The sequence below is a fragment of the Hypanus sabinus genome, chromosome 14 (assembly GCF_030144855.1).
Source record: "Hypanus sabinus isolate sHypSab1 chromosome 14, sHypSab1.hap1, whole genome shotgun sequence".
Lineage (NCBI taxonomy): Eukaryota > Metazoa > Chordata > Chondrichthyes > Myliobatiformes > Dasyatidae > Hypanus > Hypanus sabinus.
In genome coordinates, this window is record NC_082719.1 from 43,619,820 (window position 1) to 43,841,988 (window position 222,169).

The following is a 222,169-nucleotide window of genomic DNA, read 5'->3' on the forward strand; positions in this document are numbered from 1 at the left end:
CAAATTTGACTGTTTTCCTGGTTAATGAGAACCACAATTCCAATTACTCAAAAACCTGTCCATTTTTTAAAAATTGATTTAGATCAGGAGCAAATTGATGATAAAAGTTCAAATTACTAATGAGAAATGACCCAGACAGCAGCTGTATGGCAGAAATCACCATCAAAGACCATACAGTCAGGATGAAGTATACTAAACCTATTCGTAAGTAACACTGAGCAAAAGATAAATATATTTAAGAGTGCAGCATTAAATCAGGCGGGTGTAGGAGGCTGCTTTGTCGGTCAAGAGGTAAGAGAGCAACAACCCAGTCTGGCAACTTGATTTTTGGGGATTCAGCCAACCTGATCACTGATGGTTGTACCAGCAAGCTGTTGTAGATTATGGACATTGGAAGTGCTGAAACATGATTATTTTGTGTTGAGAACATTCTGCAACTTTTAAACTTCGATAAAAAATTAAGGTTTCTGGTTAACCAGCTGAGTGAAGGTGGTAAACGGTGATTGGGAGGAAGTTTTCTTTCCGGTGTCTGGCTGAAGTCACGAGGCTTCATTGGGGTTTGGAGCTAACACTTAGGATCCCAAAGACCACTTCCTTCCACCAGTGCCATTCCTGGTGGGTCCACCCTGCCAGTTGAACCTGATGCACAATGGAATTGTGATAGAGAAGCACGGTGTGTTGCCTGTAAGATATGTGCCTGAATACTCCATGCTTTTAGACATACGTACACCATACAACATTCTGGTAGTTTGTAGTCATCACTACTAGTCACCACTTTTTTAAAGAACAAAAGCTCCGGTTTACTAACTGAACTTAAATTCCATACCTGCCATGATGAAATTTGAACTCAAGCCTCAGAAGAGTTGGTCCAGTTTTCTGGACATTCATTGCACGTCAACCATTCAGGAGTAGCCAGACATGCTCACTCCTGTTTTCATGTTCCTATTACTTCTGAAGGACTCTTGATAATTGAGAATTAAAAAGGCACTAAGTAAATACTCATGATGTTTATACTCCACTTAGAACTGATAAATAATGAAAAACACCAAAATCATTCCTTCCTTTAGTCAACCTGTTTGATTAATCCTAATGCACATTTAAGTTAAACCACACTGAATTCTTTTAGATTCCATTTGGCATGAGAATATACATTTACAATGCTGAACATCTTAGAAATGTTTCCCATATCTGGGAACTACTGTGTTAGCATATCATTTGCTAAAATTGAACAAGTTGTTCTTACCCTGATAAACAAAATAACATATTTGCAGCAAATCACTTGGTTTTATTATGGTGTAAACTTGGTAAGTGTTGCAGCCAATGGCTTAGACAAACTTTAGCTGAAAAATGAGAATAGAGAGCAAAGTGAAGCTCTGGAAGCAACCCAACAGAAGTCAGCCTATAAAGAACAGCCCCTCATCTACCCCAGGGAAGGTTTCACTGCGAATGTAATGGTCTTTCTGCAGAAGCAGTGTTTGCGTTACGGTAAGAGATAATGGGTGATTTGGAATGTGGGCCATCCAATGAGGGGAGTGTGTTTTTGTGCTGTGTGCCTGACACTAAAGTAATCTGGGTCTGGTGTTCGGCGGATGATGGAGAGAGAAGATGCCAGAAAGGAGTGGACTTGGAGTGGGGCCGGGAGTTGACAAAGCCTGGGGAAATCGATGGAGGACCCGTGAGCTCCAACTTGTGCACATTGGACTGTTTCATTAAAATAGGCCCTTTTCTTTTTGTTTTACTTTACTAACCCCTTAGTCAAATTGAGAACTATAAAGCTAAATCGTTTAATTGCATTTGGTGTACTGTCTTTTATTTCATGGTACTGATTTGTAACGGGAACAAATCACGCAGCATCCACACAAACAGGAGGTTTTGCACCTCCAATTTCACACGTTTGGCGAGCCAGAGATTGTCTTCCCTAGACTCACGCAGCCAACAGAACCTGAGGGTGGCACAAGTCAGGCAGGGGTTATTAGTCAGCAGATTGACTAGTCACATAACCTCCCCTTCAAGTCGATGGGCAGTCACTGGTGGGAAGACCATTGCTGCTTGCCCTCTGAACTCACTGGGGAACCTGTACAGTTGGTAAGTGCCTTATTGTCATCCCCATTTGCCTCTGCCTTTGTGCAATCATCCTTCTTGTCATTACTCCTTCTGGTAAGATGGCGACACAATCGATCAAAGTGTCTTCAACGGGGTCAACCTAAAGTGTTAGTGTCCTTTTAAAAAAATTTTATGATCGTAAGACCCTGCTGGAGTTGCAAAAGTACTGCAGGCCTACCAGATCAGTGAGTTGCTCATTGGCAGTGAAGCTGAAGGAGCTGTACTTGACGCTGATTATGCTGCCGCCTACTTCAGAGAGGTATCGTGGGAGATGGTGTGCAGTCTGACTGTGAGTGATTGCAAGATCACAAGGACATTGTTGATGTGGAATACTGCCAGTCTGATTCACTGGTTTATTAGTGGATGGGGGAAAGCTGCATGGCCTCTGTCATAGCAAAGACTAGACCTCAAGCCACGGTGTTGCCTGTTTACAGCCACCCAGGGGAAAGGCGTCAGAGCTGGTGAGCTCCACCAAAGGAGGTGTCCAAGCTGGAGTCGGAATGTCCCCTCAGAAGAAGACAAGCCACATTGTATTTAATTGCAGGACTGTGCAACATTTATGTGTGTTTAAAGAGCAAACACGAGGAAATCTGCAGATGCTGGAAATTCAAACAACAACACACACAAAATGCTGGTGGAACACAGCAGGCCAGGCAGCACCTATAGGGAGAAGCACTGTTGACGTTTCAGGCCGAGACCCTTCGTGTTGTTCGGATTTCCAGCATCTGCACAATTTCTCTTGCATGGATTCAGTGTCTTGGACTATGTTTTTTTGTGTGACTATTTTACTTGTATCTTAGATGTGATTGCTATCTTATATGTGCTATATGTGCTTCGTGCTGTGTCTGACTTTTGGTACTGTTTGCTGCACCTTGAGTCCCTGATTAACGTTGCTTCATTGCGCTGGGTTCCTGTAGGGTTGAATGACAATTAAGTCTGATATATGAGTAATCATCCCCATTGTTCATTCTTCCCACAATGGTACAATAGTGTAAACCTGCTCCTTAAGTAAGATTATAAACAAAGAAACATATAAAGAACGAAAAATAACAAATGTCAGAATCATGCTATTCCTGTGGATACAGCCGACATATTGAAATCTTGACAAGTATGGAAAGTGGCATAATTACCTTTTTTGATAATCATAGAGTTAAATCATGTCTAATTCAATACTCATACCTTTAAATTGAATCCACATATAAATTGCTGGTAATCGTGATCGTTTATAGTTGTAAACATTTTCCTAATAAATACTGTGTGTCTCATCTTAGACTGAAATATATATACTAAAGGATCACTATTAACAAATCTGTTCAAAACTTGCAATTGATTTGTGTTCAGTCCAAGACCTGGTTTGGTTTGTAATATAATATTGTGAGCCTTTATATGCTAGCAGTCATGGAGATTCCACGTCAGAATTTATTGTTGCAATGAGCAGTGTCATAGTCTGGTCCGTGAAGTCCACGTTCTGGATCACGGTCTGGTCCGTGTACTCCGGACTCTGGGTCTTCTGGCTGTCCCTTGTTTCAGTTGGGCTTAATCACAGCCACCTGATTCTCATATTGAGGCTGGAATTTAAGTGGCCCTGAGTTCGAGTTGGGTTGCTGGTTTGTCTCGTCAGTATTCTGTCCTTGCCTCTGTGGGGTAAGTCAGGCCAGTTTTGCTGTTACCCGGAGGCTGGATTGTTCCCTTCCCTTCCCCTTGTTTCTGTAGCCCTTGCCTGCTGCCTTTCACCTATTCTCGCTTTCAAGTTCTACTGCCGGAGCTAGACCGGAGCCTTGCTGTGTCCAGATGAGGAACCGTCTTTTGTTGTTTAGTACTGTCTCTTTGTGTTCCTGCCTTCACTAGGTAGGTCTGGCAGTTTGCCGCTACCTTGCATTGGGAACTGTCTCATTGAGTTCTGCTTTCTGTGTATGAGTCCCAGCCCTATGTCCTGTTCTCAAGGAGGGGTCCCGGCTCTGTGTTCTGTGTTCCTACTTTCCCTTGACCAAGGCTCTGCATTCTGCATTCCTGTCTCCCTCAACCAAGTCTGAGCTTCATGTCCTCATCCAGCCTTGGAGCCCCACGTCCTGTCCTCTCCTGGATCTGGAGTCTGAGCCCGAGTCAAGACCCAGGTTCCGGGTCCCTGTCCAGACTCTGGCTCGGAGTCCTTGTCCAGGTTCCCAGTTCCCAGCTCCTCGTCCAGGTCCCGCTTTCCTAGTCTAGTCCTAGCCCAGGCCCTGTATCCTAATCTCGTCCAGGGCCTGTGTCTTGTCCAGCGTCATTTCTTCCCTACTTCCCTTGCTTTCTTGACACACCTACTCCTGTCCCTAGTACGTCAGTGTCTGTGTCTTGCATTTGGGTCCTTTCCCAATGCCCAACTTATGACAGCAGACGTTTATCCCCAGTGTACTTGTAATGCTGTTGCTGAGATCATTGTGGAGAATTGAAAAACTGCAATTTCAAGGAGTTCGCTGATGGTCGAAGGATATAATCCTAAGTGATTAGGAGGCTGTTTTCATTTCCAGCTTTTCCAACAATATCCTTGGTCTGCCTTCGTAAAGAGCGGGTGATGGTACTGTAGGATAATCAAAAACAAAAAGGGAGCATCACGCTTCTGTTCAGCTAATTTGCAATTTTCAGTACATAAGCACATTCTTGGTCACTGAAGCAGATGGGCACCAAGTTGTGCAGTTTTGTTAACTATCTGCCTTGTGCCCTTAACTTGAATTTCCCTTTCAGAGAGATAAGTTATTCACTCTCTGCTCTACCTGCTCCTCAATTTTTAATGACGAAACCTGAATACGATCACTCATAACCGCAAGAGATTAGAGAGCTCATGCAGAAGCAACTCAAAAGAAGAATGGACTGAACCGAAATATAAGATTATGTATAATGTTATTAGTGAGCTGCTGAAATTGGCTGTTTCTATATTTCTCTTAGGGGAGTTACCAAGAACATCGTAAGAGATTGTGGGGATCATTGCAGAACATTAATATTCTGATCTGGCTGCAGTACAACTTCCATAAATCCTAAACCCTAAATGATGAGGGATATTATTTAATTGGTCTACTTGACCCTGAAACCAAAGTTAATTACATTACATTTCATTCTAATTTCTTTCATAATTATTTATACCATCCTTATCTCTGTGTGACAACTGAGGAAAGTCTAGTTTATCCCAGTCTCAGTGACTTTCTACCGTCAATACCAAGTGCCATAGTATTAACTGTATCACACAACAACAAAACTTAACTAATGCCTTATCCCAATTCCCAATGAGGGTACCAAAAGTTTCTTCAAATACATAAAGTGTAAAAGGGAGGTGTGTGATGTTACCATAATTGGAGAGAAGATTCTTGGGAAACTGAAAGATCTGAAGGTAGATAAATCACCCGGAACAGCTGGTGTACACCCCAGAGCTCTGAAAGAAGTGGCTGAAGAGACATTGAGACATTAGTAATGATTTTTCAAGCATCATTAGATTCTGAATTGGTTCCAGAAGACTGGAAAATTGCAAATGCCACTCCATTTTTTAAGAAAGGAGAGAGGCAAGAGAAAGGAAACAAAATGCCAGTTATTCTGACCTCAGAGGTTGGGAAGGTGTTGGAGTCGATTATTAAGGATGAGATCTTGGGGTACTTGAAGGCACATGATAAAATTAGCCATAGTCAGCACAGTCCTTGCCTGGCAAATCTTTGAGAATTCTTTGAAGGAAATAACAAGCAAGGTAGTCAAAGGAGAATCTGTTGATGTGAACTTGGATTTTCAGAAGGCTTTTGACAAGGTGTCACACATGAGGTTATGCTACAAGCTACAACCCCATGGTATTACAGGAAAGAATCTACCATGGATAAAGCAGTGGCTAATTGGCAGGAGGCAAAGAGTGGGAATAAAGGGAGCCTTTTTTGCCGGTGACTAGCGGTGTTCCACAGGGGTCTGTGTTGGGACCAATTCTTTTAATGTTATATGTCAATGATGTGGATGATGGAATTGATGGCTTTGTTGCAAAGTTTGCAGGCGATATGAAGATAGGTGGAGGGGCAGGTTGTTTTGAGGAAGTAGAGAAGCTGCAGAAGGACTTAGACAGATTAGGAGAATGGGCAAAGCAGTGACAGATGGAATACAGTGTCGGAAAGTGTATGATCATGCATTTTGGTAGAAGAAATGAAAGTGCAGACCTAGACGGAAAGAAAGTACAAAAAACTGAGGTGCAAAGGGACTTGGGAGCCGTTGTGCAGGAGTCCCTAAAGGTTAATTTGCAGGTTGAGTCTGTTGTGAGAAAGGCAAATGCAATGTTGGCATTAATTTCAAGACAATGAGAATATAAAAGCAAGGATGTAATGTTGAAAATTATAAAGCACTGGTGAGGCCTCACTTAGAGTATTATGAGCAGTTTTGAGCCTCTTATCTTAGAAAAGGTGTGCTGAAACTGGAGAGGGTTCAAAGGAGGTTCACGAAAAGAATTCCAGGACTGAATGGCTTGGTCATATGAAGAATGTTTGAGTGTTTGATGGCTCTGGGCCTGTATTCACTAGAATTCAGAAGAATGAGGGATGACCTCATGGAAACCTATAGAATGGGAAAAAGCCTTGATAGGTGGATGTGGTGAGGATGTTTCCTGTGGTGAGAGAGTCTAAGACCAGAAGACACAGCCTCAGAATAGAGGGGCATCCTATTAGAACAGATATGAGTAATTTATTTAGCCAGAGAGTGGTGAATCTGTGAAATTCTTTGCCACAAGCAGAAGTGGAGGTCAAGTCTTTATGGAATTCTTGATTGGTCAGGGCATGAAGCGATATGGGGAGAAGCCATGAGATTGCGGCTAAAAGGAAAATTGGATCAGTCATGCTGAAATTGTGGAGCAAACTCGATGGGCCAAATGGCCTGATTCTGCTCCTACATCTTGTCGTCTAAATCATTCATCATTGATTGATTCCTTCTATTCGTTTACCACAGATTCAAAAAACTTTATTACATAGAGATCATTTATCTTTCACAGAATTCTACTGTCTTCGTTATCAACTTAACATTCATGTGCTCACTATTGTTTCTAATATTTTTCCACTTCTGAAGTTAAATTATGTATAATCTGAATCAATAGCAATTCTGCTCTTTACGATGTAGAGAAGGAAAAGAAGCAGCAGATCTCAGCTGTACCTACAGGATATGTGCTTAGCACTGATAATATCAGCCGGATGCTAATGCATAAAACATAGCTGTTTCAGGGATACACATTACTTCACGTCAATGCTAGCACTAAAGAAATTTAGTTAATTTATCTCTTCGTGTAGTAGAACAGAAGCAGAGGTCCATGTAAGGCATGCAACCCTTAAGAAGTGGTCGAACAGAAAACACTCTGATCATGATGTAGTAGACATTCTGCCTTTGCCAATTATGAGTCAGTCTTCTAGAGTGAGCCATTACGCAGGCGAGTCAGAGTGATTAAACATCAGCATAAAAGGGATAAAGAGGAGAAAATAGTTCATGATATTGCAGCTTTCCCAATCATTGCTCACTTTGTTGTTTCACAGTTCAGGGAAGAAGGATATGTCATGGTATTCTCGTTTAACATCAGGGAGAAATGAAAATGTGTTATTACATCAGAATCTTCACACTGAGTGGCCCTGATTACACTCTGTTTTCGTGTCATCAAAGGATAATGGAGCATCATCATCAAATTAGCATCCTGCTATTTTTTACGTAATTCCTTCCTATCTGAAAAAAAATGCAGCTGAACAAACAAAGCTTCAGTGGTTTTACTCTAACTCGCACTCAATGCTCTCAGCCTCCACTGTTACTGTATGTTCCATCGAATTGTCACTATAATATTATGCATTAGCAATACGAGTTCCTGCTAATTCCTACAGGTAATTGAAAATCGCTTCCTATGTGTAAGGTACCTGAAAGGTGGGGTGCATCAGAAGCAGCTCACGTATAGCAAGCTTCAGAGACTTGCATATTCTGCTGGAACCACTCACTGTTTGAAGTATATTGCCCTATGTAAAGTTGCTCTGTGACTCTGTATTACCATAAAGTCGTGTGGAATTATGTTAGAGTAGTTGCAATGCAAACTGCACTGGGTTGATATAAAGGAACATTCTCATAACTTCACACATTCAGAACTTTTGAGACACCAGACTAGAAGATTTTGAAGACTGTAGAATATTATTTTCTTTAATAGGCTAGCACACTTAAGAACATAGGACAGTACAGGCCATTCGGCATATGATGTTGTGGCAATATTTTAACTGACACCAAGGTCAATCTAACCATTCCCTCCTACATAGCATCCACTTTCTTTTCATCCATGTGTCTAATAATCTCTTATATGTCCCTAATGTACCTACCTCTACTAACACCCATGGCAATACGTTCTATGCACCTCCCCTCTCTGTCTAAAAAAACCTACTTCTGACATCCCCTCTCTACTGTCCTCAAATCACCTTTAAATTATACACCCCCGTATTAGCCGTTTCTACCTTGGGAAAACATCTCTGGCTATCCACTCTATCTATGCCTCTTACTGTATGCCTCGATCAAATCACCCCCTTCCTCCTTTACCCCAAAGATAAAAGCCCTAGCTTGCTCAACTGACTTTCATTAGACATGTGCACTATCCTGGTAAATCTCCACTCCTCTCCAAAGCTTCCACATCCTTCTTATAATGAGGCAATCAGAACTGAATACAATATTTCAAGTGTAGTATAGCTGGAGTTTTATAGAGCTGCAACATTATCTCGTAGCTCTTAAACTCAATCCCCCAGCTAATGACCAATACACTATATGCCTTATTGATGATCCAATCAACGTGCTGCAAACTTGAGGGATCTATGGTGATGGTTCCCAAGATCCCTCTATTCCTCCACACTGATATGAGTCTTGCCTTCAAGTTTCACTTTCCAACGTGAATCACTTCACACTTTTCCAGATTGAATTTCATCTGCCTCTTCTCAGCCCTGCTCTGTAGCCTGTAGATGTCCTGTTGTAACCTAGATCAACATTCTACACTATCCACAACACCACAAATCTTGTCATCTGCAGACTTACTATCCCACCCATTCACTTCTTCATTCAAGTCAATTTTCAAATCACAAAGAGCAGAGGTCCCAGAACAGATCCCTACAGGATACAACTAGTCACCAACCTTCAGGCAGAATGCACTCCATCTACCCTCTGCCTTCTGTGCTGAGCCAGTTCTGAATCCATGCAACCATATTTTCCTTCATCACATGCCTCCTGACTTTCTGATTAGCCTACCAAGGTGAACCTTGTGGAATGCGTTACTAAAACTGATAAACACCATGTTGCCTTCATCAATATGTTTTGTCACTTCCTCAAAGTATTCATTCAGGCTTGTAAGGCATGAGGCTGTGGTGAACTACATATACCTGTCTGGACACGCCCCCTGCTGACTGCTCCTGTGGCTCCTCCCACAGACCCCTGTATAAAGGCGATTGAGGCCTGAGCCCGGCCCTCAGTCTCCAGGATGTAGTATGATGGTCACTCACTGCTTGTTCCTTCTTCCAGTCAATAAAAGCCGATATCTCGCCTTTACGTCTCAGAGTGAGTTATTGATGGTGCATCAGAGGCATTCCTCATGTTGAATGTCCTTAATCTGACAATGCTTCTCCTAAAAGCTCGGAAGTCCTCTCCTTAAGAACCCTCTGCAATTATTTGTGTACCACTGACACACTAGTCTATAATTCCCAGGGTTATCCCTATTAGCTTCCTTGAACAACAGAATAATACTTAACACTCTTCAATCTTCTAGTACTACTCCTGTGGCCACAAGGATTATCTCCAAAGGTACAGCAATTTATTCCCTCACTTCCTGGAGTAACCTGGAGTGTAACCCTACTGGTCCTGGGGATTTATCTATCCAAATGCTTTTCCAAAGATCCAGCACATCCTCTTTCTTAATGTCAATATGTTCCAGCCTATTCTATGCTGACCTCACATTCATCATGGTCGGTCCCTCTTGTATATTTAATACTTCAGTAATATTTGAGCAACCTTATATGTTGATTAGGCATTCTTGTTTGTTTAAATGATTTGTTACAGGTTGAATGTAAAAAGATATGATTTGCATACACCATCACATATTGTGGTACACCCCTGTCTTGCTTAAAGTAAATCCAAAGGTAGAGCCTCATTCCCAGACTCCTGTGTCTTCCTTTGAATTAGTTTAATGTTTTGAAGTTACTAAACGTAACATTAACGACAAGGTATTTTTAAAACAAACCTGAGATGGCTATTAACCTGTTGAAGTGCAGCAAGGCATTCAAACAAAAAAAACTGCAACCCAGCATGTGTAGGGATGGTCGAGTTAAAAAAAAGCAGTGCAACACGTGTACTTTGGAAGGGAAGAGCTGATCAAAAAGTCAGAAAATGGAAGAATTCACAGGCTCATAAAGGGTGCGTGCCACATGATAATAATCATGGTGCATCTGAGGAATATTTGAACTATCACTGAGAATGTACAACGGGGAAGGGTTGTTGAACTGCACAATCAGGACTGATATCCATGCAGGGAGGTTTGCATGCTACAGAGGTGAGGAAGGGGTTAAATGTTGCAGAGAATTAACAGGGAAATTCAAGAAAGAAAGCAGGAGGTACACGATAGTAAAATGACAAGAGAAATGAACAGAGTGAAAACCAAGTCAAGAAAATTTAAGGCACTTTATCTGAATAGCAAGGTAGATCACACACAAAACCTGCAAGACACACCACAGAAACAAGGATCTTACAAGAATGAAGAACATAAGAAAATCTATACTGGTCAAAAAATATGCTGATGAAGTTGGAAAGATCTAAGGTTTTACAGGCCAGAGTATTCAAGAGGTGGCCGGAGATGCTTTAGTTTTCACCTTCCAGAGCTGGGTGGATTCTGGGATTGCTTTTTTGGATTGCAGGGTGGCAAATGTGACCCCACTATTCAAGAAAGGAGGAAGAGAAAATACAGGAACCTACTCACCGGTCAGCCTTATATCACATGTTTGGAGAAATGCTGGATAAAAGACACTCTTGAATAGAATTGTGCAGAGTCAACACTGATTTATGAAAGAAAAAATCATGTTTGACTAATCTGTAGAAGTTCACTGAATATGTGACTGGAGGCTTAAATAATAGAGGGCCAGTGAACCTGAGGTACTGGATTTTCAGAAGCTTTGGTTTAAGGACACACATATGAGGTTACTCAGCAATACTGGAGCATCTGGAATCGGAAGTTCTTATGGGTCAGAAAGAGAATAAATGGATTCTCCTACATTGATAGGCTGGGACTAGGGTGGTACTTGGAGTCCCACATATTCACTATCCATGTCAATGCTTTGGCTGTAGAGACAAAATTCATATGTTCAACTTTACCAATAAATTTCCCAATGAGTAGCTAAGATTGCATGTGTGGAGAAGATGGATTATGGGCAAGCTAAGTGAATAGGCAAGAACTCAGCAGTTAGAATATACTATGGAAAATGTGAAGTCATCCAGTTTAGCGCTGTACAGTATCTTTTAAATGGTAAGAGACTGTATAGTCCAATCACACAAAAGAAAAAATCTGCGGATTTTTCACAGAGGAACGCAGTGGGCCAGGCAGCATCCACGGAAAAGAGTAAACAGTCGATGTTTTGGGTCAAGACCCTTCATCAAGACTGGAGAAAAAAGATGAGAGGTCAGTGTAAGAAGCTGAGGGGAGGGGACAAAGAAATACAAGGTAGTAGCTGATAGGTGAAAGCAAGAGAAGGGAGGGGTAAAGTAAAGAGCTGGGATGTCAAATGGTGAGAGAGGTAAAAGTTTGAAGGGCAAATCTGACAGACGAGGACAGAAGGCCATGAAAAGGAAGGGGGAGGAGCACCAGAGGAAGGTGATGGGCAGATAAGGAGATAAGGTGAGAGAAGGAAATGAGAATGGGGAATGGTGAAGGAGGTGGGGGATGATATTAACGGAAGTTCAAGAAATCAATGCTCATGCCATTAGGTGGGAGACTACCGGATGGAATACGAGGTCTTGCTCCTCCAACCTAAGTGTGGCCACATTACAACAATAGAGGAGGCCATGGACTGACATGTTGGTATGCGAATGAGAAGTGGAATTAAAATGGGTGGCCACTGGGAGATCTCACTTTTTCTGGCGGAGCTCAGTGAAGTGGTCTCCTGATCTATATTGGGTCTCACCGATGGGTCACACTGGCATCACCAGATACAGTAGATGACTCCAACAGACTGACAGGTTAAAGTATTGTCTCACCTCGAAGGACTGTTTGGGGCAGTGAATGGTAGTGAGGAAGAGATGTAGGGGCAGGTGTAGCACTTGTTTCACTTGCAAGGTTAAGTGCCAGAAGGGAGATCAGTGGGGAGGAACAAACACACAAGGGGGTCACATAGGGAGCGATCCCTATGGAAAGCAGAAAATGGGGGGAGAGGGAAAGAGGTGCCTGGTGGTGGGATCTCATTGGAGATGGCAGAAGTTCTGGAGAATTATGTGCTGGATGTGGAGGCTGGTGGGGTGGTAGTGGTAGGTGAGGACAAGAAGAATATCTCTGGTGGAATGGCAGAAGGATGGGGTGAGGGCAGACGTGTGCAAAGACTGTACAGTGTTGTTGTTCAATGTTATGCTGGTGTGCTTGATAGAAGACACCACAGAATGATAGAATCTGCTTGATAGAATCTGGATGCTGCAAGAAATTAACAGCAAGTAAGTAATTAGGAGTTAGCCTTCACCTCTACGCTGGCTACAGTGAATGTGGATTTGTGGAAAAAGGAGGGACTGCTTAGACTGGGATGGTATACTATAAAGTTTAGAAAAATGAGAAGGGACCTCGTCAACAAATACAGAACTCTTAAAAGGCTTAATGCAGGATAGATGCCATCCTTGGCTGAGGATTCTCGGACTATGGGTCAGAGTTGCACAATAAGCGAATAGCCATTTAGGACAGGTTGAAGAGAAGTTTCTTCATTTGGAAGGCTGTAAACAAGGAATTGTCTGCCTGGGAGGGCTCAGTTGTTGTGTTAATTCAAAACAGAGATGGAAAGACATCTGGACATCACAGGGTGTGGGATTGTGTAGGAAAATGGTGTTGAGATTGATCAGCCATGATGTTGATGAATGGCAGAGCAGGCTGGGTGGGACAAATGGACCCAATGCTCCTCCTATTTCCTATTTTCTTAATGTCAGCTGCCGTCTGCAAAAGGTAGCTGGACAACGCTTGATCAGAGTAGAATTGATGCACTTGTTTGATGTTCATTTAGGGGATGTGGGCTTTATGGGCTGAGGATCATTCCTCGTTGTCCTTGAGAAAGTGGTCGTGAACTACCTTCTTGAACAGCTGCAGGGATACTAACCTGACTACTTGCTTTTTTTTATCCTGGGAGTAAAGATAAATGCTTTTTTAAAATGCTGATCTGAGTGACTTATGATTGAATAATTCTGCCAGGACTTTGGATAGAAAAGGTTTATTGGCTAAATGAGCCACAATTTTCAAGAATACATGACTGTGGTAAGGCAGGTACAAGAATGAAGTTCTCTTGAACAGATTTAGTTTGGTGACTACTGTCTTAAGGTACCTATCCTGTAACCTAAAGACACTTTAGGATTAACAGCCTTTTTATTTTAGAATGAATCCATCCAAGTATAATTTAAACAAATGATAAAGTGCACGTAAAATTTTGCTATACAACCGCTACTTGTAATCATAATCAGACAAAAACTGATATATAGCCAAAGAATGAAAATTTTGAATACCCTATATGAATATCTTGTTAAAGAAAGAGAAATTATATGTTAGTTCAGATTCACACTTTCTGATCAAAGAACTGAGAGCATGAAACACCTCTAGATTAATATGGGCATTGCGACAGATATCCAAGTATGTGGTTTTATGTTTCTTAATATATGATATGAAGCTACATTTATATGCTTCCAGTATACAGTGTAGCATAGAGTTGAAAAACAACCCAGACAAAATCCTTATTTAACTCATAAAAATAAATAAGCAATACAGGATAAACTGTGCATTTTAAAATGCCTGGTCTTCATCTATAATCTATAAGCTTTATCATAATAATCCATTAGACCAAGGGACATTCCTTGGAAGCCAGGAGAGGTCAGAATAATTATAGGATGGGCCATGGTTTTCCACAATAAAATCAATAAATGGGATTAACTGTAGAGCAATGAAAACATACATAAACCATATGGCATTAAGAAAGTTATTATGATTCAATTATTGTGATAATTTTAAGTAAAAACTATACATTGTATAAAACATTTACTTTATTGGTTGATATTTTTCAGTCATATTATAACTTACCCTGAACATAGTCAGATTCTACACACTGAGTTTCTCTGGAACAGACCCAATGATTTGTCTGCAGTTCTTTTGTCTCCGTTCTGCTCAGTTGCATGGAGGTACTAAAGAACTTCATGCTCCCTTGAGCTTACATCAACTAAAGAAAAAGTTGGATTAAAATATTGATTGTGATTTAATACCTGTTCAGTACATCTACAAAAACATTCATGCAATACATAAATTGTCAAACAATATGTCAAATGGCCATATGTTACAAGCCATATGTGAGGTTTTGAAAAGATTGTCTCCAGCAATAGAAGTGATAATATATTATCATCAACAACAATTTCGCAATTACATCTCAAAGCATATGTAAAATTACAGAGATCTCACAGTAGCCTGGATATAAGGTGCAAGTTGAATCAAGAGTTAAAATTAGCATGTGGCAAAGGTAATGCTACGGTTGTTATGGGGGATTTCAACATGCAGCTAGACTGGGAAAATTAGGTTGGTACTGGACCCGAAGAAAGGGAGTTTGTGGAGTGCCTCCGAGGTGGATTCTTAGAACAGCTTGTACTGGAGCCTACCAGGGAGAAGGCAATTCTGGATTTAGTGTTGTGTAATGAACCAGATTTGATAAGCGAACTCGAGGTAAATGAGCAATTAGGAGGTAGTGACTATAATATGATAAGTTTTAATCTACAATTTGAGAGGGAGAAGGGAAAATCAGAAGTGTCAGTATTATAGTTGAACAAAGGGGACTATGGAGCCACGAGGGAGGAACTAGCCAAAGTTGACTGGAAGGATACCCTAGCAGGGACAACAGTGGAACAACAATTTCTGGGAATAATACAGAAGGTGCAGAATCAGTTCATTCCAAAGAGGAAGAAAGATTATAAGGGGAGTAAGGGACAACCATGGCTGACAGGGAAGTCAAGGACAGTATAAAAATAAAAGAGAAGTATAGCATAGCAAAGATGAGTGGGAAGCCAGAGGATTGGGAGACTTTTAAAGGGCATCAGAAGATAACTAAAAAGGCAATACAGGGAGAAAAGATGAGGTACAAAGGTAAGCTAGCCAAGAAAATAAAGGAGGATAGTAAAAGCTTCTTTAGGTATGTGAAGAGGAAAAAAAATGGTTAAGACCAAAGTTGGGCCCTTGAAGACAGAAACGGGTGAATTTATTATGGGGAACAAGGAAATGGTAGATGAGTTGAGCAAGTACTTTGGATCTGTCTTCACTAGGGAAGACGCAAACAATCTCCCAGATGTAATAGTGGCCAAAGGACCTAGAGTAATGGAGGAACTGAAGGAAATTCACATTAGGCAGAAGATGGTGTTGGGTAGATTGATGGGACTGAAGGCTGATAAATCTCCAGGGCCTGATGGTTTGCATTCCAGGGTACTTAAGGAGGTAGCTCTAGAAATCGTGGATGCATTGGTAATCATTTTCCAATGTTATATAGATTTAGGATCAGTTCCTGTGGATTGGAGGGCAGCTAATGTTATCCCACTTTTTAAGAAAGGAGGGAGAGAGAAAACGGAATTATAGACCAGTTAGCTTGATATCAGTGGTGGCGAACATGCTGGAGTCAATTATAAAAGATGATATAGCGGCACATTTGGATAGCAGTAACATGATTGGTCTGAGTCAGCATGGATTTATGAAGGGAACTCATGTTTGACTAATCTTCTGGAATTTTTTGAGGATGTAGTTATGAAAATGGACAAGGGAGAGACAGTGGATGTAGTGTACCTGGACTTTCAGAAAGCCTTTGACGAAGTCCCACATAGGAGATTAGTGGGCAAGATTAGAGCACATGGTATTGGGGGCAGAGTACGGACATGGATTGAAAATTGTTTGGCAGACAGGAAACAAAGAGTAGGGATTAACGGGTCCCTTTCAGAATGACAGGCAGTGACTAGTGGGGTACCGTAAGACTCGGTGCTAGTTCTGTAGCTATTTTCAATATACATTAATGATTTAGATGAAGGGATTAAAAATAACATTAGCAAATTTGCAGTTGACACAGCTGGGTGGCAGTGTGAAATGTGGGGAGGATGTTATGATAATGCAGGGTGACTTGGACAGGTTGGGTGAGTGGGCAGACGCATGGCAGATGCAGTTTAATGTGGATAAATGTGAGGTTATCCACTTTGGTGGCAAGAATAGGAAGGCAGATTACTATCTGAATGGTGTCAAGTTAGGAAAAGGGGAAGTCCAATGAGATCTGGGTGTCCTTGTTCATCAGTCACTGAAAGTAAGCGTGCAGGTACAGCAGGCAGTGAAGAAAGCTAATGGCATGTTGGCCTTCATAACAAAGGGAGTTGAGTATAGGAGCAAAGAGGTCCTTTTGCAGTTGTACAGGGCCCTGGTGAGACCACATCTGGAGTATTGTGTGCTGTTTTGGTCTCCAAGTTTGAGGAAGGATATTCTTGTCATTGAGGGAGTGCAGCATAGGTTTATGAGGTTAATTCCCGGGATGGCGGGACTGTCATATGTTGAAAGATTCGAGTGACTGGGCTTGTATACACTGGAATTTAGAAGGATGAGAGGGGATCTGATTGAAACATATAAGATTATTAAGGGATTGGACACGCTAGAAGCAGAAAACATGTTCCCGATGTTGGGGGAGTCCAGAACCAGAGGCCACAGTTTAAGAATATGGGGTAGGCCATTTGGAACAGAAGTTGAGGAAAAACTTTTTCACCCAGAGAGTTGTGGATCTGTGGAATGCTCTGCCTCAGAGGGCAGTGGAGGCCAATTCTCTGGATGCTTTTAAGAAAGAGTTAGATAGAGCTCTTAAAGATAGTGGAGTCAAGGGATATGGGGAGAAGGCAGGAATGGGATACTGATTGTGGATGATCAGCCATGATCACAGTGAATGGTGGTGCTGGCTCAAGGGGCCGAATGGCCTACTTCTGCATCTATTGTCTATTGTCTACTGCCTATTGTCTATCTCAATAAGGTACAATTCCAAAAAGGTATCTAAGTAAGACTCATCTGCTGAAGGCCAGCGAAAGTTCCTGAGTTTTGCGGAGATGGGATTATGTAGGTAACGTAAAATGAAGGCAAACATATGTATCATCTTTAATGTAATTCTTTAAGATCTCTTTTTAATAGAGAAAATTTTTAAATCAGTTATTATTGTTGCAAAGAATGGGTGAACCCAAACGCAGGACCCTGGCACGAAGATAGAGTTAGGATGCAGACGAGGGCGTGAGCGTGGCTGGAACTGAACGGCAAACGGGAGGATGAAAGGAAAGGCAGGTGGCAGGAAAAACTTCTCCACATGGAGAGACAGAGTTACACAGGCAAACCTCGGTACTGAAGTAAAACTTAGAATACACAATCCAAAGTAGCCGGGAATGTGAATTACCACTCTGGCTGAAACAACGATCTGGCGAAGAGTGGATGCAGCGCTGGGATATTTATGCTGCAGGTTTAGATGAGAATCAGGTGCCGCAATTGAGGAGCCCGAAAGAACATGGGGAAAAGGGAATTAGGAGAATATGAGGAATTTATGGTCGGGACCATGACAATTATGTTAAAATTATGATGTAAAGTTACAAATAATGTTAATAAACTTGCAAGGTTTCTTTAGTCCTGCATTTATTTTAAATACCCAAACACTTAGCAATTTTTTGCAGTTTTGTTGTGGCACTCAAAAGAATTCAGTTTCTGTATTGATTTAGGGCAGGGGTTCCCGACTTGCAGTCCACAGACCCTTGCGTAATGGTATTGGAACATGGCATAAAAAAAGTTGAGAACCCCTGATTTAGTGGATCAGCATTAGCATTAGGTTACTAAATATAACTTCTTTCATTAGTTTGAACTCTCCTTGCTTTTTGATGCAGATTTCAATGCATTGGACTTTGATTTGGGTGGAGCAGTGAGACTGGCATTAGCCAATTGACTTTCCATGGGATTTATATGGTAAGTTACTGTAAGCTAAACTTTTAAGCAGATTTGAGACCTACATGAAGAGAGTCACCAATTTGTACTTTCTTAACAATCAGAACGATATCATTAATTAAAGTCTGGATATCTCTTTATGATAATAAAATCAGGGCCAGTTTCAGTAAAATAGAGTGACATAAAGCTTGTAAAATAAGAGGAGGATAAAAGAAACAAAAATAAAATGAAAAATAAGAACATTTTTAGATTTTCCAATGGTAGCTCAAAACTAATTTAACAAAACAAACACACAGAAATCTATTTTCAATTCTTGAGATTCTAGTTACAATGTGATTCAATTCTAGCCAATTGACTAGCTTCAATTCTAGTTACAACAAACTATGTGATTAAAAAGGCTCTCCTTGGATTCCATTTTTGTGGATATTTAATTCATATCATATCCATGATCTAACTTCATTTTCTTTGTACCAGTCAGTGTATATAACTGGCTAGTTACATAGTGAGACACTGTTAGCTGGAAGCTTTCAGAAGAATGGCAGATATCCAAAAATAACTTCCTGTTCCTGTGTTTTTGTACACAGGTGTGGTCAAGAAAAATGGCCTCAGTAATATGCCAAATGGGTCCAAGATTCCAGAATCTCATCTCCACCAGGAATTTCCACTGCCCATTATAAATGGAACAGACACACATTTTGCAGCCACAGACTGATAAATATCTTAATCAGACAAGGCCACACAATCCCTGAGGCAAGATGGTTGCAGCTTTGTGAAATGAGGTCTCGGATGGTTGGCTTTGGGGCTGACCTGATCCATGGCTTCCTTTCTGATTTGGCTCATCATAAAACTAACTACAGCCACATGTCCAACCATTTTCACAAATTTTTTCAAGTCAAGTCACTTTTGGTACATGGATAGCAACTGAAAAAAAAACATTATTTTAATTGGAAAGCAGTGCATCGTCACTTTTACCAGAGGTTTAATCAGTGCCTCTGGTTTTGTGTGTCAGTTTCTCCAGCAGTGATTTTACACTGTGGACCTAGATTTCATCTGACATTCATGCACCTTAAATGCTTTCAGTCTAGGCTATGAATGCAAATCATTGTCCATAGTCCATGCAAGTTAGTTAGGGCATTGTGTAGAGGAGTTGAGACATTATAAAACCATCCGATATAGGAGCAGAATGAGGCCATTCGGTCCATTTCATCTGCTCTGCCATTTCATCATGGCTCTTTATGCCCTCACTAATCAAGAATCTATCAACCTCTGCCTTAAATATACATAAAGGCTTGGCCTCCGCAGCTGCCTGTGGCAAAAAATTCCACAAATTCACCGCTGTCTGACTAAAGAAATTCCTCCTTATCTCCATTCTAAAAGGATCCCCCTCTATTCTGAGGCTGTGTCTTCTGGTCTTAGACTCTCCCACCATGGGAAACATCCTCTCCACATGCACTCTATCAAGGCCTTTCACCATTCTATAGGCTTTGGTTGCCCTAATGTAAGAAAGACTTGATTAAACTGGAAAAAGTGCAGAAAGGATTTATGAGGGCCAGGTCGAGAGGGCCTGAGATAGAGATATTGGCCAGGCAGGATCTGTAGAAGAATGAGAGATGACCTTCCATAAATATTTAAAATTCTGAGAGGCAGAGATAGGGTAGATGATAACAGTCTTTTACCTAGGGTAGGATAATCCAAAACTAGGGGGCATAGGTTTAGGTTGAGAGGGGAAAGATTTAAAAGGGACCTGAGGGTCAATCTTTTCATGCAGAGGGTGGTGAGTACATGGCATGAGCTGCCAGAGGATGTGCTTGAGCAGCTACAATGGTATCATTTGGGAACCACTTAGAGGGGTCTGGGTCAAACACAGTAAATGGTGATGGTTGACATGTACTGGTTGGGTTGAAGGGTATGCGCCCATGCAGACTCCTTGACTCTCTGCAATTGCCAGCATTGTTGATGGGCCTTCTGAGGCCCAATTACAGTTAACTTTGCAAATGCCAGTAATTACATACTCTCCTAGTTTGAAATTGTTTGGCATTCTACCAGTCTTCCGCTTTGCCCGTTCCAGGACCTTGCTGCATTTGTTTAGAGCTCCACGAGGCTACAGTATCTCTATGCCCCTTCTGGTGAAACTCCCTGTTCTTGCACTGGTGATGACAGTAGCAGAATCACCAAAGAGTCCTGACACTTGGTCTATTGAATGGCAAGGGGAAGAAATGCATCTTTTGTTTTACAATCAAAGTTATAGCCAACCTAGCCATACCATTTTCTACCCTACATCCACCTCAGGGCATTCTATTTATGATATCAAGGCTGACCTTGATTTCACTGGACCTCCCATTCCTTGCTTTTTGATGGCTAAGTAGGAAAATTTTCAACTCTTATCAAAACCATTCATGATATCCGATCTTCCTTCCACTGAGTGAGAATCCTGTACACAAGAATCTTGTTATGTCAGCTGCCTTGCAAAACCCTGCCAATCTTAACACTAAGGGGTGGATAAGGACCTGAAGGGTTACAGAATCTTGGCCAATTCGCCATACATTTGACAGTCCTCAAAAGAATCCCTTATTCTGCAAATTGTTCTCTAATTTAATTCTTCAGTAAAATGATGACATGATATCCCTAGATATTTAAACCTATGGAATCTAAATGTTTAATGAATCATTTTAAGTATGTGAAGGATGATAATGTACTATCAAGACTCCACTTGCTGCAGGGAGAAAGTTTTGTACACTCAGATACTGATACGTTTTTGCTGTTTTGTTATTTTATGCTCACATTTAGTGGTCGGGCAATGCTACAAATACCTTGATTTAGAAACAGTATAGGATATTAATGCACCCGTCCCTCATGTAGTTCTTTGCTCAGTTCAGTTACCACATCTTTGGCTGTAATCTCCGTTCTGCAACTTTACCTCCTCGACTACCTTCTAAAGTGGCAATAAAACTAGTTCTGGTAACGAATAAGGTGTTCCATAACTTTTAACCTGTCTAAATGCATGATCAAGCAGAAATGCTTTTGAACACAAGTACAATTTAAACCAGGTGCCTGTCAGAGGAGGGAAAAGTATAAATGGCCACCTGGTTGAAATCTATTTATCTCTTTCTGTTATCTGTGGTCTACTTAAGTTTGAACATTATTTTCCGTAATTCAGGACACATTTCCTAAACTGTGAAAGTGACCTGCACAGCCAGTAACCTCATGGTAAGACAGAAATTGTGCAATAACTGGTTATACTTGGACTGCATACTAAGCATGGATACACTTTACTAATGAATTGAATTGACTTTATTACTTACATCCTTCATATACTGTACATGAAGAGTAAAAACCTTTACGTTACATCTCCATCTAAATGAGCAATGTGCAAATTATAGTAATTTATAATAAATATTATGTATAACAGGGTAGTCAATATAACATAAAAATACAGTTGTGTTAGCATGAGTTAGCATGTCTGATGGCCTGGTGGAAGAAGCTGTCCTGGAGCCTGTTGATCCTGGCTTTCATGCTGCGGAACCATTTCCCGGATGGTAGCAGCTGGAACAGTTTGTGGTTGGTGTGACTCGGGTCCCCAAGATCCTTTGGGCCCTTTTTACACACCTATCTTTGTAAATGTCCTGAATAGTGGGAAGTTCACAACTACAGATGCACTGGGCTGTCCGCACCACTCTCCGCAGAGTCCTGCGATTGAGGGAAGTACAGTTCCCATACCAGGCAGTGATGCAGCCAGTCAGGATGCTCTCAATTGTTCCCCTAACGAAAATACTTAGGATTTGTGGGCCCATACCAAACTTGTTTAACCATCTGAGGTGAAAGAGGTGCTGTTGTGCCTTTTTCACTACACAGCCAGTATGTACAGACCACGTGAGATCCTCAGTGATGCTTATGCCGAGGAACTTAAAGACATTCACCCTCTCAACCCCAGGTCCATTGATGTCTATAGGGGTGTGGTGAACTACATATACCTGTCTGGACACGCCCCCTGCTGACTGCTCCCGTGGCTCCTCCCACAGACCCCGGTATAAAGGCGATTGAGGCCTGAGCCCGGCCCTCAGTCTCCAGGATGTAGCATGGTGGTCAACTGCTGCTTGTTCTTTCTTCCAGTCAATAAAAGCCGATATCTCGCCTCACATCTCAGAGAGTTATTGATGGGTTAGCTTGTCTCCATTCCTCCTGTAATCCACAACCAACTCCTTTGTTTTTGCAACATTGATGGAGAGCTTCTTTTCTTGACACCATTGTGTCAGGGTGATGACTTCTTCTCTGTAGGCTGCCTCATTATTATTTGAGATTAAGCCAATCAGTGTAATGTTGTCAGCAAATTTAATTAGCAAATCGAAGCTGTGGGTGGCGACACAGTCATGGGTACACAGGGAGTAAAGGAGGGGGCATAATACCCAGTCTGAGGGGCATCTATGTTGAGGGTGAGAGGGGCAGAGGTGAGGGAGCCCACTTTTACCACCTGCTGGAGATCTGACAGGAAGTCCAAGATCCAGCTACTTAAGGCAGGATGAAGGCGGAAGTGTCTGAGCTTCTTGTCGAGCCTGGATGGAATTATGGTGTTGAATGCTGAACTGTAGTCCAAGAGCAGCATTAGACAATGTTATCTGCCTTGCACTCCATCTACTGTAGGTTATAATCTGGATCACAGAAACCTCATCTGACTCTCCTGCATTCTCTAAGACAGAATATCAGTTAAAGTTTTTTTTTTCAGGATAAGCTCATACAATGAAAAATTACCATCATTATTAAACAGATAGATTTCCTGTTCAATTTATTTCTTGATGCTTTGTGACACTGAGGGATCTGTAAACATAATGTGTTTGTTGTGCTGCACTCAGTATACCTTTCAAGAAGATCACTTAGAAAACACAGATAGCAAAATTATTTAACTTGTAAAATTACATTCTCTATTGAATGTGGCATTTTCTATATTCAAATATTATAGATAGCTCTATGGAGTTTTCTTCATTATTATTCAGATTTACTAGAATGTTGCCTGCGTTTCAGCACCTAAGTTACAGGGAAAAGTTGAACAAGTTAGGTCTTTATTCTTTGGAGCATAGAAGGTTGAGGGGGACTTGATAGATGTATTTAAAATTATGAGGTGGATAGATAGAGTTGACATGGATAGGCTTTTTCCATTGAGAGTAGGGGAGATTCAAACAAGAGGACATGAGTTGAGAGTTAGGGGGCAAAAGTTTAGGGGTAACACGAGGGGGAAATTCTTTACTCAGAGAGTGGTAGCTGTTTGGAAGAAGCTTCCAGTAGAAGTGGTAGAGGCAGGTTCGGTATTGTCATTTAAAGTAAAATTGGATAGGTATATGGACAGGAAAGGAATGGAGGGTTATGGGCTGAATGCGGGTCAGTGGGACTAGGTGACTCCGTGCATTTGGCACGGACTAGAAGGGCCGAAATGGCCTGCTTCCGCGCTGTAATTGTTATATGGTTATTACTTTCTCCATGTCAGAACATAGAAGTAATAAATTTAATAAAGGCAAAAAAGTTTACTTGTGCTGTACAGTACATTAGGCCAAAATATGGCCACCTCTACAGCACCTCTTTTTGATTTCACAGTATCTATCTCTTAACTACAGATATTAATTATATAAATTCATATCCTTTCCCAAATCTGCAGTAGATGCATTGGGAGCGGTTTTCCAAATCTTCAGACTTGACAGACATAGAGCAGCTGGGTGATTAAAATGCAGCATCTGTGTTTTTTGCCCTATCTTTCTTTTTTTGTGCGGGGAGGGGAGATTTGGGGGTTGATGATCGTGCTGCCGTTCTTTTCTTTCGTGGTTTCAGTGCTACCTGGAGAAGAAGAATCTCAGAGTTCTATACCTTGATAATGAATGAAGCTTTGAATCTTTGATTAATGTCAATTGTATTCAGGCAACAGCAAAAAATTAGAAATTTTCTCATCAAGAAAGCAAGAAAGTTTACATCTATATTCCACCCACCATTTAACAAGATGCTCCAAGGTACTTCAACAATACCCTGAAGGAAGACAGAAAGTTTGCAAGAGAAACATAACATTCTGACCCACTCAATATTGTTTAAAAAGAATTGTTAATTTGGTCTTTAGACTTGATGTAATTCAATACTACTAACACTGTGATGATGAAAAAAATGCATTAATTCTCACAAAGGAGAATGTGAGTTCATCTAGTCCATGCCAGCTCTTAGAGAAATCCCAATATTTCCTAGTGACCTATTTCTGCCACATACCTATCTCCACCCTCATTCTCACCTACACAAAGGGTGTTTTACCACAGGAAATTAACAGTGGGAGAAAACTGCACCATGTGGGGGAAAACATGTAAACTCCACACAAACAACACTAGAGGTCAGAATCAAATCCAGATTGCTCGAGCCGTAAGACAGCAGCACTACCAGCTCTTTTCCCATATCCTACAGAACTAGCTCGTTAACTGTAAAGGACAGGTCTTTATGCAGTTTTTGCCTGGAGCTAAATTCTTAGTCAATGCTGATGCCAAATACTTCTCTGTGTTAACTATGAATCAAAACATTGCCAGCCTTAACTCTACAGCACTGTTAATGGCTGAGGAGCTGTAGAATCTTTGCCAGTGCTCAATTCAAGTTACATTCCTGACTGGAATCTCTTCTGCTGCCAATCAATCCCTAATTTAGATACAATAATGATGTGGTAGGCTGGATGAGCACTATTTGATATTTTTAAACTAATCACACAACATCATGGTCTGACAGGCCTGTAATGCTCTATGTTCCATAATCTGCCTAGACCTAACCTCACCATCTTGTCTGCCATCTAAAGTAATAGTCTGAAAGGTCTGGCAGCAGCTATGGTGTTTCCTAACATTATCATAATCAAGGAGCAGTGCTTTTTAATATTTATCTACAACTTAAATCTGACTGCTGGTTGTCAAGTCAGTCAGACTTCGGTTGAACAGAGAAGGAAATGCAGAATGTGTATCCTTGCAGTATAAGTGAGTCTATCCCATATTTGCTATCTAGTGAAGGGGAGATGAACCACACAAAAGAAAGTAATTAGCTTCCTGGGAATCAGTTTGTTTCCTGTCCCTACCTAATGGTAACTTGAGTTGCTGAGCAAATAATATTTTCATTCAAGTTAGATCGCACATTTAAGTCCTAAAGATCGGTTCATGAAGACGTACATCTCAATAAAGCAATTGTGCAACAAATGCTCATATTTGGACACTATACTATGTTTAGAAATTACTCATGGTTTAAGCAACATCATTCCTTACTTAGCTAATGTAACTAGCAAGGTTATAATTTAAATCTCAGAGACCCACAATCTGTATTTTTTGGCTCTCTGACCATTTAACCATGTATCTTTCTAGGATGAGCTCATAAAATTAAAATAGCTTTATTATTGAGTAGCAAATAACATGTTTTGGTTGCTTTTTACTTCTTTGTGGTACTGAGTAAACCGTGTTTGCTCCTGCTGCATAAAATCCATGTCCGATTCCTCTTAAGACATTGCTCAGAAATCCTTGATATTAAGCTTATTTCACTTGTTGAAAGAAAATCTTCATTGTTGGAGAGAATGGTCTCATATTCTAGCATTATGTATTGTTTGGCTTGAGAGATGCTATCTTCTTCGAAAGAACAGGAAGTAATCTATTTGGCCAAATAGCATAAGAAATAATAAAACACTTTAGGATAAAATATGACCATAACCTATGTTTGTTTTTTTTACATATTTGAGAGCAAGTTCATTCCAGCTTTCTCTGTTTAACAGAACAGAGTCGTTATGTTTGTGGTACTGGGAAGCAGAGTGGCCATGAATAACACACACAAGAGACAGAGGTGAGAGACAAATGGGATACTGTTTATTTTGCTTGTAAATCATCTACCCAGAATGTCTTTTCACATTATGTAGCACACAGGGAAGGTTGTAAGAGTCAAAGTATACATGAATACATAACAAGAATGAGTAAGCTGTTAAAATGAAGCAGCTCATCACGGATCTCCAGTTGTAAAGCTGGTGATCTTGGTAGCAAATGAGACCCCAGCTAGGTAATGCTGTGCAAATTGCAGTCCTAATACATCAGGAAAGTTACAACTGTGCCTTGAAGGAAATGAAAGGTATTATGGAGGAATGCTAATTAGTGAACAAGATGGTTTTCACAACAATCAAATCGTCTTGTAGTCCTTACTGATGCAGCTTTGCAGATTTGCTTGGTTTCCTTGAGTTTAAATCCTCCATAACACTTGTCCTCAGGTCAATAGAACATGATGAATGATGTGGACTGAAACACAAACGTTGTTCTTTTCTCACAGATGCTGCCAAACGTCCTGATCACTTCCATCGTTTTCTGTTTTCATTTCAGATATGGAACATCTGCAATACCTATTTTCTTCTTGAATTTAAACAAACCTGCATCCTCACTAAGATCATTGTGAACAACGTTCAGCATTGTAGATCCTCTTAGGCAACGAGATTGAAAAACTGTTCTTTTAAATTTATTTTATTTAGCAATACGCCATGGTGTACACCATACCAGCCCTTTGAGCTATGCCGCTCCAGCAACCCCAATTTTAACCTAACTTAATCACATGACAATTTTTCATGACCAATTAACCTACTTGGTATGTCTTTGGACTGTAAGAGGAAACCAGAGCACCAGGGAAAACCCACACATTCCATAGGGAAGGATATACAGAGACTCCTTATAGACTGGTGCTGGAATTAAACTCCAAACTTCAGAGCAGCACAGTGTCAAAGCCAGGAAGGTTCATTATAGTATCAAATTTAGTATCAAATCAGATATAGGAACAAATTAAAGTAGGATTAAAAGACGTGTATTGAAAATATCATCATGAAAAGATGGATATTTTTATGTCTCCAAGTATAATTAAAATCTGAAGTAATGAGACTCCTCACTAGTTAAAGTTAATTTCAGTTTCAAACAGATTATTTAAAAGTAATTAAGAATATCATGGTTAGGAAGAGTTGCAAATACTATTTGCTCAGCCAATAAATACATACCCTTGGTGCCCATTTTATTAGGGACAGGAAATATTTAATAAAACGGTCATTAAGCTAATAAAAGCAATAAAAGGGAAGACCTTCCTCACTGCTGAATATATATTCTAACCTGTTTTGGAATAGTACTATGTAAAATATTTTTTACTTCCATCCAAGTAATCTTTTCTTCTTGAAAATGTAAAAGGATTTCCTACTCAGACAATAAAATGAACTTGTTTTTCTTATTGTGGGTCTTTATTGCCCCATCTTTGCCTCAATATTTCACATACTTATCTTGACTTCTATGCAGAGGGAAATTTTATTTTGGGTTCAGATTGTTTTTTACATGTGTTTTATACAACTTCTTGTAGCAGATGCATTTAATTACAACTTTGAACTTGATTTTGTAAATAAAAATTGGTACCTATTCTCAGGAACTTGGAAGCATAAATTGGGAACAGATGTTCTCAGGGAAATGTATGGCAGAAATGTAGCAAATGTTCAAGGGATATTTGCGTAGAGTTCTGCATAGGTACGCTCCAATGAGACAAGGAAAGGATGGTAGAGTACAGGAACCAAGGTGTACAAAGGCTGTTGTAAATCTAGTCAAGAAGAAAAGAAAAGCTTACGAAAGGTTCAAAAAACTAGGTAATGATAGAGATCTAGAAAATTATAAAGCTAGAAGGAAGGAGCTTAAGAAGGAAATTAGGAGAGCCAGAAGGGGCCATGAGAAGGCCTTGTTGAGAAGGATTAAGGAAAACCCCAAGGCATTCTCCAAGTATGTGAAGAGCAAGAGGATAAGACATCAGAGAATAGGACCAATCAATAGACAATAAGTGCAGAAGTAGACCATTTGGCCCTTCGAGCCTGCACCACCATTTTGAGATCATGGCTGATCATCTACTATCAATACCCGTTTCCTGCCTTGTCCCCATATCCCTTGATTCCCCTATCCAGAAGATACCTATCTAGCTCCTTCTTGAAAGCATCCAGAGAATTGGCCTCCACTGCCTTCCGAGGCAGTGCATTCTACACCTCCACAACTCTCTGGGAGAAGTAGTTTTTCCTTAACTCTGTCCTAAATGACCTACCCCTTATTCTCAAACCATGCCCTCTGGTACTGGACTCTCCCAGCATCTGGAACATATTTCCTGCCTCTATTTTGTCCAATCCCTTAATAATCTTATATGTTGCAATCAGATACCCTCTCAATCTCCTTAATACCAGCATGTACAAGCCCAGTCTCTCTAACCTCTCTGAGTAAGACAGTCCTGACATCCCAGGAATTAACCTTGTGAATCTTTGCTGCACTTCCTCTGCAGCCAGGATGTCCTTCCTTAACCCTGGAGACCAAAACTGTACACAATACTCCAGGTGTGGTCTCACCAGGGCCCTGTACAAATGCAAGAGGATTTCCTTGCTCTCGTACTCAATTCCCTTTGTAATAAAGGCCAACATTTCATTAGCCTTCACTGCCTGCTGCACTTGCTCATTCACCTTCAGTGACTGATGAACAAGGACTCCTAGATCTCTTTGTATTTCTCCCTTACCTAACTTTACACCGTTCAGATAATAATCTGCCTTCCTGTTCTTACTCCCAAAGTGAATAACCTCACACTTATCCAAATTAAATGTCATCTGCCAAGTATCTGCCCACTCACCCAGCCTATCCAAGTCACCCTGAATTCTTCTAACATCCTCATCACATGTCACACTGCCACCTAGCTTAGTATCATCAGCAAATTTGCTGATGTTATTCTCAATGCCTTCATCTAAATTGTTGACGTAAATCGTAAACAGCTGTGGTCCCAATACCGAGCACTGTGGCACCCCACTAGTCACAACCTGCCATTCAGAGAAGCACCCATTCACTGCTACCCTTTGCTTTCTATCTGCCAACCAGTTTTCTATCCATGTCAATGTCTTCCCCCCAATGCCACGAGCTTTGATTTTACCCACCAATCTCCTATGTGAGACCTTATCAAGTGCCTTCTGAAAATCGAGGTACACTACATCCACTGGATCTCCCTTGTCTAACTTCCTGTTTACATCCTCGAAAAACTCCAATAGATTAGTCAAGCATGATTTACCCTTGGTAAATCCATGCTGGCTCGGCCCAATCCTATCACTGCTATCTAGATATGCCACTATTTCATCTTTAATAATGGACTCTAGCATCTTTCCCACTACTGATGTTAGGCTGACAGGTCGATAGTTCTCTGTTTTCTCCCTCCCTCCTTTCTTAAAAAGTGGGATAACAATAGCCATTCTCCAATCCTCAGGAACTGATCCTGAATCTAAGGAACATTGGAAAATGATTACCAATGCATCCACAATTTCCAGGGCCACCTCCTTTAGTACCCTAGGATGCAGACCATCTGGACCTGGGGATTTGTCAGCCTTCAGTCCCATCAGTCTACTCATCACCATTTCCTTCCTAATGTCAATCTGTTTAATTTCCTCTGTTACCCTATGTCCTTGGCCCATCCATACATCTGGGAGATTGCTTGTGTCTTCCTTAGTGAAGACAGATCTAAAGTACTTATTAAATTCTTCTGCCATTTCTCTGTTTCCCATAACAATTTCACCCAAATCATTCTTCAGGGGCCCAACATTGTTCTTAACTATCTTCTTTCTCTTCACATACCTAAAAAAGCTTTTGCTATCCTCCTTTGTATTCCTGGCTAGCTTGCGTTCATACTTCATTTTTCCTCCCCGTATTGCCTTTTTAGTTAATTTCTGTTGTTCCTTAAAAACTTCCCAATCATCTGTCCTCCCACTCACCTTAGCTCTGTCATACTTGCTTTTTTTTAATGCTATGCAATCTCTGACTTCCTTTGTCATCCACTGTGGCCCCTTTCCCCCCTTTGAATCCTTCCTTCTCTGGGGGATGAACTGATTTTGCACCTTGTGCATTATTCCCAAGAATACCTGCCATTGCTGTCCCACTGTCATTTCTGCTAGGATATCCATCCAGTTAACTTTGGCCAGCTCCTCTCTCATGGCTCCATAGTCCCCTTTGTTCAACTGCAACACTGACACCTCCGATCTGCCCTTATCCTTCTCAAATTGCAGATAAAAACTTATCATATAATGATCACTACCCCCAATGGCTCCTTTACTTCAAGATCGGTTTTCAAATCCTGTTCTTTACATAACACTAAATCCAGAATAGCCTTGTCCCTGGTCAGCTCTGTTCTAAGAATGCATCCCTTAGGCACTCTACAAACTCCCTATCCTGGGGTCCAGCACCAACCTGATTCTTCCAGTTCACCTGCATGTTGAAATCCCCCATAACTACTGCAACATTACCTTTGCCACATGCCAATGTTAACTCCCTATTCAACTTGCACCCGATATCCATGCTACTGTTTGGGGGCCTGTAGACAACACCCATTAGGGTCTTTTTGCCCTTACTGTTCCTCAGTTCTATCCACACAAACTCTACTTCTCCTGATCCTATGTCCCCCTTTGCAAAGGACTGAATCTCATTCCTCACCAACAGGGCCACCCCACCCCCTCTGCCCACATTTCTGTCCCTACGATAGCACGTATACCCTTGTACATTCATTTCCCAGGTCTGATCCCCCTGCAGCCATGTCTCCGTTATCCCAACAACATCATAGTTACCCATTTGCACCTGAGCTTCAAGCTCATCCGCCTTATTTCTGACACCGTGCATTCAGATATAGAATTTTTAGCCCATTTCTCCTCTCTCTGTTTGAATTTCTGCCTGTTGTGCTTAACCCAGCTCCCCGAACTTCCATCGGGCTATATGCCCCTAGAATTTTGTTGTCCTTCCTAAATTTACTTATTCTTTCTGCACATTTAACTCCATGTTCCATCAGACCATCCCTCTGTACATGTGTCCTCCCTATCATTTGTTCCACCTCTCCTTTCTCTACTACACACTTAATATTCTAGAACCGTGTAGTCCCCACCTGTCCTTTATTCTTCATCTCGCTATCCTCTCTCTCATTCTGGATCCCCGCCCCCTGCAAATTTAGTTTAAACACCCCCAAGAAGCACTAGCAAACTTCCCTGCAAGAATGTTAGTACCGCTCCAGTTCAGGTGTAAACCATCCCTTCGGAACAGATCCCACCTTCCCTGGAACAAAGCCCAATTATCTAAAAACCTGAAGCCCTCCCTCCTGCACCATCCTTTCGGCCACGTATTAATCTGTATAATCCTTCTGTTCCTTGCCTCACTCGCACATGGCACAGGTAGCAATCCTGAGATTGTTACCCTGGAGGTCCTGCTCTTCAGCTTCGCACCTAACTCCCTGAACTCCCTGCGCAGGACCCCCTCACTCATCCTACCCACGTCGTTGGTCCCTACATGGACCACAACATCTGGATTCTTGCCCTCCCTCTCGAGAATAACCTGCACCCGATCTGAGATGTCTCGGACCCTGGCACCAGGGAAGCAACATACCGTCCGAGACTCCCTATCTTCCCCACAAAATCTCCTATCCGCCCCCCTGACTATAGAATCCCCTATCACTACAACTCTCTTCTCTTCCCTCCTCCCCTTCCTAGTCGAGGGTCGAACCTCAGTGCCAGAGACAGGACCACTGCAACTTGTTCCTGGTAGGTCATCCCCACCAACAGTATCCAAAACAGTATACTTATTGTTGATGGGAACGCCCACAGGGGTACTCTGCTCTCTCTGTCTGCTCCCCCTGCCTCTCTTGACTGTCACCCATTTGCCTACCTCCTGACTTTTCGGTGTGACTATCTCCCAATAACTCTTATCTATCTCTGCCTCTGCCTCCCGAATGATCCGTAGTTCATCCAGCTCCTGCTCCAATTCTCTAACTCGGTCTGATAGGAGCTGCAGCTGGATGCACCTTTTGCAGGTGTGGTCATCAGGGACAACGGTGTTGACCCTGACCTCCCACATACTGCATACGGAGCACACCACTGCTCTGACTGTCTCCCCCATTACCTGATCCCAGATTAGTCAGAATAAATGAAAAAAGAACCTACTGACCTTACCTTTTTACCTCAGCAAGCACGTACTCAGGCTCACTGATTTCCTCTCACCGAAGTCCTCTTGCGCCAGTGGAAGAGTGTGACAGTGGAAAAGTGCATATGGAACCGGAGGAGATAGCAGAGATACTTAATGAGTACTTTGCTTCAGTATTCACTAACTACAGAAAAGGATCTTGGCATTTGACTTACAGTGGACTGAAAAGCTTGAGCATATAGACATTAAGAAAAAGGATGTTCTGGAGCTTTTGGAAAGCATCAAGTTAGATAAGTCATCAGGACCAGACAAGATGTACCCCAGACTACTGTGGGAGGCAAGGGAGGAAATTGCTGAGCCTCTGGCAATGATCTTTACATCACCAATGGGGATGGGAAATATCTGGAGGATTGGAGGGTTGCAGATGTTGTTCCCTTATTCAAGAAAGGGAGTAGAGATAGCCCAGGAAAGTATAGACCAGTGAGTCTTACCTCAGTGGTTGGTAAGTTGATGGAAAAGATCCTGAGAGGCAGGATTTATGAACATTTGGAGAGGCACAATATGATTAGGAATAGTCACCATGGCTTTGTCAAAGGCAGGTCATGCCTTACGAGCCTGATTGAATTTTTTGAAGATGTGACTAAACACATTGATGGAGGTAGAGCCGTAGATGTGGTGTTTATAGATTTCAGTAAGGCAATTGATAAGGTACCCCACGCAGGGCTTATTGAGAAAGTAAGGAGGCATGGGATCCAAGGAGAAATTGCTTTGTGGATTCAGAACTGGCTTGCCCACAGAAGGCAAAGAGTGGTTGTAGACGGGTCATATTCTGCATGGTGAACAGTGGTGTGCCTCAGGGATCTATTCTGAGACCCCTTCTCTTTGTGATTTTTATAAATGACCTGGATGAAGAAGTCGAGGGATGGATTAGTAAATTTGCTGAGGACACAAAGGTTGGGGGTGTTGTGGATAGTATGGAGGGCTGTCTGAGGTTACAGCGAGACATTGATAAGATGCAAAACTGGGCTGAGAAGTGGTAGATGGAGTTTAAACCAGTCAAGTGTGTGGTGGTTCATTTTGGTAGGTCAAATATGATGGCAGAATATAGTATTAATGGTAAGACTCTTGGCAGTGTGGAGGATCAGAGGGACCTTGGGGTCCGTATCCATAGGACACTCAAAGCTGCTGTGCAGGTTGACTGTGGTTAAGAAGGCATATGGTGTATTGGCCTTCATCAATCATGGGATTGAATTTAGGAACCGAGAGGTAATGTTGCAACTATGTAGAGCCCTGGTCAGACCCCACTTGGAGTACTTTGCTCAGTTCTGGTCACCTCACTACAGGAAGGATATGGAAACCACAGAAAGGATGCAGAGGAGATTTACAAGGATATTGCCTGGATTGGGGAGAATGCCTTATGAGAATAGGTTGAGTGAACTTGGCCTTTCCTCTTTGGAACGACAGAGGATGAGAGGTGACCTGATAGAGGTGTATAAAATGATGAGGGGCATTGATCGCGTGGATAGTCAGAGGCTTTTACCCAGGGCTGAAATGGCTAGTGTAAGAGGTCAAAGTTTTAAGGTGCTTGGAAGAAGGTTCAGAGGAGACGTTAGGGGTAAGTTTTTTTTTTAAACGCAGAGAGTGGTGAGTGCGTGGAACGCACTGCCGGCGATGGTGGTGGAGGCGGATTAGGTAGGGTCTTTTAAGAGACTCCTGCTTAGTAAAATAGAGGGCTATGGGTAATCCTAGGTAATTTCTGAGGTAAGGACATGTTCGGAACAGCTTTGTGGGCTAAAGGGCCTGTATTATTTTCTATGTTTCTACGTTTCTATATCATTTGAACGTTGACATAAAGCGAGGTTCTGAGGTTAATTTGAGTGTCCAATTAATTTTGAGATAGAATTTTCTAATACATTCCTGTACTAATGGCCAATTACAGTAATAGACTTTGTAATACGATAATAATTTTTGCACTTGGACTTTAAGGCTGAAGTTTGGATTCCCACAATTGTTTTTACGATAGAACTTTGAAGTAACCAAGTTGCAGGAAAGTAGAATTAATTCTGGCACATTACCTAACAGAACTGAAAGAAAATACTGAATTCTTGGGGGAGCTATTAATTAAAAGCCCAAACAAAATAAAATGATAGCATTTGACCCTTTCATTCTTTTCAGTAAGGAATCACTTCGTTTGACGATCTTTCTTAATTTATTTCGCTATCAGCCAGTTACTGGAAGTTTCCTCTTGGTCCCCAAAAGGAAAATACAGTTGCCTTTATTATCACAGTTTAGCAGCAGGAAACATTCAAAAAGTCAAATAATTGATTCCTTAATAATGTGGTTGTGATTTACAAGTTTTAGTCTATGCTAGGGAGTATTACAAGCTCGATGATTAGATTAACATAAACAAACCACAAAATCCAAAAAGGCTTAAAATATTATTAAAACATATTTCCTTGGAAGAAATTGTTCTGCACATAGTTTATATCCCTCCATAAAGTATTATGAAAAATTCTTTGAGAACATAGCACACAATATCTATTACAATGTAGAATTAGACTGTGCAGATCGTACTTCTCTATTTTTCAGAATAAATACAAAATTCAAAATAAATACAAAAGCAGTTTATGGACAGATTTATTGCATACACAAGATCCTCTAACTGAACCATTTTATGTTTATTTTGAATACTCATAATGCACCACTATTACTTCCAAAATATGTTTTAACATAGGGTTTCTTAACTAACTTTACCTAAATTGGAATTGCTTTGTATTCATGCAATCTTACAATTTCATTTGTAAAATATTCATTACATGTCCAGTGAACCATACAATAAATTTAATGGAAATTATTTGTCACTGATTAACAAACAGCATTTTAACTTTGAACTTGTAAAGTGAGGAAGATAGAACATAGAATGAAAAACAGTACAAAAACTGAACATGCTCTTCAGCCCATGATATCTGCAATGAATGTGATCCCAAATTAAACTACGATCCATGTCTCTCACTCCCTGCATTTTCATGTGCCTACCTAACAGCTTTCTAAATGCCTCTATCCTACCTACTTCCAGCAATACCCCTGGCTGCTATTCCAGGCGCCTACCAGTCTCCGTGTAAAAACGTGCCCTCACATCTCCTTTAAAACTTTCCCTTTCTCATCACGTGCATACCATTTCTACCCTGAGCACAAGATTCTGACAGTCTACTCTATCTATGCCTCTTAACATTTTATAATCTTCTATCTGGTTTCCCCTCAGCCTATGATACTCAAAAAAAAAACAAAGGTTGTCCAACCCCTCCTTATAGCCCATACCCTCTAATCCTGACGGCATCCTGATAAACCTTTTCTGCACCCTTTATAAACTCCACATTCTTTGTGTAATGGGCCAACCAGAACTGTGCAAATACTCCTAGTGAGGCTGAATAATTTTTATAAAGCAGCAACATGATTTTGTAGTCTTACACTCAGTGCCCCAACCAATGAAGGTAACGTGACACATGCCTTCTTTACCATCTTATCTACTTAACTTGACTTCATACCTGGCCACTTCCATGGAGAGTGGACAAAAAGCCCAAGGACCCTCTTTACACTAATGCTCAAGGGCCCTGCTATTAACTTTTCCCTTACATTTTACACTGCCGTTCCAGTGCAACACCACCTTAACTCCAGATTAAACACCATCTACCACTTCTTCACTATTTTTTGATAAACGAGAAAATCTGCAGGTGCTGGAAATCCATGCAACACACACAAAATGCTGGAGAAACTCAGCAGGCCAGGCAGCATCTATGGAAAAGAGTACAGTCCATGTTTCGGGCCAAAAACCTTCCGCGGGACTAGAGATAAAAAGCTGAGGAGTAAATTTAAAAGGTGGGGGAAGGGAAGAGAGAAACACAAGGTGATAGGTGAAACCTGAAGGGGGTGAGATGAAGTAAAGAGCTGGGAAGTTCATTGGTAAAAGAGACAGAAGACCATGAAAGAAAGAAGAAGAAGGAGGAGCACCAGAGGGAGGCGATGGGCGGGCAGGGGCATTACTGGAAGTTTGAGAAATCGATGTTCATGCCGTCAGGTTGGAGTATACCAAAACAGAATATAAGGTGTTGTTCCTCCAACCTGAGTGTGGCCTCATCACGACAGTGGGGGAGGTCATGGATGGACACCTCGGAATGGGAGTGGGAAGTGGAAGTAAAATGGGTGGGCACTGGGAGATCCCGCTTTTTCCAGTGGATGGAGCTAGGTGCTCAGTGAAGATAGTCCTTTACAGTCTAGAAATCCACCAGACTTGGTATCATCCACAAATTTACTAAACCACTCATCTACATGTTTGTACAAGTCATTTATGTTTATCAAAAAACATTAGAAGCTCAAGGACTGATCCCTGTGGACCACCAATCAGAACAACACTCTTCTCCAGTCGTATTAATATCTGAATCCAACTAATACATGCAACGTTTTGAGAGCAGAACTATTTTTCAGCCACTGGGTTACACTGCAACCAGTTCATTCACCATCCTAACCAACTTGATCTTGCTCACATCATTACTAAACACTTTGATTATGAATTATGTATCATAAAATAATAACACATGTCAAAGGGCTGAGAAAAAAATAATATAGCATTCTGATTCTTGACATCACCTTTCTGTGTAACTGTGTACTATTGGTGTAACCCCTGCTATATTTGAAATTATAATACTTCTTTCTTTCACTACATATGAAATGTCTGTCATGTATTACTTTAATAAATATAAAACATACTAAAATTATTCTTCAAATCATAACTCAATGAAACTTAAATTAACAAAAGTTCTGTTACTCAACTCCTGAGGTAGGGGTTGATTCTATACAGTACTGACCGTGACAGGATGAATCTTTTTTGAACCACTGGTACGACATGATGATAAGTAGAATGATACAAATTGTCGGGAACAAAGCTAACCAAATAATTTCATGGATGCAATTTTGCTCTAGAAATAAAAGAGAAGTATTAATGGCAAATTTATATTTTTCATTCTTTGACACCATTTTATTTGTTTGTGTAAAACATTGAAAGGAAAACGTGATTAATCCTATAAAGGATGTATGATTACAGATGTAGTCTGCTCAAGGCTTTATTTTAGGAAGCATAAGTTTCAACCAAAATATTAGATTAAATGAATGGGCAAACAAACCAGTGGATTTTAATATATGCAAGTGTTAATGTCATAGTTACTGTTCTCATGATTTCTTATATGGCTTATCTGATATCTTTTGATTAAGGTAATGTCAGGTTAACAGCAGAAATGGCTGATTTTAGTAATCTAGTGTTTATTTCCAGTATTTTTTGTTTTATGAAAGTTTTGAACAGATTATTGCCCTTTTAAGATAGATGAAATGCCATTTGAAAGATAGTTTTGTTTCCTAATAAGTGTCTATGTTTACAGAAGACAATGGGATATTTCTAACAGCTATTCTATTAGCTTTATATTGATTGTATACTCTTCCCTTTTAACTAATAACTGTAAATTGAGACTAACGCAGTGTTCTCGGTATTTATTTCCTTTCCTCGCCCTAGCATAGTATTGTCCATGAGGACGTTCACTTCTCTCACATGTGACTATGGCTGCGTACCCTAGATTATGTTGAAAGCAGCTTATACAAATAATTACATAGATTAGTACAGCTCATTACAGGCCCTTTGGCCCACAATGTTGTGCCGACCCTCAAAACCTGCCTCCCATATAATCCCCCACCTTAAATTCCTCCATATACCTGTCTAGTAGTCTCTTAAACTTCACTAGTGTATCTGCCTTCACCACTGACTCAGGCAGTGCATTCCACGCACCAACCACTCTCTGAGTGAAAAACCTTCCTCTAATATTCCCCTTGAACTTCCCTCCCCTTACCTTAAAGCCATGTTCTCTTGTACTGAGCAGTGGTGCCCTGGGGAAGAGGCGCTGGCTATTCACTCTATCTATTCCTCTTAATATATTGTATTATCTTGTAATATCTTGTATCTTAATATCTTGTATACCTCTATCATGTCTTAATATCTTGTAATATCTTGTATCTTCATATCTTGTATACCTCTATCATGACTCCTCTCATCCTCCTTCTCTCCAATGAGTAAAGCCCTAGCTCCCTTAATCTCTGATCATGAAAACTAAAGTTCTTCATGTGTACAGACTTAACAAACCTCTGCCACCATTCAGTAACAAGGAAGGTAAATTATTCATAATAAATAAAAACAGCTCACACTCTACACACAGTGATCAATTTATTAGGTATCACCTGTACCTAATAAAGTGGCCACTCTGCTGTTGTTGCCTATCCACTTCAAGGTTCAATGTGTTATGCATTCAGAGATGCTGTTCTGAACTCCACTGTCATAATCGGTTCACAGTCAAAGTCATTTGGATCATATTTCTTCCTCATTCAGATGTCTGGCCTAAACAATAAATGAACCTCTTACTCATGTTAGCATGCCTTTAGGCACTGAGTTGCTACCACATGATTGGCTGATGGGAAATTTGCATTAATGAGCAGGTGTACAAGTGTACCTAATAAAGCATGCAGAGTGTATTATTTTTTTTACCAAAATGCTTAACAATTATATGTAAGTATCATGTTACAATAACTTATCTAATAACAGATTCTATTGTTCTTTATCTAATAAATACTGGAATTAGCCACCTTCAGATTCTCAAGTAGCCAGAAGTTGTTGATGATTCATTGAGCAACCCAGATAGCAAACCAATTATATTTTTAATAGGGCAATTGTACTTGTGTGCTTTATTATAAACTGGAAAAAAAGTCAAATTTGATTTTAAAATATTTGTACAAAATAAAGTTGTGATTTCAATGGATTCTGTGCATTGTGTATTATGCAATACATTTATATTGATGCCTTTTATTAAACTAAATACTCTTCCAAATTACAACTATTTCCATTGTTCAGTTGTATGCATAAAACATTGCTAATTTTGTATTACTAGCATTAAATTAAGTCTAATCAATTAAGATAAATTAATGCAGAAGTAGACATACTTTTATCAATGTTGTGTGACAATTATGTATTGTCAATCTATTGGGAGGCTTGAAGGCATTATTAGAAAGAAATTCATAATTGGGAGCTACACTTGTTAAATGCTTATAATATGCTTATTTTTAGAGATTGTGTGGTGTCATGTGTATTGTTGATCCCAATTTCAATTAATGATCAATTGTAAATGAAAATCAGCATCTTATCATACGGATTGCAAAGTCTGCAATTTTCAATCCAGTTTGCTCCACACACGTTCAGTTTCATTTTTGGATACCACTTCTGAAACTTCCATTCAAGCTGCAATTAGGGCTTGTTCACCAACCTAACCTCAAATCCCTGTTAACACCCCCACCACCTCATCCCTAGGGTTGGGCTTTTCATGAGGTACCAGTGCAACCACAGCCATCAACGAGATCCTTTGTGTTGTCTGCACTGAAGATAGGCACAAAGAAAAAACCTTGCTTCCCCTCATGCCAATTCAGCCATGAGAATAAAATCATTGAATTTCCAAGCAGTAGCTCCACCTTAGGTGCAAGTCCAAAATAACCATTCAACATATTTGTGTAGGCAAAGAGGAAATTCTAAGTTGTTAGATCTACAGAGGTTGTAATAAGTGGCATCAAGGAACCTGAGTCTACCAGTCCCATATCCCTTTGCTGCACAGTGAAAAATCCATGCACATCTGTAAAGAACGTTCATGTCCAATGATGGGAATGGATCTGGGTCTATGCATGCCCAGATGCCGGCCTGACATAGTTTTGAGGCAGAATTTGATCCTGGCCACTGAGCTAATTTGATTCCTTAGGCCTTGCATGAAATGGGTATCAGGGACTTACCAGACAACCAGCCAAGAGTAGACAGAAATGTCTTACTTCTTCTATCTGGCCCTTATACAGCTCCCCTATTCATATCAAGAAAATTCCTTTTAAGCAGATATAGAGTAATCCTAGAGATTCCCAAAAATTGTTGCCAAACCTATCGTTAGGGAAGGTAGAACAATAAACAGTCAGATAGAGCAAACTTCGATCTAGTGCCTTGGATGTTCTACAGTATGGGTTAGGTCTTTGGCAATGTCAAAGGTAGAAAAGTGTAGCAATCTCTGGAGAGTCTGGGATTGAGGATTTTAAAATTGAATAAAGCAATTCACATGTGAGTCTGTTGGGGTCATTCACTGCATTTAGGCAACCCAGTGCAGTATCCTGTATATCAGTGAGACACAACGTAGATGAGAGGACCATATCATCAAGCACCTTTGCTCCATCTGCCACAAAAGGCTATATTTCCCAGTGGCCACCCTTTCTATTCAACTTCCCATTCCCATTCCGACATGATAAATGGTATCCTCTACTGTCACAATGAGGCCATTTTCACATTAGAGGAGCAACACATTATATTCCATCTGGGTAGCCTCCAACCTGATGACAGAAACATTGCTTTCTCTAAAGTCTGGTCATTTCTCCTCCCTCCTCTGTCTCCCATTTACCATTCCCCACTCCAGCTCCCATCTTAACTATTCTCTTCTCCTTATCTGCCCATCATCTACCTCTGGTGCCCTTCCACCTCCCCGTTCTTCCATGATCCACTCTCCTCTCCTATCAGATTCCTTGTTATTCAGTCTTTTATCTCTTCCACTTGTCACCTCCTTTTTACTTTATCCCCCCCCTCCCCACCCACCCACCTTCCCCCCTTACCTGGTTTCATCAATTACCTGTCAGCTTGCACTCCTCCCCCTCCCTCACCTTTTTATTTCTGACTTCTTTCCCTTTCCTTTCCAGTCCTGATGAAGGGTCTCAGCCTGAAATGTGAGCTATTTATTCTTCCCTGTAGACGCTGCCTGACCTGCTAGAGTTCCTCCAGCAATTAGTGTGTGTTGCTCTGGATTTCCAGCACCTGAAGAACTCTTGTGCTTAAAGTTGAAGAGATGCTTCTGTAGTCACTATAGATCAGCAAGCACATGGATAACAGTGAGTGAGCTTTGATATGAGCTAATAACCAGCCAACAGGGTTTTGTTAACCTTGACTGTATAAGGAGCCATACAAGGGAGATAATCAGGAAAAGTTGAGTCTCAATATAACAAAGGTATGGACAAGGTGTTTAGTAGCAGATGAGCTGAAACAGAACTTTTTAAGAAAGAAGCAAAATGAGTAGACCTTTCCACATAGTGTCTCATATGAGCTCTACTATTAACATTGAAACTCCCCTCTACGCCTTCTTCCATCCCTACAAACCATTATTAACGCTCTTGTCAAAGATTTTAATTACAGAATTAGCAGAACATTGCATCGGCAATGGCCATAGAATTGACTTTGACAGCACAAAGCTACTCTGCCACACCAATGGCTTTTGGGACCACCTGGTGAAGGAAGCCATTGAAATAAATCTAAAGAATTTTAACAAAGGTTAAGATCTCGCTCTAAGTATAAACTGGAATTCGATTGTAAACAAGGTGGTACAGCAGAAACCTGATTGAATGAGGACCAACCAATCAGGAGAGACAGACAACTGGTTTAAAAATACCACCGGACTAGACATGCCCAGACATCACCCCTGATGAAGGTGGCAGAGTTTGACATTGAAATATTGGTTATAATCGATACTTGTACTTAGCAGAAAGCCCAAGAGTTTGTTTGTATTTTTGCCAGGAGAGCTTTAGATACTTTTTCACTTTCAATTACACTTTTCACAAACTTTGTGAAATGTCTCAAATTTTTAAAGTGACATCATTAATGCAATGAGGAAGATCAAATACACTGTCAAACATTTCAGCTTTTGCATCACCTAAAATACCCACTGGGACTTGTTTCGGCAGACTTGCTTCCCTAACTGATGCAAACAGAGATGTAAAGCAACAGACCAATACATTTCTTAGGAGATATCATTTTCCTTCCAGTGCTAATTCCAGATAGAGTCCCAGAGAGAATTGTCATGCTCACTTTCTTGCTGGTCACTTTGGCATCAGTTTGTGTCTCTCCATCAGCAGTAAAACAGGAGTGCCATAAATAATAGTTGTCCTTCTGTACAAAATTAAGTATCAAGAAATTCAATCTAAATCTATGTGTATATGTTTATGAAAGTGGGTTTTGGTAAGTAAATCTAAAAAAAAAGGTAATTTTCTTGGGTTCTTAAAATTATCCTTGATGGAATGTTCAATAATTAAATTGCACAATCAAATCTGATAACATAACTTGGATATGGAGTCACAGCAGGATTTTCGTTGTGGAACAAATGTATTCTGTTACAATAGACTACAAAAACAATTTGTAGTCTATTTTCAGGAACTGATCTATTGCTTCATTTTTATTCTTTATCATGGCTTTTGACACTATGGACCAATAAATCAGTACTTTATGTAACATCCACCTTCTGTATTCTTTATGTTTCTTGTTAACTTGACATTCAGACTCCTGACTACTAGCTGCAAGTGACCTTCAACAGATATAAATTGATGTACTAACCTTGATACTCAGTAGCAGACTTCTGAAGTTTGATGTGTGTAAAGCACTTTGTACTCTGCATTTTGTCAGGGGAATGGATGTTCCAGACAACGTGAATGTCCTCTGGCAAAGGCTCCGTCAGCTTTGTGTTCATATCTAAAGTGAAGACATTCTAGACAATTACAACTTCAAAGTGAAATAAATGTATTAAATCCATCAAATCATCTGCTTTTTTCTCTGCCTTTTCTGGGTCATTTGTAGACTAACTTGAAGACACTGATTGCTATGATTAGTCACCATTATCTAACAATCAAGGTGGTTGAAGGTGAGCAAGACTTTGTTGTTCTTGTGGATCTGAACAAACCCAGCTGGGACTAAGAATGTGCCACTGAGTTAAAATATGGAATCAACCATTGAATGATATCTCTGTAGACTTTATAAAATAACTCAAAGCTCTAGACTACAATGTGGTAAGAAACTTGCAACAGTGTGCCAGTATATGGCAACCTCTTAGAATCCAGTTGGTTTAAGTTGTTACTGCCTACAGTTGTCTAAATAGGAAAGGTAAAAAAAAGGTAAAACATGAGAAAAAGGACCTTCAGCCCCTTATGCATGCCCTGCCATTCACTGAGAAAGTGGCTGATCTTTAATATTAGCACCATATGCCTCAATCTCCTTAATATTTAAAATCTGACCACCTCCCTCAGGGGCTAAGCCTCCACAGTCTTTGGATGAAGAAACTTCTCATCTCTCTCCTGACTGGCCAATCTCTTAATTTGGAAGAAAAAAAAAATAGCTTAACAACTGAATTGAAATTGGTCTAGTCATACTACACAGATATGGGTGAGTTTAACACTCTAAGCCAAGCTGCTTCCGTAAGCAGATGCTTCTTCATTATACATAGTGAAGTTGGGAAAAAATAAGTTGACATTAAAATCTCCAACTTACCTTGATTGGACATTTTGAAATAATTAGTTGTGTTTTTGTAACATAGATCATGTACAATATTCTTATTTGCTGCACTGCTGCAGTTCTTCGTAATGCATGGACCACTGCTCTGATCTGTCAGATTTCCTGCAGCTGACGTATAGAATTTTATGTCCATGTAACAATTAGTTGTTTTCATTCCATTTGCTGAACTATAGCTCCAATTCGCATTAATCCTACCAGGGAAGGGAAACATGTGTAACCTCCATCCATTAGTCCCAGTGCTTCTGTCTGTTATAGATACCATGATTTCTGATACTGTGTTGAAAGAAACACAAATTGAAAATGAGACATACAGGAAGCATAAACAAGCAACAAGTTCCCCAATGGTCTTCTAGGAGAGAGGCACAGTAAGGATAATTGTTACAGAAATTCTTCAGAGCTGTTCCCATTCCAGCAACACTACTTCACCAGGAGCACAACGGAAAACCCATGCTGGTAACGTCAGAACTTCACCAAGGTGGGGTCAACTTTGTAGAATTTCCTTGTGATTATCATGGGAAAACTAAAGCGATTGCCGATGCAATTTAATTCATCAGGGTAATTCATAAAGGGTAACCATATCTAATGACATCATTTCAGTAGAAATTGTTTTAGCAAAAGTAGTACAATATAATAATTATTTGAATAGATTGCTGTGCATCACACATCATTTGTAAGAGTTCCACACAATGCTTTTCTTGACTTTTTCTCTACATAATCATAAGCAATGTGAAATAATGTACATTTTGTTGATTATAAAAGGCTAATCTCTTGGCTTGTGTAAGCAGGGAATGGAATTTATTATTTGGAACTTGACTTGGGTGTGAGTTTATGTAAGTGGCAAAGTCGTCTGATTGTTCACCTGAACAGAAACAGATGTAAGAATTATTGTATTCTTGTATTCTTGTATTGGTTGTTTTAATACTAAATATTTTTACAACTTTAGAAATGCTATTTTTAAAAGAATAATAAGCTACATTGAAAAATTTCACAAAATAGAAGTTGGAATGAGTTTGACATTTAAAATTCAACATTATGAGGAAAGATTCACAGCCGAATTGAATGGGGGGTGGCTGAATAGGGTTTAGGCTGTGCAGGTAGTGGAGGTGTTGTTACAAAAGGTGAAAGCTAAGTAACTCATCTACTTGATAGATCTCCCCATCTGGCACCGCACAGGGAAGATGAGGCTGTCTTGGGATAACATGATCTGAGTTGCCCAATCCTAAAATGGGTGTCTCAAAGATAGACGCATTATGTAACTGGAACATGTATGTAAGGGTGAGTCATGGCTGAAACATCTGGTCTTAATTTCCAGAGTAGCGCAGTGCTGAACTTGTTTTCAAAGGAGAAAAGAGCTCTGTGTCCTTAGTACTCATGGGAAAACGCACATGACAAGAAATTCAGTTCCGTGGCATCACATAGCATAGGTCCCAAGCTTCGGATAAGCTGATCCTGCAATCCTTCTAGTGCCCGACCCCAATCTTCCACCCATCCATTAGTGCCAGTTTCCATTCCCTACATCTTCCATCAGTCTGTGGAATTCTCTGCCCAATGAAGCAGTGGAGGCCACCGTAGTAAATACATTTAAGACAAGGTTGGATAGATTTTTGCATAGTAGGGGAATTAAAGGTTACGGGGAAAAGGCAGGTAGGTGGAGATGAGTCCATGGTCAGAGCAGCCATGATCTTACTGAACAGCAGAGCAGGCTCAGCGGGCCAGATGGCCTACTCCTGCTCCTATTTCGTATGTTCAGCAAGTGTTCCAACTCTAACAACCCACCCTCCAGTCTACCATCATGACAATTTACATATGATGCTATCCCAATCTCCCTCACCCTGGACTCGGAAGCCCTCCGGCCACTGGACAGCGAAGCCTAGTCAGTTGTTTGACACTCACTGAGGAAAACCACAGAGACCAGGTCTCCAGCCCTGAACCTGGTCCTGCAGCTCAGAGGGAAGGGACGAAAAGGGCAGTAGTGATTGGGATTCCACAGATGTAGGAACAGACAGAAGATGAAAGAAGTTGTGAATGTGAAAGAGACACCTGGATAGTGTTCTGCCTCCCAGGTGCCTGGGAGAGGGACATCTCAGATTGGGTCCATAGCATTGTAAAGGTACATATTGGTACCAATGACATAGGCAGGAAAAGGGATAAGGTCCAGAAGGGAGAACATAGGGAGTTAAGTAGAAAGCAGAAAAGCAGCACCTCTCTGGACTGCTGTGTGCGCCATACACCAGTGAGGGTAAGAATAGGATGATTTAGAAGAAGAATGCATGGCTGAAGCATTGGTGCAAAGGGCAGAGTTCAGCCTTCTGGATTGTTGGAATCTTTTCTCAGGAAGGTACAACCTGTACAAAAGGATAGGTTACTCTTGAATTCTAAGGTGACCAATATCTTTTCACACAGGTTTGCTAGACCTATTAGGGAGGATTAAATAAATCTGGCAGGGGGATGGGAACCAGAGGGATAGGGCAGAGAACAGAGCAGTTGGTAGTTTAGAAAAGGATAAGAAGTCAACTTCCGGTAACATGGGGGAAAAACTGAAAAAAGTTATGAATACAAGACTGAAGGCATTATATTTGAATGCACACTGCATCCGGAATAAGGCTGATGATCTTGTAGCACAGTTAGAGATTGGCAGATATGACTTTGTGGGCATCACTGAGTTGTGGCGATAATGGGCAAAGAAGTGGCAAATGGAATATATTGTAGAAAAGTGTATGGGCGTGCACTTTGATAGAAGGAATAAAGTAATAGAGTATTTTCTAACCAGGGAGAAAATTCAGATATCAGAGGTGCAGGGGATTTGGGAGTCCTTGTGCAGGATTTCCTAAAGAAGGCAAATGCAATGTTAGCATTCACTTCAAGAGGACGAGAATATAAAAGCAAAGATGTAATGGTAAGGCTTTTCAAGGCATTGGTCAGAGTGCAGTGAGCAATTTTGGGCTCCTTAACTGACTGATTCAGTAAAAAACAAAGCAATAACATTGGAGGCATTTTCTTATTTGGCAGAAGAGCAATGAGGCAATTTGACTTGAAGAATTAAGTCCGAGCCAATGAAAGGTAGGCGCAGGATAGCCCGGTAGGTCAGACCTTACAGAATTGAAGCATAATGGTGCAGAACTGATGAGAAAAAAAAGGATAATATTGAAGGTTTTTGAAAGAAGAGAACTCCAGAACTACTTTAAAGAAGACCCCCATGTCTGGGGAAAGGAGAAGAATGACCAATTGTTTTCCCAAGGGAGATCCCTTATTTCTCTTGTATAAGTGGGGGAAGTAGTATGGGTGTATACTGATCCAAGAGAAACAGTAGCATTCAAGAGTTGTTGACCCAGGGTTAAAACAACTTGCGCAGATATTTCCATTGATATAATAAAGTTGAGATAAAATGACAACTGACAATGAGGAAACGAGAAAATCTGCAGATGCTGTAAGTCTGAGCAACACACACAAAATGCTGGAGGCCTGCCGAAGGGTTTCAGCCCGAAATGTCAACTGTGCGTTTCTCCCATAGAAACTGACAATGAGGGTTAGTTAATGCAATAAAAAATATAATAAATAGATTACAAAAGTAGAATAGCATATTGTGTTCAGTGATCCATGGATCATTCAAAAATCCCATGGCAGAGGGGAAGAAGCTGTTCCCAAAATGCTGAGTTTGGTCGTTAGGCTCCTGTAAATATTCCCTGATGGCAGTAATGAGAAGGTGGTATTTTCTGATGGTGAGGATCCTAAATGATGGATTCCAACTTCTGGAGATGACTTCGATGGTGGGGAGGGTTGTGCCTGTGATTGATCTGGCTGAGTGAAAACTTTTCTCGGTTTGATCCTGCACATCAGGGTCTCCGTACTAGGCAGTGACGTAAACCAGTTTGAACACTCTGTACATACGTACAGTACATCTGTAGAAGTTTGCTAGACTCTTCTGTGGCATACCAACCAAATCTCCTCAAATGCTTAATGATATATTGCCTGTAATGAGCTCTTCATGGGCCTGTGTAGGGAACCAGAGAGAGTTGGGCTCCAAGGTTCATAGAGCACCTGAACCGGTTAATTGTTGTTTAATAACAGTCGTTAATCATTTAGATTCCTTTGTTCATGAGTGACTCGCTTACTGTAAAGTGGTCTCCTGGTGCTTTCTGCTTAAGCATGTTGAGTTTATTTTGATTGGCTCAGGGATTCCACGTTACCTGCATTATTTAAACAGACACCCAGTTAAGGGGACACATAGCTTTCATGGGGTCCTCATTTTCAGAATGCTTCATCTCATGGTGTCGCTTGGCCAAGCCACTGACATTGAAATTCTTTCAACTAAACTCTGGTTCCCGTTTCTACATGGGAGTCTGGGTTCTGCCATTGCCAGTACACATCTTGACATAGCCGCTGGCATGCCTTCTCGGCAACTGTATCAATATGTTGACGCAGGATAGATCCTCTGAGATGTTGATGCCCAGGAACTTGAAGATGCCTTTCCATCGCTGACTCCTTAATGAGGATTGGGTTATGTTCTCATGACTTCCTCTTCCTGAAGTCTGCAATCAATTTCATGGTCTCTCTGATGTTGAGTGTAAGGTTGTTGCTGTGTCATGAGTCAACCAGCTGATCTATCTCATTCCTGTACACCTCCTCATCACGATATGAGACGCTGCCAATAACAGTGCTGACCTTGACAAATTTAAAGATATTGCTTGATCTCTGACTAGCCACACAGTGATGCAAGAGGAGGGCAATGAAATGTGATTGATCAGAGAAGTGGGGTTGCTTTGCTGGAACAGGTTATTTTTGCTAAGCTGAGGACTTACATTATCTTGGATCCTAACCCAAAATAAAACCTAAGATGACTGAATGAAGAAGATACAAATCATGTTGAGACAAATATGAAAATGCTCAGAAGCTAAATAATCTTTTCACATTCAATACTTTTTGTTATTTTATTACATTATTGAAAGCCACTCTGTTTTGATTTACATTAACCCGAATGAGGGTCAAACTAAAAAAAATGTGTTAACTGTAGTAATGTAACTGAATCACATTGAGACTCCCTTGGGGATTATATAATATGATGTTTTCCTACATCATGATTTACAACAGAGTAAAACAATCTATCATTTAGGAGAATTATGTTAGAAACTGACAGGAAAAAACAAATAAAATATGTAAAAATACATATATACAATACTTGGAATCTTGAGACTTTTTAAAGAATAACAAAATGAATAGCAAAGCTGTAAAGAAAAATAAACTGCAAATATGAAAAGCAAAACAGCCTTACCTTGAGGAAATGATTTCAGTTTCATAATGGGATCTTCTTTTATGTGAGTTTCACATGTAAACCAGCCCATGGCTACAAAATACGGAGTTGTATTTTGGCACACAGTTTTTCTCATATTCTTTTCAGTGATGGAATGATTTAAAGATACTTTTATCTCTGTTATCCTTTTTTGAGTTCCAATTTGTGAACAGTTGAAGGAACTTGTAATATTCATGAATCCAAGCAGGGAAGCTGGATTGGTTATTTCTTTTGAGAAACTCGGGCCAATACATGCTACCATGAATACATCAACAATGTCATCTGTGAACAGACAGGTATGAATAAGTGCATTTGTCATAAAAATGTAACTATCTGAGGGGGAAGTTTATTTTGTGGGGAACGGTTGTTATCTGCAATGAGCTGCCAGCGAAGCTGGTTAAATAAGATACAACCAACATATTTAGACAGGCAATCCAAACATGCAATGCAAAGAGGTGGATCTATTGTGAGCAAATGGGATTAGCATAGATGAGCAGAAATGTTGGCATGAACATAAAGGGGTGAAGAGCCAATTTCTGTGCTGCACAATTCTGTAACACTCAGACTATTTGTGGTGAGTCTGGATCAGGGACTCCCAATGCCATGGACCCCTACAATTAACTGAGGGGTACATGGACCCCAGGTTGGGAAACCCTGCTTCAGATCAAAGATAAATTAGTTTACTTTCATTCTCAAAAGTGCACCAATATTCAAATATTCTCAAAAGGGCACCACTAGATGTAAAATAGTCTAGAAAACAGTTCTGAGAAATTCAGAATCAGAATGAGGTTCATTATCACTGATATATGTCATGAAATTTATTATTTTGTGGCAACAGTACAGGGCAGAAATATAAGAATTACCGTGTTGAAAAATATAAATAAATAGAGCAAAAGAGGAATAACAAGATACGTAGTGTTCATGGGTTCCTTGACTGTTCAGAAATCTGATGGTGGAGGGAAAGTAGCTACTCCTAAAACATTGAGTGTGGTCTTCAGACTCCCGTATCTCACCCCTGAAGATAGAGCATGTCCTGAATGGAGCAGGCATTGTAATGAATGATGCTACCTTCTTGAGGCATAGTCTCTTGAAGATGTTTTCAGTTGTGGGGAGAGTGGTGTTGTATAGGAAAGAATAGTGAGGGCTAGTAACTAGTAAACAGGGATATAGGTTTTGCTAATGTAGTAACAGGGAACAGCAGACAAAGCCTAGAGGTAGAGTCACAGCATGCAGCAATGAAGATGCCAGGTTCAGGAGTCTCATTAATCATGTTATGGCATGCAGCCATTGCTGTAATAGAAAACTGGATTTCCTGTTAGATTTGTGGAGAATCATTTTACTTTGTAATCAGGACCTAGTCGGTTACTTAATTAAGTCTTCCAGTGGCCACTATTCTTTTATCAAAACGTAGATTTACAAGTTATCTCATCAACTTCAGCCAATGCTAGACCCAAGATCATCCAGTCTTTCTTCGTAACCATCATTTGTCAATCCTGACAACATCTGATAAATCTTTTCTGCACCAGTGCAATCACATCTTTCATGTGCTAACCAGAACTGCAGCAAGCTGCAATTAGGTAGTATTGTATGCATTTCTAGCCAACCTCCCTACACTTATATTCTTTGCCTTAGCTAATAAAGAAAAGCATCCCGTGTACATCCTCTGTGCTGATCCATCAAGTTAAAACAAGCAATTGCAAATGCACAGGAGACTCAGCTGCCAATGGTTACACGATATTGTCACTTGTACACAATCCACACTCAGAGGTCCCACACTCCAACACTCCACCATCTCGAATGCTCATAACTCTCTCCAGGTCTGAAATCTAGGATAAGAAATTTGTCTCATTTTTAGGATTACATTTTTCCTCACACCAGAAGAGTTCAAAGTCCAAGGTTCAAAATAAAGTTATTATGAAGGTACATATATGTCATCATATACAACTCTGAGATTCACTTTTTTATGGGCATGTTCAATAAATCCATAATAGAATAATAACCATAATAGAATCAATGAAAGATCACACTAACATGGGCATTCAACCAGTGTCAAAAGACAATGAACTGTGCAAGTACAAAAAGAAAGAAATGTTTATAACAAAAAAAGCAATGAATATCGATAATATGAGATGATGAGTCCTTGAAAGTGAGTCACAGGTTGTGGGAACATTTCAATGATGGAGCAAGTGAAGTTGAGTGAGTTATCCCTTTTGGTTCAAGAGCCTGATGATTGAATTGAATTGACTTTATTACTTGTACCCTTGATAAACATGAGGAGTAAAAATATTTATGTTACGACTCCATCTAAATGTTCAACGTGTAATTTATGGTAATTTATAATAAATAGCATGTAAAACATACTATTTTTTCTGGTCCTGATAAGGGGTCTTGACCCAAAATGTCAACTGTACTCTTCCATAGATGCTGCCTGGCCTGCTGAGTCCCTCCAGCATTTTGTGTGTGTTGCAGTATCTGCAGATTTTCTCCTGTTTGTGAATAATGAAGAGGACAGTTTTCTTAATGGAGGTGTTTGTTTGCATTTCTATTGATTTAGGATACATGGAATTTTCAAAGTGCAAATGAATTTTTTATCAAGGATCTTGCCCTTTATACCATTCAAAAATAACTAAAACATATTTGACTTAATTTTTAATAAAGCATTTATTTAAAATAATCTTTTGAATCTGCTTTGAAACAAGAACATTATGTTATTCTGGTTAACACATGTGATATACTGGAGGATCTCAGCAGATCAGTCAGTATCTATGGAAAGATTTCCAGCATCAGCAGAATCTTGTGTACTGGGTATATGTTATTCTGGTGATTAATGTTCTTTTTTTTACCTTTCTGCTTTATAACAGAAAAAAAAGTTGGGAAAAAAAAGATTAGACACAACTATCAATATGCAATAAGCTATCAATATGCAATAAGCATTTTACATCCATATAATTTGAGTTTACATTCTGATGGTTTTTTACTACATTCAAAAGTTTGTAGAATACATTCCACCTACAGTCATGTAGTTTAACATTATCACTAAATTACTATCATGTATCAACAACTGGTGCTAAGAAATACCTGTTCTGAAAAATATTGTTAATTAGCAATAGAACAAAAAATGGTAGAAGCAAGGATCCTTGGAGAGATAAAGTAAAATTAACTATTTTAGTCAATAACTTCTTATCAGAACTAATGAAAGATTATCCACCAGAAACACTAATTCTGACTCCCTCTTCAATTATGATGCCCAATCTGCTGAGTATTTGTAGGATTTTCTGCTTCATTGTAAATTTTCAGTCTCCATAGAATTTTGCTTTTAGTTTGTGTTAATTAGCAGTTTTTTCAATTGCATATAGCTGGACCACATGTCACTGCAAAACAAAGAAAGAGGAACAATTCTTTTTGTGGAAGTTTGCTTGGTGAGACTACAGAATATCTGTGTGTATACTTTGATGCCCGTGCATCAGACTGTAAACTATATGAAACTGAACTAACTTTTGAAAATAAAATGTGCTAAAGTGATATCCTATAAAGGTAACCAAAAGTTACCAGCCTTGAATCTCTATCCACAGTATTTTCTATTTTTATTTCTGACTTCTGTGCTCTTATTTTTGGTTTTCAATTGTTAGATTTTGGTTTTGGTTTTCAATTGTTAAACATTTCACTGTTCTATAAAAAGGACTTGAGACTTTAAAAATGTTATTTATTTGGACAGTATAAGAAATGTTCTCACCTGTGAGATGAGATATTACCCAGGAGCTACAATCACAAGATAAAGGGAAAATTCATTACTAGAACCTAAAGTCTGCCCTGAGGTTTAAGGCAAATTATGTTTTCAAATGGAATGTAGGAGAATTATGGGAGAAAAGAGAATAGAAAGCTATTCTGAAATTTTAGATGAATGAATGAAATTAACTTATTTCGGTCAGTACAAACATAACAAAAAGCATCATTTACAACAATGATTTCAAAGGACAAAATTACAACAAAATACACAGATATTCTTTAAACAGACCGAAAGAGTGTAGACTGAAGCTACACGCCTACCCCTCTTACTTATACAACAACATATTTGGTGTCAATCATCACATCAAAAACAAAAAATTTCATAATCGAATTCCAAATGTCATTTATCTACATTACTCCCATTCATTTTAAATCATGTATTTTATATTTGTTCATTAAATAATTTTTAAATATTTTTAAACTTGTTAAGTGTAGTGCATGTTTTTAAATTCTTAAATTCTTACTACAACTGTTCCATAGATTCACCCCTCTGTCTGAAATACAATGATTTTTTACATTAGTTCTTATCCTTTGTTTTTGAAATATACATGTTCCTCTCAAATCATGTTGGCTTTCTCTCATTTTAAACAACCTTTGGATAATTTGTGGTAGCTGTCCATTTTTTACTTTATACATAATTTGTATTATTTTAAAATCTACAAAATCTCAGAATTTTAAAGTATTTAGTTGAATAAATGGTGGATTGATTGGCTCATAATAACTTGTCTTATTTAGAATTCATATAACTTTCTTTTGGAGTAGAAAAATTGAAATTGTATTTGTTTTGTATGTATTTCCCCATACCTCTACACAGTAAGTCATGTATGGGACTATAAGTGAACAGTATAATGTATACAAAGATTCCTGATTTAAGAAATCTTGTGCTTTGTACAGTATTGCAATAGATTTTGACATTTTTGCTTTGACATAATTTATTTGTGGTTTCCAGCTTAATTTACTATCTATTACTACTCCTAAAAATTTTGTTTCAGATACCTTATCAATTTCAACATCATTTATTCTAAGTTTACTGTATGAGTTTGGTACACGGTCTCCAAATATTATGAAATGGGAGGAAGCTTATGTAGAGTAAATACTCAAGCAAGGTCTAATTGTGTTGGAAGTCTTGTTTTTGTGCTATTAGTTCTATGTAATAAACATGCATACGTTAATGTCAAGTGATGTATTTAGAGATAGGTACAACAATATATCAAGCTGTACAACTAGACGCCTGCTCCATTTTCTCTTAAATTCTACATACCATACAAACAGTATCAACATTAACACACTCCACACTGGGTCCACATTAAAAGAGTAAACAGACATATAGGAAAGTCTCATGCTGGCCAATGATGATTGAAATGTAATTTAAATAAGACATTAAATGTTGTTAGTGAGTAAACCAAGTAGAAAATTAAAACACTAAATCACTACTATTTTTTATTAATTTCTTCCTGGATGATTCTGCATTAATGAAAGATTTTGTACATAATGTAGAAAATACGTTGCTTGTTCAGAAATGATCAATGCAACCTCCAGAGGTCAATAATCTGACACATGGACCAAATATGACAAACCACATAAATATTTTCAGAGAAATATGAATTTGTTTGGACTTTATGGTTGCATTATATTCTCAGATTAATGTTTTGTCATATATTTCTAATTTCATTTAGTACTTATTTAGAACAGTACAATTATATTTAAAATGTTTATATTTTTTTTTAATTTCCAAACTTCTGTGACAAACAAAAATATTATATACACAAGAAAGTCTGCAGATGCTGGAAATCCAAAGCGACCCACACAAAATGCTATATGTCTGCACCAAAAGGGCCGTTTGTAACATGAACCAAATACACCCAGTTTAATTGCATTACTATTTCCATTTTTTTATTTAATATGTTCAGCAATAAAATTTCAACAATAATATGGGATGACATTTTTCTTCTAATTACCATCAAGGAAAGGGTGCACATAATCTGCTGGACATCAAAGCAGTAATTAACTGCATTCTCTAGGACTCTGGTAAAAATGAATGTGGAGATTAAGGATAATGCTTCCACAATAATGATATATATTTTATCATATCTCCTGTTTCATTAATCAGTTGGCCTTCTATAACTGAAGATGGTGCAGTAGTTCAATAGCTGAGAGTGGAGAGGATTGTTGGTGCAGGTGCTTGTTCGAAGGACATAGCATCCAGTTAAAAGAATGAAGTCATACAAGTAGATGGATGGCAACTTGGATAAAATAAACACAAAAGATGAAGATGCACCTCTGTGTGAGACCAATGCAACAGAATGTGTGCCAACATGTAAAGATCAGACCTACCATTAGTAGCAGCTATAGTTAAAATTGTATTTGACACTAATAATTCAGCATTTCACACCACCGTATCCCTGCTATTGAGAACTGGATTTATGTACTTTTAAACTGTCTAGATAATGGTCTTTATTGCTGTATTTGTTCTAAGTGTCCTTAATGGAAAGGACCTGAGAATAAATATGTCTATTTTCCTATGCAAATAATAAACAAAAGTGGGCATTAATTAGCATCAAATTAATCAATCTATTTATTTATTTATTTGGTGATGCAGCACGAAGTAGGCTCCTCCCCCAGCAACCCCACAACCCGATTCACCTTCGACTAATCACAGGACAACTTACAAAGACCAGTACGCCTAAGCTGCATGTCTTTGGGCTGAGGGAAGAAACCAAAACACGCGGGGAAAACCAATGCATTCCGTGGGGACAATGTACAGAGATTCCTTCCAGAATGGTGCTGGACTTGAACTCTGAACTCCAGAGTGCCCCAAGCTGTAATAGTGTCATGCAAAGCGCTGCACTACCATGGCGTCAATCAATTAACCATCGTATTCATAGGCAACCAAGATGACTTTTCTGGATGTTCTGCTTAGCCTTAGAGCTCCCTGGCATTGGGGACAGAATAAAAGGAACTCTACTGCTGGTGTTACATGCCAGCCAGAGAAAGACCCGATGCTGACATTGTTCAAAAATAGAGAGACGCACTTCATTTCCTAATCATGACCATTTTCATCATAAGTAAAATTTAAAAAGAAAATCTTCCAAAAGATTTGCACATTCATTGATTACAAAACTGTTGAGTGCTGGGATTTACAGAATGATCTAAATTATATTCATATAGAGAATCTAATAGAAAGATTATTCCTCAGGACCTACAGTTGTTATGCAGAATGAATCACCAACACACTTTCCAGTAAATGTATTTAAAATGGACTCTGTTACCAAAAGCAAAAGGTTGTTAGTCAGATAGGTTAACAATCAGTATTTAGTGAAAGCAGCCTGTGTAAAAAGAATATAGAATCCCAGCAGAATACCACATCCTTTTCCAGACTTGCATGCTATTTAGGGTTGATTTAATAAATATGCGTTAGGATGTATAAACAGCTCACCATGATATCACATAAAATGATAGATAAATGTGCTGCCAAACGTTTTATAGTCTCAAACATGAATATTGCAAATTTTAACTTGTCAATTGAAAATTAAAATACACTCCAAGCAGTAAACTGCGCCTACTAGTAAAGCCTTCTTTCAACGGTATAAATAGAGAAAGATAAAAAGCAATAAAAGTGTGACTGAACTTTGTAACTATATGTTAGTGCTAAAAACAGCTTAAAGTGATCTAAAATTAAAAGTTTCTTCACTCCATTGCCGCTTCATTTACTCACCAGGTTAACCAAAATTTTAGGGGAGATCCTTGGACAGATTTTTGTGAAGAGAAAAGGCACTTTGCATCTGTGATTCTTACCTTCAGATGAGAGGAAGAAATCAGACAAGCAGATAATGTAAACAGCCAAAGCAATTGTTATTATTTTCATGAGGACCATTCTTGCCATGGTTTCAACACATGGTTAGTCAGTGCTGAGTTATAGACTGTCTGTCTGCCGTAAGTTCCTTCCTATTCTCATTCATTTCCACAAGGGGGGGGGGGGATGCGTTAAGAAAACTACCGAGTCTGTTTTGGATTGTTCATTTGTTAGAAACAAATGTACAATTTTGGATTGCATCATTTTGTAAAAATATCATTCGTTTCTGCAAGACTGCCATACAAAATATGAATATCATATTGAAATCTTCGAGCTACCTCAATAATACAATAGTCTAAAGCTCTAAGCAGCTGTGCACCTCAAGACAAAAGGAGCCTGATTCACCTTCTGATCATCCTGACTCATTTAAATCAGATGATGAAGTTAGGAAATCAAAGCTGATACAAGTGGAGTAATATTCTGTTTTTTTTTAAGATTGTTTTCATGTAATGCCAAACATCTGTAAAGGTACATGTAAACCAGTGTTATATGGCAATGTCCTAATATACCAATCAATAGCATCAAAAGATAAATGCTTCAAATGTCTGGCTTTCATGTTTGAATAATAGTGATTATATCATTGTTGAAAAAGATCAGAAATTACCATTTGAATAAACATGATGAATCTGACACCTATTAACTTGCACTAATGTTTTAAGGATAGGGTTGTTTTGAAGACATGCATTAAATCACTGCAATTAGTAAGAATATCACCAGATGGAATTTCTACTTACTATTGTTTAGATTTAGCTGTCAAATCAAAATTTCAATGTTGATCTTAATGACATAAAGCTGATCTATTTTAAACTGCTCGAGATAATAATATAATTAATTAGCAATAAACCTCTCCTCTTGTTGCAGCATGGTATCCTTTCAGCAATTATAGCATAGACATATTGATCTTGTTTCCTAGATCCTAAAGACAAACAAGAAGGAAGCTACCGCCCTGGGTGAGTTGTCTTTGTGGGAGAGTCAGGAAAAGTCCAGGATAATACACATTGTGGTTATACTGTGTGATAAGTAATCCACAGCACTGGATGGGCAGTCAAGGAGAAGAATTTAAAACTCACCACTGCAGTTGGTAAGTTTGAATTCAATTAATCAAATAGATGTGGTGTAAAAACTTGGAATTACTATTATTGACTAAGAAACTACCAGATGTTGCGAAAGTTTCTTTCGAACATGTCTGATCATAATGGGGTTTGACAGGGTAAATGCTGAGATGTTGTCACTGGTGGAAGAATCACAGAGAAGTCGATATGGCTACAGTATGGGGGGGGGGTGTTATCTAAAATTGACAAGCGTAAAACATTTTTCTGTAAGAAGAAAGTGAATCTCTGGAATTCTCCACCATGCAAGTTAGTAGTGTGGTTAAGATGGCATATGGTGTGTTAGTGTGTTGGACTTCATTAGTCGAAGGGTTAAATTAAAGAGCCGCGAGGTAATTTTGCAGTTCTATAAAACTCTGGTTAGACCAAACTTGGAGTACTGTGTTCAGTTCTGGTCACCTCATTATAAGAAGGATTTGGAAGCTTAAGAGAAGGTGCAGAGGAGAATAATAGGATGCTGCCTGTCTTATGAGGAAAGGTTGGGCTTTTCTCTTAGGAGTGAAGGAGCAAGAGAGGTAACTTGACAGAGGTGTCTAAGATGATAAGAGGAATTGATAGCATGGACAGTTTACCCAGGGCAGAACTAGTTAACATGAAAGGACATAATTTTAAGGTGATTGGAGGAAAGTATATGGGAGATGTCAGAGGTAGAGCTTCTACACTGAGAGTGGTGGGTGCATAGAACATCTGCCACAGGTGGTGGTAGAAACAGATATATTAGGGACATTTAAGAGACTCTTAGGCAGGCATATGGATGAAAGAAAAATGGAAGGCTATGTGGGAAGGAAGCATTAGATTGAACCTGAAACAGGTTAAAAGGACAGCACAACATCGTGGGCTGAAAGTCCTGTACTTGCTGTACTGTTCTATGTTCTATGCCCTATTAGAGTGGTGGGCTACAGATCATAGATCTATTTTAGGTGATTTATGGTAAATATTTGAGAAATCAAACAGTTGAGGGGAACAGGCACAGAAGAAGATTGAAGGCCAGCAGTGTGACGAGAGGTAGGATGATAAGCACACAAGTGCTGGAGTATCCAATACAAGAATCAAGACACGATTTCAAGACTTAGACAAGAACAGGGTTCTGGACTAGATGGTAGATAAGAACCTGACGAGACTAGACGAGAATCCAAACAATTCAGAAATCCTAAACTGCAATCACAGACTGAACCAACGTTGAGCTGAACTGGAGTTCAGGTGCTCGGTAATTCTTAAAGCCAAAACATGGCCGCCAATTAGCAGAGTGGTCCAGGATCTTTAACAGGACCACGCTAGCTATCCATGCCCTGGAGGATGGCACAGTCGGGTGCATACCATAACAAGCAGTGATCAAGCATGATCATATTGAATGGGAGCAGAATTAAGCCATTCATCCCATTGAGTCTGCTCCATCAATCCATCGTGGGTGATTTGTTATCATTCTCATCCTCATTCTCCTGCTTTCTCCCCGTAACCTTTGATGCACTTACTCATCAAAAACCTATCAATCTCCGCTTTAAATATGGCCAATGACTTGGCCTCCACAGCAGTCTGTGACAATGAATTCCACAGGTTCACCTTCCTCTTGCTAAAGAGATTCCTCTTCATCTCTTTTCTAAAGAAATGGCCTTGTATTCTGAGGCTCTGCCCTCTGGTCCTGAACTCTCCAACTATAGGAAACATCCTCTCCACATCCACTCTATCTAGGCCAGGATCAGCAACCTTTTTTGCCTCTGTGGGCCAGATTGCATATTAATGAGCAGACAGTGGGCCAGATAAATGTCATAAAAAACTTGAAATATGGGAATTAGCAATTTAAATACATCTGGTTATATTTTGCCTCAAATTAATGAATAACACATGCTAGAAAATCATTTGTGCTTAAGGTTGCCTACCCCTGATCTAGGCCTTTCGATATTCAAAGGGTTTCAATTAAATCCCCCCTCATCCCTCTAAACTTCAGTGAGTAAAGGTCCAGAGCCATCAATATGTTAACCCTCTCATTCCTGGGATCATTCTCATGAACCTCCTCTAGACAGTCTCCAATGCTAACACATTCTTTCATAGATAAGGGATCCAATATTTTGTTGGTGATGTGGTGGACAGTGAAGGAAGTCATCTTAGATTATGACAGAATCTAAATCATCTGGGAAAGTGAGCCAAGGAATGGCAGGCAGACCTTAATTCAGACAACAATGAAGTGTTGCATTTTGAGAAGTTAAACCAGGGCAGTATATACTAAGTAAATGGTAGAGCCCTGGATAATGTTGTAGAAGAGGGGCCTGGGGGTACGGGTACTTGGTTCCTTGAAAATGGCAACACAGTAGGCAGATCTGATTACCATTTTGTAGGAAAGATGAGATTAAGCTAGAGAGGGCTTCATAAGAGATTCACAAGTATGTCACAAGACTTGCCAGCAACACATATGAATGAATAAGTATATTTGTTGACTTCAATACATGTGCAGGTATTTATGAGAAGCCTTTTTGGTAAATTAGGCAGTTCCACAGTTAATCATACAATAAATAGAGTAACATTAGTACTCACCCTGAAAATGTTTTCATTTCATACACTTTTGTTGCATAAAAGCTCTTGTAATCTTATGTCCTGATAGATCAGTATAATTCATCCAACATTCCTGTTTAATTTAATTTAGCATAATTAGGGCACCATGGTGGTGTAGCAGTTAGTGTGATACTATCATAGCTTGGGGCGTCAGAGTTCAGAGATCAAATCCAACGTTGTCCGTAAGAAGTTTTTGTGTCCTTCCCGTGAGTTACCTGCAGGTGATCCGGTTTCCTCCCACAATCCAAAGATGTACTTAACCTACAAACATGTAGGTTAATTGGTCACTGCAAATTGACCCAGGATTATGCTAGGCGGAGAAATTTCATTAGCCAAACGGTGGTAAATTTATGGAATTTGTTGCCACATGCAGCTGTGGAGGCCAGGTCATTGGGTGTACTTAAGGCAGAGATTGATAGGTTCTTGATTGGACATGGCATCAAAGGTTATGGGGTGAAGGCTGGGAACTGGGGTTGAGGAGGAGAAAAAAATGGATCAGCCATGATTGAATGGTGGTGCAGACTCGATGGGCCAGTGAGCCTAATTCTGCCCCTATGTCTTATGGTCTGTGGTCTTATGAAATCATTTAAATCTGTAGAAAAAGTCAGCAAGGGGGAAGAGAGGGGAAAAGTAAAGCCTATGACAGGATGAAGATCAAGTGGAATTAAATGACACAAATGGTGGTGGTATCATTTGAAAGAGAGTGGTAAAGAATAATGGACATCAAAAGTGTGTCAAGAGGAAGATTATGTAGAAGGAAATAAATAACATCTAAAGTTACCAGTAAAAGCAAGAGAAGAATCTGGGATAAGATATAAAAATGAATGATTCATGATACTGCTGAATTCAAAAAGACTGCAATGACAAGTTGAAAAATCTCTCAAACTTGCCTTGAACTTTGTTAGAGCAGTACAGAAATCAAATGATAGACTGGAGTGGGATGGAGAATTACTGGTAACTGGCAATTGTTAGATTTACATTAACCTTTCAGAGTGAACAGGAGTATTCTTGCCAAGTAATCAGCTAATCATCTGGAAGCACAGTTATGTTATTGCTTTATCTGGATACCTATTGTCACAACCACAGATTCAGCAGCGTAGTAGATACAGCAATTGCGCTTGCAATTACACATGTCAGCTAATTATTATTTAACAGTGATAGTACTTAACTCCATACTTGTCATCGTAGTGCTTGTTGAGACTTGGACGAAGCACAGCAATAATTTGCTGCCTGTTTGCATTTGGCCTTGCCTGAGAAATCGGACTGTCAAGTCAACTGAATCTGAAGACTAGCAGTATTCGTTAAATATTTAGATGTTCTTTTCAGCCATAGTGTAGGCTTTGTTTACTGTTTGAGAGTTTTAGTTAACAGCCCTGTTTGGGCTAGCGTTTATTATTTTATTTTCCCTTTAATACTGTTCACATTAAAGTTCTGTGAACTATCAAAGCGCTTCAGTGTCTCTCACTCCGCACTTGAGCCATATCTGAACCTGAGGACACCTATAAAATGAGAAAGTGAGGGAGGGTGGCATTTCCTATGGTTTACTTATATTTATTTATTTAGAGAATACAACACAGTAACAGGCCCTTCCGGCTCAATGAGCCCATGGCGCCCAAGTACATTCAAGCGACTAATTAACCTACCAACCCCAATGACTTTGGAATGTGGGGGAATCTGAAGCACCCGGAGTCGGAGGTTGCATGAGAAGAGAAGTGGAGCTGGAGATGGAACAGAGGTCCTGAGCATCCCACAGTGAAAATTCCCATTAACGGGAGACGTAAGCAAAGGTATGTCTGGTGATAGCAGTACTTAACAGAATTTTCTGCTTCACTTCAGGTTTCCAATGTGGTATTTTATTTCTTTTACATTAGATCTATTACATAAGCACCCAACTCTGTTGTACCATTAGAATTTGTAAACCAGTGCCTGTTTTCCTACTCTCACCCTCACCATTTCCACAGGCTTCAAAGTATACACATTGTGATAATCACAGGCTTCTGAGATGATCATTCCTGACCCTAGACACATACCTGACAAGACTGGGTGCAAAGCACGCCAACACTGGTTCCTGCAATTCCAAGACAGATGTTATCAGCCAATAGCGGAATAGAGTGCGAGTATCCATTGGGTTCAGACTGCCAATCTCCTTGTTCTATAAGTGCACATTTACCAGAAGGTGTCACTGCAAAGCTTTTTGAAAAAGTTAAGAATTTGACCAAAATCAATATATTTCAAAATTTCAATACAGGACAGAAGGAAAATAATATACAGCAATGTTTAATACAAAAATTATCTTTGCACAACAAGGAAAAAGTTAAATGTAGATTTGGAACATTTGTTCAAATTTGTTGTGATTAAAGTGTTTATATAAAATATTATTTTTCTTTTCTAACTGGTAGTATTTTATGGAAGGAAATAATTTACTTTTAAAACTATGAAAATAAATATAGTTATTTTATATCTTGGCACAACAGAAGCAATAAATCATAAAGGTATTTTCTTCTGTCTATGTAATATCAATCAAATTAACCAGATGCAATTAAAAATATTTACTTAACTTTCTGCCTTTTCTCCCAAGATGTAATGATGTCCATTATTTTCATTAGGAAGCTAGTAAAGTAGTAGGATCAAAAATTGAAGTACCCTTGGTTACTAAATATTTTTGAGGATGCTAAGGAATTGCTGATGTCCTACTAGGTGCCTTACATATTATTTTTGGCTTGTAAAGTTAGCAATGGAAAATATTGCAAATGATTGACGTAAGCTGTCACTAAAAGATGGAATAGCAACTTAGTTAACAAGTATAACAGAGTTCTAGAAAACAATTCAGTTCCTCAAATGGAAGTTTTATTTGAAATCCTTCGATTAAAGTATTTACAGCTTGTGCTGTGTACATTGTGGTCAAGCTAAGAGTCATGTAGCCATGACTGTGGAGGTAACTGTGGAGAAACCACCAAGAATCCAACTCATCCTTATTAAGCAAGTCAATTAATAATTTCTGTTCTTGTTGTGAAAGAAAACAAGCTATACTTTTTAAACCAAGAACTATGATTCATCACCTTAATTGCAGATAATACCAAAAAAAAGGGATTTGCCAAAATAGGGATTTTAAATTCCCTCTAACCTACGGACACCCTGAAGGCATGTAATATGAGCATAGATGTCTTCCACAAATGACCCTCTTGAACTAAATATCAGCAAGGCATTTTGAGAAACTATAAATTATCATAACAGAATGGACTGACCTCTGTCTGTGGCAGCAATACTGTCACTTGTCTTTCATTAAGTTGGCAGAGTTCTGCTAGGAAGAATTAGTAGTTTCATATAAAAAATTTAAAGAGGTCGTCTAGACATCTGCCCCCACACTGTCCTTTTCACCCCTCCCCTCCCTGCACTCCAGCAATTCCATATCACTTCATGGCATTTATGTCTGATCTGTACTTTGTTATTTTGTTTTGTACATTGTTATTGAAAAACGTGAAATATCCACGACTGGCAGATTGCTGTGCAATATAATGATGAATGTTTAATACATTAAGAAATACAGTTATGCTGCAGATATTTTGAGCTTCCATCTTCATTTTATTTTGCTACCAGATTGCATAAGAAGCCTTCCCTGTTTTATAATTTTGTAGCTTGAATAATTAATAATTCTGGGGTGTTTCAGAATGGCAGAAAATATTCCATGATTTTCAGCACCTGTTGGGGAGTCTTTGTGGAGAAACATTGTTGGCTGAGCTGGAAGCATGGTTCAAGTAACTGTCTAAGGCTTTCTTAACAATTTTGGTCCATTTCTTGCCAAAACCCACCTCTACTCTAACCCACAAAATGCCATTTACCTACTGGAAGGTCTTACCCCATGGTGATGTGGGGTCTTACCTTGGAGGGCTGGATGGGGCTATTCAGCATGTTCATGCAAGCTGAGTCACACCAAGTAAGGGCAACACTTTTCAAAGATAAATGGTGAATTTGTGTGGCTTGCCACTGATTGTAAGTTTGGTGTCATTATATGATTGAGAAGCCTGCATGGCTTGAATTCAGTATCTTCACGGCCTTTGGGTGATAACTGCCAGTCTAACATCTAATCTAAGAACACTGGAATACTACACTGTAGCCCAGAAACAGGCCCTTCTGCCCATCTAGTCCATGCTGAACTATTACTCTGACTAGTCCCAATGACCTTCACCCAGAACATAGCATTCTATACCACTCCCAAATATGTACCTATCCAAGTTTCCCCTACATGTTGAACTTGAACCCCTACCCATGACTTCACTGGCAGCTCCTTCCAAACTCTCACTAACCTCTGAGTGAAGGAAATCCCCCTCACGTTCTTCTTAAATATTTCACCTTTCACCCTTACTCATAATCTCTAGTTCTAGTCTCAACCACCCTCAATGGAAAAAGGGTGGTTGAGACTATTTGGGAGTGGTATAGAAGGCTATGTTCTGGGTGAAGGTCAATGGGACTAGTCAGAGTAATAGTCTGCTTGCATTTACCCTATCTATACCAATCATAACTTTATATACCTCTATCAAATCTCCCCTCATTCTCCTATGATCCAAAGAATAAAGTCCTGATCTATTTAATCTTTCCCTATAACTCAGGTCCCCAAGTCCTGGCACTTCCTTATAATTTTTTCTGCACTTTCAATATTATTGATATGTTCCCATAGATAAGTGACCAGAACTGCACACAATATTCCAAATTAGGCCTCGCCAATACTTTACTCAATACTTTGAGTACTCCTGTACTCAATACTTTGATTTATGAAGAGCTAAAGGCTCTCTTTTTAACCTTATCTTACTCTGAAACCACTTCCAAGGAATTATGGATCAGTGTTCCAATATCTCTCTGTTCTACCACACTCCTCAGTGCCCTACCGCTCACGGTGTAAGTCCTATCCTGGTTTATCCCCCAAAGTGCAACACCTGACACGTAACTGCATTAAGTTCTGTCTGCCACTTTACTGCCCATTTTTCCATCTGGAACAGATCCAGCTGCAAGCTCTGATAGCCTTCCTCACTATCTACTATGCCGCCAATCTTGTCATCCACAAATTTGCTGATCCAGTTTATCACATTATCATCCAGATTGCTGATAAAAATAGCTAACAATAATGGTCCCAGCACCAATCCACATGTCACACCACTAGCTAAAGGCCTTTAGCTAGACAGGTAACCATCTGCTACCACTCACTGGCTTCTTTTGCAAAGCTAATGTCTAATCCAATTTACTATCTCATCCTGTATGCTAAGCAACACAACCTTCTTGACCAAGCTCCTTGTTACAAGGAGGTGAGTTGAGAGCAGACCCAAGTGCAGGACACAGACACAGAGGTAGTATAAACAGAACAGTGTTTATTGATAGTTACCAGGAAGGCCAGGGAGCGAGGACAAAAATGCCAACATGGACATAAACATTGGATAACAAACCGGTAAAACCTGGACTAGGACTTGGACTTGGATTCGGACTCAGAACTTGGTTCTTGACTCGGACTTGGAACTTGGATCTTGACGTGGACTCAGAACTTGGTTCTTGACTCGGACTTGGAACTTGGATCTTGACGTGGACTCAGAACTTAACTGGGACTCAGCCTGGACTCGGAACTTGACTTGGAGCCTAGAATTGGAACACGAAGCCTGGAACTGGAACATAGCTTGGGGCCTGGACCTGGAGGACCTGGACGATGAGGAGACAGCCTAACCAACTTGGAGTAGCAGCAAACAACTGGACCTACTCAGCTGGAAGGACTTGAACAACAAAGAGACAGAATACCCAACTCGGAGTAGCAGTCAACAGCCGGACCTACTCAGCTGGAAGGACTAGGACAGCAGGCTTTTGACTCGACCCAGAAACTGTGAATGCCAGGCTCCCGACTCAACCCAGTCTCAGCTGGCCATGAAAACGACAAAATTCGTATCTTACTTGGAGTAGCAGCAAAACAGTCAGCAACTCAGCTCTACACAAAAACGACTGAATTCACTCAGCGGCCACAGCACTGAAGCAACTAGAGTGCACGATTCTCAGTGGCCCAAAGTCCAGCACAGCCGCCTTGCTGAGATGACTGGCTTCCGGTGACTGGTTACCGGTGACGAACTTCTGATGATGGTCCAACACTCAGTAGCTGTAAACCGGAGCCCTTTTATGCTGCCAGTTCAAAATGAAGATCACGTGCCTTAATCAAGGCGCCCAACGGAACATAGGGAAAAGGAAATAACTGGAATGAGGAGTCCACAGACCGGACCGTGACACTCCCATGTGAGACCTCGTCAAAAGCCCTGCTAAAGTCCATGTGGACATGATCGACCACCTTGCCTTCATCAACTTTTGTAGTAACTGCCTCGAAAAACTCTATAAGATTGGTTAGACATGATCTACTACGTATCTAGCACTGGATGAGCAGCAATTCCCTCTAATTATGAAGACCAAAGCCATTATCTTTTTGCCCCACAGCAAAGCCATTGTCTGGGCAGAAGTTCCATCCAGTTTCCTGGTTTACAGCCCAAGGCTAAATATTAGCTGCATCTACCCTTAACTTCCTGGGTTGAATGTACAACTCTAGATTTTCTCCATCGCCAAGGCAGCTGTTAAAATCGTTCATTAACTCGCTTGCCCCAGACCATCGTTTGTTGAACACCTCATCTATACTTTTGTTTTCTTTGTTCTCAACTACTGCAATACTCTCTACTTCTCACTTCTGGATGAACATGGCTGTAACTACATAGATCTGTGCTGTGACCAACCATCACTGAGGATCAGAATATTCTCAGAGCCTTCTTCTACCATTAAGCGAATAGACTTTTACAATAATCTGTTTGGTGGTAATTATTTGAGACTTTCTTTTATCATTGCAAATTAGTAAATTCCACAGCTGCCAGAATGCAACTTGAAATTTAGTTGCCAAATTTGTAGTCCAAGACCATGTTATTAATGAAGCTGTATTTCATCCAATTAAGTAGGGATTGTTCCGTTATACTCCTAAATTGCTCCTGTAGATGGTGGAAAGTCTTTGGGGAGTTACGATGTGTTTCATTCACCAAAAATACCCAGTGCCTTACTTAGTCTTTAAGCATTTAAACAGTTGGTACAGTTTAAGGACTTAGTCAGAGATGATCATGCCCTGCTATGTTGGTAGGGGACAACTCAAAGTCAAGGTTCTTTCCTGTTGGAAATGGTCACTACTTGCCATTTATTAGTTTTTACTTGCCCTGGCTCAACTGTGGTCCTGTTCCATACAGATATGAACGTTATTATATAAACTACAAATGGAACTAAATATTGTGCAATCTCAATGTCTCTGGATCCCTCTCATTTAAATGGTTCCAATAGCATAACGGTTTATGTTAATAACCTTACCAGTCTTTAATGGGGAAGTAGATCAGGTATTGTGGCATCCAGATCACAAAATATGAAAAACTGAACAGCCAAGATATAAAAATCAGACCCTGACTAGTTGGCAGAAAAACATACAAAACAGTATAGATTCTTTTTGACCAGCACCTACTCTTGTTGCATTAAGTTTACTGAGTATTTAAAAAACTCCCCCAACCATTTAATTTTTCAAGTGCAAGTGAAGAGTCTTGTTAACACAATGAATGAAGGAGAGGTTAGATCCTGAATGGATTCTGAATTCTATTCAAAATAATGACAGGTCAACTATTCTGTTATCAGAAATACACGATTTCCAGTCTATGACAACAGTGAGGAACTATATGTATTTAATGTATCGTGTACATTGAGTATGACAAACTAGCTGTACACTAATGACTTTTTCAGCTTTCCTTATGATGTAAAGTACTATTAAGTCTAATTTGAATCATATGTTGATAAATTTCACTCATAATATGATAATAGTAATCCTAAAGATGTTACTATGCTGCGTCCTTTCTACATTTCCTTCTGCCTGTTACTGGGGGCACACAAGAATGATGTGTTGAAAAATGAGAGGTCTAATCTGTAATTATCATGTTTTGCTGTTTCTTCAAAACAGTTTATAGTATCGTATTTGACAGGGAAAATGTTAGGTGCCAACTTATGGAAAATGATACATCAGCAAAACAAATTTAGCTTTTTATACCAAAACATTTTCGGATTTGTTCATGTTCCATAATAGAATCTTGTAAAGATGAAAACGTGAGAAACTAATGACAAATAAGTCAGAGTTTTATAAAACTTGTTTTGCCTCTGAGTCTAAAAGGTAATGATTAATGGGGAAAAGATGATGATATATAATTTCAGTATTTTTAGTTTCTGATTAGAAAATCAACCCACCTCACCACCAGATCTATTTTTATATCTCCATTAATGATAATTGGATCTATCTCTTCTCAGTAACAACTGGTATTGGTTTCTGTTCTGTTATTCAAAACCACTAAAAAGCAAAACATAACAAGAAGAAATTTACTTCTGGTTTCATATCATATCTGCTGATGATAACAAACATCAAAGTTAAATTGTCAATGCGATATACTGTACATTTTACTTCTTACTTCAGGATTCTAAACCAACATGTTTGACTTTGTAGCTATCAAGGCATGCAATATCACTCTGAAAGTATTTCACAATACCAAATTAAAATTAATGTTTATTTTTAATATAGTCATTCCAACAATGGGTTCCTTCGCTTAAACTTAAAACTAAGAATCAATAATAATTTACTTTTGCCTTTTGGCATTATTCTTATTGTGCAGAGTACATAGTTCCATCATAATTTTTTTTACATTTATGGATAGTGTGCTGACACCTAATATTCCAGACCAGGGGTTCCAGTTTAGGTTTAAGAACAAAGTTTATATTAACTCATGTATTTATACTTTTGAAATTAAATGAAGCACCATAGTATTTCTAAAGCCTCCTTTTGCATTGAAAAATGTAAGCAATAATGTTATTTATATTATTGCTGGAATACTCAGAATAATTTAGTTCACAAGGTGCTCCTGAATGAACCTAAGGCTCAGACATCTCCTCAGGCTTCCTGCCAGGTACAGGTTATCAATTATAGCCGACATTTCAATGACAAATTCTGACCTCTTCTTCAGGGATGATGTCTGGGTATGTCTACAATGGTGGCATTTATACCCCCCGTAGTCCATCCCTCCTGATTGGTTGGTCTTCATCCAGTCAGGTTTCTGCACTCCTGCTTTGTTTACTATTGAATTCCAGTTCTTACTTACAGCGACCATCGTCTTTGTTAAAAATCTTTTCCTCTAGTTTTATTTCAATGGCTTCCTTTACCAGGCGATCCCAGAAGCCATTGGCACAGCACAGTCCTAGGTTGTCTTTGACCTGTATAAGTTGTGACTTGAGCTGTGTCTAGACGTACCCAGGCATCATCCCTGAAGAAGATGGCAGAGTTTGTCATCAACACATCAGTTATAATCAATACTTGTGCCCAGTTGGAAGCCCGAGAAGAGTTTATGTCAAAGCCATCATGGTTTCTGTAAAGGGAAATCTTGCCTGAAAAATCTATTAGAGTTCTTCGAGGAAGTAACAAGCAGAGTGGACAATGGAGAGACAGTGGATGTCATTTACTTGGATTTTCAGAAGGCATTTGATAAGGTGCCACACATGAGGCTGCTCAACAAGTTAAAATCCTATGGCATTACAGGAAGGATACTGGCATGGTAGCAGAATAACTGACAGGCAGGAGGCAGCAAGTTGGAATAAAAGGGGCCTTTTCTGGTTGGCTGCCAGTGACTATTGGTGTTGCTCAGGGGTCCGTATTTGGACCACTACATTTTCACATTGTTTGTCAATGACTTAGATATTGGAACTGGTGGCTTTGTAGCAAAGTTTACGGATGGTAAGGAGATAGGTAGTGGGGTAGGTAGTGCTGACAAAGCAATGCGATTGCAGCAGGGCTTAGACAATTTGGAAGAATGGGCAAAAGAGAGGCAGATGGAATACAGTGTTGGGAAATGTATGACAATGCATTTTGTTAAAAAGAACTATTATCTAAATGGGGAGCAGGTTCAAACATCAGAGGTGCAGAGGGACTTAGGAGTCCTTCTGCAAGACTCCAGGCCTCAAAATTGAGGGGTGACCCTTTAAGACAGAGGTAAGGAGGAACTTTCCTAGCCAGAGAGTAAATCAGTAGAATGCTCTGCTGCAGATTAGGTGCATATTTAAGGCAGAAGTTGATCATTTCCTGGTCGGTTAGGGCATCAAAGGATATGGTGAGAGGCAAGTATATGGGGTTGAGTGGGATCCAGGATCAGCCATGATGGAATGGCAGAGCATACTCGATGGGCTGGAATGGCCTAATTCTGCTCCTATGTCTTATTGTCTTAAGGTCTTATATATGCCAGGAAAGCACTAGATCTCTTTTCCCTGAATGAACATATTCAAGTGTGTCTCTGCATCTCTGCTGTATTCATATAGCTTTAAGCTAGACCAGCAGCGGGATGTCAATAATTTGTCAATTTTCCAATGAGCAGCTCAGCACCCTTGAACACTGGATAACTGGTGAGCCTAACCTGTTCATTTATAACAGTCAAAGTATTTAAATGTTGTGCTTGGGAGAGAGAGTGAACTGTGCAGACTGGGTTTGTTGTTCACCTTTAAGGTCACTGAAAAGTTGGTAGTCAGCCTTCTCTTTGAACTGCTGTTGTCCTCATGGTAAAACCCTCCCAAAGGGATAATAGCTCCGAAATGATGCAGATCTATATGATTCAAATACTGAAGCATCTGGCTTTGAGGAGAGAGGGGGAGAATTTTAATGGAGATCTACAGGATAAGTTTGTTTTTTCTACAGAGCGGTGGATGCATGAAGCATGATGCCAGGGGTGGAAGCAGATAAAATTGTGGCATTTAAGAGGCATTTGTATAGGCATGTGAATATGCAGGGAATAGAGGGATAGGGATCACATGCAGGGAAAAGGAATTTGTTTAATTCGACATCATGCCAGCATAGATATTGTGGGCCAAAGAGCCTGTTCTAGTGTTGTACTCTTTTATTTTCTCTGTTCTTCTACCAATTTAATAAAACTGCCTTTAAAAGTCTTTTTCTTCATAAGAGATCCCTCAGGTCAAGGATGATTAGCTACCACACCAGCTCTGCAAGTTTTGAAGTATCTGATGAGCCTCTGCTACAGAGGAGGTGGGAGATACTAAACAGCACAGATGGATGATAGATGGCATTTTTAGTTAGCTTCTGCATGCTGCTGAGGAAACCCAGTCTGCCCAGCACCTTTCCCCAGATGCTCTTTCTCCATTTTGATCAGTTGAGGGCCAGAGATTTCCACCATTCATTGAGGATGCTACATTTTTTCGAGGAGACTTTGAGGTCATTTTTGAAGCTCTTCCCTGACCTCCACGTGATAACTTGATGTGACAGAGCTTGGAGCAGATGTCTCAGAAATTCATCTCCATTCCACGTAGGCTATATGATGACATGCAAGCTCATAGATCTTGAACGCAGATTGATCGATATAATCCACTCTATAAATCAGGAGCAGCGGTTTGGTCACTAGGAACGGGCAGTTAAGAAGGATTCTTCTGATGACCTTTCCTGGGGCAGACAGCGGTGAGACTTGTCTATATTACCATAATCAGATTTATTTCCTTTCCTAGGAAGTTGATCAAAATTACTAATGTCTTCAAGGTCCCCAGCATGTTCTCCTCTTCCAGATGATAGAGATGCTGTGATAGTAGGCATATTAAGAGGAAACAGAGAAAAACAGAGGCGGTTAGTGGTGAGAGGATAGGCGTCTAGGGGAGGATGGATGCAGGAGGCACCAGGAACCTAGGGAAAGGAAAGAGAATGCCAAAAATTAGCTTACTGATCAAATTATCTACACTCCAATTCAAACAATCACTCAAAAATAGCTCTAAAAGATCTATTTTTTAAAATTACACATGTCACAAAATATAACATGTTCATGTTACAGCATAATTACCTCATCCCCTTGATGTTCATGTTTACAATAATTTGACAAAGTATATTTTTACATGCCACTTCTTTTTCTCTTATACTCTCTGAGCATACTAAGTAGGTTAAAATTGGTGTATTGCAATTCCTGATGTGTACCTAGCCACCTATGTGAAACAGGTCAAATAGAAGTTCACACCTACTGTAGAATCTTCATTGCACAACAATGAATCTTACTTGTGAAAAATGTTGAGTAACTTGTATTATTACCACCTTTCTAAAATTAATTTAAACTATTTTACAAACTTGGCTACCATAGGGCTGTTTTTTGAGATGGAAAGAGAATAACAGCAACCACAAGAACCACATTTAGTCCATGCCAAAGTATTAATCTGCCTAGTTGATGGTACTAGGCAGATTAATAGTTTGGCATGCACTAAATGGCCAAAGGGCTATTTTCTGTACTGTCGTGTTCTATGTTTCTACAACTCAAGATGAAGATGATTATGTTGATTCTGACCAGATGTTAAAAAGCCTGAACATAGGGTGCTCTACAAATTGATGTAGAGTAGGTCACATAGTTAACGCCGATATGAAGCATTGATCAAACCACATTTTGAATATTGTGAGCTATTCTGGATCTCACATCTAAGGAAAGACGTGCTGACCCGGGATACGGTTCAGGGAAGGTTCTTAAGAATGATCCCAAGAGTGAAAGCCATTGAGAAGAGTTTAATGACTCCAAACTTATACTTGATGAAGTTCAAAAGGATAGGACAGTGGTAGTGGGATCTCATTGAAACCTTCTGAATACTAAAAGGCCCCGATAGATATAAGCTGGATGTTTCTATTACTGTAGTGGGAAAAGTCTAGGATTGGAGGGCATGGCTTCAGAATAAAGTAATGTTCTACAGCTAGTGTATGGTGAAATTGTGGAACTTAGTGCCAAACAGGGTGGTGAAGACCAGTCATTTGGTGTATTGAAGGAAGAAATTGATAAGTTCTTGATTGGTAAAGGGGTTAAGGGTTACAGGAGAAGGCAGAAAATGAGGTCGAAATACAAAAATCAGCCATGGCGGAATGGCGGAGCAGGCTCGATAGGTGGAATGCTCTAAATCTGCTCTTTTGTCTTATGATGTGGTGATGTACACTAGACTGAAAGGAGCACGCGTGAATCTCTCTTCAATTGGAAAGACTATTTGAGGTGGGAAGGGAAAAGATCTATTGATGCAGCGTGACCTGCAGTGTGTTTCTGGTATTTTCTATTTTTATTTCAGATTTCCAGCATCTACAGCAGTTTAAATTTCATTTACTGCCATAAAATTTCTGAGACCTTCTGTACATGTATGTATTTCTGGGGGGCCTAATCATAGAACTACCCCTGCATTACACATACCGTCGTAACCACAAACTCTACCACAAGGTCTGCACGCTCTTGCAGGAGGGCTCAGTAATCACACACTTGCGTGTACTTTTCCCACTGATTACTGTTTCATTGAGATAGTATTTAACTCCCTTCCTCTCAGTTCAGTCTTGTCAAGACTTGACCAAAGGCAGAGCAACGTCAACAGTCCCTGGTTACCATGGTTCCAGGAAAGCAGGTGCACTGGGAGGAATGACTCAGGACATGTGGAAGGTACTCTCAGAATGACAACCCCAGTCCAGGCAGAAGTGAGTGGAGGAGAAACTAAAATCAGTAGAAGCTGGGTTGGCTGATGATGTGTCACAGCAGTGCGACAGCTACTTTCACAACAGCAAGCCCAGTCCCAGCAGGAAGAACAGGTGTCAACCCTCGCAGGGATGGTTCAGCAACTCATGACAGACAGCCGCAATCAGGTGGCAGCGATTACAGCTCTCACCCCCGTGGTTCACAAGCTTACTACTAACAACCAGAATCAGGTGACAGCCTTCACCCATGTCAGTCCCATTCCAGCATCACGCACAAAATGCTGGAGGGATGAAGTAAAGAGCTGGGAAGTTGATTGGTGAAAGAGACAGAAGGCCATGGAAGATAGAAAAGGGAGGCGATGAGTGGGCAAGGAGATAAGAAAAGAGAGGGAAAGGGGGATGGGGAATGCTGAAGGGGGGTGGCATTACCGGAAGTAATACCTTACATCAGGTTAGCTTCCAGCATAATGGCACAAACTTCTGGTAATGCCCCCCCCCCCCACAACTTCATCATTCTCCAACCCCTTTTCCCTCTCTCATCTCCTTACCTGCTCAGTGCCTCCTCTGATGCTGTCCTGCCTTTTCCTTCTTCCATGACCTGTCCTCTTCTATCAGATTCACTCTCCTCCAGCCCTGTATCTCTTTCACCAATCAACTTCCCAGCTTTTTACTTCATCACTCCCCCTTCAAGTTTCACCTATAACCTTGAGTTTCTCTCATCCCTTCCCCCATATTTTAAATCTACTCCTCAGTTTTTTCCCTCCAGTCCTGCCAAAGGGTCTCAGCCCGGAACATCGACTGTACTCTTTTCCATAGATGCTGGCTGGCCTTCAGAGTTCTTCCAGCATTTTGTGTATGTTACTTGGATTTCCAGCATCTGCATATTTTCTCTTGTTTGTGATTATACCACTTCCAGCATCTCCCAGATCATCCATTTCAACAGCCTCATCAACCTTGGCCACTGATGCCCCAATTCATATAACCACATCTGGACCAGAACTGAGTATTCCTCCACCAGGCAGATACTCCAATGACCTTGATGGCTGCAGGAATTTTATTACCCAGAGTGAACTGACTTTCCAAGCACTACCTGGTCAGTTTGGTGCTGATGCAAACTGGCATTCTTAGAGAGTCTCTTAGACAGACCACCAGTCAGCCTGTTCAATGCTCTATGCGAACAAGGTACCCACCGCCCACAGCCCAGTCATTTTGGCAATTTTTTGTTGGCTTCAAGAGTTTTTGATCTTCCAATATGGGGTCAGGAGGCTGCTCACAGACTCCTGGGCCTGCGTCAAAGTAGTGGGAAGAAGAGAGACTATGTAGAAAAGTTCTGCACACATGTGGTGGAGACAGGGTGGAACAAGCGATCTCTCATCGTTGCCTTCCAGCAGGGACTGAGTGCAGGGCCCAGCACAAGATCGCAGTGTGTGACAAGCAGGGCAGCAGGGTGTTTAACAGTTGGAAAGGTGTTCTTTTCATGAAATTCTGCACCCTTTTTCTCCAAACATACCTTTGTTCATTGTGGCCAAAAAAGTTCTATTTTAACCTCAGCAGTCCACAGGACTTGTTTCCAAAATGCATCAGGCTTGTTTAGATGTTCCCTTTCAAACTTCTGACACTGAATTTTGTGGTGAGGACGCAGGGCAGGTTTTCTTCTGATGACTCTTCCATGAAGATCATATTTGTGCAGTGTTGCTGCACAGTAGGACAGTGCACCACCGCTGCAGAGTCTGTTACCTTTTCCAGAAGGTCTTTTGCAGTCAAACGGGCATTTTGATTTGCCTTTCTAGCAATCCTACAATCATATGGATGGAATTTGGAATGTATTACCTGAGAGGGTAGTGGAGGCAAAGACCTGTAAAACATTTAATGTATTGAAACAAGAACTTAAATTGCCAAGTATAGAAGACCATGGACCAGTCTGGTATATGGACTCAGTGTACTGTAGATAGATATTTAATGGTTGATGTGGCCAGAATGGTCTGAAGGGTCTGTTTCTGTGCTGTATGAATCTGTGACTAAACATTTTGGAGTGGCAAGATCTCTCTCCTTCCCTCCATATGCTTATAAAGTAGCAGCATGGCTGCTCAGCCTACTTAAAATAATTATACACAATGTACACAATAGGTCTTTCTGCTTGTGACAAGGAAAACAACGTTCATAAGGAAGACACTGGAGCTGAATTAATTATCATAAATTACTGGAAATTCCACCCTAATCCAAAGAGTTCCTCGTTATGTTAATGATTTATGTGGGAATGGCTGGCCGTAATCTGCAAGATTATAATCATTAGATAGGAAAAATATTATACATTACGTGTGTCAACACTTATAGGGCTGGCATCCCGTACTCCTGTATCCAGGTATGTTAAATTTGTATGTGGTTATACCCAGACACAAATTTGTAGTGCTCCAGTTATCAGCTAAAAATATGATTAATGATCTTAATTTCAAAACACTCATTTATAATGCAACTCTTTGATCAATTCCATCACCAGAGTGCGCTCCTGTGCATTTTAAAACAGATTAGTCTGCCACAAGGTCATCTAGCCACATGACAATTTAATACATAACTCCTACAATAAATCAACTGAGCTGTGGAAAGCGGCCAGTGAGTGAGTGGGCCAGTGAGGGAGTGGAGATTTGAGGCTTTGACTCGAGAGATTCTGGCAGTTTTGGCAGTTGGACTGTGCAATCAAGACAATCAAGATTTGAATAGCTCAGCAAAAAGCAGTTGATTAGACAATCAAGATTTGAATAGCTCAGACTCAGCAGAAAGCAGCTGATTGGGCAATTGAGGTCAGGTGACCAAGCGGTTTGAAAAGCTCAAACAAATAAATAGAGGGTTCCCTCAAGTGCAGCGGCCTGTGGAAAGCAGCCAGTGACGGAGTGGAGATTTGAGGCTTTGACTTGAGAGGCTGAGGACGAGCTTCACTCCAAGTGAGGTAAGGCTGGGTAAGTTCCTTTCAAAGGAGAAAGTTTCAAAAGTTGAGGCAAGTATTGGGTAGATCATGGCAGCTGAGATCGGCCCCGTGGTTTGTTCGTCCTGCAGCATGTGGGAAATCAGGGATACTTTCAGTGTCCCTGGCGACTGTGTGTGCAGGAAGTGTCCAGCTGCAGCTTCTGGCAAACTGCATTGAGCATCTGGAGCTGTGATCGGATTCATACTGGAGCATCCGCGATGCTGAGAAAGTTGTGAATAGCACGTTCAGTGAGTTGGCTACACTGCAGGTAAAGGCTACACAGGCAGAAAGGGAGGGGGTGGCCACTAGACAACATAGCAGTAAGCAGGTACTGCAGGAGTCCCCTGAGGTCATCTCCCTCCTAAACAGATATACTGTTTTGGATACTGTTGGGGGAGATGTCTCATCAGGGGAAGGCAGCAGCAGCCGAGTTCATTGCACCATGGGTGGCTCTGCGGCACAGGAGGGAAGGAAAAGGAGTGGGAGAGCTATAGTGATAGGGGATTTGATTGTAAGGGGAATAGATAGGCATTTCTGCAGCCGCAAACGAGACTCCAGGATGGTATGTTGCCTCCCTGGTGCAAGGGTCAAGGATGTCTCTGAGCAGTTGCAGGACATTCTGGAATGGGAGGGTGAACAGCCAGTGGTTGTGGTGCACATAGGTACCAACAATATAGGTAAAAAACGGGATGAGGTCCTACAAGGTGAATTTCGGGAGTTAAGAGATAAACTAAGAAGTAGGACCACAAAGGTAATAATCTCTGGATTACTACCAGTGCCACGTGCTAGTCAGAGTAGAAATAGGAGGATATTTCAGATGAATACGTGGCTTGAAGAATGGTGCAAGGGGGAGGGATTCAAATTTCTGGGGCATTGGAACCAGTTCTGGGGGAGTTGGGACTGGTATAAACAGGACGGTCTGCACCTGGGCTGGACTGGAACCAATGTCCCAGGGGGAGTGTTTGCTACTGCTGTTCAGGAGGCTTTAAACTAATGTGGCAGGGGAATGGGAACAAGTGTAGAGAGACAGAGTGGTGTAAAATGAGGGTAGAAGCAAAAAGTAGTAAGGTGAAAAGTAAAAGTGGCAGGCAGGCAAATCCAGGGCAAAAAGCAAAAAGAGCCACTTTTCAACATAATTGTATAAGGGCTAAGAGTGTTGTAAAAACAAGCCTGAAGGCTTTGTGTGTCAATGTGGGGAGCATTCGTAACAAGGTGGATGAATTGAATGTGCAGATAGTTATTAATGAATATGATATAGTTGGGATCACAGAGACATGGCTCCAGGGTGACCAAGGATGGGAGCTCAACATCCAGGGATATTCAATATTCAGGAGGGATAGACAGGAAAGAAAAGGAGGTGGGGTAGCATTGCTGGTTAGAGAGGAGATTAACGCAATAGAAAGGAAGGACATTAGCCTGGAGGATGTGGAATCAATATAGGTAGAGTTGCATAACACTAAGGGACAGAAAACGCTGGTGGGAGTTGTGTACAGGCCACCTAACAGTAGTAGTGAGGTTGGGGATGGCATTAATCAGGAAATTAGAAATGCGTGCAATAAAGGAACAGTAGTTATAATGGGTGATTTCAATCTACGTATAGATTGGGTGAACCAAATTGGTAAGGGTGCTGAGGAAGAGGATTTCTTGTAATGTATGCAGGATGGTTTTCTAAACCAACATGTCGAGGAACCAACTAGAGAGCAGGCCATTCTAGATTGGGTATTGAGCAATGAGGAAGGGTTAGTTAGTAATCTTGTCGTTCGAGACCCCTTGGGTAAGAGTGACCATTAAATGGTGGAATTCTTCATTAAGATGGAGAGTGACATAGTTAATTCAGAAACAAAGGTTCTGAACTTAAAGAAGGGTAACTTTGAAGGTAAGAGACGTGAATTAGCTAAGGTAGACTGGCAAATGACACTTAAAGGGTTGACGGTGGATATGAAATGGCAAGCATTTAAAGATCACATGGATGAACTACAACAATTGTTCATCCCAGTTTGGCAAAAGAATAAACCAGGGAAGGTAGTGCACCCGTGGCTGACAAGGGAAATTAGGGACAGTATCAAGTCCAAAGAAGGAACATATAAATTAGCAAAAAAAAACAGCACACCAGAGGACTGGGAGAAATTCAGAGACCAGCAGAGGAGGACAAAGGGCTTAATTAGGAAAGGGAAAAAAGATTGAGAGAAAGCTGGCAGGGAACATAAAAACTGACTGTAAAAGCTTTTATAGATATGACAAAAGAAAAAGACTGGTCAAGACAAATGTAGGTCCTTTACAGTCAGAAACAGGTGAATTGATCCTTAGATTCTGGATTAGTTCCTGAGGATTGGAGGGTGGCTAATGTAACCCCCACTTTTTAAAAAATGAGGGAGAGAGAAACCGGGGAATTATAGACCGGTTAGTCTGACATCGGTGGTGGGGAAAATGCTCGAGTCAGTTATCAAAGATGTGATAACAGCACATTTGGAAAGAGGTGAAATCATTGGACAAAGTCAGCATGGATTTGTGAAAGGAAAATCATGTCTGATGAATCTTATAGAATTTTTTGAAGATGTAACTAGTAGAGTGGATAGGGGAGAGCCAGTGGATGTGGTATATTTAGATTTTCAAAAGGCTATTGACAAGGTCCCACACAGGAGATTAGTGTGCAAACTTAAAGCACATGGTATTGGGGGTATGGTATTGATGTGGATACAGAATTGGTTGGCAGACAGGAAGCAAAGAGTGGGAGTAAACGGGACCTTTTCAGAATGGCAGGCAGTGACTAGTGGGGCACCGCAAGGTTCAGTGCTGGGACCCCAGTTGTTTACAATATATATTAATGATTTAGACGAGGGAATTAAATGCAGCATCTCCAAGTTTGCGAATAACACGAAGCTGGGCGGCGGTGTTAGCTGTGAGGAGGATGCTAAGAGGATGCAGGGTGACTTGGATAGGGTAGGTGAGTGGGCAAATTCATGGCAGATGCAATTTAATGTGGATAAATGTGAGGTTATCCACTTTGGTTGCAGGAACAGGAAAACAGATTATTATCTGAACAGTGGCCGATTAGGAAAAGGGGTGATGCAACGAGACCTGGGTGTCATTGTACACCAGTCATTGAAGTTGGGCATGCGGGTACAGCAGGCGGTGAAAAAGACAAATGGTATGTTGGCATTCACAGCAAAAGGATTTGAGTACAGGAGCAGGGAGGTTCTACTGCAGTTGTACAAGGCCTTGGTGAGACCGCACCAAGAATATAGTGTGTAGTTTTGGTCCCCTAATCTGAGGAAAGACATTCTTGCCATAGAGGGAGTACAGAGAAGGTTCACCAGATTGATTCCTGGGACGGCAGGACTATCATATAAAGAAAGACTGGATCGACTAGGCTTATACTCACAGGAATTTAGAAGATTGAGGGGGGATCTTATTGAAACGTATAAAATTCTAAAGGGAGTGGACAGGTTAGATGCAGGAAGATTGTTTCCAATGTTGGGGAAGTCCAGAACAAGGGGTCACAGTTTAAGGATAAAGGGGAAGCCTTTTAGGACTGAGATGAGGAAAAACTTCTTCACACAGAGAGTGGTGAATCTGTGGAATTCCCTGCCACAGGAAATATTTGAGGCCGGTTCATTGGCTATATTTAAGAGGATGTTAGATACAGCCCTTGTGGCCAAAGGGATCAGGGGGTATGGAGAGAAAGCAGGTACAGGGTTCTGAGTTGGATGATCAGCCATGATCATACTGAATGGCGGTGCAGGCTCAAAGGGCCGAATGGCCTACTCCTGCACCTATTTTCTATGTTTCTATACTGATTAATAAGCCACAATACTAATTATAGTACAATTCAAGTCATCTGGAAAAAAGGGAAATTAATATTTTATTTGAAATACAGGAGACTGTGATTGTTCCAAATGCTTTAGGATGAAAAATGACGATGGGAACTAGAATTGAACTACCCTTTGCTCATGTACATGTAATTAAAACTACTCCATTTTGTAAATTAAAAATCTATAATTGTTACAGTCTGCTAGTAGACAGAATTAAACTACAAAATCTTTGCACAACTTTTAGACACATTCAACATAATTCTTCAATATTATACTAATTGCCTTACAAAATGAATTACGATCCCACTAAAGTTCATCACCTGAAGTATAGCCTAGACTCTAGACTAAGTGTACTGGTGACCCTATTATTTTCTGGTTTTTCTTATCATTAAAAAAATGAAATTAATGACTGGAGTATTAATTAGAGTGCTATCCTATTTGTATGCAGTGACTACATGAAGCATTCAATCATAACACAATGCAGTTTCCAATTCATTAAATTGACAATTTGCCCGTTACGGCACTATGTAGGACTGTGGATCAACTCTTAACCTTTGGTTTTAATTCCAAAGAGACTGATGAGATAAGAGTGCCCTTTATTCTGACAGCTAGCAAGATTTAATAGGAAACTTCTGAGATCTGTCAATCCATTTCCAGGAGAAAAAGAAAAAAAATTAAAAACCATTTTTACAGAGGCCATTAAAGGTCTGCATAGATATAAACTTGGGAAAAGAAAGAGCTTACAATACAAAATAGCACTAGATGTCAGAAAATGACATTCAGCTACTTGGAAATTGCTGGGGGTAAAAATCTATCATAATTTAATCAAGAGTACACTGAACATTTCAGCACCAGTAGATCACTATGCCAATACAGTGTCATATATCCCCCATTTGAAAGAAAAGATTTATTCGGCTCCTGTGTTTCTAATTCTGAGTTAATAAGTAATTTTAAAATTATTTAAAAGGACAAAGACACAAAGCTACTTCACTTATTCCTCATCTCACACGAGGGAGTTCCTTATTTTAAAATGAAATACAGTATATAGTCTGTATAAAGTATACAGTATATAAAGTATACTGTATATTCAGTCACCACAACTATTTTCACATTTTACTGTCTCATTTTCTAAACTTAAAATATATTGAAGACAGATCTTTTGAGCTGATCTACAAAACATTGTGCAACACATCAAATCAAAAGAAAAATTCCAAAACCAGTCAACAATTTACTAAAAGGTTAAAACCAAAATTGTGAGAATGGAAATGTATTAATCCCCTGAGCAATTACTATGCTAACTTCCCTCCAGTCCAATACTGTACAATATTTTATTAACTTACCCAATTTGCTGATGAAGAAAATTGGAGGATCACCTGTTTTCAGTGAATTCTTAAGAATAAATAACCCCTTTCTCTGTAAGGGCCAACTTTATGATAGATTTTCAACAGACCAAACCATAATGAAGACAAAAAAGCATTCAAGGCAAGCCAAGGAAATGATAATAGAGAAGCACAAATCAGAGGAAGGGTACAAGACAATCTCAAAGACACTGAACATACCTCAGAGCTCAGCCCAGTCCATCATGAAAAAATGGAAACCACAGCCACACTGCCGAGGTCAGGCCATCCCTCTAAACTTATTCACCGGAGAAGAATGGCACTTGTAAGAGAGGCTACTGTGACACCAACAGTCACTCTGAATGAGCTGCAGAAGTCATTGTCTGTAAATGGAGATGAAGTTCATGGTTCCACCATCTCTAGGACCTTGCACAAGAAGGGTATTTATGGAAGGGTGTGAGGAGGAAGAAGCCCTAGCTAGAGAAAGCAGGTCCTTGCCCATAAAGATTTTGCAAGCATCATTTTGAAAATACTGTTAAGAGATGGAAGAAGGTCTGGTGGTCAGAAGAGACTGAAATGGAACATTTTGGCCTAAGCACTAAGCAGAGCGTGAGGTGAAAATTTCATACTGCGCATCAGCCACGTAACACCATCGCTATCGTAGAGTATGTTGGAGGTGGCATCATGCTATGGGGATGCTTTTCAGTAGCACCAACTGGTCATACTTGATGGTCAGATGAATGCTGTTAAATACAGGGAGATCCTGGATAAAAACCTGCTAGCCTTTGGCAGAAAGCTTAAAGTTTGTTTTTCAGCAGAACAACAACCCAAAGCACATTGCTAGAGCTACCATGGAATAGCTTTAAATGAAGAAAATTGATGTCCTTGAGAGGCCTAGTCAGAGTCCTGACCTGAACCCAACCAAACTTCCCTGGCAGGATCTCAAGATTGCTGTCTACCACTACTCCCCAACTAACCTGGCAAGGGTTTAGAAAATTTTGCAAGGAGGAATGGGCAAATCTTGCTCCATCACATTGCGAAAAGCTAATAGAGACATCCAAAAAGGCTACTTGGTTGTAATAGTTGTGAGAGGTGGTTCAACTAAGTACTGACCAAAGGGGAATGAATATTTTTGAACTGCTGGTATTTCAGGTTTTGAACTTTGCATGCTTTATAATTATTCCTGTTTATTTGGGCCCTACTGTGAAAAGAGGAGCATGTGATTCTCAGTTAAGTTGATTAAAATTCCTGGTTCATTTATGTGAACAAAGGGATTGGGGGCTGAATACTTTTACAAGGATCTGTATGTTGCCATGTTCTTTCATAGACTTTTGAACCTCCAGTGATTCAAAAGAAGCATCAGAGGACAAATGCTCTAACAGTGCACATGATCACAATCCTGGCAATTTAAAATGAGAGTCACTCCCAGCATGTAGCCAGTCTTCATCTTGACTTCCCCTTGAGGCTGACTCTGCTGGAATTTCACTGGCTAGTCACTCTGCCTTGGAGAACCTAGACATATGTCAAGTTGCTGTTAGTTGATTACAGTTCAGTGCTCGAAACCATCATCCACTCAGTATTAACCACCAGGAATCTAAGCCTTGGTTTCTGTACCTCCCTCTGCAAATAGGTCCTCGACTTCATCAATAGGATACCACAATCTGTATAGGCTGGTAATAACATTTCTGTCTCCGTGACATTCAACATGGGCACCTCAAGGATGCATATTAAGTCATCTGCTCTCTCTCTCATCGAGGCATGACTGTGCAGGTGTGTGGACATCAGTGAGTTAGACCAGCAGGAAGAGTTTAAGATGAAGACTGCTTTATAGAGCGGGGCACAGAGTAGAGAGAGTCAGAGTAGGAGGGCTTTGGCTCAACAGGGCTTCGAAGATAACTGGTCGAGGCGAGGTAAGTTATTTGTGAAGGATAGGAATAGGATGTAGGTCTGTGAGGCTGGTGTTCTGTACCGGGTGTCAGATGTGGGATGTCCAGGAGACTCCAACTTCCCAGATGGCCATATCTGTGCCAGGTATATCGAGCTGCAGCTCCTTGGGGATCACGCTAGGGAACTGGAGATGCAGCTCAGACCTTCGTCTGGTCAGGGAGAGTGAGGAGGTGATAGAGAGGAGCATGCCAGGGCCTCGGGAGACAGTCAGGAGAGGGAAGGGCAAGAGTCAGAAACTAGAGAGTACCCCTGTGGCTAACCCCCTTAACAATTGGTACTCCTGTTTGAGTACTGATGGGGGGGGGAATGGCCTACTGGGGCAAGCGACAGTGGCTGCGCCTCTGGCACATAGTCTGGCCCTGTGTCTCAGAAAGGTAGGGAAAGGAAGAGAATGGCAGCAGTAATAGGGGACTCTATAGTAAGGGGGTCAGGCAGGCGATTCTGTGGACGCAGGAAAGAAACACAGATGGCAGTTTGCCTCCCAGGTGCCAGGATCCAGGATGTTTCTGATTGCACCCATGATATCCTAAAGTGGGAAGGAGAGAATAGCCAGAGGTCATGGTACATATTGGTACCAATGACATGGGTAGGAAAAGGGAGTTAGGAAGGAAGTTAAGAAGCAGGACCTCAAAGGTAGTAATCCGGGGATTACTGCCTGTGCCACGTGACAGTGAGTATAGGAATAGAGTGAGGTGGAGGACAAATGCGTGACTGAGGGATTGGAGCAGGGGGCAGGGATTCAGATTTCTGGATCATTGGGATCTCTTTTGGGGTAAGTATGACCTGTACAATAAGGATGGGTTGCACTTGGATCCAAGAGGAACCAATATTCTGGCAGGGAGGTTTGCTAAGGCTCTTGGGGAGAGTTTAAATTAGAATTGCTGGGGGGTGGGAACTGAATTGAAGAGACAGAGGAAAGGGCAGTTGTCTCACAAATAGAGGAAGCTTGTAAGCAGTGTGAGAGGGAGGATGGGGGTGTGATGGAGAAGGGATGTGCTCAGACCGATGGTTGAGATGTGCTTATTTTAATGCAAGGAGTATTATGAACAAAGCGGAGAGCTTAGAGCATGGTTCAGTACTTGGAGCTTTGATGTTGTGGCCACTACAGAGACTTGGATGGCTCAAGGGCAAGAATGGCTACTGAGAGCTTTAGATGTTTCAGAAAGGACAAGGAGGGAGGCAAAAGAAGTGGGGGCGTGGGACTGCTAATCAGTGATAGTGTCACAGCTGCAGAAAAGGAGGGTTTGTCTACGGAGTCTCTGTGGGTGGAAGTTAGAAACAGAAAGGGGTCAATAACTTTACTGGGTGTTTTTTATAGACCATCCAATAGTAACAGGGACATCGAGGAGCAGTTAAGGAGACAAATTCTGGAACGGTGCAGTAATAGCGGGGTTGTCGTGATGGGGGATTTTGATCTCCCAATATTGATTGGCAAGGGGATTAGATGGGGTGGAGTTTGTTAGGTGTGTCCAGGAAGGCTTCCTGACACAGTATGTATATAAGTCAACAAGAGAAAAGGCTGTACTTGATCTGGTATTTGGAAATGAATCTAGTCAAGTGTCAGGTCTCTCAGTGGGAGAGAATTTTGGAGATAGTGATCACAATTTTATCTCCTTTACCATAGCATTGGAGAGGGATAGGAACAGACAAGTTAGGAAAGTGTTTAATTGTGATCAGGGGAAATATGAAGCTCTCAGGCAGGAACTTGTATGTATAAATTGGGAACAGATATTCTCAGGGAAATGTATGGAAGAAATGTGGCAAATGTTCAGGGGATATTTGCGTGGAGTTCTGCATAGGTACATTCCAATGAGACAGGAAATAGTGGTAGGGCACAGGAACCATGGTGTACAAAGGCAGTTGAAAATCTAGTCGAGAAAAGCTTATGAAAGGTTCAGAAAACCAGGTAAAGATAGGGATCTGGAAAATCGTAAGACTGCAGGAAGGAGCTTAAGAATGAAATTAGGAGAGCCAGAAGGGGCCATGAGAAGGCCTTGGCAGACAGGATTAAGGAAAACCCCAAAGCATTCTACAAGTATGTGAAGAGCAAGAGGATAAGATGTGAAAGAATAGGACCAATCAAGTGTGACAGTGGGAAAGTGTGAATAGAACTGGAGGAGGTAGCTGAGGTACTTAATGAATACTTTGCTTCAGTATTCATAATGAAAAAGTACCTTGGTGATTATAGGGATGAATTACAGCAGACTGAAAAGCTTGACAGACAGACAGACATACTTTATTGATCTCGAAGGAAATTGGGTTTCGTTACAGTCGCACCAACCAAGAATGGTGTAGAAATACAGCAATATAAAACCATAAATAATTAAATAATGCGTAAATTATGTCAAGTGGAAATTAGTCCAGGACCAGCCTATTGGCTCAGGGTGTCTGACACTCCAAGGGAGGAGTTGTAAAGTTTGATGGCCACAGGCAGGAATGACTTCCTATGATGCTCAGTGTTGCATCTCGGTGGAATGAGTCTCTGGCTGAATGTACTCCTGTGCCTAACCAGCACATTATGGAGTGGATGGGAGACATTGTCCAAGATGGCATGCAACTTGGACAGTATCCTCTTTTCACACACCACCGTCAGAGAGTCCAGTTCCACCCCCACAACATCACTGACCTTAGGAATGAGTCTGTTGATTCTGTTGGTGTCTGCTACCCTTAGCCTGCTGCCCCAGCACACAACAGCAAACATGATAGCACTGGCCACCACAGACTCGTAGAACATCCTCAGCATCTTCCGGCAGATGTTAAATGACCTCAGTCTCCTCAGGAAGTAGACAGCTCTAACCCTTCTTGTAGACAGCCTCAGTGTTCTTTGACCAGTCCAGTTTATTGTCAATTCGTATCTCCATGTCCACACTGACCCCTTGGATGGAAACAGGGGTCACCAGTGCCTTAGCCCTCCTCAGGTCCACCACCAGTTCCTTAGTCTTTTTCACATTAAGCTGCAGATGATTCTGCTCACATCATGTGACAAAGTTTCCCTCCATAGCTCTGTACTCAGCCTCATCTCCTTTGCTGATGCATCCAACTATGGCAGAGTCATCAGAAAACTTCTGAAGATGCAAGGCTCTGTGCAGTAGTTGAAGTCTGAGGAGTAGATGGTGAAGAGAAAGGGAGACAGGACAGTCACCTCTGGAGCCCCAGTGCTGCTGACCACTCAGTCTGACATAGAGCATAGAGACATTAAGAAAAAGGATGTGCTGGAGCATTTGGATAGCATTAAGTTAGATAAATCACTGGGACCGGACAACATATACCCTAGGGAAGTGAGGGAGGACATTGCTGAGCCTCTTGCAATGATCAATGGAGACGAGAGAGGTTCCGGAGGATTGGAGGGTTGCAGATGTTGTTCCCTTATTCAAGAAGGGGAGTAGTGATAACCCATGAAATTATAGACCAGTGAGTCTTACTTTGGTGGTTGAGAAATTGATGGGGAAGATACTGACAGTCAGGATTTATGAACATTTTGGGAGGCATAATATGATTAGGAATGGTCAGCATAGCTTTATCAAAGGCAGGTTGTGCCTTACGAGCCTGATTGAATTTTTTGAGGATCTGATTAAACACATTGAAAAAGGAAAAGCAGTATATGTAGTGTATATGGATTTCAGCAAGGCATTTCATAAAGTACCCCATGCAAGGCTTATTGAAGAAGTAAGGAGGCATGGGATCCAAGGGGACCTTGACTTGTGAATCCAGAACTGACTTGCCCACAGAAGGCAAAGAGTGGTTGTAGACAGGTCATATTCTGCATGGAGGTTGGTGACCAGTGGTGTGACTCAGGATCTGTCCTGGGACCCCTTCTCTTCGTGATTTTTATAAATGACCTGGATGAGGAAGTATGCTAGTAGATTTGCTGATGACACAAAGGTTGGGGCTGTTGTGGATAGTGTGGAGGGCTGTCAGAGGTTACAGTGAGACATCCATCGGATGCAAAACTGGGCTAAGTGGCAGATGGAATTCAACCCAGATAAGTGTGAGGTGGTTCATTTTGGTAGGTCAAATATGATAGCAGAATATAGTATTAAAGGTAAGACTCTTGGTAGTGTGGAGGATCAGAGGGACCTTGGGGTCCGAGTCCATAGGACACTCAAAGCTGCTGTGCAGGTTGACTCTGTGATTATGAAGGCATATGGTGTATTGGTCTTCATCTCAGCTTAAGAGCTGAGAGGTAATGTTGCAGCTATATAGAACCCTGGTCAGACCCCACTTGGGAGTACCGTGCTCAGTTCTGGTCATCTCACTACAGAAAGGATGTGGAAACTATAGAAAGGGTGCAGAAGAGATTTATAAGGATGTTGCCTGGAGTGGGGAGCATGCCTTATGAGAATAGGTTGAGTGAACAGAAGTGACCTGATAGAGGTGTATAAGATGATGAGAGGCATTGATCGTGTGGATAGTCAGAGGCTTTTTCCCAGGGCTGAAATGGCTAACACAAGAGGGCACAGTTTTAAGGTGCTTTGAGGAGATGTCAGGGGTAAGTTGTTTATGCAGAGAGTGGTAAGTGAATGGAATGGGCTGCCAGCGACGGTAGTGGAGGCAATTACAATGAGTCTCTTTTAAGAAACTCATGGATAGGTATATGGAGCTTAGAAAAATAGAGGGCTATGGGTAACCCTAGGTAATTTCAAAAGTAAGTACATGTTCAGCACAGCATTGTGGTCCAAAGGGTTTGTATTGTGCTGTAGGTTTTCTATGTTTCTATCCGTGATTGTCTAGCTAAGAACAGCTCAAACATTATCCATAAATCCTAAGATGACACCACAGTTGTTGATATGTCAACAATCTGGATAAAGGAAATGATGGCTTTGTGGCCAAGCTTGCAGATGGTACAAAGATGGGTAGAGGGGCAAGGTAGTGTTGAAGAAGCAGAAGGTCTACAGAAGGACTTAGACAGATTGGGAGAATGGGCAAAGAAGTAGCAGATGGAATATAGTGTAAGGAAGTGCATAGTTAAGCACTTTGGTAGAAGGAATAAAAGTATATTTTCTAAATGGGGAGAAAATTCAAAAATCAGAGGTCAAAGGGACTTTGGAGTCCTCTTTCAGGATTTACTAAAGGTTATATTGCAGGTTGAGTTGGTAGTAAGATAGACAAGTACAATACTAGCATTTATTTCAAGAGGACTAGAATATAAGAGCAAAGATGGGATGCTGAGACTTTATAAGACATTGATCAAACTGCACTTGGAGTTGTGAGCAGTTTTTAGCCCCTTAGCTAAGAAAGCAAGTGCTGACATTGGAGAGGGGCCAAAGGAGGTTCCCCAGAATGATTCTGGAAATGAAAGAGTTAACGTATGAGGAGCGTTTGATGGCTCTGGGCCTGTACTCACTGAAGCTTAGAAAAATGAGGGACCTAACTGAAACCCATTGAATATTGAAAGGCCTAGATAAAGTGGAAATGGAGACGATGTTCCCTATAGTGGGTGAGTCTAGGACCAGAGGGCACAGCCCCAGAATAGAGGGGTGTCCATTTAGAACAGAGATAAGGAAGAATTTCTTTAGCCAGAGGATGATGAATCTGTGGAATTCATTGCCATGTACAGCTGTGGAGGCCAACTCATTGAGTATATCTAAAGTGGAGGTTGATAGGTCCTTGGGTGTCAAAGGCTACAGGGAGAATGTAGAAGAATGCGGTTGGGAGGGATAGTGAATCAGTCATGATGGAATGGCAGAGCAGACTCAATGATCCAGTGGTCATATACTACTCTGCAATGTTATTGTCTAAGAGGAACGAAGATGAAGAGGCTCAAGAACTTTGGCATTAAATTGTGTTATTTTGTGATCATATTGATACAGGTCATGTATTTGGAAGAGCTCATTTAAGTGTGGTATGTTTTGTAGATGGAACACAGCAAAGTTTAAGGTAGTGAATAGGGGGTCAATCAAGCAAGTTGTATTATCTGTGTTGAGCATTTTGACAGTAGTTTAGATTGTGCTTATTTAAGCATGTGGAAATTACTGAAATGTGCCTTGTTAATGATGGAAAAGTTTTGAAGTGGCAGGAGATGAGTCACTAACTGCAGATGCCCAGTCTTTAAGCTGCTCCTGAAACCACAACATTTACAGTAGGAGACATGGCAAAGCCAATGCCATCAAATTTCAAAGGTAGAGAGTTAGGCTATCTCGTGTTGACAATATCATTGCCTGGTCCTTCTGAGGTTTGAAAATTGTGCCTTCTTTAGCTAAAGGGGAAACCACCAATATTGGAGTAAGTAACATTGAGTTGTATGTCAGATTTTAAGAAGGGATAAATTGTAATGTCTGAGATTACAGAGGTGGGGAAGGGCAAAACCATGGAAGTGCAAATTAAGATATTGTCACTAGAATTTCAGACACTAGAGCTTCGTGTGCCACTCAGCTAAGAGAGGTGCTGTCCCACAACTCCAGCAACTGAGTTCAATCCCAATCTCCAGTGTTGTCTATGTGGAGGTTGAACATTCTCCATGTGCACTGGTTTCCATCCACATCCCAAAGGCATACAGGTTGATGGGTTAATTGGCCATTGCAAATTTTCCCATATTTTATATATATATATATATGAATGGTACAACCTGTGGGGAGTTGATGGGCATGTTGGGAGAATAAGTAGATACTGGAGGGCCAGTGCGATCTAAGAGGGCTGAATGGCCTGTTTCTGCGCATTTTGACTCATCTAAACAAGTTTATGAAGAGTGTAGACAGAAACACAGTTGAAAGTGAATTGGAGAAGTCGTGGTTAACAAAGAGCTAAATTTCAGCCCTGTCGAGCTACAACAAAAGCCGACCGATGTATGATGAGAAATAATAAAGTAGCTTTGACCTACTTAAAAACTAAAACTTTTCTTGCACCAACTGCACAATGGTGTGCCTCGGAAGACGTAACGAAGCGATTCTCTCCGCGGGCTCGCAGCAGTCTGGGCTGAGTGAGTGCGCAGCCGCGTGACCGAAGGGGTGGGGGGGGCGCGAGCGTTCCACCCGCGTCGACACCAGAGAGGGGCGGAAGTTAGGCGCCGCGAGCTGGTGTCGAGCCACGGTTTGCTGTGGCAATCGCGGCGCGAGAACGGTCTCGGAACCCCTCAACGGTCGTCCCGAGGAGCGTGACGTCAGCGCGGTGAGTGGATGGGACGTCACGACTGACGCGGAGGGTGCCCTGGATGGAGGGAATGGGAGGGGAAGGAAGAGAGAGGAAGAGTGGTTAGTATTGGGGCGGGGGGTCAGCTGAAGGGAGAAAAGTAGGTTAAACTGGCGCACGGTGCTGTTTGGTTAACTGGGAGAGTGTCTCACATCCTCGCCACTTGGACACTCACTGCCAACTCTTTCCTTCTTCGCTTTCTCTTGGTAAACCGGAGTGTTCCCTTAGAGTCAGTGTGAGCACTATTTCCCATCCTAACCGTTAAAGCTAACCCTCGCTCAAGATTAAATATAATGATTTCATGGAGCAACCTTCCGTGAATTCCCCGGTGGTTGGAAACGAAGCGGGGCAAAACAAAGCTTTGCTGAAGAGTAGAGATATGAATCAATGTTCTTGCACTGGTTCGCTCATTATAAGAAATTAGTTTATAAACAAAACTTCTGGTATAATGCTGATCTTTGAAATAGGCCTTTAAACCAGGTTCAGGTAGGTTTTAAGCCTTTTGAATCCAAAGCTTTGGGAAGGAACGCAGAAAAAAAAGTTCTGCTAAAGGTGAGATGTGAATCAATATTAATTGCACAGGTTTTCTAACATTGTAAAAAATTAGTTTTAGAATTCTGAACTAGATTTATTTTGACACATAGTAGTCTGTTAATTTTAATCTTATTTCTAAAAATATACCTTTTATATTTTTCCTGATAAATTAATTCATACAGCAGCAACTGTTTTTGTAGGTCTTCCATATGTGCAAAGAGTTCTAAGAATATATTTTATAAGTTTTGGCGTTCTCTGAGGGTTGTTTGGTTGTGAGCTCTTGATCTTACTCAGCTGAACTCAATTTTCACATGGAATGCATACAGATCCATTAACCATGCTTTACTTTTGTTCCAATTTTCATTTTTTAAAAGTTTTTGGTTCAGTTTACAGTAACTTGTTAAATTTGTGTTCTTTACCATACTTAGTTAATTTTGGTCATTATCGATCTGAAGTCACTAAGGTGCTTCAACTTTTGGTAATAGGATTGAGTTTTCCAGTTATGTAGCAAGACTGTTCTTTGATTTTTACGCTGATTCGTCTTGATTTTGAAAGTTGGACACCTGCTACTTATTAGATATGATCATGATGGTTGGCATTAATTTTACTTTGAAGTACATCGGGGGCTTTATCATGCAAGCAAGTCCATAAGCAGGGACTTATGAGCCTACTTCATAATCTGCCAGGAAATGTTTGGTACTGAAAAGAGATCTTATCAATTATATCTTACTGGAGTTCTTTTACTAAGGCTGTTTGCTGAATCCTAGAAGGTAATAACCAAGTTTGTGCTAGTTTGGCAGCTCTGTATTATTAAGTAACTGGCAAATTTTAAAATTTTCTTTAATGCAATCTTGCGTGCATTTTTTCCTGTCTACTCAGCCTTTTACTTTTTAAAAAATCCATGATCATTTCTGTCATATTTATGCCACTGGGAAGCCGGGTGGCTGTGAATGACAAACACGAGAGACAGAGTGGTAGCTGTGTATTTTACTTGTCAACCATCCTACGCAGAATGTCCTCTCACATTACGTTCAGTAAGTAACCCACAGGGAAGCTTGACAACAACCTGTAAGGGTCAAACTAAAGATGAATACATAACATATCCCTCCCCCTCCCCCTCCCCCATTGTAAAGGTTTCTCACCCTTCCTATACACAGACCAGCTGCTGAACTATTAACCTTCAATAGTTATCATTAATTTCAACCAGCAACAAAAATTTTTTCCTCTATTATTAGACATAACACTGGGGATTATTCTACTGTATGTGCTGAGAGTTAGTCACTGGAGATTCAATCTGGAGGTTGCCTGTTCCTTTGAGGGTACCAACAACCTGGGGATGATGCCAAAACTATTTTAGCTCTCAGTGGTGTACGTATAGATCTTGGTTTGGGTACTGGAGCACCTCAGAAAGCATAGGAGATAGGGGAGCACTGGCTGTGTCATTTGATTTTAGCAGAGGTTCTGCAGTCGTCTCAATCCCGTCCCATTTTTACAACTGGATCTGGATTGGTCAGTTTGTGTTGGTTTTCAGTCACCCCAGAGGTGGGCAACAGCTGATCAACATATTGTAGTCACTACTTCCACTGTTTATGACACAAATCTGTGCCACCATTGTCATACGTATCCACTTTGTTATGGCAATATAGTTCCAGGCAAGTGCTCTCTTTTGCAGTAAAACTAATGTACTTCAGCACATCTCTCTGCTTGGGATTTTTGTTCATTTAACACAATCTGTTTTGTGTTTGGGGTTTTAAGCAGGTCAAGCTGGGTGAGAAGCTGGGGTCATTTTGGTGGTGGCATGAGATGTCTTGGGGTATGTCAGCAAGAAAATGCTAAGACATTATTTGAGGGATTCACTTCCCAAAGAAGACTTAAGAGCTTGTTTCATTATTTGTATGAATCATTCAGCAAGGTTGTTAGTGGCTTGATGATGTGGTGCTGACCTGATATGCTGAATAAATGCTTTAAACTTCAGACAGGAGTTGTGAACAATTGCCACTTGCAAGCTGTTAAGGAAGCCTGAAATGGCTAAAGATGGAACATAGCTCCTTAATGCATGTTTCAGATATAGTGCTCTTCACAATGGCAACCTCAGGCCATTTGTTGTGTGCATCAACTATGACCAAGAACATGTGACATTCCCAGGTCCTGCAAAATCTATGTGAACCCTGTACCATGGTTCTTCAAGCCATTCCCATGGATGCAGAAGAGCAAATTGAGGAATATTTCTCACTCATTTACAATATGGACATGCTTTGGCCTTCCCTTCATTGGTAACATCCAGCCATGGCTACCAGAAATAGCCGCGTACAATTTCTTTTATGCGTAGTGTCTTTCGTGTGGCTTGTAAAATGCTTAACTTTCTTAATGGAGGAATCACATAGTAATCATCCTGCTTGGACTGTGAGCTCCTTCCATCGAGCCTGGTATGGTTTCAGTTCGATGGTTGGCTCTCCTTTCCACTCATGAGTTAACATGTCCTCACTTTAGATAGAACAGGGTCAGTATGTGTGTGCTTCCAGAATTGCACCACAGTTATCAGAGCTGTAGGTACTTCCTTGAAGTAAAAGATCTCTTGGAAGGCTCTGGAGCTGTAATAGGAAAGGGAAGGCTAGATAGCCATCAGCATTTGAATGGTACTTGGAACTCCCGTACTTTATATTGTACTGATTCAATTCATGTTTAATTGTCATTCAACCATACATGAATACAGCCAAGTGAGACAGCGTTTCTCCAGGGCTAGGGTGCAAAATGCAGTACCAACAGTCACACAGTACAAAGCACATAGCACATTCAAGATGGAAAGCACAAAGATATCAGTAGGATACAGCCACGCAAAAAAAATATAGTCCAGACCCGAGCCATGCATGCCTCAGAAATCTGCAGTTGACAACAATGCAACTTGTGTTCTGCGGAGCGAACGCTAGGGGCAGCACCAACTCCAGCCTGGACCCTACACCACACTCCCTCTTCACACACCCCCCCCCCCCCCCCCCGCATTGGCTGTGCTGATAGTAACGGGGCCCAACATTATATTTGACTAGCAGTCAGGAAGGGAATGCCCGAATGTGGACCAAAGTTTGACATCAAGGGGCAATGATCTGTCAGTAATAAATTGTCAACCAAAGAGGAATTGGTGGAATTTCTTAATTCTAAAGACAATTGCGAGTACTTCCCACTCAATCTGGGCATAGTAGCTTTCTACCTTAATGTCCTTGATACAAAAGTGAATGGACGCCCTTCACTCAACAGCATGACGTGTGAGGTAACTGCCCCCACACCACAGGATGATCTGTACACAGCCAGAGTGTAGTTTATTTATTCATGAATTGATTTCAGCATGCTAGCTAGGTTAAGAACAAACTTTGCGTAGTATGTTGGTCTCAAGAAAGATGTTAATTGACTTACATTCTGTAGTGATGGTGCGTCCACGATTACATATATCTTTAATGATGTCCTGTGAAGCCCTGAGCTGTTGATCACATGGCCCAAATGTTCGATTGGAGGTTGAAAGATCTCACACGTGTTTCTGGACCCTTGGCCCATATTCCTTGAATCTTTATAGTGTGGCATCCAAGTTTTGTAGGTGCTCGCGCTCATTTTTTCCAGAGTAAGTCATCCAAGTAGCATTGTCAACCTGGTGAGGTTCTGGTCCATTGCTCACTCAAAAAGTATGAGAGCCAAGGTAATGCAAAATAGATGCCTTCAGTACCTGAACATTCCTTTCTGAGTCACTCTGGTCTACAGTTCCTGTCACTGGCTCCACCTGCATCTGAAAGTATGCCTGACACATGTCAATCTTGCAAAAAGGCCATCAGTGAGGGGAAGAGGGTATTGTTTAGCCATAAGAACCAGGTTAATGGTTATCTTGAAGTCTCCATAAAACTTTAATGCCGATCCCTTTTTAGGACAGGAACTACTGGAGTTGCCCAATTACTTACCCACACACACATTCTAATACTTGCTCTGGACCAGATGCTCTCTCAATGTTTTGAGAGCATTTGGAATAGGTCTTGCCTACAGGCATTTGAGTGTTGTGACAAGCCTATCAGCCAATTTAACAGTGATTCCTTTCATACTGCCTGGTTTTTCAATACCTCTTATTGACCAGTGCTCCTACCAATCAAATACACTTTGTATCAATTGAGTTTGAGCTGCTCCAACCATGAGCAACCCAGAAGTGTTGGATAACTGTCTTTACCAATGTACAGTAGAAGTTTCTTTCTGTTTGTTAATTTCCACTGTAACATGAACTACTCCCCTCACTGGAACAGCTCCCCTGAAGCCTAATTGGGGGGAGATGTTGCAATTTCTCCTTGTAAGCTCTCTCTGACACCAGCAATAATGCAGGTCCCAAGTCCACATGCATCCTCACTGTGGTCCCTTCCAACCACAGGTTCACACAATGGCCATCTCTCTTTCCTAAAACAGATAAACCATGCAAAGCTTTTTCAACCACAGAGTGAGTCATTCATTCCACCCTCTTGTTACTCCATCTTGTTTACATGTTTCTTTTTTCCCCAAAAGTTATTTTCTTTATGACAGTATTTTTGGTTGACAGTGTCTTTTTACTTTTACAGGTGTGTTCAATATGTCCCTTTTTGTCACAGCTTCAGCAATCTTTATACCATCATTCTGTTGCTGAATGCCCAATTTGACCACAACGGTAACATTGATTGCTAACAGGTGTCTTCTTAAAATCAGTAGGAACTTTATGAATTTGGGAAGGTGATAGCTGTGCTACTCTAGCTGCCATCTCTATAGATGTACTAATCTCAATTGCCTTCTGTAACAGTCTGTTCTCTGAAAGCAAACATTTCTGAATTGCCTCGTTGACATATTGCAAGTCTATCATGTAGCATGTCATTCAGTGACTGTCCAAAATTTCAGTGTTCAGACAATTACTTCAGCATTGCCACAAGCTGTGAAATAGACACGCCTTCCTCTTGATTTCTTTTATAAAATCTAAACCACTTGGCAATGATCAAAGGTTTAGGTGAATAGTGGTCCTATAAGACTTGTAACTACCGTTTGTCCTCATACGGCTTATTACCAGGCTTAGGTTACACTAAACTGCATAATAAATGATTTTATTCCCATCACATACAGAAAAGTTGGAACATGGATATCATCTGAAATTTGATTTGCTAGTGCAAAATATTGAAATCTTTCAGTATCTGAACGCCATTGTACCGTAATTTCATCATATGGCCCCATATTCCCAAACATTGTCACTGTTTTCAAACACGATCATGTTCCAGAAAAGTTAACTAGTCTCATCTGACCATCTCCCCCTCTCTCCCTCCGCACCCCACTCTGCCTCTACCTTCCTCTACACCTCTCTTATTTTTTTATTTATCTGTTTCATTCTCGTTCTCTCCCCTCACCATGCTTTCTGTGGCTGTTTTCTTGTAGTTTCGCTCTCCCACATTACACAGCGGTACACCGCTGTGTTGGACATAGACTTCTTTCCAAACAGAACAAAACAATAAATATTGCTTGAGGACTTGTCATGCTTGTGATACTGGGAAGCCGGGTAGCCGTGAATAATGCATATGAGAGACAGAGGTGAGAAACTAATATACTGTTGTTTAATTTACTTGTAAGTCTCCTACCCAGAATTCCCTCTCAGATTACATTTAGTATGTAACATTAAGGGAAGCTTGATAGCAACCCCGTAAGGATCAAAATATACATGAATACATAACAATTTCCACTATTGAGAGCATCCACAACAAACTGGAATTATTCAATAATATTATTGTTTAAAAAATACATTGAAAGCCTGCCTATTCCAATTCCCATCACTCATTTTGTCCAATCAAAGTTTTTTTGAAGTTAAGATGTTTGTGACTATTCAATGTGACAACCACAGTAATTTTTGTAATAATCTAAAGTGTTGGTTTAATGTTTTTAAGAGGTCTTAAAATAGATCATTAGCTTTGACAGAAGCTTGATACTGCTTGGTTGCTAAGAATTTTATAGTTTTTGTTAATGGATGCCTTTGCTAATTATTCTAGAATAAATATTTAGCTTATCTTATTCCAAAGTGCAATACTTTACATTTGTTTGCATTAAAGTCTTCCCTTGAATTCCATAATTGTTTTGCTTCAATAGCCATTTGAGGTAAAACATTCCATAGCTTAATAAGCTAATATTAGTACAGAATTTATTAAATCCTAAAATTTCTGTGTTTATTTGGATATGCCTTTAGTTTGTCTTTATTTATAATTGTGTGACGACCCATTTCCTGGCACATCCGAACCGGCTCACAATTAGCCAGCTTTCCGGCTAAGGGAGATAGCCTACGGGGGGTTGCAAGCACAGAGCTTTGGAGCCTCTGAGGGAGGCTTAAAAGTGAGGCTGAGGATTTCGAATAAAGTTTTTCTTTCGACTGCAGTTACCGACTCCGTGTCGTAATTTTAGCGCTGCATGTAGCACACCGCTACAATTGGTGACCCCGACGGTCCAAACGATTTTTGGACCAGAAATGACCGACGCCGCCTCTGTTCATGTGGTTTCGTTGAAGCTGCCGGGTTTCTGGACACAGCGACCGAACCTCTGGTTCCAGCAAGCCGAAGCCCAATTCCACGTTCGCCAGATCACCTCAGAAGACACCCGCTACTACTACGTGGTGAGCTCCCTCGACCAGGACACAGTGGCCCAGGTCGCGGAGTTCGTACAGTCGCCCCCGGCAGATGGCAAGTACACGGAATTCAAAGCCCTGCTCCTCAGGACTTTCGGACTCTCACGGCGCGAGCGGGCTGCCTGTTTACTGCACCTGAATGGCTTGGGCGACAGACCTCCTTCGGCTTTAATGAATGAGATGTTGTCTCTGGCCGACGGACACACACCCTGCCTCATGTTTGAGCAGGCATTCCTGGAGCAGCTGCCCGAGGACATACGCCTGCTGCTGTCCGACGCGGATTTCAGTGACCCCCGGAAGGTGGCAGCCCGGGCGGACTTGCTGTGGAACGCCAAAAAGGTGAGCAGGGTGTCCCAGCCACGCTCCCAGCAGCAAACCAGTCCAGGCCTGGCCGCAGAGCCCGCCAACCCCCGGCCCAATGAACACTGGTGCTTCTACCACCAGCAGTGGGGCGCAGAAGCCTGCCGTTGTCGCCCGCCCTGCAAGTTCCCGGGAAACGCCAGGGCCAGCCGCCGCTGATGGCTACGGCGGCTGGCCATCGGGATAGCCTCCTGTATGTGTGGGACAGAAGGTCGGGACGCCGGTTTTTGGTCGACACTGGTGCCGAGATCAGCGTTTTACCTCCAACGAGTTACGACACCCGCAGCAGGGCACCGGGGCCCCCCTGAGGGCCGTGAACGGCAGCACAGTAAGGACCTGTGGCACCCGTCAGGTGCAGCTACAGTTCGGCTCCAGCCAGTTCACGTGGGACTTTACACTGGCCGCCGTAGCCCAACCGCTTCTGGGTGCGGATTTTTTGCGGGCTCACAAACTACTGGTCAACCTGCCCAGGAAGAGACTTCAGACGTTCTCCCTGGGTGCAGCCCAGTTGCCAGCCCCTCACCTCGGCTCCATCACGCTGTCCGACAACGACTTCACTAGGGTCCTGGCAGATTTCCCATCGGTTCTGGCACCGCAGTTCACAGCGGCCATGCCCTGACACGGCGTACAGCACCACATTCCGACCCAGGGACCACCCCTCCATGCCCGCGCTCGGCGGCTTCCCCCGGACAAGCTCCGACTGGCGAAGGAGGAGTTCCAGAGGATGGAGGAATTGGGGATCATCCGGCGGTCCAACAGCCCATGGGCCTCCCCCCTGCACATGGTGCCCAAAGCGACGGGAGGCTGGAGATCGTGCGGCGACTACCGCAGGCTGAACGAGGCTACCACACCAGACCGCTACCCTGTGCCGCACATTCAGGACTTTGCAGCAAACCTGCACGGTGCACGGATCTTCTCCAAGGTAGACCTTGTCCGAGGGTACCATCAAATCCCGATGCATCCTGACGACGTCCCCAAAACGGCTCTCATCACCCCGTTTGGCCTTTTCGAGTTCCTCCGCATGCCGTTTGGCCTGAAGAATGCCGCACAGACGTTCCAGCGGTTAATGGACGCGGTGGGATGGGACCTGGACTTCACGTTCATCTATTTGGATGACATCCTCATAGCCAGCAGCAGTTGTCAGGAGCATCTGTCCCACCTCCGTCAACTCTGCGCCCGACTGAGTGAGTACGGTCTTACAATCAACCCCGCCAAATGCCAGTTCGGACTCGATACCATTGACTTCCTGGGCCACAGGATTACTAAAGACGGGGCAACCCCTCTGCCCGCTAAGGTAGATGCGGTCCGCCACTTCCCCCGACCCACCACGATCAAAGGCCTTCAGGAATTCGTAGGTATGGTCAATTTCTACCTCCGCTTCCTCCCTTCAGCTGCCCGGATCATGCCCCCTGTTCGCCCTGATGTCGGGTCCGAGCAAGGACATTACCTGGGACGAGGAGTCCGCCGCCGCTTTCGTTCAAACGAAGGAAGCTTTGGCGAATGCCGCATTGCTAGTACATCCCAGAATGGACGCCCCTACCGCCCTCACAGTGGACGCATCCAACACGGCAGTCGGTGGGGTGCTGGAGCAACTCATCGCAGGTCGCTGGCAACCCCTGGCATTTTTCAGCAAACACCTGCGGCCACCCGAGCTCAAGTACAGTGCTTTCAACCGGGAACTGTTGGCACTCTACCTGGCAATCCGGCATTTCAGGTATTTCCTAGAAGGTCGGCCCTTCACCGCGTTCACGGACCACAAACCGCTTACTTTTGCGTTTACGAAAGCGTCCGACCCCTGGTCGTCCCGCCAGCAACGCCACCTGTCCTACATCTCTGAATACACGACGGATGTCCGGCACGTCTCGGGTAAGGACAGTGTCGTGGCGGATGCGCTCTCTCGCCCTACCGTTCATGCCCTTTCCCAAGGGGTAGACTTTGAGGCACTGGCAGAGGCACAGCAGGCAGATGAGGAAATTACAGAACCGCAGTCTCCGGTTTGCAGCTCCAGGACCTCCCCGTAGGCCCAGGTGAGAGGACCCTACTCTGTGACATCGCCACCGGCCAGTCCCATCCCGTCGTCCCGACAGCCTGGCGGCACCTTGTTTTCGACTCCATTCATAACTTGGCGCATCTCCGGATGGTTTCCAGCAGGTTCATTTGGCACGGACTCTGCAAACGGGTCAGTGAATGGGCCAAAACGTGCATGCACTGCCAGACGGCCAAGGTGCAGCGGCACACCAAAGCCCCACCGCAGCAGTTCCATCCCGCCCACCGGTGTTTCGACCACATTCATGTGGATATCGTGGGCCCCCTGCCAGTGTCGCGAGGAGCACGGCACCTCCTGACTATCGTGGACCGGTTCACAAGATGGCCAGAGGCGGTCCCGCTCACCGACACCACCTCCGAATCTTGCGCCCGAGCCCTGATCACCACCTGGATATCTCGCTTTGGTGTACCGGCCCACATTACCTCTGACAGAGGCGCCCAGTTCACCTCCAGCCTGTGGTCAGCTATGGCCAGCCTTTTGGGGACTCAGCTGCACCACACAACTGCCTACCACCCACAGTCGAACGGGCTAGTGGAGCGTTTCCACCGTCACCTGAAGTCGGCCCTCATCGCCTGCCTGCGAGGAGCCAACTGGGCGGACGAGCTTCCCTGGGTCCTACTCGGCATCCGCACAGCACCCAAAGATGACCTGTTGGCCGAGTTGGTATACGGCGCGCCCCTGGGCATCCCCGGGGAGTTCCTACCAGCCCCACGGGGGCAAGAGGAAGATCCCACAGCAGTCCTGGGCAGACTATGCGAGAAGCTCGGTAACCTGGCCCCCATACCCACTTCACAGCATGGCCGGAACTCGACCTGCGTACCCAAAGACCTGCAGAACTAAGTTTGTGTTTGTACGAAGGGGCGGGCATCGGCCACCGCTGCAGCAGCCATACGAGGGGCCGTTTATGGTGCTCCGGAACAACGGGTCCACGTTCGTGCTGGACGTTGGGGGGAAAGAGGAAGTTTTCACGGTGGACCAGCTCAAACCGGCCCATCTGGACCTGGCGCAACCGGTCGAGTTTCTGGCACCTCGGCGCAGAGGCCGACCTCCCAAGCAGGTTCCGGCCCAGACTGTGGACATTGGGGGGGTGTATCGCCGGTTCTGGGGGGGGGGGGGGGGGGGGGGGTTATGTGGTGACCCATTTCCTGGCATCATCAGAACCGGCTCACAATTAGCCAGCTTTCCGGCTAAGGGAGATAGCCTACGGGGGTTTGCGAGCACAGAGCTTTGGAGCCTCTGCGCCACGGGGGGCAGGTTGAGGGAGGCTTAAAATGAGGCTGAGGATTTTGAATAAAGTTTTTCCTTCGACTGCAGTTACCGACTCCCGTGTCGTAATTTTAGCGCTGCATGTAGCACACTGCTACAATTGTATCCTTTTTGTGCTATTTTCTAGGCTTAATTATTTTGACAACTACACACGCAATTCTGCAATGTCTTAATCAAAGCCTTATACACTGCAATTGCCACTTTGGCTTTATGTTTAATGTTTCTTTATGAAAATGTACTTTTGGTGATTTCTATCCATTATTCTTAGTTTAATGATTCTTGAGTGTGCTTAATTTTTTAGTCCACTCTTGGAAGTCATAAATACCTACCTTCGGACTCTTTGTTCTAATTTATTATTGTTTGCTTTTTATGAGATTCAAGGTTAGTTTTTCTCAACTAGTGTTAAGCAGGTTAAAACATGATTTGATATGATAATTGGGTAAATAATTTAAATAGTGACAGGTTGTTTTCTCTTGTGCCAATTTAACATATTATTAATGGAAAATGAGGAAGTTATTCTATTGTTGTTCTATACTAAAATGTTCTTTGTACTGCAAAACATTAAAATACACAGAATTAGAATACGGATCAATATCATTGACTTATTGTGTGAAATTCATTGTTTTATAGCAGCAGTACAGTGCAAGAAATAAGACTTTACTATAAGTTACAATAAAAATAAATAACCATTCTCAGGAGGAACTTGGCAGGGCAAGCAGTATCTTTGTGGCAGGAATGATCTCCACTCTTTCTCCTGTGTTCCAATGAATGAAGTTCTAGTTTGGATTGGGTGTTGTGTAATGAACTGTGGATATGATTAGTGAGCTTAAGGTAAAGGAATCCTTAGGAAACAGTAATCATAACATGTTACACCCTTTAGGAACCCTTAGGAAACAGTATTCATAATATGCTAAAATTCACCATGCAGTTTGAGAGGGAGAAGCTAAAGTCAGATGCATCAGTATTATAGTGGAGTAAATGGAATTACAGTGGCATGAAAGAGGAGATGGCCAAATATAATTGGAAGGGGACAGTAGCTGGGATGACAGCAAGGCAGCGATGGCTGGAGTTTCTGGGAGCAATTCAGAAGGTGCAGGATGGATACATCCCAAAGAAAAGGAAGTATTCTAAAGGCAGGATGACATAACTGTGGCTGACAAGGGAAGTCAAAGCAACATAAAAGCTCAAGAAAGGGCATATAATAGAGGGGGGAAAAGTGGGTAGTTAGAAGATTGGGAAATGTTTAAAATCAACAGATAATTAAATAAAACCATAAGGGGAGAAAAGATAAAATATGAAGGTAGCTAAGCAGTAATATAAAAACTGATACCAAAAGTTATTTTAGATATATAGAGTAAAATAGAGGCACGAGTAGATATTGGACCACCAGGAAATGACATTGGAGAGATAGAAACAAGGGACAAGGAAATTGTGGACAAACTAAATAAGTATTTTGCATCAGTCTTCAGTGTGGAAGATACTAGCAGTATGCCAGAAGTTTGAGAGTGTTAAGGGGCAGAAGTGAGTGCAGTTGCTATTACTAGGGAGATGGTGTTTGTGAAACTGAAAGGTCTGAAGGTAAATGAGTCACTTGGACCTGATGGACCCAAAGTTCTAAAAGAGGCAGCTGAAGGGATTGTGGAAGCATTAGTAATGATGCTAGTCTCTGGCATGTTTCTGCAAGACTGGAAAATTGCAGAATTGCAAGTGGAGGCAGAAGAAAAGAAATAGAGGCCAGTTAAACGGAACTCAGTCATTGGGAAGATGTTGGAATTGATTGTTAACGATGTGGTTTCAGGGTACTTGTAGGCACATGAAAAATTAGGCCTAATTCAGCATGGTTTCCTTAAAGGGAAATCGTACCTGAAAAATCTGTTGGAACTCTGAGGAAATAACAAGCAGGATTGACAAAGGAGAATCAGTTGATGTTGTGTACTTGGATTTTCAGAAGACATTTGACAGGTGCTGCACATGACGCTGCTAAGCAAGTAGTAGCCAGGGTATTACAGGAAAGATACTACCATGAATAGAACATTGGCTGATTGGCAGGAGGCAAAGAGGGGGAATAAAGGAATCCTCTTCGGATTGGTTGTTGGTGACCAGAGGTGTTCCATAGGGGTCTGTGTTGGGTCGGCTTCTTTTTACATTGTATGTCAACAATTTGGATGATGAAATTGGTGGCTTTGTGGCTAAGTTTGCAAATTAGATTTAGATTAGATTGAGGACACTCAGTCCTCGTTTATTGTCATTTAGTAATGCATGCATTAAGAAATGATACAATGTTCCTCCAGTATGATATCACATAAACACAAGACCGACCAAGACTAACTGACAAAAACCACATAATTATAACATACAGTTACAACAGTGCAAAGCAATACCGTAATTTGATAAGAGCAGACCATGTCTCGAAGTAAAAAAAAAAGTCTCGAAGTCCCCGATAGCCCATCATTTCACGCAGACGGCAGAAGGAAGAAAAACTCTTCCTGCCATGAACCTCCAACACGGCAAAACTTCCCAATGCAGCCTCTGGAAGCACCCGACCACAGCCAACTCTGAGTCTGTCTGAAAACTTCGAGCCTTCGACACCGAACACCATCTCTGCCGAGCGCTTTGACCCCGGCCGCCAAGCAACAGGCAAAGCCAAGGATTCAGGGCCTTCCTCTCCGGAGATTTTTCGATCACACAGTAGCAGCAGCAGCGAAACAGGCATGTCAGAAGTTTCACCAGATGTTCCTCCGTGCCTCTCACATCCGTCTCCATCAAATCAGGATTGTGCATGGCCCCTATTTACAGATAGCAGATATTCATTCCTGGAGTGGCCGCTGCGCCCTGCCGTCGCGCTGCCGTCTTCTCACTGGAATATGAATATGAAGATAGATGAAGGGGACAGATAGTGTTGAGGAATCAGAGAGGGAGCAGATGGCCTTAGATTAGGAGGTGACAGATAAAATGCAGCATTGGGGAAGTGTATGATCATGCACATTGGTAGAAGGAATAAAAGCATAGACCATTTTCTGAACGAGGAGAAAATTCAAAAATCTAAAATGCAAAGGCATTTGGGAGTCCTCATGCAGGATTCCCAAAAGGTTAACTTGCAGGTTGAATTGGTGGTGAGGAAAGCAAACCCAGTGTTCGCATTCATTTGAAGAGGACTAGAATATAAAAGTAAGGATGTAATGCTGAGGATGTATAAAGCCCTGGAGAGACCTCACTTGGAGTATTGTGACCAGTTTTGGGCCCATTATTTAAGAAACATTGTGCTCACATTGGTTCAGAGCAGGTTCACTAGAATGATTCTGGGAATGAAAGGGTTATCGTATGAGCAGTGATTGATGGCTCTGGGCCTCTACTTGCTGGAATTTAGAAATATGAGGGGAGATCTCATTGAAACCTATCAAATGTTGAAGGGCCTAGATAGTGGATGTGAAAAGGGTGTTTCCTTTGGTGAGGGAGTCTAGGACCAAAGGGAACAGCCTCACAGTAGAGGGACATCCATTTAGAACAGAGATGTGGAGGGATTGCTTTAGTCAGAGGGTGGTGAATCTGTGAAATTCATTACAACACTGAGCTGTGTAGGCCAGGTCACTGGGTGCATGGTTGATGGTCAGAGTGTGAAAGGCAGGAGAATAGGGTTGAGAAGGAAATGGATCAGTCATTATGAAATAACAGAGCAGACTCAATGGGGGCCAAATGGCCTAATTCTGCTCCTATATCATGTGACTTCAGCCAAAAGCCTTCTTCACCCACGTCTTCCTGTGACTCCACTTTCAGTGAACCACGTAGGTGATCTTTACAGAAATGTAGAAAAAGGGAGGAGGTCCTGAAGAAAGAATTCAAGAAGATGGGTAGGAAGCTGAAAAGCAGGATCTCTAGGGTAGTAATCTCAGGATTGCTGCCTGTGCCATGTGCTAACAAGCTCAAGAATAGCATGATTAGACCTATTAATGTGTGGCTGAGAGACTGGTGTAGGGGGCAGGGCTTCAGGTTCCTGGATCATTAGGGCCTCTTCTGGGGGAGGTGCGACCTGTACAAAAAGGTCCTGCCAGCTCGGAGTTTAATATCCGAGCTGGCAGGTTTAATAGAGCTGTTAGGGAGGGTTTAAACTAATTTGGCAGGGAGATGGGAACCGGAGTGATAGGGCTGAGGAAGGACGAAACAGAAATAAATCAAAGATAGCCTGCAACAGAGATGATAGAAAGGACAGGCAGGAGATGAAGCTTAATCACAGCCGGTGGGATGAGTTACAGGGCAATAGAGGCATAGTGCAGTTAAAACAGAAAGCAACAAATACTGGATTGAAAGTTTGAATGCATGCAACATAAGAAATAATGGATGATCTTGAAACTCAGCTACAGATTGGTAAATATGACTTTGCAGCTATCTCTGAAACTTGCCTGAAGGATGGCTGCTATTGGGAGCTGAACGTCCAAGGATATACGGTGTATCGCAAAAATATGTTAGTAGGCAGAGCGTGTGGTGTGGCCTTGTGAATAAGAAATAATATTAAATCATTAGAAAGGGATGACATAGGATCAGAATTTGTAGAGTCTCTATGGATTGAGTTAAGAAATGGCAAGGGTAAAAGGACCCTAATGGCAGTTGTATACAGGCCAACAAACAGCAGCCAGGATGTGGATTACAAATTACAACAGGAGATAGAAAAAGCATGTCAGAAGGGCAATGTCATGATAATTGTTGGGGATTTTTACATGAAAGTGGATTGGGAAAACCAGGCCGGTACTGGACCTTAAGAGAGAGAAATTGTAGAAAATCTAAGGGATGACTTTTTAGAACAGTTTGTTGTTGAGTCCACTAGGGGATCGGCTGTGCTGGGTTGGGCATTATGCAATGATTCAGATGTGATAAGAGAGCTTAAGGCTAAGGAACCCTTAGGGAACAGTGATCACAATGTGATCGAGTTCACTTAGAAATTTGAGAAGGAGAAACTAAATTCCAATGTGTCAGTATTTCAGTGGAATAAAGGAAATTACAATGGCATGAAAGGGGAACTGGCCAAGGTTGACTGGAAAAAGACACGAGTAGGAAGGACAGCAGAGCGTCAATGGCGGGAGTTCCTGCGAAAAATTAGGGAAGTGCAAGACAGATATATTCCAAATAAGAAATTTTGGAGTGGAAGAAGAACACTATTGTGGCTGAGTCAGAGCCAAAGTAAAAGCAACAGAGAAGGCATATAAGAAAGCCAAATCTAGTGGGAAGATAGAGGTTTGGGAAGCTTTTAAAAACTTTCAGAGGGAAACTTAAAAGATCATTAGGAAGGAAAAGATGAATTATGAAAGGAAACTGGCAACTAATATCAAAGAGGATACTAAAAGCTTTTTATGTAAAGGGTAAAAGCGAGTTGAGGGTAGATAAAGGACCCATGCAAAATAACGCCTGATATATTGTAGTTAGAGATGTAGAGATGGCAGAGGAACTAAATGTGTTTTCATCAGTCTTCACAGTGGAAGACATCTGCAATATACTGAACTTTCAAGAGTGTCAGAGAAGTGAAGTATGTGCGGTGAAAGTTATTACTGAGGAGATGCTCAGGAAGCTTAATGGTCTGAGGGGGGATAAATCTCCTGGACCTGATGGAATACACCTTCGGGTTCTGAAGTAAGTAGCTGGAGAGACTGCGGAGGCATTCTTTTAAGAATCGATAGATTCTGGCATTGTACCGGATGACTGGAAAATTGCAAATGTTACTCCACTATTTAAGAAGGGTGGGAGGCAGCAGAAAGGAAACTAGACCTCTTAGCCTGGTTGGGAAGTTGTTGGAATCAACTGTTAGGAATGATTACGGAGTACCTAAGCACAAAGTACACTGCAGATGCTGTGGTCAAATCAGCACGTACAAACAAGCTGGATGAACTCAGCAGGTCGGGCAGCATTTGTTGAAATGAGCAGTCAATGTTTCGGGCTTATAGCCACATGACAAGATAGGCCAAAGCCAACATGATTATCTGAAAGGAAAATCCTGCCTGACAAATCTACTGCAATTCTTTGAGGAAATTACAAGCAGGGTAAACAAAAAAGATACAGTAGATGTGGTGTACTTGGATTTTCAGAAGACCTTTGACAAGGTGCCGTACATGAGGCTGCTTAGCAAGATAAGAGCCCATGGAATTACAGGGCAGTTACTAGCAAGGGTGGAGCATTGGCTGTTCAGCAGAAAACAGAGTGGGAATAAAGGGATCCTATTCTGGCTGGCTGCCAGTGACCAGTGAAGTTCCATAGGGACCAGTGTTGGGACCGCTGCATTTTACGATGTATTTCAATGATTAATGAATTTGTGGCTAAATTTGCCGATGATACAAAGATAGGTGGAGGAGCGAGTAGTGTTGAGAAAACAGAGAGCCTGGAGAGAGACTTAGTTTAGGGGAAAGGGCAAAGAAGTTTCAAATGAAATACAGTGTTGGAAAGTGTACGGTCATGCACTTCAGTGGAATAAATAAATGGACTGTCTATTATTTAGATAGGGAGAGAAGAATAACCTAAAGGTTAACCTCCAGGTTGAGTTGCTGGTGAAGAAGGTGAATGCAATATTGGCATTCATTTCTAGAGGTATAGAATATAAGAGTAGGGATGTGATGTTGAGGCTCTATAAGGCACTTGAGACCCACTTGGAGTATTGTGTGCAGTTTTGGGCTCCTTAGTTTAGAAAGGATATACTGACATTGGAGAGGGTTCAGAGAAGATTCACAAGAATGATTCCAGGAGTGAGGGTTACTGTATGAGGAATGTCTGGCAGCTCTTGGGCTGTATTCCCTGGAGTTCAGGAGAATGAGGGGTGATCTCAAAGAAACATTCCGAAAGCTTAGATATGGCAAAGTTATTTCCCATGGTAGGGAAGTCTAGGACAAGAAGGCACGACTTCAGGATTGAAGGATGTCCAATTGGAACAGAGATGCTGAGAAATTACTTTAGTCAAAGGGTGCTAAATCTGTGGAATTTGTTGCCACAAGTGGCTGTGGAGGCCAAGTGCATCTAAGGCAGAGATGGATAGGTTCTTGATTAGCCAGGGCATCAAAGGGTATGGGCAGAAGAGTGGGAATGACTGGAAGAATTGGATCAGCTCATGATTGAATGGCAGAGCAGACTTAATGGGTTGAATGGCCTACTTCTGCTCCTATATATCATCTCATCTAAATAATGTGCCAACAGAAACTTGTAGGGCCAGTGAGCTAGTATCTGGTCAGTAACATTGGAAGCAACAAACCTTCCTAAAAATCTCACATCACTGGTCCCTACTTTGTTGTAGGATTTGGAGGCTTGTGTGCCTCAGTGACCCAGAGAGCTACAGTATATTGGCTGGAGTCCGGGCCTTGTGCTTTGACTCTTAGTAGGTTCACCCATGCCAAACAGGCCAAAGGGTAAAGGCTAAGAGTGGTCCACAAATCCCCCAGGTTTGGCGGTTCAGCTCAGGGCTAACAACCCTGACTGGTCAAAAAAAAACTGTACAGAAACCGCAATGAAGAACCCTTCTGTATCTGTCTCCACTTGAGATTTGCATGACTGACAGTAGTGAGTAGCAAGAGGAAGCTACTGGCACAATGAAGGAAGCCCTGAACACTGCCAAGACTAAGACCAAAATTGGATTTTAGAATTACAAACCATGGACAGATAGAGATGGAGGACTTTTGTTGCTGCCATAAACATCAACAGCATAACAGGTAGTAACAACTAACTATGCCACTGATTACTTTTCAATCTACTGAAACATCTGTTAAAATGTACTTCAGTATCTACTGTGTGTCAATGAATCGTACATCTTTCTTTCCATTTTGAAAATCATGGCCAATGGCATTAAGTTCTATAGAACTTGAAATATATCCTATACATTTAAAACAGGATTGTTTTTCTTTTAATCTCTAGTATTAAAGAGGCTTAATATTAATTAACTTGTACAGATGTGATTGTTAGTTGAACATACTCAATATACTTGAACATTTTTATTCCCAGATACTGATTTTTTTTTTGTATCTTTGAATATTTGTATTCACAGCTATAAATCCTTTGACTGTGATAATATAACTGAGACCACCAGTATTCTTACTGAAAGAAAAAATGATTACACATTGACATGCATGAATGTACAGGATTTTATAGTTGGAAAGTTTATTGAATGTTTCACTATAAAAACAGCATCAAAATGAATAGCAACTAACATCTGCTGGAAGAACACAACAGCCTGAGCAATATGTGTTTGGGAAAAATAAATTGTTGAAATTTTGGGTAAAAACCCTGCATCAGGATAGTGTCTTTCCAGAGTGGAATGAAAGATTGCCATTTTAAGAGTTTCTTTCTTACAGATGCTGCTCAGTTCTTCCAATAGATTGTTACTTTATATTACAATATCTGCAATCTGTTGTGTCATTAAAATAAAAGGGTTCAAAATGACAGTAATATCTTTCACATTAAGGGAATTCACCATGTAGACTAATGGTTCCCAAAGTGGGCAATATTGCCCTTCTATGGGCAGTGGGAGTTTCTAAGGGGGCAGTGAAGATAAAGGAGGCAGTGAGGAAGTGTTCATTCATAAAAGGGCTAATTAGACCATGAGTCTGCTCCATTATTCCATCATGGCAGATTTATTATCCCTCTCAACCCCATTCACCTATCTTCTCCCCATAACCTTTGACACCCTTACTAATCAAGAACCTATCAACTTCTGCTTCCAATAAACCCAATGACTTAGCCTCCACAGCCATTTATGGCCGCAGATTTACCACCCATTGGCTAAAGAAATGCCTCATTTCGGTTCTAAAGGGAAATCCTTGTATTTTGAGGTTGTGCCCTCTGATCCTAGAATCCCCCACCATAGGAAACATCCTCTCTATGATCACTCTCTTGCCTTTTGGTATTCAATAGGTATTCTATGAGACCCCTCCCCCATCAAATGCTCCTCATATGTTAACCCTTTCATTCCCAGGATCACTTGCATGAACTTTCTCTGCACTCTCTCCAATGCTAGCACATCCTTTATTAGATAAGGGGCCCAAAATTGCTAACAATACTCCAAGTTTGTTTTCCTTTCTTTTCTTTTCACATCCCAAAGACATGCAGGTGTAGATTAATTGGGTACTGCAAACTGCTCTTGGTGTGCAGGTAACTGATAGAACCTGGGGTAAAATGATGGGAATGTAGAGAGAATAGATTTAAGAAAAATCAGTGGGAACAGAATTACTTTGTGATCTGGCATGGACTTGATGGGCCAAAATTGAAACAGGAGAAAATCTGTAGATGCTGAAAATCTGAGCAACACACAAAAAATGCAGGCCATTTCAGCATCAATGGAAAAAAGAACTGTTGATGTTTCAGGCCAAAATGCTTCAGCAGGACTGGAGAAAAAAAGCTGAAGAGTAGATTTTGACTGTACTTTTTACCACGGATGCTGCCTGGCCTGCTGAGTTCCTCCAGCATTTTGTGTTGTGGGCCAAAATGGCTTTATTTATCATAAGGAAATATGGAAATCAATGGTCTTTTCATATCCACAGTAGTCCTTCATTCCTGGCATACTTCCCCTATTACCTTTCCAAGCCCTTGACATTCTTCTTAAAAGTTTAGTTTCCTGGCATTCGGCATTATTCCAAATGACATCTATCCATTGAATGTCACACCCTAATTCAGAGGAATTGTCATTGCTTGAGTCGAGTATGGAAATAGTATTAGCTAACACAGTACTACAGTAGTGAATGGCAATAATTTGCAGGCCAGGCCCAAAAATAACTCAATATTTTCAGTCCAGATTTCTCACGCTATGCCAAATACATAAGTATCACAATTGCTTTTCAATAACTATGGCACACTTTGAGGAAAGTTTGAGACAACAGTGGGTTAGCAAGAGATGAAGCACTGAGGATCAAAATGCTATAATAATTCATTTGTTATATTAAGCGTGTAATCCCTCAGCTACCTGAGAGCCTAATTCTGCTCCAATGGTCTTATTAATAGGATATATCTTGAGGAAGTTAGTGACCACAATATAACACAATCCAGATGCATTTTGAGAGTGAACCGCATAGGAACAAAATCACTGTATTCAAAGAACCCAAAACCCATATAGTCACAGGGATAACATGCAACACCCACGTAAACATGCGGCCCTGGAGTTTAGGATTACTCATCTTTCCACAGGTAGCTGGCAGCTTCAACTGGCCCCTGTCACGATTGAACAGTCGTTTGTTAAAGACTGTCATTGCACAGATCACCTTCACACAAATTCATTTGCCATTTTACAGTCTATGCCTAAATGTTGTGTGCATTTTGCTGCTATAAACCACACAATTATATGAGACTCTAAATGTAGATAAATCCTTTTTAAAGGATCTTTCTTTAATATCTAAAATATTTAAATAATTTTAGAAAGAAAGAGAAAAAATACTTTTCAAAAGGGCTCTTTTATTCAAAAATTAGAACCATTTTTATTTCTATAACCACAAATCAGATGTTCAAAAAGGGAAGAACTAAAAATAAAATGGCAAAAATCTGCAAAAAGATGCAAAATCACTTTTTCATTAAACTAACTTTACACAGTAATTGTATTTAAGTTTTCAAATGCTGAATATCTGATGCAAGGCCATGCTGTTTAAGAAAACTTCAAAGAATAAACAAGGAAATTATAGGATTGTGACCCTGACATCAGTAGTGGGAAAGTTATTGGAAGGTATTCTAAGAGTCCAGATATGAGTATTTAGATAGACAGGGATTGATTAGAGATAATCAACATGGCTTTGTGTGTGGTAAGTCATGTCTAATCAATCTTCTAGAGGTTTTTGAGATGTTACCAGGAAAGCTGATGAAGGCAAGCCAGTGGATGCTATCTGCATGCATTCAGCAAAGCAGTTGACAAGGCCCCCACATGGGAGGTTGGACAAGAAGGTTCAGTCACTTGGCATTCAAGATGAGGTAGAAAACTGAATTAGGCATTGGCTTTGCAGGAGAAGCCAGAGTAGTAGTAGATGGTAGCCTCTATGACTGGAGACTTGTGACTAGTGGAGTGTCACAGGGATCAGTGCTGAGTCCATTGTTATTTGTCATCTATGTCTATGATTTGGATGATAATGTGGTTAACTGGATCAGCAAATTGGCATATGACTCCAGGATTGGAGCTGTAGTGAACTGCGAGGAAGACTATCAAAGCAGTAGGATCTGGATCAGCTGGAAAAATGATAAGTGGAATTTATTGCACTTTGGGAGGACCAGCCAGGGTAGGTCTTACACGGTGAACAGTAGGGCACTGAGAAGTGCAGTAGAACAAAAGGATCTGGGAATACAGATCCATAATTCATTGAAAGTGGTGTCACAGGTAGATAGGGTCATTAAGAAAGTTTTTGGCACATTAGCTTTCATAGATCAAAGTATTGAGTGCAGGAGTTGGGATGTTATGTTGGAAGTTGTATAACACATTAGAGAGGCAAATTTGAAGTATTGTGTACAGTTTTGGTAAGATGTGCAGGAAAGGTGTAACTAAGATTGAAAGAGTACAGAGAAGATTTGCAAGGATTGCCAGGAATGGAGAACCTGAGTTATAGAATGAATGAGTGAACGCGAGAGGAAATTTCTTCACTCAGGATGGTGAAAGATGATCGAGCTGCAAGCACAAGTGGTGGATGTGATTTTGATTTCAAGATTCAAGAGAAGTTTGGATGGGAACATGGATGGGAGGAGTATGGAGGGCTATGGTCCGGGTGCAGGTCAATGGGAATAGACAGTTTAAATTGTTTGGCAAGGACTGGATGGGCCGAAGAACTTGTTTCTATGCTGTAGTTTTCTATAACTCTAATATAGTGTGGAGTGTCTGAAATATGGACTTGTACCAGCACCAAGCAATCAACAGCAGCCAATGTGTCTGTTGTGTGGAAAAGTTTTTCAAATGAGGCAATTAAACTGTTCAGACCTGTTATTGAAGATGATACACTCTGATATAGGAAACAAGAACTTGGCTTATTTTCAATCATGTTGTGAAAACTTTCCAAAATTGAAAACATTTCAAAAAACTGTTTGCTACCACTTCACAGCAAAACAGCAATGGTTTGTGTGCTTCATGCAACATTTCATTCTTCATTGCTAAATATTAGAGTCTGGAAAGCACCGTTCAATTTGGCGAAGAACTGATTCTGCCAGCATTAAGGGAGGTTCAGAGTATGATCTTGCATAAGTCTCCAGACCAAGTAATTAAAGCTATTCCACTCAGCAACAACTCTGTTAAAGACAAGTATGTGAAATATCTGCGAATATGAAAGACACATTGTGCAACATACTTAGGAAACAGAATTTGCTCTGCAGTTAGTTGAATCAACTTTGCCAAGCAATGAATCTTTGCTTATTGATTCTGTTAGTTTCGTAAAAGATGAAAACATGGTTCAAGAGTTGTTATTTGCAAAATGACTAGAAACAGATACGAAGAGGAAGCAAATATTTCAGGTTGTTGAGCAATATTTCGAAGAAAAGGACATTCTGCTCACCAACATTGTGCAATTGATGGGGCATCATCAATGACAGGATGCTACTGTGGGGTTATTACTTTTTTGAAAAAGCCGTACCTGACACTTACCATTCACTATGTAATTCACAGACAACAATAAATGTAAAAATCCTAAGAGATCAGCTACACAAATCATTAAATACTATTAATGATTACTATCAGCAAAAAAGAAAATCAGGTCCCTTTGAGCTTTGCGTTAAAAATGTTGAACAGTTTGAACACTTGCTGTTGCACTCAGAGGTCAGGTGGATCTTAAAAGGAAACTGCCTGAGAAGCTTTTATGTGATTTTTGAAACTGATAAAATTCTTTGAAGACTCGAATATTTCATTCAGTAATCAACTGAAGAATATTAGGCATGACATTGCTTATTTGTCAGAATTATTCACAAAGTTTAATGAAATCAGTCTTCATTTGCTAGAAAATTATGTGAATCTTATCAAAGTCAAGTCAGTCATCTCCACATTTCTGTTGAAGTTAACCCTATTGAAGTACATTAGCCATCACAACCTTTTCCAATTTTCCTCTGAGCTGGAAGAGAAAGGAAGAGTGCCTGCTGATAATGATCTTAAAGTATACTGTGCCCAACTGAGTGAACTTAAAGACGTATCAGAGAGATTTCAGGATCTACTCTTGATCCAATTCCAGATTGGATAATAAATCCATTCCTGAACACTTGTAATGAGGAATTAACAGGAAGGATGGCGGTAGAACTGATCTTGCTACAAAATGACTGAGCTGAAGGTGAGATTTCAAAAAAATCATATCAAGACCTTTAGTTGCAGAAAGAAATCTCTGAACACTATGGAAAAAGCTCAAGAAGTTCTTTATTGCCTTTCCAACATGATATTTAGTGGAAAGCACTTTCTTTGCAGTCACCCAACTTCTTTCAAGGCAATGAAACAGACTGCAAATTACTGAACATAGTGATATGAGATTCCTGAGCGACGTTCAGCTGATCTTGAGAAACTGATATCACTGCACCAAGCCCATGTCATTGAAAAATGAAAAAGCAATAAGTTAGTGAACAGTTGGACTACTCATGTACACTCTAAAAGTGTTGATGAGAATTGTTACTGTAATTAAATAAAGAAATAATTTTATTTGTAGCTTAAATAGATTTGAATAATTTTTGCAATTATTTGTCACTGATCTGAATTTGCAGTTCCTATTTTCTCTATGCATCATAAAACAAGGTTCTTTATATTTCTCATGTAATGACTAGTAAAAGAGACGGGGCTACTGAGAATGTGGTCCAGGAGCCATGGTGCAGTAACCCAAAGAAGTTTGGGACCCACTCATATAGATTGTGTAGTTGTTGGGCAAACTTACAACTAGTAACTATAATGTAGTTTGGTAAGTATATATTTTACTCAGTTCCCAACAAATAGTTCCAAAAAGAGGAGTTAGCAACTTCAGTTAATCCATTGGGCAGAGAAATGTCTGATGTGAAGGCTATCTTAAATGAAGGGAAGTAGTCTATGTCATTGAATTTTTAATAGGTAGTTGAAGGAGAAATATCATGATTCAAGTGTAAGAGTAAAAACTTATCAAATGAATAAGGCCAAAATATTCAAATAGTATTAAACTGCAAATTTCAAAGTGAGATGAAAAGCAATTGGATGTATCAAAAGAAAAACATGGTGAACTTCAGGAAACCCAACAAATTATAAGTCTTATGATAGAGAAGAATGTAAATGTTTCAAAAAGCAAATACATGCAAACAGAGAAGGTGCAGAGCAATGGCTCTAATTCAATAGAACTGTGAGATCGTGCTAGCTCACTCAGTCAACAGACTTCCTGCACAGCGCATCCAAATAATGATAAGTATTCAAAAGAATGATAACCCTCAAAATTGCAAACTGATGATGAATTTTGGAGTAGTAAAGTCAATTATTGTACTACGCAGTTAATTTCATCTTCCCTAACCACTACATTAAAAGTGTTTCTTAAGTGATATATATATATATATATAGGTTAAAATGTAATTAAGAATATAATCCCAAGTACTGTGGATTCTGGCTTATTGGAACAGTTGCTTATTTGGAACTACACTAAATGAACAAAAGCAAATTGGAAAAAATAGCTGGGATTCCAGTTGTTTAATTGAGACACTAAGTGCTTAATTGGGGCAGGATACTGTTGCCCAGCAGTTTCTAACTTGTGTCAGACACTACACCATGCTTAGAGTGAACAGTTTTTAAATAGCATCACTTACTTGTGTTTGTGTTCAAAAAGCAATAATTTTTATTACTAATAGTTGATGAGTAATAAGATGTAAGAATTCAGAACTGTTCATTCAGGTTTCAAGCATTCAGGCTTGGAGATGGCAGAAGTAGCCTGGAGTGAAAATGAAATGATTTCACTACTTTAACAAGTTAGGATCTATGAAGAATTTGCAGGTATCAATTATCATCTTGAATGTTACAAAGAAAATGAAGATTTGCAATAATTGAAAGCATTATCTGCACTAGGTGTCTTGTGCTGATTTTGTTCATTTGCAGTCAAAAGAACATGTAAGCATACACTGAATGAATTCCTCCATTAATAGCTCTTAGGAACCTATACAGTTTTATCGTATTATAGTAGTTTTGGTAGTATTCTAACTTGTTCTGTATTTCATTTAAATACATAATTTGTAATTTAGTTAAATGGTAGATTCTCTTTGTTATACCTTTATAACTATTTGAATGAAACTTCGGCTAATTGGGGCAGGCGGTTTATTGGCTCAAAATGTACTGGTTCTGATGTGCCCCAATTAACCAGAATCTACTCTACCTATTTTAAGCGAGTGCAATGTTTTGCAAAAAAAAAGAAAATAGCTCCAAACCAGAAAAATTATATTCAAAGTTAGTCATTTTTCATAGGCTCTCCTGAGGTTTCTTGATAGAAAACTGCTCATTTATGATAGATGCATCGTAAAACACATTTGGACTGATATATATTACTTAATTACCCTGATTTTGAGCAGGGTCTTAGTTTTGGTTTCAAACTCTACATAGGTCAGATTGTTCATTAAGAATTCAAGTTGTAGGAAATGATTCTGTAATTTGGGAATATTAAAATACCTGCTTAGTGTAATTTTAGAAGAAAACAGTCATGCTAGAAATCTGAGAGTTTTAATCCATTCATCTCAATGCTCTGCTCTCATTATTTCTGAGAACATGTAGAACTAAAGCAATTCTTCATCATCATTGGATGTTCAATTCAATTGCCATCTGCTGACACCATGTGACATTGAACTGAGTGACTATCCCAGATTTATGTTTAAAGAACCCTTTTTGCTTTTCACTCTAGCTATTGTAAGTAATTAGTCTCTGGGTACAGGCCTCCTCTGGACAACATGATTGCAATCAGGAGATTGTTGTGGAAAGAATCATGGCCTGATCCTCCCAGTATTGCACGAGGTTGGATATCGTCAATTCTTTGAATGGTATTTTAAAACTGAGGACAAAATAAACGCACTCATTGTGATCAGTGTAACATGCCCACTAAAATAAATAGGGAAATCACTTTTTCACTGGTTATGTTTTGTGCACCAAGAACTTGTCTGAATTATATGTATCATTTGCCCTGTTTAAATTTTTTTTGCACTTGTATTAAGACCTCAAGAATACTGTACTGTGATGCCACTCTTTAGAGTTGCAGATCTTAGTGGCCCTGGTTGCTTTGGAAACTGGGCCAAAGTTTGGGCCTGCAGCAAATGGCATATATCACTGCACTTAAATGCATTTTGTTGGTATTGAAATTTGGAAAAACTATAACACTTGATTTCCTCTGCTTTCAGTAGACTTAGATTACTCTAATAATCAGTAGTATCCTTCTTTGGAGAAATATAAGGAATTACAATTTGTAGCTTTTTCTTGCAGCATTCTCTTTGCTTAAATGGCTGCTTTTATTCCATATTTATGGAATTTTGTGAGCAACTGTTGGCACTTAAGATAGTTTTAGTTTTATTAGAGTAAAGAATTCTTCTGGCTGGTGTGAAGGCATTTAAGATGTAATAATTTATTGTTGGATTCTCTACTGAAATTTAAAATAGTCTTTTTGAAAGCTTTTGCAATATTATTACATATTACAAGCAGACCAGGTTCTCTCTACTTAATGTCTTTTAAATTAAATTACTGTTGGCTGGGCTTCTTACTTGTACTATAACAATATATAAAATTAGTTCCCTTTGATGTCTGAAGGTATTTTTTGGAGGAATGTCACTTATTGTACAAAAGAATTTTTGGTACAACTCATTCAGTAATTTCCATAAACTACTGAATTTGTATAGCTGCTTCAAAGGTATATTGTGTATTTTGTTGCCCTACTTGTGAGAGGTTTCTGGTGTACTACTGCTTTTAATTATTGCAATTCCTCTTGTGAAGTACTTCTAGAAACATAGAAACATAGAAAATAAGTGCAGGAGTAGGCCATTCGGCCCTTCGAGCCTGCACCGCCATTCAGTATGATCATGGCTGATCATCCAACTCAGAACTCTGTACCTGCTTTCTCTCCATACCCTCTGATCCCTTTAGCCACATGGGCCATATCTAACTTCCTCTTAAATATAGCCAGTGAACCAGCCTCAACTGTTTCCTGTGGCAGAGAATTGCACAGATTCACCACTCTGTGTGAAGAAGTTTTTCCTCATCTCAGTCCTAAAAGGCTTCCCCTTTATCCTTAATCTATGACCCCTGGTTCTGGACTTCCCCAACATCAGAAACAATCTTCCTGCATCTAACCTGTCCACTCCCTTTAGAATTTTATACGTTTCAATAAGATCCCCCCTCAATCTTCTAAATTCCTGTGAGTATAAGCCTAGTCGATCCAGTCTTTCATTATATGATAGTCCTGCCGTCCCAGGAATCAATCTGGTGAACCTTCTCTGTACTCCCTCTATGGCAAGAATGTCTTTCCTCAGATTAGGGGACCAAAACTACACACTATATTCTTGGTGCGGTCTCACCAAGGCCTTGTACAACTGCAGTAGAACCTCCCTGCTCCTGTACTCAAATCCTTTTGCTATGAATGCCAACATACCATTTGCCTTTTTCACCGCCTGCTGTACCTGCATGCCCAACTTCAATGACTGGTGTACAATGACACCCAGGTCTAGTTGCATCTCCCCTTTTCCTAATCGGCCACCGTTCAGATAATAATCTGTTTTCCTGTTCCTGCAACCAAAGTGGATAACCTCACATTTATCCACATTAAATTGCATTTGCCATGAATTTGCCCACTCACCTAACCTATCCAAGTCACCCTGCATCCTCTTAGCATCTTCCTCACAGCTAACACCACCGCCCAGCTCCGTGTCATCCGCAAACTTGGAGATGCTGCATTTAATTCCCTCGTCTAAATCATTAATATATATTGTAAACAACTGGGGTCCCAGCACTGAACCTTGCGGTGCCCCACTAGTCACTGCCTGCCATTCTGAAAAGGTCCCGTTTACTCCCACTCTTTGCTTCCTGTCTGCCAACCAATTCTCTATCCACATCAATGCCATACCCCCAAAACCGTGTGCTTTAAGTTTGCACACTAATCTCCTGTGTGGGACCTTGTCAAAAGCCTTTTGAAAATCTAAATATACCACATCCACTGGCTCTCCACATCCACTCTACTAGTTACATCTTCAAAAAATTCTATAAGATTCGTCAGACATGATTTTCCTTTCACAAATCCATGCTGACTTTGTCCAATGATTTCACCTCTTTCCAAATGTGCTGTTATCACATCTTTGATAACCGACTCTAGCATTTTCCCCACCACCGATGTCAGACTAACCGGTCTATAATTCCCTGGTTTCTCTCTCCCTCCTTTTTTAAAAAGTGGGGTTACATTAGCCACCCTCCAATTCTCAGGAACTAATCCAGAATCTAAGGAGTTTTGAAAAATTATCACTAAAGCATCTACTATTTCTTGGGCTACTTCCTTAAGCACTCTGGGATGCAGACCATCTGGCTCTGGGGATTTATCTGCCTTTAATCCCTTCAATTTACCTAACACCACTTCCCTACTAACATGCATTTCCCTCAGTTACTCCATCTCCTCAGTCCCCTACTATTTCCAGAAGATTATTTATGTCCTCCTTAGTGAAGACAGAACCAAAGTAGTTATTCAATTGGTCTGCCATGTCTTTGTTCTGAGGCAGTAGCTTTCATGCAATTCACTCTAGGTGAGGCAGGTACAATTATAACTATCACAATGAATTTGGACAGGCAGCTGGATGGGAAGGTTTAAAGTAGGGATTCTCAATCTGGGGTCTATGGACCTTTCAGTTAATGGTAACGGTCTATAGCAGTAAAAAGCTTGGGAACCCATGTTTTAGAGGGATTTAGACCAAATGCAGGCAAATGAGATTATTTTGGGTGTCCACCTTAGTCAGCATGGACAAGTTGAATCAAAAACTCTGTTTCCACGCTATCTATGAATCAATGTTTGAATGTTTCAGCACTGAAATAGAGGTCAACCTGCCTAAAGGATCCTCCGGTGGAAGAAATAGTGTGCTCTAAAAAGTATGCCGAACTTCATTAGATCCATCCATTCAGTAGATTCAAATTTTGCACTGCCTTTATGGTATTCAGCTAAAAGAGCAAAGCCGTGAGCATCCTATCAAAGTCCTGATCACCTCATATTTACCATGGTTGTCCTGACCCTGTACATTTCCATCATCCATCAAAGTGGGCCTTACAGTTCTCCACTTCTTTCTTGACAACAGACCCAACCTGTTCATCTCTACCACCACCTATGCTGAGCTTGTCAATATCATCAACTTTTCCTCTAACTTCCACCGTATCCTTAAATTCACTTTGTCCATTTCTAGCATTTCTCTCCCCTTTCCTGATCTCTCTGTCTCCATCTCTGGAGACAAAATGTTTACTGATATCTTTTGAAACTTCCTATGGTTATCTTGACTCTACCTCTTCCTACCCTGTGCCTTGTAAAAATGCTATTTCCTTTTCTCAGATCCTTTGTCTATCTCTGCTGCATCTGTTCCCAGAACATCTGCGATGTCCTTCTCCTTCACAGAATGGGATTTCCCTTCCTCCACCATTGATGCTGCCCCCACCCACATCTCCTCCATTTCCCAAATATCTGCACTCATTCCATCTTCCAACTGCCTTAACAGGGTTAGAGTTCCTCTTATCCTCACCTACTGCCTCTAGATCCTGCACATCATTCTTTCAACTTCCACCATCTTTAATGTGATCCCACCACCAAACACATCTTTTCCTCCACCCCCACCCCCCACTCTTCTCTTTCCGCAAAGATTGCTCCCTCCAGGATTCCCTAGACCATTCATCCATCACCACTAATCTCTCTCCTGGCACTATCCCTGCAAGCAGGTCTACACTTGTCCATTCACCTCCTCTCTCTCCTCCATAATGAACCCTAAAACAATGCTTCCAGTTCAGAGATAACTTCACCTGTGAATCTGTTGGGGGTCATCTACTTTGTCCGGTGCTCTCAGTGTGGATTCCTCTACATTGGTGAGACCCAAGGTACGTTGAGGAATGAATTTGTTGAACACTCTTTGCTCCATCTGCAAAAAAAGCAGTATCTCCCAGTGGCCAACCATTTTAATGTGAATCTAATCCCATTCTGACATGGTGATCCTCTACTGCCACGATGAGGCCACTCACAGGTTAAAGGAGCAACATCTCATAGTCTGTCTGGGTAGTCTCCAACCTCATGGCATGAACATCAATTTCTCCCAACCTGGCAACTTTTCACCCTCCCCCTTTCCTCTTCTTCATTTCTCCACTCTGGGTCCCCCTCTTACCTCTTATCTTTCCCTCGCTTGCCTGTCACCTCCTGCTGTTTTCCCTCCTTCCTTTTCTCCCATGGTCTATCCTCCTTTCCTATCAGATTCCATTTCTCCAGCCCTTTTCCTTCTGTATCTGTCACCTGCTAGCTTGTATTCCTTCCCCTCCCCCACCACCTTATTCTGGCTTCTGCCCCTTCCTTTCCAGTCCTGATGAAGGGCCTTAGCCCAATATGTTGGCTGCTTATTTATTTTTGTAGATCAGAGGTTCATTTTATTATGGAAGTATATATGCAGAATACAGCTCTGAAGTGTGTCTTCTCCAGAGAGCCATACAATACAGAAAACCATGGAAATAGAAACATGGGAAACCTGTAACACAATACAGGCCGTTTGGCCCACAAAGCTGTGCTGAACATGCCCCACCTTAGAAATTACTAGGCTTACCCACCTTAACTAATAGTAGTTTAAAGAAAGACATCAATCCCTGCCCCCAAGCATGAAAAGAAAAAAAAAGCTTGCAAATCCCAACCCCTACCTCGACAAAATTTAACAGATCACCCAAACCCCCAGCCCGCCAATCAGTAACAAGAAAAGAATGGGTAAGAACTCAAAGAAAGACCTAGAACTGAAAGAGGCCAATTTGAACTACAGTCCAATTCATAAATCTCAGAATTTCAGTAACATCTCCGAGGGCATCTGGACCCAGCGGGGACTCTGTGGGGAAGCAAAGTGAACCAGCAGCCCCTCCAATGGCAATGACTTGAACCAGCAGCCCCTCAAAGGGAAGCGACATGAATCGGCAGCCCCTCAGATGAAAGCAACACAAATCAGTGGCCCCTCTGAGGGAAGCGGCATGAGCCAAGGCAATGACACTAACCAGCAGCCCCTCCAAAGGAAGCAAGATGTTGCCTGGCCTGTTGAGTTCATGCAGCATTTTGTTTGTGTGTTGTGATGGATTTTTCTGTCTTGATTTCTTCCAATTAAGTGTTTCAGGGCAAATAAAACAGATCTAAAAGTAAATTGGATTGATTACTATTCTCCAGTATTATGTATTCTATGCAATTTCAGCAGAGAGCACACTGCTACTGCAGTGATATATTTTTGTTTTCCTCCTCCCGGTTTTTCACATCTTAGCATCTCTTTGTCAAAATTTACCAATTTTAATGTCTCTAGGTTGGATAAATTATCCACATGGATGCATTTTCTTCTTACAAACTCAATTAATACATGTGGCTGCACATAAATATAATAAGGAATTTATATGTAAATAATTCATCAAATTCCCATCCATTATATACAATGTTAAATGTTTAAATAAAAAGCTTATGATTGTGAATCAAACTGCCTTCAGTCCTTTTCCATAATACCTGTCTCCTTTGCTTGTGAATAGCTTAGGTGATGCTTCTCAGCTTTTCTGACAATAATAAATCTTATGTGCTGAGCACAGTTTATTTAGGTGTTGGCAAATTATATTCAAAGAAGCCATTATCAGTGAAGGGGAAAGATTTTTTTTTAGGACATACCATTTCTCAGACAACTAAAGGAAGATTGAATTTGAACATTTCCATGCTGCCTTTGTAATTTAATAGACAACTGAGGTAAATGACAGGGAAACTACAGGTCAATAGTTTCTTAATATATGACAATTTCTAGGCAGGTTTTCATATATACACTTCACTCCGAATTATAATGTGCCCAAATTTATTGCAAATTAAGCAGCCACCTTTTTATAATCTTAAATGGAATACAATACACAACATGAAAAAATTAAATGTATGTTTTAGAGCAGCATAAACTACATAATCAGTTTCTCTAATTATTTCAGTAATAATTTCTAAAATATTAAGAGCGAAAGTATTGGCATATCTGTCATCAAGAATTCTGATGTATCATGACCCAGTTAAAGAATACTTTAACACCACCTCGTAGAATAGCTCAATTTTTTTTCACAAAGCAAGCAGCTTAAACTCTTTATAACATTACGGCTAGATATGACTGTTTCTCCATAATTTCAGTCTTTGTCAATTCTATAACTCAGAATGAGTAAGTTGTTTACTTTCAGTTACAGTGATTTCTCACTTCTCATAAACACAATTAAGTTTTTAGGCAAGGACGTTTAACTGCATAATGACCAATTTTGTTTGCCAGAATGCAGAATATTGACTAGTTAATTGGCTAAAACAAGGGTCTGTTGCTAAAATGACTCATTGAAATGTAGCCAACCCCGCAGCAGAGGCTTAGAGGATTGCTGCTTCATGGGGATTCGTTGGTATGTGTCCACTGGAGATAGAATGCAGTTTCATCAACCCCTGTTGGTTCAGTATTCTTCAGCTGTCTGAACACAACCAACCAACCTCCATCAGCTTGAGGGTCCACCTTCTCTCGATGATTGACCTGGAACCTGGATTTAGTTGATAAGTGCTTTACCATGAGCACACCAAATAAAACATACTCACTGGGTTAGGAATGACCTTACCTATGGAAATCCAACTTTACACAAATTCTTCCATAATTTTAAAGCTTTATTTCAAGCTAGAAAAAAACATAATATTTTCATGGTATTAATTAATGTCTGGATGCAATATATACCACCAGGTTATGGCTAGTTTTACAGTGATCATTCAGTGAGATGAAACAAGAATAGCAAGAGTATTACAAACTTACAATATGGATTACAATGGACAATGAATATTTCTGGTATATGGGGAAATGAGCTTACAGAAATCCTTATATAGGGAATGTCCTTACTTCTAGAATTCAAATAAATTTTATTATCAAAGTACACATATGTACCATATACAGTACTGAGATTCATTTTTTGTGGGCATACTGAATAAATCTGTAGAATACTAGCCATAACAGAACCAATGTAAGATCACCCAACTAGGATGTTTAACCAGAGTGCAGAAGGCAATAAACTGTGTAAATACAAAAAAAAGAAGAAATAATAATAATAATGAGAACATGAGTTTCAGAGACATTGAAAGTGAATCCATTGGTTGTGGGAGCATTTCAATGATAGGGCAAGTGAAATTCAGTGACGTTATCCCCTTTGGTTCAAGAACCAAATGTTTGAGGGGTAGTAACTGTTCCTGAATCTGGTTGTGTGAGTTCTGAGGCACTTGTACCTTCTTCCTGATGGCAGCATTGAGAAGAGAGCATGTTCTGGGTGTTGGGGGTCCCAGATGACGGAAGCTGCTTTCCTGCGATAGTGTTTCATGTAGATGTGCTCAAAGGTTGGGAGGGCTTTACCCATGATAGACTGGGCCATATCCGCTACCTTTTGTAGGATTTTCCATTCAAGGGCATTGGTGATTCCATACCAGGCTGTGATGCAACCAATCAGTATACTCCCCACTACATATCTATAGAAGTTTGGCGAAGTTTTAGATGTCATGCTGAATCTCCACAAACTCCTAAGGCAGTTGTGCTTTCTTCATAATTGCATTAATGTGCTGGGCCCAGAGCAGGTCCTCCGAAATAATAATACTGAGGAATTTTAAGTTATTAACTGCCTCCACCTCTGATCGTCCATTGAGGACTGGCTCATGGACACCTGGTTTCCTTGTTCTGAAGTCTATAATCAGCTCCTTGATCTCGCTGACATTGAGTAAAAGGTTGTTGCTATGACACCACTCTGCCAGGTGTTCAGTCTCCCTCCTATATGCTGATACAACAATACCTTTGATTCAGCCTACAACAGTAGAGGCATCAGCAAACCAGAATATAGCATTGGAGCTGTACTTAGCCAGACAGTCATAAGCATAAAGTGAGTAGAGCAGGGGACTAAGCACACAGCCTTGTGGTGCACTGTTTCTACCACCAACATCAGTCATTAATTATGATATGTTTCATGTTTCCTCTTCCCTGTAATCTTTTTTAATTGCAATTATACTAATTTTTGCCTGTAATTCCTTTAGAAATTACATCCTATTTATCATTCTGAACTCTTGCCCATTATTTCCATTTCCTGAAGCTAAGGTAGAATTTTTTTTTCTTGTGTCATTTTTTTTTTGCTTTCTCTTTGCCTCGTTCTAACAAAAGGTCTTCCTTTTCAAGTTGAAACATTAGCTCTGTTTCCCTTTCTGCATTTGCTGCCAGTTGTGTTGAATATGTTAAGCATTTATTGTTTTATTTATGATCATGTGTCTCTCCTATTTTGGGCATGTTTTCTCCTGAACAATCGGTACCAACCCAAAGTTTCTTCCTAATGCCTTTTGTGCCCACTCCAGGCATATCTTGTACATGAAATCTCCCTTCAGATCTTTTGATTTCTTTTTCACAAAAATGAATGCACACCTTTTCATCTGCTCAGTAAATGACTACCTTTATTTTAGATGCTGTTGCATCATTTGTCATCTAATTCCTCCTTTGAATATCACACCTTTGACCTATCTAATCCTGTAATTACCTCTTCACATCTTTAGCCTTCCTCCCTGTTCTTTGACCTTTTGACGAGGTAGAGTTTCTATTTGTTTTATTAGATTCTGTCAATAGAGAGAACCAAACTCATGCAAAAGATTGGGAAATTTGCAATCCAATTTTTATGCAGGATAAATCAGGTCCTTCTATATTTACCATTGGCATGAAAATTCTTCTGCCCAGGGCTAGATTTGTCTCCAAGCTGTCCCCAGAATGAAATAATGAGGATGGCAAATTTCTGTCACCGAGAGGATTTTCAAATTGTGTTTGTTACCATAGAAGCATATGCTGCGATTGTCAGGTTAAAGAAAACAGATGTTTCGTTTATTAAGATATTGCTAAATTTATTTCACAGTATCTAGTCGATGGTAGTGTATAACTTTTAATTGTCTGTGATTTTACAGTTGGTAAAGTTGATAATTATTAAAATACATATTTTGCAATAAACTCATTGTCAATGTAATTGGTTCTCATTATGTCATTTAGTGTATTTTAATTTTTTTTAAAAATCCTGTCTTGCACTGATCAAAAATTGGGCAAGTCAGCAATATTTTGTGGTCAATAAATGATTTTTTTTTCAGAAACTTGAATGATAGCTAAACAAGTGCACTTTTTACACAGCTTTCCAGTTGTCACTATCATGGATACTTCCCTGCACTGTGTCAGTATCTCCTAGATCTTAATTCAAATCTTGCGCAAAATCAGTTTTCTAACTCTCTAATCACGAATGTTAAGTTTTCACACGGTGTTTGAAGTCTTTAACTCATTTTTAAATGTTTGTCTCTCTTTATCCAGTTTTTGTGGATGTCTTCACGTTATTCTGTTTTTAAAACATAGAACACAGGACAGCTCAGCATGCTAGCAGGCCCTTGAGCCCACCATGTCTAATGCCAAATAAACTACCGGTACTGTAATCCCATCTGCCTGCACGTGATTCGCATCCTTCCATTCCCTGCACGTTCATGGGTCTGTTAATCCCTTTTAAAAACCAATATCATATCTTCTCTCACCACCACCACCCCCCACCCTAGTATAGCTTTACAGGTACTTTCCACTCCCTTGCCTCACACATCTCCCTTGAACTTTCCCTTGCCTTGTCTTAAAGCTATACCCTCTAGTAGTTTTCATTTCCATTCTGAGGAAATATTCTGAATATCTATCCTTTTACTTTTTATAATTTTATATGCTTCTATTATGTCTCCCTTCAACTTCTGGCACACCAGAGAAGACAGTCCAAGTCTTCTCAATCTTTTCTTATGCTCTCTTGGTATCATCCCTGAATGAACCTCTCCTACACCCTCTTAAAACCTCTACATCCTTCCCGAAATGAACACAATACTTCCAAATGTGACCTAACCAAAATATTATACAACTGCAATCTGACTTCCAGATTTTTGTTCTCAATGCCTCAACCAATGAAGGCAAATTTGCTAGACACCTTTACCATCCTATTTACTTGCATTGCTACTTCTGGGGAGTTATACACTTGCATCCCAAGATCACTGTGTACATGAGTGTTCCTAAAGGTCCTGCTATTTACTAGATATTTTCCTTTTGCATTTGACTTCCCAAAATGCAACATCTCACCCTTGTCTGGATTAAACTCCGTCTGCCATTTGTCTGCCCAAATTTCAAACATCTACATCCTGCCAAATCCCTTGATGGCTTTCCTCATTATCCAAACTCTGCCAATTTTCATGCAATCTGCAAACATATTAATTTTTGTTTAAAAATATTAACATAAATTTATTTATACATGAATATATAGATAAGTATATTTAAACATCTTAACAGGCAGGACAAACAGTCAGTCAGAAAGATAGCCACCTTAGAGGCTCCACTCCAGATTTTCAGTCTGGATTTACTCCTGTAGCCTTCTCTCCTGAGGCTTTCCATAAGGCAGTGGGGCTATTTACCCAAAGTTAGGAATCTGGTTCATGAGCACCAGGACGTGTCCGCAGTGGACCTGCATGCTACATGTGCAGGAGCCAAACCTCCTTCTCCAGTACATTACATATAACATAAGCAACAGAGACGCCAACACTGAGTATTGTGGAACACCACTGGTCAGAGAAACACCCCTCCACCACCATCTTCTGTCTTCGATGCCAATTTTGAATCTGATCTATTAAGTCATCATGTGCCTTATTTAAACAGTTATAGCATCCTTAGCCATGAGTTTTCTTTTTCTGTCATTTGATTATGGAAACTTTTATAGAACAATTCTGGATTTCTCACCCCTTGTTTACCTTTTAGCTGTATGAGAGGCCCATTATATCCACATCCACTTCATCAGCACCACCATTATTGAGATTTTTTATCAGTGTTCAGGCATCTATCCCACCTGCCATCTTGAATGAGCAATTCCTTCAAACAAATCATTGAGAATGCAGACACCTTGCGTTTGTAAGGCAATGGTTCAATTTCCCATAGTCTTGTTGTCTTGAGATGTTCGATTTAATTACATCACATCCTTTCAATTGGAAAGATGACATTTTCCATAACATTGCTTCCTTCTGCAACACCTCAGTCCACCTGGCATCTAAAGCCACAATCATGCTTTTGCCTTCTCCGTATTCAGTTCTCTAGACTAGTTTGTCACTCATGACTCAACTTATCCAAAAACTTGCTTCCTGTATTTTGACCCACACTAATTACTTTTTGACCATTGTCCCCATTTTTCTTGAACTTTGATTAATTTCTAATGTGCCATCTACAAAATGTCAAAAAATAAGACTTGGGCATCTATACCTCCCTCTATAACTGAATATTCAATTCCCTCATTTACAGACTTCAGTTAGTAAGGAATGATAGCGACATCTCCTTGCTGATTATCAACACATGCCCCTCAAGACACCATGCTTAGTCCCCAGTTCTACAGTGTGAATCAGATCTAGTATCACTGGCACATCTTGAAATTTGTTTTGCATGGGTTCATTGTCCATTCAGAAATCTGATGACAGAGGAAAAACTATTTCTAAAACACTGAGTATGTGTCTTCATGCTCCTGCACCACCTCCTTGATCTAGCAATGAAAGAGGGCATGTTTTGGGTGATGGGGATCTTAATGATGGATGTTGTGTTTTTGAGGTATCACCTTTTGAAGAGGTTCTCAATGCTAAGGAGGTTAGTGCCCAAGATGGAGCTCACTGAGTTTGCAACTTTCTGCAGTTTTTTCCAATCCTGTGCAGTCACCCCTCCATACTAGATGCTGATGCAACCAGTTAGTATGGTCGCTATGGTACATTTGTAGACATTTGCAGGAGTCTGTGGTGACTTACTAAATCTCCTTAAACTCCTAAAGAAATATAGCTGCTGTTGTGCCTTTTTTGTTGGGCCTCACTATGTTGGGCCCAGAATAGATCTTAAGAGCTGTTGACACCCAGAAACTTGAAACTGCTTATCTTTTTCACTGTTGATCCCTCAATGAGGACTGGCGTGTGTTCCTCAGCTTTCTCTTCCACAATCAAGACCTTGGTCTTATTGATGCTGAGAGCAAGGTGGTTGTTGTGATGCCACTCAACCAGCTGATCTATCTCACTCCTGTAGGCCTATTCATCACCATCTGAAATTCTGCCAACAATAGTTGTGTCATCGGCAAGTTTATAGATGGCATTTGAGCTGTGCCTAGCCATAGTTATGGGTACTGGCTAGGCACACATCCTTGAGGTATGCCTGTGTTGATTGTCAGCAGGGAGGAGATGTTATTTACGATGTTGAAGTCTAGGATCCAGTTACAGAGACCTAGATATTTGAGCTTGCTAAATAGTATGGAGGGTATGATATTGTTGAACCCTGAGATGTAATCAATAAACAGAAGCCTGACATGGATATTACTATTGTCCTGGTGGTCCATGGCCAATTGGAGAGCCAGTGAGATTGCACTTTTAGACCTATTTTGGTGATAGGCAAATTGCAGCAGGTCCAGGCCCTTACTTAGGAGTTGATTCTGGCCATGACCAACCTCTCAAAGCACTTCATCACAGTAGATGTGAGTGCATCTAGGCAATAGTCGTTGAGGTATCTCCCCCCAGCTCTTCTTGGCATGGTTGCTCTTTTGAAGCAAGTGGGAAACTCCCACTGCAGCAGTATGAGATTGAAGATGTCCTTGAACACTTATGCCAGTTTGTTGGCACGGGTTTTTAGTGCCCAACCAGGTACACCATCAGGGCTTGATGGCTTGCAAGTATTCACTCTGCTGAAAGCCTCTGAGACCAAGATCACCAGATCTGTGTCACCAGATGCTGCAGGGATTTGCACAGTTGTAGTTTTATTCTCCCTTTCAAAGTGAGCATAAAAGGCATTGAGCTCATCTGGGAGTGAGGCATCACAGCTGTTGATGATGTTAGGTTTCACCTTGTAGGTAGTAATGGCCTGCAAACCCTGCTAGAGCTGACGTGTATCCAATTCTGCCTCTAGCATCAATCAGAATTGTATTTTTTTGCACTTAAAATAGTCGTACATACATTGTACCTGACCTTCTTGTATAATTTTGCATCATAAGTCTCAAATGCCACAGATCTAGCCCTTAGCAGACTGTGAGTCTTCTGGTTCATCCATGGCTTTTGGTTTGGCTATGTCCAATACGTTCTCAAAGGTACACACTCATCCACACAGGTCCTGATGAAATTTGGTGACAATGGTGGCATATTCATTCAGATTCAAAGAAGAATCTCTGAATATTGTCCAGCTCACTGATTAATAGAATTCTTGTAAGCACACCTCTATCTCCCTTTGATGATAGCTTCATGGTCCACATCTGTGGTCCCCGGTCTCTGCCTGTATGCCGGGTGACTGGACTTCCCAAAGTGCAGGTGTGTGGTGGTATAGTAAGTGTTCTTGATAATGATGTAACAGCTGCAGGTGACACATTGGTGGTAGTTGATCAAAGACTTCCTCAAAATGACCTGGTTGAAATTGTCTGCAACGATAGGGAGGGCATCAGGGTGCGCTGCTTTATGCTTGCTGACTGTGGTGCTCAACTCCTCCAGTGCCTGCCTAACACTGGTCAAGAGTGGAATTTACTCTGCTACCAGAATGCTGGCAGGAAATTCCCTTGGCAGGTAAAATGGGCGACACTTAGCAGGTGAGAAGGAGCCGTGCTCCCGTGAAGCAAAGTATATAGTACACAGTAACTGTGGCTAAGGGCAGCTCCAGTGCTGTACAGAGATTTGCAGAACATTGTTGAATGAATCACATGTGGTGATAAGTCAGTTTAATAGAGTAAGATAGGACACCTGGTTGAATGGTGTGGCAACAATGACTTGCTTGATCCACGCAAAGCCAAAGAGTTGATTATTGACTCCAGGAATGGAGGAAGGGTCATAGAGTCATAAAAAAGTACAGCACAGAAATAGGCCTTTTGGCCCATCTAGTCCATGCCAGACCATTTAGACTTGTGCCCAGACAAGAGCCCTCCATACCCTTACCATCCATGTAGCTGTCTAAACTTACCTTAAACATTGAAACTGAGCTTGCATGCACCACTTGCACTAGCAGCTCTTTCCACACTTTCACAACCCTCTGGGTGATCAAGTTGCCCTTATGTTCCCCTTAAACATTTCACCTTTTACCCTTAAACTATAGCCTCTAGTTCTAGTCTTACCCAACCATAATGGAAAAAACCTGTATTACCCTACAAATACCCCTGAAAATTTTGTATACCTCTATCAAATCTCCTCTCAAACTTCTACATTCCAAGGATTAAGGTTCAAGGAAGGATGCAAGCATACACCAGTACATATTGGGCCATCGGCAATGGAGCAAGTCAGTAGCCTGAAATTCCTCGGTGTTAACATATCAGATGACCTGTCCTGTACCCAATATACAGATGTAATCATAAGGAAGCATACCAGCATCTTCACTTAGGTTAAGGAGATTTGGCATCTTACAAAACGCAAACAAACTTCTACAGATGTACTGTTGAAAGTATTCTGATTAGTTGCACCATGGTCTGATACAGCAGTTTGAATGAACCGGAATGTTAGGAAGCTGCTGAGGGTAGTGAACTCTGCCCAATACATTATGGCACATCCTTCCTCATTATTGGTAGTTTCTACAGAAGGTGCTGCCTCAAAAATGCAACATCCGTCATCAAAGATCCCCACCATCAGGGCCCTGCCATCTTCTCACAGCTACCATTGAGCAGGAGGTACAGAGCCTGTGTGTTGGTGCGTGGCCTAGTGGATAAGGCTTTGGACTAGTAATCTAAAGGTCACTGGTTTGAGCCTCAGCTGAGGCAGCGTGTTTGTGTCCTTGAGCAAGGCACACATTGCTGTGCGACAACACCAGTGCCAAGCTGCTTGGGTCCTAGTGCCCTTCCCTTGGACAACATCGGTGGCGTGGAGAGGGGAAGGCTTGCAGCTTGGGCAACTGCCAGTCTCCCATACAACCCTGTCCATGGTCTCACGAGACTAATGGATGCCTATGCTCTATACAGAGCCTGAAGTCCAATACACCTCGGTGCAAAGAACAGCTGTTTCCTTTTAATCTTTCGGTTCTTGAACCAACCAGCAGAACCCTAATCACAACAGTTTAGCAAAATTGTTATCACTTTGCATTAAAATAAGCTTTGTCTTTTTCTCTCTAATTGTGTTCTTTCTTGTAAAAAGAGTGAATAATTTGTTTTTCTTGTGACTGCTCTTTTGATGCCATGTGCCTGTGATCCTGATGCATGTAAGGTTTTTATTGCATTTGTGTGTATGCAATAAATTTGACTTTGATTTTAAAATGTTGTTCCTTGTTTTGTGATTCTTCTTTGTCCATATCTCTGCTTGTCCCTGTAATTTACTCCAGTTTTCCATGGCCAAGGCCTTCCCTCTCTCTTAACCCTTCTCCAGTTTTACAAGCATTTTTTTTTACAAACCTCAAGATTTTATTGCTGTTATTTCAGACTCCTGTGGATTTCCAATTGTTTTGTTTCATTATCTGCAGCCTATCCACAGCATGACTTATTCCAAGCTCTATAATGATCTATTTTAAGATCTCTGTACTTCTAGATCCTCTCCTCAACCTCCTTTAATCTTAAAACATACCTGAAAATCAAAAGTAAAACTGCACATTCAGAGAGTCTCAAATGGAAGCAAAAAATGCTGGGAACTCTCAGTAGTCAGGTAACATCTGTAGAAAGAGAGAGAAAGTTAACCTTTCAAGTCAAAGATCCTTTGTTGAACAACACCTGTCATTTTTTTTTAAGTACTAATGCCAGTCTCCCTGTATTTGGTTTTGTGTCTGGCCTGTTCCCCCTGATAAGCTTGTCCAGAAAGTCATGAGGCAATGCAATCCATGGGAACTTGTCTGTGTGCATGCAGAAATGGCTTGCCCACAGAAGGCAGAGGATCGTACTAAGTGGAGAGTATTCTATCTGGAGATCAGTGACCAGTCGTGTCCTGTGGGAATCTGTTCTTATGATACTTGCTCATTGAGATGCTTTTTCTAAATAATTTGGATGATAAATTGGAGGAGTGGGTTAGTAAGTTTGCAAATGACAGGAAGGTTGGAGATGTGCATAGTGTAGAAAATTGTTGCAAGTTACAACAGGATGCAGAGTTTGGTGAAGAAATGGCAGATGGAGTTAAATCCAGGAAAGAGTGAGGTGATACACTTTAGAAGATTGAACTTGAAGGCAGAGTACAAGGTCAATGGCAGGATTCTTAGCAGTGTGGAGGAACAAAGGGATCTTGGGGTCCAAGTACATAGATCCCTCAAAGTCACTGCACAAGTTTAGAGGGTAGTTAAGAAGGTCCATGGTTTGCTGGTGTCATGAGATTGAGTTCAAGACCCATGAGATAATGTTACAGCTTTATAGAATTCTAGTTCGACGTCTCTCAGAGTACTGTGTTCATTCCTTGTCACTTCATTATAGGAAGGTCGTGGAAGCTTTAGAGAGGGTGCAGAGGAGTTTTCCCAGGATGCTGCCCAAATTAGAGAATTTATCACATGAGGAAAGGGTGAAGGAGCTAGCATTTTACTCTTCGGAGTGATGGAGAATGAGAGGTAGCTTGATAGAGGTGTATGGGATTATGAGAGGCATGTGGACAGCTAGCATCATTTTTTTCCCAGAGAAGCAATGACCAACACCAGAGGATATCTATCTAAGGTGCGTGGAGGAAAGTTTAAGGAAGATGTCAGAGCTAGGATTTTTACACAAGAAGTGTTTGGTGCCTGGAACACACTGCCAGGTTGGTAGTAAAGATACAATAGGAACTTATAAATACTGAGATAGACACATGGAGAGTTATGGGCTATATGGGGGGGGGGGTGTCCAGTTAGTCTGATCACAGAGAATTTTTATATAGATGTAACATACTGTAAGATTTCACTGCTAATGTAATGGCCTCTCTGTAATGTTTCACTGCTAAGGCTAAGGTAATGGTTTCTCTGTAGCAGCAATGTTTGGGTTTTGACTAGAGGTGATGGGGCATGTTAGCCAATGAGCGGGAAGTTGTTCTTTCTTGTGTGTCTGGGAGAGGGATTTTGCGGTCTTTTGTTGGGGAGCAATGAAGAGAGAGGACATGAATGGAGAGAGTTGGTAGACTGCTGGATGGAGTGGACTGAGGAGCGAGGGTCTGAGTGGCCTCACTCGGAGGAGGACGACGGGAACAAATGGAGAAATGGTGAGCTCCAATATTTGCGCAATAGACTGTTTCATGAGAATGGGGCTTTTTTTTGTTTCTTTACTAACTATATAGTCAAATTAAGAAGTATAAAGCTCAATCGTTTAATTGCGTATTGTGTACTGTTTGTTATTTTGTACTGATTTATAACAGAGGACACATCGCACAGCATCCCCCCAAATGAGATTTCTTAAGTTTGGCCAGGCCAGGGGCTATCGGATGAGTTCCCCCGATAGGAGGAACTAATCTAGGAGGGGATCCTAGATTAAGCCACTAGCCAACCCAGGGTTACGTAGGTCAGCAAAACATCATGGGCTGAAGTCCCTTCCCATACTGTTCTCTGCATTAACTGTCTTCGAACGTTTTTGCCCATTTAGCATTGCAGAAATGCAAGCTTTAAAAGACTTAAAGAAAGATTAGCTTTATTGTTGCATGTACATCAAGTCATACTGTGAAATGCACCGTTTGCATCAAATCAAATTAGTGAGGATAGTGCCGGACACCTCACAAGTGTCATCACACTTCCAGTGCCAACATAGCATGCCCACAACTCAGTAACCCTAACCATGGGTCTTTGGAATATAGGAGGAAACTGGAACACCCGGAGGAAACCCACACAGTCATGGAGAGAACGTACAAACTCCTTACAGACAGTGGTGGAAATTGAACCCTGATATTACAGCTGGCATTGTAAAGCGTTGCATTAACCCTTATGCTACTCTGCAGCCCTGGTTGTTGCTTTTTCTGTGGTTTTAATTATAGAGATGGTACTCAGTGATAAAACATTATTAGAGTCATTGCATGATCCTCAAGTGATGAGATGAAAGAGTGGCTGCTGATTACATTGGGAAGGATGTACAAGGCCCAGTGAAGTGCTAAAAAGAGGGTCTGGTACAGTAATCCCTGCATTAAACCGAAGTACAGATCCCACCCGCAAGTGCACACACTCAGAGAAGATGTCTTTGTTCAGAACCTGCTTCATATTGGAGCTGCATGTTGTCACTTTGCCATAATTTTTAAGGAACTATATTTTTGTGTATAGAAAATTTTAAAAGACATCTTGTCTCCCTAAATCAGATGATCCCAACCTGGTATCCACGGACCCCTCAGTTAACGGTAGGGATCCAATGCAAAGCAAAGGTTAGTAACCCCTATGCTTGATGAGTTGTAGTATCTTGTGTTTCACAAATCAATTTTAAATCCATTTGGTTTTACAGTATAGATTAGAGGAAGCAAAATACAGTTTAGACTTGAATCATTGGAAATTTTAAAGAAACATCCTGAAGGAAGATCAATAATCAAGATTTCTCAGCTGCAATATCCTGCATCAAAGATGACCGCAATGAGCCTCACATAGGATTACTGATTTTTACAGAACTGAAAGATGCGTATCAAAATCCAGAGCCTCTGCCAACTCAGTCCTAGCTTCCTGCTTTTGGTATTATGCTTTAAAAATGCTCTCTACAATTATTTTTTTATCCTTGTTCTTGTCAAACAATTACTGGCCGATGGCCTAGTGGCAACTGTACTGGACTTGGAGGTGAGTGATCCTGAGATCAGATCCAGTCTGCTCCTTGTACACTTTCGATCCACGCTGTTGAGCTAGCAACTCGGCCTCATAAAGAAAAACAAACAAAAATGCTAAAGATAGGCAAGCTTGCCACCCAAAAGGAACAACAAAAATAGTTGTCAAAAGATGATTCACCGGATTTATAATCTTTGACACGAACATGGATATATGACTCCCTTCAGTGGGTTACTACCAGCTCTCAACAAGACTTCTTCCTTCTCCTTGGGGTAGTGCTTAGAGATTACATCAACCAGGTCCTTTTTATAGGTATTATCTTTTAAGTATTGTTGACTCACTTGTACAGCTTGGGACGTGGTATTTCTACCTTCACTGCCACCATAAACAATCTCAAATGCATCATGGAGATTATTATTGAACATTAAAATGAAACCTTACAAATAACAGTGTTACTTTTAATATGATGAATGAAGAGTAGGTTATATATCCTTTTTAGTTCATTGATTCCTTTATTTAGATCGTGGTTAATATACTGTATACCTCAACACTCTTTTTAAAAAAAAGGCTTTCTCTGTTTCAAAAGTTGTTTGACCCTCCTTGCAAGGTTTTTTTTTGCAGGAAATATTTTTTGATTTATTCACTCTTTTATGATGAAAAATATTTTTGGTTTGGCTCCATTAATCCTTTTGCCTACTCTTTGTATTTGTACACTGAAGAATCAGGAAACTGTAGAGAACAAAATGAGACCATTTAGTCTGTCATGTTTGTGCCAGCTCATTTGGAGAGCAATCCAGGTAATTTCATTTTCATGCCCTTGCTTATGCCTTTAATTTTTGTCTCTCCTTCAAGCAGTTATCAATCCTTTTTTAATGGCAACATTAAAAATCAATCTCCACCACACCATAAATTGCTGCATATATTTTTCTTGTATCAATCCTAGTTCTCTTACTAATCGCTTTAAATCTCTTTGTCCTGATTATCAGACAATATATCACTAGAAATCATTTCTCTTTACTTATTCTATCTAAGTGTTTGATGACTTTATCTACCTATGCACTAAAACTCTTTGGTACTGGGGAAGCCCCTTAATCTTTTTCCCTCTCAAGACCTGGTGCTGCAAAATCTATTATTCACAAGTCCCAAGAGGTAGTTTTCTGTTGACTAGGCCTTGCTGGGAGAATTTAAAGGAGTTAGTAGTGTGGTAATCAAGATCAGAGAAAAATGTCTCCTCTAGTGATGAAGTCTGGGACCAGAGGACACAGCCAAAGAATGGAAGGATGTTTCTTTAAAAGAGAGATGAGGAGGGATTTCTTTGGCCAGAGGGTGGTGAATCTGTGGAATTCATTGCCACAGAGCAGGATATTAGGTTCATTTAAAGGGGAGGGTTGTGTGTTTCAGATTAGTGAGGGTGTCAGTGTTTATGCAGAGAAGGCAGGAGAATGGGGTTGAAGGAGATAACAAGTCAGCCATGATGAAATAGCAGAGCAGACTCAATGGGCTGAATGGCCTGATTTTGCTCCTATGGACCTTAGCAGCAATTAAGATTGGAAGTAGTAGAATTAGAAATTAGGAAGGTGTGGTGCAGGGCTGTTGGGGGAACACAGCGGTTAGAGTTATCACAAATAATGTTTGAAGTTAAAATGGACCTGGCAAAGTGCCTTTTCCAGTACCGCACACTCAAACCCTGATAATCACCTGAGCTAGTTCTCATTTACATATGTTTTCTGTTGAAACTTGCACTGCAAGTATACCACTGCCACACAAAGGATCTGCACATGTGGATCATGGAAGTGGCAATCAGATGTACATTGCACATCATGGGCCCAGGTATCTCCATTGCAAGGGTACGTCAAAGGTGCAGAGGACAGAAAAAGAAACTTATGATTCATATATTATGTCAATTCCGTTTACACATACTTTTTCTGAGAAATTCACGCATTCATAAGCAACTCAAAACACAATCAAATTTCTAGGGTGTATTTCTTTGAAATTAATCAATAGCATTTTGGCTGTTTAACTTTCAAAGAGATTTGTCTCACAACCAAGTAGAGCTTATGAGTGCCCATGGATATACAAATTCCTTCAAGCTTCCACAGTTTCTAGTTGGGCATCATGAGAGCAAAACCTTCAGTTTTGCCCTTCTCAAGTCTGAGTAGATAATTTAAATGCACTCCTCTTGCTGCTCTGGTGATGGGGTTCGGATAAGAACCAGAGTGACAGGTCAGCTCGTGGAGTGGTTGTAGGGACTGTAATATTAAGACCACGTAGAAAGCCAGGAATCGAAAGATTGAGCATGGGGGGGGGGGGGGCAGCAACAAATGTTCTGAATTGTATCTATTTCAAAGCGTAGAGTATTGTAGTTAAGGCAGTTGAGCTCAGAGCACATAAAATTATAATATCGTAGCCATTAGTGTGACTGGCTGCAGGCGAGACAAGATTGCCACTCAATGTTCAGAGGTTCTGTATTTTTAGATATGACAGTGGGAAGGTATAAAGGGAAGGGGTGGTGTTACTCATCAGGGAAAATGTCATGGCAACACTCAGGACAGACTGGAGGGCTCATCTGCTAAGGCTATTTGGGTGGAACTGAGGAATAAAAAAGGGATGGAAACGTTAATGGGATTATATTATAGACCACCCAATATTCAGCAAGATTTAGAAGAACAAATTTGTAGAGAGATAGCAGGCTGTTGCAAGAAACATATGGTTGTGGTAGGTGATTGTAGCTTTACAAATATCCCATATTGTAAAAGGACTGAATACGATAGTTTGTCAAGAAAGTTCTCTTAATCAATATATCGAGGTCCTAACAAGAGAATGTGATACTGGATATACTATTAGGGTATGAGACAGGGCAAGTGACAGAAGTGTGTGTAAGAGAACACTTTGAATCTAGTGATCATAATTCTACAAGTTTCAAGATAATTATGGAGAATGATAGGACTCGTCCTTGGGTTGAGATTCTAAATTAGAGAAAAGCCAATTTTGATAGCATCATGAAGGATCTGTTAGGTGTGAATTGGAGTAGGTTGTTTTCTGGCAAAGGGATGCTTTGTAAGTGGACACAGCCCCCGATTCAACACAAGCAAAGCCGTCCCCGCTGTTGAGTATATCCACAAGGAGTACCACCACAAGAAAGCAGCATCTATCTTAAGTGACTCCTATCATTCAGGCCACACTCTTTTCACGCTGCTGCCCACAGGAAGAGGATACAAGAGCCACACCACCAGGTTCAAGAACAGTTATTACCCTTCAACCATTAGGCTCCTGATCCAGTGTGGATAAATTCACTCACCTCAACTCTAACTTGATTCCACAACCTATGAACTCACTTTCAAGGACCCAACAACTCATGTTCTCAGTATTATTCATTGACTTTTTTTCTTATTGCACAGTTTGTCTTTTTTTTGCACGTTGGATTATTTGTTTATCTTTGTGTGTAGTTTTTCATTGATTCTATTGTATTTCTCTGTATACTGTGCATGACTGCAAGAAAATAAATCTAAGTATCATATGGTGACATATACATATTTTCATAATAAATGTACTTTGAACTTTATAGAGTTCGTTGAGGAGGTTACCATGAAGATTGATGAAGGAAAGGTAGTGGGCATTGTCTGCATGGACTTTTGTAAGGCCTTTGACAAAGACCTGCATGGGAGGCTGGTCTAGAAGGTTCAGTAACTTGACATTCAGAATGAAGTAGTAAAATGGATTCAGCATTGTCTTAGCAGAAGAAGCCGGAGAGTGGTAGTAGATAGTTTCCCTTCTGACTGAAAGCATGGATTGGTACTGGGTCCATTGTTGTTTGTCATCTGTTTAAGTGATTTGGATGATAACGTGGTAAATAGGGTCAGCAAATTTGCAGATGACTATATGATTGGGGTATAGTGTACAGTGAGGAAGGCTATCAAAGCTTACAGCGGGATCTGGACCAACTGGATAAGTGATCTGAAAAGTGGCAGAGGGAATTTAATGAAGACAAGTGTGAACTGTTGCATTCTGGGAGGACAAATCTGGGTAGGACTTACGAGGGGTGATTGATAAGTTCATGGCCTAGAGTAGAAGGAGTCAATTTTAGAAAACCTAGCACATTTATTTTTCCTACTTTTACACACTTAGTCCAGCGGTCGTGGAGCATACGGATCCCTTCTTTGTAGAAGTCAGCATCTTGGACCTCCAGAAGTGGTCCACAGCATGGGGTGATTGACAAGTTTGTGGCCCAAGGTAGAAGGAGATGAGCTATTAACTTAAAACTTTCTGCATTTTCACTCAGAGTTGAAATGCACGTGCATGTAACGAGAGCTGTATAACTCATCTCCTTCTACCTTAGCCCACGAGCTTAACAATCACCCCTGCTGTGGACCACTTCTACAAAGGAGGGATCTGTATGCTCCACGACTGCTGGACTAAGTGTGTACATGTAGGAGGGGACTGTGTTAAAAAAAATAAATGTGCTAAGTTTTCTAAAATTGACTCCTTCTACCTTAGGCCACGAACTTATCAATCACCCTTTGGACACAGTCAACGGTGAGACACTGAGGAGGCCGGTAGAACAAAAGGATCTAGAAATACTGATTCATAATTCCTTGAAAGTGGAGTCACAAATAGAGAGGATTGGCCGCCTTAAATCAGAGAATTGAGTACAGGTGTTGGGATGGTATATTGAAGTTGTTTAAGATGTTGGTGAGGCCTAATTTGGAGTGTTGCGTACAGTTTTGGTCACCTATCTACAGAAATGATATCAATAAGATTGAAAAAGTACAGAGAAATTTTACAAGGATGTTACCAGGTCTTGACCTGAGTAATGGGGATAGGTTGAAAAGGTAAGGAGTTTTTTTCCTGGGCCTTAGAAAAATGAGAGGAGATTTGATAGAGGTATACAAAGTTATGAGGGGTACTAATAGGGTAAATGCAAGCAGGCTTTTCCCACTGAGATTGAGTAAGAATAGAACTAGAGGCCATAGTTTAAAGGTGAAATATTTAAGGGGAACCTGAGGAGAGGCCTCCCCACTCATAGGATGGTGCGAGTCTGGAACAAGCTGCCAGCAGAAGTGGTGGGTGTGGGTTTGAAGTTTGGATAAGTACATTTCATGGATGGGAGAGGTTTGGATGGTTATGGTCCAGTTACGGGTCCATGGCAATAATCCATGGGCTACGTAGGCTGAAGGGCCTGTTTGTGTGTTCTATGACTCCTGCCAATAATCTGAGCATTTCTTACCTGCCATCTTCCAGTGCAACAACTTCTGCCCATCCAAAGGACTTACTCTTAGTGTTAACTGAAATTGGACATACCATTCCCTTTTGCTTTTTCAAATCATATATGCAGTATGTATGACCCTGAGGTTACAAAAAATAAAACTGAAACTAATGTGAAAATTACATGACAACTTTTGACAAACTCCTGTAGATATGTGGTGGAGAGTATATTGAATGGTTGTAACACAGCCTAGTATGGAACGACCACTGCCTTATTGAGCACATCTACACGGAGCACTATTGCAGGACAGCAGCATCCATCATCAAGCTCGCCATCACCCAGGCCATGCTCTTTTCACACTGCTGCCATCAGGAAGAAGGTACAAGAACCTCAGGACTCACACTACCGGATTCAGGAGTATTCTGTACAGTTATTACCCCTCAACCATCAGGCTCTAGAACCAAAGAACATAGAATAGTACAGCACATTGCAGGCCCTTCGGCCCACAATGTTGTGCCGACCCTCAAACCCTGCCTCCCATATAACCCCCCACCTTAAATTCCTCCGTATACCTGTCTAGTAGTCTCTTAAACTTCACTAGTGTATCTGCCTTCACCACTGACTCAGGCAGTGCATTCCACGCACCAACCACTCTCTGAGTGAAAAGCCTTCCTCTAATATCCCCCTTGAACTTCCCTCCCCTTACCTTAAAGCCATGTCCTCTTGTACTGAGCAGTGGTGCCCTGGGGAAGAGGCGCTGGCTGTCCACTCTATCTATTCCTCTTAGGGGATAACTTCACACATCTCATCCCATTACTGAACTGTTCCCACTGAACTGGACTCACTTTCAAGGATTCTTCATCTCATGCTCTCAATATTTATTGTCTGTTTATTATTGGTATTATTATATTCTCTTTTGTATTTGCACATGGGTTATTTGTCTTGTTGGGTGTGGTTTTTCATTGATTCTATTGTGTTGGATTTACTATTTATGTTCGCAAGAAAACATCTTAAGGGTGTATATGGTGTTATATATGCACTTTGCTAATAAATTTACTTTGAACTTGAAATTATTGATTTTAATTACAAATCTGGTAGATTGCTTATTAAATTTTAATGGTGGATATATCACTAATGCACACTTATAATATCTAAGACTGGCAAAATGCATCCTAGTTTATAATCCTTAGTTTCAAGTTGCTTGCCCTCTACTAAGAAAGTGTGCCCAAATTCAGCCATCATATTTTAGAAAGAATTACCATTCTTTGACACAATGCAGAGGACATTTTTCAGAATGATGATTTATTACAGAAGTTGGAAATATTCACAGAATCAAAATCAGGTTTAATATCACTGGCATATGTCAAGAAATATGTTTCCTTAGGTTGGGGGCTTAAAGGAAATTTAATAGTGTGGTTCAAAGTAATGTGCTGATAAAATAAAGAAGAAATTCTATTTCTGGTGGCAACCTATTTGGTAAGGCACAGATCTAAGATGATCAACAAAAGAACCAAAAGAAGTGTTTTTAAAATATAGCAAATTTTTATTATTTAAATTCTGGCCTGACATACTGTAGGAATTGGATACAAACTTAAAATGCAATTAATTGTGTAGCCTTTTCTGTAATGTCATTTTTGGATTGAGAATCATAATTCTTTGAGATTTTATAGAAACATAGAAAACCTTTAGCACAATACAAGCCCTTCGGGCCACGAAGTTGTGCTAAACATGTCCCTACCTTAGAAATTACTAGGCTTACCTATAGCCCTCTATTTTACTAAGCTCCATGTACCTAACCAAGAGTCTCTTAAAAGACCCTATTGTATCCACCTCCACCGCTGTTGCCAGCAGCCCATTCCACGCACTCACCACTCTGAGTAAAACACTTACCCCTGACATCTCCCCCGCGCCTTAAACCTGTGTCCTCTTCTGGCAATCATTTCAGCCCTGGGAAAAAGCCTCCGACTATCCACACAATCAATGCCTCTCATCATCTTATATATCTCTATCAGGTCACCTCTCATCCTCTGTCACTCCAAGGAGAAAAGGCCAAGTTCACTAAACCCCTTTTCATAAGGCATGCTCCTCAATCCGGGCAACATCCTTGTAAATCTCCTTTGCATCCTTTCTGTGGCTTCCACATCCTACCTGTAGTGAAGTGACCAGAACTGAGCACAGTACTCCAAGTCAGGCCTGACCAGGGTCCTATATAGCTGCAACATTACCTCTCAGCTCCGAAGTTCAATTCCATGATTAATGATAACTTTATGTGAAATTTTGTGTTTTCCAGAATGACTAAGGTGACTGATTGCCATGCTTCTAGATGCATTATCTCACAGTCAGCCACAGGAAATTAAATTTAATGTTGGTAAGTGATATTCTTGTTTTGTTACGCATTTAATATCATTGCACTTTTTATATGAGTTGTTGTTAAAGTTTTTGCAGAATCAAACAACTACTTTAGTAGAAAGATATTAAAAATAAAATTATATAGTGTTTCCAGTTTGTAAAATGTTTAACCATTTGAAGTGAATCATACAACTAGATTGTAATCTACTACTTAGTGGATCAATAAAACTATGGTTTGCATTTAGTGTGACTTTATGCTGCTTTACAAGATCATCTCTTGCCTCAAAAGAAAATATAAAAGTATATGATCAAATAATTGGCCAGAGAAGTAGATCTTAACAAGTTACTTGTAGGAGGGAAGAAAGGAGGAGAGGCACTTTGCACTGAAAGGTGTGGTTCCCCTCCCCTTCCTGTGTGGCAGAGTTGCAATTGAGATTGCTAGATGGGCAGCAGGGGAAAAAGTAACTGAGAAATCTCTAAGGTAGAGGGACTGGAGGAAATTTCAGAAAAGGACAAGGAGGTCAGAGTATTGAAGAGATTATAGATGAAGGAAGAGAATTTTCAAATCAAAGTGAGCTTTATCATATATGAAGGATAACAAGCACAGAGATGATAGTGAACTGAACCAAAAGCAGTTAATGAGGTGTGTGTCAAATAATAGGAGATAATTCTTTGATCCTGGTCACAAGCAGTTATTATGTTGGACTTCCATTTATCAGGGACGCAATCAAATGTGCCCTTCTGACAAGATTTTCACTCAGTTGGGTTGATTCTGGCTGAGCTAATGTACAGTGGCATGCAAAAGTTTGGGCACCCCTGTCAAAATTTCTGTTACTGTGAATAGTTCATTGATTAGAAGATGAACTGATCTCCAAAAGTCATAAAGTTAAAGATGAAACATTCTTTTCAACATTTTAAGCAAGATTAGTGTATTATTTTTGTTTTGTACAATTTTAGAGTGGGAAAAAAGGAAAGGAGCACCATACAAAAATTTGGGCACCCCAAGAGATTTGAGCTCTCAGATAACTTTTACCAAGGTCTCAGACCTTAATTAGCTTATTAGGACTATGACTTGTTCACAGTCATCATTAGGAAAGGCCAGGTGATGCAAATTTCAAAGCTTTATAAATACCCTGACTCCTCAAACCTTGTCCCAACAATCAGCAGCCATGGGCCCCCCTAAGCAGCTGCCTAGCACTCTGAAAATTAAAATAAATGATGCCCAGAAAGCAGGAGAGGCTATAAGAAGATAGCAAAGCGTTTTCAGGGAGCCATTTCCTAATGTAATGTAATTTCGTAATGTAATTAAGAAATGGCAGTTAACAGAAATGGTGGAGGTCAAGTTGAGGTCTGGAAGACCAAGAAAACTTTCCAAGAGAACTGCTCATAGGATTCCTAGAAAGGCAAATCAAAACCCCTTTTCAATATTACTTTTAATTTACTATACACATATATGGGGCATTTCAACTTTGTTTCTGTTTTCATAATATCATAATGTATTTGTATTCATCTGTGCAAGTAATCAATAAAAATATTGAAAAAGAAAACCCCTGTTTGACTGCAAAAGAACTTCAGGAAGACTTAGCAGACTCTGGAGTGGTGGTGCACTGTTCTACTGTGCAGTGACACCTGCACAAATATGACCTTCATGGAAGAGTCATCAGAAGAAAACCTGTCCTGCGTCTTCACCACAAAATTCAGCGTCAGAAGTTTGCAAAGGAACATCTAAACAAGCCTGATGCATTTTGGAAACCAGTCTTGAGGATTGATGAAGTTAAAATAGAACTTTTTGGTTGCAATGAGCAAAGGTATGATTGGAGAAAAAAGGGTGCAGAATTTCATGAAAAGAACACCTCTCCAATTGTTAAGCACGGGGGTGGATCGATCATGCTTTGGGCTTGTGTTGCAGCCAGTGGCACGATGACACGACTGTGGTGGGTCTCATCAGCAAGAACGACGAGTCAGCTTAGAGAGGAGGTGCAGAGCCAACAACCTGTCTTAATGTGAACAAAACAAAAGAGATGGCTGTTGACTTCAGGAGGGCATGCAGCAACCACTCCCCACTGAACATCGACGGCTCCTCAGTAGAGATCGTTAAGAGCACCAAATTTCTTGGTGTTCACCTGGCGGAGAATCTCACCTGGTCCCTCAACACCAGCTCCATAGCCAAGAAAGCCCAGCAGCATCTCTACTTTCTGCAAAGGCTGAGTAAAGTCCAGCTCACACCCCTCATCCTCGTCACATTCTGCAGGGGTTATATTGAGAGCATCCTGAGCAGCTGTGTCACTGCCTGGTTCGGAAATTGCATCATCTCAGATCGCAAGACCCTGCAGCAGATAGTGAGGTCAGCTGAGAAGATCATCGGGGTCTCTGTTCCCGCCGTCACGGACATTTACACCATACGTGGCACCCGCAAAGCTAACAGCATTGTGAAGGACCCCATGCACCCCTCATACAAACTCTTCTCCCTCCTGCCATCTGGGAAAAGGCACCGAAGCATTCGGACTCTCACGACCAAACTATGTAACAGTTTCTTCCCCCATGCTATCAGACTCCTCAATACCCAGAGCCTGGACTGACACCTTACTGCCCTATTGTCCTGTTTATTATTTATTGTAATGCCTGCACTGTTTTGTGCACTTTATGCAGTCCTGGGTAGGTCTGTAGTCTAGTGTAGTTTTTCTCTCTCTCTCTCTCTGTTTTTTACATATTTCAGTCTGGTTTTTGTACTGCGTCATGTAATGTAACACCATGGTCCAGAAAAATGTCTAATTTTTACTGTGCATTGTACCAGCAGTTATGGTCGAAATGACAATAAAAGTGACTTGACTTGATTTCACTGGTAGGGGGAAGAATGAATTCAATGAAACACCAGCAAATTCTGGAAGCAAACATCACACCATCTGTAAAAATGCTGAAGATGAAAAGGGGATGGCTTCTACAACAGGATGATGATCCTAAACACACCTCAAAATCCACAGTGGACTACCTCAAGAGGTGCAAGCTGAAGGTTTTGCCATGGCCCTCTCAGTCCCCCTGACCTAAACATCATTGAAAATCTGTGGATAGACCTCAAAAGAACAGTGCATGCAAGACGGCCCAAGAATCTCACAGATCTAGAAGCTTTTTGCAAGGAAGAATGGGAGAAAATCCACCAAACAAGAGCTGAAAGTCTCTTAGCTGGCTGCAAAAAGAGATTACAAGCTGTGATACTTGCCAAAGGGGGTGTTACTGGGTACCAACCATGCAAGGTACCCAAACTTTTGCTTCGGACCTTTTTCCTTTTTTTGTTATTTTGAAACTGTAAAAGATGGAAATAAAAAAGTTATCTTGCTTAAAATATTAAAGAGATGTGTCATCTTTAACTTTATGCCTTTTGGAAATCGGGTCATCTTTTACTCGCGTAGTTATTCACAGTAACAGATTTTTGCAGGCCACTGCATATGGAAAGTAAAAGATATGAAGCATACAATATTTAGAAGAAGTCAGACAACATCTGCAGAGAAAGAAAGTTGACATTTCACAATTGCAACCTTTTATTGGAATTAGAATTAGAGATGTAACAGATTTAGCAAGAATAGAGACAATGAGAGGAGGAAGGAAGGAATATCAGAGAAGATCTAAATTAGGCTGAAAGCCAGTAGATACTAGATGTGAAAACGCATGATGATGAAGGCTAAAGAAGATCTAATGAGTAAGAGACAAAAGGCTTTACAGCAGTGTAAGTAGAAACATCAGAAATGTGTTTGGAATTGTTGAATGAGTCAAAATGTTTTAACAATGAAGTGCAGATTTTGAAGCTAATGTTGAACTTCATTGGAATATTGTAGGCTGAGCTTAGGTTAAGAATGGGCAGACAAATGTATGGTGGATATCAAGAAACATGGGGCCATGTTCCATAAAATATTTCACCAAATAATGTGGTCTGTATTTAAAGGAGACCGTTAACTCTAGCAATAAATTTACATACATACAAGTAAACTAAAGGAGCTTGTGTTTTCACATTCACTCACTGACGATCTAAGCAGTTATCCATTCCTATTGCTTTTGAAAAGATGGTAATAAATATCTTCTGAAACTGGTCACAGCGGTTCAATATACATGAATAGATTGGCAAACTATTTTAGAGAGAAGGTAAAAATCAATCATATTGTTGTGGTTTTAAGAGTTATATGCAAGCTTGACTGGGAAAAGATAATGGAATCCCTTTCCTTAAGGATGTAAGTGAACCAGGTGGATTGTTTGGATAATCAATAGTCTCACAGTCAGCTTTACTAAAGCTAGTATTTCAATCCCAGTTGCAATCAATTAATGGAACTTGAATTCCCAAATGGTACAGTTGGATTCGGACTGGTGTTTCGTAATTGTTAATCCAGATCTTTTTCTTACTGTTCTCATAATTATGTTGGGATCAGTTGAAGAGCATAAATTTCTAGAAAGCTGTGTATCATCCCATTTAAAAGTTTTAGTCTAAGCTATAAAGACTTACAGTAGCGATCTCAGTGGCTGTCATAAGGTCAACTAATAAATAGAAGGAAGAGTCAACTACATGGCTTCTCAAAGCACTACTCAGATCTCATGATTGATCCTGTGGATTCACTTTTCTGCCTGAACCCATTCTTTAGATTCATTTACTATCTGAAAGTCAATTTCACCTCTGCTTTGAGTTTACTCAACAACTGAGAATGCAGAATGGTCTGGGGTATAGATTAAAAACCCAACAAGTTAAAACATTTACTTAAAGAGAGTTCAAAAGGACCGCGCAAGGGCAGTCAGGACATTCTGAGGAGGCATTGTCTAAGTGGGCAGTGTTAGAGTGGGGAGTTCAGGCTTGAGCTCATAGAGGCTTCGGCAAGAAGGTGATAGGGAGATTTTTTTCATTTAATTTTCTTTCTTTCTCATTGCCCATTTAGAGCAGTGGGAATGCCAGACAGGATAGTGGAATGCTTCTCTTGAAGGATCTGGCAAGGCGGGGAGACCTCCAGTGTCCCTGATGACTGCACCTGCAAGAAGTACATTCAGCTGCAGCTTCTTTCAGTCTGTGTTAAGGAATTGGAGCTGGAACTGTATAAACTCTGGATCATTCGGGAGGCTAAGGGGTTTATCGATAGCACTTACAGGGTGGTAGTTACACCCAAGGTGCAGGTTACAGGTAACTGAGTGACCATCAGGAGGCGGGAGGGGAATAGATTGGGTAAGACTAGAACTTGAGGAAATGGTTTAAGGGTGAAAGGTGAAATGTTTGAGGAGAACGTGAGATGGAATTTCTTCACTCAGAGGGTGCTGAGAATGTGGAATGAGCTGCCAGCGAAAGTGGGTCCAGGTTCAATTTCAACATTGAAGAGAAATTTGGACAGGGAGGTGTATGTGGTCCAGGTGCAGGTCAATAGTACTAGGCAAATTAATAGTTTGGCATTGGCTGGATGGCTCAAAGGGCATATTTCTGTGGTGTAGTGTTCTATGACTTTATTTTTCCTCATCCCTTTTCTCAATGGCCTAGCCCTTCATTATGGCTGGAGAAAGTCATTCAGCACTGAGTCTGTGAGTCCCTTTCAGAATGCCCTAAGCGATCATTCATCTAAATTCCTGTGAGTGACAACTATAATATTAAACTGTATAAATTTACAGCATAATAGATTGTCCTGGAAATAATAATGTCTTGTAGCCAGCAATCCAAAGAAATAAATAATGTAAATACAGTTTCCATCAACTGCATGCTACTACAGTAGAGCTACTTACATATAAATGGGGAAAACAATGCAGCAAGCTAATAGAATCAACCCGGAGCGCCATTTCCAAGTACACTGGGTTAGCAGTTTTGAAAATTGAGGAAAATCTGTGCTTTCATTCTTAAGTAATAAATGGTTTGACAAACTCAAGGCAATATTTAACAAATGTTCCCTGTATTTTTTAGTCAAGTGTGGATTGTCTGCTGATAAAGAAAAATAAGAATAGTCATTTATTGCAAAAGCCAGGAAAATACATTAGATAGCTGAAATGCTATGTGTATAACAACTAGCTCCTTCAAAGCTTCATTTCCAGTTGTAAGACAGATTTTTTAATTTATAAAAAAAGATATTTTTGCTTTAATTATTATTAGACATTGAAATTATTTATTTTTGTACAACAAATTGAGAAAGTTAGAGACATGTCCTGTTAATTTTACAATCTTTTCTCTAATAAGATGGTAAGAGTTTTTAAAGGGTTAATGCAACAAAGGGGAGGGAATGCAAATGAGAAGAATTGTGATAGGTTGCTACGTGCAAGTTGCTCTTTCATTCATTTGAGGTTTAGAGGAAGGGGAGTGGTGGTTTTCAGCTTTCAAAAAGGTTTTAATGAATGCTGTCAGTGTTTTTGAATGCAGCTGGTGGGGTTGTAGAGATGAGGGCAATGAAAAGTGTACTGATTGTCATCGTGTAGGTTGATTTGTGAGTTTTGGTTGACTGAACACACGGACTTATCCCTGCTTCTCTTCACATTATCTTCATCGTATTTTTCATTAACTGACATTCTGCTGGTGAGGATCTAAGAGGAATTTAACTCCATGTGAAAGCATTGTTTTATTCAACTAAAAGCAGAGGGCTGGAAAGCATATCTATTTAAACTGGGCTGTTCTATATCCTGTGCTGCTTTACTAGAGGAGCAAAGCCTGCCCTGTTGCCTTGACAATTGCTTAGGTGAACAGAAAATGTCTGTTTCACGTAAAGAATTTGATGTGAAGCAGATTTTACGCATCCGGTGGCGGTTTTTTGGTCACCCTGCTTCTCCTCCAGTTGCATCCAGTGAGACTCGACGGGGAGAAATTTGGAGCAAGGATCTAGGTGCATCAAATAATGGGAAAAAATTCTTAGACTCTGGACACCTGCATCAACCATTGGCAACTGTCAACTACCAGAGATCCAGCCAGCAGGAAATTCAGAATTCTCCGTCTTGGCATGTGCCCCACGGCCCAGATCTCCCCTCATTTGAGTTCACCACTGACGACTATGAATCAGTACATTGGCATGGCAAGCATGAACCCAAGGATGAAGGGAGTGAAGAAGAGAATGAAACTGACAGCAGTTCCTGCAGGTTAGGACTTAGGATTTAACAATTCCGAAACAATTACTTTGACTTTTTATTTGCCTTTGCAACCTATAAATATGTAGATATGTACATTATATTTGCAACATAAAGTTTCAAATTTAATTCATCCAATACACCATCCTTACAATATACTGATAAAATTCAGAGTCAAAGCTCTGGTAAATTGCCTGGTAGATGAATGATAGTGAAATCTAAATGATAACATTTCACCTCACCTGAATTTAAGGTCTACATGCAGCAAAATATGATCACCCTTTTTATAACATAGAGTACATTAGCATGTGTATTTTAAGTGAAGTGTACTACTCTCACATATTTCATATTTGGCACAATCCTTTTATAAATGCTGTAAGCACTGGTCAAGAAAGTAAATAAATTGTATTTGCAGTAACTTCTTATTGCTACATATTTCATCTTGTGTTGTATACGCTGTATAATTTCAAGAAAACAAATGACAATTGCAATTATTTTGGATCATATATATTTCAATCTAATGTGGGAATGTTTGTTATTAATATAATAGTACCCACATACAATTTTTTACATTAAGTACATATGTAAAATAAATTAGGAAAATAATATACTTTCTATAATAAGTGTGAAATGTATTTGATCATAAAATTTGTTTTTAACTGGTAGTCATGATTTTGTATTGAATGTATTAAAATGGATATTGAATACATTAAAATGAATTTGTCAATTGAAAGTAGCTGAATTATAAAGGAGACATAGTATATACTATAAACAACATAGTGCAGTTATTTCCAGATCTCAGTCAGTTTGCATTTATAATTCATTGTACAGTAGTTTCTTTCACGGTATTAAAAAGATATTCTATTTCTATCATCATAAAATAAGTGATGGTTTTAGAGCGAAAAGAAACTGAGTCCACAGGGTAGTATTTGTCAGTCGTCTGAAAAACGGTTGCAAATTATGGCGCTATAACAAGTCGTTGTTTGGCACAAAGCTTTAACAACGTGATTGATGTCTCTGTTGTGTTTACAAGCAGCTTTCCCAATATTTCCATCAGAATTACTATGACCCTTTAGCAGTTTTTCTAAAATTTTAGTCTTCCTAGAGATTTTGTTTACAAGAGAAGAATTCAGGTATTATACATTTCGGTTGTGTGTATTGTAAATAGCATGATACAGCTTAAGAATAAACCTTCATACTTGATTGGAATTGTGTATTTATCAAAATATTACATATTAAGGAAACCAGTATAGAGCGTGGCACAACAAACTTGCTAGCCTATGTAAACTTACTAGTTCCTCTTGTATTTTGTAGAGTATTCTTACTCTTAACTTCTCATCTTTTTTCTCCAGTGCTGACGAAGGGTCTCGGCCCAAAATTTCGACTGTTTATTCTTTTCCATTTTTGCTGTCTCGCCTGTTGAATTCCTCCAGCATTTTCTGTGTGTAGTACATGTAAATTCAAGTTTTACATTATTAATTGGAAGTTTGGAAATTTGTTTCTTCAATAATAACTATTTGTAGCTATAGCTTGATAATCTCAAAGAGTTTATCATTGTAAGATTTACTTACACATGCAGTTGATTATCTAGCGGTATGAAAAATATTTAAAATTATTAAGCTGTTAAGCACCACTGGTACTGAGTAAATTTTGGCACTGACTTGTATCTAATTTCTGGAGGTCTGATGAGTTTGACTCATGAATTTCATAAGGTTGAATCATCCATAATTAAAATGTTTATATTGATTTGTTCTAAATAAAAACAGTTTCCACCCTACAGTTTATCTATTTAAACATGTAGTTTAAAAAAAAGGTAATATTTTTGTAACTATCTTGATCTTCTGACTGCCACGGTAGCATAGTGGTTCGCAGAATGCTATTACATCTCTGGACGTTCTGGACTTTCTGTAAGGAGTCTGTATGTCCTCCCCATGGAATATGTATGTTTTCCCCATGTGCTGTGGTTTCCTCCCACAGTGTAAAGACATACTGGGTAGGTTAATTGGTCATTGTAAATTGTTCTGTGATTAGGGTAGGGCTAATCGGGTTTTGTCAGGAGTTGTTGGGCGGCCCTATTCCATGCTTTATCGCTTAATAAATCTTTTTGGGAATGGCACTCCCTTGAGTAAATTAGGTAAATTATTGTTTCATGAATGACGGCAGTTAGTCTGTTGCGCTTATCAGTTTAGCACTGTAAGCAGTCAAAGAAAGAGGTCAGGACTGCAGGGAAATTAACAGCTGCACTGATTCCACATTACTGAAAATCTAAGATTGTGCTTATGAAATAGAACTTTCTGAGGGGGAAGAAAGGTAAGTTACCAAAATACTTAACTTTTTTTTATTGATTTTTAATGCATTTTCTACAACACTACAAATAAAAAAAAACCCCAAACCAAAATAAAAAATTAATACAGTGCAAAATAAACATACAATAATAATATAAATACTTAACTTTTAATCATACTTGATAGGACAAATTTTTAAAGTGAACCGATATGATGCCTGGTGAATTGCCTACTTCACTGTGAAATATACAAAAACAGGGAGCTTTCTTTGTGTATTTTCTTGAGTGCTCACTGTGGAAAAGAGACGATCTTAATGATTTTTCAATGCTTAATTTGTCCGTTCTATTTCCGCAGCTAACCTAGTGGTATTTGCTATTCTGTTCAGAAATGGAGGTCATTGAGGGATCATTTTAGATCATTTATAAGTACATTGTCTGAATTATGGTCAGCTTGGGACTATTGAATATTGATCAGAAAATGATTTACTGTAACCTTATATCTCCCGTCTCGTAATTTCAATAATGGAAGGTATTTTTTTCCAACTTATCTCAGTCTTCATGATTTATGATGACTTACTAATGACTACCTGGGTTTCAAGCTCATTAGTGGCTCTGTACATGTACATCTTACCTACTCCATAACTCCGGTATTGATTCGGCATGCTGCCTTTTTTCAGTTAATTGTCATGTTACTGAGTCTTACAAAGAAGATATCTTGCATGGTAAAGTTGCTTTTCTACGTTTCAGTAGTTTGACTGATAATTTCATGTCTCTCCTATGAGAAGCTACATCATACAAGAATAATGTGAAATCTGGACTCAGTAGTGTAGTATTGAGTTACTGTATTAGCAGTTAGTTTTAAACATTGATCCAGAAATAGGAATTCAAATCCTCCTTTGGCAGCTGAGGGAATTCAAACTCAATTAACCAGATAAATACAGATGTTTTTTTAACAAAATAAGCTAACATCAGCAACACTAGCCGTGAAACTCCCAGAATTTTGATTTAAAACCCATCTGGTTCACTCCTGTCTTTCAGGAAGGAAATGTCTTAGCCTTACCAGGGCTATATATGACATCACGCCGACCAGGGTAAGGGTATCTAAGGCTGAGCAATAAATGCTGATATTGCCAGCAATGTCCATTTCACATGAGTGAATAAATGAAGGGAAAATGTGGTCTACAAGATGAAGATGATTTAACTGGCTGAACTTAGATGATGAATGTTGTATTGATCACCATTGAGCTAACCAATGTGGTTCTGCTGAGACAAGGCAGAATTGTAGTAGGTAGAATGCTGATTTACTATTTTTGCACAAAGTGTCTAGGACAAAGACCTGGGGCGATTACCTAGCCCACCTCAGCCTTGTCAAGACTGACTGCTGATTGCCCCCAAGTAAGCATCATGTCCACCTCAAAATTTATTTTCTTGGTCTCAAATCGCTGTTTGTCCTTGTCCTTCTTTGTCCTTCTATACATCTGCAGCGTCATCCAACTTAAACATTCTGTGATATTCATGTTTGTTCCGTTCTGGTCTCTAGAGAGTATCCATTTTAAAATCAAATCATGATTGGCTGCTGAGCTTTGGAATACAATATTACACCTCAGTGTAGCTCTCTGGAATTTGTCCTGAATGATTGTAAACCCTTTTTCTTTTAAGACTCTCCTTAAAACCTGCTTGTGACTAAGCTGCCCTAATGTATGACTTTCTGATTTCCTTCTATACCTTATTTGATAAAGTTCCTTGTTTATTTTCATCTCATTAAAAGCACAATATAAATTACTTTTATTTTAGTAAAGGGAAGCTCTCTCTTTGTGATTTACTTTTACTTTCATTATCTACAATAAATCATTTATAACATTGACACACATTAATGAATGCTTTAAAGTGAACAACTGACCAAGAATGCCTCTAACCACTTTCTGTACTTTCCAATTTATTTGAATTCAAATACCTCTACTAGGCCTTGATGATCTACTAATCCTGCAGCACTCTTTTCCCAGATAAATCTGATAGAAGCCTGAATGAGTATTGGCTCATCTGCATGCGAAAGGCACAAAATGGCCGAATATGAGACTGGAATTTGCATGAAGAAGGGATAAAAATGCGATAGAATAATGAAATTGAAACCTGTGATCAGAATGGCAATTAAAAATTTTGCAAGCTTCTGTTTGTGAAATATTCTGAGCCATGGGCATAACATGCAACACTCCTCAGTGCCCCAGTTAATGCTTATGCACTTCACAAGATGCTTGTGTTTTCAGAGTACATTATTCACTTGCACTGCCCCAATGTTACTGAAAAAAAATTTGGCCTCAGAATCATCAATGAAAATGCCACCGACAGAAGTTCTGTCAATTTCCACAGAAAATAAGTTTACCTTATTAAGTAAAAGTAAATTTTACTGCACTTATGTCAAATTATTCAGTAGAAATGGACATCTGATTATTTATGGCAACTTCCCAATTTTTATTTTTCATGTAACGTTTAAATGTTTGGTAAAAGAGCTAGAGGTGACATAAGAAACCAACCCCATATCCCTTGATTGCCGAAAAATCTATTTGATCTATCTCGGAAATTGATTTTCCACAACCCTCTTGGGTTGTGTATTCTAGAGATTCACCAGCTACTGGGTGAAGAACTTTCTTCTGACCTCTGTCCTGAATGACTGACCCCAGCCTTTGAGCTGGTCATCATTGAAATAAACTGACCTATCATACTGTTAACAGCTGTGACTGTGCCCTCAGTGGAGAAGTTGTGAAGAGTATAGTTCCTCATGTATTCTGCCAAATACTGCAAGGCTGTTCTCGAGCATCCTCGGCAGCAGACTCTACCTAACATTTAGGTGTTAGTTGTGTACACATTAACACCCTCATCAGTATGTAATTTGAAGTGTTACGTTACAAATTTTGTGGTACTACTACGAGTACTTCCAAAAATCATGTTTACAGAGACAAATTTTGCATCCAATAACATCTCCAGCTCCTGCAACCTTGCTGTTTACTGCTCGAAAGATAATGTATTCTTAACATGCCATAATAGGTATTTAGGAACCAGGCAGTGGTCTAGTAATGACCCATTGCTGCAGTGGGGTTGAAAGAAATGAACTGCTAGCTGCGACATTGTTGCCTGTGAGTCCTCTACCCTGAATATCAGTAATAACTAAAGGTCAGGTACACTAATTTTCATAAGTGTGTTAATATTTGAAGAATATAAGGACAAGGAAGTGCAAACACATATGATTAGTTTTGTCATTAAATAGCTGATGTAATCATTATAGGTCACAAACACCTTATCTTGGTGTCTGAGAGAATAAAGAGCTTGTCTTTATTCATGCTTGTATAACTCAGTTCATGCAACAGCTCAGCTATGAGTTGATCACATGTCTAAAGTACTTTAAAGAAATGTTTAAAATGAGTGAAGATGCCTTCAATGATGGATTGCAGTTATGAAGCACCTTGAGCATATCAGCCTTCAATTTTGATTTCCCTTTAAACATTTAAAATGTTGGTGGTTTTATCATGCTATTGTCAAAGTTATTATTATTTTACTTGAATGTAATTACACCCTTCCAGGTCATTCTGTACTCCCTTGAAGGATGATGGCTGTAGCTTAACAATTTTAGCCTAGGGATCATTCTTGTTTTACTTTATTACAATTGTTTCATATGGAACCTCATTTGGAACATTGTACAACAATTAAATTAATATGAGTGTGTGGCATTGACAGGAAGGTATGCGAAGGGAATGAAATGTGCCATAGGATCTTAATGATGTAAGTTATCTTTTAAGGATTGATGGATAGGCACAAGGCCATTTTCCAGCAACACTCTAACTGGTAAATGATTTCAATTTTATTTAGTTCACAAGTTAAGTTCAGTGTATTACTGCTGTACAGAAATGACAGTGGGGTACAAAAATTAGGTAAAACAAAATTTGGACAAAAACTAAGCCTTTCATTGATGCATTGATGCTGATTCTTGCACCTACTATAAACAAAATGCAAACAAACAAATAGACCATGCTAAAAATATAAATATGGAATATTAGAGAAGCATTTTCAAATGGCTCTAAAGGATAATGAATGCTTATTAGCTTACTATAAAATAATGTTATGGTATGTTAAAATATGGCCTCACATCATGTTCCTAAAAATGATCTGTATCATGATTTTCTATAATATGAAGCCAGGTTGTCTCTGCATACTTTAAGAAATAGGAGCTGGGGAAGAAAGAAACTTATTTACCCTTTTCACATAACTTCTGTGAGAATAAATTGTGATTAGTGATTTTTAAATTATGCATAAGGTGGATTTCCATTGCCTAAGTAGCCCTAACACTGATTTTTTCCTGTAGGAGCGGAATATTCCACTGAATCATTATTACTAATGTGGTCAAATGCATTGGTGAGAAAATCAGAATCTTTTAGGGGAAGACCTTGTAATTAGATGTTGACCTTAAGTCTCATCTTTTACCATGTAGAATACCACTTTACAGTTTGTTCATAATTTATGTTAGGATTTGCCCAATCTATTCTTTAAGAATTTAACCTGCACTAAATTAAACCATTAACTCTAATTTTGGTATCAAAGTCATTGAAAGTCTCATGTGGACAGCCTTTGATCTTTTAGGATTAAGAGTGATTCCAGTCAGTAAATGGAGTGTAGCCCACAGCCCAATGGTATAAATAAACATTGAATTTCCCAATTTCAAGAAACCCACTCTCCTGATGGCATGAACGTTGGTTTCCCCTTCCAGTAATTTTCCCCTACCCCTTCTCTCTTCTATTCCCCACTCTTTCCTTTTACCTCTTCTTCTGACCTGCCTATCACCTCCATCTGGTGCCCCTCCTTCTTCCCTTCATCCCATGGCCCACTCTCCTTTCCAATTCAATTCTTTCTTCTCCAGCCCTTTCCCTTTCCCACCCACCTGCTTCACCTGTCACTTTCTAGCTGGTCCTCCTTTCTTTCCCATCACCTTTTTTATTCTGGCATATTCCCCTTCCTTTACAGTCCTTTCCAGCAGTTAACTATTATTTCTATATCTGCTGTCTAACCGGCTGAGTTCCAACAGTATTTTGTGCATAACAGCTTAGTCCAGATCTGTCAAGAGAATAGGTTACTAATCTGGTTGTGGACTTTAAATTTAAACTCTTAAAATTATATGCAAGAAGTGGACAAAGAATTGCCTTGCCAATCTTTAACAACTTTTATCTGCTCCATTGTATATTTCTTTGACTTGTTCAGTCACCTCCATTCAGGCATTTTGAGCATACTTATCAGAAGGTGCATTTCTGCTCCAAGTAGAACAACTCTCCTTTCAGACATTTTTTCTTAATCCCAAGAGTTGTGTCTCAAACTAAGGACCTGGCCTTGTTTCCTACATCCTTCTTGAAGTGTCATCAGAAAGATTTCAGATTTTGTATTTTGCAACTTTGTTCTAACTAAGAGCAGAATATTAAATTTCCTGGATATCCTATCCTGTCCAGCACAATAGGATCAGCTTTATTAATTGTAGGGATTGCATAATGTAATTTTGAAAGAGCATGTGAACATTTGATCTATTTAATTAGAACGTACCTGTGATGCTGTCTGGTAGGGATACAGTAATCGTGCATTTTGAGCAGATGTTTCACCTTTGCTGTCCTTCCCTATTTAAAATAATTCAGTGTTACTATTCTATTGTTAATTAATTGGGATTTTTAAAAACCTTTTAGATTGGTTTAAGTTTTACAGAAGCATTCTATTTGTTTATTTATTTATTATTTAGAGATGCAGTGCAGAAAAGACTCTTCCAGCCCAATGAGCCACATTGCCCAGCATCCCACCTAGTTAACCCTAGACTAATCACAGGAGCTGGCTGGTGGCATAGTGGCATCATTGCTGGACTTCGGAGCAAAGTCTCCCGAGTTTGAATCCAGCAGCTCCCTCGCACGCTTTCCATCCGTGCTGGGTTGAGCGTCGAGCTAGTAACTCAACCATTTAAAAATAAGAAAGCCTGCTAAAAAAAAATGCCATCACGACGGCGTCCTGATAACTCCACTCGAAGTTAAGGGGTTTCTTCCTCTTCTAATTACAGGACAATTTACAATGGCCGATTACCTACTACCTGGCATGTATTTGGGTATTGGGAAATGAACCTGGTCAGGTGTCAGATCTCTCAGTCAGAGAGCATTTTGGAGTTAGTGATCATAATTCTATCTTTTTTACAATAACATTGGAGAGTGATAGGAACAGACAAGTTAGGAAAGTGTTTAATTGTGTTAAGGGGAATGATGAAGCTATCAGGCAGGAAATTGGAGGCTTAAATTGGAAACAGGTGTTCTCAGGAAAAAGTATGGAAGAAATGTAGCAAATATTCAGGGGATATTTGTGTGGAATTCTGTATAGGTACGTTCCAATGAGACAGGGAAGTTATGGTAGGGTACAGGAACCATGGTATACAAAGGCTGTAATAAATCTAGTCAAGGAGAAAAGAAAAGCTTACAAAAGGTTCAGAGAGCTAGGTAATGTTAGAGATCTAGGAGATTATAAGGCGAATAGGAAGGAGCTTAAGAAGGAAATTAGGAGAGCAAGGAGGGACCATGAGAAGTGGAAAACCCCAAGACATTCTATAAGTATGTGAAGAGCAAAAGGATAAGACATGAAGGAATAGGACCTATCAAGTGTGACAGTGGGAAAGTGTGTATGGAACCGAAAGAAATAGCAGAGGTACTTAATGAATACTTTACTTCAGTATTCACTATGGAAATGGATCTTGGTGATTGTAGTGATGACTTGCAGCAGACTGAAAAGCTTGAGCATGTAGATATTAAGAAAGAGGATGTGCTGGAGATTTGGAGTGCATCAAGTTGGATAAGTCACTGGGAGTGGACGAAATGTACCCCAGGCTACTGTGGGAGGCGAGGGAGGAGATTGCTGAGTGTCTGTTGATGATCTCTGCGTCATCAATGGGGACGGGAGAGGTTCCAGAGGATTGGAGGGTTGCAGATGTTGTTCCCTTATTCAAGAAAGGGAGCAGAGGTAGCCAAGGAAATTATAGACCAGTGAGTCTTATCTCAGTGGTTGGTAAGTTGATGGAGAAGATCCTGAGATGCAGGATTTTAAAACATTTGTAGAGGTAGAATATGATTAGGAGTATTCAGCATGACTTGGTCAAGGACATGTTGCGCCTTATGAGCCTAATTGAATTTTTTGAGGATGTGACTAAACACATTTATGAAGGGAGAGCTGTAGGTGCAGTTTATATGGATTATAGCAAGGTATTTGATAAGGTACCCTATGCAAGGCTTATTGAGAAAGTAAGGAGGCATGGGATCCAAGGGAATATTGCTTTGTGGATTCAGAACTGGCTTGCCCACAGAAGACAAAGAGTGGGTCATATTCTGCATGGAGGTTGGTGACCAGTGGAGTGCCTCAGGAATCTGCTCTGGGACCCTTACTCTTCATGATTTTTACACATAACCTGGATGAGGAAGTGGAGGGATGGGTTAGTAAGTTTGCTGATGACACAAAGGTTGAAGGTGTTGTGGGTAGTGTGGAGGGCTGTCAGAGGTTACAGTGGGTCATTGAGAGGATGCAAAACTCGGCTGAGAAATGGCAGATGGAGTTCAACCCAGATAAATGTGAAGTGGTTCATTTTGGTAGGTTAAATATGATTTTATAGAATAATACAGCACAGTATAGGCCCTTTGGCCCACAATGTTGTGCCGACCCTTAAACCCTGCCTCCCATATACCCCCCCCCCAACTTAAAGTCCTCCATATACCTGTCTAGTAGTCTCTTAAATTTCATTAGTGTATCTGACTCCACCACAGACTCAGGCAGTGCATTCCATGCACCAACCGCTCTCTGAATAAAAAAAAACCTTCCTCTAATATCCCCCTTGAACTTCCTACCCCTTACCTTAAAGCCATGTCCTCTTGTATTGAGCAGTGGTGCCCTGTGGAAGAGGTGCAGGCTGTGCACTCTGTCTACTCCTCTTAATCTTGTATACCTCAATCATGTCTCCTCTCATCCTCCTTCTCTCCAAAGAGTAAAACCCTAGCTCCCTTAATCTCTGATCATAATGCATACTCTCTAAACCAGGCAGCATCCTGGTAAATCTCTGCTGTACCCTTTCCAATGCTTCCACATCCTTCCTATAGTGAGGCGACCAGAACTGGACACAGTACTCCAAGTGTGGCCTAACCAGAGTTTTATAGAGCTGTATCATTACCCCGCGACTCTTAAACTCTATCCTTTGACTTATGAAAACTAACACTCCATAAGCTTTCTTAACTACCCTATCTACCGGTGAGGCAACTTTCAGGGATCTGTGGACATGCACCCCCAGATCCCTCTGCTCTTCCACACTACCAAGTATCCTGCCATTTACTTAGTACTCTGCCTTGGAGTTTGTCCTTCCAAAGTGTACCACCTCACACTTCTCTGGATTGAACTCCATCTGCCACTTCTCAGCCCACTTCTGTATCCTATCAATGTCTCTGTGCAATCTTTGACAATCCTCAACACTCTCCACAACACCACCAACCTTTGTGTCGTCTGCAAACTTGCCAACCCACTCTTTTACCCCCACATCCAGGTTGTTAATAAAAATCACGAAAAGTAGAGGTCCCAGAACCAATCCTTGTGGGACACCACTAGGCACAACCCTCCAATCTGAATGTACTCCCTCCACCACGACCCTCTGCTTTCTGCAGGCAAGTCAATTCTGAATCCACCTGGCCAAACTTCCCTGGATCCCATGCCTTCTGACTTTCTGAATAAGCCTACCGACTTTCTGAATAAGCCTACCGTGTGGAACCTTGTGAAATGCCTTACTAAAATCCATGTAGATCACATCCACTGCACTACTCTCATCTATATGCCTGGTCACCTCCTCAATTAACTGTATCAGGCTTGTTAGACACGATCTGCCCTTCACAAAGCCATGCTGACTATCCCTAATCAGACCTAAATGCCCGTAGATTCTATCTCTAAAAATCTTTTCCAACAGCTTTTCCATCACAGACATAAGGCTCACTGGTCTATAATTACCCGGACTATCCCTACTACCTTTTTTGAACAAGGGGACAACATTTACCTCCCTCCAATCCTCCAGTACCATTCCCGTGGACAACAAGGACATAAAGATCCTAGCCAGAGGATGTGCAATCTCTTCCTTCACCTCATGGAGCAGCCTTGGGAATATTCTGTTGGGCCCCAGGGACTTATCCGTCCTAATGTATTTTAACAACTCCAACACCTCCTCCTCCTTAATATCAACATACTCCAGAACATCAACTTCGCTCATATTGTCTTCACTGTCATCAAGTTCCCTCTCATTGGTGAATACCAAAGAGAAGTATTCATTGAGGACCTTGCTCACTTCCACAACCTCCAGGCACATCTTCCCACCTTTATCTCCAATCGGTCCTACCTTCACTCCTATCATCCTTTTGTTCTTCACATAATTGAAGAATGCTTTGGGGTTTTCTTTACCCTACTCACTAAAGCCTTCTCATGCCCCCTTCTTGCTCTCCTCAGCCTCTTCTTAAGCTCTTTACTTGCTACCTTATATTCCTCAATAGACCCATCTGATCCTTGCTTCCTAAACCTCATGTATGCTGCTGCCTTCCATCTGACTAGATTTTCCACCTCACTTGTCACCCATGGTTCCTTCACCCTACCATTCTTTATCTTCCTCACCGACAAATTTATCCTTAACATCCTGCAAGAGATCCCTAAACATCGACCACATGTCCATAGTACATTTTCCTGCAAAAATATCATCTCAATTCACACCCGCAAGTTCTAGCCTTATAGCCTCATAATTTGCCTTTCCCCAATTAAAAATTTTCCTGTCCTCTTTGATTCTGTCCTTTTCCATGACAATACTAAAGGTCAGGGAGTGGTGATCACTGTCCCCCAGATGCTCACCCACTGACAGATCTGTGACCTGATCCAGTTCGTTACCTAGCACTAGATCTAGTATGGCATTCCCCCTAGTCAGTCTGACAACATACTGTGACAGGAATCCGTCCTGAACACGCTTAACAAACTCTGCCCTGTCTAAATCATTGGAACTAATCAGGTGCCAATCACTATTAAGGAAGTTAAAGTCACCCATGATAACAACCCTGTTATTTTTGCTCCTTTCCAAAATCTGCCTCCCAGTCTGCTCCTTGGTATCTCTGCTGCTACCGGGGGGCCTATAGAATACCCCCAGTAGAGTAAATGCTCCCTTCCCATTCCTGACTTCCACCCATACTGACTCAAAAGAGGATCCTGCTACATTACCTACCCTTTCTGTAGCTGTAATAGTATCCCTGACCAGTAATGCCACCCCTCCTTCCCTTCCCCCCCCCTATCCCTTTTGAAGCATTGAAATCCAGGAATATTGAGAATCCATTTCTGCCCTGATGCCAGCCAAGTCTCTGTAATAGCCACTACATCATAATTCCATGTATGTATCCAAGCTCTCAGTTCATCACCTTTGTTCCTGATGCTTCTTGCATTGAAGTACACGCACTTTAGCCCTTCTACCTTAAAACCCTTTATTCTGCTTCTCTTTCCTCAAAGCCTCTCTAGAGGTTAGATCTGGCTTTACTCCATGCACTTCTTCCACTGCTCTATCGCTCCGGGTCCCACCACCCTTGAAAATTAGTTTAAACCCTCCCGAACCATGCTAGTAAACCTACCTGTGAGGATATTGCTCTCCCTCGAGTTCAGGTGCGACCCATCCAATCTGTACAGGTCCCACCTTCCCCAGAAGAGATCCCAATGATCCAGAAATCTTGAAAGCCCTGCCCCCTGCACCAACTGCTCAGCCACGCATTCAACTACCATCTCCTTCAATTCTTACCATCACTATCACGTTACACTGGCAGCAATCCTGAGAACGCCACCCTTGAGGTCCTGTTCTTCAGCCTTCTGCCTAGTTCCCAAAACTCGCACTTCAGGACCTCATCCCTCTTCCTGCCTATGTCGTTGGTACCAACGTGTATCATGACTTCTGGTTGCCTTCCCTCTCGTACCAGGATGTCATGCACCTGGTCAGAGACATCCCAGACCCTGGCACCCGGGAGGCAACAAACTATGCGGGTGTCCTTCTCAAGTCCACAAAATCTCCTGTCTGCTCCCCTGACTATAGAATCCCAATGATGACAGCTCTCCTCTTCTCCGTCCCAACCTTCTGCTCTACAGGGTCAGACACAGTGCTGGAGTCCCTACCACCATGGGTCGCCCCTGGTCGGTTGTCCCTGCCAACAGTATCCAGGACAGTATACTTATTATTCAGGGGAATGGCTACAGGGGTGCTCTACCTGTCTACTCACCTTCACTTCCCCCCCCCCCCACCCTGGACTGTCAACCCAACGACCTGCTTCCGGCAGCTTAGGTGTGTTTACCTCTCTGTAGCACTCATCTATGACTGCCCCATTCTCCCTTATGAGTCAAAGGTCATCCAGCTGCAGCTCCAGATCCTTTACATAGTCTTACACATGGCCCAGCCACATGAACTTCTGGTAGATGTGACTCTGCGAGAGAGGGGAGTTCCCCCAAGACTGCCACATCTCACAGGAGAGGCACATCACCATCTCAGGAGGCATTGTAAAGCCTAACTGGGAGCAAGCTCATTCTCTGCCTCAAAGCTCCACTCCTTCACTGGCTGTTCCGCTTAAGTCACCCCTCTGTTTATTTTTTTTTTTAAACTGCCAGAATCTCTTGAGTCAAAACCTCCAAAGCGTCACTCCTTCACTGGCCGCTTTCCACTGGCAGAATATAGTATTAATGGTAAGAGTCTTGGCAGTGTGGGGGATCAGAGGGATCTTGGGGTCCAAATCCATAGGATGCTCAAAGCAGCTGAACAGGTTGACTCTGTGGTTAAGAAGGCATACGGTGTACTTGCCTTCATCAATCGTGGAATTGAATTTAGGAGCCGAGAGATAATGTTGCAGCTATATAGGACCCTGGTCAGACCCCACTTGAAGTATTGTGCTCAGTTCTGGTCACCTCACTACAGGAAGGATGTGGAAGCCATAGAAAGGGTGCCGAGGAGATTTGCAAGGATGTTGCCTGGATTGAGGAGCATGCCTTATGAGAATAGGTTGAGTGAACTTGGCCTTTTCTCCTTGGAGTGAAGGAGGATGAGAGGTGACCTGATAGAGGTGTACAAGATGATGAGAGGCATTGATCATGTGGATAGTCAGAGGCTTTTTCCCAGGGCTGAAATGGTTGCCACAAGAGGACACGGGTTTAAGGTGCTGGGGGGTAGGTACAGAGGAGATGTCAGGGATAAGTTTTTTTTAACTCAGAGTGGTGAGTGCATGGAATGGGCACCCAGCAATGGTGGTGGAGGCGGATACAATAAGGTCTTTTAAGAGGCTTTTGGATAGGTAGATGGAGCTTAGTAAAATAGAGGGCTCTAGGTAAGCCTAGTAATTTCTCAGGTAGGAACATGTTCGGCACAACTTTGTGGGCCAAAGGGCTTGTATTGTGCTGTAGGTTTTCTATGTTTCTCTGTCTTTGGAATGTGAGAGGAAACTGGAGCACACAGTGGAAACCACGGAAAGGACGTTCAAACTTCTTACAAACAGTGTCAAAATTGAACTCCAAGCTGTAATAGCTTCATGCTAACTGCTACGCTATCAGTTAGCTCATCCAGTCTCTGTGTTGCAGACTTGTCAATCATCTTAAACATTTGAAGGGATTAATGACAAAGTGATGCACTGTCAAGTTTAGTTATATAAAATAACTAAAATATACTTTTCACAAAATTTAAAGTTAGAACATAGTTCATAATGACACACCAAGAAAAATTAAATGTTTTTTAAAATTTACAACTTGTGTATGTTGCTTGTCAAAATTCAAATTGCCACAGCTATAATCACAAAGAAATGAAACGACTAAAGCCAATGTATGTAATCCTGCATGTGTTCATATCTATTTTTACCATTATGTTAACGTATGAACAGTTTAATGGTTGTATTAATTATCTGGCACTTCCTACAGCAGAACTTCAAGCAGCAGTCAGAACCTGTCCCCGTGCCAGATAATGGATCCTCCTGCCCCTGAAGAGTGTTTTCAGGCACTAAACCATGCAGAACAAACCTTCAAAAAAATGGAGAACTACCTCCGACATAAGCAGCTATGTGATGTAGTGCTTCTGGCCAATGACCGAAGGATTCCAGCCCACAGGTGAATGAAAAGTTCATCAATAAGTTTTCTTTTCTGTAAATTATACCACTTTCCAGGTTGTTCTTCACAAAATCAAAAATTTAATAACCAGGAAATGTAATATCAATAATAATTCTTTTCTGGCAACTGTTCTAGTATTCTATGTAAAATTTGATGAAGTCCTATGGAGGCTTTATTTTTTAAAATATTTAATTACCTATCAGATTTAAATGTTACTATTTTTTAATGTAATTAGGATTTTGGTATCTATATTTAAACTTACTTACAAAAAAACAGACTCTTTAACGATTTCTTTTTTTTTTGGATAACAGCAATTTTAATTCATTTTGGTGAAATTCACTAAGTAGAAAGACAGTTGGTGAAATAAATTTTAATAAAATTTGGACCATTGTTTTTTCTTCCATCAGTGAATGTTTAAATTTATATTGATTTTTATCCCTTTAAGTTTGTAATTTGAGATGTTTGCAGATGACCCAGCTGCTTCTCATTTTGCAATGAAGATTCTGTTAGGAAGAGTATCCCAAGATTTTGGTCAAACTATATTGAACAGCTGGTGATACGTTTCCAAGTCAGTGTGGCATGCAGCTTGGAAGGGAATTTGGAGTCACAGTCCGGTTTTGGTCAATGGACTGGTGCTGAGTTCCTCAATGGTCCTGAAACTGCATCTACAGGGCCAGAGGTCAGATTGTGAATCTATGCACTGGCAGGGAAGAAATTTTAGGAAGCACAGTTCAGCCACATAAGTCGCTGACAGATAATTGGGAATTGTTAAGGATAAACCAATACTTTTGCGACCAATAAATGGAACAGCAGGCCAAAGGCAAGTACAAATAAGTTATTTGTTTCACATTGGCTCATCTGCAAAGAACTAGTCTTCCAGCAATGTCCTTCAGTTTCTAATAATCTAATTTATGTATCTAAATTGGACACAATTCATTTTGTAGTATATTTAATATTTCAGTAATATTTGGATATTATTATAAATATAATGTTTGATTGAGTGTTCTTTGCTGGTTTACATAATTCATTATTATAGGCATCCATTAGTCTCATAAGACCATGGATTTTTGTGCTTTGGAAGGTTTCCAGGGCGCAGGCCTGGGCAAGGTTGTATGGAACACCAGCAGTTGCCCATGCTGCAAGTCTCCCCTCTCCATGCCACCAATGTTGTCAGTGGGGCCGATAGGGCCCATCACTAGGGCTGATGCAGCTCGACACCGGTGTTGTCGCAGAGCAATATGTGGTTAAGTGCCTTGCTCAAGGACACAACACACTGCCTCAGCTGAGGCTCGAACTAGCAACCTTCAAATCACTGGAGTCACTAGACCAACACCTTAACCGCTTGGCCACGTGCCAACACACATAATTCATTATGGGTAATATGTTAGAAGTACATGAATGGCATATATCATTACCTCACCACATCATATGTGCGTGCATCACTAAAGAAACAGGAAGTTGACCATCATCCTGGCTCCCATGTTTTTTTTTCAGTTAGCCTCTGGATTTACATAACAGTGGTGATGATGTAGTTTTAAAATGTCCTCTGGTGACTATATACCTGTTGAAGTGCAGCACATTTTTTTTTCCTTTGGAAGAGAGAGAGAGAGAGGGATGTTTGGATCTTTTTTAAAAACAAGTGTGGTGGTTTTTCTTTGAAAGGCGAAGAGAGACATTCAAGTTTTTTTTTAAAAAAGCCAGAAAACAGACAGGCTCGTAGGCAGTGAGTACTGGATGATAATAAAATAATTTTAAGCAGCAGAAATAGCTGACTACATTGGAAAGATAGATATGTTCAATTGTGGAACAGATAACTGAATGATGTGTACTGAACAACTTGAGCAGTATTTTGAAGCAAATTAAATCGGCAATGAAAAGTGAGTGTCAGTGTTACTGAGTGCAATAGTTGGAAAATCATACTGTTTGCTTAGAAGAGAATCTGCTCCAACCAAAGCAGCTGAAATGAGCTTTGCTGATGTCTCAAACAAATGCAGGAACATTTTGAACCAAAACCATTGTTGATTGCAGAATACTTTAGGTTTCATAATCCATTACATTTTACGTGGCTGAATTGAAGAATTTGTCCAACCATTCTTGGATGGTCAGTGATGAGCTTAATGATGCACTGAGAAATCATTTCATTTGTGGAATATTACAAGAAAGCATTCAAAAACAGCTCCTAACTGAAGCACAATTCATATCTAAAAGAGTAGTTGAAATTGTTTTATCAATGGAAATAGCAGCCAAAGACACATTGAGTTGCAGTTATGAATAAAAGTGAACGTGAAGTAAATTGCAACATCTAAATGGAAATATGCCTGGCCAAACAAATTGTGTTACCATTGTGGCAGGGGCTCACCAGATCAATGCAGGTTTAAATGCGAATCTTGCAGAAAATGCCAGAAAGTAGGACATATACAAAGAGCATACCAGGCAGACAAAATTAAGTGGATTTAACAGGGAAGAGAAAAAAATAAAAAGTCAAGTTGTAGTTTCAAAGGGCACTAATCTTCATGCTGTTGAAAAGTCTGAGAATGATGAGAGTGACACAGGACTCAGTAACCTTGAGATTTACAATGTGAAAATTAACAATAAACAAGCAATATGGCATACACTAAAGGTGAATGACAAATTAAATAAAATGGAATCAGGCACTGGCTCAGTCATTCCACAAAATGAGTTTGAATGGCATTTTAAAGGTACTGAACTGAAGCCTGCAGATATCCAACTAAGAGCTTAATATGGAGAAATGGTAACTCATGTGGGAATAATATCCATTACAATGAAATACAGAAACCAACAAGTTACATTGATCTTGTGTGTGGTTAAAGACAAGAGAGCTAGCATTGCGGAGTTGTGATTGGCTAAAACAACTACAACTTGATTGGAAATCCATCCACCATTTGCATGTCACATCCCCTCCAACAGAGTCAACTAAAAGCAAATTAATGTACTGGATGATGCCAGAGTAGTGTTCAAGGATGGCATTAGAAAACTGAAACATATCAAGGGTAAAATAGTGTTAAATGAAAATGCCACACCAAAGTTTTACAAAGTCCATCTGGTTCCTTATACCATCTGTGATAAAGTAGCCAGTGAACTAAATCACATGGAGGCAGAATTCTTTCCAAGGTTGAGTGAAGCCCATGGGCAATGCCACTGGTCCCAGAAGCCAAGAAGACTAGGTCTGTCAGGACCTGTGGTTAAGGTCACCATCAACCCAGTACTGAAAGTAGATCAATACCTTCCGCCCAGGATAGAGGATATATTTGCAAGCCTCTCTGGAGGGAAACACTTCAGCAAAGTGGACTTAGCTGAGGCCTGCCTATAAATGGAGATGGAAGAAAAGTCCATATATATCCTAAGGTGAAATGCTTCACAGTTGGTGAACATATGTAGATGAAAGTTACTAACATCTGATTTTTTTTGTTCTTCTGCCAGGCTAGTTCTGTCTTCAGTTTCAGACTACTTTGCTGCAATGTTCACAAATGATGTAAGGGAAGCTAAACAGGAAGAAATAAAAATTGAAGGTGTGGATTCAAATGCATTATGGGCATTAGTTCAATATGCCTACACAGGTAAACACAAAATTATAATTTTCTATGTAATTGCTGTATTTTGTAATAAAGGAGAAGCCTTTGGTTTCTACATGGTAGCCTGATTATTATGGATAAAGGGCCCATATTCATATTCCACAGAGCTCTTGATATTGGTTTATTATTGTCACGTACCATGATATAGTGAAAAGCTTGTCTTGCATACTGGTGGGACAGTGCATTGAGCTAGAATGAGGGTAAAACAATAACAATGCAGAATAAAGTGTAAACACTATCCAAGGGTGCAGTATAAATAAATGATAAAGTGCCGGATCATGTCAGATAGACTGTGAGGCCAAAATTCCATCTTACGTTCAAGAGGTTCATTCAAGAGTCTGATACCAGTGGGATACAAGGTGTTCTTGAGCCTGGTGGTATGTGCTTTCAGGCTTTTGTATCTTCTGCTCAATGGGAGAGGGGTGAAGAGAGAATGTGTGGAGTGGGTGGGTTCTATGAATATGCTGGCTGTTTCACTGAAGCAGTGAGAAATACCGACAATTCATAGAGGGGATGCTGGTTCCTGTAATGCTACAATTTCTTGCAGTTATGTGTAGAGCAGTTGTCATACCAAGCCATTATGCATCCAGACAGAATGCTTTCAGTGGAAGCACACACACAATGCTGGAGGAACTCTGCAGTATATGTGATGTGCATCACCTCCCAGCTTCTCACTTCCCTAACTTCCCCCTCCCCTAACTAACTACCTTTCCCCCATCTTCACCCATCACCTTCTAGCATGTCACAAACACAAGAAAGTCTTCAGATGCTTGAACCCTTACCTTCTAGCTTGTACTCTTTCCCCTCCCCTCCTCTTATTCTGACCTCTTCCCCCTCCAGTCACCTCTTCAGATGAATGGAGTCACTTAACTTCCTCGTGGATGTTATAGAACTACTCCCTTGCAACCCATTGTAGACTGAGCTTTTGGTTCTATTACTTTTCCTCTTCTAGCATGTTAGCCCAGCTCTGCAGCCCCCTACATCTGGACTGCAAAGACAAGTACATCAGACTATTGTTTGACTACAGATCCATCTTCAATACTATAATTCCAAGCAAATTCATGACCAAACCCCAGACCATGAGACTCAATAACTTCCTCTCAAATGGAGCTTTGACTTCCTGACTAGTAGACCACAATGAGTTAATGATAGGCAGCAACACCTCCCTCCGCACAATTATTCTGCACTTGTACCTACAACTGCTATAGCCAAAGAATAGAACCATAGTTCCATTGCAAGTGAGGGTGAGGGTAGCTCTGGTTATTATTGCCTCTACTTCCAGGTACTAGGAGCTTAGTATAATTTCAGAATTTGTTCCATATTGCTACACGCAGAGGAATTGAAGGGCCTCTACCCACCCATCTGTCCCATGGAGAGGGGGAATGAAGTGAGAAACTGGGAGATGGCATATATCTACATATACATGTACACACTGCCTATCACCCCCCTCTGGTGCCCCTTCTTCCCTTTCCTCCATGGTCCACTCTGCTCTCCTATCAGCTTTATCTTCAGCCCTTTAATTTTTCCACCTATCACCTCCCATGTATGTGTCTTATCTACAAAATTGACATCTCCAGGCTTTTCCACCTGACAAATGACCATTTAAAAAAAATGATGATTATAAAGAGAAATCTGGCTTCTTACCATGATTAGCCACACAGCAATGGATTTAGTTATTTAGGATGCAAGTTATCAGGTGAGATTTGCTCTCTTGCCCATGGTCTTCTTTCACATAGATGTTTATCTCCTCCACTAAAGTTAAGCTAACTAGATTAGACTTTAGAATTTGTGCTTTTGCTGCTGCTTTTAGCTTTTTTTAATCCAATCTGATTTGCTCAAGGCATTGGAAAAGGTTTTTAGTCACAGTTTTTTACTTCAATTCATATAATGTTGTAAATACTTAATCATTTCAGTAACATTTTCTCTGTTTGTAACTGAAGAACAGTGCAAGCATCAGCCTTTCTTCCCATTAAGCTGAGGCACTGGGTACTACTTTATCCAGTTTCTTGGCACAGCTCAACTGAGTTTCATTTAAGGTGGAGTTTCAAGATGGCGACGTAAACATCTGCCTTTTAGGCACTCTTCATTTTTTCAACTATAATCACCCTTTAATCAAATCTTTTCGAACTTAATCATATGAGTTGATACTTTTGATTAACTTTTTTTTTCCTAAAACAATATTTGATTTAATCTTGTCAAACTTAAAATGGCTACAAGCAAGAAATCGTCCAAGGATCCTTTATACATCGACGCAATTTCTCATCTTCTGGATGCTAAACTTGCAAGTTTGGAAAGCAGGCTAGAAAGTAAATTGGAAAGTAAACTGGCAAGTTTGGAAAATAAGCTTACCACGAAAATATCTGAACTTGAAGGAGTTGTTAGATCGTTTGATACTAAGCTTCAACCGCAGGCATCAGATATTCAGCGGCATGAAGATAAGATCATGACTCTTGAAAAATTAATTTGTGAAAAAGTACGTACAATTGAAGCGCTGGAGAAGAAGGTACATTCGACTGCTAAAACAATAGATCAGTATAAGTTTAAAATTACTGATCTCGAAAACCGATCTCGCAGACAGAATTTGCGAATCATTGAGTTCCCCGAAAAAATTGAGTCCGGTGATTTAACTGAATTTTTCTCTAAATTATTGTGGGAAATTTTCGGTGGTGAAGGTTTGCATACTAAACCTGTTATCGACCGCGCTCACAGAGTTGCGAGATTTTCGGCTGCGAGTGGCAAACCACGAGCTGTGATTGTTCGCCTTCATTATCCTCGGGAGAAAGAGCTTTTAATTCGATTAGCTCGTAAAAAAGGTATGATTTCTCACAATAGCAACACATTTCGAATTGTTGAAGATTATTCATTCGAAGTAATGAGAGCGAGAATCGCTTTTAAACCAGTGATGGCAGAGATTCATTCGATTAGACCTAAACAAGCTTTAAGATATCCAGTGAATCTTAGAATTACGTTGAACGACAACAGTCAGCAATTTTTTAACACTCCGGAAGAAGCGAAGAAATTCGTTGAAGAATATCGATCTTCTAGTGCAAGTTGAACTATGTGTTATGCTGAAGATTTTTTGGAGAGAAGATGCCATTTCATTTTAAGTTTTAACCTATGAAGCTGGGTTATAACTTCTTACCCTGATCTACAGGTCTGGTTTCTTTTTTTTTTACTATCATCATCGTTTATAGATGCTCTTTTAATTTTTTATAATATCTTTTTTTTTATTCTTTTTTCTGTTTCAGATATACACGTTTATATTTTGTAATAAGGATTTACTTTTTTTAAGATGTCGTTTCTTCTTCCCATAAGACTTTGCTTTCTGTAAGCATTTATTTGTTTGCCTGCACTTGGAAATGGGACGAATGTTTTGGATTTTTTGGTCTTTTTTTTTATATATTGTAGTGTCTATTAAATCTTTTTTTAATCCTATTTTGATAACTTTTTTTATTAAATTTTTTAATAGATTGCTGAACTTACATTTGTATTTTGTAATATGGCTTTTTCAAACTGTCGTTTCTTCTTCCCATAAGTCTTTGCTTTTGAAACGTCATTTTTCTTGTATTTGAACATGGAATTTTTTTTAAAGGTATATTACACTTTCAAATTTTAATGTTTATACTTTTTTTATTAATGATCATTTGTTTTATTATATTATTTTTTTTTCATTCTGATTGATATATATTCTCTCTTTACAACCCTATATTTAAATCTGGGTGTTATGTAGTTTTTTTTTAATCTTTTTATGGAGCTGCCATCTTGAAATGGGGGTAATATTAGTGTTAGTTTATGCTCTTGCCGCTTGGCTTTCTTTCGAGGGTTGGGGGGAGGGGGGAGGGATCTTTTTTCACGCTTTTGCTTTTTATTTTTTTTTGCTTTTAGTTCATGGGCCGACTTCAAATTATTAATATTGGTGAGGAGTCATGTTCTCCGGTTGCTCCTGTATCATTTTTCCTTCTTCCTGAATTATGGGTTATGTGTTTTTTTTAACCTTTCATGATATATACAATTAATATTAGCATGATGGATAAGTCTATTAATTTTATTTCTTGGAATACTAATGGTTTAAATCATCCGATTAAATGTAAAAAAATATTTAAAGTATTCCATAGACTAAATGCTAATATTATCTTTGTACAGGAGACCCATATTAGGAGGGAGGATAATCAACGCTTTTTTAGGTTCTGGAAGGGTCAACAATTTCATTCGAATTGTACTGCTAAAATTAGGGGTGTGTCTATTTTTATAGACCCCTCAATATCGTTTATACATCATGAAATTATATCTGATCCACAGGGCAGATTTTTGTTGATTACTGGTTCACTTTTTAACCGAAAAGTGGCTTTAGTTAATATTTACGCTCCAAATTTTGACTGCCCTGATTTTTTTAAACGTTTATTTACTGTCCTTCCTAATCTAAATGAATATATGTTGATAATGGGTGGAGATTTCAATTGTTGTTTGAATCCTTTGATGGATAGATCTAAACCTATTCGAACTCTTCCGAATAGATCAGCTTTACTTATTAACTCTTTTATGGTTGATTCGGGAATTACTGAAATATGGCGGTCTTTGAACCCTAAAGATAAAGAATTTTCGTTTTTTTCACATGTATATCATAGTTATTCTAGAATTGATTATTTTCTTATTGATCATCGTTTATTAGCAGATGTTATTGATTGTAAATATGATTCTATTGCTATTTCGGATCATGCACCTTTGAAGTTATCTATCAAGATTTCAGACTCTTTCATTAATACTAGATCTTGGAGACTCAACACTACTTTGCTTCAAGATCCAGAATTTATTACCTTCATAAAACAGCAAATTGACTTATTTTTTTCAACAAACTATACCGAAGAGATTGAAGTATACCGAAGGAATACTTTGGGACTCTTTTAAGGCTTTTATTCGTAGACAAATTATCTCATATTCTGCTGGTAAAAGAAAACAAAGATATTTAGATATAGCTTTATTGGTGGATAAAATTAAAGAAATTGATAAGATTTATTCCGTTACTCCTACCAAGGAACTTTATAAGAAGAGAGTTGAACTGCAAATGGAACATAGCTTACTGTTATCTTCTTCAATTGAGAATCAATTAATTAAGACCAGGGCTCAATTTTATATTCATAGTGATCGAACTGGTAAATTGTTAGCTAATCAATTAAAAGCTATTTCGACTAAGCGACAAATTATTAAAATTCGTAAACAAGACGGTAATCTGACTACTGATCATAAAGAAATTAATAATACTTTCCAAGATTTTTATAAATCTTTATATCAATCAGAATTTGATGGTGATCTGTCTATGATGGATAATTTTTTTAACAATTTGAATATTCCCAAACTGACAGATGAAGATCGAAGTTTATTTGATGCTCCTATTTCTATGGCTGAGGTAGGAGAGGCTATTTCATCGATGAATTCAGGGAAAGCTCCTGGCCCTGATGGTTATATTATAGAATTTTTTAAAACTTTTTCTTCTTTGCTTTCCCCTTGGCTATGTGAAATCTTTAATGATGCATTTATTAAGAAGAGACTACCCCAGTCTTTTTATGAAGCTACTATTTCTTTAATTCTTAAAAAAGATAAAGATCCTACTTTATGTGCATCTTATCGCCCTATATCGTTACTAAATGTAGACTCTAAGATTCTTACAAAAATTTTAGCTATTAGGTTAGAAAAGGTACTATCACAGATTATTTCAGGAGATCAAACTGGTTTCATTAGGAACCGATACTCCTTTTTTAATGTTAGAAAATTGATTAATATAATTTACACTTCCTTACCCACAACCCCAGAATGTGTTATTTCATTAGATGCTGAAAAAGGTTTTGATAGAGTTGAATGGACATACTTATTTAATGCCTTGAAGAATTTTAATTTTAGTTCTAATTTTATATCATGGATTAAATTAATATATTATAAACCTGTTGCTTCTGTTCTTACGAATAATTATAGATCCTCTTTTTTTCAATTATCTCGTGGTACGAGACAAGGTTGTCCCTTAAGTCCTTTATTATTTAATATTGCATTAGAACCTTTAGCCATTGCTATTCGTGAATCCCCTAATATTTTTGGTATTACCCGTAATGAGAAATTATACAAGTTATCGCTCTATGCTGATGACTTGTTGTTCATATTTCTGGTCCTGATAATTTTTCTATTCCCGCTATTCTATCCTTGTTGGTTCAATTTGGTAGTTTTTCTGGTTACAAATTAAATTTGGATAAGAGTGAACTCTTCCCTTTAAATGCACAAACTTTACTGAATGACAGGATACCATTTAAAATTGTTACTGATAATTTTATTTATTTAGGTATAAAAATTACCAAGAAATATAAAGTTTTATTCAGATTGAATTTTTTACCTAAGCTTCATCAAATTCAACAACTTACTACTAGATGGTCTCCTTTATCCTTATCATTGGTTGGTCAGATCAATGCTGTTAAAATGATGATTTTACCGAAATTTTTATATTTATTTCAAGCCTTACCAACTTTTATTCCTAAGTCTTTTTTTGATAGCATTGATTCAAAAATTTCCTCATTTGTGTGGCAAAATAAAAACCCCAGATTAAGTAAAAGACAGTTACAGAAATCTAAAAAAGATGGTGGTTTAGCTTTACCTAATTTTAGATTTTACTATTGGGCAAATAATATTCGGAATTTATTATACTGGAAATTAGATTTAGATTTACCATTGTGCCCACAGTGGGTAAATTTAGAATGTAATGGTACACAAGGATATTCTCTATTTTCTGTTCTTGGTTCTTCTCTCCCTGTTGATTTAGTTAAACTTAATAAACAGATATCTAACCCTATTGTCAAACATACATTACGAATTTGGTTTCAATTTCGTAAATTTTTTACTCTAAAAAACTTCGTTCTTGATAGCCCTATCTTACTTAATTTTTTCTTTAAACCCTCTTTAACAGATCAAGCTTTTAGTATATGGAAAAGGAAAGGTATAATATGTTTTCGCGATCTTTTTTCTGAAGGTAGTTTGATGTCTTTTGATCAACTTTCTAACAAATTTAAATTACCTAAATCTAATTTTTTTAGATATTTACAAATTAGAAACTTTGTATAAAGTTTTACCATCCTTTCCTAATTCAACTTTGATAGATTTTTCAGATATGATTTTTACTTTAAATCCCTGTCAGAAGAGATTAGTGGCTCTTATTTATAATATGATTATGAAGATACAACCAGAGATATCAGGTAGAATTAAACAGGAATGGGAAAAAGAACTTCAATACAATATTTCAACGGAAAAATGGGAAAAAATTTTACAAATGGTTAATTCTTCTTCTATATGTGCTAAACATGCTTTAATACAATTTAAGGTCGTACATAGAGCTCATATGTCTAAAGATAAGCTTGCTCGGTTTTATTCTCATGTTAATCCTCAATGTGACAGATGTCATTTAGATGTGGCTTCATTGACCCACATGTTTTGGTCATGTCCTACTTTACATAATTATTGGAAGGACATATTTGCTACCATTTCCTCAATTTGGAATATTGATTTACAACCTCATTTTATCACTGCAATTTTTGGTATACCAAATGAAGATGATAGTCGATTCTCCGCTTCAATTAGACGAATGATTGCCTTTGTAACATTAATGGCCAGGAGATCTATATTACAAAATTGGAAAGAAGTAAATCCTCCTACCACATTTCAGTGGTTCTCTCAAACTATTTCTTGTTTAAGTTTAGAAAAAATTAGAAGTACTATTTTTGATTCATCAATTAAATTTGAAGAAACTTGGGGACCGTTCATTCGACACTTTCATATGAATTAATTTGACTTCTTCCAGACCTTTACTCTTATTATTCTTGTTCTGGTATGGAGTTCCGGAGTTTTTGACACTATCATATACATATAAACTGCTATTACTGCCCATGTTAGTTTAGATTTATTTTTTTTTATTATTTCCTTAAATATACATTTTTTCTTATATTTTATACTTTTTTTTCTTTTGATGATTTTTAATCTTTTCATGTATAATCAATATAGATTAGATTGATTATTGTATGATCCTATTTCGCTGATAGTTTAATAAGATATTGTTATCTTGTTACTAATTTAATTTTAAATCTATTGTATTCATAACCTATTTAATATAATATTATGTTATGTTTTTTTTTAAAAAAACTAATAAAAAGATTGAAAAAGAAAGAAAGATTCATTTAAGTACTTGGAGAAAGAGATCGGATACCTGTACTGTTGTATGACCACCACTGTGTTCCTCATTTCTGCCGTGCAGAGAATGGAGCTGGAAGTGTGGAGGAAACTAGCCCCCACATTGCCGTTCTCCACAGAACCACAGCATGCTCACATCCATTGATTGGGAAAACGCAGGGAAGGGTAGGAAACGTGTGCAGGAGAACTTCCGAATCACTGTGTTTCCAGCCCTAAAAGGAAAGAGGCATTGCTGAAACAGACCACGGGAATGAAGTTAACAAATGGACAAGATGTCAGTTAGGAAACAATGATCAATAAATCATATATTTTAGAAGATTAATGAAGAAGGGTTTAGGAGTATTCTAAATATAGATTATTTTTAAAAGGAAGTGTCATTGGAGGATATCTTAGAGTAAAGTGAAAATATAAAACTTTTAAAAAAAGAAGATACAACATACTGCACAGCATGGTGCAGACCCTTCGGCCCTGATATTGTGCTCAATATAAACCTACTCCGTCATCAGTCTACTACCTCCCTCCTGCACAGCCCATAACCCTCCATTTTTCTTCAATCCAGTACTTATTTAAGAGACTTTTAAATGCTCTTATTGTATCAGCCTCTATCAACTTCCCAAACAGTATATTCCAGGCACCCAACACTCTGATTTTAAAAAAAAGCCTACCTCTGACATCTCCCTAACTTTCCTCCTTTGACTTTAAATGGGTATCCTCTGATTTTGGTCACTGTGCCTGAAAGAAAGGTGTTGGTTGTGATCTGTGCCTCTCACAATGTTATGCATTTCTATCAAGTCCCGCTCATCATCCTTTGCTCCAAAGAATAAAGCCCTAGTTTACACAGTCTTTTCTCATCAGATGTGGTCTCTAATCCAGGCAGCATTCTGGTAAATCCATCTGCACGCGTTTTAAGGCTTCCTATAATGAGGCGACTGGAAGTGAACGCAATACTACTAATGTGGTCTAGCCAGAGGTTTACAGAGCTGCAACATTACCTAATTCTTCTTGAATTCAGTCCCCCCAACTATTGGAAGCCAACACACCATAAGCCTTCTTAGCCACTCTATTAACTTGCACAGCAATTTTGAGGAATCTATGTATCTGGACCGAAAGGTCCCTCAGTTCCTCCATCCTGCTAAAAATAGTACATCATAGTACAGACCCTTGAACCTTGGGCTCTGCCTTCAAGCTTGATCTTCCATAGTGTATCTCTTCACAGGTTTCCAGATTGAACTCTATCTACCACTTCACTGCTCAGCTCTGCATCCCCTTATAACCTATGACTCCCATCTATACCATCCACAACACCACCAACCTTTGTGTAGCCTACAGACTTCCTCTGTAACCCATTCCTCCACTTCCTCATCCAAGTCATTTATAAAAATCACAAAGAGCATGTTCCCAGAACAGATCTCTGTGGAACGCCACTAGTCAGGACCCTCCAGGTGGAACTCGCTCAATTTACTAACACCCTCTGGCTTTGTGAGTCGGCTGTTTCTGAATCCATGCAGCCGAGTTTCCCTGGATCCCATGCCCCCTGACTTTCTGAATGAACCTACCAATGGGAGCCTTGATGAACACCTTACTAAAATCCACTGCTCTATTTGTTTTGTTACCTCCGTGAAGTGCTCAATTAGGCTCCTGAAGCACAACCTGCTTCTCATAGATCTGCGCTTACTGCCTTTAATCAAACTGCAATTCACCAAATGCTAAAAAATCCTGTCCCTAAGAACCATCTCCAATAGTTTGCCCACCAGTGATGTAACAGTTGCTAGCCTATAATTACCAGGATTATCCCTATTAACCTTCTTGAACAAAGAGATCTTTAGAGAGGAAATGTTTCTGGCACATTTCCAAAAAGAGGAAAGTTCAGAACTCTGCTAGATGATAGAAGAGAATGAGAAAGATGGAACAAAAATAAGAGGAAAGGGAAACATGACTTGCATTAGATGGATAATTCAAGTGAATACCAGGCTGAGTTTAGTAAACTGGGAGGGTAGGTGCAAAAGAATGCTAGGCAGCTGACAGAATAAGCATTTTTGATCAGATCATGGTAAAATTCAAAAAGACCCTGGCATAGCTGATTCCCAAGGGAATAACTTGACCTGAAGGAGAAAGCAGAAGGAGAGAGACAAAATGGAAGATCATGTGTTTCAGTAGCAGAATATAGGAGGCTCTTTGGAGGAGCAAGGTGACCCAGGCAACTTGTCTTCCTTCAGATAAAATAATACTTTTAAAGCTTTATTAAGATGCTAAATTTATATAAAGAGATAACATTAACTATTGATAGCTAAATTACTTTGGATTTAAAATATAGCACATGTCTTGATTTTTAAATAGAAACACATTTCCCAACCTGCAACTTATTTTATTAGTAAACATTTTCAGACTCATGCTATCTACCATCTGTGGTTAGGCCTTCGAAACTGGGAAGGTTTATCTTGCATGCTATTTCCACTTAATGGGTTGTTAACTGCAAAACTCAGATTCCTCTAAGTGTTGTTATTTGACAGAAGATATCAATCTAAAGAAACTACCATACTAACATGCTGCAAATTACACAACTCATGAACAAAAGCAATTTGAATGCAGAGGCATCATTTGGAGGGTTAACCATTTTAAATTAAAGTTATTACAAATATCCAAAACACAGTTTTTTTTTACATAAAGTGAGAAAATGGCATTATTTGTTTGTTATCTTTAGGGCGTTTGGAATTAAAAGAAGATAATATTGAATGCCTGTTGTCGACAGCCTGCCTGTTACAATTATCTCAGGTTGTTGAGGCATGCTGTGGTTTCCTGATGAAGCAGCTTCACCCTTCCAACTGTCTCGGAATTCGTTCATTTGCAGATGCACAAGGCTGCACTGACCTGCATAAAGTGGCTCATAATTACACCATGGTATGTATTTGGAGGGATGGCTCTTTCTTAGTTTATTAATTTGAGTTAGATGACACCATGGTTGTTTCTGGAGGGATCTCGCCTTCACAGTTCATTAGTATGGGTCAGGTGGATGATGGTTTAATAGTGGAGACATCTTTAAAATTCTGGAATCTGTTAACACTTAATAAGCTAGCATAAATAAAAAGATGGCAGTGCCCTAAATACAGAAAAAGGCTTAATAATATTAAAGAACTTTTAAGTATTATCTTAGCCATATACCATCCATGGGGAATGTGAGGTACCAGTTACATGAATATACTCATTGCATGAGAACTGCTCAATAGAACATTTTCATGCATCACACACTGGTATTCTATGCATAAGCCTTCAACTTGCCTTTTAAATAAGAATGCTTTACACTGTAATTCTACATTTTATGACAAAATGGTATTCAAGTAAAATGATGTATAAATCAGATGTATGATTTTGATCACATTACGTGAAGTCCCAAATCTTCAAAGAGGATTTTGTTGCTAATCGGCCTATAAGTATAATGCCTTTACAAGTAAGTGTAAATAATCTAAAGCTATCTTCACACTTACTTTACATAACAAATGCATAAAATACACAGTTTGAGTTTACTCTTGTAAAGAATTAAAGAGTCTTATATGTAGGTCATGCATAGAACGTTTTACATATAGCCTAGCCCACCACTTAAATTAAAATCATTTAATTCTAAATAAGAAAAGGTCAGTGCCTTTTGCTATGTTCTATATTCCCTAATAACACTTAATCAGATTCATGTTCTTAGAAATTTTCTTTTGCCAGTTGCAAAAGAATTTTGTTTTTTTAAAATACTGGATATACAAGAGTTTATTGTGTCATGAATCCTGTTTGTAAAATTGTACCAACATACAAAACCGAATATTTTAATTTCTTATTATTCTGGTCTTCAACTAAATATTTTCTTAAGAGATATTTGATCTTTAAATGCTTTTTGATGTGAATGTTAACATTAACAATAGATCATTAACTTGGCATTAGAAAGCTTCAAGTTTAAAGCGGCGGCTGGTGGTGTAGTGGCATCAGCAAACTTCAAGGCAAATGGTTCCAGGTTCAAATCGTCCAGCTCCTAGCATACTTCCCATCTGTGCTGAGTTGAGCATCGAGCCTGTAACTCAGTCTTGTAAAAAACAGGCAAATGCTAAAGAAATGGCAAGGTTTCCACCTGATGCACGGAGAGGAACAACAAGTTTAAAGAGCCTTCTGTAACTAAATGAGGTGAATTGTCAGCAAGGCTTTTATCAGCCTACAGCTAACATCTGTATCTGCTTGTGAAGGGGCATTGGGCACACTAACTTGCATTTTTTATTTGCTGAATAGAATCTATAAATTGGCCACTAATTGGGTTCTTTCCTCAAAGATTGGTTTCTATACTACATTACTTACATAAAATGTTGCATTCAATTTACAGTAGTTTTATCTAACTGTTTTTAACTGCGTGATGCCACTTAATTTGTCCAGAAATCAGAAAATAATATTAGTGTAACTTTAGGAAAGTTTTCAGCAAAGATTAGGCAATGAATAGGTCCATGACAAAAATCTCAAGAAGCAATTTGAGGCCCTCCATTGATCAGGGCCAGCCATGGATGTTGCATCCCAACTGCCTGATACGCAAGGCAGGGCAGTATGATATGGTGAGCAAGCTGTTGCCTTGTAGCAGGCTCCCCTTCTCCACGCAGCTGATGAATTCAAAGGAGCGGCAGTGACCAATACAGTTTGGCACCAGAGGCATCATAGAAGTTGCCAGTTAGTGTTGAATTCAAGGTAGGATTGTCTTAGGAACTCCAACTCTGGATTTTTACTCGGGGTTTACTCGTGAAGGTTTCACCGTAAGAAGGTATAGCCGCAATGCAGCAGAGGTTTGAGATCAGAGTTGCCAACCATGGCTGACAAGCCCCATCTGCCCATAGCGACTCGTTTTAAGACACCAGTAGCCTGCCTTTGCCCCTTCTCCTGTCGGTAGCAACGGTTCCACCAGGCTTAGTAGCTAAGCTACACTTGAAAGCCAGGAGCTCGACTTGTTTGTCAGAGGATATTTGAGACACGCGCCATTGGGAGCATTTACTAGGTAGTGGGCACTTATCCCCACTACCACCCCCAGCTATAATATTCATAAGGAACCACGAGTAACAACATATTTTTAGAAAACCATTTCCACAACTAATTATTCTTGTTGGATGGCCATCTCCTGAAGCCTCTTAATGTTATAATGTTACTTAGTTCGTAATGATCTGAAATTACGATCTCTAGAAATCTTTAATATGTAGTCAGAACTATTCCTTTGAGGAAAGGTTGCTTCGGAAACAGATTTAGCTATGTAAAGTGAATTAATCTCTCAATAATTAAATTGATATTATTTAAAAATTAAGTATAGTGTTTCTTTAAATTAAAAGAAAAGTACAATGTTGTCAGTGATTTACCGTACAGAGATTAATCTATTCCTAATCATAATTTTTTGGAATATTTACTCTTTACAGAATTTCAGTAATCAGAATATCTTCAATTTTATTATGAAAACACAATTGGAAGAAATCTCATAAATTCTGAGATATAGTAGAAATTGCTTGGAAACATCCAGCACATCAGACAGTATCCTTAAAAAGCAACACATTTAACATTTTGTGTCAATAGCCATTCATTAGAATTGGAATTCTGGTTTCTCAAATGTGGAATGGTTCCATTCAAAGTACAGGAGGCGGAATATTAGTTTGGTTGAGAGAAAGAAATGAAATATTTGAGGAATAAAACAAGGTTCTGGTAGCTCATAATATTCCTGTCAGTTTAAATTATTTTAATTACAAAATTAAAAGTGTAATATTTTATTGGAAGACTTGTTTTTTCTAAGCTACAATGTATGTCAGAGTGACAGATATGATTGCTGAGGAAATACTTCCATATATTTTCAGCATATGATATTAATTGGTGTAAGACAAAGAAAGCTCAAGATAAGGCAACAAGGTAGACAATGCAGTTTAATTTCAGAGGCAGAGTACAATGCAGTTTTTTAATTTCAGGTTTCCAGCATTTGTGCTTTTATTTTGACTCTCATATGACACCTGAAGTTTATGATGACTTACTTAAGTCAATCAAATGTGTATTCCTGTGATGAGTAAACCATGAATGTCTTTGGTCATTTTTGTGATTTTTGTCATGTTATCAGTAATGCATGTACAGTTTCATATATCAATCACTGACTGGATCTTCAAGTAGTAAAACAAGGCAGAAGGCATGATCCATTTGCATTTTGTGACTTACGTTCAGTAACTTAACGCAATAATTTGTGCTTTACAATTTTGTGAGAACATCTGTGAATTGTGTGTGTGTTTTGTAGTCCCATTGTCATTGTGTTTAATGTGCTGTGAAATAATATTAATTATTGTTCATTCTTTCTTTTGTTTAAGGAGCACTTCATGGATGTGATAAGAAATCAGGAGTTTCTACTACTGCCAGCAAATGAAATAGTTAAGCTGTTGGCTAGTGATGATATGAACATACCAAATGAAGAAACTATATTGAATGCATTGCTTAGCTGGGTGCGGCACGATGCAGACAACAGACAAAAGGAACTCAGCAAACTGCTGGCATACATCAGACTCCCTCTCCTCTGTCCTCAGGTAAATTCATTATTTGCCTTAAATCATTGCTTTAAAACAATAAATGGACATAATCATCATCAATAGTGTGTGACTAACCTTTCATTTTGGAAAGGATAAAAGCCATCAGCATGTTTATCAGGACAAAACCTGCAAATGACTTGATGGCACATTGTAATTTGCCTTCTATAATTAAGTCTGAAGAGGCGGGTTCTTGTACCATATTTTATGCAAGATCTATACCATTTCCAAATGATGCCCACTTAAATAGGTATCCATGATAGCTAACATGGAGATGCAAGTAAATTTAAAGAGATAATGCAATAATGTGTAAATCCATTAGACTGATTCATTAAATTTGAGTGCTATTAAAAAAATAGATGTTTAATTGCATACTTCCTAACGTGGCACTCATCAGTTTAGAAATAGCCTTTTTCAGCTCCAACAGTAGGGTGCATTTGAAGTTGACTTAAGGTCAAGTTGACAATTTTCCACGCTTTTGTATCACTGCATCCATTTGGAAGCTCAAATTGACTCTTTGGCAAGTTTTTCATTTCATCCAGCTTTTTATTGAAGCTTTAAACTCTCCCAAATAATGTCAACAGTAATAGCACATGCAAAATTCATCCTTGCTGAGATTTTCAGCCTCAGTGGTCTGAAAAGCCACAGTTCTTGTTCACTTGCTAAACAACGAGTTGAATTAACATCCACTCCCTCCCTCACCTGTACACCACTTTTCCAAAGCCATGCTATTTAAACTTTATATTTTGTCTTCACTGCCATTTTGGGTACAAAGTAGTAACGTAAATTCTAGTCCATGATGTGTGTTACAGTGCAACAGTTACATTTATTCTTTTTCTAATAACATTTCTCATATCCTCCTTTTACCTGTACTGACCCAAAAAACATTGGTATAGAGGAGCTTGCTATATTATCCGATTTGAGAGGGTTTCATTTGTGCATTTAACAGTGAACATTCAAGTCATGGACCTACCATATTGTTGATTTTTAGACTAAAGCCATCGAGCTTCATTTTAAAGCATCATAAAGCATTCAATCCTTGATGCTAAAATAACCTTGAGTAAATAGGACGACCGACTAGTGGTTTAGTTGTTGCCAGACTCCAGGTTGTCATTTGGCAGGTAGCTAAAACTTTAAATGCAACCCTCGTGTCAACCAGATAAATTAATTCAAAATTAGTCCCTGAGGTTTTCCTAAATGTGACTGTAATCAACAGCGTAACAAGCAGAGGTAGCAGCTTTTAGTTTAGTCTGCTGCATATTTTAGGAGGATGATGGTTATACACATTATTTTGAACATACATGTGAAATAGATTAATGGACGGTGCCCTAACTTGTGCTATTGTGTGTGTGTGTGTGTGTGTGTGTGTGTGTGTGTGTGTGTGTGTGTGTGTGTGTGTGTGTGTGGATGAGATGAGAAATGAATATTTTAGCACATTCAGTGATGCATCTAAGAATTAGTCACAATCACAACGTAAAACCTATAGTGCAGAAACTTGCCATATGGACTGGGCTGAGTGGTCTCGAATGATGTTACTGATTACCTCTCTAGCCCTGTCTGGTGTTCCATTATTTCTTTTGCCTTCATTCACAATATATTGCAAAATGATTTGCAGCAGATGAAAAAAAAGCTCAGTCTTTAAGTCAGATTTCTACGTAAGTCGGAACAGGTACATCCGGTATTATTTAGTGTCAGTTAGTCAAACATTTGTCTTAGTTTTGTCTTTGTCTGAGCTCCCCTGGGTCCTAAAGTCCACCCGCACTGAGATAGGTTAAATAAGGGACTTGAGCATCTGTGACTTTTGGTATCTACGGAAGGAGGGGGTGTTCCCAGAACCAATCCCCCACGGATAAGGAGGGCGGACTGTGCACTGTTAGTGATACTACATAAAGACAATGTAAGATAAGATTCATTTCTCAATTAAAAATATTAAAAATAAACTGGAAACTTGCCTAATTACAAAATCACAGAAACATGTAGGCTTGAAATGTACATTTTTATCAAGAAAAGTATTTAGTTACTTAGAGGAAAACTTTTGTTTTTATTAAGATATTCAATAATCCTGAGTCATATTCATTTTCTTCCAATCAAGGTGATGCCAGGCTGCAATGTCCATTAATGCCATGGCTCAAACTTAGTTCTTTTGCTAGGTTTGTTGGGGACAGAAAGGGGAGTTAGAGGTCAGGTTAATGACAGGGATGAGGTGAGTTAGAGATCAGCGATAGTAAATAAAGAATTTGAGTCCAAGTCAAAACACTCTGTGGACAAACGTCAGCTATCCTAGAAGTTGTGTTACAGGTGCTGAGGAGACCAGCGATGCCCAGGTCAAAGACCCATGCCAGGAACTCTGTACTGGTGGCGAATGTTGGGTATGGGTGGGAGTCCTGAGAGCCACTAACACCCCCAGGTCACCAGGGTCGGAAGTCCGTGTGAGTCCATGTGAGAGTGAAACCCAGCAAAGCCTGGGAGGCAAAGCCTAAGGTCAAAAACCAAAGGTAGAGGCCTAAAGGAGTCACGAAGATCTGAATGAGTCACAAGGGCTTAGGTCACCAGAGTTGGAGGTCCAGGCAAATCTGGAGGTCAAGACACGATGGTCAAACCCATGATTGGCACCCTGGAGTGTTCATAGTTTGCCCCCAGCATGTGCACTGGTTGTTAACACTAACAAAGCATTTCACTGTATATTTTAATGTATGTGATATAAATCAATTAGAATTTGAATATTGCTGCCCCTTAGTATTACTATTTCCCAACTATAATTTACTTTATTCCAGAAAATTGGGATCAAATCATAAAACTAGTAAAATACACAGCAAATATCTGCTAACAGAAGCTTCCTTTTACTGTTGCATTGAAGTTTCAAAATGCCTTCTATTAGTAGTCTTGGATTTCCTTCCCTAAAACTAAATATCCTACTTTCTGGCATTGTTAGTTTCTTCATTTTTTTTCATCTAATCTGTTGGTGTAAGAGTTTCTTGTTCATTTGTGTACATTTTTCTTTTCTGGTGTTCCATCTTCTGGTTACTTGTTATCTTTCTTAATATCCATCAGCCTTTTAGCACACACACAAAAATGCTGGTGGAACACAGCAGGCCAGGCAGCATCCATAGGAAGAAGTACAGTAAACGTTTCAGGCCGAGACCTTTTGTCAGGACTAACTAAAAGAAAAGATAGTAAGAGATTTGAGATGGGGAGGGGGAGATCGGAAATGATAGGAAAAGACAGGAGGGGGAAAGATGAAGCTAAGAGCTGGGAAGTTGATTGGCAAAAGGGATACACAGCTGGAGAAGGGAAAGGATCATGGGACAGGAGGCCTAGGGAGAAAGGAGGGGGGGAGAGGAGAACCAGAGGGAGATGGAGAACAGGCAAGGAGTGATTGTGAGTTGCTTGAATTTCCAACATCTGCAGATTTCCTCATGTTAGCCTTTTAGCACAGTTCTCCTTTTCCCTTTCATCCTGTCTAAATTAAATTTATATTCAATCAACTGACTTTGCATTCCCTGTATTTTTCTTTAAGTGCCGATTAGTGAAGTATTACAAACGAGTGTCCTTCATTATTTTACATAGCGTTTCAGTTTGATATCAGAAGTCTTTTTTGATGTTTGCATAGGCATTGTTTGATATGTACAGTGTTGTGCTTTCTTGGAATCGAAAAGTCAAAACTGAACATAGCTGAATCTCTGTTGTCCAGGCACTGTTCTTATCACATCCTAAGATCCATTCTTAATGCCATGAGTCAGCACAGGTACGCCCTTGATAATACTTTCTAATGACATTGACTCACTTAATTTCTTCTGTTTTGATCCACATTTCCATTTTTTCCTTTATATTCAGTGATGTAATGGAGGGCGACGCGGTACCACAGGGGTTAGCCAAATGCTATTTTAGAGCAGGTAGCCCACATTCAATTTCCACTGCTGCCTGTGTAAGGAGTTTGTACCTTCTCCCCATGACCACGTGGCTTTTCTCCAGTTTCTTCCCACACGCCAAAGATGTATGGATTAGTAGGTTCATTCATCACAGAGATGTACAGGCTTGTTGGACAGAAAGGCCTGCTACTGTGCTGGATCTCTAAATAAGTAAAATAAAACAACTGTTTTCCTTGCTTTTCATGTGAAAGACTGCAAATTATAACAGCCCTGGAATTCCAATAGCCCTCTGAATTTTTCTCACTCTTCACTTTCCCCAGATTCCATCTGGCAAATTCCACCCCAACCATATTTTCAGGAACCTTTTGACCTTCTTACTCTTTGGATCCTCAACCACTGGTCCTTAACAGAGGCTTCAGTTTCATCCCCTTCATTCCTTATTCTTATAAATTAACATGATATTGAACTTGTCTTCTCCTTTGATCTCTGTGCTCATTTCTTTGGCCATGAATTCTCACCCCAGCTTGTGGACCGTTCTTCCTGTCTCAGAATTTGTGATCCATCTTGACCCCTCCCTTTGGCTTCTTCACCCCACCCCCCCCATGTATTCACTGATTTTTTTTCCACTCACCTCGTTGTAACTTATCCCCTATGAACTTGTAATGTTCCACTTATTCTGAAACAATCCTGATGTTGTCATCAAACCCGCCAACAAAGATCATGCTGTTGTGGTCTGACAAATTGACTCTACCTCACAGAAACCAGATGTCAGCTCCTGGCAGATGTGTTGTTTAAGGCTGCTGTTGTCCCACCAAACTTACTTCTTCCCACTTACAATCCATCCTTCCTCCCTCGGTGCAGTCTTTTGCCACATGCATCCCCAACACCTTTGGTGTCTTCCTTCACTGTTCCAATTCCTAGTCCCAATCACCTCATCTTTACAACCAATATACATCTCCACCCACACCCAGATGGTCAGTAAGCACTCTGCTTCTTCCCTGAACAACTAGTTTACCCCATAGATGGAACAATTTCTCTTTCAATTCAATTCACTTCCTCCAGATCACAAGTGTCTCTGTGAGAACATATCTGTCTTTTTGTGAGATATATGGAAAACATTTTCATGGGGTTGAGGGAGTGGTGGTTGGGTTGCTTCCTGAACTCTGGTTCACTGATGACTGACTGCTGCTCTTTCTGGCATTCATACAGAACTTGCTGTCAATTTGTAACCTGCTTGCAATTTCTCATGGTCCATCTTTAACCTTTTTCTTCCTTCCCTCTATCTCTACCTCAGGGGATATACTAACAAACAAAAATATTTATTGCAAGCCTATGAACTTCCACAAATGTCTGACCACTCTTTGTCCTGCACTGTCTCCTGTGAAGATTCCTTTTCACTCCACCAGTTACTCTGACTCCACATTTCTGCAGTGGTGAAACTTTTCACACAGGTGTCATCTTTCTACCTGCTCCATGGCTTCTACTTTACTATAGTTAGTAAAACCCTTGACTGCATCTCATCTAGTTCCTGTATCACCTCTCTGTTCCCCCTTTTGACCTAAACAGAACAAATATAATTCACCTCATTCTCACCTTCAACCCCTCCAAACCTGTACATTCAACAAATTATGACCTTCAACAATACTCACTCCTCCACCAAGCATTTCTTTTTCAACCCCTCTGCTTTCAGTATATCAAAGGAATCAGATGACGGCAGCCTAGGGTTCTGCAAGAAATATCTGAAGAGATTGTAGAGGCATTAGTAGTAATCATTCAAGAATCACTAGATTCTGGGATGGCTCCAGAAGACTGGAAAACTACAAATGTCACTCTCTCCATAAAATAAAAATAGGAAATTATAGGCCAGTTAGCCTGACTTCCAGTAGTTGGCAAGATGTTTAGGGGTACTTGAAGACACATGATAAAATAGACTGAAGTCAGCATGGTTCCCTTAAGGTGAACTCTTTCTTGACAAATCAGTTGGAATTCTTTGAGGAAATAACCAGCAGGATAGATGTAGAAGAGTCAGTGAATGTTGTTTACTTGGATTTTTTAAGAAGACCTTTGAGAAGGTTGCACATTAAGCTGATAAACAAGGTAAGAGCTTATGTTAGTACAGAAAACATACTAGCGTGGGCAGAAGATTGGCTGACTAGCAGAGAAGTGAGAACAAAAGGGGTCTTTTCTGGTTGTCTGTCGGTGACTAGTGATGTCCCACAGGGGCTGATGTATCTGCAACTTTTCATGTTATATGTTAATGATCTGAATGATACAATTGATAGTCTTATGGCCATGTTCTCAGATGAAACAAAGATAGTTGGAGGCACAAGAGGTAGTGAGGAAATAGAAAGTCTGCAGAAGGACTTGGACAGATTAGGAGAATGGCAAAGAAGTGGCAGATGGAATACAGTGTGGAGAAGTGTAAGATCATACACTTTGGTAAAAGGAATAAAGATGTTAACTACTGTCTAATAATAGAGAAATCAGAGATACAAAAGGACTTGAGAATCCTAGTACACAGTTCCCTAAGAGTTAGCTTGCAGGTTAAGTTGGCAGTAAGGAACGCAAATGTAATGTTAGCATTCATTTCAAGAAGACGAGAAAATAATAGCAAGGATGTAATGCTGCAGGTTTATAAGGCATCGGTCAGACCACACTTGGAGAATTATGAGCACTTTTTGGCCCCATATTTAAGAAAGGATTTTCTGGTATTGGAGAGGGTTTGGAGGAGTTGCATGAAAATGATTCTGAGAATGAAGAGTGTATGATGGTCTGAGCCTGGACTCACTGGAGTTTAGGAGAATGAGTGGAGATCACATTGAAAACTACCAAATATTGAAAGGACTAGATAGAGTGGACGTGGCGAGGATGTTTCCAATAGTGGGAGAGTCTTGGACCAGATGGCACAGCTTAAGAAGAGAAAGGCCATCCCTTTAGAACAGAGATGAGGAGGAATTTCTTTAGCCAGAGGGTAGTGAGTCTGTGGATTTCAGTACCATAGGCAACCGTGGAGGCAAGTCATTTGGTATATTTAAAGTGGAAATCGATAGGTACTTTATTAGAAAAGCCATCGAGTATTACAGGGAGAAGGCAGGAGAATGGGATTGAGAAGGAAAATAAATCAGCCATGTTTCAATGAGGGAGCAGACTTGATGGGCCAAATAGCCTAATTCTGCTCTTATTTTATGGTCTTATCTAAGACCTTTTGTGACTCACTAGTCCACTCTTCCTCTCCACATACATTCTCCTTATAGCATCCCCTATGCGAACACAGGACGTGCATCAACTGTCCTTTCACCTCTTTCCTTCTAAACAGATCTATCAGGTGAAGCAGAAATTCATGTCTACGTCTAAATTAATGCCTTCCATTCAGTGTTTACCGTGATCCACCCTTTTCCTGGTGAAATGAAACATCGATTGAGTGACTGATTTGTAGAGCACCTGCATTCACTTTAATCCTCACATTCCACTCTACACTATCTGACTCTGTCCCCCTACACGATATAAAGGGGCCTAATTTAATCCACGTTATCCATCCAGGTTATTAGCTCAATTGTCTCCTGTGCAATCGCACAACTGACCTGATGGCATGTCCCACACCCTGCATTTCACAGTTCTCTCATCCTTTGTCTATGCTCTCACACATTAACTTACCATAGCTCAAAACTTTTATAGGGGAACAATTTTCTCTCTCCCTAACAGCCCTCAGTAACCCATCAACCAGATGACCTCATTTACAGCTTACCTCCATGTCAGCCCTTTATTTTATCCATCTCTCTCCACCCACCCTGCAACTTAATACTAATTTCTGTTTTTTCCTTCCCTGTTCTAACAGGGTCTGCATCCTAAAAAACTAACCCCAATTCTTTAGCTCATAGTCCATCTGAAATGTTGAAACATTTCATAATTTTCTGCTTTTATTGCAGATTTCCGGTGGCTGTAAGTTTTTTTGATTTCCTTATCTGGTGGTTTTGATCATTTAACTAGAAGAATAATTGAGGGAGTAAGTCCTGGAAATACCTCTCCTGTGATCTGAAGAGAAGAATTTTTCCTAATAGCCTTGGGTAATATTTTTTCCCAGGCAGGAAGCACATACTCAGACTTGTGATTGTGATATTTACTTGATTTATTACACTGTGATGAGAAGTGGCAAAAGTCATCCATCAAATTTCACGTTCTCCTTTGGATCCACAAAAGCAGGTTTAAAATTCTGCTTGAAAATTCTCTTCATTTTCACTTAGTTTTAGAAATCCATCACTTAGAGAAAGCATCATGGGGGAATTGTCTGCCAGCAGACACAGTGAAACAGGTGACCTCTCCCTGTGCCATAAGTGCCTGATTATATCGATCAAGTATTTATGCTAAATGTCAGTGCTCAGGTCCATGGAATATTAAAAATCTACACTGACCAGTGTCACTTTTTGCCATCGACAAAAGATCATTCTCCATTAACTTCAAGTCTTTTACTACTTTAAATAAAAATTTTAGAATACAAAAAGGGAGTAGCCATAGAAGTATATAAGTTTATGAGAGTCATACGTGGGCTAGAATGTCAGAGTCCTTTTCCCAAGGTGGAAATATTAAATACTACAGGAAATAGTTTTAAGGTGAGAAGAGGAAAATTTAGGGAGATTTTGCAAGGTAAGCTTTTTTATATCCAGAGTTTAAGTACCTGGATCGTTCTGCCAAAGGTGGTGATGGAAGCAGATATGATAGTAATGTTTAAAAGACATTTAAACAGACACATGAACAGGCAGGGGATGGCCACGTGCAGGCAGATGTGTAGTTTAAATTGGCATCAAGGTCAGGTCAGCACAGACAGCATGAGTAGTAGGCCCTGACCCGTGCTGTATGTTGTATGTTTGATGCTCAGGCCTAGTTCTTTATTCGGTAAGCCATGGCAAATGCTCTATTTCAAGTCCCCTTTTCTACCCAATTTCCATTTTCCTTGTTTACCTAATGTTAAAATATCTTTTGTTCTTCATCTTCAATATATTCAAGGATTGATCATCCACTGCCCTCTGAGGTGAATAATTCTGAAGATTCATAGTCACCTTAGCTAGTTAATCTCTCCTCCTTTCAGTGTTAAATGACCCCTTAACCTGATGTGTGGCTGCTAGTTTTACTTCGTCAGAGAATCAGGCGCTCAGCATTTAAACTGTCAATCTTTCTCAGGATTGATGAGACCAGTTTATATTTTTTAAACTTCAATTAGATCCATTTTAATCAATCTCTCCTCACAACAGCCCCCCATCTCAAGAAGCAATCTAGTAAAATTATGCTTCACCTGAGCTAAGTATATTCTTAAGCATGGAGATCAAAAGTGGCACAGAGTACTCCAGATCTTGTCACATCAAAGCCCTATATCATTGCAGCAAACCTTCCTTGCCTCTGTATAACAAACAATTGGTTTCCAAAGTTCTTTCTGTAGCTGCATGTTAATATTGTTGTTTTGCGTACCACCATCCTGTACATTTCCTCACATTATCAACCATCTGTTCTCCAGTACACTGTGGCCCTCTCCATATCCCTTTGCACCCTGTTCATAATTCAACTACCTGTCTCTTTTTGCATTCAGTTCGACTTGGATACCTCATTATCAGTCCCTTTCTCCAGTTCATTAATATAGATTGTAAACGGATAAGGTCCCAGTACAGAACTTTGTGGCACCATGCTAGTAAAGCCTGATTACCTTAAAATGTCTTACTTTCCTGTTGATACTTGTCCTTTGATTGAACTTCTAGTCATGCTAATGATATTAACCCTTATTTTATGTAACAACCATTTATGCCTTTTGAAAATATGGATATACTAGATTGACTGAGACCACTGGGGTGGGGGAGCAGTGCCTAGGTTTCACTTCCTGCATTCCATGGAGTTGATAGGTAAAGGCCACAGGTTCCTGTGTCTGTGCATTTGATTGCCTGTGGTGGGCCACTATATCTTTGTTACTGAAGACCACACCAATTTCAAAGTCATTTCTGGCGCCCACAGGTATCACAAATTTTCAAGCTATTCTGTATTTTTGTAAATTAGTTTTATACTTGTTAATTACATTTGATGCAGTAATTGCTTTTAAGGGTAGTTAATGAAGTTTTTCTTTAGGGCATCTGAGTCAGTTGTGTGATCCTGAGTATTTTTATCGATTCGCTTTTATTGTTTCTTGCTAACACTGTGAGCTGAAATTTCTGCATTTACCCTGACACACCATACTATTACAGCTTGATTTTCATTAATGTCCAAACTGCTTCACGATTTATCACTTAAAATTTGATATCAAAGTATACAGAGATATGTGCTGCAGATCACCAAAACTTAGAGAGACAGATTTTAAGGTGTGTCTTTAACAAAAAAAAAAGCTGTAAAGAGGCAGACCGATTTAGGGAGAGAATTCCAATGTTCTGGGTCTTAACAGCGGAACCCTGACATACTGGAGGATAATGAAAAAAACTTAAATAAATGTAGTTCGGGGCTGTAGTGGTAATTGCTAAGCGATATGTCCCTCAAGCTTATATGAAAGAATTGAGAAATATGGTAAATGCTCTTTTGCATCTGAAAGTGTTAAACCATGGTACTTCACTAGGATTAGTATCCAAGTTTATTAAGTATGTTAAGCTTTAAGAATGTAAAATATATACACGGTAAAGTTTTGTGTATTTGTGCAATCACCTGTTTAAGTTGAATAAAGATTTTGCCAATTTAGCAGCTTGTTTGAATTTGAATTATTCCTAATAGTTTCTTGCAGACATGGAGAACAATGTGTTGTTTAGGGATGACATTGAATGCCAAAAACTAATTATGGAAGCAATGAAATATCACCTGTTACCTGAGCGTCGCAACATGATGCAGAGTCCTCGCACTAAGCCTAGAAAGTCAACTGTGGGAGTACTGTTTGCAGTTGGAGGAATGGATGCAACAAAAGGTACAGAGCATTAAATAATCATGAACTCACAAAATCAGATTTCTCTTTTGGGGATGACATTTTCTGCCCGGTATTACATATCTGTTCTGTTGCCAGGAAAGCAGTTTATACCGATGGTTAATACTTTGTTACAGATGCAACAACTACATCTGAGGTGTGTGTGTGTGTGTGTTGTTTCTCTATTTGTCCTCCTCTCAACTGAGTCATGAGAGGTTGGAATTAGAGTCAACTTTTAGTCTTGGTTTTGTGTAGTCTGCCACAGGCCATCTGTTTTCTCTCAGAATTGATCAAGTGACTTCTTTGAGATAATTTAATTGGAAAGGATTTAAGCCAAACAGATTCCATACAGCTCTTAAAATGTTAAACTTCTAAACACTGTTGTATATTAACATGATCATGCTCGGTGACATTATTTCAATATTTGAATTCAATAACTTTCTGAAACAAACTAATGAAGATCTAATGTTTATGCGAAATACTACTTGTGTTTTTTGTATAAGTCTTAAATTAATCAAAGCAAAGAGCATTGCATTGGAAATGGAATTCATTTCTGGCATCAGTAATGACATCTGAGCAGTCCAGGTCAAATACAGCATACTTAACTCTTCATTGAAGTTCCCTCTGTTTTGTTCTAAATCGGGTATTTACTGACATATTGGCTATTTTACATTTACCTCTTTATGCTTCATTTCTTCATAATCACTGCCATCCACCTATGATTTTATCAAATGATTCTGGCCTCCTCTAAAGTAAGCCATGCAGTTAAGTACTATGGTACTTAAAATCTAAAGAGTGAATGCTGATTCTACAAAAAGCTAGCATATTGCTTTGTAAAATCTTGTCTAGCTATGAAGATAAATTACGTAGTTTGCTTATACATTCTTGGCAACGTTTCTGTAACACGAGTCACCATGTAGTTCAGCCCACTGATTGCTTAACACATGGAAGTTTGAGATCAAATTTAGCAATCTATGTGCACTGAAATTGGGGGAATAATGCTTATTATGCAATATTTTAGTGAAGGGACTTTGAGGGGTGTGCCCAGAAAATAGTTTCTGATTGATATCAATAACTGAAAATCATAAAATTGTTCCAATGCACAGATAATAATGAATTTAAAAAACTAACAACTGAATAAAAGATACATTGGTGTGTAGTAGTGAAGAATGACTTTCTATGTTATTAAGTTTTGTGTGCAGGAATAAATAATCTTGAAAGTATTTCTAAGAATTTTAACACAGAAGCCAAATACTATAGATGCTGGAAACCTGCAATAAGAAAATGACATGTTGGAAATAGCAAGTCAGTCAGAAACTGTGGAGGGACAAACATGTAATATTTCATATCAGTAGCCATTCTTCAATTCTGATGAAAAGTCATTAACTTGATCCATTAACTCTCATTTTCCATTCAAAGCTTCTACCTTACTCCTGAACATTTCCAGTCTTGGCTGTCTTTATTATCACTGTTGGGCATACGGTATTCCTCTAATGTCCAGATAGTGCAAAGGAACAGTCAGCAACACAAATAAAGTACAATGTTCAGTAGTCATATTGGTAGGCCTCAGTACAATAGTCATTTAATCTAAAGCAATGTAGACACATTATTGAATTATGAACTATGGAGGAGATATTACTGCATGTGTTTCTAGAGCTGAGGAGAAGAATATTGCAACAATAAATGAAAGCAGCATGGGTGTAGCAAAAATACATTTCCGGAAAAGCAAAGCAATACATATGTGGCCAGTATGAGTTAAAATTAATCAAAATTCTCAGAATACTAAAATATCTGATAGGATCAGAATCAGGTGTATTATCACTGTTCATATGATTTGAAATTTGTTTCTTGGCAGCAGTACAGTGCAAAGATATAAGGTTACTATAAATTACAAAATAATTAGTGCAAAATAAAGGAATAATGGGGTAGTGCTCATAGGTTCATTGACCACTCAGAAATCTGATAGCAGAGGGGAAGATGCTGTTTTTTGATTCATTGTGTTCGGATCTTCAGGCTCCTAATACCTCCTTCATGATGGTAGTAACAGGAAGAGGACATGTCCCAGATAATAGATGCTAACTTCTTAAGACACCACCATTTGAAAATGTCTTCAAATGTTTTGCCTGTGGTGGATCTGGCTGAATCTGCGGCCTCTTGTGAACCTGTGCAATGGAGCTTCCAAACCAGCCTGTGATGATGCAACTGGTCAGAATTCTCTCCACCGTACATCTGTAGAAATTTTCAAGCTTCTTTAGTGTCATATCAAATTTCCTCAAACACATAACGAAGTAGAGCCACTGGTGTGCCTTCTTTGTGATTGGATCACTGTGTTGGACCCAGGATGGATCCTCTGAGATGTCGATACCCAGGAACTTGAAGCTACCCGACCATGAATGAGGACTGGTGTGTGATCTCTCAACTTCCCCTTCCTGACACCTACAATCAATTTCTTGTTGAGAGTGAGGTTGTTGTTGTTGTAATAACGCTCGATCAGCTTGATCTATCTCACTCCTGTACACCACCTCGTCACCACCTGAGTGAGATTTTACCAACAACAGTGGTGACACCTTATGGTGTTTCAGTTGCATTTAATATTCAATATATTCAGGGACTGCAGTTATAGAAATTATAAACCAACTGATTGCTCACAAGAACTGAGTCCCGATCAAATTGGTGAGAACCTTTTCACATAAAAGGCATGCTTCAAAAACTGGAAATCAAGTAAAAGCAGAAAATCCTGGAAATACTAATTAATTCGGGCAGCATGTCTGTGGTGAGAAACAGTGTTAATGCTTTAGGTAGAAGACCATTCATCAGAAGTGGGGAGGAAAAAATGGGAAAAATTGAATATGTAGAACTAATTATGTACAGAGGATTAGAGACAACAATTGTGGCAACATTTTAAATAGAATCAGGATTTTGATTGAAGTTCAGGAGGTGGTTTTTTGAGCAGGAAAGGGGATTTGGAAGGTCAATGTGCCTGATCCAGTTTGTTCATTTTTTGTGTTGGTGGAAGGGTTGGGGCAGGGGTCAATGTGCCTGATCCATTTTTTCTTTTTATTTGTGCAAGAGGAGGGATTTGGAGGTTGATGTGCCTGATCCGTTTTGCTCAGTTTTTGAGTGAGAGGAGGGATTTGAAGGTTGATGTCCCTGTTCCATTTTTTGTTCTTCTTTTTGTGGGGAGGTGGGTTTTGGGGTTGTGCTGCCTTTCATTTTTTTTCTTGGTTTCACGGCTACCCAGAGAACTGAAGAATTTCAGAGTTATATACTTTGATAATAAATTAACCTTTGAACATTTAAACCTTTCGGTCATCTCTCTTTTTAGTCAATCTTAAAACATTGAAAAGTTTTCTGGATCTCCCCATGATTCTAAGTATTGATGAGAATTGATCAGCTTAATGGGGTATAGGTATTTCCTGAGTGATTAGAGCCAAAATAATAGTATGCTACTGACATAATAGTAGTAGGCCTCCGTTAGTCTTGGTAGACCATGGATTTGCGCCTTGAAAAGTTTCCAGGGTGCAAGCCTGGGCAGGGTTTTTTTTAATGGAAGACCGGCAGTTGCCCAAGCTGCAAGTCTCCCCTCTCCACACCACCGATATTGTCCAAGGGCATTAGGACCCATACAGCTTGGTACCGGTGTCCTCACAGAGCAATGTGTGGTTAAGTGCTTTGCTCTAGTACACACACACACACAGCCTCAGCCAAGGCTCAAACTAGCGACCTTCAGATCACTAGACGAACGGCTTAACCACTTGACCATGTGCCAACACACTGACATAATACCTACCCATGTGTAAATTATACAAAACAGGACAATAAATTTGTATTTTCAGACAATTTTAAAATGCCTTATTATGGTTAGCTTTTTATTTATGTGGGCAATACATCTTCAAATAAAAATAAAGTGACGCTTTCCCCGAATATGTGATATCTTTCTTTCAACCTAAAAAGGATGTTTTCAGAACTTTTTGTTTCAATTTTGATTCAACTTTAGGTGCCACAAGCATTGAAAGATATGACCTTCGTTCCAATACTTGGACACATGTTGCCAATATGAATGGGAGACGATTACAATTTGGTGTGGCAGTTCTGGATGACAAACTTTATGTCGTGGGAGGTAGAGATGGATTGAAGACTTTAAATACAGTAGAGTGCTACAATCCAAAAACTAAAAGCTGGAGTATCATGCCCCCCATGTCTACACATAGGCATGGCCTCGGTAAGTGGCATAATTTGTGGGCTATATAAAATGTAACTGAAGTCTAAGTCTCACTGGTGACATTCTTCTTCAATTGCATTAGGCTGAGAAAGGGAAAATAGTGATTTTGTATTATGATTAATTTATTTATCATCACAAGTTGAGTCATCTTATAACAATGCCCATATCTGGGATTTTTTAAATCTCTTAAGTCTGAACAACCTGAAGTTAGTCACCTTGTAAAAGCAGGATCCAAGAGCTAATAGATTGTAAGTACAACTGTTCTGGGGCTGGAAGAATGTGATTATAATGTGATTCAGCAGGGTGCAACCATATCCACAGACATTAGAAAGCCATGTCTTTTGGTGTAGACAAAATCCTTGATTGAAGTATCAAAACATAGCAAAGATGTACTTTTAATGGCAGCTCACAACCTCATTTCCATGTCTGCAAAGAATGCTGGAGAATCTCAGAGGTCCCATAATCTGTACAATTACATTAACTGTTGCATGTTATAAGAAGGTCCTTGCAAGAATTTTTCTCAGCAACAACCTACCAGAGACAAAATAGCGATACAGTGTCCACAGCCTTGGCTGTGCAAGAGTGTAGAGAGAAGCATCAATTACTACATGTGGCTTCTCACCACCAAAAGCTTTCAACCAAAGGGACAAATGAAGGATATTTTCAAACCTGGCTGTCCCATAAATTTATTGGCATCTTCAGTTTGGAATGCAAGTTGTAATCCACAAACATAAGCTCTAGAAAAAGGATCCATATTTACATCACATTTATCAAGTAAAATTAGAGATGTATTGTAAAAATTTCTTCTTTCATTTTTTAAAAAAACTAAAATCTTTAAATATTTATATCAATATGCATCTTCAATACAAAGAGAATAAATTTTCTGGAGTAACTATTGATACAGAGTTTCTTAGGGCATAACGTGAATTATTCAAAAACTGCCTCTTTCACTAATCCTGTATTCTGCTTTCCTATTGTCTCATTTAGGTCTCTGTCAAATGTTGTTTGATAATATGCCTGTGAGGTAGTATGTTAATGTCCTTATTTGAATGGAGATTATTGTGATTGTAGTTATTACAGATATTGCTGGAAAGAAGTTAACAATCTTGGTCTTTATCAAGAATGCAATAACCATGAGAGAGAATTATTGTAATAATTAGTGTTCATTATCATGGGGTATGTGAACAATGGAAGCTGTGGGCTAAATCATAGAATTGTTAAAGTACAGCTGAAGGCTATTTAGATCAGTAACAACACCTAGTTGTGTAAACCGGTGGGTCCCATTCCCCTACTAATATACTATGGCTCTCTTATGAAGCCAGTGATTGATTCTATTTCCAGCATCCTCCTAGATACTGAATCCCAGATCCAGGCTACTGAATAAAAAAGATTTTAATTTTACCTCACATGATTAATTTTTGCTGTGGATGTAAGACTGCTTTCCCTAGCTTTTGAACTACCAACTTCTGGGAATAGCTTCCCTCAAGTTATTCTCTCTATACCAGTCATTATCTTGTACCCAACAGTCAAATCTCCTCTCAAGCTTCTTTGCTACAAGGTCAATAATCACTCTTCTCATCTCTAATGATGCAACTCAGATTCCTTATCTCTGAAACCATTCTGGTAAATCCTTTCTATATCCTCGTTGGAACTTCTGCATCCTCTCTAATGTATGGCAACCGTAACTGGACTCAATACTTATTCCAATTGTGTTTTGACCCATGTTTTCGGCAGGTTCAACTTCAGTAATAAAAACAGAAAATGTCTGAAATGTTAAACAGGAAAGAGTGACAGAATTAGAGTTTCAGTTCATGATAGGTCATCGATCCTTTTCCCCTTCCCCCTCCCCCTCCCTCTCCCTCCCCCCCCCACAGATACTGACTAACCTGCTGAGTACTTCCAACATTTTCTGTTATTTCAGACATCCACATTTACACTTCTTTGTGTTTTCCAACACAACGTCCCTGTTTTTACACTCCATGACTATATTTACAAATAATAAAATACTATTTTTAATTAATCACTATCTATATTTTTGTACCATCAGAGATTTATCAAAAAGTACATGTCTGTCTGTTTGTGCACATCCCTTATAGTTGTGCCATTTAATGATGTCCTTTACTCTGACTCCAGGAGAACATGCATTGACAGTTGCAAAAGTGCCTGTTTGTCCTCAATTATAGAATCCACCCAATATTTTTCAATCTTTTTGATGCTAGGCTTTCATCCTAGACTGAAGTGGCCTTTTAAGGACCCAGCCAATTTTGCTTTTTTTTAAAACAATAGATTTGTGCATATAAGCATGAAATTAAGATGAATACACTGGGTAAATTATCTGAGCCTCACACTATTTTGAAGATAATATTTTTCTGTTCAAATTTAATGTTTTACAAAATAATTTTGACATGGTGAGTACAATCATTAATATAGTCTATCTTTCTGTTAAGAAGTTGGGGAAAATCCTTTTACTTCTTTCACCTATTCTATTCCCAAAGCAAACTGCATTGCATCCATACCCTGTTTGGGGATACTTAACAGAGTGTTGGTTCACGTTAGCACTCTTGGACTTCCAACCTGAATACTCACAGTTAAGTATCCCCTGTACTTTATGAAATATATCTACTCAAGCTGCAAGCTGTTCTGCAGGTAACTTGGTTTAGTCTGTAAGCAGTCATTTCTGAAAATCCACTTTTGCAGGATCTAGAATGAAACGGCAATAAGGTTTTTGACTGCAAGGTCACTGGGTTGTGGAAATTCTGGATTGACTTTAATTCAGCAGCAGGTAGTTAGGACAAAATTGTAATTTCAGCCAGTCATCACTTCATAAATGCTGCATTTCTTGAAACTCCCAGCCAAGATGGTGCCAGCAAACAATGATTCCTTGGGTGACGTCTTCAGATAGCTTAATATCTTCAATTATTTCACTTTCTCTATTCTTCTGCTTGTTCTTTTTGTTTCGATTGTGTTACGGAAACTGTTGGAGCCTGTGACCTGCAGTTTAGAATTCAGTCAAATGATCTTGCACTCTGCTGTGTCCGAAGAGCTACATCATGAAGAAGACCAGAGAATGGGGGCCCAAAAAGGACCAAGGACACAAGCTGACTCATGGAAAAGACCAGTGACAGAACCTCGGGTCATGAACAACTCCTTCTCAAAGTGGCAAGGAAGATGGAAGCATCAAGGTGAATGTGGAGGAGTTCAGCCATCGCTGTCAATGGAGGCTCTGGGGTCAGTAGCTGGGTCGGCAACTTTCACCCAGTGTGGTGGTCGCTCTTCACGGATGGACTGAGTTCATGCAGCCACTCTGCTCAAAAGCTGATGGAAGGATGTTTTCGATATTTTGAAAATTATGTGGTTATTGGACTCTACTTTTTATTGGTCTCCTTCAGTTTTCACTGTATTTCTTTCTCGTTGCCGAATAGTGGGTGGGCAATATGTCACCATTTATGCGAGGAATAAGTTAGGGATTTAGTGTCTTAGTGTCTGATGTTTGATGTTCTTGGTGGTGTTTTTCTGTCTGGGTGAATCTGTTAGCTTTGTTTGTGAAAGAGAGGGTTGGGGCTATTGTCACTGTTCTGCAGGGATTTGAAAGAGTTTTATGTTGGCATTTTTTTCAGCAAGCGAGGGGGCTGAGGAGATGATGTTATCATCATGGATTTTTTTGCAGGGGGTTGGGGGTTTTGGTTTGCAAGTTTTAGTTCTTTTCCTTTTTTATGTCGGGGAGTGATGGCTTTTCTTTTCAACAACTCCCGTGGTTTTTCTGTATCTCCTGGCTATCTGGAGAAGATGTATAGTGGTTCTCTATTTCTGCATAGGTATGACCTAAAGTGTGATCAGATCTTCACGTAGATAAAGAGAACCCAATTAAATTAATAGCACAAAAAAAACATTGTACTTGTTTATTTATTTATTGAGAAAAATAATCCAATATTACATGTATTTATTGGAAAAAGTATGTGAACCTCGGGTTATGCTTTCTACAAAAGCTATTTGGAGTCAAGAGTTCCAATCAATGAGATGAGATTGGAGGTGCCCTATTAGCAAAAAGACACACAAAGTCAGGTTACTGACAGAGCCTGCTCTTCTCAAGATAGATCTGTTTATGTGTACCATGCCCTGATCAAAACAACTTTCAGAAGACCTTAGAAAAAGAATTGTCGAAATGCATGAAGCTGGAAAATGCTACAAAAACATTTCTAAAGACGTGAGTGTCAATCAGTCTACAGTAAGAGAAATTGTTTAGAAATGGAGGAAATTAAGTATTGTTGCTACTCTAACTAGGAATAGGCGTCATGCAAAGATCACACCAGGAGTACAATGTGAAATGCTGAAGGAGATGAAAAAGAACCCAAGGGTAACAGCAAAAGACCTGCAGAAATCTCTAGAACTTGCTAAAGTCTCAGTTCATGTGTCCACTATAAGAAAAGCACTGAACAAGAATGGTGTTCATGGAAGGATACCACAGAGGAAACCACTGGTCTTCAAAAAAAGCATTGCTGCTCAACTCAAGTTTGCAAAAATACAGCTGGATGTTCTACAACACTGTCTGTGGACAGATGAGACAAAGTTGAACTTCTTGGCAGAAATGCATGTTTGGAAGGAAAATGGCACTGCTCACCAACAGCAAAACCTCATCTGAACTGTAAAGAATGGTGGAAGGAGCATCGTGGCTTGGGGCTCCTTTGCTGCCTCCAGGCTTGGATGTTTGCAGTCATTGAGGGAACAATGAATTCAAATTGTTTCAAAACATTTTACAGGAGAATGTCAGGTGAGCAGTCTGTCACCTGAAGCTTAATAGGAGTTGGATAATGCAACAAGACAATGATCTGAAAGACAAAGTAAATCAACAACAAGGGTTTAAAAAAAAATGCCTATTTTGGAATGGCCTAGTCAAAGTCCTGACCTTAATCCTGTAGAAATGTTGTGGAAAGACATGAAGCAAGCAGTTCATGTAAGGAAGCCCACCAACATCCCAGAGTTGAAGCAGTTTTGTAAGGAGGAATAACCTAAAGTTCCTCCAAGCCGATATGCAGGACTGCACTATTGTTCCTTTTACCAAAATGCATTATCATACATTTCCCAACACTGGATTCCATCTGCCACTTTTTTTTTGCCCATTTTTCCAAATCACATTGCTTCCTCAGCAGTACCTATCTTTATAGCATCCACAAATTTTGCCACAAAGCCATCAATTCTACACCTGAGGAACACCACTAGTCACATGCAGCCATTCAGAAAAGGCCCCCTTTATTCCCACTTGCTGCCCCCTGTTTGTCAGCCATTCCTTTATCTTTCCTGTAACACCATAGGATTTTATCTTCTTAAGCAGCCTCATCTGAGGCACTCTATCAAATGCTGTCTGAAAATCTGAGTAAATGACATCCACTGCCTCTCCTTGGTCCACCCTGCTTGTTACTTCCTCAAAGATTTGTCAGGCAAAATTCTTGACAGAAATTGTATTGACTTTGACTTATTTTATCATTAGTCTCCAAATACCCTGAAACCTCATCCTTAATAATAGACTCCAACACTTTTCCAACCACTGAGGTTAGACTAACTGACCTATAATTTCCTTTCTTTTGCCTTCCTCCCTTCTTAAAGAGTGGAGTGACATTTGCAATTTTCCAGTCCTCCAGGACCATGCCAGAATCGAGTGATTCTTAAAAGGTCATGGCCAATAAATCCGTTATCTCTTCAGCAACCTCTCTCAGGACTCTGGGATGTAGTCCATCTGCTCCAGGTGACTTATCCACCTTAAGACCTTTGAGTTTGCTTAGCACTTTTTCCTGCTCCCTGACACTCATGGACCTCTGGCACACTGCTAGTGTCTTCCACAGTGAAGACTGATGCAAAGTACTCAATAAGTTAATCAGCCATCATTTTCCAGTGTCCAATATTAACTGTCACCTCCCTTTTGTTCTTTATTTAACTGAGAAAATACATGTAATATTGGATCTTTTTTTTCAATAAGTAAATGACACAAGTATAATCTTTTTTTTGTGTTATTTATTTAATTGGATTCTCTTTATCTAGTTTTAGGAGTTGCATGAAGATGTAATCATATTTTAAGTCATATTTATGCAGAAATAGGGAAAATTCAGGGTTCACAATCTTTTAAGCACCATTGTATATCAGAGTTATATTGTATATGCATACTTTGACAATAAAATGAACCTTTGACGTCCCCTAATGACAGCAAAATTATGATTTCAATATCTGCAGATGAAGATAAGTCTTAAATCCATTGCTTTTTTTCAAAGTTCAAAATAAACATATATGCCACTATATACAACCTTGAGATTCATCTTCTTTTGAGCATACTCAATAACTCCATAAGAGAATAATAACCGTAATAGAATAAATGAAAGGACACACCTACTTGGGCATTCAACCAGTGTGCAAAAGACAACAAACTATGCAAATACAAAAAGAATGAAATAATAATAAATAAGCAATAAATATCGAGAACAGAGTTGAATAGTCCTTGAAAGTGAGTCCATAGATTGTGGGAACATTTCAGTGATGGGGTGAGTGGACCTTTGGTTCAAGAGATTGATTGTTGAGGGGTAATATTTGTTCCTGTACCTGGTGGTGTGAGTCTTGAGGCTCCTGTACTTTCCTCCTTATAGCAGCAGCAAGAAGAAAGCATGCCCTGGGTTGTGGGGGTCATTGGTGACGGGTGCTGCTTTCCTGCAACAATGTTGTGTGTAAATGTGCTTAGTGCTGGGGAGAGCTTTACCCATGATGGACTCAGGTAATCCGAAATAGAGGGGAAATGCTGTGCATGTTGTTGGAGGGTTAATTTTGAGTGAGATTATACTATTCCACTTTGGAGAATGAGACTGATGCATCTGCAGTCATCAACATCCTTCAATACAAAAGCTGAGAACATTTCAAAATAAGTGTGCTCAACTCTTTCCAGAATTTAAGCTTTTTTAAAACCTTTGATTTTTTTTCTGCCACCTCAAACAGATTGTATACATTTCTGCATAGATTTATTTAGGTGACTGAAGTTATCAAACATGGTATGCTTACTTGAACCACTGTAAATCCCAAAAGCAATATACAAAAGGAAACTTCTTTTGAGATATATTGTTTCAATTTCATGTCTAGGCATGTATACTGTATTTGGTTTAGTGCTTTAGTACTTTTTCATTCTGTATGTAAAATATGTGACTGTGGCAGCTCCCACATGTTGGCAAAGATGAAAGAATTGAAGGCATTTGCATTCACAAAGTTCACTGCTTTTTTTATTATAATGAGAACATTGTTAAGCTCTTGAGATAATTTCTTAGCTGCTGGTAGATCTCTATGAATTAAGCAATGTGCTTGTCATTTATTTATTTAGAGATGCAGCACGGAATAGGCCCTAGGTGCCACTCTACACAGCAGCGCCTGATTTAACCCGTCTAATCTCAGAACCTAAAACTTTTTGCTATTTCAAACTTCTACTTGTTATCAATAACCATTTGTTTGCAAATGCTTTTACATACTGGGTGCAAGTTAGAATCCTTTTATTAACTTACTACTGCTTAGTACTGTTGTTAATTTAATTTTCATTGAAAACCATATATAAATACTATATTAAAGGGAAGACCTAAAGCACAACTGCAATGGTTGAAATGTAAACTTTGAGCAAGCTTTAGGGTTTTTATGGATCTAAAAAAAAAATCCACGTCATTCTTTTTCCTTTTTTCTCAAAAAAGTCTTTATATTTGGTTATTTTTATATACAGTAATCCCACATGAACTAATCTGAAAACCAGTTGCTGAGAAATTTTGCTCCATCATTATTAAATTTCTACACTTCAGTGTTTTCCCGGCAATTCTAAGCAGCACCTTTTCTGCCATGACATCAATATCTCCTGGTATTTTTTCCCTCTCCCTTCCCTCTTCTTCAATTCCCCACTCTGGCCACTCTCTTGCCTCGTCTCTTCTCCTCACCTCTCTTATCATCTCCCCCTAGTGCCCTTCCTCCTTCCCTTTCTCCCATGGTCAACTGTCCTTTCCTATCAGATTCCTTCAACTCTACACCTCTTCCACCTATAAGTCCCAGCTTCTTACTTCATCTCCTTCCCCCACCCACCTGGCACCACCTGTCACCTTCTAGCTTGTACTCCTTCCGCTCCCCCACTGCCTTATTCTGGCATCTGCCCCCTTCCTTTCCAATGCTGACTAAAGGATCTCAGCCCAAAACATCAACTGTTTCTTCATTTCCATAGAAGCTGCTTGACTGCTGAGTTCCTCTGTCAATTTGTGAATGTCCCTCTTTTCCCTGCTGCTTCATGTTCCCATTCTTCATGTTTGATAGAAGCTGCCCTCAAAGCAGCCACATTATGTTTGTTGCAAGGTCTGAGTCAGCTGACTATAATTTCAGTTAACAAGTTGTAGCTGACCACCTAATTAACTGAGATCAGCCAGGAGTTTGTTTACCACTGAATAGTACTACAACTTAATCTAATTAAAGTCAGAAATCTTTCAGAATGAATTCCTTTGTTCACCAAGTTCCTATTTGTTTGCTCATGGTGGTAGGTACACAGTGGATCCTGCACAATTAGATTTTATTTCAGTTACATTGTTTGAGGCATTTCAATTTGAATATCGTTCCACAGTCTGATGAAAAATTTGTGTCCCCTTTATAGGAGTGGAAGTTCTGGAGGGACCCATGTATGCAGTAGGTGGACATGACGGTTGGAGCTATCTAAATACAGTTGAGCGATGGGACCCACAGGCTCGGCAGTGGAACTTTGTTGCCAGTATGTCAGTGCCACGAAGTACAGTTGGTGTAGCAGTACTTAATGGAAAGTAAGGAATTATTTGTAGATATGCATTTGTAAATGATCTATTTGTCAGTGGTGACCATTGGGAATATTGTAGGGGACAGATATACAATTTGCTGTCTTTAAACTGATGTATTTGCTTTTCTTAATAATATATTTATTCAAGCTAATGACAAAATTTGAATGCTTACCAAGAGAATGCTAAGATTGTATAGTGGCCTAGCTGTAAGCAATTTGATTGGTAATCCAGAAACCTGAGTCTAGATTTCACCACCTGCAACTGTGGGATGCCATCAATAAACTGAATTTTTGAAGAGTTGTATTAGCAAGAACTGCAAGGTTGTCAGTAAAAATTTTGTTTTTGTCCTTCTGCAGAGGAAATCTTGCATTGTTATCTGGTCTGCAGTCAGACCAAACTGTGACTCCAGACCTATCAAAGTAGCAAACCCTTATGGCCCAGAAGTTCAAGGGGCAGTTTAGAATGAACAATAAATGCGGGTTTTGCTAGCAACACCCATATCCCAAAAAGCAAATAAATATTGATTATCCACTTCTATTATTATTTTCATGTACTATACTTCCTTAAATGTATTTTCCATTTCATATTCTTTGAATAGAGTGGACATATGAGACTGCAGATTCTGGAGCAACAAACAACCTGCTGGAAGAATTCAGCAGGTCAAGCAGCATCTGTGGGAAGAAAGGAAGGAATTGCCAACATTTCAGGTCAAAAATGATCTGTTAATGTTTTTCAACCTCAAATATCAACAACTTCTTTCCTCCCACAGAAGCTGCTGTGCCCTTCCAACAGATTGTTCATTGTTTTGAATAGTGCCATGGCTGTGTTCTGTTTTAAAGTTGTTTGCAATGCTTAAACACCCACGTCCCTGCAAGTGATGGCTTGCCAGTTTAGTTGTAGTTGGTTGGGTGAGACTGGAGCAGTCTGTTTCTAACTACCAGAGTGTTAGAATTCATGAGGAAGGGTATTATCAGCCTCACCCACAATAGAAGGGGAGAGGAACAAAATCAGAAATTGACTAATCTCTCGTTGTTAACTATTGATTGCAAAGCTGTCTAAGGTCATCGCCAGTTGAGTCAAGTCTGTCCTGGACTTGATGATTCACCTGAAAAAGACCTGCACCATTGCTGCTCATGGATACAATCACTAGGGAATTGGATTGGAGACTTGCCTATCAGCTTGAACCAGGAAAAGAACTTTTAACAGAATATTGCACGTGCATACAATGGATACCTTCTCCAAGAGTGATTTTGGGGAGATAGTCTATGATGTGACCTGTTGTGCAGTCCAAATGAATGGGTGGAAAATAAAAGCTTCCCAGTCATACCTGGAGTTAGGCAAGGATGTCCTCTTTCTTCTTTCTTGTTCTATCAAGCACATAGGCATTAAGGGCCGTGCTTAAGAGGATGAAGGTCCTAGGCAGGAGAGACCCTTGGGCCAGAGCTTCCTAATATATGGACCACATCACTGCAAACTGGCAGCTTGCTGTCAGTCACAGAAGGAAACTAGTCATCAGGTGTGAGATGTTCCAGGAGTTACTGTGCCTGGCAGAGGTGTGGCCCGTATCCCACAACTGATCTGCAGCCATTGAAGGGACCTTTTCAACTTCATCTGGAGTTTAGATATGGAATGAGTTCACAGAACCTTGGTATGTAAAGCTGAAAAACCAGAATATTTAAGTCTACCCAGAATGGTCATCATTCTGATGGTGTGGTTATGCCAGACTCTGGGTATAGAAACAAGTGCCCAAGTGTACAGATTCTATTTCAGCCTGGTGTTGCAAAGGATGGGTCTCATGACATCGCTTCAGAACGTTACTTTTAGTTGTCCCTGTTGTGTGTAGAACACCGTATCCAGGAGAGCACCTTGATCACAAATTTGTGGGGCATTGATCTCCACAGAACATCATCAGAGCCCCGCAGAAGGAGACTGCCAATTCAGTAAGGATGCTACCCTGAGCAGCCCATCAAAATTGTTTGGCAGAATACCTCATCACCAAAGCTCTCAAACTTGTTTAGATGGAGGTGAGAAGGGTCTTCCCTGTCATTCCTTTTATATATGATCAGTATCCTTGCTCTGGGATGCAATGTAGCAGAGTTTGATGAGGTTCACCCGGAACAACTGCACATTAGAGGAATTAGAGTATATTGAGATAAACATTGGAAGCTGTTGGAAGATCTTCATCGCAGTGAAAGATGCTCTCTGGTCAGTTGAAGCTTCCTGATGATCCAGAGCAGTATGTTGTTCACAGCCAAATGCTGAAGCTGGGTAAGGCCATCCTGCTTTTGCATCTTTATTAGAGCCCCATTTGTTCTCAGGTTGCAACAAAGTGTTTATACAATGTGCTAGCGTTAAGGAACAGTATAACATGTTTTGAAAATGCTGACGCAGATGTCCTGTAGTTTTTAGTTTTTATGAACAAAGCAATGTTAGATTTTATGAAATGTACTTGAGCTGGCATGAGGATTGAAACTTTCATAAAGTAGATAACCTTATTCAGTTCTCGCAGTTATCCATCGCAAGTGCAAGGGAAACACTGGAAATTTGCAACACTTCAGTAGGTGAGATTTGATATATTTTAAATGAGTAAAAACCACTAATCTGACAAAGATGAGGCAAAGTAAAGCAAATCACTTGCTGTAAGGCAGAGAGTTAGTGGGCAGGAACAAGTGCAGAGGGTCAGATAACCCAGAATGCATCTGGAAAGGGGACATGAAAGGGGGTGGATCAGACCATGTAGGATGAAGCAGCAACAGTGGTGGGCAGTGCAAAACGGCCTGAGCAGTGTTGAAGAGGTGCAGCGTGTTGAGCCAGGCATAGCATGAACAGACTGAGAAGGTAAAGGGAACCACATGGAGAAGGGGGTCGTGGGTGACAAGAAGTGTAGCCAGGGTGACTCGGTGTGCATCAGGCAAACTGGGTGCAGCTCTACCAGACCTGAATTCAGCGGACTTGAGGCTGCAGTTCAAGGCAACCTTGAAGGACGAATGGCAAAGCAGACCAGGGCAGGGATGGACAGTGAGAAGGTAAAACTAAGTGGGCCGGGCAGGGTAGGTAGCTTAGGCACAATGGGCTGACGGGCATGTTTCTGGGCTGTATGACTCTACCATTCTGACTTCATAATCATCAACGATTTTGTGTTTATTTTTAATTTGCATTACAAATAACAAGATATATATATGTGACTTTACAAAATTACACTCCAGGTGCTTTCAAGGGTGGGGGAATATTGTGGGCTGGACATACCTAGATTTTCATTACGTATTTGATGGATAAGGTTCTATATACGAAGTATGCTTTTACAAAAATACCCGCCACTAAGCACAACCAAGTGATGGATTTTACAGCTAAGAATATTACATTTCATTTCTTAGACTTTATGCTGTTGGAGGTCGAGATGGAAGTTCTTGCCTTAAGTCCGTAGAATGTTTTGATCCCCACACCAATAAATGGACCCCCTGTGCCCAGATGTCTAAAAGACGAGGCGGTGTTGGAGTTGCAACATGGAATGGTTTCTTGTATGCCATTGGGGGACATGATGCACCAGCATCTAACTTGACTTCAAGATTGTCTGACTGCGTAGAGAGGTAAAGTTAACTATTTATGTTTGTCCAAAACTGTACATCAGCATATTTAAACATCAAAATAAAATAGAAACTTTGTGATTCTGGATATTCACAATAACTTCAATTTAAACAAATACATGGCAGACACGCAGTGGTTACAAACCACTTTCAAAGCTTCCAGGCTGGAATTCAACCTTCACTAGCCAATATAGTGTTGCTTTTCCTTCAGTCAGGATTGGGATCTGGTAAGAAAGGGGAAATTACTAGGGGAAAAATGTGATTTAGATGGTAGGTTCAAAAAAACTAAGTTTTAAAAATTTCCAGTCGATGTCATTCATATAAAATACGTTTTTTTTGCAAAATACATGCTGTACAGCAGCAAAATTAAAATTGGTCAAGGGAGAATTGCCATAAACAGAGAATGATGCAAACTTTGGAATTAGTTTTACAAATTATATTTGTCCCAGTTCACATAATTATATTTAGCACAATGAACCAGATCAGATAGTACATTAGGTTACAAAGGATATTTTTTGAGTTCCAGTTGTACTGAATTTATCTGAATCACAAGGTACATTATCCTGGTATAATAGCTATAAATGCACCTAACCGTACCTATCCATCCACCCATGTTCTTCCGGTTTAAGATGAAGCACAGGTAGCAAACAAACAATTACAGTATTAATCAGACCTTTTCTCAGATATAATCACTGCAATTAATAGCCTGCAACTTCCCCCTCAGAGTTGAGCTGCTGAACCACCTTTTTTTTTGCAGTGTAAACTGAGGTTCAGGATGGTTGGGGTGTGGCGTATATGGGCCGAATCAGGGCAGTTTGGCCCGAGCCACGAGCAGAGAATGGACTAATGTATGGCCTTTGCTGGAGAGGGCTAGGAGGAGATTTGATGCAGCAGAACCAAGGCGAGGCAAGCAGAGGTGATGCAGGGTTGAGGTAGTGGGGCCTGGGCCCAAGAGTGAAAAAAGAACCACAGTTTGATCAATTTAAACGCCGGGCCGAATTGGAGACATCGGATAGGGGCCAAATCGAGGCAGCAGAGCCCAGGTTTGAGAGCGTATCGAAGTGGCAGGACTGGGGTCTAAGGTTTGGAAGATACAAGCACCAGGCCAGATTGAAAAGATCAGGGTGTCAGTGCCAGAAGTGAGGAACAGGCCGGTTCAGCTCACTGCTTTGTGAAACTTGTTTGTCTCTGTGCTGAACTGAGGCTGTGGCCTGCAATTAATGGGCTCTTGGATTGGCTGCAGTGGTGACTGGCTTCGTGAACTTCAGTTCTGAATGTTACTTGATTCATTTTATTGGCTGTGTGATTTGTTTTTTTTAATTTTGCACATTGAGTATTTGATATCTTTTAATGGATTCTAATGAATTTCTTTGTTTTGGAGCTGCCTGTAAGAAGAAAAAATTTGAGGTTGTATATAGTATGCATACTTTGATAATAAATATACTTTGAACTTTAGTTTAAAATGCATTCCAACTGATTTTTTAAGCATTACTGAATATTTTATTCCTGGGTCCTCATTCATTTCTGGAGATGTAATTGTAGATGTTACCAATATTACTTCTTGGCTAATCTGTTGTGGTGTGAGATCCAAAGATTTTCATGCCTACCATGAATATGCAATTGTCTCATCTTAAGTATATTTAATATATGAAATCTATGATGAACCTTCATTTCACAAAATATGAGAAAGTGTGAGTTCTGAAAATCAGTATTTTGGTAATTTCTTGAAAATAAGATTTTTATATATTCACCTTCAAACACTGATGACTTAGTGTAATTAGCATATTCAAATTCATACTTGCATTGCTTAATATTCTACTATTTGCCACAATATAATTTTATTATTATTATTATTATTATTACTACTATTATTTTTTTATCGAAGTCAAACAAAAATTTCCAGTGAATATTAGGATTTTAATATGCAGTATATTTAAAAGAATTTGTGAAGAAGTCTTAGTGGAAGGATCCATTCTATAATTTTTTTTTGTAAAAGTGTTCTCATGGAGTGATACCTTCACTTGGTATGATTTATCAAGTCAGTCTACAGGTGAGTTTGGTTTTCCCGTGACAACATATAGCAGGGCTGAAAGTATTTTTCAATATTAAGTAACTTTTCTACTAAGAATGATTTCTCCAAAATAAAGGTAACATTTTAAAGACTTACTCCAAGTGTAAATTACAGAATGTGAATCAGAGAATCGAGTGCATAGATTTATCTGAATTTCAGCATTTTAAATCTTAAACGTTAAAATTCATGACTAGAAAATGACGAGGCATGCTGACCTCCAATCTGAATTCCTGTCAAACCATGCTGCTAGCAACTTCTTGTAAAAATAGCCTTGTAATATGAAAGTGAAATTATTGCTCCATATCCCTGACTTCCTTTAATTCTAATGGATGAAAGTTTAAAGGCTAATTTCCAGTCTTAGGCAATTTGAGTGCGAAAATAGTTTTGCAGCCTATCAGTAACGATATGACCCAGGAGTCATAAATTCACTTGAGTTTGGTCAAGTAAGTCAGCTGACCACATAAGTAACCTAGATAATTAGGAAATATTTACAAGAAAATAAAAAAAGGGCAGGAAAGTGCACCATATGGATAGCTATTTTGGAGAACTAACACAAGTTAAATAAACTAATTTGGCACTTGATTCTGTGATTCTATAACAAGTTGAATTCTCATTTGACTTGTGCAAGTTATAGAATGCTACAAAAAAAGTAGCACTCTACACAGTAACAGTAACTGGGAGAGAAAACACCGGCTTTCCCATGTTATGTATCTCACTATGATTTACCATACTGTGGAGGAAAACAAAGGTGTTTCATTTTAGTGTAAGTATTCAAGTATAATCATTGCATTTCAAAATTAATTTTATGTACATTTTAGCTAAAGCTTCTTGCTTACTGACATTGGAGAGGGTTCAGAGAAGATTCACAAGAATGATTCCAGGAATTGTATGAGGAACATCTAGCAGCTGTTCGGCTGTATTCTCTGGAGTTCAGGAGAATGAGGGAGGATCTCATAGAAACATTTCAAGTGTTAAGAGGCCTGAACAGATTAGATATGGCAAAGTTATTTCCCATGGTAGGGGAGTCTAGGACAAGAGGGCACGACTTCAGGATTGAAGGACATCCTTTTAGATTCAGATTCTGTTTATTGTCATTTATAACCACAAATACAATGCAATTAAAAATGAGACAACATTCTCCGGAATGATATCACAAAAAAGCACAAAACAGACCACACAAGAAAAACCACGTTCTGTTTGGTAATCCCCAATCCAGAGTCCGGAGAGGCTGCTGCATATCAATATCGTGCTACCGTCTTAGCACGTTCCCCGGAAAGGAACTACAAACCCATCAGACAAACCTAAAGCTACAAGACATACACAAAACCACATAGTTACATATAGTTCTAGTTAACATATAGTTTCAACAGTGCAAAGCAATACCATAATTGATAAAGACTAACTGACAAAGACCACATAATTATAACACATAGTTTCAACAGTGCAAGGCAATACCGTAATCTGATAAAGAGCAGTCCATGGCATGTTTTAAAAGAGAGTCTCAAAGTCCTGACAGCCCATCATCTCACGCAGCCTGTAGAAGGAAAAAAAACTCTTCCTGCCCTGAACCTCCAGCGCTGCAGCTTGCCGATGCAGCACTTTGGGAGCCCTGACGACAGCCAACTCCGAGTCCGTCTGAAAAGTTCGAGTCTCCGACCAGCCCTCCAGCACCAAGCACCATCTCTGCCGAGTGCTTCGACCCCCGCACCGGCCACCAAGCAACAGGCAAAGCCGAGGATTCGGGGCCTTCCTCCCGGAGATTTTTCCGATTGCACAGTAGCAGCGGCAGCGAAACAGGAATTTTAAAAGTTTCACCAGGTGTTCCTCCGTGCTTCACACGTCCGTCTCCATCAAACCAGGATTGTACACGCCTCCCTACTTGACAGACTACAGACATTCATTCCAAAGCGGCCACTGCGCGCTGCGTCGCGCCACCATCTTGAAGAGCTACCTCTTTAGAACAGAAATGAGGAGAAATTGCTTTAGTCAGAGGGTGGTAAATCTGTGGAATTCGTTGCCATGAGCGGTTGTGGAGGCCAAGTCATTGGGTGTATTTCAGGCAGAGATAGGTGGGTTCTTGATTAGCCAGGACATCAAAGGGTATAGGGTGAAAGCAAGGGAATGGGGATGACTGGATGAAGTGGATCACCCCATGATTGAATGGCAGAGCAGACTTTATGGGCCGAATGGCCTGCTTCTGCTCCTAAGTCTTATGGCCTTATTTAGAACTCCAACTTGTGTATGTGGTAATTAAATTATGAGTCAACTGTCGTGTGTCAAATCAGAATTCCTGATGTGTACATTAAGCTGAGGTCAGTTTATACAGTAGCTGGCCTGTTCTATCTCCAGTCTGCCCATGGACACATCATACACAAAGGTGAAATTTACAAGTTACATGTGAAAAACAGATCTTCCATTTGTAAAATTTATTTTGTAACAATAGTTATTACCTTACAGTGTTTCCACACTGGCACAATTCTCGTTTTTTTAAACTGAAAAGCATATTCGCTCTACATTTAACAATGCAAGTATACTCCACTTGAAAACAAGGCACCCAGCTGAAAAATATTCTTGGTGCACTGCTGCAAAGCTACTAAACAGAAACAGCTTTATTTTGCTGAAATTCAATGATGAGTGGCACCTTAACCAATATTTTCCTGCCAAGGAGGATTGGAGTCATGAAGATACCTTTGACTATTGTTAGTATTTGGGTATTTTAATTTGAGAACAATCACTGAGTTGTTTTATTTTGTTAGTCTTCCCTCTCACTGGGGAAAAAGGACAGCACCTCTTTGTCCCTCGTTAGTGAGAGAGGGCGAGCCTGTGGCATATTGAATCGTTGGCTGAACAGTTAGTTTTTGTTGGACTGCTGATCCTGATCTCTCATTGGGGGCTTTGCTGGGTGGTGGGTGCTGATGCTTCCCACTGAAATAAGTAGGGGGGGGGGGTTAATGTTTTGCTGCTACCTGTGCATGGGAAGGGGAGAGGGGGCTTCGGGGTTCTGACGTTTTACTGTCATTCATTCTTTGGGGTTCTTTTTTCGTGGTTGAATGCGAAGAGCAAGAATTTCAGGTTGTAAACTGTATACACTCTCTGATATTAAATGGAACCATTGAATCTGGCATATTAATAACCCTTGCGATGCTGGAAGGAAAATATTTGTTTCTGTATCTTGAAGAGAGGGCTCATCTATAGCAACAAAATAAATTCAAATCACTTATCTAATATAGAAAATTTCTGTTTTCTCGCAAGTACTATTAAATTTCATTGTAGAGTTCTTCTGTTCTCTAGGTTTACAAGCTTGAATGGAGACCGAAAGGTCCATATTTTCCCAATGTCCGTGCTAATTAACTGCATTTCAAAGCAATTCATTTTGAGTTGCTGAAATCATGGCCAATTTTAACACATTGTTTGGCTGGAAGAGATGGGAAGGGATCGTTCATGTAATTGTCAAAGCTGGAGCTGAAATATTTTAATATTTCATGATATGTCAAATATCATGCTCTGACAAGATAAATGGATTTTTACTTTGTAGTTCACATTTGTGGACTTCGTCTGAATATAGTCTGTGAACGTGAAAAAGCCACTGAGCTGCTCCAAATATTTAGAACTAATGAGCTTATGTTTGCTTGCAGATACGATCCAAAAACTGATACTTGGACAGCAGTGGCTCCAATGAGCATTAGCAGAGATGCAGTTGGTGTGTGCTTACTTGGTGATAGGCTCTATGCAGTTGGGGGATATGATGGGCAGTCATATCTAAACACTGTGGAAGCCTATGATCCTCAAACTAATGAGTGGATGCAGGTAAGGGCAATTATGAGTCAACTATACTGATTTTCAATTAGCAACTGAGTTATCCTAGTAAAAGATCAGTCACTATTACCTGTATTAGGCTCATGTGTTCTTTTATTTATTTAGCTATACCATTTTTCAAAATCAGAGTTTGCTTTTAGGATGATGTACAAAATTAATAATATCTAGCTATCATCAGAACACAAAGGAAGCACACACTGTGTTGACAGCAGCAGCCAGGGACAAATGAAAGGTCACATCAAAAGATTGTTCTGTGGAGGTTAACAGACAGCCCAGGAAAAACAATCCTGGGCTTGTAAATGTATCAAAAAGAGAAGGGTGAAGAGAATATTCGTCAAGGACAACAGATGAATCTTTAAGCTTTTCTTGGATTTACTAACTGGTCTATATCTAAGAGTTAATAAGAACAAAGTTAAAAGAAAATTTATTATCAAAGTACATTTTTATCACCCTGAGATTCATTTTCTTGCAAACACTCACAGTAGAAAAAAGAAATATAATAGAATCAATGAAAAACTGCACGCAAAGGCTTGACAAACAACCAAAGAAGACAAACTGTGCAAATACACAGAACAAATAATTAATAAATACCTACATAAATATATACATACATACTGAGAACATGAGCTATACAGTCCCTGAAAGTGAGTCCGTAAGCTATGGAATTAGTTCAGTGGTCGTAAGAATTAGGGCCCACCGACCACGATTGTGATTCATCACAGTCAAGGCAGTTCTTCTATCTTGACGTCATTTCCTAGCACTGTTGCTCTAACCTGTGAATACTGTCAAAGTGTTTGCTAAACTGTGACATTATATTAGCACTAACACTAGCATCCTCCCATCACCCAACACAAGCTACTGAATGAACGAACAACCTATTATTTGACAATTTACAAAGTTAGACTATATGTGTGAATTAATTCTTTATTATAATTAGTAGTACTTAAGCACAGAGTGTAAAAATTAATAGGATTAATTGATGAAATAACTAATAGGAGAATGAAATAACTAATAGGTGAATTATAGATATTTATAAAATAATGCAGGACACAGATAAAGTGGATGGTAACAGTCTCTCCACCAGGGTAGCAGAGTCCAAAACCATGGAGTGTAGACTTAGCATGAGAGGGGAAAGACTTATAAGGGACTTGAGACTTGAGTTTGATGAGTATTTGAGATGTGTTGCAAGAGGAAGTAGATGAGGCAGTTTCAATAGTATTATTTAAACAACGCTTGTTTAAGCAACACTGGGGCAAGGCATAGAGGGATATGGGCCGAATATAGGAAAATATGACTAGACGTGTCGGCACCATAATCAGCGTGAACTCATTGGGCCAAATAGCCTGTGAGGCTCAATAATTCTATGAGATTATAATGTATTGTCACAGAAATTCAGCTTGATAACAGAACATAAACGGTACAGCACAGTAATAGGTCCTTTGGCCCGCAGTGTTGTGCCAACCCCTCATATTTGGTTTAGTCTTGGGTATAAATGGGTAGTAAGCCAGCCAGTGGTGTAGTGACAGCAGCACCAGTCTTCGAGGCAAATGGTACCAAGTTAGAATCTGGCCAGCTCCTTGCACACTTTCCACCCGTGCTGGGTTGAGCTTTGAGCTAGCCTCGTAATAAATAAATAAATTTTTAAAACAATCAAATGCTATGGAAATGGCAAAAGTGCTGGCTGATGCACCACAAAGCACAAAAAGGAACAACAGCAGTAAGTGGGCAGTGACTCGGTGTTAGCAAGATTTGCCTCTTTCAGTTGATAGCCGTCACGGAGTTTGATATAAATTGAAGAGATTAATTTTCAACAATTCTTTTGATTAATGAGAATTAACAATATTAGGTTTAAAGTCTTTAGATTTATAACTAATAATCTTTTCTAAATGTGTTTTACTTCATACTTGGTACAAGGACCACTGCAATAACTAGAACTAAACAAAAAAAAAGAGAACTGAGAGACTTAATATTAACAATTTAATCCATTTACTTTTATTATTCCCAAATAGAAAAGTTAACTCTTTCACTGCCAGTCACAAAATTTATGCTTGATCAGAGAAATATAAATTATTGGCTAGTTTCAATATCTAGAGATGCCAGATTATTTTTATGGACCCTAGTGTCCATAGTTTCTGCTAACAAGGGATCACATTGCCCCACCCCATCCCCTCTTTGATTTGTCAGTACTTTAACCTATGAGCATGTTTAGTTGTTTTTATCCCTGTTAAGTAAAGTTTTGTTTGCATAAGTTTTCATAGCTTCAGTGCAATTATACTATTTTGGCTGTCAGTCTGGCTGCTGACCTCATGTAAGGCGACTTTGGAACATTTCTCCTATAATGTTTACTTTTGCATTATGCCTCAATGTTTGTGAAGCCATTTTTATTGCATAACATACTCAAAGCAAACTACTCTACAATTTGTAGTGGTTTTATTCTATTTATACAAGAATAATGCTAATATAAAATATTCAAATCAAATCAGCAATTTTAAAAGTATTGACACAAAGATTACACAAAGTTGCCAAAATTATGGACTTGTTTTGTTTGAAGTAGGTGTGTGACTATTGTCAGCAAGTTAAAGATCTTTGGTTTGTTTTTTAAACAGGTTGCACCATTGTGCCTTGGAAGAGCTGGAGCATGCGTGGTCACTGTTAAACTCTGATTTCCTTTGAAATATAAACCATCCAATAAATCCATTAAAAATAATGTGACATCTCTTGAACATGACTTCAAAATGAAAGAAAGCTGAAAGATCCCACAAATTCCTAATTGTACTTCCCCACCCAAAAATGAGTGTCCAGAGAAAACCATACCTTGTGTAGGAAATAACAGGTTTCAATTGATGTGCATTTAAAGAACACCCAACTGATGATCACATCAACAATAATAGAGGCTCAAACTTTATGTTGAAATGCTCCAAGTCTTTTTTTAGGATTAATTCTGATTTTTTTAATCTTCTTGATTCACTGCTAAAAGAATTTGATTAAGCAGAAATCAATTAGTAGAGAAGAAATGTACCTGTTTAAGAGATCAACGTCTATTGTAATTCTGTAATAGTTATGTGGTAGCTTTTGTTCTCCTTTCATCATTCCTCAAAATACTGAGATACTGTCTGTACTTGGAATTCCTATTCTCCAATCAGTTTCTGATGGTGCAGTGTAAAAATACTGTAATTGTTAATTTATTTTCTTTAAGCAGTGGAGATTTTACTTCCATCAGATGGAAAAGGCCATGTGGTGTAACCATGAAGAAAATATTAAAACTATAAACTGAATACAAATTCACTGAGTACACACTGTAAAGCTAATTTTCCCCTTTTGCAAGCAGTGCACATCAGACACTAAAATTACAACAGTGATATAAGATGTTGTATCTGGCCTGCCTCATTTTTCATCCATTAATTTTACTGGACCAAAGATGAGGTAGTGGCACCAGATAGCCTAATGAACATTACAGCACAGTTATCGATCATTAATGCAAAACTGGAAAATTATCCTTCTTTATTATGCTTAGTTGCCCTTTATCTTAATAAAAACCGGTGGTTAATTTTTATATATTTCAAAATGACCGTATTCTATTATTTTCATTTTAAGCCAAACTGCCTTTATTAAAAATGAAGTAGAAGCACATACATATTTAATATGCAATATATCGAAACCATTATAAAAGTCTTTTTGTTGGTACAAGTGATCATTGTGTAATTGCCCCTTTATATCACAGAGTGTTTTCAGTTTATACATTATGTTCTCAATTAAGTCATTAACAGACCAAATACATGTTTTGTCCTTGTATGTTATGATTTACCT

The 222,169-nt window shown here is 39.9% G+C and overlaps 1 protein-coding gene across 6 annotated transcripts; it reads left to right on the forward strand.

Moving 5' to 3' along the window:
* Positions 1 to 90,822: 90,822 nt before the first annotated feature.
* Positions 90,823 to 221,846, forward strand: LOC132404689 (kelch-like protein 5). Of its 6 annotated transcripts, none has more exons than XM_059989037.1 (12): positions 90,823 to 90,962; positions 144,139 to 144,216; positions 166,531 to 166,716; positions 170,158 to 170,294; positions 181,228 to 181,424; positions 184,871 to 185,083; positions 195,688 to 195,874; positions 199,869 to 200,093; positions 208,735 to 208,897; positions 212,266 to 212,478; positions 218,182 to 218,353; positions 220,969 to 221,846. In XM_059989037.1, the coding sequence occupies exons 3-12, from the start codon at positions 166,574 to 166,576 to the stop codon at positions 221,023 to 221,025; spliced, it is 1,707 nt and encodes a 568-aa protein (XP_059845020.1). In that variant the 5' UTR covers positions 90,823 to 90,962; positions 144,139 to 144,216; positions 166,531 to 166,573; the 3' UTR covers positions 221,026 to 221,846. The 6 variants fall into 6 exon arrangements, with proteins under 6 accessions (XP_059845020.1, XP_059845023.1, XP_059845022.1 ...); XM_059989040.1 differs by having other exon boundaries at positions 166,534 to 166,716; XM_059989039.1 differs by lacking the exon at positions 90,823 to 90,962 and adding an exon at positions 90,972 to 91,045.
* The last annotated feature ends 323 nt before the right edge of the window (positions 221,847 to 222,169 follow it).

Bases quoted from the DNA above. Each gene is read 5' to 3' on its own strand.
- LOC132404689 (XM_059989042.1), top strand. From the start codon at position 150,886: ATGTCTGTTTCACGTAAAGAATTTGATGTGAAGCAGATTTTACGCATC. The intron at 151,269-166,530 runs GTTAGGACTTAG...CACTTCCTACAG, and splicing joins ACTGACAGCAGTTCCTGCAG to CAGAACTTCAAGCAGCAGTC. The intron at 166,717-170,157 runs GTGAATGAAAAG...TTCTTCTGCCAG, and splicing joins CGAAGGATTCCAGCCCACAG to GCTAGTTCTGTCTTCAGTTT.